This window comes from Xyrauchen texanus, chromosome 33 (genome assembly GCF_025860055.1).
Source record: "Xyrauchen texanus isolate HMW12.3.18 chromosome 33, RBS_HiC_50CHRs, whole genome shotgun sequence".
NCBI classification, from domain to species: domain Eukaryota; kingdom Metazoa; phylum Chordata; class Actinopteri; order Cypriniformes; family Catostomidae; genus Xyrauchen; species Xyrauchen texanus.
The window spans coordinates 35,830,462-36,118,819 of record NC_068308.1 but is presented as its reverse complement, the minus strand read 5'-3'; the positions used below and the strand labels follow the sequence as shown (position 1 = coordinate 36,118,819).

The following is a 288,358-nucleotide window of genomic DNA, read 5'->3' as shown; positions in this document are numbered from 1 at the left end:
CATGGAAGGGACACCACATGAGTGCGAGTAAATTATAAAATTTTCATTTCTGGGTAAACTATACTTTAGACAGTGTGAACAGCTTGCAGATGAACATTAAATATTATATTACTCACAGGTTCACCTGCCATACACCTGGGGCAACATTGTCCAGCGCCACGTACAGCGGCTGCCAACACCTGCTGAAAAGTCCAAACACATATTGTTTAAAGTTTTGCAAATAGATTTTTAAGTGAACATGCTGGAGGTCTAAAACAGTTGCTATCGAGGATCTTTTCCTCTTGTATGACACTTTTTTACCAAGTATTCCAAGAGCACTCGGAATGTATTAGTTGTCAATGATTACTAACTTTCTATGGGCTAAAACAATACAGCATATTGGTCATAAAAGACACAGTGCAACAAAATAGAACACCTAATAGTCTGCGACCTTTAATCCCTGCATTCCACATGCTCCATTAACACAAGAACATCAGATAAGAGCAATATAAATGTTCATCATGACACTGTAATCAAGAGAAGGAAAAGAAAAAGAGAGAGAGAGAGTCCTTGTCAGAAATCCCTACAGGAATATATGATTATTCATAAATTGACCAACCAATCCTATAAGATCCGAATGGACAAATTCTTACAGATTTTGTATTTTATTCTTAGAGTCCTACTGGATGTTGTGTAATCTTTAACCCTACTTGCATAGTATTTGAATAATGGGCTACAGGAAAGGGGTTTTAAGGGGATTTCAAAATGAAAATTCTCTCATCATTTACTCATCCTCATGCCTAATCTAAGACGTGTATGACTTTATCTCTTCTGCTGAACACAAACAGAGATTTTTAGAAGAATATCTCAACTCTGTAGGTCCCAAAAATACAAGTGAATGGTGGCCAGAACTCTGAAGGTCCAAAAAGCACATAAAGGCAGCATAAAAGTAATTCATACGACTCCAGTGGTTAACTGAATATATTCAGAAGCGATGTGATACATGCGGGTGAAACCAATTTACGTACTTTTTTACTATAAATATCTACCTTTGACCAGCCCCAACAGTAGGTGGCGATATGCACAAAAATGCGAATCTGCATTTATAGTAAAAATTATTTAAATATTGATCTGTTATTCACCCACACCTATCATATCACTTCTAAAGATATGGATTTAACCACTGGAGTCTGGGTATGTATTACTTTTATGCTGCTTTATGTGCTTTTCGGACCTTCAAATCTCTAGCCACCATTCACTTCCATTAGCCGCATTTTTACTATCGGGCCAAATGAGGCTGTGTTAGTGCGTGCCAGAGCCAGTTGCATTCCTTCTGTCACTTCAGGAGCTTCATCGTGCCTCCTCTGGGCTTTCTCTGGGCCAATGGCCAATGGCCTCTGGCCCGCCAATTACCCTTGGTCCAAACAAGGCCAAACAGGGATTGAGGCGAGTTCAATGTCAAAGGCAGAGTTTCACCAAACCTCCCTGGTTGTGTATCCAGCGCACAACATTAAAGGGAAAAACAAAACAAAAAAATGCATGCGCAGTACCAATTTGCCCAATGGACAAAGTGGTGCCCAAAGAAATTACTTTCCATGGTTCGGTGAACATTCAAAGATGGTGTGCTGGTACATAATCCAGCTTTTAGTGGAGTGACCACTCAGACGGTGATGGTGAGACCACTCAGACGGTGAGTTGTTACGTTAACTTATCTTCGATATAAACTCGATATTCTAGATAACATGATACCTCAGCTTGAGCTTCCCTCTTGCTTGTATAATGGATGGGGTGTGTGACGTTGGCACCGCATCGACATATTAAAGGCATTTGGGCAATGCTTCAGAGTTATTGGCCCGATGTTGGAACACAGAACGATTTTGGTCTTGCAACTCGAGGTCTGAGGCTATTGGCCCCGGCTAGCCAGTTGATAGCCTTGGCTTGCACTAGCCCGATAGTGGAAACACAGCTATTGTAAGGTCCTACATAGCTGAGATATTCTTCTAGAAATCTTTGTTTGTGTTCTGCAGAAGAAAGTCCTACACATCTGAGATGACATGAGGGTGAGTTAATGATAAGATATTTTTCATTTTTGAGTGAACTATCAGAACTAGATCGTACCGTGCCAGGGATGTGGCCATTGGCACCATGTCCATTTTGAGGGCTGTGATTTGGGGGATTCCATGTGTCCATTGGAGTGTTCATCGCTGCTCCATATTCAACCTGCATACAGCTTCCCAGTCCATTGCACACTCTTTTCTAAGAAATTCAGAAAGATTAACATGCATCAAACTATTTGTAGCTTATTATGTAATGTGTTAATGCCAATGAGAGCAAATAGGGCTGCCGTGCCATGATGCTCTGCATAAGCACAGGGAAAATAGCTCAATGTTTCCATAAATCAAAACAGCTGACTATTTCCAGAGATGATCATACAGCTGGGTGTTTAATATTTGAACTAATAATAACTCTTTGTAAAAGGGCAAAAGTTCATGCAATTGCCACAAAGTCAAACTGAGTTAATATCTGTGAATGTTCTGAAACATACACTATAATACATATCTGACATGTATAAAGCTTAGTTTAGTAGTTGTATATTAGTATTATTATATTAGTCGTAGTAAATACGTTTAAGCCTATTTACCGACTCGGTGTGCCACTGTTCCAATTCTCCACTACGCCTTCTCTTGTTCTGCATGGGATTTTTGCAATCCATGGGTTTCTTCAAACGATATAAAGTCTTGCTTTATCTACACAGTTTACCTTTAATTGAAACCACTTGAGGAATTAATGCAACCCACCAAAATTCCGTTATGGGTCAGTATGCAATGTCAAAAACACATTGTATTAAACAGCCAGTGGGGTCTTTTATCCATCGATAATTTATTACAAAACGTATAATAGAGTCAAAACAAAGCCAACATCAGTTTCCCTTCTGACCCCATGCGATTATTTCATTCCCTGGTTTGTAATTCCGCATTACGGTATATGTACTGTTCAAGATACCCGACAGACAGTTAATATAGCCAATCAATGAACAGTACAGCCTAATACAGGCGGGACTACGGTGAATAGAGCCTTTTTATTGGATATGATAGTATAGGCGCGAATGAGCTGCCCAATAATCTAACTATTTTTTGTTTTGTTTTTGTTCAATTGTCATGAATTATGAACATGATATTGAGCGGGTAGTTGTTAAACTGTAATAATTAATGGCATTTAATTTGTTCCCATGTAAACAGCACTTTCATTTACACGTAATAATATGTATGTACCATCCGAAAGATGACTCATAAACACTTTTTATAACGCTGAAGGAAGAAAAGAGAGTCTGTTATATTTAACCCACCATTTTTATTATATTCATCCCATTAGTTTTGAAGGAACTGTGTGAGGGTTATGTTCGATGACAGTGGTTTCGTATATCGTTTTGTAATGTCTTGCGCCAGTAAGAGTCTCGTGATGGGTTCTGTAATCGGTTAGTAATGTCTGGCAGCATGGCGAACTTCACGGACGCGACATCACTGCAGCAGTTTGAGGAATTTCTAAAACATTACAGCAAGTAAGTGAAATATTCATTGCTTAGCAAGTCGGTCATGACATCCAAATGAACTCGGACAGCTCCGGAAAAGAATGAACACATATGCATTAGGATGAAACGTTTACAGAAGGCTAGATGAAAGGACTTAGATGATGGCCTGTAATGATAAACACATACAGTGCATGTGATATGCATTTGTATAAATGCTTTTATATGGTCTAGAATAGATCATAGTATCGTTCTAATTACCTCAGTATTGCATTCAATGTAAGCTTTCCTTCACATCGTGGTCTCTTTGGTTTTTGGAACATTTGAGAAGTCCATGGTGTTTTACCGATACCGGTTGCATTCAAAGTCTGTTATTATTATTATTATTAATACTATAATTATTAATTATAATGGTCTGTTCTTATAATCTTATAATTCCAGTCTTCTAGAATTGAACTTAGTTGTGTTTATAAAAATATTTTCGCTTATTCTGTATTAATCAACTTATAGTCAATGCATGACTTGAGAGTGGTTCATTATAATAATTCCGACATTAAAGGGATAGTTCAACCCAAAATGAAAATTCTCTCCTTGTTTACTCACCCTCATGCATGCCATATCTGATGTGTATGGCTTTCTTCTGCTGAACACAAACAAAACATTCAAAATAAATATCTCAGCGAATCGTGTTTGAAGGTCCAAAAAGCATATAAAGGCAACATAAAAGTAATCCAAATGACTCCAGTGGTTAAATCCATATATTCAGAAGCAATGTAGTTGGTGGGTGAGAAACAGGTCAATATTTAAGTCCCTTTTTACTATACATCTCCAATTTCACATCCCATTTTTTTGGGGGTGGGATATTCACATTATGTGTGCATACTGCCACCTACTGGGAAGGGAATATTATTTATAGTAAAAAAAAAAAAGTTTTTCTAAAAATCTTCGTTTGTGTTCGGCAACATTTGGGATGGCATGAGGGTGAGTAAATGATAAGAGAGAATTAAAATTTTTGGGTGAACTGTCCCTTTAAATTAAAGGCACCATTCTTTACATGAGAGGTCAAAAGTGTCTTGAACAAGAATGCAGTGGTTCACGGATCATCCCTTGTGGTTCGAACATAACTGCCCATCCTCACCCTCAAGGCTACAATGACATTTACTTATAATTATGCCCAGTTTGCCTCCACACTTTTAGCTTGTTTGTTTCATCAGGAGATACTGGCTGATCCTGTTAAGCTGGTATGAATGCAGAGGAATGGAGAAATAATTGATCAAGTAATTCAGCATAAGTGTTTTATGTGGTGTAGCTTAGTGTTAATGATCTGGGCTGGTAACTGAAAGGTTGTACTTTTAACTTACATTTAGTCATTTAGCATTTGCTTTTTAGTCATTTTAGTATTTGACTTACAAATAACAAAAATAAATTGATTATATAAGCAATTTGTCATACAAAAGTCTACAATATCTGCAGTATCATACTGCCAAGTTCCTAGTGTACTCAGGTTGTTGGTTCAAATCCCACAATGGATTATCTATGAAGTTCTTGTGCAAAGCTTTGAATAAAGCACTATTGGTTAAGTCACTTTGGATAAAACTGGCAGGTAAATGAAAAATTAGACATTATTAATTTTGTGGATTAGTCATTGGCTTCTTTCTGTGTTAAGATGTTGGTTTCTGACAAACTAATATTAATACATTGTCAAAGGCTGTTCGGTCATGTCACAGATCTAATGTTCTCTGCATTACATTTTGTTAATGCAACTGAAACTAGCATGGATTTGCTTAAATGTGTATTTCCGTTAAACCATCTTCCCTACATGTAGATCTAAGAGTTGACCTTGAAAGCTCATCTTCACTCATATTCTCTTGCTAGGTCCCTCACAGTTGTCCATTTCCATGCACCATGGGCTCCGCAGTGCTCCCAGATGAACGATGTGATGGCCGAGTTAGCCAAGGAGCACAAACACACCATGTTTTTGAAAGTAGGTGGACCATTGACCCTCACAGCCTTGTAGACTGTTATTGTGATATGCACATGTATATGCATGTTTTTATTCTCTCTCTTTATTTTCTTTCCTTTTAATTTGTAAGTTATTTGAGATTTTTTCTGGAATTTAAATTAGCAAAAGTTGTATAACCCAGTGTCACTTAATCAGCCAATCAGACTGATTGTTGAAACTCACGTGAAAAGTGTAACTCGATTTCATAAAGCTTTTTAAAAAACAAAAAAAAATCAAATGGAAGTGAGGTGCTGTGTACCAAATCACATACTTCTGCACTTTTCTATGGCATTTTGTAGTGTAAGTAATATTTTAACGATTGTAGTCTTAAAAAATTACATCATTAACCCCCTTTGCCGAGGGTTGGTGAATTGTTCTTTATTGATTTTGCTTTAAATATTTAGTTAATTTATTTAAATTAATTGAAAAAACATAGACAACATTTCTAAATTCAAATTGCACTTTAAACGAAAAAAGCAATAAAATTAGGAAGTGATCAAAAAATCTTACAGTTGAAGTCAGAAGTTTACATACAATTAGATTGAAGTCATAAAAAAATATATTTTAACCACTCCACAGATTTCATATTAGCAAACTAGTTTTGGCAAGTTGTTTAGGACATCTACTTTGTGCATGAAACTAGTAATTTTTCCAACAATTGTTTACAGACAGATTGTTTCACTTTTAATTGACTATATCACAATTCCAGCTGGTCAGAAGTTTACATACACTAAGTTAACTGTGCCTTTAAGCAGCTTGGAGAATTTGAGAAAATGATGTCAATCCATTAGGTAATTACCCAATTGGCTTCTGATAGGATAATTGGAGTCAATTGGAGGTATACCTGTGGGTGTATTTTAAGGCCTACCTTCAAATTCAGTGCCTCTTCACTTGACATCATGGGAAAACCAACAGAAATCAGCCTAGACCTCAGAAATAAAATTGTGAATCTCCACAAGTCTAGTTCATTACTGGGAGCAATTTCCAAATGCCTGAAGGTACCACTTTCATCTGTACAAACAATAGTATGCAAGTATAAACCACAAGAGAACATGCAGCCATCGTACCGCTCAGAAAAGAAAACGCATTCTGTCTCTTAGAGATGAATGTTGTTTGGTGCGAAAAGTGCAAATCAGTCCCAAAACAACAGCAAAGGACCTTGTGAAGATGCTGCAGGAAACATATAGACAAGTATCTATATCCACATTTAACAAGTCCTATATTGACACAACCTGAAAAGTTGCTCAGCAGGAAAGAAGACACTGCTCCAGAACCGCCATAAAAAAGCCAGACTACAGTTTGCAAGTGCACATGGGGACAAAGATTGTACTTTTTGGAGAAATGTCCTCTGGTCTAATGAAACAAAAATTTAACTGCTTGGCCATAATGACCATTATGTTTGGAGGGAAATGGGTGAAGTTTGAAAGCCGAAGAACACCATCCCAACTGTGAAGCATGGGGGTGGCAGCATCATGTTGTGAGGGTGCTTTGCTGCAGGAGAGACTGGTGTACTTAACAAACTCTTTTGAAAAGGAAAATGGATATAAAAGTGTGGTTCACTTAAACCACTAAAACAGTTTTCTTTTTTTTTTAATTGACCAACTGGTACTTCCTAATCCTCTTTCTAAAAAGTTATACTCATCACTTGAGAGGTTCTAAAACAAGCATATTCACGTTGTCTGGTTTCAGACAGGATCGATGATTCTATACAACATTAACACTAGTGATAAAATCTCTTTCTTTAATGCAGAGCTTGTTGCTTGTATGCGCAGATATTTCTGTGCTAGTTTGCAATCAGTGGTGGACGAAGTACACATACCATGTACTTGAGTTAAAGTAAAGATACTCAAGGTAAAATATTACTCAAGTAAAAGTAGAAGTGCTGCCTTTAAACATTCACTTGAGTAAAAGTACAAAAGTATTTGCCTTCAAATGTACTTAAGTATCCAAGTACTATGATTTTTTATGGCCATAATGTCCTATTATAATTTGTCACAAGACTCTTGCTTAACTCAGTCTACATGAAGACTAATGTCACTCTTGGCACACCAATCTATTAATAAAATGACATTAATTAGTCAGATGTGTGTATATATATCTGTATATATATATATATATATATATATAGATAGATAGATAGATATATTTGAATTGAATACATTTTTTGTGTGTTTAATTTTGGAGGGAAGGGGACTGTTCCCATAAGGTATAATACATTTACAGTATTTACTGTATATATTTTTCTCGAGTGTCTATGGTCATAATTATTAACATCCTAATGTTATGATACATTCACATAAACCTGCACAACGCCATTAAATATATATATACACACACACACACACACACACACACACACACACACACACACACACACACACACACACACACACACACACATATTCTATGTTATGGGAGCAACCAATTTCCCACCAAAATTAAACACAAAAACGTATTAATGCAGTGTTTCTGCTACTCCCCAGAAAAAAAATGCTATTATATGCAAGTCATTTTAGTGTCAACATAATAAGCAATGTACATTATGCGTCAATATTTACCGATAATTGCTGCAATAATAGCTGCTGCTCTCTGCCCCGCTTAAAATCATTGGCAACACAATTTGTTTGGAACTATTGAGAGCTACACGAATCACGTGACCGCGCGGCGGCGAGATAACTGTCGCAACCGTCTATGTTCGCAACCATAGACATATGTCTATGTTTGAAACTCTCATATTTAACGGCTCTGGGGTGCATTTCCCGTACAACGACGTAACTTGCTGCTCCACTACCGTAGTACGATGCACTGTTGAAGAAATCAGCTTGCTAGTCACGACTGTTTTCCGAAACCGTATTGTCGTAAATTGGTTGTTCAACCACGTTGGTTAATGATGTCACATGTGGTGGAGTAAAAACTACTTTTAATGAATCTGTTTGCGATCGAATTAATGCTAGATGTTTTGCTATAAATTACGGACATGTCATCTGAGGACTGTCTCATATTTTTCTCAGTTATTTGCTTTATTTCCAGATTCAATCATAGGCTCGTTCTTACGCTCTAGAGCACGTTCACACATGCACACTCTTCAAAAACGGTGCTTTAAATCTATTGACAAACTAAAAGACATAAAGGACATTTGTATGTCTTCTAAATAAAAGATACTGATTGTACTGAATGTCATCTTGCTTATTGGCTCAAGATAATAATTTATTAAGCCCACATGTTATAATAACAAGAAACTCTGCTTCTAACCACAGGTCGAGAGCTGTCGTTCCAACCACACAACTCTGCGATGCTGTTTGCGAATGTTCGTTGGAACGATGGTTTCGGGAAACACCTATTCGTTGAACTATGATGATAACGACGGAACTTGCGACCATAGTTGGCTAACGATGCTTTTGGGAAACGCACCCCTGGTTCGCGCTTAGTAGATGCCGCGCGCTGTACTGTGATTGGTGGCTCGTTTGACCAGTTACGTTTTTATCCACTCATAAATAAAAAGGAACGACTGATTTTGAAAATGTAGTAGAGTAAAAAGATATTTGAATTTGAAATGTAGTGGATTTAAAGTAAAATTCTCCCCAAATTTAAATACTTCAGTAAAGTACAGATACGCAAAAAAACTACTTAAGTACAGTAACGAATTACATTTACTTCGTTACTGTCCACCACTGTTTGCAATAGCCTAGGGAAGTTTATTTTGTGAAACTTCCATTTCAGTGGATCTTCTCCATGGTCTACACGTGGCGTGTAAGTGTAAGCGTTGTGTTCAGCAGCCACTGCTTCTCTAAACTGTACCATGGGATCAAATGTGGTTGACAGTGATGCTGTTGGTGTTGTGCATGTGGTTTCCTTGAAGAAACTGGCCAGATTTTTCTTCTTGGCTTTAGCAGGGGGATTTTCCACATCCAGGCTGTCCGTCTCCATCGCTGCAGTGCTTTGGGCTACAGACTGCTGCTGATGATTTTCCTGAAACAAATAAAAAATGCACATGTTTTAGAAATCTGTTACATGGAATTCTTACCAGTTAAGTAAACACTGTGGTTTCACTCACTATCAATCAGAGATGACTCGTTCCTTTAAGGTCTGGGTCTCTTCTGCAGAGATGTATTGTGTTCGGAACCTTGGGTCTAGGAAAGTGGACATGTTTAGCAGGTCCTGAGTGACTTCATATTTCTCTTTTGAGGTTGTTCAGAATTTTTGATTTCAGTGATTTGGTCAGGTCAGTGTCCTCTTTATCTTCAGCCAGCACTGAGGTGTTCAGAAGATGCAGAGCAGGCTTCACCTAAGATATGCTCACATAACATTCACCTGACAGGGCATCCGTGAAGTCCTGGAGTGGGCTGATTGCCTTGTTCACTGAGTCCAGAAACTCCAGGTCCTGCCATGAGGCAGTTGGTGTCGCGCTTTGCGGTTTGTAAAGGGAACCTTTGACAGCATTTTGCTGCTCCAGGACCCTTGCTATAATTTTGTGAGTGGAACCCCATCGTGTTGAGCAGTCTGTCACCATGGAATGCTCTGGTAGGTTGAGCTCTCTTTGTGTTTCCCTCAAGGCCACTCTTTTTTTCTATGGGAGAAGTGGTCCACCATATTAGTCGTGATAGCGACCTGACGCTGCTCACAGAGGTCCCATGCAGCCAGTGCCTATCTCAAGCCCAAGGCTATGTTCTCTCCTGTGTGGTCATTGGGGAAATGGGTTCAAACTCCTTGTCGACAAAGTGCGCAGTTAGGCTAATATATGGTTCAGTCGTCCTACTTGACCACAGGTCCGTTGAAAAGTGGTTGAAAAGAACGTCACCGTAGCCATTTCCAGTTGAACCTAGCATATGTAGCATTTTTTCTGGCCACCAGTTCAGCGTCGGTCTGCTCGGCATCCATCTTCACCTGGCCTCCATGCTGCACACCAGAAAGTCACATGACGTGATCATACGTGCCACTGCCTAAACTGAGACTGACTGGCCATCTTTTTATTAGCGGCATAGAAAATGGGCAAACAGCTCTCAGTGAGAATGGGTTGTCGTGTCCACTTATTTAATTAAATCGCTGCATTTTGCCGTCATATAATCACTCAGGCTGACATCGCGATTGTGATAGCGATATGATTAATCGTGCAGCACTATTAGGCAGGTGGTTTTAATGATGTGGCTGATTGGTGTGTGTGTGTGTATATATATATTATTACTATTTTGTACTGGACAAGGCAACAGTCTTGGATGATAGATTTCTTATCAGCCAACTTGAAAATTTTGAGATTGTATCTATTGAAGCTTTCATTGAATAACCCTGGGCTGAATGGTTCTGTAGTTCCAGTAACATATTTCGGCTGCTCTCTTCTCTCTGCCCTGGGTCCCAGTAGAGAGCATTAAAACACCTCAGGCTGTGAATGACTTTACCTTCCTCATGGCTTTAAACCAACAGAGAGCAATTTTACCTTCTGTCAAGGGTTAATACTGCCTTTAATCCAACAGTCAACAGAGCATTCGAATTCTTCAAGCTCAAGTTCTGTCCTTTTATGGACTAGCCTTTTATGAAGTGAATTATTTTGAGGGGGAAAATAACATTTTGAGAGACTTTTCAGCCCAGAACTCCAATATAATTTTTTTCTACTCTGGTCTATTGTAGTATTTAATCTAGCTATTTTACATAAACCAGCACCCAAAAAGAAAACTAACTTTTGTTGGTCACTTTGCATGTTTTTTAGTTGTTTTTTTCTGTCTAAGTGGGCAGTTTTTGGCCAGAATAAGCTGTAATGTGGACCAAATTTATGCTGTAGTCTTGGCTATGCAAGACTAAATTCACCCCAGCATGAGCCTAATACCTAGATGATGTCACCTGTTCTTCTAATGTTCATTATTTCAGTCCAGTGTCCTGACCAAAAGCACAAAGGAGCCAATGTTATTATACAGATCACCCTGCACAGATTTATGGATTTTAATATCTAGTGGCTGTTTTATCCCTTTTGTTTCTGTCTCTTTGCCCAGAAATCTCGGTCGTGGAATAAAACAGTAGCCTGCAGGGTGATGTGAAATGGGTCTGTTTCAGTGACAAAATGGCCTGATCATATGTTTCCTTAAGTATTGTCTTTATTGAACCCGTTTAAACAGACCGCATTGTGCATCCTGTATTATTTTCAGCTGCATCATAAGGTCATAAGACGGACTGTTGATGATGCGTGTGTGCCGTCTGAGGCTACTTTTCATTCAACACTTTATATTCCATGTTAAACTTTTTTGTGTTTGTTTTAAAATGTTTTTTTTTACAGCCAAATAAACTGTCAGTGTGTGTGTTTGACATGTTGATGTTTGTGTGATGTTTTATTAATGTGAATTATAAAGAATCATTAGTACAGTAGTTCTCTCCGTCTCTCTTTAGCTGGAGGCAGAGGCAGTCCCTGAGGTCTCTGAGAAATATGAGATCGCTTCAGTTCCCACCTTCCTCTTCTTCAAGGTAAAACTTCACCCCATGTCAGCAGTGCTGTGTGACTTCAGATGTGCTCAGATTTACCTTAAATTATGATTTTTATAAAGGCACAATTTTCACTTTTGAGAGAGTAGGAGGGTAGTTCATATAAAGTTGGGAAAAGTCCAAGCAAATTTGAGAAAACAACCAATTTTTGATCTAAAGTAATGTTTAGGTTCAAGTTAATTTCTTTTGTCAACATTTGTGCCATTATGTCGATTACCACAGAAAATAATTTAGACTACCTCATTTTGTTACTGGGAAAAATAACAACAAAAGTAACATTCTTACAATGTTAGTAAAGAGGGCCAACATTCTGGAGGGTTTAAAATAAAAATGTGAAGCTTGTAATTTTGTCAAAGTGTTTATAATTTGAGCTGTAAAGTAGTCCTAATCTTCCAATTTGTTGGATTACCATTAGATGTGTTTAGTTGTGCCATGTCCCTTTCTGGTATCTATTAAGCCAGCCTTTTCACTACGATAGACCGGAAGTCATTCATTTCCAGTGGAGATTCACATGGGGACTGCGTGGGGTTCCGACCATCTCCGAATGTGACATTTTCTGGTCCGATTTGAGTTACAGCTGCGTTAAAATATGTCAACTTGTGCGATTTAGACCGTATGCGACTGCCCAACTGGACGTGATGCGTTCATTCAAAACCATCAGCACGAAGAGAGAAATTTCAATTGATTTTGACCTAGACTTTATTCTAAATGCCTGCTACTTCTGTATTTTGGACAGTTATATTGTTTCGCAAAATATTGTTGCAAATATATCACAAAAAGCTTGTGTAACTACCCTAAATGTGAGATGGAATGCGTATATTTCTGCACATGCAAATCCTACATATTAAAAATAACATCCTATTTGCTGTATTATGGTTGCTGTTGCATTTACATTTATGCATTTGGCAGATGCTTTTATCCAAAGCGACGTACAGAGCACTTATTACAGGGAAAATCCCCCCGGAGCAACCTGGAGATAAGTGCCTTCCTCAAGGACACAATGGTGGTGGCTGTGGGGATCGAACCGGCAACCTTCTGATTACCAGTTATGTGCTTTAGCCCACTACGCCACCACCACTCCATTGTTGCTGTTTATTATCATAATTACAACTATAAAACAGTATTAATAATGAATAATACTATTCAAAATAAATACTACGTGAATGTTTATCATTAATTTATTGAATTCATCCATCTCCACACAAAAAAAAATCACACACAGTAATGTCATTCTGAGGTCAACTTTTGGTAGCTTCTCCCCTTGCAAATAAAATTAATTACGAGCCAAATTACAGGTCAGCACGACTGCCACTAGGGCGAGAAATACGGCAGTCGGATGTGATGTATCGCAGGCCGTGAAAAGGCAGCTAATGCCTATAATGTGAAAGTTACTGGGTTTGTTGTCTTCATGTGGTCCGGTCATGACATTGAAATCTAAAGATTGGATAATGTGTGGGAAATAATGTAGGGTGAGACTTGATTTTTGTAATTTGATTGGATTGTTGCTGGTTAGGCTATAACATTATTGGTTAAAATGAGTTATTTTTTCCCTTGTTTACTTTAGCAGAAATTTTTTCATTGTTTTCTTTGCAACAATGTGCAAATCATGATCAATGGAGCGCCATAGTCTGGTTCCGGAAGTAAAAATCCTATAAATTTTCTCCATAGGCAAATGGAGCCGTGAGCTCTGAGATTGTTAACTGATGGCATATGCTTCTGTTAAATCCATAATTCTTTGTTATTTCAACTTCATTTATTTAAAACCATTTTTAATAGTGGAATTTCTGGTGAAGAACTACACTACCCATGATCCTGAAGAGAACGATTCACCTATCAGAAAGTGCCGACAAACAAAGGCAAACGAGCTCATGACGCAATCGAGTGGTATCCCTACACTCTCAAACTAGTAATTTTTTGCAATAAAATTAAATAAATTGTTTTTACACTTACAATCAACAACATTATACTTTTCCATCATTGTAAATTTGATTGTCATTGCAATGCTTCATGGGATTGTAGTTTATTCTCTCATTAAACACGTTAAGTACACAATCTTGTACCTTTTGTCTTTTGATTTTAAAACACATGATAATTTGGCCCTATAAGGCATCAAGAGCCTTTTGTTTCAAATCAAAGCTTGTAATGTTGTGTTTCACCTTGGAGCTGGTTTGTTTGGTTCATGGCTTACAACTCTTTTATGAAGGATTTTATGAAATCCCTGTGGCAAAAATGAATGTGAAAAATACTTGCGGAACAAAGATGGCTAAAAAAGTGGGTAATGTTTTGCTCTTTAACACCAAGAACAGTTGGAAAGAAAATATACGGCTCATTTTGAATTTGTGTTAACTTTAATTCGGGATTGGCACTGTGTTTTCTGTGTTCCATAAACCTAGGATGTTGATTTGCAGGACATTAAATCTAGATAGTTCTTTAGATTTTTCCACAGCTTGTATTCATGTTAGACATGCTTTGATAGTGTTTTATGTAGCTGTTTATCATCAGAGGAGAAGAGAGGTTAGCAAAAAACAGCCTGTAGGGAAGGTTGAGTTTAACGATCAAGTAATCTGAGCTGCAAAGTCTTCATGTTAGAATCACGAAACCGAGAAATAATCAGAGGCTAAAGAAACACACGGCTTGGCAAGACTCTCCCTCTCTTTGCGTAACGTGTCAAGAGAGCCCGCGGCCCACTTTCTCTCTCTCTCTCTCCCTCCCTCCCTGGAAACAATCTAAACAAACCGGCAAGCATCCTAAAAAATTAATGCTGTTTTTTTTTGTCTCTCACTCTATCACTACTCACTGTTGAGTGTTTTTTATTTATTTATTTGTCTACCGACAACCCTTAGGGCTGTAAGAAGATTGACAAGTTGGATGGTGCACATGCCCCTGAGCTGACCAATAAGGTGCAACGGTTGGGGTCCAGTGGGGGCGGGGCTGCCGGGACAGGGGACATCCCAAAAGAGGATCTTAACGAGAGACTGAAAAGGCTGATCAACGCTGCACCCTGTATGCTCTTCATGAAGGGGTCGCCCCAGGAGCCTCGCTGCGGTAAACACATAAGTTTACTCTCGCTTGCATAAATTAACACGCACATATCAGACACACACACCAAGGTAGAGGTTAGATTAAAGGTATAGTCCACCCAAAAAATATTTTACTCACGCTACTGATGTTCTTTGCTTGGAACACTTTGTGGAACGCAAAATGACATGATGTTAGCCTAATTAAATGTTAAAAGATGCAAAGAAAGTAGAGTGTGATTTAGAGTTTTATGTCTGATCCCTGATCCCATTCATTATTATCACTCTAAAAAATGGGGCCGTTCACCCTGAGCATGCATTTTTGTCAAGCATCTGTCTGTGCTGTTTTTTTTTTTTTTTTAAAACGTCTTTCAGCCAGTGAAATTAAATGAAAAAAAATTTCTTAACTGAAATAAAAATAAGAAACTAAAATTATTGGAAACAACTGAAACTAAACTAAAATACTTTTTCATAACTCTGAAACTAAATAAAATAAAATAAACATGAACTTGAATTAATTTTAGTTTTAGTTTTTCATACATAATAGGGTGAAAATGGGCAATGTGGGATAGTTTTGGAAACTTTTCTTTTCTTTGCACTTTTGATTATGATTCAAATGCCACATAACATTACATTATATCTTTATAGAAAATGTTGGTTGTCTCATACCTTAGTCAAAATAAGAAAAATTAAGAAATACTCAATACTGGGAAAAATAACCTTTGAAGACGCTCTTTTGACCAATTCCCAGATTTATTTTCCAGGCAGGATTCTATAGAAAATATCTACAAATTTGAATTAAATTTGTACATTTTCTTATATGCTTTCACAGCATTTACAAACATTAAGGAAAGTTTTTATAACCTTGAAAATAGTAACCTCCAATTTTAATTTTTTTTTACTATTGTTTTTTCAAACGTTGGTCATGAAATGCACTCTGCCACATATCACAATGTAAAATCATCAATTTAAACCTCAAAAAGGTAATTGTTCACTTCCCAAAGATAAGTTTAAACCATTTAAAGAAATAGATATGGATACAATTGGGATCAAGCTTAACTGCCCCACCATCTTCACCCTATATTATAAAACTTAAAACATTTACAATTAGGGATGTCATAAAATATTGATTATTGATCAGCACGTTATTTTATCTATATATTTTTGAGACAGAGATATTTTAAAATTAGCCGACATATAAATCAGAAGCCCAATTTGCATGCTTTCCAGTTCACTCAGTTGGCCTCTGTTTAACAGTCTGGCGTAGTAGCATTGGGTGTCCAAAAGAGGGAGATATAACATGTAATTCGCACACGCACAAACGCACAGGACGAGCTGAAATGGGGCAGAAGATGGCAGTCCAAAGTTACAAAGGTTGACGAAATTGCAGTTTAGAAATGGCGGTTTTGAAAACTATTAGAAATTGCGACGTGTATTATGCAATTTCTCTGTATGTAGCATTAAATGGGTCTTTCATTCAAGCTGACAAACCACAATATGACGTAACTGAAAATATATTGTGTAGGCTATATGAAAGATACATGTTCACAATAGATCATCCAGTGATGGCTAGAGTAAATAATGTTATGGGTCGAATTTAATGGAAACAATGCTAGTTGTGCTCCATAGCACCTTTGTAGAAAACAAATAATTGTTTTAATTTTAGAACACACCATGTCACCCGTCAGACGCGTCCGGTGCGCGACCCCTTTAATTTACTCTGCTGCTCACACTTTACCAAAGTTGTGCTGAGAAATATGTCTGACGAGACAAAGACTATTGTGCATTGAGCAGTCCTATTTATATCTAAAAGAAATCCTGACATATATATATATATATATATATATATATATATATATATATATATATATAGTTATATATATTAAATGATATCAGCAAATGCTTTAGCTTTTTTTTTAATCGCAAGAACACGATTGGTCTGAACGGTCCCTTAGGCTCCATTGTATCTTCACAGTTGCAGCTAACATTACATTAAATTTGTGTACATTTGGAATAAATGAACCAGAAATTAAGATTTTTGTTTTTATAGTAAAAAAACAAAAAAAAGAGCCTTTTTGATTTTAGGTTGTCATATTAATCTTTCATTGGCTGACTTTCTCTGTGCTATTTCCTTGTTACTACTTACACTTCCTCCTCATGTCAAAGATGTTTGATTCAGCGTGCCAAAACATCCTCGCATTAATTTCATCCATTCAAAACGAAATGCTTTTGATAGTTCAAAGTGCATGTTTCGTCATGGAGTGAGGCATAGTTAAGCATTTGACGTTTTGGCTGTGTAAAGAAAGAGGTCTACAGAACAGAAGATGGGGTCTAGGGAATGATGCTGTTTGCCATCCTGAGATCAAAATAAAAACGATATTGAACTTTAATCTCGAACGTGATGTTCAGCTTTCAACGGCTGCCAGCTCCTCTAGCTCTGCTTTATTAATAGAAGATCCTCTGAGTTTACGCTGTTTCGTCTCCGAGCCCGAAACCTGTTGCTCAGCGGCATTGATGTTATTTGAAGCCGCACCAGGTGTCATCGGGTCGGTCCGGCTCGGAGATATTAAAATGTTGGAACTTATTGATGTTCTCATTCGCTTGGCTCATATCCAAATCGGGAATAAGGCATCGAGAGCGAGTCATGTATGTTGATGGCTCGCATTGGGTTAAAAAACAAAAAAAACTTGCACACGCTTGTAGTCTTTAGTTCCACTTACAAAACATAGGGCCAAATGATCAAGTGTTTGGCTAACACTAACTCTAAAGCAACTGTATATCGCAATTTAGAAGGTTAAGGTTTCGTATATCAATTAGGGTCTCCTGGTCTCTCTCGCTCTGAGTGGGCCATCCTTCAAAAGAGGTACCAGGCTCGAACATCGGCCCTTTCCTGGAGCGGAGTCGGGCATATTGAGTGCTCTCCAGCCCCTGTAGGTGCAGGCGTAGAGGGAGAAAGAACTCTGCAAAATCAATGCAACGTGTCTGGTGGAGTTTGCCCGGAGCCAGAGAAAGCAGCTGCCCGCCTTTTTTGCCCGCTCTGATAGAGTTGAGCTAATATACCAGCAAATGCATAAGCGCAAGTGAGCTGCCTGGAGCTGTTTTATAATGAAGTCCCTCATGAGCCGCACAAGATGAAAATGGGTGTTTTACTGCAGGGGCTACACAAACTCTACACATCACCTTACACATCTCTCTCTATCTCTATGTCTATCCCTTTCACTCCTGATCTTGTTTCCCTCTCGCGCTCGCTCCTCCTCCTGTGTGCTGTTTCTCTCGCGTCTTGTTCTCTTTGTCTCCTCCCATCTAATATCTCTCTCTCACACATTTATCCTCTTTTTTTCATCTCACTCAACTCATTTTTGCTTGTAGTCATCTTGTATGAACAGAACTGCTTTTTAAAATTCAGACAACACCTCATTCAATGCTGCAATTTTATCTTTCACTTGTGTTGCCCAATATTGCATAATAGCAAAAAATGGACAACTGAATAATTATGATTGCAAATTTTAACTCTAAAACTGTGTGATAATACGCCATACTTTATATCAAAAAAAGTTTACCTGTAGAAGCATTACTATTACTATTTGAACAAGACCCTAACCAAAAGTATGACACTTTTGGTGCATAATTTGTCCTACATTATTTGTACTACACAACCTCAAATTCTGAGTCCTGTTGAGAAGAAGTCTGCTATTAATTTTCAAAGCAATTAAACTTATGGCTTTCGCGTGACAGACAAAAACTTCAATAATATTGTCTTGGGGTGGGTTCATGGGCTGGGCGATAGGACGATGTAATCGGATATCGATGATGTCTTACAAATCTCCCGATGCTGATTTCAACACTCATTGACAGATGATGATGGACAATATTGGTAAATGGCAAAACCATGGATCTGGGAAGTCACCAGATATATTAAACAGTAGCCCAGTTTGTGAAATATGCACCCGTCACCTGCCAAATGCAACAAGGCTGAATCCAGCTCCTTATTTGCAAATTCCTCATCCAAATGCAGGTATTTCTTGAGAGGGTAAGTTGGGTAGATTTGCTCATTTATACGCAACAGTGGTGGGCAATGTGTAAGACATCTCGGAGTAACACATGACAAGAAATGCTGTTAAACACAAAGACACGCACTTGAGAAACACACTTTATTGTATTTTTAAGACACAAGAAAAGCCATCAGTGCCCGTGTCTGGTGCGTTGTTTGTTCAGAGGCGTGCAGCGGGAGCGTCTCGTTGAACATGGTCATGTAAAAAGTTATTAAGAGTAACTGTTTGCAAGAATAGTGTCGTGTATGAGTGCTGCAAATGACCTAAGACCATCTCAGGAGGTGCTCGAAGTTTAGAACGCTTTATTTCCACAGAGCAGTTCAGTCAGTGATGGTAAATGTTTGGATTTGTGGAGGTGGTTATATAAGATTATTTTTATTGATTTTTTCTTCTTTCGTTTAGTTTAAAGTGCCATTTGAATTTAGAAATATATTTTGTTTACATTTTTCGTGTTTTAATAAACGAATACAATTTTTAAAGAATAAATATACAACTACCCTCGGCAGGGGGGTTGACGATATATTCGGATATTGCTGTATTTTTTAAGGCTATCATCAATTAAATATATATTTTAGATATCGCCTCGCCCCTAGTGTGTTCTTTGAACCTTGAACAGTAAGCTAGTACCCAGAACACCCTAGCAACTGTTTAGCTACACACAAAATCTCCAAACCCCTTAAAAACAGCATAAAAAGCATTGCAACACCCTTGCATTGTGGCAAATTGTGCGAGGGGAACCATTTGTATTTTCTTCCAAAAATTTCAGATTTTTTTTTTCCTCTCTTGAAAATGTACCCTTGAAACATTTTATATTTACAAACACGGTCTATAATAAATATTTTAGTTTTTGTTAAAAAATAGATCTTAAATATATTTAATACTGCATATAAAATATATATATAAATAATTTTTTTATAAAAGAAATCATAGTTTCCTCAAAGCTTTAACTGTTTAGACTAGGGAAAGCTAGTAAACAAGCACACAAGGAAACTAAACAATATTTTATTAATATTATAATATATTACAGTGTGCTTTTTATTAAAATATTTTTTGCGTTTTTCACAGGTTTTAGTCGTCAGATTGTTCAGATCTTGAAGGACCACAACATTCAGTACAGCAGTTTTGACATCCTCTCGGATGAAGAGGTCAGACAGGGACTCAAGACCTTCTCCAACTGGCCCACCTTTCCGCAGATCTATGTCAGCGGAGATCTCATCGGGGGACTGGACATCTTAAAGGTGTGAAAATTTGGCGTCACCAACGGGATACAATGAAATCCCTTAATAATGTTGACTGCGGTCAGTGAAAATCCTTGCTTAGCAGTGTCTACAGATATTGTCTTATTTTTCTCAACTTTAATTTCTTCATCTCTTGATGTTCTGTATTTCGTCCCATGTGTATTATGTTAAGTGTTCATATCTCAGGACTTTCAACGATGTGTTTTCGGTTAGCTGTTATTAGTTGTGCGTTGTTCTACATTCCCAGCAAGCCGATACTGCTTATAGCAACCAGAGCACTCCTGCTGAGAGAGGAGGGCTAGATTAGCCAACATCCATCCTGTTCCCCTTTCTCTCTGTATCTCTCTTTCAAGGGGTCTTTGAGGGCCTTCCTCATTAAGATAGGTAAAAATAGAGGTAAAATATCTCAGCAGGGAGCAGTTACTCTTTAATGGAGAGTCTGTATGTGTGTGTTAGAGTTGAAAGCGAGTTGAAAATTTGGATTCAGAAGTATTTTATTTCCTACACAGGAGCTGGTGGATTCTGGTGAGCTTGAGAATACTTTCCCCAAAACAGTCTCGCTGGAACATAGGTAAAGACCGATACACACTCACACAAATAAACAGTCTATGCTATTGCACTTGTGTAAACAATATCTGTCCTAACAGGTTGAAGTCACTAATCAATAAAGCACCCATCGTGCTATTCATGAAAGGCAATAAAGAGGTGAGTGAACTTGAATACTTGAATATCTTGTACTGTATGTCTTTTCACCCTCCTGTATACAGTTTAACAGAGTGAGGAGAAAACAGAGTGTGTTTAAAGGAATAGTTCACCCAAATATGAAAATTCTGTCATTATTTTCCCACCCTCTTGACGTTCATCCTCTTGACGTGCATCCTCTTGACGTTTCTAGTCTGTATGCTTTTTTTTTCCAGTGGAACACAGCAGGAGAAATTTTGAAGAATGTTCACACATCTCTTTTCCATACAAAAACCCAATAATAATAATAATAATAATAATAAATAAAAAATAAAAAACAGCAAAGTTGTACATATAACTGCATGTACTGTATTCCAAGTCTTCTAAAGCAACGTGATAGCTTTGAGGAGGAAACAGACCGAAATGTAAGTCTTTATTAACTGATAATCTTACCTTCTGCCGTAGTTCTGTGATTTCAATTACACTTGTGTTTAAATTAAACAATGTACGCCTGGACACATCAAACCAGGTTTATGCTATTAGTGTGTTTATGTTTATGCTATCAGTGACATCAAACCAGGTTTGATGTCACTGAGGGCAAACCCATTGGTTCTTGCGTGTGTTATAACCAAACATAGCAAATTGTGGTACGTTCCTCACACAAAGTGTTAATTTTGACATGTATTGTTTTTTAGTCATTTAATGAAAATGTCCTTTACATTTCATGATATCACTTTACTGTATGGTTCCAGTCCTTAACATTAGCTAATGCATTAGGCATCATAAACAAACAATTAACTATATTGTTTACAGCATTTATTAATCTTTGTTAATGTTAGTTTATAAAAAGCTACATTTTTAATTGTTAGTTCATATTGGTTCGTAGTGTATATACATCTTTTGATTTAAAAACATTAGTATATGTTGAAATTAACTTATTAAAAATGCTGTAAATGTATTGTTCTTTGTTAGTTCATGTTAATTCATGTTAACTAATTTGAACACATGATACCTTATTGTAAAGTGTTTCTTTTTTTATTTCATCTCATAATATTCAGTCATTTTTGTCAAGTTTACTCTGAATTAAATGGCATACAATTTTAGTTGACAAAAATACATTTAAGTTGTGCAAAATGGGAAAAAATGGTTTTCAAACAGACCAAACTTTAACCAAATATTCAAATAATTTGAAAAAATTGATGAACTTTCAATTATTTATACACGTATTAAACATTCAAGATGAATGTTTGATAGGTAAGATTAAACAACATAAGAACCTTGAGTCTTGAAAACCTGAGCTCCTGAAATAATAGCATATAATGAATATGTTGAAGCATTAGCTACTTTAAAGAAGTTACTCTCTTGTATGTGTTTTAAAGGAAACGACGTATTCACAATGCAAGTTACGAGTTCTGAATGGTGTGTTCCTTAAAGAAACAGTTCACCCAAAAATGATAATACGCATTTACTCACCCTTATGGCATCTCAAACTTGTATGACTTTCTTCCACCGAACACAAATTAAGATATTTTAATGGAGATATGATGTCTGTTTGTCCATACAATGGTGAACCAAATTGTCGAGCTTCAAAAAGGACATAAATGCAGCTTAAAGAATCCATAAGACTCCAGTGGTTAAATCAATGTCTTCTGAAGTTATCCATTTGGATGTGGGCGAGAACAGACAAAAATGTAAAAAAAAAAAAAAAATGTCAATATGAACATTTAAATAAGCAGGCTGCTTGACTATTATAATTGCAAGCTTGATTACACCTCCTAGCACCATCTAGCTCTCTGCACATGTGTCAAGCACTAGGAAGTTCTAGCAAATTTGGTAGTATAAATGTACACTGGATGGGTTAAAGTGCATGTGTACCCCCACCATTATATGTAGGAAACGGTATGTGTGAGCTAGGAATGAAATTAAACTGTCCTTATTCTACATTATTATGGAAGGAAATTTATAATGTATAATCGTAATACAACGTCTCATTCAATCCACTCACAATTTCTAGTGTAAGAAATGAGCTTTAATAGGGGAATTATGATTAATTCACTTATTGGAGTAATATTATTCTCATTGCTTATTGAAATAATATTTCACAGCTTTGAAGTGAAATCTTTAAAAAAACAAAACAGGGATGAGATTATTTATCAAAATATACCACAGTCAAATTATCTTTGAACACAGACAAACTTTATTGCTATTCTAAACATAAAACGAATCCAGTACATACAACATGAAACAGGTACCAACAGTGAGTAGTGACAGAATGTGAAGTAAATTATCCATACAGAGAAAATTAACTTTATGGAGTCTGTTGACAATGCCTTAATAACCATTTATCCTTCTTTGAGTTTAAATCGATTTGCAATCGGATTACCCAAAGTATATAACTAATGCACCAGCGCTTTGAGCAAAAGTCTGGAGATGCACTTGCGTGTCATTGTTGAATTTCCTTGTGTTGCTTTTTCTTTGTCTCTTTGTTGAAAGTTTGTTCCGTCGATGTCTTTGACTCTGTTATGATCGTTTATTGTTATTGTCTGGATGGCTGATATAGTGGGCTTTGAAGCAAGGAAGACTCGCGACTCCCGTTGGGTGTGTGAACCGTAGAACAGAGAGTGAGAGGCTTCCTCGGGACTTCTGTGTCCCTAGTTTTCCTTGGACATGGCAGAATAGGAAGGATAAGGAAGGATTCAGCAAGAGAGCTGAAGATAGGAGACCAAACAATGGTTCCAAGAGAGTGTTGCAAGAGAGAAGAGAGAATTCTTGCTTCGGAAACATTTGAACTGAAATTGGCTGCACCCCAATGGTGTCCTGAGACAATCAGAAGTGGCTTTCCAAAGTCACATGGTCAACTGGTCTGTCCTTTTCAAAAGTTGATGTATGATCCTTTGTGGAGGATTCTTACAAACTCCAGCTTAAAATAGTGCATGTATAATCATGAACTTTTATGTCTTGAAAACGGTGCAAGAGACATGTTGTCATCAGCATTCTCCACATAAACAAGCAAGCATTTACATACTAAATATGACATTCTTTCATGAATGTTATACGTCTAAGTAACAAAACATGGCCATACTAATTAATTTGTGACTTATAAAAGTGATCACTTTCAGAGTCATTTTCAGGATTATCGAGCAAGGCTAGGTTTTGTATAAATTGTGGGTCCATACGGTCTCTGATGAGCTAAGAGAGAATGTCTTTGGAATGTGCAGATGGGGAGAGGAGGTGTCCCGGGGGAGGACACCTAACTGTGTTAGGTCTATGATGATTTCGGGCCTTGGGACTGTCTTCACGAGTCTCCGTTTCCTGATATGTTTGCGGATTTAGGCATTAATTTCACAAGTTGTTACTTGGCCATTTGGTCTTATGTTTAAGTTTATGGTTTTCTTAATTGATCAGCTCTGTCATTACAAACCCTAGTTTGACATCAAGCAGGCATGGGAGTGATGATCTCCTTCAGCAATTTAGGCACCATGGATTTGTTTAATGGCTCGGTGGGAGGATCTCTCTGATCCGTGTAATGTGGTGTTGAGTTCATTTGATGGCTTCGTTCAAGGATAATCCTACAAAGTGTAATCAAGCTTGAAATCATGTTTGTTTCTAGAGACTGCAATGGCAAGATTTACAGTAAAAAAAGTAGTTATGTTTTGATCTGTTCTCACCCAAAAGCAGTCGGATTGCTTTAAAAGACATGGATTAAACCACTAGTATTTTACGGATTACCTTTATGCTGCTTTATTAACTTTTTGGACCTTGAAAGTTTGTTCACCATTCACTTGCATTTTATGGACTAACAGACATCTATTAAAAAAATCTTTGTTTGTGTTTCGCAGAAGAAAAGTCATACGAGTTTGAGACAATGTAAGAGCGGGTAAATGAGGAGAGAATTCGCATTTTTGCGTGAACTATTCCTTTAAGTTCACCCATTAATTTGCTTCTCTGTCTGTGCAGATCTAAGTTGTAATATTATTTTTATGTTATGATAATATAGATTATTAATGTCACATAAAGAAGACTCATTTGAGTAATCACCCGTTCATAAAGTTCATAGTACAGGTATTCAGCTCTTGCAACTCGCACAGATGAAGTGAGTAAATCCCCATCATGACTGGATTATTTCAATCAATTCTTTCTAGATTGTTTTCCTTCTTTATAAAATAAATCGTATGAGCTCATTATTCATATCTTGCAGTATTATTTTTTCTCATCATATTTTCATCAACATTGTTTTATTTAAAACTGTTTGAGTATCGTCATGATGTCTTTTTTTGCCTTGTCTTTGTTATCGTTGACAAAAAATAAAAACGTTCAACAACAAAGTATTTTTCAGTAATTTCATTGACTAGATTGAAACTGCACATTTAGCTTTGATTTCTGTGTACATGTCGTTCTGACTACTTTTATGGTCATTTTTGTCCTTTTGAAAGCTTGACAGCTCCTGGTTACTGTTTGCTGTCATTCCATTCATTCCATTCTTCATAAAGTCTACTTTTGTATTTGACTGAAGAAAGTCAAATGGGTTTAGAATGACCTGAGGGTGAGGAAATGGTGACAGAATTTTCGCTTTTAAGTTAACTATTCCTTTAACATCCAGTAAATGAATCCATGCAAAAGTAAAGCCTGGAAATCGATGCTGGGATGCTCCTGCACTGATAGACATGTCTCTCTCTCTTGAATGGAGGAGAAATACCACTCACCTCTCTTCTCCTTATAACTGTATTGATCTTTAACACACACACACACACTCATGAAAGTCATTTTTGCAGTAGTTTAAAGTCATTCCCTAAGAGATCTCTCTCTCGCTCTCTCTCTCTCTCTCTCTCTCTCTCGTTCTGTTAGCGCTTCTCTCTCCCCACATTTATGCACAGTTCAGAATTTCTTTTGTAGGTGGTTGGAGCTGTATGTTTCTAAATGAAAGTTTGGTTCTGTGCTGGTTCGGGCTCAGAGGAACCGGTTGCTTCTTATGTACTCAGTTCTTTGAGGTTTTCAAGTAGTCTTAGTATGTTTTGGTGGAGTTAAACACAAACTTCAACTGATTGGATTTCAAGAGTAGGGCTTCACTTTGCTGTAGCCTTTCATGATATGAAAAACGTTCTAGCGCTTTACCCTCATAACTCTTGTCTTTGTGAATACTCAGACTGCGAAATGTGGATTCAGCCGTCAGATAATTGAAATAATGAACAGCACAGGGTGAGAGATTTTACATCATTATTTCATTTTTCACACAAATGGTATAATTTAAGATGGGAAGCTTTTTTATGTGTGGTGCTCTTAACATTTATGATTTGTTGAAAGCCAAAGAGTGCATGTTAGTATAGTAACAAACTGCTTTTATTAACTTTTCAGGGTGGAGTATGACACATTTGATATACTGGAAAATGAAGAGGTGAGAATTGTATTTTTTTTATTACATTTATGTTCTTAAAAGGGATAGTTCACCCAAAAATGAAAATTCTCTCATCATTTACTCATCCTCATGCCATTCCAGATGTGTATGACTTTCCATTTTCTTGGTCCCTAGAATACAGGTGAATGGTGGCCAGACATTTAAAGCTCTAAAAGTCACATAAAGGAACCATAAAGGTAATTCATAAGATGCCAGTGCTTAAATGTATATCTTCAGAAGCGATATGATGGGTGTGGGTGAGAAACAGATACATTTTAATGTCCTATTTTTTTTTTTTTTTTACCATAAATCCCCACTTTCACTTTTACTTTCAAAGTGCAGATTTATGGTATTAAAAAAAAAGATAAGAAAGTACTTAAGTATTGATGTGGGTGAAGTTTCTCACCCACACATATATCGCTTCTGAAGACATGAATTTAACCACTGGAGTCATATGGATTACTTTTATGTAGCCTTTGGGTGCTTTTTGGGGCTTTAAATGTCTGGTCACCATTTATTGTATTATATGGACCTAGAAGAAGGAAACTCATGCACATCTGGAATGGCATGAGGATGAGTAAATGATGTGAGAATTGTCATTTTTGGGTGAACTGTCCCTTTAAAGAAAATTAAAGAAAGTGTATATGTAAAGGATAATGTTCTGTCAGCCGGACAAGGTCAACATGTCAACATATTGCTATGCCATAATCACCATCTGACTGAACATTGTACTGCTTATTACTTATTTAGCTACTTGCAAAATAAAAAAAATCAAAGGTCATCAAATATATATGTATATATATATATCTGAGTTTAAATTACACTATATGGACAATAGTATGTGGACACTCCTACAAATTATTGAGTTCAGGTGTTTCAGCCACACTGATTGATAACAGGTGCAAAAAAATTACCACTCACAGGTGAAGAGAATAACGTTGATGATCTGCTAACTAGGCCAAATGTCATTTTCTGGGTAGATTCGATGGTAAGCGAACAATCAGTTCTCGTAGTCAACATGTTGAATGCAGGAGAAATGGGCAGGAGTAAAGACCTGAGTGATGTTGACAATCTCTGATACAACAAGGCTTGTGGGGTGCTCCCGACAGTAGTCTGAGGATGGTCAAAACGCAAGGTGTGGATGCGCAAGGGCAATTAAGTTCTTCTGTTGCAAAAGTCACAGAAAATTTGAATGATGATTATGATGGAGGACTGTGTGCTTTGCACCCTGCTGTGTATGGGGCTGCGTAGCCGCAGACCGGTCAGAGTGCCCATGATGACCCCTGTCCACCACCGAAAACGCCTACAATGGGCACACGAGCATCGGAACTGGACTTTGGAACAGTGAAAATGTAATATATTCTTGATATTGACCATTACCTAGACGCATAGAGCTATTTACACCAAGAAAATTACTATTGCAAGTATAGTACAAATGCAGTGGCAAATGTTAGTGACGTTTCGTCATTTTTTTTTCTTCTGAAATATATTACTTAATAAAGATGCCAGCAATTTAGTTGGTTCAAATATTTTTTTTAAGATTTGTAATAAAGATTTTATGTCAGCTTCATAAATCATATCTCTCTAGATAATATATTTATTGTTTTTTTTATGGTGTTTTTGTTGTCACCACAGGTAAGGCAAGGATTAAAGGCATTCTCCAACTGGCCGACGTACCCACAGCTGTATGTTAAAGGAGATCTAATTGGAGGACTGGACATTGTTAAGGTGAGACTTGTCAAAATGCTTATGTGCAAATCATTAGAAGTGTACGGCTCTTGAGTCACTTTATTTAGTCACTCCAAATGGCATCATATTTACATTGTTTAAATGAAACTTATATATAAAATAAGGAATATTGATTAGCATTGTTTGATTGTTTTGCATTATATACAGATGATATTTGAAGAGCAGATATGTTAGACACTATCAGAGAAATACTGTGCCTTGCAGTAGTTGTTTTAGACCAGCAGAGGGCAGCAAAATCCCTAAATTAACAGCCGAGACATTAGCACCTGACCACAAATGGGGGAAAAATACACAGAGAAGATCGATCCCCTCATTATGCCTCCTATGCAGCATTTAAGACTAATCCCTTGGTTTTTCAGCAACTATAGTCAGAGTTGAGAAATGTTAACACTGTTATGTAAAAAAACACTTCATAAACTAAGTGTAGAGAAGTATGTAGTTCACTGATAATGGGAAACTGTGTACTTTAAAGGATGTTGTAAAACAGTACAGCAGTTGTGGGTGATACTACAGCATCATAAAAATGTGCCTTGATACCACATCATAGAACCATCTGAAACCGATCCACTTGTCCCTAGGTTTGTTGGTACATATTAGGCTACCATAAAAAGCATGCCTGTATGCATACTTTGAAAATCCACTAAAAATTGTATGCAGTCAGGGACCCTTTTGACTTACTATTTTTTAATATACAATGATTTGGGATACAGTGCATTCAGAACATGCACCCCTCCGTTTTCACATTTTGTTATGTTGCAGCCTTATGCTAAAATGCGTTAAATTATTATATTCTTCCACTGACAAAGCAAAAACCAGATTTTTGATGACTTTGCAAATGTATTAAAAATAAGAAACTGAAATATCACATTGACATAAGTATTCAGACCCTTTGCTATGACACTTGAAATTTAGCTGAAGTGCATCCCATTTCTCTGGATTCCACCTGTGGGAACTTCAATTGATTAAACATGATTTGGAAAGGCATGTACCTGTCTATATAAGGTCTCACAGCTGAAAATGCATATCAGAGCAAAAACCAAGCCATGAGGTCAGAGGAACTGCCTGCAGAGCTCAGAGACTGGATTGTGTCGAGGCACAGATCTAGGGAAGGCTACAAAATAAATGGGTTGCATTGAAGGTTCCCAAAGAGCACAGTGGCCTCCATAATTCTTTAATCAGGGATGCAAACTGCTTGCTTTTTGGCGAATGTCATTTCTATTTCTACATCTGTTTGAGTGAACCGTCAAGATTCAAAGAGTTTCCTTAACGATTCCTATGGTGTATTTCTGTCACGGCAAAAAATTCAACATTATATCACGTGGTTGTTTACTCCAGTATTGCTGGACCTGGCACAGCAGCACAGGCTAGGAAGTTTGCCTATGAACACACCGATCTCTCTCTGCACTTTTTGGCTCCTCATTTTGAGCAGAGACTGGCGACATCACCTGAGTTAAGGACATTTGCTTTTTTCTGTTAGCTGACTATTGTAACGTTTTGACTTTTAGCATCATTAGCTCTGTAGGTTATGTTTATTAGGTCTTTTTAGCTGACGTTAATTGTACTCCATGTCAGAGCGGCTTCTCTTACGCTAGATTAATTCCCACTTGTTAAATATACTTGATGGATACCATTAATTTAGTTAGCCATACGGCGAGAAAGGTTGAAGATGATTTTACTTTGTACTGACATAGCTTCTATCGGTACTGTAGTCACACCAACATCTTTAGATGTGCTATGCTAGCTCTTCTGATCTAATGTTACCAGTTCTAAAAATTCCACAATGGTCTGGAGGCACGGTCGGCAAAACAATGCTCATTGAACAAGTAGACATGTAGCGTTACAATGAAATCTTTTCATGTTAGATAAGTTAACTTGGTCATCATGCCGTTATTCTATACGCATTCAACTATGCATTTATTTTCAGAATGAGAGAACTTGAAGAAAGTGATGCAATTCTTGTGCAACAGTTGTATGCAGGTTGCAAATGCAGTTGGATGCGGTCATGGCTAAAGCTTGATACCACCGTTGAGGTGAAATCAGTAAGGCAAACATTCCTACTGAATGACCTTTTAAAAAAAAATTGCTTACAGTGTAGCTGACATTTACAACAGCACATTATTCAGTATATGGGATGTAGCTCTCCTTACACCTTAAATGTCTTTGTCGTTTTGGTTCCCAAACAGGCCTGTATGTTCATGTTAACATGTTTCCATCACAAAGCTTCTGCAGGTCTTAAAAAGCGCTTAATTCTGTTTCCTCAAGTGCTGAATTTAGTTTCCTCATGTTTCCTCAAGCTTTAGGAAGTTTGAAAAATTCTTTAAAAAACTTGTTTTTGTCTGTCCATCAGTGTAAAACTCAAATATATTTCAAATACATTTACCTTTGTATATGACCAAAACAATTATTAAATAAAATCAGCAAATCTTTACATTTCAGCATCTAAAACATCCCTGTTAAATGGAAGAATTTTGGAACAACCAGGACACTTCCTAAAGCTGTCCATCCTGCCAAACTGAGCAATCGGGGGAGTAGGGCCTTGGTAAGTGTGGTGACCAAGAACCTTATTGTCACTCTGGATGAGCTCCAGAGATCATGTGTGAAGATGGGAGAAACTTCCAGAAGGACAATCATCACTGGAACACCACTGATCTGGGCTTTAATTCCAAGCGTCATGTCTGGAGGAAACCAGGCACCGCTCATCACCTGCGCAATACCATCTAAACTGTGAAGCATAGTGGTGGTAGCATCATGCTGGGGGTGGGTTTTTCAGTGGCAGTGACTGGGGGACTGGTCAGGGTTGAATAACAGCTGAACATTGCAAAAAACATGTCCTTAATGAAAACCTGATCCAGAGCTCTCCGGACCTCAGACAGGTCCGAAGGTTCACCTTCTAACAGGACAATGACCCTAAGCAAACAGCCAAGATAATGCAAGAGTGGCTTAGGGACAACTCTATGAATGTCCTTGAGTGGCCCAGCCAGAGCCTGGACTTGAACCCAATCAAACATCTCTGGAGAGACCTGAAAATGGCTGTCCACTGACCGTCCCCATCCAACCTGACAGATCTTGAGAGGATCTGCAGAGAAGAATGGCAGAAAATTCCCAAATCCAGGTGTGCAAAGCTTGTCGCATCATACCCAAAAAGACTTGAGGCTTTAATCGCTTCCAAAGGTGCTTCAACGAAGTACTGAGTTAAGGGTCTGAAAACTTATGTGAATGTGCTATGCAAATTGTAGCCTGTTCTCATAAAAACGACAGAACTGTAGTGACATTTTAGCTAAATTGTATTATGTGGTTGATTTAGCTAAAAGTGAATCAAATGTTCTTCCAAACAAATAAGGTTTTTAAGGCTTTGCTCTCAAGTTTGAAATCAATAAAACTAACCTCCCTCCCATAACCCTAACAGATAGTGTCCTAAAAAGCAAATGTGAGATGAAAAATGCTATTGCTGAAGCAACCATGTTGTTTTGTGGTGCTTGTATGACACTTTCGTCTCACGTGTCGAATCGTACCCTGGTTCTTTGCATTGCAGGTGCCACGCTCTCAGTTATGCTACCGTTCAATTTGATTGTGCATAAATAAGCTTGTAAATTTAACTGGTTGTGTAAACATTAAAATGTATATATCGCCTTACACTATAATACACTAAGTTATATACTAGAGTCAAATTGTTTAGATGTCATAAGATAGCATTGTGTGAGAAACGGAGTAAAAAGTGTTTATGAACTGATTATCTGTGGTTTTATTGGTGATTCCAGTAAAGTGATGCGATATGTACATGGAGCTATGCAAAAATGTAGGTATAGGAATCTAATTCTGTGAGACTTGGTTTGCTCATTTAAATTTAGTTTACCTCTATTACTTTATAATGCCTCTTGATGTAGTAAGTATCATTACGGATTAAAGATTTGTGTTTATATCTTTAAACAGGAGCTGAAAGAGAATGGTGAGCTGGTGTCCGTTTTGAAGGGGGAGAACTAAACCGTTCCAGCACTGAAGAACACAAGAATTACATCATTGATATACTTGTTACCTGCATATATTTAACCCTGGATCTGAGGTCTTATTCAATCCAAGTTAGCCTTTTATTTAGAGAAAAATTGTCCAAAACCCATTCATACAATGCTGACCATTAAAATTAAATAAAGCCAATTGTGTTTCAATCTGTTTTATGTTGGACTGACATATTTAAGGGCCTGTTTACGTCTTGATTGATCCGATCATAAGAGGTCATCTGTGACAGATTGCCGATTATCCTGTGACCACCTGTGATTATGTGACGTACTAATTTATTGTTACTGCACGCTTATAAAGTATCAAAAAATGTGCACTCTTTTGCTCCCAAATACAGTATATACATTTTAATCTGACATGGAAATGTTTTACGCTAATTATTTCTTCTTTAATTGTACTTCAGATGTGCCTCAATTGATCTGTTTTGCTTCATGTTTATTTCATGCATGCTGAAGATATTCTGATAAGTCTTGAACTTGAATGCGTTTTTATTTTTTATGATTTTCTGTTTAAGCTGTATGTAACAGACAAATGTTAAAAACCCTAGTAATGATGCAACGATTGTGCGTGTATAGGGGTTCTTTGCTGGAATGCATGAGGACACTGGGATTTACTCTACAAATGTGATTTGGGCACATGCATTTCCAACTACCTCCAAATGTGGTTTTAATGATCAGATCAAAACTGCTCTGTCCACTTATGATCGGTTAACCTAAGACGGATGTTAATACTAGGTCAAGACCACCTAATGTAAGTCACATAATCGACATAATTGCATTCCCTCCTTTTTAATTTATCTGTCAATTAAATAGTTTGCATGTAAAAGTATTCAATGTGGATTTGCACAGTTCTTTGCTGCTTTGAGTTATCCTGAATATGTGACTTAATGAGGACCGTAATGATAGATCTTCATTCTTGATCACGTCCACTCGCTTTAATGCGCTCTTCAGATATAAAGATTATTCTGAGCTCTTGCGGACAGGAAGAAGTTACTCATCATGATTAAAGAGACATAAATATTAATCAGCCGTCATTGATTTTGGGGGAGTAACCCACACCTATTCTGGCTTTGAGCCATGTTTGTAAAGTGTCCATTATCTTCCTCTTACACACACACAAAGACACACACGTGTAGCTTGGGGTAATTGTTGCACTCTTGTGATAACCTGATGGTTCTGCCGAAAAAACCTTTTATACATTTTGACTCCCAGTAACATATAATGATATAGCACAAATACATTGAATGGCCATTAAATTCCAATTTTGGTTAATACTAAATTTAAATATACTATTAATTCTTGTATTTTTTTTTCTGTGGAGTTATGAGGTTTACACTTCAGCTTAGCATCAGTATTAAGAATGGTGTCCAGTACTTTTATATTTGTTTTCATAATTTTACTTTATATAAATGATTGAATATTGATGGTAGAACTGGTGGCTCAAAGGGGTCTTAATCTGGCCCTGTGGGCAACAAGGAAGCTGCCTACGGTTACGGAGTTACACAACAGTGGAGTCTCATGCAGAGGTCAGTGGCCAGCAGACAGTACACACTAGCTCTATTAAAACCTCCTATTGGCTGTTGTCACAGACACGGCTGGAGGCGCCTCCTCCTCGAGCCGCCGGAGACCGCATTCACCCGAGTACTAATTACTCGCCCCAGTTGTTGCCCATTACCTCACCCTATTTAATCACGCCAGTTGTTTCCTTCCTTGCGAAGTCTTGTTCTGCCCCGGCGACATTACCAAGCATTATTGTTTACCTCTCTAGTCTTCCCGTGTACCGATCTAGCTTCTCTCCGTTCCTGTTTGTTAGCCACCTGCCCTTAGACTCTAGCCTGCCTGACTACGTTTGTTTGCTGCCCGCCCTGATCTTAGCCTGTCGCAGATTACTCTTCAGCCTCTCTGCTTTACTCTGTTTGCCAGCACCAGACCCTTGCCTGTATTATCTGAGCTTGCCTGTTTTCTATAAAACCGCACATGGATCCCAACCAACCTGAGTCTGCGTTACAGAAGACTTCGCCAACACTCGATCCAGCGGTGATCACCCGCCTATCGGAGGAACTCACTGCGCAGGCGAACCAGCTCTCCGCGCAACAGCTCCAGCTTGGGCGCCTCGCTTCAGCCGTCGAGGAGATAATGCGTACTGTACAGGCAGCGCTCCAACCCGCGCCGGCTCCGCGACCGCACCAGCGGTTCCTCAAGCTAACCTGGCGCCAGTCGGCGATTCACTCCCCAAGCAGCCGCCAGCCCGCGACTCGCCTTCCCGGAAAAGTTTGACGGCACGCCCTCGAAGTGCAGAGGCTTCATCATGCAGTGCACCAATTTCCTCACACAGCAACCGACAGTATACCCGACAGATCAGAGCAAAATTCTCTTCGTCAGCTCCGTTTTGACGGGCCGTGCTCTCGACTGGGCGACCGCGGTTTGGCACAATCAGGGCTTCACACAATTCTCCTTCGACTCGTTCATGCAGAGCCTGATCGACGTCTTTGATCACCCTGAAAGTGGTAAGAGCCGGTGAGCAACTGCTGGCCCTCCGTCAGGAAATCGCATAGCGGCTGATTACGCACTCACCTTCCGCACCCTCGCAAGCGCAAACCGGCTGGCTCGAGTGCACCCTAAAGCTCCTCTTCCGCCAGGGTCTGAGCGCGGATCTGCAATCGGAGCTGGCGTGTCGCGATGAGGGGGCCACCTTGGAACAGTTCATCTCGCTGGCTATCCGTGTCGACAACCTCATCCGCTCCCGACGACCAGCTAGATGGCTCCCGCAGCCCGCTCCTGCACCCCAGCGTCAAGCGGCTCCTGAACCCATGCAATTAGACCGCGCCCACCTCACTCCGGAGGAGAGAGACGCCGTATTTCCAACCGCCTCTGTCTCTACTGTGGTCAGGCGGACATATCCGCTCCAACTGCCCGACGCGCCCGCCCGAGCGACAACAGCCAGGGGTGAGTTTGTTACTATCTTCCACTCTATCCAGTTCCAGCCTGAATGTACCCATTTCACTCTACTACCAATCGCATAGCTTAAATGTCCACGCCATGATCGATTCTGGTGCGGCTGGGAATTTCATTGATGTGGACTTTTGTAAGAAATATGGCATCCCCTTGACTGTGTGTGAACCTCCCTTGGCAGTGGCGGCTCTAGACGGACGGCCCCTGGGTACCGGTAAAGTGTGCAACACCACCACCGACATCCGCCTGCAGGTAGGAGCACTGCACACCGAAACCATCCGTCTGCACCTCGTCACCTCCCCTCACCACCCGGTAATCCTCGGCCTCCCCTGGCTCCGTCTTCATGACCCACGAATCTCCTGGCGGCACGGTCAAATCACGCAGTGGGGCACCGACTGCTCGGCGAGGTGCCTGAGAACTATCCACCCCTTAACCGTGGGGGCCACCAAGGCCCAGGAAGCTCCCGGCGACTCCGCTCTGATACCCCCCATGTACGCCGACCTGCGCGAGGCCTTCAGCAAGGCCAAGGCCTCCCAACTTCCGCCCCATCGACCTAGCGATTGTGCCATTGATCTCAAACCGGGAGCCACACCACCCCAGGGCCGCATCTTTCCCCTGTCAGAACCCGAGTCCTTGGCCATGAAGTCATACATCAAGGAGGAACTGGCCAAGGGATTCATCCGGCCCTCCACGTCCCGGCAGCCGCCGGATTCTTCTTCGTGGGTAAGAAGGACGGCTCCCTTCGCCCATGTATCGACTACCGCGGCCTCAATGACGTCACCGTCAAATTCAGATACCCCCTGCCACTCGTACCCGCAGCTCTAGAGCAGTTGAGAAATGCAAAGATCTACACCAAGCTGGACCTGCGCTCCGCCTATAACCTGGTGCGTATTCGGGAGGGAGATGAGTGGAAGACTGCCTTTTCCACCACCACCGGCCATTATGAGTATCTGGTGATGCCGTTCGGCTTGTCTAACAGCCCCTCAGTGTTCCAATCCTTCGTCAACGATGTATTCAGAGATCTTCTCAACCGCTACCTTATCGTTTACATCGATGACATACTAATTTACTCCAACTCCCTTGAGGAACACATCTCACATGTCCGGACCGTCCTCAAACGCCTCATCCAACACCAGCTGTACGCCAAGGCCGAAAAATGTGAGTTCCACCTGAAGTCAGTAGCCTTCCTGGGGTACATCATCAGCCCAGATGGAGTGGCCATGGATGACCACAAGGTGCGAGCTATCCTGGAATGGCCTCAGCCCGCCACGGTGAAGGAGCTCCAACGCTTCCTGGGGTTCGCAAACTTCTACCGCCGGTTCATCCGCAACTTCAGCACAGTTGCTTCCCCTCTCACCGCCATGCTGAAGAAAGGTGGCAATAAACTCCACTGGTCAGCCGAAGCCCTCCAGGCCTTCACTCAACTCAAGGCACGCTTTACCTCGGCACCCATCCTGCACCACCCCAATCCTGACCTCCCCTTCGTGGTAGAGGTGGACGCCTCGAACACCGGTATCGGGGCCATCCTCTCCCAGCGCCACGGAAACCCACCTAAGCTGTTTCCCTGTGCCTACTATTCCCGCAAACTCACCCCCGCCGAGCAAAACTATGACGTTGGAAACCGGGAACTGCTAGCCATAAAAGTAGCCCTGGAAGAATGGCGTCACTGGCTGGAGGGGCCAGGGAACCGTTCCAGGTCTTGACGGACCACCGAAACCTTGAGTACCTCCGCTCCGCCAAGAGGCTCAACCCCAGACAGGCTCGTTGGGCCCTGTTCTTCACCCGCTTCAACTTCAACATCTCCTACCTCCCGGGTTCCAAGAATACCAAGGCAGACTCCCTCTCCCGTCAACACGAGACCACTGCCCAAACCCTTGCCGTCGAGCCCATCGTACCGCCCGAGCTCTTCCTGGCTCCTGTCCAGTGGGATCTAATGTCCGACATTACCCAGGCTCAAGTCTCAGTCCCACCTCCTCCTGAGTGCCCTGCGGATCGGACCTTCGTACCCCCAGCCTCCGGAGAGGGTACTCAGCTGGGTGCACGACTCCCCAAGTTCCGGCCACCCCGGAATCACAGCAACCACCCGCCTTCTGAGTAACCGCTTCTGGTGGGGGACCCTACCGAGGATACCGCCGACTTCGTCAAGAAGTGCCCGGTCTGCAACCTAGCTAAGTCTCCAAAACAACCACCGGCCGGCCTGCTCCAACCTCTCCCCATTCCTCATCGTCCATGGTCACATATAGCTGTGGACTTCATAACCGACCTACCCAACTCCCAGGGGCACACCACCATCCTCACGGTTGTGGATCGGTTCTCCAAGGCTTGCCGCCTGATACCTCTGCCCAAGCTCCCCACTGCCCTCCAAACCGCCGAACACCTGTTCCAACACGTGTTCCGCTTCTACGGTCTGCCCGAAGAAATTGTCTCGGACCGGGGACCCAGTTCACCTCCAGGGTCTGGAAGGCCTTCTGCCGTCTCCTAAATATCAACCTCTGCCTCACCTCCGGTTACCACCCCCAGTCCAATGGACAGACGGAAAGGCTGAACCAGGAAATCATCAGATTCCTGCTGAACTTACTGTCACAACAATCAGTCGGACTGGAGCAGGTTCCTTCCGTGGGCTGAATACGCCCAGAACTCCTTGCTCAAACCATCCACCAAACTGACCCCCTTCCAATGCACCCTGGGGTACCAGCCTCCTCTCTTCCCTTGGTCCGGAGAACCCTCGGAGGTCCCCGCCATTAACGACTGGCTGCAGCGCAGCGAAGCAGTTTGGGACCAAGCCCACGTCCACTTACAGCGGGCCGTGGACCGCACAAAGTCACAAGCCGACCGTCACCGCCGTCCCGGACCCGACTACGCCCCAGGCCAATGGGTTTGGCTCTCCACCGAGACCTCCGCCTCCGCCAGCCCTGCAGAAAACTCGGCCCTAGGTACGTAGGCCCCTTTAAGATCCAAAAGAAAATTAACCCTGTTACCTTCCGTCTCGAACTCCCCACTAATTACCGTATCTCTCCCTCTTTCCATGTCTCCCTACTGAAACCGGCCAGCGACCCGGGGCCGAGGAGGAGGCCACACTCAGACCCCCTCCCTGATCGTGGGCGGCGAGGAGGCCTTCCTGGTGCGAAGACTACTCGACTCCAGGCGCCACCGAGGTCAGATGCAGTACCTGGTTGACTGGGAGGGGTACGGCCCGGAAGAAAGGTCCTGGGTCGGCACCAATGACATCCTCGATCCAAACCTCATCTCAGAGTACCATCGGACCAACCCGGAACGACCGGCCCCTCGACCTCGGGGGAGACCTCGACGTGGGTCGCATCTTCGCGTCAGGAGCCGCTCACAGGAGGGGGCTCTGTCACAGACACGGCTGGAGGCGCCTCCTCCTCGAGCCGCCGGAGACCGCATTCACCCGAGTACTAATTACTCGCCCCAGCTGTTGCCCATTACCTCACCCTATTTAATCACGCCAGTTGTTTCCTTCCTTGCGAAGTCTTGTTCTGCCCCGGCGACATTACCAAGCATTATTGTTTACCTCTCTAGTCTTCCCGTGTACCGATCTAGCTTCTCTCCGTTCCTGTTTGTTAGCCACCTGCCCTTAGACTCTAGCCTGCCTGACTACGTTTGTTTGCTGCCCGCCCTGATCTTAGCCTGTCCCAGATTACTCTTCAGCCTCTCTGCTTTACTCTGTTTGCCAGCACCAGACCCTTGCCTGTATTATCTGAGCTTGCCTGTTTTCTATAAAACCGCACATGGATCCCAACCAACCTGAGTCTGCGTTACAGCTGTATGAATTGCATGGCGTTATTAGTTTTGAAGAGTAAGATGAGTATATTCTGCATTTCCAAAGAGCTACAGAGGTAAATGCTCTTTCATTTGTCATGGGGACATTTATGGGTGAACATGGATTGAAAATTATTGCCATCTTCACTACTGTACTTATTCTTTTATAGGATTATTCACAGGCTCTCCTTCAATCTGAAGACCTTACAATTATGTTTGAACAGAAAGGAAAACCAGTAATGCGTCAGTCCCTCCACAAACATTTCAGCTCAGTCCTGTAGTTGTCACGTTGTGTCATTCACTATAGCCTGCAATATAATTCAAACCAGTACAAGTGGAAACAGACTCTTATTTAGGGCCCTAAGAAAGAGAATAGGAGCTGGTTCGCTGAACTAAAAACAATTAAAGTAAAAATTGAGCATTTGGGATCTTAGAAGATAGATTTTCAAGCTACAAGCATATTTAATCTTAAAGTGATTTTTACAAAGTGTAATGTGTTAATAAGGCCTGACTTTAATGCTATGTCTTTAGAAAAATGACAGCAATAAACAGTAACTGTAGTTGGTGCAACAAATGTGCTTTTATTGAACTTTTGAATAAGTCAAATGTTGTATAGTGATGGCTATTCAGATATACCTGCCAGATTGATGGTAATGGGGTGAACCATGATAAAGCAATATTTTGGAGGTTAAGAATATCTATCCAGTCACTATCTACATGCCCGCTCTTGCAACACATCCAGGCCACCATCACAGGCAAACCATGCCTCTGTATATGCCATGCCAAAGGCTGTTTGCACCCTGACCCTAAGGACATACAAGCTTGTGGCCATACACTTATGTCATCTGTTGATAACACAAAGCCCAGTCTCTCTTTGCAATTCAGCAAAAATGTCTGAATATCAAATGTGTCAAATGAGCTCTCATAAAATAGGGCTACATGTACATTGGTGATGTGGGTGTAGGCTTTGTTAACAATGAATCACCCTTATGTTCACTGCAATGTGTGGTTATTTATCATGTGGTTTGATTGGACAGATATGGGATAAAAGACAACTGTTTGAGTCGGAGTACATGCCCTGGTTTGGAGTTGTTGTGGTCTATGCTAGAACAATACACATGTTTGTAAAATAGGTTTGCGTATATGCTTTTTCTACAATGGATCTGGGGTGGAAAAGGTTGATTTAAAATTGGTTTCACTTCTCATTTTAAAGTATTGCTGGTAAGTGTGTAAAAGGTTCATAATTTTTTAATTGTAGTCTCCACTTCCTGTTAGTCATCTTGATTGTCTGGAAACATGAAGGTGGGCAATATCTTCATGTGCGAAGACATTTAAGTGACTTCTATTTCTTATATTCCTCTTGTTTTCTAAATCTGACTCAATGTGTTCATTTTTCAAGGACATTTTCACCGCTGAGTTCAGTCTTATCCCATGTGACTCTACCATCCCTAGCAACAAGGCCAATTTGGTTGCTTGGGAGACCTGGCTGAAGTCACTTGGCACACCCTGGATTCGAACTTGTGAATGCAGGGGCGGTAGTCGGCGTCAATACTCCCTGAGCTTCCCAGGTCTTGGTCTTCTTATTCAAGCCAGAATGTTAAAGGTGGTCCTTCAAGCAGTTCTGAGTCTCTGCCTCTTACCCAAGGTGCACCAATTGGCTCAGTTCTGCTTCCTTGGCCCAGTCCCAAAATTCTGACAACTCCATCAGCGTTGCATCACTACTATCGTTTAGTCATCCAGGATATAGCCAACCAGTCTGCCAGTGGACTGTTTTCCTGCAGTCAGTGTATTTCCACTCAGGACAACTCAGTGTTACAAGCAGGAGATTCTGGTCATCTTATATCCATCCTAAGAGGAAATGGCAGTTACATTGGTTACTCAATCCAGTTTCCAAGCACATCTAGTCAGTATGCCTCAAACGCTACGTTTAGAGCTTGGAAAGCTTAGTTTCTTAGCCCCTTTTGTCACTGGCCAAATCACTGTTGATCAGAGCTTTCTTACAGCAAGCTCTCAAAGCAGCTTCGGCTCGTATCCGCCTGTCTCTGGCTCTCCTATCAATACAGGGCTTATGACCTCACTCCTTAGTCTTTTTAGCCAGTCTACTAACAGTGTTCCCAGTACAATTTCCAGGTTAGCACACTCCCTTTAAAACATGCAGTGCTGAGACCTTTATTTTTGCTTGTTTTAGAATGCATGCCAAGTGATCATGCCAAGGGTGTCAGAACGTATGTGTCTAAGGGCTAGGGCAGGCAAATCTTTGGGACAGGGGCTCTTTAGGGTGAGAGATGGGTGGATTTTGCTGAAGAACTGGTGTGTCTGACTAATCTTGCATTGTCTTTGCACTGAGCATCTTTAGTGGGTCTCAAAAGTCAAGAGAAAATGAAATGCAGTTTAATATTCTTCTGTCAGAGAGGCCAGAAGAGGCAGTCAGCAAATGTTTCGCTCGCTCGGCATGACGAATATAAATTGATATAGCCGAAGTGTTGCTGTATAACTTTGGTGCAAAATAACAGTAGTGCAAATGGAGTAAACTAGTTGGTAATGCAATGTTCAAAGTAAACTAGGAGAGCAGCTAACTATGATTAACAAATGGGAACTTGTCAAAGCGGCTCTCAGTGTTTTATCGGACTGCATACAGATAGTCTGCCATGGTGTACTCTCTTTTAGGGCTGGATCATATTGCATTTCATTCTACTGTTGTGTTTGAATTTCCCAATGACCAGAACATGCCATATATTACGACTTGTCATACTATGTTATATGTCCTTTTATTTGTATGTCTATTTATATTCTTACCTTGTTTTCTATTCTCACTGTAATGTTCTTTGTGCACTTTTTTTCTCATATAACCAAAAAAACGAAACAATTCCTTGTATACGTGAGAACACTTGGTAATAAAGCCCATTCTGCTTCAATAGTTGATATAATTATGTTCCATTGGTGCTGCAGTTTTTACTGTAATTAGGTTGGTGGTATTGTACTGGTGCAGGGCTTCAGTGTGATGAGCGTTTGTAGATTTTAGTGAAACATGACTATTAAAGCTGATTTCTTTAACTATTTGCTCCAGTTGCCTCAGGCATTAGAGGGCTAATGAGCAGGGTTCACTATGTATTACCTGTTTCCAGAATCTGGTTGCCCAATTTTGTATTTCTACAATTAGTGGATATTTGCCTGACTCTGCAATACAATTCTTTGTGTGTGTGTGTGTGTGTGTGTGTGTGTGATGATTCTCTCTCTCCTTCCTTGCACAGCTAGTGGGACTTTGGGATTACTTGCATAAATATCACTATTCAAACACTCAACATTAGAAATCACAGGGGCAGAACAGATCAATACTTCCATTTTCTTCTTGTTAAAGAAGGCACTAAAATACATTAGATCTCTTTGCCAGAGATGCATGGTCCCCTTTCATTATCACAAATAACAGCAGCAAATTCCACAAGGTGTACTACCTCATTTCGATTGTATTACCTGTAAGCCATACATATGATTCAGTGTTTAGCTCCATGAATGTGGAGACCGGTGACTCGTCGATTTGCCCAGAATGTGGTCAGGTGGTTGACTGATATAAGTTTTGCAATGGCCGATATCGATATGAAGAGAACAGAGTGATCCTGATTTGCAAAGTTTTCTTTCATTTTGGAAGTGACTTCGGCGAGTACTGATAATCTCAAAATGGCCAAATATCGGCCTGGCTGATATACTATCAGTCTATTCCAAATTAATTATGTATTGATGACCCCAATAAACCCATCAGCAGCACAGTGGCATTGATCTTCAGAAGAAGTGAAGACATGACCGGCGTTTCACACAGGCTTTTCATGACTATAATGATACCTGACTCTGAAGATCCTTTCATGTGTTTGAGTAAACAGAGAGGCGAAAGGTAAGGACCTCAATTTGTTGCATCACTTAGTGAGATAAGAGAGACAGCCTTGGAGGTCTAAGTGTATGTGTGTTTGTGTGTGTGTGAGCACACTGTGATTAGCTGTTGTGTGATCATGGTTTATTACAGCATATCCAGGGAAAAATGGCACAGAACCCCATATAATTTATTTAAAAAGAAAAGCTAATTTTCTCTAAAAATAAGGCCAGTGACTTGATTAAAGCCACTGGGCAGGGTGAAAGACATATTACCTGTAATTCTCATCTGAAAATCCCATCTAACTGGAGAGATTGTTTTTTGCTTTGGGGAAATGAAAAAGACAGAAACGGAGCTGATTGAATTCGGTTGGATGATATTTAGAATATTAAAAAAAATAAAAATTCCATACCAAGTCTGAGCACATGCGCACAAGGAAGTGTAATCGAGCTTTAAGTCCCGATCATGCCAAGAAGGTCGCAGATGGTGAAGTTTATATTGAAAAAGGAGTCACATTTGTGACAGTGATAAAATTAAACTAATATGATTTTTTAAACGTTGTGTGGTTATTATTATATCTTATCTATAATGACGTTAATGATGGCAAATGTACTGCAATAGAGGAATGACTCAATCAAAATTATGCCATCCATTAAAGACAGCTTCCTTTTCCATATTTATACATTTTATTTTTATTCATTAACAAACATATTATGAAGTTTTGGGTTCCTTGCCATAGTAGCCTTTTGCTTGCCCACTAGGAGGATTTTAAGGCATGATATTCAATGTTTTTCATTGAAACTGATCAATAGGGACTTTAAGACATTACAGCATCATTTTCTGTAAAGCTTCTTTGAAACATTTGTATTTTGAAAAGCGCTATACAAATAAAATGTACTTGACATGACATATTTAATACATATAATATCTATTACATATTCTCATTTGAAGCTATATAAGCTACATGTTTTTGAAGTTCTCATCCAAACCCGATTAAACCAGTCAAGTCGTATAGATTACCTCACGGATTCTTGAGATAAGGGACAAAACATGTCCTATATACAAAAGTCACATTTATGTTAAAAATACTGATAAAGTTAAATCAGAAGGAAATGTGTAAAATTAGGTAATATATTGTAAATTATTTAATTTGAATATTTGAAAATGCATGCTTTATACTTGGAAGTACATTTAATTCAACCTGTCCTCAGCAAGAAGTCACAATTTTGTGACTTAACAATTTACAATATATACTATAAATATATAAAATGAATGGTAGGGATCTGTAAGATATGGCATTGAATGTATTTTATCACTTTACTCCTTTACTGAACACTTTTATTAGATAATTAAAGACTTTACACTTCTTGTTGGATGGATTCAATTAAAAAAGCATTTTTATATAAGCATGTTCCCTTTCATGGTTCGTTAGCTGAAACCTTTGTCTACAGATACAATACATCCATTTTAAATTAATTTATTATTAAAAAATATATATTTAAAGTGTTGGACCCCATTGACTTACATTATATGGACAGAAGCACCTCATATCTCCATCAAAACATCTTCTTTTGTGGTCCGCAGTAGAGTTTGAGGCCGCAGAAGAGTGAGTAAATGATGATAGAATGATCATTTTTTGGTGAAGTATTCCTTAAAAATTTTATTTAAAAAAAATGTTCTTGTGTTTTTGGAGAAATCTTACCAAATTTTTTACATTTATGCTTGTTAACATATATGCCAATGGGGTAAGATAAAAGAAAAAGCTTGATTCAAAGTGTAAACAAGTTTATTTTTACAAGACATAATATGTTTTGTCATTCTGCTTCTCATATTTTATTTTTTATTTTTTTAAGGATGTTTAGATTTTTTTTTTTATTTTGTAATTTTTTAAATTAGACAAAAATATCCTACTGTCAGTCCCTTACATTCTGCCAAGCATGCTATGTGGGTTTTGGAACGTCGTGAATGTAAATGACAGAATGTTCCTCTCTGGGGGAGAAACTCTTTAATATTCACAGTCAAACCTGTTTGTTCAAGGTTTTACCACCGTCCTGCTTTCAACCCCAGATCTTCTGTAATTTGTCTGACCAGTGCCCCCAAACAGAATAACATCAGCAGAGACTCTCCTGTTTACATTTTAATAATTTTCCTGCTTTTATATTTTTGTTTTTCTTCAGAGCATGCTGGAATTGCTTTTTAGATGAGAAACCCACAAGAGAAAACGAGCAGATAAAACTAGAGCTTTGTTTTCTCCATGTTCTCTGGTAAAGAGAGAATGTTTTTTTTTTTTATGAATCCACTGTGTGGCGCCAGAGACTGTGCTGAAAATGTTCTGTAGTAACACGTGTGGCCTGCAGGGTGCAGTAGAGACAGTTTTTGCTCATGGACTTGACTGCACATGTAGGAGATGAGTGTAACATTTACATGTTTATATGTATATAACTTTTACAACTTACTGCTGATATGTTGCTTTGTTATTTACAGAGAAATATTTTTATAGAGTCTTTCATTCACATATTATTTTTATACACATCTCATCATTCACATGATGGTAGAGGCGCTCACAGTCTTCAGTGTTGTTCTGAATAAGACAACTCCACTTCAAGAGTGGCTCCACTTTATAATATATAAGATGTTACTTCAATAAATAACTGAAGAGTGTTAGTGGCACACTGTTGTTCTGACTGATGTTCTGTAAAAATGTACTCTGAAAAGCTTGCCATTTTTTGTTTTTTCTGGAGAAATGCTTAGTTATTTAAAGACTCCATGTTTAAATCTGATTTGGTCGAAGGAACTTTAATACGTCACAAACTTAATTTATCTATGTAAAATAACACTATTTATCATTTTTTCACTTATGAAATATGGTACCAAGAGGAATTGTGTATAGTCACGACTAGAGGGCAGGGAAGGTATTTATTTTCTAAAATAGTTTTCATTCCCATATACATTTTGCATTCCCTTTGAAATATGGTTTGCGTTTCTCACAATTTTTTTGGGGTCCCTCGTTAAAAAAATCGTGTTCCCTCACAAGATGTTTTGCGTTCCCTCACAATACATTTTGGTTTCCCTTGAAATTGTTTTGGGTTCCGCAATACATTTTTCATTTCTCACATTTGTTTGGCTTTCCTTCGCAATACGTTTTACGTTTTTTGAGTTATTTTGCAATACGTTTTGGGTTCCCTCAAAAATTAATTTAGCATTTTTTGCAGTTATTTTGGGTTCCCTCGCAATACATTTTGCATTCCTTTGCAACATGTGTTGCATTTCTCTCATTTGTTTTGGGTTCCCTTTGCAAAAAGTGCGTTTCCTCACAATGTGTTTTTCATTCCCTCGGAAAACCTTTATCTATCCTTTATGAAAATGACCCATTGTTATACCCATTTTATTCTGGTAAAAACTATATTACATTTCCGTAAGGGATGGAAAAATGTATTGTAAGGGAAACCAAAATAATTGTGAGAGGATACAGAGTATTGCGAAGAAACATAAAACTATTGTGAAGGGGTGCAAACTATTGCAAGTCAATTCAAAATCTTTTTGTTAAAGGAACTATTATACAAAACTAGGAGTGGATAACAATTAAAAACTAATCTTACACAATGAAATTTACATATACATTTTCATTTATGCATTTGGCAGACGCTTTTTATCCAAAGCGACTTACAGTGCACTTATTACAGGGACAATCCCCCCGGAGCAACCTGGAGTTCAGTGCCTTGCTCAAGGACACAATGGTGGTGGCTGTGGGGATCGAACCAGCTACCTTCTGATTACCAGTTTACCAGTTATGTGCTTTAGACCACTACACCACCACCACTCCCAACAATGTTGTTGTATGGAAAGTTTTGTACGGAAATATTTTCTTCTGTGCGACATGGAAGAGAGAAATACAAACAGCTATGGTACGATGTGAGGGTGAGTGAATGAGGGCAGTATTTGATGTTGTTTTTTTTATTCCTGGTAAAGAATAAGTTTAAGGACAGAGTTTAATGCATTTCTGAGGATTCTGATACAAACCCTTATTCTGCAACTCATAAGTCATGTTTTATTTATTTTTTCATGTGTATGGATTTTGTCATTTTTAGAGCATTTCCTGAGAGCTTCACCCCATATTATCTTTTCAGTGAGCAGCATGTTCAAAGGGTTACATGCTGGTTGTATTGCAGCATGTTAATGCATAGACAATAGATCTCACTTTTCCATTCCCAGTTGGCATTCACCAACTGTGTGTTTGTGTGCGGACCCCCGCTGAGAATTCAAACTCTCACTCAAAGTGTATAGTAGAGAGTCAAGAGTTACTCTTCACCCTTAGATTCCTGAAAACCTTTGTATGGCACTTGACTGAAGTTTCGGGCAAGCTGGAGTATTACTATAGTGTACAATGATGTCAGCGACTCCGTTTCAAAACCTAGTAAGCTTCCTACCTATGCTGCATTGTAAGGCATCATAATTATGCTACCTTTTAACATGCCTTCTTTAGGCCAAAGTCTTGTTGAAAAGGCAATAATGCATTGTGAGCTTAGGGAAAAACAAAATCCATCCAAGATGAACAACTTGGTATCATAGAATCACGTTACTATTCCTACAGTTTTGAAAAGCAGTTTTTATTTGGCTTGTTGTACATATCACAGTAGTTTGCTGGTGAAATGACCACTAGAGGCGCTACAACAACAAATGCATTTTATTCTCTTTCACTCAAATCGCATGTAAAATGGGATCGATTTTTCACTTCATAAACACTTACTTTTTCACACAATGTTATCTTATAAAATGTAAACACTTTTACTATAGCGCATGACTTGTCAGGCGATACATTTTAACATTTGCATGACATAATCAACTACATTTACAAGCTTTTTTTGGGCAAGATTAAATTACGCGAAGGGATACGTAAGCCTGGATTGTCATAGAAGCACCACAAAATGACATAGTTGCTTCAGCAATTGTTTTTTTTTTTCTCATATTTTCTATAATGACACTATTGGTTAAGTTTAGATTGAAGGTTTAAGCTGCGTACACACTGCCAGCTACTTTGTCGCTGCATGTCGCCAGTGGCTGGCAGTTAGGTTGCTAGTGGTGTGTATGGAGAGTATAAACAGCACTGTTTCTTTACAATTAATATTATTATTAAAATATTAGGATCACTTATTGGCTGTCGCTCCCGAAAGTCACTCTTCATTTGCATAAAGTTACACATTTCTCAACTTTGTCGTGTCGCTGGACACTCCCACATCCGGTCGCCAACGGTCACCATCGCTCGTGTTGCCGGAAGTTGCCAGCTCTCATTGAAAAAGAATGAGATGAGGCTGTTTTGTTGCTGCATGGCACTGGCAGTGTGGACGCCGCTTTAAGGTAGGGAGGTCAGTCTTGTTGATTTAAAACTCGATAAAGCGTTAAAAAACCATTAATCTTCAAAACCTCATCTGTTTGGGAGAACATTTAAACTCGCTTTTAGCGCTACACAGTGGACATTTCACCTCAGAACTGCCGTGATACGTGTAATGAACCACATAATATCATTTTGCAAAATCTCCCCACAGTCACGTAATTTTAATGAGATCAGGCTGCAGATGAATCAAGAGAAATGTTGATTATAAATGGGTCAGTCTAATCAGAAATTGAATATTTCACCCTATATGTCTATGTGATACATATTTTTATGCTTATTGGTGTTTTGCGTCATTAGCTTATCAACATGCTAATGGAAAGTGAGTTAACTCTCCTGTTCTCGCACATTTAAAAGCATTACAAATCATATTTATGAGGTTTCATTTCAGTTAGGAAATGAAATGCAGGCAGTAGATGGTAAGGCATCTCAATAGGTTTTGGAACAGAGCCAATGTTGGAGTTAGGGAATATCACCCTGTCCTTGGAACGAATGTTTTGCTACATACAAATTAATTGATGTTCTACTCCCATTCTCTTCCTGTTGAATCTTCTATAAACATCTTCTCCTTGAGCTAACATGATCCCAGCACAAAGGAGGGTGGACCGCAGGTTCTTGGCACAGACATCAGGTGCATTGGACATGGATGTATAGAGAGTGGCTTCAAAGAAGGGGTTCAAAGAAGAGTTGAGGTTTCAAAAATGCTGTGAAACTGGCACACATGGTTTCAAACAGAAGCTCCTCTAGTAATTTGATTCAGCCTTTCATTGCAGGCAGTGTTCAGTATTTGGTGTATGTGTGTGTGTGTGTGTGTGTGTGTGTGAGAGAGAGAGAGACAGAGAAAGAGAGATGGAAATGTTTGAGGAGGAAGCCCTGGCGGTGAAGGTTGAAGGCAGTTGCGGATTTAGGCATAGGTGACATGGAACGGGGACATGAGGCAATATTTTGTGGGGGGTGGGGGTGCTGATGGGGGAGTTCTCCCAAGGTGCCATACAAACTAGAACCGCCACTGATTGAAGGTATTGATTAACAGAATGGATAAATGGAGGCCTACTTGGTGGTCTCCTGACAAAAGAGCAGTGAGAGCAACTTCCCAAATGCACACACTCAGAGTAATTGTGACAGACTGACTACGGCAGAAGGTCTGGCCCAGATTGTAGTTTATTCTGGCCAAGAATATCCACTTAGGATGAGAATTGTGTTGGGGAATAGTTAACTAAAATGAATGATGCTACTTGCCACTGAAACTACATTTCAGTGGTTATTTTTATTGGTGGCTTTTCCGGTACAGAGCTATATTTTCCAACAAGTACAACTGTAGAGCCACAAAACACTACATTAGTCACATTGTATTAATTTCATCATGGGGCGGCTGTGTTTCAGGTGGTAGAGTGGGTCAGCCACTAATTGCAGGGTTAGTGGTTCGATTCCCGGCACACACAACTCCACATACCGAAGTGTCCTTGGGCAAGACACTGAACCCCAAGTTGCTGCCAGAAGCAGGCTAGCGCCTTGCATGGCAGCTCATTGGTATATGAGTGTGCGTGTGATTGGGTGAATGGGACACAGTGTAAAGCTCTTTGGTAACCGTTAAGGTTAAAACAGACAGAGTACCACATGGTATTACAAGATTATATTAGATGCTGTGCAGGTAGTTGCATTTGTTGCTGCTTGACCTGGAGTGCTGTAGTGGCAGGGGTTCTGTAATTGAAATGTTTCACACACTTGACAGCAGCGACAGTGATCCGGTGATTCTGAGCTGTAAATCCATCATTGATAGCCAGTTGCAGTGTGTGCGCAAAACATGGAACCAAATGTCAGCTCACTCGTGTGGGGTTATTAGCTGCCACAATGTCCTTGCTCTTTTCGTGCATGTACGCTATGACTCAGTTGTCGAGACCCCATAACTGGACTGCTTGATCCTGCTTTTCTGCCAATTTGTCAGCCATATGTCTTACTGATATATTTTGTGTCACTAGAGCGGCTTATTTAATCTGCTAGTCTTCATCTATGTAGTGGCTTAACCGTGACGTTGTTTACCCTTACAAAAAATTTATAGTTCTGACAAACTTGCCGCAAATTTCCAACTCATTATTTCCACATGTAAATGAACTTACGAATCGCCGCAAATGTTTACCAGAAGTTTGAAGCTCTTCACTGGTAGTGGTGAACCTGCAACAAACCTTTGGCGACAATGAAGAGTTTGCCACAAAGCTCATTTGCAAGTAAAATTAACGAGTGGCACATTTGCAGCAAGTTTGCTAGAACGCTCGATTTTTGTAAGGGTAAAGCCATCTAACAATTGGTTGTGAGAGCCTCAGGGCTGACTGAAGGTAGCTTTGCTTTTAGTTAAACTTTCTGTTGTGTGAAGCGTGCTTCTATATGGCTTGTGGCAGTACCCCTGGATGGGACGCTGTACATAATTCATGAACTAATGGGACTCAGAGAAGACTGCTTTATCTCTCGGATCTTCTGCAATCAAGTATGCCTTACAACATCTCATTAAAAAAATACATTATTCAATGAAAATGGAGCGTGGGGATATCATCTTTGGTAACACACCAATTCAAACCAAACGTTTACTCTCATAAAAGAGAGCATATATAACAATGTATATAGAGAGAACGGGTGAACGTAACCCTTCATGGTGCAAAATTTCATAAAAATTGACATGAATAATTATTCTTTATGAAGTTAATATTAGAATCCATCAATGGTTCTCTAAATGTGCACATCCTTGGACTAAAGATTGGATGTTGTTCACTGAAGTCTGCTAGAGACTAATCAAAAGGATCTTAAATCATAGGTATGTGCATTTTTATAGAGGTCTCATTTTCATAACTCACATTTTGATGTTTTGAAATGTTGATATAAATGAAGAAATTACTGTCAGTAACATTTCTATCATGAAACAGTGGCTAAATATTGAAGTTAGTGTAATAAACATCTTTAATATATTTTTTGTCATGATTCAATTTGAATTGTATGGTAATTTATTTTCCTATCAGTTCACTATTGTCACAATAATATTTTTAAATATTATTTTATTACTAGTCATGAAAGCACATAACATGAAAATTTTAAAGTCATTGCCAAGTCATCCATTTCAAGTCCAATTTGAGACTTGAGTCATTGGTCCTCATGTCAAAGTCAAGTCATTTTCTGCATTTAATCTAGCAAGTCACAAGTTGTAAAATTTGCCGGGTCATGTAACTCGAGTCCCCAACCTCTAGTAATTTGACTGTAGTTTAAATATGTTATGAGAAGTGTTGGTTGAAATTGGATTACAAGGTAATTAGATACTGTAATCTAATTACCTTTAGGCACAAAAAGTAGTGTAATGTATTACATTAACATTTTTGTAGTCAGATTACAGTTACTGTTATATTTCAATGAAAGTAATTACTTTTAAGTAAATTACTTGGGTGACAAATATTTAAAAAATTCTGAATATTTCTAAAAATGTTTATTTATATGTAAAACAATTAAAATGTGAATTTATTTGTTTATATATATATATTAGGGCTGTCGATTTAACGCGTTAATTCAGTACGATTATTCGCATGCCCCTGGACCATAATAAGGAAGATTCCTGAGAAATGCAAGCTTGTAGTACCACCTGTTTACTCCAGAGGGCAGTAAGTGAAATTTCAGCTGTATGAGCAACACACAGTTTATACAGTGAGGAAAACACTTCAGTAGGCAGAACAACACAGACAAGCGTCACCTTCTTGCGTTCAAAACACTTGATGGAGCGCAAATACAAACTAAGGGATCTCAAGATGTGTTTAAAATTGAGTATTAAACTATATTTAAATTGACACAGTGACCTAAACATTTTATGTTAATGACTCAACGCACCCGAGACGCGACACAAGCACGTCTGACGCAGATGTAAATTGACGGGTCCTTAAACAAGCCCTCCTAATAAATCACTGATTGACAAATTCACTTGTGTAATGGATTACTGTGAACTGTGTGCCAATGATTGACTTATGATCAATAATATGGTAGTAAACAATACATTGAATTCTAAAGCCACTTTTTGTATGGCCTTATCAATGATTAACTCTTCTGCTACAGGAATGTAATGCATTTCAATTATCTGAATATGTTTTATTATATATATAATTTGTAAATATTTAAACATAACTATGTATAATTATATATTGCTATAAATATGTATTATCATCATATACTGAGTTATTGTTATATAAGGGGCTTTCTCAGCAAATATTTGTATATGCGATTAATTGCGATTAATTAATCAGGACACCATGTAATTCATTTGGTTTAAAAATGTTAATCGATTGATTCTGTGCCAGCTGAAAACAATGTGCAATAGTGAACAAGGAGAAAATAGACATTATTTTGAATTTGTTGAGGGAAAAAAAAAAGTTATTAAAAGTAGCGATTAGAAATGTGATTACTTTTTCAATGAAGTAATCAGTAAAGTAATCTGACTGTAAATCTAGAGAATAGACAGTTGTAGTGGTTTACTTTTTTTAGTAACTTAACCAACACGGGCTAAGATTCAAAGTATAGTTACAATGTACAGTTTAGCTTCCCTAGAGCACTGCAGATACAGTTACACAGTAACACATACAGTTCTTCTCTTAGATATTTTATTTGCTACTAAGTGTCCCACAAAACTTCTTGATTTAATCTTAATAGCTTTCAAAAATTAGATGGTATTAATCTCGCACACATTGGCAGATGCAGTGAATGGACCATTTTCACGAACTGTGATGATTGTTCAATTATATAATGTAAATGTATAACACTATTCTTTGTTACATAACCCTACCATTCATTTAAAAAAAGAAATACAAATAACTAAATTATTTTTTGGAAAGTTGTGCATGTAATAGTGTTTTTTTTACTTTGCTGTTGGAGCAAATTGGTACGAAAACATATTTTATATGGTCTCCGATGTACCCTACTATACTGCCCTACAAAGGCTAAGTGCAGTAACTACGCAAACAAAGAAACAGAGAAAAAGGCCTTTAAAGTTTTTATACCAGCCAGTCAAACATGTTATGGGTAGATTAGTGGTAATGCATTTATCCTGAAACGGGACATAATTTAACCCAGATATTTTTTTCACAAGACAGAACACGTCATAAAGCCCATTAGAAGTCTTAACTCATTTTTGACCAAATTTGTAGTTACTGCACTTAGCCTTTGTAGGGCAGTATAGTTTACTTCTGCTATCCAAACCCAGAAATGTAAACGGGTTCATTTATTTCTTCATCAAAATTGCTAATTTGATACCTTGTTCTGCTTGGTACCCCCTCGATTCTATTTCCAGGTGGACTGATAAAAATCATCAGTATCCTTAATCCTAGAAGATGCATAAATCAGCTAATAAGTTTCAGACTTGCCCGAATGAGAAAGTTCTTTCCAGTTTTGTGTGCAATATGAATCAGACGGTCAGTGAATGGACGTGTGAATCTTATTCTATGATGTCAGTCGTTCAATCTCTGACTTCAGATCTGCATTCAAATTAGCCAGGTGATCAAACGCATGTGAAATATTACCAGAACTTTTGATAAAACTGTTCATGAGACAGTAGGGCATGAACTTTGAAATAGTGCAGGTGAGCTGAGCGTTAGTTCTTTTACACCTTTGTGTTATTAGACTCTAAACCCTAGAGGCTCTCTCCTGATTTTTAAACACAATTGAAAGTTCAGCTGAAGTTTAGCTGCACTATTAAATCTAAGAGTGTCATCCAAAGAAAACCTGAATTCATCATATTTGCTGGGTATGAAAACAATGGAGAGCTGTACCGGTGGCAAGTCATTTTTAGGGATTTAAAGGTGAAAAACGAAAAGACATTTTCAAATTAATATTGTCAGAAGTTGAGGAAACAGGCATTTACAAAAATCTAATCACACCCGGTTCTTTTAGCATTTTGTGTTATATTGTTTTTTCTTTTTTCAGTGGCCTCTGCCAATTCTTTCCTTATTTTGCTCCAGCTCTTGGCCTTTTTTTATTATTCATAAATCATGATTATGATTTAATTACTGTGTATGCTGTGAAAGGAGGCAATTGGCTTTAATTTTGGCATCTTTGAAATTCCCCACTGGCTCCCTGCTGTTGCTAAAGACTTGCTATCAAAATCATCATTTTACAACAAGAGATTTGAAGATGATGATAATTGGACACTCCATTTTCCATTGGTCTGACTTGTGTAGTCTGGTGGTTTACGAAGGTTTTTAGGAGAGAATCACGCTGACCAGCCAGCTTGGCAAGGCTAAAACCATCTTGACCAGGCTGAGAGATCATCTTATCTAGCTTAAAGCAGCTAAGACCAGCAACCCCCCACCCCAAGCTGGTTTAAGATGCATTTTCAACACGGACGTCTTATGTGTTATGTTACAGATTATATTAGTCAGCTTTATTTGCTCATTAATTGGCACTTTCAAGTATTAATTTTGGGATCCCAGAATTATGTCAGATCTGAATAACTTATACAATCTTTTTAAGATGGACAACTTTGAATGTTGAGAAATGCCTCGAGAATGTTTAATTTTGTATTTTAAACACAAAAGGTTTTCAGAAATAGCTTTGCATGTCTTTAATTGGATCAGGCCTGGTTAAGTCTGTTGTAACAATAATATGAATTGCAGTCTGTGATCTAATAGACTCCTTAAGTCGTGTTGCTTATTTGCAGCTTTTAAGTCCAAAGGCCATTTTCATTGAACAAATTTCATTGCAGTTATATAAAGCAGGCTGGGCAAAAAGCAGACAGGAAATACGCCACTGATTCAAAGCTGTTAGCTCACACTCAACCAAGGAATGAGTAAAAGTTATTCTGAACTTATTCTAAATGTTTCCAGGCAGAGTTGACATGTGAATAAATATTAGTAGCTCTTCTCTGAGGATGTTGCATGAAAACACCTACTAGAACACAAATCATTTTCAATGAGAGGTGCAAGATTGAGACTTAGAGCTGGTGCAATCCAGTTAAAACAGAAATTAACGGTTGATAGGAGAAGTGAAGTATGCGTCCGTGAGCTGTGGGTGGGGATGAACCCATTGCCATCATACAAAATGTTGTCTTTGTTGTCTACATCCATCACTGTGGCTTAAAATGTCAATGTCATATAATATTCAGTGCCCCCTAAAAACGTATCCCCCTTTGGTAGTTGTTTGTAACCAGTAGCAGTAGCAGTTTAACCTCCATGCAAATCATGCAATTGTGTGGGGTCCCAGATGTCAGGGGGGCCCCCTGCCCCGGGTATGAAGCTCCGCAAAAACCACTTTAGCTGTGACATGTTGTTCTGAGTACATGCGCGGATACGCTGTTGTCTACGGTCTCAGAGAGGTTCACGAAGCCGCTGGATTCGAATCAGTTGGACTTTGGGTTCGGGTTTGTAATTTATGAAAAAGTACAGGCCATCCAATCCTGTTTTGCCCATGCGCATTCACTCACACAGATACGTGCGAACAGATGAGTTAGGGGCCATTCACAATGAAAGTGTTTTTGAGTGCATCTCCTCTGTTTTCTATTTTTTTTTTCTATGTAAATGCGCCGGATGAACGTCCTTGACTGCTGCACCACGTCTCTCTGTTTTTTCAGTGTCTCACACAGGGCTGGCACATTTTTAGACACTGTGTCAAGTTAAAAAGAACTTCTGGTTTCAAAAACGTATGTCAAGACACCTGCGTTCTGTTTCAGTCGTTGTGCTGCATCTAGACTGTTTTTAGCGGAGGTGTCACAAATATTTAACGTTATGAACAAGTTCAGGTTGCAAAGAGGTGACTGTTACAATGTTTAACATTATTTCAGGTTGTTCTACACCAAGCAAAGTTTCAGAGCTTGATAAACGGCAATGTTATTTCCCCTCGCTATAGTGTGCTGAGGGGCCACCGTGCTTTGTATGTTTATTATAACAGTTCCGAATGATGCCTACGATGCTCACATACAATACAGCCTTGCAACATGGTGAACAATACACTGCAGCATCAGAATATAAGCTCTAGGTGAAAGCAAATTAAATAAGACAGGGATATATTACTGTTATACACAACAAGTCATCAATATAATAATAATAACACTGAATAATATTATAATGAAAATCTGGACAGCAATAAATAATTGTTTATTTTGAATTCCGAAATGTTACTGGGTGAAGTATTTTTGCACACCATGTTCAAAAAAAGATTTAAAAAAAGGGGTTTTGTAAAAATATACTGTGTGTAGGTAAATATTGCTTTTTTTTATCAAGGTATTGTGGAAAATCTGGAAAACAGTTGATCAAATAAATGCAGTCTGTAAATAAAGTATTACCATATCCATTTACCATATACTGTCAAACTAAATTCAATATTTGTATATAATTACATGAATTACTTGCACTGAATATTTTATTTTAGTAGGATCATTTATTATCTCGCTAACCACAGGGGATGCCTATTGGAATTTTAGCTTAGCATGCTAACTGAAAACACTTAGGTCCCTAATTTAAGAGTGCTAGGATGAAGCACAACACCATAAGTCATACATGCAAAGTCAATGGGCATGGCCATGAAGTTTGATATTTTCATCAAGCATGTGCTAGGTCTAGGCGCAAGTGGGTTTGGCAAAATTGCATTTGCAAAGTACTAATGGGCTGGGTCAAGTGCAATTTAATTCTGAGGTTCTTCTGTGGCACCGTTGGCATCATATTATATAGTCCATCCATTCCCTCAAGCACCAGCGATATAAACAAAAGACATTCATACAGTAAGTGCATTCATAAGCAGTTGGTAGTGTAAATGGACTGTATGCATTGAATTAAAAGAGTAGAAATATGGTCTAAAAATAAACCATGACCATGATTAAACTATGACCATGATTATTTAGCATAAATCTCATTCATATTTGTTTCATAAAAAGGCTATAACCGTGATCGTCCTGGACATTTAATGTTCCTCTCTATATTTCAGAGTTTGGACATGAATGATATTACCACCTGCTGGTGGAATCTTCAAATTACAAATGCTGGGACTTTGCGCTGAGATAAGACATGCTTTTGAAACATCTTAGCGCAATAACCTATTTCTCTTCGTTTATGTACATTACACCCAGAGTTTGCGCTCACACACTAACAGATAGCACAAACATTCCCACCCATGGCCACTTGTGCTTTGCGCTCTCACAAAAATTGGATAAGATGTTACACACTCACGGAAATAGAGCCCATAAGCTGAGTCCCAAATTGCATACTTCTGCACCACTATATGCCATTTTGTAGTTGAAGTGTGAGTAGTGTGTTCACATTGAAAATGCAGTGGAAAGAAGAGCACCACGTGTAACTGGATAATGTACGTACTTCTTCAACTGAATTAACGTTGTGTGGAATTTTGACACCATACACTTGGTGGTCATGGATCATACTTTGTAGTGGAAGTGATGGGTTTACCTCAGGGGCGTTGTTAGACTTCTGTGTCATCTGAGGCTTAGACCACAGGCAATATTTTATTATAAAAATAAGAAGAATCCTTCCTTACATAACTTAAAAAATGAGCAACCTACCTGTCAAATAATAATTATATTAATCGCAACACTGACACCGGTTCAAAACATTGTATGTGCAAATGTCAGGTGCACAATAAACGGATCAAACATGTTTTAATTTAAAATGCGGATCAAAGCGAGAACTTTTCGGCTCACTGTTCATTGTGCAGAACGCTAACGCTAACAGAATAAAAATAGTTTAACAATATAAATTTGCAATTGTCATTTATCATAATATTTTGAGAATAAAGTAAAAATTACGAGAATAAATTTAAAGCATTGTGAGATTCAAATCTTAATATTTTAAGAATAAATCGAAAAAAGAGTAACACCAAAGTGATGTGGTGGACAAAAGCAAAGTGGAGCATCTGGGTCTTTATATATAACACCACTAACCAGGGAGATAACTTGGCTATGCAACCAATTTTTTGCAAACTCTGTTAATGAATGAGGTGTGCATTAGTCCAAGAGTATTCAATCTCTGAGCGCCTGTCAAGGGAGGCACGAGATATAAGCTCACACTGGAGTGAAGTGAAAAATAACTGGAACTGATGTGACTTAAATAGGTCCATTTCAAGACATTGTATGTGGTAACGTCCCTTCAGTTACAGTATTGTCTAGAGAGGAAAAAACGAGAAGGGATGCCAGAATTGAAGCCTGAAATTGTACCCTGATATAATGAAAAACATTTCCATCACAAATAACATTCAGGGCTATTAACAAAAGATACAGGCTTCAGCCCTATCAGCCAGTGTCTAGCTACGCCACTGGTATACCTGGCCGTGATACTTACCTCACAAAACCTTTGTAATTAATGGTGGTAACTAGCGAAAACTTCTTTGTAAACACAATGTGCTAAAGCTGAAAAATGAAGAACGCTTCTGTGTAGTAAAAGAAAACATTATTGTTCTATCTGAGACGATTCTAAACATTGAAAATGAATACAAAGATAGCTGAGTGCTAGTGGAAGTGCACATTTGCACAAGTGTGTCATTTGGGACACAGTGATATCTTGTGATTATGTTAGCCTGCTACCCCTGCCTTCTTTCTCTGTAAATGATTGTATAATTACTTTCGTTTCAACAATGATTTCAAAATCCAGGCCTACAATTCCACTCCTTCTGCCCAGCCCATCTCTTACAAGCCTAAAGCTAGTTTTTTGTTTTAATTTAAAAACACTTACTAGTCCTCAAAATAGCACACAGATATTTCATTCAAGGTATTTAATTTTTTTGCATGAGGGCAATATTGTTATAGCTTTGTGAAATGTTGTCTATTGCAGACACAATGGTAGGATATGTTATCTTTCCAGAGATGTTTAAAACTATAGCCAATCATGAAGTAATTAATTGCTTTATTTCTACATCAGTGTAACTTGTGTAGGATTTGTAACAGGGACATTTTGAAATAAAATGCCCCTACATCTGATTCAAAAGTCAGGTTTGCCTAAATTTAGTTGAATACTTTAATAAGAAACTTAATATGACACACTGTGTTGCCAAGACAGTTGAGATTTTCCTGTTCTCTCAGGACGTGAAGAACAAGAACAAAGTTATCCAAAAAATCTTTGTACTTTTACAGTGGATCAGCACTAATGCAGGAACTTTTTGTGAAAGCCAAACGTCAACACTTTTGGAAGCTTCGTTTTTAGTTGCATTTTATCTGAAATATATGTAAATATAAAGTGATGTTTTTCAAATCACGAAGGAAGCAATTGAAGAAAAGCTTGAATATTTGCTAGTACTCCAAAATTTTATTAAAGTTTTTAGAAGGATTAGCAACAACTTTTCAGAGTGTGTCTGATTATGGTTCAAGCACTAGCAGAAATTATTCACATTATTATCCAAAGATTATTCACCATATTAAATGTTTCCATCAAGGAAAACAGAAAACAAGATAATCATAATAATAATAAAAACTACAGTTAGTTATTAATTCTCCTGTTCCAGCAAAACAACTGTGGGGATCAGAAGGAAAAAATTATAATAAATAGAATAAAAAATATGAACACGATGAAAACCATGCAGAAAACAAATAATTCTGTTTTTCAGGTATAGACAGTTATACAAACCTTTGAAAAAAATAATGATTTTTTTAGTGTTCAACTCTGACATTAGTGGAAAAAGTATAATAAATGCACTAAATGCATCACGCACACTTTGTACTGCTATAATTGTAAGTAAAGAATGGTGCAATATGCAGTTACAGTGTACACCCACACTTTCATAGTGGAAAGCTGGTTTCATTGCATCAGCTGGTTGAAAAAAGTTATTTATTATTAAATGCAAAGTTTAACATAGTGATAGAAAGCCTGTTTATTTTTTTCTTTAAATATGAATTTCCATTATTCAGTGCACAGAGATGCAGAACACAACACTAATATAATGTAAAGAAAAGACTTGGCTTATCTTGTGGGGTTATATTTGACTATGTGAGAGAATTTTTGTTTTTTTGTGAACAATTGTTTTTATTGAGTGCTCAATTCAGCAAAAATATAAACAGTACAAAATAGAATTTACAATTATAATCCATTTCCAATGAATTAACTGATGATTTGGATTTTTTTTTGAGGATAATGCAATCGTCTCCCAAACTTGATCAAGGAAAAGCTCTTGCGTGTTACAATTTATGTCCTTAGAGCATACAGTAACTATGGGTAAAGCTTTATATGAATTTTTAAGGAGGAAGGAATAAATTCAAGAAGCAAAGATGTAGAACTTTTGGATGGGAGTATTAGTTGTCACAGAGGATTCCCAGGCAATTGCACATCCCAAGTAACTCCATATGCACGAAGAGCAGACCTGATGCACACGCTTGTGAGGCACACAATCGTCGACACGTGATACGATACATCCTTCAGATGCTGTATAGCCTCCGTCTGCTTCTTCACCGCTGAGAACTGCTAGGCAAAGTCCTCATAGGTGTCGCCTAAAAGGCCGATCTGGGAGATGGGCATGTTGAGCAAGCAAACTTTTGTGGCCTTCCTCATCTCGACCAGAATCCGCCACAGGTGGCGCTCCTGGAATACCTAGGTTGACATTGCCTGTGTGAGTGCTCACGCTGTGACAATCGTCAACCGGAGAGCGAGGTTGGTCACCAAGCGCAGCACCTGCAGCACATCGGGATCAGGACTACCCATGTGCAGCTCTTTGAGTGCCTTGGCCTAGTATTCTTGCAGGAGGGCCATGGCATGCAGGACAGAGGTGGCCTGTCCAGCAGCATTGTAGGCATTTGTCACCAGAGGCGATATAGTCCTACAGGTCCTGGAGGGGAGAGCCGGACGATTCCGCCAGGTGGCGCCATTTTATGGGCACAGGTGCACCACAACCACCTTATCCACCTGAGAAACCGCCATTGTACACGAGGACCACCCTACCGTCAAGGGTAGTGAGAGCAGACGAACCTGAAAGTCGGTTTCGGGCAGCAAAAAGGAGCCCTCCGCGACTTTATCAGTTTGTCGTGCACTTCCAGGAAGAAATGGACCGGGGGGGTTTGGGGTGGGGTGCTGTGAGCGGGGCCCTGATTCCTGGAACCAATCATCTAGCCGCGAGGGCTCAGGGGAGGACAGAGGGTTCCAGTCCAACCCGAAACTCGCAGCGACCCGGGGAAGCGTTGCGGTCATTTCTGCATCGGCCTCAGACTGGGCGGCAAATTCCACTCGCTAATTATCATTGGCCTTTTCTCAGAGATTGAGGTGTTTCGGGGCTCTCAAGAGCGATCCCTATTGTGATTACATTGACACAACGTCGAGTGAGTGACAGAAGGGGAACTTGACTAACTTAAGTGGAAAAAATTTATGATTTGACCTCTTCAAGAAAAGTTGGCCATTGAAAGACCTGCTCTAACTCATGCTAAATCATACAGCAGAGATGGATTCAGAGACTCTTTTGTGTGTCACAGCCTTTGTGCCTCTCAGACAGGAGAGTTAGACAGCCTTTTATGGTATCACAAGAGGTATGCAAAGACTTTTAGTAACTTTCTCTCTCTCTCTCTCTCTCTCTCTCTCTCTCTTTCTCTCTCTCAATGCACCAGATACAATTTTAAAGTAAAAGCAAGTGGTTTCCTTTGAATGTAGAGTGAAGTCTTGCCTCTCGGTAGCGTTTTTTTATGTAATATCTTTCCAGCTGTAATCTATGAAAATTAATATATTAGGGTGATTTTACATGATGCGAGGATGCATTATTTTGGGATGCATTTACTTTTATACAAAGTCGTCATGGGCCCCCCATGTTGTGTACCCGAGTATGACTGCAACTGTTATGCAGCTGTGGCCAAGTCAATCCAAATTCATATTTTAAAATACATATTAACTATTTACGGGGTATGTGTGGGTGGTGTACATTGAACTCAAAATTGATCAGAGAAATAGTGATTTTTTTTTTAAAAGGAAACCATGAAGGTATTGGAGTTGAGAGGGATGAAGAGAGCTTTTATTTGAGCTTTCCAGACAGTATAGAACTTCGCAAAAGATTAGGACCATCCCTTTGAAAATCCATTAAAAAAAAGATCAGGACTTGCTCTATGAGGTATAAACAACAGTAAATGCTATAGGTACCAAAACAATTAATATCTTTTTTTATACTTCTCCAATGATATATGTCCTGGAACATAATCATATTACTCACCTGCATACCTAAAGAATGTACTTTATTAACGGCCAAGGAGAACGTGTTTCATCAAATGAAGTACATTCTTAGAAATTATTACAATGAAGTAAAGCTCAAGTTCAGCACTTGTTCAGTCCGTTGAAGATGAATGAGAAACAAGTGAGAAAAAGATGGCAATATATCACAGTTTTGAATCGCAACATTATCATATCATAACCCAGATATCTCTATAATATTGAATCGCCAGGTTCCTGCTAATTCCGACCCCTAATGCTACTTTTAAGAGATGTACACCTCTGTGTTAAAGTTAAGGAAAATTTTGCTCATAGTTTAAATGTGTGAACAAGTGAGTTAGTACATGATGCTCCCTTCTACCCAGCTGCAAATGTTCCAGGATGACAGTGGACAATCAAATGGGTCAGTTTGTCCTGGCTACCTGTGCTTAAGAGGAACATCACTAGAAATTTGGTTTCAAGAAAGAAATGGTAAGAACATTCCCATTTAACCATTCATAAGTGTGAATGGTGACCATGTGCTTCCCTCTGATATCCGGGACAGCTTGGAATTTTCAATGTTCATAGTACTTTCAGACTGTAATGCAATGATGTACTACTTTTATTAATCATTTTATTATAGTATATGAAATAAAAAGTTATGGTGACCAAAAGTCATGCAGAGACCACTAGCGAAAATCCATCTATTTTGCATTTATTTTCATTTCAGATTTTCATAGTGTTTGGTATGTCAGGTTTAAATGAGATTTATTGTCTCATATTTTGGATCCATTTGAGTATGACTTAATATTCATTCCACAAGTAATTTGATGTACATATAATCATGTAATGATTTATATGAATGGAGATGTCTGCGATATAGTGCTAATTTGTCTTTTGATGACTCTGAGGCTGCTTTTTGCATTTTAATGTGCTGAAATACCAATGTATGACACTGATTACAAGCATCATTTGGTAAAAAGGTCATGACTCTTCACCTCGTTCTACTTCAAATAGCATGATTTACCCATGTCACAATTTTCTGCTCAAGTGAACTGAACATAAGGTCCTTGAGGTGAGCAATCGGTCAGGGTCAGGATGTTTTATTAAGTTCGACATCTGCAAAACAATGAATCAAAAACAAATTCGGGTAAACGCTGTACACATTTTGCCATGATTTTACTGTCTGAGATGCATTTTGTGGGTTTGTTGGAGTCCAGATACTCCATTCCATTTCATTTTATTTTTTTTATTTTCAATGTAAAATATTGCCTACATTAGTGCAAGGGCTCATCCACAGTGAGTGAGATGCGTAAATGTAACAAAATCAATGGATTTTCAAATGAAAACAAAACACACTGAGAAGGGGATATATGTAGAATTTCACTTGACTTTACAAAATCGGTTCCCTTGGAATGCTCTGTAATGCCCTGTAACACGAGTGGTGCAGTTTAGAAGTTTCAGGTGTGATGAAAAATATACCCTTCCACTTGTGAGAATTTAAAGTTTTACCCTTTAAATTCTCATTAATCCCTTCAATAGTAAGGGTCATTCTGGTTGTGTGTGTATATGTATATATATATATACAGGTTTCGGGAATAACGGAATACATGTAACTGAATTACATATTTAAAATAAAAAATATAAGTAACTGTATCCCATTACAGTTACAATTTAAATCATTGGTAATTAGAATACAGTTACATTTAAAAAGTATTTTGATTACTGAAGAGATTACTTTGCATTATATTGTCATTTGTGTCATTAATATTTAATTCTTTCAGATGGAAAACATTTATACACATAAATGATCAAAAGTGCATTTGAACAGCGGTGAAACACTTTCTTATGATGTGTTACATTCATACAAGCAGACAGAGAAGTACGTTTTAAGTAAGTTTGGAGCAGAAGAAATAGAAATAAACCTTGTGTAAATTGTTAGCTTTACGCTAAGCTAAAATGCCATTTCTAGCCATTTTACATGCACATGTTACCAGAAACGATTTTATGTTGGACCATCATTTCTTTTTTCTAGTAAGATTAATATTAGGGCAAAAATCATATTCTAGATAAGAATTTTTGTATTGTTTTCCTGTAAAAATATCTAAAAATCCTTAAACCAAGATCAATTCGATTGATTGTACTTACATTTAAAGTACCTGCATTTAATTACAAATTTTGCCATGATTTTACAATCTGAGATAAAATTTGGGGGTCATAAGAGATGTCTTTTCTCATAAGGCCCAGTCAGCAGTCTTGGTTTCACTTAAACTGTGTTCCAAAACCTAGTTGCCACCAATAAATTTACAAAAGTGTGTGTGTGTGTGTATATATATATATATATACAGTATAGGTGTCTTTAACTACTATGTACTTTAATTTGATACAATGTACTTATTATGTACATACGTGTTGTTGTAGTGTACTTACATTTAAAGTACATGCATTTACATCTGTAATTACACTGTTAACCTTACATCTAACCCTTACCCTAAACCAACCTGTACCTCAGCCTCAGTAGCAGCAAATGTGAATCTTGTGAGAATTTCGCAAAACATGTTGTTACACAATAAATGCATTGTACTGTATGTATTTTAATGTTAGTACATAGTAGTTAAAGACAATTCATACATTATGTGGGACTCAATATGTACTAAATATAAGATGTTCATAATTTATTTTATACATAAAATACATATATGATAGGAAAAGGTACTCTTGCAAAGAAATAGAATATAAATTGCCAAACATAAAATGCATGTACATATAATGCATATACATTTAATTATTAAAAATAATATACTGTATTTCATATTTAATATAAAATATATTATTATAAGCATTTCATGTAATTTATCATACTTGTGTTGCAATGTTTAATATGAAAAAAATATGATTCAGTATGTTCAAATATGATTTGGTTAATTTAGTATATGTATCTTAATTGTTGGCAATGGTAATAACATTGTAACAGTGACATTTAGTGAGCTTCATACCAGTGAATAAATGCATTGAAATCACACCTGTGGTGAATAAAGCTAACAACATATGCTTACCCATAAATGACTGATGGGTAAATGTCCTTCATTACTACGTGATATATCAGTTTACGCTTGTTCAATATGTCATTTACAGGGCCCTACTGACATATACGTACTGTATGATTTGGAATCTCACTGTTGGCCCGGATACCCTGTCCTCTTGGCAGGGAAATATATCAGCGATTGGAATGCACCCTCTTGCTATTACAAACTCTTGAATGAAAGTGTATCTTTGGCTTCCCTTGTCAGAACATGTGACACAGAAAAGTGTTAATGCCTTTTCCAAATTGAAATAGTTAACTGACCATAACAGCACACAAAACATTCAGTTGAGTAGAGCTTTGAGTAAATAATTGCCTGTCATTCTCTGATTTATAGTGTCTGTCGTCTTTGCTTGCTTTTCTTCATCTTTTTTGCTGGTGCACAATAACGGTTTGTCCATTCATCTGTGTAGGTCAGATTTATTTTCCACTCTGCCTGAAAAGGGTGTGAAGGTAACAAACCAAACCGAAGCAGCTTAGACGGTCTCATGCAGACATGCCTACACCTCTCAGTGGCGAACATCATGCCTTTATCGTCACTTTCTGTCATTCTGACAATCTCATTCCGACACCAAGAATCCAGGTGCATGAAACTGTAGACAGGATGCATTTTTAACCAGCAGTGCTCTATGATATGCATCCAGATGAATAAAGCAAAGGCCATAGACATAGAATGAAAACTCTTGAGTGGCCCAAATAAACACTTGATTGCCTGACAACTGATAAAGCACTGTAGAGTGAGTTCTGTGGACTGCAGTTTGGAAAAAAGTAAGTGAATGCAGAAATGTAAAAGAAAAAGGTGAGTTTAAAACATTTGTTGTTGTTTTTTTCCACCATGGTTATGTTCCAGTTACCTGATAGTGGCCTGTGAAATGAAGTTCACCTGGTATTCTGACATCATAAATGAAGTTCACCTGGTATTCTGACATCATAAATTAAAATTCAAGAATGATCAAATGAAAATGATGTGACTATGGTGACATTTGTGCAAAGGGGCATTAACATTTGTCACATGTATCATGGCAGGTCCTAGGTGAAATGTTCACTGAGTGGTGCTAAAAGTAAGTTAAATGTTGTCTCAAATAGATTTAAGGTTAATGCTCTGTCAAGTTTTAACTAAAAAAAACCTACCTTCCTACCTTAAACCAAAACCTAACCATTCATGCTATAAAATCAAATGTGAGATGAAAAATGCAATTACTGAAGCAAACGTGTCATTTTGTGGTACTTCCATGACGTTTCGACTTCACTGCTGCAGATGACACAGGTGTTTGGCATGTACTTTTCAGTAATTCTGCCAGTTGTGAGCAGTCTGTTTCTGAAACTAGACTCTATACTTTTCTTCTTGTTATTGTGCAGCACACCATTTATGCAGTGCATAAAATCATGCAGATATGGGTCAGTTAATATTCACATAAACCATCATAATTGGGTAAAAATGTGATCTAGGGTCCTGGGTAGCTCAGCGGTTCTTGATGCTGACAACCACCCCTGGAGTCAGGAGTTCGAATCCAGTGTGTGCTGAATGACTACAGCCATGTCTTCTAAGCAACCAAATTGTCCCAGTTGCTAGCGAGGGTAGAGTCACATGGAGCAACCTCCTCGTTGTCGCGATTAGTGGTTCTTGCTCTTTCTGGGTGTGTGGTATGTTGTTTTGAAGAGTAGTATGGGCCTCCACATGCGGGGTCTCCTCAGTGTCATGCACAACGAGCCATGTGATAAGATGCACAGATTGACGGTCTCAGAGGCAACTGAGACTTGTCCTCCGCCAACCGGATTGAGGTGAGTAACTGTGCCTCCACTAGGACCTATTAAGTAGTGGGAATTGGGCATCCCAAATTGGGAGAAAAGGGGATACATTTTTTATTTTATCTATGTGATTTCAACCGTGGCATGATTGTTGGTGCCAGATGGGCTGGACTGACTATTTCTGTAACTGCTGATCTCCTGGGATTTTCATGCACAACAGTCTCTAGAGTTTACTCAGAATGGTGGCAAATACAATAAACATCCAGTAAAGCATCTGTCTATGGAAATGGCTTGTTGATTTGAGAGGTTAAGGGTGAATGGCCAGGGCTGCATTTCCCAAAAGCATTCTAAGCCTAAGTAGATTGTAGAAAACATTGGTGCCAATGGCCTCTTCGATCAACTTAAGCTTACAATTTTGGGAAATGCAACCCTGACTGGTTCGAGCTGACAGAAAAGCTATGGAAACTCAGATAACTTCTCTGTACAATTCTAGTAAGCAAAATAACATCTCAGAATGAACAACACGTCGAACCATAAGGCAGATGGGCTACAACAGCAGAAGACCACATCGGGCACTGTTCCTAATTAAGTTCTCAGTGAATGTATATTTTAATTTCAATATAGCCTACAATAAATATTTGTATTTTTGATCTCCGTCTTTCTGATACTATTTAAAAAAAGTCCATCATTGTCATGCTAATATTCAGCTGCTTATTCACGTTGTGAATTCTTGCTAAAATGCAGTATCATTTTGTTAACATGTTGTGCTCATGGTGGAGCACTATCATAAACAGTCGTTGTCATTAATATGATGAAGTCATCTTTTTGGAAATTCAACTGCAAAATTAGATAAGAAAGGTTTCTGGAGGACCACATTTTAAATGGTTTCTTAAAAATGTGGTAGTGGGTTTTTTCTAAGTAGACTAGAATAATGGCTGCTGGCTTTAATCACAACATGATCACACAGGAAAATAATACGTTGCTACCAAATGTTCTGGTACCTCGATGTTGACACACATAGAGTTACTGACAAGGGCCATTTCCCATCAGACATCTTTGCATCAATTCACATGTGTTTACCCTTTCCTGCGGTGCTATTGACAGCACGTTGTGTGAACAGCCTCAGAGACCCTGTTTACACAAGTTATTAAGATGTGATGAGGGTGATCCAAAGATTTTGTGATCGGATTACAAAAACCACAAATGGAGGTAGACAAAAACAGATGTGACCACATCGCATTTGAGGTGTAAACACTAATCCTTCCTGTCCCAAACAGCAGCGAAGCACCACCCCTCACCTGTCAAGATTATTATCATGAAGCAGCACATTGAAATAATGATTGATTTATGTTGACATGAAATCAGAGACCCTCCCCTCGAAATCCAAAACAAGTGGTCACGAGACGCATTTAAGCGAACAGGTGTAAACAGTGATTTATCTCGCCTTCAGTATGTTCACATCAGTATGATTCAGTATGATTCAGTATGTTCAGTATTTTCACATAAGTATGTTCAGAATGATTCAGTATGTTCAGTATGATTCAGTATGTTCACATCAGTATGTTCAGTATGATTCAGTATGTTCACATCAGTATGATTCAGTATGTTCAGTATGATTCAGTATGATTCAGTATGTACACATCAGTATTTTCAGTATGATTCAGTATGTTCAGTATGATTCAGTATGATTCAGTATGTTCAGTATGATTCAATATGATTCAGTATGTTCAGTATGATTAAGTATGTTCACATCAGTATGTTCAGTATGATTCAGTATGTTCACATCAGTATGTTCAGTATGATTCAATATGTTCACATCAGTATTTTCAGTATGATTCAGTATATTCAGTATGTTCAGTATGATTCAGTATGTTCACATCAGTATGTTCAGTATGATTCAGTATGTTCACATCAGTATGATTCAGTATATTCAGTATGTTCAGTATGATTCAATATGTTCACATCAGTATTTTCAGTATGATTCAGTATATTCAGTATGTTCAGTATGATTCAGTATGTTCACATCAGTATGTTCAGTATGATTCAGTATGTTCACATCAGTATGTTCAGTATGAATCAGTATGATCACATCAGTATGTTCAGTATGATTCAGTATGTTCACATCAGTATTTTCAGTATGATTCAGTATGTTCAGAATGATTCAGTATGTTCACATCAGTATGTTCAGTATGATTCCCTATATTCACATCAGTATGTTCAGTATGTTCACATCAGTATGTTCAGTATGATTCCGTATGTTCAGTATGATTCAGTATGTTCACATCAGTATTTTCAGTATGATTCAGTATGTTCAGTATGATTCCCTATGTTCACATCAGTATTTTCAGTATGATTCAGTATGTTCATATCAGTATGTTCACATCAGTATGTTCAGTATGATTCAGTATGTTCAGTATGATTCAGTATGTTCACATCAGGATGTTCAGTATGATTCAGTATGTTCACATCAGGATGTTCAGTATGATTCAGTATGTTCACATCAGTATGATTCAGTATGATTCAGTATGTTCACATCGGTATGTTCTGTATGATTCAGTATGTTCACATCAGTATGTTCAGTATGATTCAGTATGTTCACATCAGTATGATTCAGTATGATTCAGTATGTTCACATCAGTATTTTCAGTATGATTCAGTATGTTCACATCCGTATGTTCAGTATGATTCAGTATGTTCACATCAGTATGTTCAGTATGATTCAGTATGTTCACATCAGGTTTTTCAGTATGATTCAGTATGTTCACATCAGGATGTTCAGTATGATTCAGTATGTTCACATCAGTATTTTCAGTATGATTCAGTATGTTCACATCAGTATGATTCAGTATGTTCACATCAGTATGTTCAGTATGATTCAGTATGTTCACATCAGGATGTTCAGTATGATTCAGTATGTTCACATCAGTATGTTCAGTATGATTCAGTATGTTCACATCAGTATGATTCAGTATGATTCAGTATGTTCACATCAGTATGTTCTGTATGATTCAGTATGTTCACATCAGTATGTTCACATCAGTATGATTCAGTATGTTCACATCAGTATGTTCAGTATGATTCAGTATGTTCACATCAGTATGATTCAGTATGATTCAGTATGTTCACATCAGTATGTTCTGTATGATTCAGTATGTTCACATCAGTATGTTCACATCAGTATGATTCAGTATGATTCAGTATGTTCACATCAGTATGTTCTGTATGATTCAGTATGTTCAGTATGATTCAGTATGTTCACATCAGTATGTTCTGTATGATTCAGTATGTTCAGTATGATTCAGTATGTTCACATCCGTATGTTCAGTATGATTCAGTATGTTCACATCAGTATGTTCAGTATGATTCAGTATGTTCACATCAGGTTTTTCAGTATGATTCAGTATGTTCACATCAGGATGTTCAGTATGATTCAGTATGTTCACATCAGTATTTTCAGTATGATTCAGTATGTTCACATCAGTATGATTCAGTATGTTCACATCAGTATGTTCAGTATGATTCAGTATGTTCACATCAGGATGTTCAGTATGATTCAGTATGTTCACATCAGTATGATTCAGTATGATTCAGTATGTTCACATCAGTATGTTCTGTATGATTCAGTATGTTCACATCAGTATGTTCTGTATGATTCAGTATGTTCACATCAGTATGTTCACATCAGTATGATTCAGTATGTTCACATCAGTATGTTCAGTATGATTCAGTATGTTCACATCAGTATGATTCAGTATGATTCAGTATGTTCACATCAGTATGTTCTGTATGATTCAGTATGTTCACATCAGTATGTTCTGTATGATTCAGTATGTTCACATTAGTATGTTTGCCATCACAGGTAAAAAAATCTAATTTTAATAGAAATGTAAAACCATTATTTCAAAACTGTAATAATAATTTACAATATCACATTTTAAACTAGTTTGATCAATTAAATGGTGAACCAAAGCATTAATTCCTTTCAAAAACACTATTGTATCTGAACTGTATCTTAGTAATTCCAAAATTTTGAATGGTATTGTACCTACAATTTTTCATTCATAGAGTATGTTTCTAAAAGTTTGCTGCAGTAAAGTATATAGTTTTTTTCTCCCTAGAAACTTGGTGCACCTTTAATAGTTTGATACAGTAGAGTTGGAAGGTGTAGTGTGAAAGAAAGGGAGAGCGAGAGCGAGACAAAACATCCTAGGTGATTTATCTGTATGGATCAACTGTCAAAGAGATAAATCGAGAGAACCATTAGGTGGAAACATCACATAGAGCATTGTATGCAGCACGGTTGGCTCTTGTGTTTGGAAATATTACACTGTAACTTTCACAACCAATAGATCAGCCTATGCTTTTGTAAACTGATGGAGCCCAAAGTTAACATACGTTACCAATATAGCATCATGTGCAACCTGAGCTCATAACTATTTATATGTATTTGCACATAAGAGTTATTCTAGTAGCCCACATTGCATTTTTTTCTTTGTAGACACTGACACTTCAGTACCAACATATTGACATAATACAAAACCTAAATACACTAGTTATGTACAATTTTAGAGACAGACACGTATTTATAAATTGTTTGATGAGATTTATTGATAAAACTTTAGAATAAGGTTCTATTTGTTAACATTAGTTAATGCATTAATAGGTATCGTGAACTAACAATGAACAATGATTTTACAGCATTTATTAATCTTAATGGTTATTTATCAAAATTATTTATCCCCAAATATGGCAAGTCGCAATCAGTAGCGTGCATTTTACATCACTGATGTAAAACTATTTTAGAGGAGGCATTTTTTCGTCATATCTAGAAGGTAACCTCCTGGTTACCTTAAGTTATGTAATGTTCACAGACCCCTACCCCTATTCCTAAACATAATCTTAACCTTACCGCTAAACCTAAACTTGAGAGTATCGCGAGATTTAGGCTGTGGGGGTATTCTAGACATAGTCGCAATTTTTTTAATTATCATCAGTGCATAGGTTGATGGTTATGGGTGTTATAGGCACTACGGCTGATGAGACAGAGATGGAGAGATTGTAGAATAAAAATCTTGCATTTGGGTCTATTCCTCACACAGAGCTATTTGAAGACTTTGATTACTGAACAAATATAATTGACTACTATTATGATTGCTATGATTATGGTGATTTGTTGTATATTATTGTAATTTTTTATTTTTTATTTTTTTGAGCCTCAGCATATTCTGAAAAATAGTTTTGTGTCCCATGATAAACAAAATTAAATGTTTAATAATGATTAAATGATTACAGAACTGATAATCTTTTTGACATTTTAAAGTTTAGCCATTGTTAAAGTGATGTCAGCTATTGCAACTAGTTAAAAAAAGTGCAGCAGAAATCACATAGAACACAATGAAACCATTATAATGTCATAGTAGGTATTGTAAATGCATCAACTGTAGTAATTAAATGTGATGACATTTCACTAATCTCTGATTATAAATGATATAAAAGTGTCTGATTAATTCAACAAATTCAGTAATGAATTCAATCAGCATACATACACATTTATATGCTTCTGATGGTGTTAATATCTAAAATGATTATGTTTTAGATGCTGTCAATACGGCAATAATGTATGATTCGAAGTAAAGTATATGCAAATATAAGCAAATGTACATTTTCTAGAACTACACTTTACATAAAAATAGATCAGAATTTTCATGAGATCATGTTGCAACTATTGCTTTGACTTACGTTAATAAATACAACCTTATTGTAAAGTATGTTACTGGTTTATAGAATGTTTAATTCATGGATTTCATAGATTGATTGTTTTGTTTTTACAATAAATTAGATCAATTTTGTTTAGAGCCATTACATTTATTTAACATGGTTAATGCATTTACCTAATTTGAGTAATTTGAATATTTTTGAATATTTGAATATGCTTTACTTTCCATTTTGCATGAAATGACAACATCAATATTACCCCTTGTGCAGTGTTTAAATTTGGGTGACAACTTTAATCAAAATTATCCCGAACCTTTTAAAATAGGATTAATGACTCAAATTCAATTTGAGTAATAAAAAATTATGACATTTATTATGTTTGTGGTATATTTGACCCCAGTCAAAACAAACAGGTTTTACATATAGTTTTTCAGAGGCGTGAAATACTAAAGGGGACCAAAAGCTCATAAAAGCTCTCTAACAGGGAAAAACTCATGTTAGGGCATAAAGGTATGGGATACTTTTGTAATAAGTTGACAACATCATGGGAGACAGTCATGAAGAATAAGTAAAACAGTACAGAAAAATAAAGCAGTACATTTTCCCTAGGTTGTCTTCATAAAACAGTTTGGGGTCAAAATGACCCCTAACATCACCAATGTGGTCAAAACGTGTACAGGGATTTTGAAAGCTCTGAAACATGTGAAGTAGGCCTACATATGTACTGTATGTGTCATTCCAATACATTTCGTTTTCTAAAAAGTTTAGCATATTTGTAAGAGATCACAAAGTTGCTTTGGGGTCAATAGGACCACAAACTTTTCAGGAGGTTTTTAAGTTCAAATTCATACAATATGAATGTATAAGGGAAAGCATTTATTTTATGTCCTGTGAATGGTCACAGGAAAGTTTTCGCCATCATCTTTTTTTTCCTTTATAGTTCATTTTAAATTGTCCTGCTGTGTGGCAAATACATTTCTAAAAGGAGAAATATTCAATGTAGTTGCTCGATTAATATTGTATTAAAGCTGCATGCATTTACATTTATGCATTTGGCAGACGCTTTTATCCAAAGTGACTGACAGTGCACTTATTACAGGGACAATCTCCCCGGAGCAACATGCCTTGCTCAAGGACACTTTGGGGAAAGTTGGCTTTGGGGATCGAACCAGCAACCTTCTGATTGCCAGTTATGTGCTTTAGCCCACTACGCCACCACCACTTCAGACAGTGCATGCATAATACATATAAAATAACCATGGGGCCCATTTTCCCCTATTCATGTTCACGTGAGGAGTACGTTTAAACACTTTCAGTGGGAGATGCGGTTGTTGAGATGTTGACAGTGTACAACTGTTAAAGGCGTCCGTGTGGTGCTTGTTCAATGTGCAGCAGTTCCCTCTCAAAAACTGGAAGGGGGCCTCTGCGGATACAGCAGACAGTTCGGACAGTTCTTGAACAATGTCAGGCAATTGGAAGTTCGTTCACAGTGAATGAAGTCTTTTATTCAGTTCATAACTCTGTTTATGTTTCATCACAGATGGTTCTGCAAGGTCAGTTTTGATATATACAGTTTGCACAGTGGTAAAGTTTTTCCTGAATGCAATCTAACAGGAAATAAACAGTTTACTTTTCAAAATGAATGATGAGAGGGATTGAACAACGTTGACTATTTAAATACAGGACATGAATGATTTAGTAATCAAACTTCTGACCACGGCAAATGAACCGACCGCTATAACAAGCAGTCAAATATCGTAGGCTGTCATAATGATGGATATGTGCTCTTATCAACAGGAATGGTAAATCTGAAAGAGTGATCTGTTTAAACTGATTCTGTTAGTCAGTTCAAAGGCACTGAAATCTACAGTAGAATACCCTGTCCACATCATAGCGTGTCTACAGTACAGTTCAAATTCTTATCATAACGTTGGTGAGGAATCTAGTCTCGAAATTAAGAATAAAGTTATGAACTAAAATGCAATCTAAAGGTATGATGCATTATAAGATTATTTATAATGTCTTATAATACACTTTAATATATCTTTTCATAAACACGGTTGCTGCATTCTAATTCTCCTCCTATACAAAGCACTTACCGACGTGAACTGGGACGCAGTCTAGGACCGAGAGACAATGGACTAGTACATGTGTGATCCATTGTATCGTTTGACAAGTCAATTGACAAGTTGACAAGTCTGTACTGCCCTTGAGCAACATTTAAAGAGATAGAAGAGGTACTTACACTCTGAATACCCTTAAATTGATTAAAAGAAATTATATTATCAACACTGAAATGTAAGACTGCATTCGTTTTAATTACATGGTTTTGAATTCTAATGAAATTGCAGTTAAATGGAAGCATAAAACATTAACAGAGAATATGACACTAAGAAATAATCAAAGAAGCAAGCTTGAGTCTCAAGCATTTTCATTTTTTGCTTCTCTTACTTTCACGCTGTCTCTCTCTCTTCTAAACTCCTTTTTTGTTTGCCTCCAAGTGCTGTGTTCCCGCAGCTCTTTGGGGACGCTTTAAATGCCAAGTACATGCTGAAAGAGGCAGAACTATAAGGCTCAATCTCCTTCTGCGACTTCTTGCAGCATGTCATTTAATTTAAGGCATTATGGCAGGTTCCCTGGAACACACATCTGACTTAATAATAATACAATGAATCAGATATCTCGGATATCCTGTCATGCCTCTCCATGACCCAAATACTGTATACTGGAGAGCCAATGCTGCTATACTATCAAGTTGGTCTTTATTGCTGTTGTTTTATTCATTGACTTTTCTTCTGAACAATAATTATGTTTGTACCTTTATTTTTTAGTAACTTTTCAATTCAATTCAAATGTTGATGTTTCATTATAACCATTTTATGGAGGATATTCCAAGGAGGTAAGTATTATTACTACCTTCATTATTACTATTATTGCACCCCTGTGCCCCTGTAACTTGACTCTGTATATTACAATGTGTCTTTATCTGTATCTAAAGTTTGCATTTACATATATTCATTCAACTTGTTAACAGTTGACTGTGTACTTTTACTATCCACAAAGAAAAATCCCAAACATGCATTAACATTAAATTATGTATTTCAGTTGTGTTTATTTAAATTAAAGCTACATTTTGAAATTGTTCTGTGGTGTGACTATCCTAGAGGACATATCCTAAATGGGATATATATATATATATATATATATATATATATATATATATATATATATATATATATATATATATATAGCTTGATTTATTTTATGTCTGATCATGGATTTGCATATATCTTGTGGAGTGTATCACAAAATCTATTTCTAAAAGGGCAATCTCTTGAGGATCCTAATGATGCTACTCAGGACCCCAGCAGGAAGTAACATAAGCTTGTAAGTTTGACCTTACTGTTAATTACATTTGTAATGTTTATTTGGAACTAACGCCATGTTCATTCATTCAGTCTTGTACTGTGACACCTCCACATTATAGAAAGCGAGATTTAGAGCATTAATAAGCATAAAATAAGTGAAAGTTTTGTTTATTTGTGTGTGATTGCTTGCATATGGTAGTCTCATGCTGCCTTCCCTTAGAAAAATAAAGAGTTCTGGCAAACTTGCCACAAAATTGCTGCAAATTTGCCGCTAATTCGCCACTCATTATTTTCACATGCAAATGAGCTTTGCTGCAACTCTTCATTCTTACCAAATTTGCTGCAGGTTCACAACTACTGGTGAAGAGCTACAAACTTCTTGCAAAAATACGCAGCAAATCGCAAGCTCATTTGCATGTGGAAATAATAAGTGGGAAATTAACAGCAAGTTTGTCAGACCTAATTTTTGAAGTGTTCATGGGTTATCAGAATTATCGTAAATAGTTTAATAGAGTTTTCCGCTTGGAAGTTGCACATGATCATTCATGGTCGTCCCCTCAAGTCGTCATTATGACTGGGAAACTCTGAGATCATTCTGATTCCCGAGTTTCCGAGGTTGGGAGGAGATGTATACTTTCAACATGGCGGAGGAGAGTATGGTTGACAGGTTATATAATTTTTTCTAAATGCAGATAATTGTTACCACTTGCCATTTCGGTACATTTATGTATATAAGCAACTATTTGATGCATTTGTATATATTTTTACACCAAGAAAATTGCATGTATTTGGCCAAAACACTATTATCGTCATCAAGCTGAGTAATGCGTATCACGGTGTCAAAATAAAAGTTCCTCAAGAAATATGCATGAACGAAACTGGTGAACATTCTTTTTGAACATCAAAACAAAATTAAATGCAACACACTCGTAATTTCCAATTAAGTGGGAAGTATGATAATTCCAAAAGAACATGAAGGCAGCATTACTGTTCGATGTGTCCGTCTAATGTGTCAAAATAGCTGAATACCTTGAAATCTCTTGCAGTGTGACCGCATAGTCCTGCAGTGTAAATCTGTAAAAGGGGTGAAAATAATTGAAGAAAAAAAACACACTTTCCATTATACAAATACAAAAAAATATCATGACCATCTGTCATCTTACTTTTGTCTTTTCTGACATGTTGTACCACAGGCCAGGTTCACCCACATGTGTCAGAACATGCGTGCTAACCTGTAGGCCATGGCACAGTCACAATCTATTATCTGACATTTTTCTGTTTTGCAAAGTGTGTCTGTGAAAATACTGTACCTGCCTTGGTGGTCTTCCTTTACTAATTAAAGCATCAAGTCTGGTATTTTACAGTAATATCAATAGGCTGCATTGTTGTCAGTTGTGAGGGGGACTATGCAGTAGAGCTTGAAGTAATCAAACGAGCAGGAGCTGGCAGGATGAGATAAAGCGACTAACAATGAGCACGGTCACCATTCACTTTCATTCTTTCTTGCAGTGTGACAGTTAATCAGAACCTATCAGAGAGCAATTCATAAAATGCGTGCCCTGTTAGCCAACAGGACCATGTCGTTACATTGACAACACACAAAAATGTCAAATACACTAAGGGAAACATAAGGGAAGTCCACTTCTGTGCTTGACTATGTTAGTATTGCTTCTCTGACATATGAGTGCAATGCACATTCTATTTAGCGATGTGCTCTCATAAAACCTTTCATATCACATATCTTTAAACCATTTTCTATCCATGTATGCAAATCCATATTTTGTGATACTGGAGGACAGCACATTTACGTACACTGGCAGCCAAACGTTTGGAATAATGTACAGATTTTGCTCTTATGGAAATAAATTGGTATTGGCATTCAACTGATCACAATGTAAAGTCAGTACATTAATAACTTGAAAAATTACTATTACAATTTGAAAACATTGAAATAAAAAATTCTGAACTTCTTAAACTACTACAAAAAGTTCTCATCAAAAATGATCCATGTGCAGCAATGACAGCTTGTCAGATTCTTGGCATTCCAGCTGTCAGTTTGTCCAGATACTCAGGTGACATTTCACCTCACACTTCCTGTAGCACTTGCCATAGATGTGACTGTCTTGTCGGGCACTTCTCAAGCACCTTACGGTCTAGCTGATCCCACAAAAGCTCAATGGGGATCTGTAACAAGATCTGTAACACTCTTTTCCAGTTATCTGTTGTCCAATGTCTGTGTTTCTTTGCCCACTCTAATATTTTCTTTTTGTTTTTCTGATTCAAAATTGTTCTTCCCATAAGGCCTGCACCCCTGAGTCTTCTCTTTACTGTTGTACATGAAACTGGAGTTGAGCAGGTAGAATTCAATGAAGCTGAGGTGCCTATTTCTGAACCTAGAGACTCTGATGTACTTATCCTCTTTTTGTACATCTGGCCTTCCACATCTCTTTCTGTCCTTGTTAGAGCCATTTGTCCCTTGTCTTTGAAGAAGACTTTGAACACCTTATCCTTGAGTAATCATGCTAAATTGATAATTTGGTGCCAGAAAATCCCTTGCCATTATATCAAAAACACTTGAAAGCTATTTGGTTTGCTCAAAGCTTAACATTGTCTTTGTCTTTATTTTTGAGTGTACACTACAGTCTTCAAAGACAAAGGAAAACTGGCTCTTACAAGGACAGAGAGATATGTGGAAGGCCCAGATACAACTAAACAAGAGGATAAGTACATCAGAGTCTCTAGTTTGAGAAATAGACGCCTCACATGTCCTACACTGACAGCTTCATTGAATTCTACCCGCTCAACACCAGTTTCATGTACAACAGTAAAGAGAAGACTCAGGAGGACTAATGGGAAGAATTGCAAAGAAAAAAAAAACACTTCTGAAACCGAAAAACAAAAAGAAAAGGTTAGAGTGGGCAAAGAAAAACATACAATTGACAACAGATAACTGGAAAAGAGTGTTAAGGATCTTAAACCTATGGAGCTTTTGTCAAATCAAGTCAACCTTTTTTTATAGAGCAAAAACAATAGAAGTTGACCCAAAGTGCTTTACAGATCAAACAAACAAAATGACAGAGTGATATAAACTGATTATAGACGGATTCAAAGTTAAATATAAACATTTATCCATTTCAAACTATTCAATGATCTAATCAAAAGCTACAGAATAAAAATTTGTTTTTAAAAAAAATGGCTAATGATGAAGCTGACCTCACATGGAAAAGGAGACTATTCCATAGATTAGGACCCATCACAGAAAAGGCACGGTCACGCTTAGATCTATAGCGGCAACAAGGAACCCTCAATAGATGTTGACCAGAAGACCTGAGTGCTCTGGTGGGGGAGTAAGGGTGTAGAAGGTCACTGATATATTGGAGCGCGAGACCAGATAGTGCCTTGTAGACAAAAATCAGAATTATAAAAGCGACCCTGAATTTAACAGGAAGTCAGTGTAGAGATGCTAAAACCGGGTAAATATGATCCCTCTTTCTTGACCCTGTTAAAATCTCAATGCACTTTTGGGCTGACCAATGTACAATGAGTTACAATAGTATAAACTTGATGTAATAAGTGAGTGAATCACAATTTCCAAGTTTTTATGTGAAAGAAAATGTGTTATTTTAGCAATAGATCTAAAAGTAGGAAAAAGCTACCTTTGACAACAGCACTGATCTGCTTATTGAAAAGTAACAAAGAGTCTAAAATCAAGCTCCTCACATTGTCTTGTACATTCGATGACAGAGGACTTAACTGGGCAACCAGGACAAGTAAGGAGTACATGGAGGAACCTAAAATCGACCCTTGAGGGACACCACACTGTAATTGAGCCGACATAGAAGAAAAAATACCTACATTTACAGAGAACATCCTTTGTTTTTGATAGGAGGAAAACCACTGGAGGGCCATACCCTGGATGCCAACCATACATTCTAGATGATTGAGAAGAATATTATGGTCGATATTGTCGAACACACCACTGAAATCTAATAAAACTTAGATGACAGGTGAACCTGAATCCATGGAGAGAAAAAATAGTATTAGTGACCTTCAACAACGCATATTCAGTGCTGTGCAAGTGTCTGAAACCAGTCTGAAATGTATCTAAAATTATAAATGTATTTAAATAGGAGTAGAGCTGCGAATAAATAACTCTCTCCAAAATCTGGTTTGTAATTGTTGTGTATTGCCGGATCCAATTTTTTTTAACAAAGGCGTGGAGAAAGAATATACAGCTTGTAACTGGAACACTTCATCTTGGAGACTATCTGCTAACTGTGCTGATGAAACTGGTTCAAATTTAGTCAGGGAGCTGGATGGGGAAGGAATTAATGGTTGATCAAAGTGTGAAGGTGCAATTGCACCTTTAATCTGCTTATGTTGTAAGTAAAGTAGTTTAAAAAGGTTTCACAGGTCTCTAGGGTTGCATCCAGAAAAGCATTTCTAATTAGATTTAAAACAGAATAAATTGTTTTGAAAAAAAAGATTAATGTAGAGAAAAACATCGCTTTCGCTTCCTTTACAGCTCTCTGATAGTTAGTTAAACACTCCTTTAAAATGTCATAAGAGACCTTTTTCAATTGCGCTCAGCTTTTCTGCACTCTTATCTGAGATTGCGGGTGACGTCATTTAACCAAGGTTGTGAAACACCCTTAACTCTCCCTGACTTAAGCAGAGCAACATTATCAAGTGTAAAAGTACAAGATTTATTCAAATCTTCAACCAATGATTCAGTGTCGAGTCCAGCTAAGATATCATCTGTGAAATGAGTTAGATACAATTCTGAAAAAAGATTGGCAGTAGACGAGTGAATGGACCAGGAGTGGTGTAATGGCTGAGAAAAAGCAGGGAGAGGACAAGTAGAGACATACTCCAACATTATTGAATAATGGTCAGAAATGCCAATGTCCAAGACCTCTAATTTGGATACAGAAAGACCAGTAGATAACACCAGATCTAAAGTATGACCCATATTGTGAGTAGGACCAGTGACTTGTAGTACAACATTTAAATACTCAGTGAGGGAGATAAATTCATTTACCAGAGGTTTTGATTGACAGCATACATGAATATTAAAAGTCCCCAAGAATCCAGAGTCTGTCACCAGTCCAGAGAGAAAGTCTGAAAGTTGATGGATGAATTCCTTATTAAATCTGGGAGGTCTGTACACAAGTGCACAGAAAGCAGGTCCCAAGCTGTCAATCTTTAATAGTTGGACATCAGAACTTGAATACATATCCATAGGTAGTGTTCTGCTTTTAAAAGAGTTTCTAAAAACAGTGGCAACACCACCTCCTCGCCCTGAAGTCTGTGGGGAATGTAGAAAGTCACAGCCTGGCGGTGTTGGATCCGCAGGGGCCATTTGTTCGCCAGGATTCAGCCAGGACTCAGTGATGAATAATAAGTCGCGAGTAATAAATGCTTGTGATATAAAAAATTAATTCAGAATAAAATACTTGTTCAATATTGGTCGTGTATTGAGGGCCATCTTAATAGTGGCGACTTCTATGTTTTGTCGTGAAATAAAAGATGTGCATTTTAGCAAGCTGAGATCATCAAAATTGACACCCCGCTTCACACCTCTTTCACCAGTAGGAGGGCGATGGCGTGAAGACCATATGGTCCGGTATGTGGTGGTTATCAGGGTAATCAGCCGGTAATCTGCAGGGATGTCGGCGTGACCCTCGATGGACATACTGGGGCCGATGCGCAATTCCAAGAGCAGCGGACGGCTGACTAATTAAAACGCTGTAAATCCAGAGATGAGTAGAATAAATCCATATCGGAAGGAAGATTATTGCATGAACTTGCAAACAATCAGGAAGCTCTCCACTGAAACTGGCGAGGGCCAACAGCAAAACTCCAACAGGCCAAGATGGGCAAGAGAAGGCAGAACATCCTCAATGAATCCACCAACATGACTAAAATTCAAAGTCCACGTGCTACAGCCCCACTGGACGATAACGGTGGACAGGGAATCAAGCAGCCTATTTAAGACTGCACGTAGCAGTCCTGGCAAAGACCATCGGTGAGTGCAGTGGTGTAAATTTAAATTTCTTAGTAGTGAAGTTTAAAATAAGCTTAAAATATTGATGTTGAGTTTACGGTTACTATTTTAATTCAGATTCATGAACTGATTCATTCGGGCATTCGGTTTTGTGTCCGACTTGGCCCCTTTTGGACTTGGACTCAACTTGGACTCGACTAAGGTGGACTCGAACCCAACACATATATATATGCGATACGTGTAAGGAGCCACTTATTATCATTTTGATAGCAAAAATGTCACCACAGTCACAGTTTATGGGAGATAACCAACCCATACCTTTCGGCCCTCTTGTTGTGCATATGTTTGAACACATGGGATATCCGCCCAAAAATAAAATCCTCTCCAGTTTCTTTGGAGCGGCAGATGGAGACTGTAGGTATTCTGACATCTCAATGTGAAATGAGTCAATAGGAAGAGGAAGCCCCTGTACTGGCATGAGAGCGTAATGCTGCTGTTGACGTTTTTGATGATAATCACATGGTCATTGACTCGAGCCACCTGTGGAATCAATCCGGCTGACACATGGCAGCCTCCAGGCCTGATCATAATCCTTCATCTGTCACTCACTCCTTCATACCTCACCGTGGAACCAGTGGCAAAAGAAGGGCAAGAATTGAGCTGCTTGAGCCTCCTGCCGTGAAATGTATTCAGTGTCTGTGAATTCGTCGCTGCTATATTGGCATCTTACGGAGGAGGATGAGGGATTAGATCAAATTTAATTACATTCTCCCACAAAGCTCCATATGTTGATTGGCTTAAAAACATACACCATCACATATGGGTGCTATGCAAGGTTTATTTTGTTATAATCAAATTTTCATTTCTTATTTAGCTGAGATCTTTCAAAGAAATAACCTAAGACTGTGAAGCTTTGATCAGTAATTTTAGCCATATCTCTTTCAATGTGGTTTTCATCGTATACCTCATCTTCTATCCATTATCTAAATGTGGCAAATCTAAGATATATGATTACATTTTGTATTTTGTGGATTACAGGCTCACTCAAAATGTACCAGAGAGATCTGATTAAAAGAACTGGCACATTTTACAAATCTTTGTTCAACTGCTGATGGTATCTATGCAAATTTTTGGGTTGTGCGCCATTCAGAATTACCTTTTAAATTTGAATTTAAAGGGATGTTCTAGGTTCAAGTTAAGACCATTCAACAGCATTTGTGGCATAATATTGAGCCACAAAAAATAATTTAAATGTGTTCCTTGTTTATTTAAAAATAAAAATATAAAAAAGCATGGCGGTTATAGTAAAGTGCTTACAATGAAAGTCAATGGGGCCAATCCATCCATCCATCCATCCATCCATCGTCAACCGCTTATCCTGTGTACAGGGTCGCGGGGGGCTGGAGCCTATCCCAGCTAACATTGGGCGAAAGGCGGGGGACACCCTGGACAGGTCGCCAGTCCATCGCAGTGGGGCCAATCCATAAACGTTAAAATACACATTGTTTCAACTGTTTAGGCACAAGACGTGAACGCTATACATGTTAACATGATTTTAGTATGAAAAAAATAATCTACTAAACTTATCTGCGAAAAGTTATTAATTATCAATATTACAACTTTGTTGTCATGATGATGTCATGGCCCCGGTAAACGATGTAATGTCATCATACTAAAATCATGTTAACACATAATGTTTGTCTTGTGTCGCTCAGTGTGTATTATAATGTATATGGATTGGCCCCATTTACTTTCATTGTACTGTAAGGGTCTTACTGTAAGTGCGATTTATTTAAAAAAAAATTATAAACGAGGCACAAGTCAAAATTATTTTCTGTGGTAATCAGCATTATGCCACAAATGCTGTTGATTTATCTTAATTTGTATTAAGCCCGGAACATTCCTTTAATTCCTGAATTTGTATTGAGGTAGCAAACAGGATGTAGAATTGTGAGATTAATTTTAATTTATATGGATAGTTCACCCAAAAAGGAAAATTCTGTCATCATTTATGTACTCCCATATTGTTAAACTTTCTTTCTGCCGTGGAACACAAAAGAAGATGTTAGGTACAATCACAGACTAGGGGTTACACGACTAGTGATTTTTAATAATTGACTAGTCGAGCCCATTAGGCGAGTCGAATTCAACTAGTCGTAAAGTCGTGAACGGATCATTTGGGTTTGAAGCAACTTGAGCATATAAATTATGACAAATTTTCATTTTTGGGTGATATATTCTGGGTTCAATATAAGTTAAGCTCAATTGACAGCATTTGTGGCATTATGTTGATTACCACACAAATTGATTGGTAATCAATTTGTACCTCCTTGTACCTCCTTTTCTTCCAAAAAAGCAAAAATCTCAGTGAGGCATTTACAATGGAAGTAAATGGGGCCAATCTGTAAATGTTGAAATACTCACTGTTTCAAAAGTAAAGCCACAAGATGCAAACAATATGCTTGTTAACATGGATTTAGTATCAGAAATGCTTTTGAACCATTTCTGTGTAAAGTTGTGTCCAATTTTACTAATTTGAAAATAGTTGCTATGATGACATGTCATCTTGCAAAAATGACGATGGATGACTGTACAGCTCAAATAATACACACATTTTATCTGAAGAATTAATGTAAGTGCTTTCACTGTAATCTTTATTTTGCTATTTATTTATTTTTTAAAGGAAGGACATGTATAAATTAATTTTGTGGTTTTCAACATTATACCACAAATACTTCAAACTGAGCCTAACTTGTATTGAATCTGGAATATCACATTCAATTTAAATGTTAAGAAACAATCACTTCCAATCAATTGGGTCAGTGTATTGTGTTAAAACCTCAACACTCAGCCTCTCAGTTAACAGGCTGCATATTACACACCTCAGTAGACAGGGCTCATCCACCTGTCGGTTTCTTTTGCCCTGGCAGAACACCTGTCCCTAGCAGGATTAGCAGCGAGCTATGGCTGTTTTAGTTGGAGGTCACAGTTGCGTTCTGCACTGGCATGAAGCCCAGCTGCCCTTCCTCACCCTCCTGAAAGCTTCTTTTTGGCAATGGAGTTTGTCTGTCTTGGCTTGGTGCACCTGCATTGATCCGGGCCCTTGTCCTAACAATAATGATGCTAAAAGACACTTAAACAAAAATGACACATGCCTGTAAACTCCATCCATCCCATGTATTCATCTCTATCCATCCATCCATCCATCCATCCATCAAATTCATCTCCATCTGTCCATCCAGTTCGTCCATCCGTCACTCACATATGCTAGGCTACGACTTCCAACATTCTCTTATTGCCAGAAAATCTTATGTAATTGAAATTATGAATATGCAGTGATCATTATTTCAATAGTTTTATTCGATTATTTTGTATAAATAGTCTACAAATCACTGGATCAGGCATGTACTGTGATATAAAACTGGATGCACTCATTTAATTTCACATACATCAGTGTGTGGCAATCTTCCAATCACAGCATAAGGGTAATAAAGCTTTTTGACTGTGATGGGATATGACTTTGCCTATTGAATGTCCTATTACATTTGGAGCACAATCATTGGAGAGTGTGTGTGTTTTCAGTGTTTTTGGTGTATTGATTTATTTATTTTTCTTTCAAAATAGCACAGAAAAGCGTTTTATTGTCTGACACTTGGAGCACTGAGTGCTATAAACTGAGCTTCAGGCGAGATTAGTTTTAACAAAAACAATGCACGACCTCATTGTCATCTCCCACGTACTGGTTATGTCTACTGGCAGCACAGGACTGCAGGAGAATCTGTGTTTTATATGAGCTGAAAGATGGAAAAGACAAACATTGGAATGGGCTTGATTTATTCACAGAATGTGTCATTTTGGGCATCAGTCATAGAGCCCAATAGCATCATCAGTCACATAGCACCATGTTTTTTGATGGTTTTTCTCTCATCTAATCTCATCTCATCTCTTTCTTACTGTCCATTCTTGTGACTGGAGGTCTGAGCAGACTTGGTTAATGTTGCTTTATGATGGCTAACTTTTTTTAAAAGTGACAATAGCCTTTAGAGCTGAAGAGCATCTATGCTCAGGAAATTCATTCTGTTGTTGAATTTTTGGAAATAGGTTTTATATGATGCTCAGAATACTGCTCATCTGTGATGCTTTTTAACTACAGAGAGTTTTGTACACCACTACTATGACTTTTGAGGTAGCTTATTCTAATTTCCCATCATAAATATTTCCAGCTTGATCTCCTGTAAATGTAAGTGCAGCATAGTTCTAGAGGGAAGACTAACAGCTGTACATCATCACACCATTAGCTGGGTAATTCCCAGCCAATCGCATGTAAGCCTTTGCATTACAAGTCTGCCCACAATCTATCACATTGCTGTTTCAGTGTGCTAACACGGCAACCTCCACCACCCCACCACCACCAGATGAATCCCGTCCTGCACGGGGGTAGGCTCCTCGCCCCTGCCTCCTATCTCCGGCAGGATATGACGGTTACGAGTACAACTTCTTCGGACCGCCAGATGGGGCCTACGCCAAAGAGAGATATTAATTCTCTGTTTTATATTCATCAAATAAATGTAATCTTAAATTTCACTCAAGTCTGCAAGTCTTCCTGATAGAAATACTGTAGCGACAAATTTGCAAAACGATATTACATTGTTCCTGAAACGTATTGTGGCAGTTCTAAAGTGAAATGTCCACTGAGTGGCGCTAAAAGCGATTAACATTTTCTGCCAAACAGATGAGGTTTATAAGGTTAAAGCTCTATTGAGTTTAAAAAGTGGTGGTGGTGTAGTGGTCTAAAGCACAAAACTGTTAATCAGAAGGTCGCTGGTTCGATCCCCACAGCCACCACCATTGTGTCCTTGAGCAAGGCACTTAACTCCAGGTTGCTCCGGGGGGATTTTTCCCTGTAATAATTGCACTGTAAGTCGCTTTGGATAAAAGCGTCTGCCAAATGCATAAATGTAAATGTAATGTAAAAACTGCAAAACCTACCTCCCTTTCCTAAACCTTACAGATTGTGTCTTAAAATGCAAATATGAGAAAAAAACGAATGAGGTTTTGAAAGTTATTGCTGTTCGGCACTTTAAATCAACAAAACCCTTCCTCTTTACCCTAAACCTTAGAACTAAACCAAGCTGATACGGTCATAAAAAGCAAATGTGAGATGAAAAACACAATTGCTGATGCAACCACGTCATTTTGTGGTACTTCTGTGACACTCTCAGCTCACGTGTTGACTCGCATGCTCTTAAGGACTCGTTCCCTGTACCTTTACATCGCAAGTGAAATGCTCTATATATTGAGCCACTGATTGTTTTCATAAAGCTTATAAATGTTGTTGGTTATGTAATGCAACTGTTTAAATGTATCATCTTACAAGTCATGTGCTATACTTAGTGTTTTGATGTCACAAGATAGCATTGAGTGAGGAACATGGAAAAAGTGTGTGTTTCTGATAGTCTGCCGAAACAAAAGTCATTTTTATTGTAGTTGTAGCACCTCTAGTGTTAGACTTAAAAATAATTTTGCAAAAATGTAGGTATAGTAACATTGATTGTATGAGACCGGGTTAGGAAAACACAACAAAAATACTGATAATTATGTTAGAAGTTTTGACTCATAAATTCAAGTCATAAGGTATTCTTTATTCGCCATCAAACATGTACTACCCGTGTGACGTACAGAAATGTTATTGGACACTCTCCATTTCCCTCCTATTTCAGGAATACATTATGTCAATGTAGCACTTAAGACAAATAGCTACATTTAATATTTATAGTCTTGACTTTAAAAAATTGAAACCAAGTACTCAAGTCATATTCAGATTTCATACGACTTGCAGTCTACAGAACATCCTGTGAACCAAGGGCATTCAGTCTCTGTGGTTATGTGACCATGTTGCTCATTTTAACTTAGTAGAGTCACTAATCTAAGCCACAGCCCCCATTCACAGTCTTTAATGGCCAGTAATGATAGTCCATCTGAACTCGGAATGAGCGAAGGAGTTGACAGTCTAATTAGCCAATAATCTTCACACACCAATGCACAAATAAGAGAGCAACTGTACCACATTCATTATGTATGTACACAGAGAGAAAGAGTGTGCAGCTTGATCAATCTCTCTTGAAAACAGCAGGAATAAAACATAAGGTGTGAGCCAACCTGACCTGCTATTTCCTCGGATGCTCATTTTAATCAGGAATTAGCTGCTGTTCAATCTATATCAGGGGTGCAAACGACTCTGTGACCCACAATATTAAAAAGACATGCATATGATTGCCTTAATTGCAAAAAAAAAAAAGGTCTCCCAGGCCTAGGGTAACCGCTATCACATGGTTAATGGATGCAGTAATTAAATGAAAGTGATGGATAACAGCGAGGAAAGTAGAACTATTCTGGTGATGCATCCTGTCAGTCGAGGTTGGAAATATAAAGGGCTGTTTTTCAGGAGTGAATCCTTCTAGCCAGTTCACTTTGAATGCTGCTCTTTAGTTTGATCCTGTTTGTTTTGCATTAAATTGACTCAAAGTGCACTTGCAACTCTTTGAGGAACACTACACCATATCATTAGCCATTTTTACATCAAAATGAATGAAACAGCTTACCTGTTTAAAAGCAACAAAAAGGAAATTGATTGGAAGTGTGGTGGATTGGAATGGAATGGAATGGAATGGATAGAGAGTACACCTTCACCTTTTCATTGTGTTTGCATTTTCATTTTGTATTCTTTGGGGGGGGTAACTAACTAAAAGTGGTGACACTACTAATTGAACTATATGTTTACATAGCTTAACAGTAGCTCAGCTGTTTTCAAAACAGAGTAGCTTTTCCAGCAACTAGCTACTTCTTCAAATACTACTTTTGGACCATTGTATTGGACATGCAGCTTTACATTCAAGTGAACTGCGGTAACAGTCAAATGTTCCATCCTACAATTTCCACTCTGTCTAATTGGAAAACCTGAAAATGAAAAGTAGACACATGCAAAACATACCAGTGTTGAAGTACTCGAGATATGTCTTTTTGAAGGTCTCGGTCTCATCTCGGAATCGACCGCATTTTTACTCAGTCTCGGTCTCTGACAAAGAGGACTCTGGATTTTATTGGAGTTGTGGTGGCGTAGTGGGCTAAGCGCATAACTTGTAATCAGAAGGTCACTGGTTCGATCCCCACAGCCACCACCTTTGTGTCCTTGAGCAAGGCACTTAACTCCAGGTTGCTCCGTGGGGATTGTCCCTGTAATAAGTGCACTGTAAGTCGCTTTGTATAAAAGCGTCTGCCAAATGCATAAATGTAAATGTAAATATTTCAAGACCGGTCAAGACCACAACTGCAGGGATATCCCTAAATTGCCTGTGCATTGTCTGATTTATTTATACACATCATTAATGTGATTGGATGTAAAACTTCCTGCTTCAAATGCAAGCAATAACTTGACTAATTTCTCATTTGATATTGTTGTTACTGTAAACGGCTGTCACCCCTCGGGCCCTTCACATGCACACCAAGAAAATGAATGCGGGAATCTGTGGCTGTCTGAGAGATGTCAGCCAAATCTTCTGTAATGCAATTTGGCAACATAACCAGTGTTTCCCAACCACTGTGCCCACTAGTGTGCCGTGAAAGATTGTCTGGTGTGCCATGGAAAATTATAACATTCCTCAAAATAAAGAAATACAGTTTTTTCCCCCCTGTTATTTTAGTGAAGGCATAGAGACTGTAGAAGAATTTTAAAGTTGCCAATTCAGTATATTTTCCATTACAAAGTATTTTATGCAACAATTTAAATATTTTGTCCATTATAACATTATTGTTCTAACACATTCTAGTCCTCTATCAAACACTACTCATCGCATGCCCACAAAATGATGCTTCATCATCACAGTTGTGATTGGACACATTTGTTTTTATGGTTTTTAAGGTATAATCTTTCTGATCAATTTGAGGAGTGCCTATGGTTTGCATGTTCCTCATTTTATTTTAAGCATGCCATGCAGTGTGGGCCTCACCAGGTCTTGGTCTTGACTTGGTCTCAACCACTAAAAGTCTTGGTCTTGTCTCTGTCTCGATACACTCTACACTCTGGTCTTGGTCTTGACTTGGTCTTGGTTTAGGTGGTCTTTACTACAACACATTTTTGAAGTATGTCGAAGTGGCTTACATTGGCTTACACCGGAACACCCCGCAGGGAGCAGCCTGAGGGAGGCCTTGGCTTCAACCATGAATGAAAGATGCCCATGGCAGAAGTGTTTGCAGGCTTCACACATAGTACGCCATCTGCCGCCATACTGAAACAACAATGACTGACATTGAGCCAATGGGATTCTTAATGTGGCATGTTGGATTGCTAAGAGCAAACCGTGGGGAGGCATTACACAAATCCAACAGTTATCTTGCTATCTTAGCAATGCTTCTAAAAGCAAAGGGGAGCAGGAACTTGCATCAGTATGAATACAAATTATTTCAACTATTTCTGTGCAAGGATAGTAAAAAATGAAAGGAGAGAGACATGAAGAGAAAATAGAAGAGATGTTGTGGGGTCCTGAAGACAGGAATTAGGAAAGTGTTTGTTGAACAGCATGTATTCGGGATGGAACATGTGCTACAGCAGGTGTTCATCTACCCTGAAGTGCCATTCAAAATTGGCATGCAAACCAGAAAATATCGAGAACCGGGGGGTTTTGAGGTTAGAAACTGAGACGAGAGCCTCCAAACTGAGTTTCAGGAATGTTAGCGGTGCATATTGTGGAGTCCCTATGATTCGATTGCTTTGACATGTTTCTTTATATCAAACTACAGATATCAATTAGTGCTGCACAATTAATTGAATTAAAATGGGCATTGTGGAATGGTCATCTGCGATAATTAAACCTCAGAGGCTGTAATTTAATGAAATCAAATTAAGCGTAAAAAAATGCATGTGTTTTTTTTTTAAACGGGGTCTAACAGGGTCTTCTCTGAACAAACAAATGAAGGACGACGGCTGCTATCAAAGCAGAAAAAAATCAAAGCTCCTTTTGTCAGACTACCAAGCTATATGGTCTCATGACAACTATACCACTGTTCAGTTCAAAGAGGTCTGACTCCAGCTGTTTCACTGTTTTGCTCTTGGAAGTCACATTTAGTTTCAGTCAGATTCCACAGGCCTAGAACCATCAGCTGGAAACATAAAGAAACAATTAAATATTAAGAACTGAAAATGCATGAATTGTCAATCACACAGCAGTATGGCTGTTGGCATTGTCATGCTGGAGGGTCATGTCAGGATGAGCCTGCAGGAAGGGTACCGCATGAGGGAGGAGGATGTCTTCCCTGTATCGTACAGTGTTGAGCTTGCCTACAATGACAACAAGCTCAGTCCGATAATGCTGTGACACACCACCCCAGACCACCCCAGACCATGACGGACCCTGCACCTCCAAATCAATTCTTGCCAGTCCTGTCTGGTCCAGCCAATGTGGTTTTGTGCCCATAGGTGACATTGTTGCCAGTGATGTCTGGTAAGGACCTACCTTACAACAGGCCAACGAGCCCTCAGTCCAGCCTCTCTCACATAACTGGTAATCTGGTAATCAGAAGGATGCTGGTTTGAGCCCCACAGCCAACCCCATTGTGTCCTTGAGCAAGGCACTTAACTCCAGGTTGCTCCGGGGGGGATTGTCCCTGTAATAAGGGTTCTATAAGTCGCTTTGGATAAAAGCGTCTGCTAAATGCATAAATGTAATGTAAATGTTCCACAGGTTCATGTTCATTAATTGTTTATGGTTCATTGGACAAGCATGGAAATTATTTTTTTAAGGCCTTTGCAATAAAGATCTGTAAAGTTATTTGGATTTTTACAAAATTATCTTTTAAAATACAGTGTCCTTAAAAAGAAACATTTCTTTTTTTTTTGCTGAGTTTATATAAAGCTTCATGTATGTACTTCATGTATGTAAAGTAGAATATAATTTGTTTTTGTTGGATAAATTACATTTAATATATCAGTATTAATTAAACTAATAACTAAATTAGCAGTATTTTCAACTCCTATATATATATCTTAAATGTAAAAATAAATAAATAAAATTTTAATACATACAAAAATGTTTGAACAAAGTGTTATAAAAACTATTTTGTGCATCCACATTGTTTTTTGCCGATTCGCAGTCTATGTGCATATGGCCACCTACTGAACTGTAATGCAATCATGATTTATTTACTTCATCGTTTCATTTAACCTTCCATTCTTTGTTTTCTTTCTCTACCTGCTTTTGTACACCACCCTTAAAAAATTAAATAGATGCTTTGTCCCCACTCTAGTTCAATCAAGACCCCATGATTCAGATGGTGTTGCTTGATCAGCTCCTCCATCCTCCACACAGAACCCCTCATGATACTAAAAGTGTGGGATAGCATTATTAATGTATATTAAATTATTTTATTCAGACCTGTACTACTTAAGTACTGCATCAAAATCTTGTACTCTACTTGATCCCTATTATACTCCCAACCCAATACAAATTCAAAATCCTTATTTTTATTAAAATATAATTTTAACTCGCTTATCTCCATTTCATACCTACTACATTCAAATGTTACATGCTCAACTGTTTCATTTCCTCCATTTTCATGTACTCCTAAATTGTATACAGTGATGAATTCAAATCTGAATGCCCAAGTCTTAGCCTAGTTATTAAAACCATTTCTTTCCTATTTCTTCCACAAATAATCTTTTTATTATCTACCATTTTTTTATCTTGTATAAATGTCTACCCTTACGGTCATTATTCCAAACCTCTTGCCATTCTTTAACAATATTTTTCCTTATAATGGATTTAATGACTCTTCTTCTTCTCCTTCTGGTTTTTCATTGTGGTTGGCAATCCAACTTAAATGGTTCATTTCTGCCACCTACTGGATTGGAGTGTGGAGCGCTAAATGGTTGGGAAAACAAACACACACACACACACACACACACACAAAACGTACCTTATATTCTATTGATCAATCTTGTATATTTTAAGTAATAAAATAATTCTTGATAAATTGTTGATTGCTTTTGGCCATTTCCAAACAAAACCTGAAGTGACACATTATTTACTCCCAGAGATCTTAAAGCTGGAGTTGGATGAAATATTGCTCTTTCATATGCATCACATGTTATAATTACGTGTTCTACTGATTCTTCTTGACCACATTTGTCACATTTACCATTCTCATGTTTCCCTATTCTGTATAAACACTTAATGTACAATGTCCAATACGCATTTTGGAAATTAAAACATCCACTTTCCAAATGATAGTACCCCTATCCCACACTTTCTACCATATCTTTCTAATTTCATTCGCTATTAGTCCTTTTACTTCTGTTTGACTTTAAAATGTTTATGTCAATTTGTGAATGTTTCAAAGCCTGCTTAGCAAGATGGTCTGCCTCTTAATTTCCTTTTACACCCATTTGATGGTACCCACAAAACATTTACTATAATCCAGATTGTCTTATTCTAAATAGACTGCATCACTTCATATATCAAATCTTACATATATCAAATCTACAGATATTCTATTTAACCAATTATTGATAGCTGATATCTGTACATATCACTGACCTTGTAGGTTGTACTTCTTCTAACCATTGAAGTGCTAGGAATATTGCTATTAATTCTTTAGTAAATACAGAAATATGATCAGAGATTATTTTTGAAATTTGAACTTTAAATGGAGTTTGAAATCTGCTGATGCTGTAATTCCAGAATCTGGATCCTTTGAGCCATCTGTATATATTTGCACTGCGCTATAGTATGTTCGATCAATATATTGTTGTACTGCTAAACTTTCTAACATATTCCTTTCCTTTTTATGCTTTTCTTCATATAACTGAATGTCCACTAGAGACATAGGGAAAAGCCAAGTAGGTATTGATGACACAGCTACAGAAGGAGCTTTGTTGATATTACTTATTCCTATATTCTGTGCCTTCTTATTGGCTGTCCATCCAAAGCATTTTATATATATATATATATACTCATATTCCTAGCAATCATTCAAGACTTTGTTAACTGGATGACTATCTGAGTGACCTTTTATATTAGTCCAGTATCTCATCTTTAACGTGAGGCTTCTAATTTCTAGAGGCATTTTGTCCATCTTTACTTGTACTCGCTGTTACTGGAGATGAACTTCTTGCTCCACAACATATTCTCATTGCTTGTGATTGCATTGACTCAACCTTTAAAAGTAGTGTTTTAGATGCAAAACTGTACACCATACTTCCATAATCAATAGCAACTCTTATTAGTGTACAATATATACTTTTAAGAGACTGTCGGCATGCTCCCCATTTAATTCCTGCCAAACACCTCATTACATTTATTGCTTTTTGGCATTTGTCTATCATTTTCTGAATATCCATCCATCCATCCATCCATCGTCAGCCGCTTATCCTGTGTACAGGGTCGCGGGGGGCTGGAGCCTATCCCAGCTAACATTGGGCGAAAGGCGGGGGACACCCTGGACAGGTCGCCAGTCCATTTTCTGAATATGTACTTTAAAATAAAATTTTAATCCATCCACATTCCCAGGAATCCAACTACAGATGTTTGCCCCAATTGTTGTCCGTACATTCTAATATTTATTGTTGGGTTAATATTTATTTTTGCAAAACAGAGTTTTTGCCACTGAGAAACAAAACCCCCATTCCAAAGCCCAATTCCCTACCTTTCTTACAACAATTTGAATACACCTCTCCACATGCCCAAAATTGTGTCCTCTTTTCCACAGCGCCCTGTCATCTGCATACAATGACATCCCTATCCCCTTATCTATCTGTGTAAATACGTCATTGATCATTATGTTAAACAGAATAGGACTGCTAACACTTCCCTGCAGTGTTACATTCTCTACTTGATATATCTGAGAAAATGCAGAACTCGTACTTGTATAGTTCTTTTAAACAAGAAATTCATCATTCAGTTATACATTCTTCCTTTCTTTCCTTTCCATTTCCATTCTATCCAGGTTTATTACAAGTCCCTCTTTCCACATCACATCATATGCTTTTTCAATGTCAAAACATACTCCTACTAACACTTCCTTGTTTACTTGGGCCTTTCTTATTTCAGCTTCCAAGCAAAAAACAGAATCCTTTGAGTTTCGACCCTTTTCTGAAACCACTTTGGTATGCAGAGAAAAGGTTTTTCTTTTCAATAACATATACCAATCTGCTCATAACCATACGCTCCATCAGTTTGCATAAATTCAATGTAAATGCTATGGGCCTGTAGTTAGTAGGATGTGAATGTTCCTTCCTTGGCTTCGCTATTGGCACAATGATCCCATACTTCCAGTCAGCTGGTAATATCCCTGATTCCCACACCTTATTAAAAAGACTAAAAATAATATTTAGTGATGTGTCTGATAGATGTTTTACCATCTCATAACAAATGTCATCTCTACCGGGAGAAGTTTGTTTTACCCCTGCAAGAGCTTTCTTCAGTTCAAACAGGGTAAACCCTAAATCTAATGCACATCCAGATGGTCCTTTTCTTCCAAATTTTGAGGGTCCTTACTCAAGCTCTCATACCTATATCATGTTATATTTGTATTACTATGCACTTTAGCAAATGTATCTGCTAACACCTCTGCTTTTTCACTGTCTGAAATTACTGGTCTATCATTATAAACTAAGACAGGTATGTTACTGTTTCTTTTTTCCCCCCATCATTCATATCATACTCCATACTTCATTAATTTAAATGTCTTCTCCAACATTATTGCAAAATTCCCTCCAATATCTTTTCTTATTTAGATGACCGTATTACTCTCCTCACTATAGCCTGTGCTCTTTTATAATTAATAAAATCATTATAATTGTACGATCATCTTACTCTTAAGTGCGTTGTTTCTTTTTATAATTGCCTCATTACATTCCACATTCCACCATTGGACAGCTTTTCTCCTGCTCCCTGTCCTCTTCTTACCAATTACTTCTTCAGCTGTACTCAAAAGAACTTCACTTTCCTTCACTGTAGAATTACAAATTGCAGTCATTTTGTTTTGACATAATTCCTTATATTTACCCCAGTCAGCTGTTTTAAATTTCCAGCTTGGTAATCTTTCCACCTCTGTTTGTGTTATATGCACACCGATTTTACTACTGATAGGAAAATGATCACAACCTATTGTACTTTGATTTAATACTTTCCAATCACATTTTCCTGCTAAATTTTCAGAAACATGTGTCAAGTCTAACATTGAATATTTTCCCTGTGCCAAATCTATTCTTGTATATCTTCCATCATTGATGCATACTAACCCTCTCCAATTTCTAGCATTTTCTGTCCATTATGATCTGTTATTGTACTACCCCATAATGTACTGTATGCATTAAAAGTCACCACAGTACACTACAGTATAATTTCCATTCCCTCCAATATTTTCTAACTTATAGTATCCTTACTTAACCTGTCAAATTGATTATAGAAATTAATTATTCTAAAACTCTGTGATCTTTCCCAAATTTCCACCACCTCTACCTCTTGTTCCCCATTTACCTCAACTATTCTATACCCAATACCTTGTTTAATAAATGTTGCTACCCCACCATTTCCTTTATGTTTATCTCTTCGAATTATAGTGTATCCATGCATTAAAAATGTAATTGTGGTTTAAGCCACGATTCTTGCACACAAATAATCTTCTTGGTTTGTTGTGAATTTCTTGAATTCTTGTCCATTGTAAATTAAACTTCTTGTGTTCCATTGCAAGATTGTAATCACCATTATGTACCATCACATGCTGTCTGACTATTTACTGTCTTACTGTTTACTCTTTGCATCTTAAGCTTTTCATTTATCATATCTACAGTAACATCCTCTAATTCCAAGTATTTTTTCAGCAGCTCTGATAATGATTTGAATTCTTTTGGTCCTGCTTTCGGTTTGGGCAGAGCAATACACCACTTGTGCCAAGAATGCCATGAATGACACTTTATTTACAATCACTTCTTTCTCTTTACTATGTTCTTGCAACTTTACTTTTTGGTGTGTTGTTGTTGACTTAGTTTCAATACTTGTCCATTTCACCTTCTTTAGAGCTTCAGCGTATGATATTCCTTCCTCCACTCTAACGTTTTAAACTTTCACTGCACTTTTTCTCACTAAAATATCCTCAGTATCCTGCACTATGATCGCCTCCACAATTACAGCACTTAGGGTTTGTACCTTGTTCACATTTGCCATATTCATGCTCACCTCCACATCTCGCACAGCTCTGTTTGCCTGTGCACACAGCTATACATGTCCGTATTTTTGACACTTATAACATCTTAATGGCCATGGAATGTATGGTCTACGCCACTTCCTACCATAAGCGCTCCAATCACCATCCAGCCATCACTAACCGCCTTCCAGTGATCCCACCAGTTGACAAAGGACTCAAACAGGAGGAGAGCTTATATAGGGGAAAATACAATGAGAGACAGGTGGCACAGCTGATGAGCTGAAGGGAGTAATATGTGATGTCATGCAACAGGGCTAGCATTTAGGCATTTAGACTGTTAGGGGAGTCACAGTCAAACCCGACTGTGACAATTTCAATGTATTTGATTAAAGTACAGTTTGATAAGATGTTGAGAAAACATTTTCTTTAATGTGTGGAACCAATATCCATAGTTGAATTAAGTTCAGCCAAATATATATTTGATATTTTTAGTGTGTTGGATCAGTCATATGTACTAATTTTATGATTTTACAGTTTTTGTATGTATAAGATAAGCTAATTTCTCTTTTGTGCTCCACAGAATTAAAAAAATCACAGATATGATCGACACATATAAATGATGACAAAAAGTTATTCACACAAAACCTTTTTTACAGACTCTTCAGATAACGGCAAAGGAGTGATGTTGTGGTACAAACAGATTATAGTCAGTAATGTTTGTGAGAGTTGGTTACCAACACATAACATCGTATTCAGCCTGTGAAATGATGGACAAATTGGAAATCATTTTATTCAAGAGCATTTGCAACCGGATGCAACGAACCTTTTAAAGGCGAAGTGTCTAATTTTTCAGATGTTTAAATACGTAAGGCATTTGTAGTTTGATTCCCTGAAAAAGTGTAAGCAAAATTGCTCTTTGTTTAACCTGTTGATACGCAATCGCCCGCACATGGTAGTGACGTCACTCTGCTTACATTTAATATCGTCACCTTCCTAAAATAATGTCCTCTGTCATTTTTTAAAAAAAATATTTTTTTTGTTGCCTATATCATCTCTGATTTGAATATCTATCAAATTTCTGAAAAACCTGAAAAAATGACTTAGGACATTATTTTAGGAAGGTGACGATATATAATTTACCGTCTATAAATGTAAATAATGTTAACAAATTATACATCTTTTCAAAGGGTTCTAAGGGTTCAACATTGGTATCCGATCTCTGTTTCACAATAGCAATGCTCCAGAAACAGTAATTTATTTATTTGTGCCAGGAGTACAAATGAAAACAACCAATATCAAAACGGGACTTCATACCTTTGTTATGAAATTGCATCACCAGATGAATCCAGTTCAACACACTTGGGTCAATTGTCCATGACAAGCATTCATCCAATAGCACTTTTTGTCCATAACAGTGATAAATCTGAGAAATATTGATATATTCTCCATTGTTTACATGAGATCTTGCCTTAAAGATTTACCCTTCATCATCATTCAACAAACTATGCAATCTGAGCAGCATTCATGTTGTAAAACTGTGTCCATACTCTAAAGGGTCCAGTAAATAAAACCATTTAAGTTCAGGTATGTCATTTTCATGGTTTGTGCTAAAAAAGGGAGTGTGTATCAACAGGTTAAACATCCAAATCTGCCTGACAAAGCAAAATTGTCTTAATTAATGGCAATAGTTTGGGGCAGGACTATCTGTATTTGACCGCCGTTTCTTTACCTTTTCACACATCACTACACAAGATCAAGATGAAACTGTCAGGGAAAATAGGTTACACGTATATTAAACGTTGCTGACAAAGTGTTTTGTGTGTGTCAGACAATGCACATATATTCTGCATACAACAGTTTAAACTATATTGTACCCTATAGACCACAGCAGTATTTAGCTATGTAGAAGGCAGGATGTAATGCATTAGTAGTAGATTTTAAACACAGTTGTTATGTTCAGTTCTTCCCTCTTATTATTCATTAACGGAGCCTTTTAAGTCATTGATTGGTTGATGAGCTTACAAGATTTGCAGTGAATGTAAAACTGGATAGCACTATGAGTAGATTCTTCTCTGCTTTTAGCTAGATTATTAATTGTTTGGCAGTGTAGATGTCCAGTATGCCAATGCTGGCAGAAGGGTTTAGTTATATTATCTAGATGATTCCTGTTCACACACTTGTTTTTTTGTTTGTTTGTTTTTAGGAAGTCATTTTAGTATGCATCTGTTGAGATTCATCTAATCTTACAGATGTGTACCTACCTTATGACATTGTGACAACAAAGTTGTAAATATAGTTATTTCTCAGGGCCTCTGTTGGCCTAAAATGCCAAATAAATACATATTTTTCATCCTTTCATTCTCAATCACCCTTTTGATATGTATTTTTAATCGCTTTCCACTCTTAATTACAAACAAATAGAGAAAAATGAAAAGTGTATCCAGTCAGAATTTATTCCTTGATGCTTATGTGATGCTCCTGTTCTACCCGCTCCATACGGGACTCGAACTGGCGTCTCCGGCATGGGAGGCGGGTACACTAACAAGGAGGCTAAAGGCTACGCCTCTAGCGTCAGTCGCTAGTGCACCTCTTGAGGTCAGGAGCGTGAGGTTCATACACATCACACAGCTATCTATAAGCTGGCTCCTGTTACACTTACAAGCAAAGTGTGACAACTGTTTCACAAATCGCATGCCCAATTCCGAGCTTGTTAGCCAAAGCAGCACGCGAGTCTGAGCTCCACCCCTTCAGGCCTTCAGAATTTCCACGAAATACCTTAACAGTGCAAATGAATGAGCAACTAAAGTCAGATTGTCAGATTCATCATCCAATCAGATTGATTTATATGTTCTTGTTGGGTGTGGTCTTTAGGATATGTCCCGGTCGAAGCCTTCTAGCTTGCCTTGAGTGATGCAATCACGCTTTAAGTGATGTATGTAATTCAAGAGCGAAAAGCGGGAGATCTAGCTGATGAGTCTGCTGTCATCACTGCTGGTCTTGAGAAAGAGATAAAGATCCTTATGGATTTAAAAACCTGAGATGTTCTGCATGACAGTGTGATCACTTAATTTATTAAACAGGAAAGGAGGACTGATTTTCACTTCAAACAAATTGATAATGCTTTTTGCATTGTTATAGAAACAGTAATTTCATATTGTAAATTAGTCTGCTGGAGCATTCAGTATTGGATCAAGTTTTGAAAAGTAGTGCTGCGTTCCATTCAACTCGGAAAGTCGGATTTGACAACTTCCTACTAGGAACAGTGCAATGGAATGCATCTTAATGTCACAATTACAACTTGTAGGTTCGTGCAGAAATTCTCAACTCCGATTTCGTTGTGATGCAGGGGCATGATGTCACATAAACTTGTTGACACTAAGGGAGATATATACTAAGCGAGATATATAAAGTCAGTGATATTCATTCACTTTATTAAGTAATATAAATACATTTGTTATTTTCCACATTACATGATATTAAAGCTTGTTTAATAAACGCCTGCAGAAACAGGTGTATAAAACATTATAATCTCTTTTGATAATTGTTCACCTGAAGCACAAATGTTAGCGCTGCAGCATTGTTTATCAGTTGGGTTGCTAGGAGACATCTCTAATGAGAGTCAAACCCCTGTTACGCTAACGGGAGCAATGGAGTTCCGAATATCGAGGAATGGAATGCATTTATCCCACAATCAACTTGAATGGAACGCAACCGTGTACCCTGATTAAATGAAAATGATTGCAAGAAACATTTAAATCGCAAATATTATTAGATAGATTTTTCCAGGTATTATAGACCCCCTTGGTAGATTCATATGGAAAATTATGATTTTTGAATGTCTGTTCGGGAGACGTTCATTTCACAAAACAGTCAGTTAAAATTAGGCTTGAGCATTAAGTGTTGTCTGAAGTTTTGGCTTTGTGCTTGGACGTGTATTTAAAATGTCAACTGGTGTTACTAGTTAGCTACAACATAATGTACACAGTATGATGCCCAAAGGGATAGGGTGTCTTATTCATTGTGAAACTGTGTTTTCGTAATGGCATGAATCACACTGATGGCCTAGACTTTTAATGCACGGCTCGCCACTGAGTTTGAATAATTTTGGATATAAGCTTACATAGATAAGTTTAGTTTGCAATAGAGTAGTTTAGGGCATACACAAGCATACTTCATATGCCCACCTATCTTTCTTAGGATTTAACATATGCCCACCTAAAATAAGTGATGATAAGTATGATAAGCCAGAACAACGAGAAGTCTGCAGGAACATTTTCAATCTACAAATGCGATGCCGAAGCACCGTTGAGTCAATTGTGTGTGTTTTTAAGTGTACAGAGATTGTCTCTAAACGTACCCAGAGCAGTGGTAGGCGGGAGCGCAACTGATGGCACAGGCAAGACAGAGAGTCCAAATAAGCTGATCGACCAATCAAAGCGTTCATTTCAGACGTGACAGGATATTTGCTAACCAATAATATTTTCCATTTCAGTAAGGGGTGTGACATTTACATGCATCCCTGGAGTAACTTTGGACTGTAAATTGATTTCCCTGATTACCATAAATATATATATATATTGTATATAATTTGCAGGTTCCAGAGTGGTTTCATTGGTTTTCCCCTCATCATACTGCAAGTGCTACATTTACTGGCACTGCCACGTTTGTAATGACAGTTTTTCCACATGTATGTGAAAATGACAATAAAAGAAAATTAAATAATACATTTTCTTTGGAGTGCCAACTCCTCTACATTCTATAGATATTATTATTTCTGGTTTGTGCATTCAAATTCACAGTTTTGACCAAGAGTGTGGTCACACTACTTTTTCTCTATGTCTCAATAGGCAGAGCTGTAGATCTAATTTAGTTATTTTTTGTTTTTCCAGTCAAAGTTGCCCTGCAAAAAATCTATGACAACTGTAAATAATCAATTCTGTCAAGTGACCATGGTGCAAGGGATAATCCACAGCTAGGTGTGCGTTAAACAATTTTAAATGCCCTTTGAGTCCGGTGGTTCTTTGCCTCCACGTTGTGCATAAAATTGTTTAACGCACACCTAGACATGGATTATCCCTTACACACACACACACACACACACATATATATATATACTTATTATTTTTTATTTTTTTATTTTATTTTTTGTGGTAATCAACATTATATGACAAATGCCTGAGCTTACAGTAACTCAGAACATTCCTTTAAATTATATTATCTCTACAAACTGTTGCATAATGAGGAGAAAAAGTGTCCCCCTTGCATTTTAATAACCACTATATTTGTTGTCCATAGTGATTCAGCAAGATTTTATTTTGTTTCTCCAAAGTTAGTAGAATTTTCCATTTAAGTTAAACAAGCTACATTATTATACCAATTTTGTAATGTTTTGTTTTTGTGAAAATGAATATGCTTAAAACCCTAGTGTGAGAGACATTAAATCCGAAAGCAATGTTTGGCATGTTCAATGACGTTGAACATGCCAATATAGGAATAATGCAGGCCACAAATATAAAATGAGCACATCATAATTTTTTTGGAACTGAAAATACTAAATATCTTCCACCAAAGGACATGAAAAAAAAACCTCAAATTTTAAACAGGCTTTTTAATTTTAATTAGTATTATTTATAATTTTTTTATGGGAAATTTGGACAAGTTTAAATTAAGAAGAATTCTGAAAATTTGTGTTACAGGCAATTTTATATGTTCTATAATTTATATATATATATATATATATATATATATATATATATATATATATATATATATATATATATATATATATATATTACTAAAGCACAATGTGAAATAAAAAATATGTTGCTTTAAAAAAAAAGATGAAAGTACACAAATACAATGCTAAACCAGCCAAATTAATACATGCTACTTATACATTTATTTATGCTTTTAAAAGTGTACTTATAGACTTCTAATCTGTCCAATGTTCTCATGTATAATCATCTAAACTGTTTTGAATCAAAGCATTTTGAAAAGGCCCCATTTCCCATAGACGAGTTCATGAATAATTCAGCTTACAACCTTGAATGCAAATGAAGGTGAATGATATCAAGAGATTCCATTTCATTTACTGTTCCATCTGGATGAGTTTTTGTTATAATGCAGCTTTTATATGTCATTAGTAATAACCTTCCATGCTTTTATTGAAAATGTGATGCATGTGAATTCCCTGCACAATATTGGTCTAATTCTATCTTCTGGATAACTGTGATATTGTGAAAGTGCACGCAGATAATCAGATAACGTTCCTCATACACTGTTGATCTTAAAGGTCAATTACTGAGTAAGTATCACCTCTTGGACTGTTTAACCCTTGTGTGGTGTTCATATTTTTTGTTATTCAGCCAGTTCAGGTTCTTCATAACTATTGATTTTTATTTATTTTAACTTCATTAGAAATTTAACCCATTCAGGTCAGTTTACACAACACAAGCTGAACACATACAGTAACCATGTTAGTCTAGACAACACATCAGCCCCATTGAACACATTGCCTTTTCATACCAGCCTATACAACACATGAGGGGCAGAGTTTTACTGTGTGTGTTGCATATGTACTTCTTGCACTTGAAGCATGTATATTGTGTTTTTCTGTCCATAATGGGTCCACACACTTCACAGCACTTCTTTTAGTTGCTGCTGGCCGCAACCTAGAATAATGAAAAGATCAGGAATTTTACTTACACCTCTCTCTCTCTCTCTCGCAAGGCATGAGTGTCAGACATATACTGCAACAGCATCACACACTTACTTCGGGCTCTGCAGGTGGTGGTTCTGTAAGTCTGGTGGATGGGGCACCAGCGTTCTCCTCCTGAATCCTCCTCATGTTGGATGCAGATGCTTGGGTTCTTGGAACATGTTGTCTTCTCTGGATTTGAGGTCTCACCAGTGACTTTCCCAGTTCCTCGAGAAAGAGGCGTCTCCTCTGGATTCTCTGAATCCTTCTCTGAATATCAGCAGTGGCCAGCGTATGGTCCTCCTTTTGCAGCTGTAGGCAGTCACCAGCTTGTCCATGTTGTCCACCCCTACTTTTTGATGCTCCTGGCCAAAAATTCTCCCATCCCTGTGCAGTGTACTCATGAGTACTACAATCTTGCATTTCTTTGGCACATAGGATACCAGGGACGTGTCAGCAGTGTACACAAACTTGGAAGATTTGACAGGCCTGTTCTTTGTTGTCAGCAGGTGGAAGCTCACACTTGTTTTTCTGTATCATTCCCACCATGGTCAGCTTTCTCTTTAGGAGCTCCTGTCCCAGCTTGTGCGAGATAAAGTTTTGGAGTAAGAATTTTAGAGGGAAAATGCAAATGCAATGTTTCTATGAATGCGACTGCTTCATGGTTCCCCTGGGACCAGAACCTATGTTTTGGAGAATGCTTGCAACGCACCATGAGGATATATTGTATAGTTAGTGGTTTCTGCCATTTCATTGCACAGGGTTCTCACACATCCTGGAAAATCTGGATTTTTGCAGTGCAGTTTTCCAGTCAAGCAAAATTAGAAAAAAACTAAATGTCATGGAAAATAATTATTTGTCCTGGAAAATATTTAAGTATAATAAAACTGCTTGACTGGGTGGCTAACATGTTTTTTTTTTTTTCCACATGTACAAAAACATTGTAATGATCGATACTCTGGATAGTTGTCAAATACACACATTTCTATCGTTTTGTCAATGCCGGCAGCCGCACATTGTGAAACAACATCAAACATAGACTGTCATGAACGAAACCCTGTGTCTTAAAACAATTATCTTCTCATCTGCTGTCATTTCTGCTTTGTTCAGACTAAATAGTGCAAGTAGTGATACAGTAAATCATTCTAACATTGTTTTTTTTTTAGCTACAAAAAAACTTAAGTTGTAAATATTAGGGATGTAAAATAATTTTCAATAATAAATTAATGATCTGAGTCCACTTATACCAGGTACCACAAAAGGGACATAATCACTGAAAGAATTCATTAAAATGCCATTAGCTATACAATGTGGAATGTCTCGGAATTTGACATATTTGGGAAGAAAAATTATGTTTAAATTAGAGATGTGCCAGGGTGGTCGACTAATCAACTAGTCGTCCAACAACCAACTAGTCACTTAGTAATATCGACTACTAACATTTCTATTTTCATGGTGGCTGTTTTAATAGCAGATGCATTAATCAAATTAATTGAGAGATGCCCATTATTTTTCATAGCGTTTTGTGTGATGATAGCTTGTTGTAATTACCAGTGAGGTTAACAGGGCAAAATTATACTTTTATTGATTCCTTAACACAAACTAGTTGACTTGTTCAGACAACCCACTGACTAGTCAATTATGAAACCTGGTAGTTTTGAACATCCCTAGTTTGAATGCCCAAATAATCAAATTAAAATTGTGAAATGTCCTAGTGTGATAATTAAACTGCAAAAGGCTGCAATTTAATTAAATATATAATCTGCATGTGCTGCACACTTCAAAATGAATGAGTTCAATTAATTCAGAAATAAAGATCCATTCAATAACCACAATACACATAATGACCTCTCTTGTGCTTTTGCTTAAATATTACAACCGTTGGGCACATAAAATACCCTGCAATGTCCTGGAAAATTGTGCCTTGAAAGGAGTGGGAGTATGGGCTGAAATATGTGCCACCAGAAACTGAATTTGAACCATTTATATTTGAATTTGAATGGCTAAACTTGAATAATTGCATTGAAAAACTGAATTTGAATCACATAATTTGAAATTGTATTGTTTAATTAAAATTGAATTTATTCAAAAACTGAATCTGAATTGTATCATTTGAAATTGAATTTATTCGTTTGGAACTGAAGTCCAATAAAATTTGATCCTCACTGAAAATTAAACTCTCTATATATCTTCACATTCACTTCTCACAATTCAGATTCAGTTCTCAAATTCAATTTCAAGTTACTGAGACAGACATCCGGGTAGTTGGAGGATGAAGGAAGAGCAATCGAGCGCAGATCGATAGATAGCGTTCATTGGCGCACAGGACTCCTCTTGGGCCAATCAGCACCAATGTTTTGGAGCACAGTACGTTACCCACCATGAAACTATGGAATTACGATTGTGTCAATAATAATGAATGTAACTTTATAAAACTGAACGCAACTTTATAAAACTGAACGTAACTTTTTCAGAAACTATCAAAAATATTCCATTACAAAAGAAGAAAAACACAATTAAAATGAAAAAATGAACATCAGTCGCATCGAATTTAACAGGCTCTTCAAATATGCTTCATTTTTTGTTAATGTTTTTCAAAGATTCGTTTTCGCAAATCGTGGATTCTGAATACATTGCCACAGATTTCAGCTTATGCTTCGCAGTTTTTCGTTTGCTGTTTTGAGACAAACCTCTCGTGGGGTGGGCTTAACAGTGATCTACTCTGATTGGATAGTGAGCTTTTGATGGACAGGTGCTCTCTGACACGGATGTACAGACGTCACTCAGTGGCGCGCATATTGGAAAGCTCTCGCGGTGATTTGTAGTTATGCAATACGTCGTGCTTTGTTGTATTACTTACTAACAATATGTAAATAATATTTGACCTATAATGATATAATTTAATATTATATGAGACCTTCGATCGTCTAATAATCGTCTTCGATCAGTCTGTAAAGATGAGCTCTCAGGAGAGACACGGAGCGGCATCATCTTCCTCCTCCTCTTGTTTTTTTTTTTTTATTTTTTTTTTAAAATGTTTAATGCAAAGAACAGGAACATACAAAAGAGAAAGCATACGTACATCACATAATATCAACCAAAACAATAAAGAAGACAAAAAAAAAATTACAAAAAATAATAATAATAAAAAAAAGATAATAATAATAAAGTATATAACAATAAAAGAAGAGGTAGGGCCATTACATCACACAAAAATGTTCACATGAAGAGATCAAATGCAGTGCAGATTCTACCAGTCCTTATGGCTTTCTTATTAGTAGATACTGAAATCAAATTTAGATAATTTTCTATTTCTTTTAAGAAGACAGAGAAGATAGGTTTACAGTTTAAAAATGTGCATTTGTGAATATAGAATTTGCTTAGGAAAATAATTAAATTAATAACAAAACAGACATTTTCGTTTGTGGGGTCTGAATCAAAATACCCAAATATAATGTTTCTCATATGTATTGAGAAGCCTGGCAAAATCTTACACTTGATAAAAACATCAATATCATTCCAGAGCTTCTGAGTGTAATGACACGACCAAAATAAATGAACCACTGTTTCATCAGAATTCACACAAAAAGAGCATGTTAGCTCAATGTCAGATTTAAATCTTTGTATAAATTTCTTAACAGGATAGAACCTGTGTATCAACTTAAAGGACATTTCTTTCACTTTATTTGTGAGAATGAATTTCTGCTGTAAAGACCAGATTTTTTTCCAATTAAGGTTACCAAACAAATTATTCCAAAAGGAAATAACAGGTGGAACAGAAATCAAATCCTAAAGAAATAAAGATCTTATAGTTTTTAGCTTTCGACTCTGAAAAACAGATTTGACCAACAGAAGTATCACAAGGTTTAGGAAAGGATGCAGTAGATACTGGGGTGACGTAATTACGGTTTTTAAAAAGCATACATAAACCAGAGGGAATAGCACCCATTACTGTAGCAAATTCTTTTGGGGTTACTGGTATTTGGTATTCAGAAAGAAATTCTGAATATCTGAATAAAAGACCTTGCTTATTAAACAAATGCTCCACTCCTCCTCCTCTTGTCCTTCAAGGCAGCTCGAAGTAAGTTTGTGTTACTGAAGTAACCAATAACATCGATAAAAGTTTTATTCATGTAACGTTACAGTGTGCAACAGTTCTGGCTTTATTTAGCAAATTTATTGTTTAACCATTCAGCTCTGCAGGATATTTGAATTTTTTAGAGAATTAGGCATATCTGAATTTAAAAGAGCGTCCTGCCCACATACATTGGAGTAAATGGATAGAAATTGTCTAATTTTACAGAAAACACTCTAAATTTCAACACAGTGGTGGAATATTGCATATATTTTATTATATTTATTCACAATGTTTTGATAAACACATATAAAATATCATATTTTTATATATTTTTTAATAATTTTTTATTGTCATTAACAAGTTTGCAATGCACTGATGTCATGTCATGATGTTATGTAGTTTGATTGTTTGCTCTTTTGCACAGTTATTATATTCAAGGACGTGTCAATGTAGACAGTGCAGATATCAAACTGGTCTTTATTCTACAGCAAGGCAGAAATCTTGGTGCAGATGCTGCATCTGCAGCTGTACATAACAACCTTGAAATTCTTAACCAGTCGCTCGGGAATACCAGCACAAGGCAGGGTCAGCAGCAGTCCGTTCAGCAGTCGGGGCAGAGTCAAACAGTGGACCAAGATATGGCCAGGTTTCAGTTTTGCAGTCATGACAATGACAAAACAGCAAAATTTTATTTAGCATGCATTTACAATACAACAATAAATTTGCAAAATAAAGCCAGAACTGTTGCACACTGTAACGTTACATGAATAAAACTTTTATCGATGTTATTGGTTACTTCAGTAACACGTAACTTACTTCAAGCTGCCTTGAAGGACAAGAGGAGGAGGAAGATGATGCCACTCCGTGTCTCTCCTGAGAGCTCATCTTTACAGACTGATCGAAGACGATTATTAGACGATCGAAGGTCTCATATAATATTAAATTATATCATTATAGGTCAAATATTATTTACATATTGTTAGTAAGTAATACAACAAAGCACGACGTATTGCATAACTACAAATCACCGCAGAGCTTTCAATATCGCGCCACTGAGTGACGTCTGTACATCCGGGTCAGAGAGCACCTGTCCATCAAAAGCTCACTATCCAATCAGAGTAGATCACTGTTAAGCCCACCCCACGAGAGGTTTGTCTCAAAACAGCAAACGAAAAACTGCGAAGCATAAGCTGAAATCTGTGGCAATGTATTCAGAATCCACGATTTGCGAAAACGAATCTTTGAAAAACATTAACAAAAAATGAAGCATATTTGAAGAGCCTGTTAAATTCGATGCGACTGAGTTCATTTTTTCATTTTAATTGTGTTTTTCTTCTTTTGTAATGGAATATTTTTGATAGTTTCTGAAAAAGTTACGTTCAGTTTTATAAAGTTACGTTCAGTTTTATAAAGTTACATTCATTATTATTGACACAATCGTAATTCCATAGTTTCATGGCGGGTAGCGTACTGTGCTCCAAAACATTGGTGCTGATTGGCCCAAGAGGAGTCCTAGTGCCAATGAACGCTATCTATCGATCTGCGCTCGATTGCTCTTCCTTCATCCTCCAACTACCCGGATGTCTGTCTCAGTAACTTGAAATTGAATTTGAGAACTGAATCTGAATTGTGAGAAGTGAATGTGAAGATATATAGAGAGTTTAATTTTCAGTGAGGATCAAATTTTATTGGACTTCAGTTCCAAACGAATAAATTCAATTTCAAATGATACAATTCAGATTCAGTTTTTGAATAAATTCAATTTTAATTAAACAATACAATTTCAAATTATGTGATTCAAATTCAGTTTTTCAATGCAATTATTCAAGTTTAGCCATTCAAATTCAAATATAAATGGTTCAAATTCAGTTTCTGGTGGCACATATTTCAGCCCATAAACCCTGTTGCTTTTTATTGTGAACCGAAATCCATTTGTCACCCTTGAACTAGTGATGTACTGTAATTTGTTCAAATGTCATTTTTTTTTCTTAAATCCACAGAAATAATACATGAAATACCTACTTACCTTTAAAAAATATATACATTATAATACACAAGTTGTAATAATAGTACGAGATGGCAAAATCGTAAGAGTTGGCTTGTAAAGAAATGTATGACTTTTACTCCCAACACAAACCCTAAGCCTAACCATAATTTTAATATGTAAATAACTTCATATTCCATCATTTTTATCAATTTGACACAGAAACACATTTTGAGTTTTATGCACTTAAGTAGAAAGCTTTAGCTGTCTAATGATAATGTTTGCTCCAACACGTTGCCGAGATAATTGTAATGTTGGCTGAGGCTTTCTTTTTTACTTTCTTTTAATGCATACAACTCAAAATGTGTTTCTGGGTCAAAGTGACTCAAATGATGGAGCAGGTCACATTTACATATCATTTTGAACATTGTATTTAAAGGAATAGTTCACCCCCAAAACAATACATTTAAAATGTAATGCATTTGGGTTTTATGGTTGAACCAGGAAGAGTGAAAACGCATCATATTTATCTGAAGAGACCTCATCACCTGACCCATCACCTGACCTTTCAGCCCCTTCTGACCAAACTCTTAGTTTATGCCACAGCACACTGCGAGTAGAGAGAGTGAGCAGCTTATTTATCAGGACGTTCAAACTATCACCCCATCCATCAAAGCATGACACAAAAGGGAGGAGGGAGAGCACACAGACCCCAGTAAGAATAATAATGAAAAAAAAACTGCTGCAAAAGCAAGCAACTGTTCTGCTCAAACTGGTCTCATAGAATCACTTTATTTTTGCTAAATTCTTTTTATGTGGCTCGTTGTACGTATCGCAGCAATTTTCTGGTGAAATATACACTAGCGGCACTAAAACAGCAATGCCTTTTATTCACTTTCACACAAATTACAAGTAAAAAGGCAGATAAACAGTTCATAAACACTTACTTTTGGCCCAGTTCCTCACACAATGCTATATTATGACATCTTAAAACTTTAACTATAGCACATGACTTGTAAGGCAACACATTTTAATGTTTGCATTATATTACAAACTACATTTACAAGCTTGTTCAACTGTGATCAAAGGTTGCAGTATATCAACTGATAGAGGATTGCAGTTACATTTACACATTTGGCAGACACTTTTATCCAAAGCGACTTACAGTGCACTTATTACAGGGACAATCCCCCCCAGAGCAACCTGGAGTTCAGTGCCTTGCTCAAGGGCCCAACAGTGGTATCTTGGTGGTGCTGGGGCTTGAACCCCAACCTTCTGGTCAGTAACCCTGAGCCTCAACCACTGAGCCACCACTGCCCCAGTTGTGATGCAAATGACCGGGGTACGAGTCCTGAAGATATTGCAAGTCGACACTTGAGTCGAATGTGTCATAGATGCATCACAAAATTATGTGGTTGCTTAAGCAATCGCATTTTTCATCTCACATTTGTTTTATGAAACTTTCAGTTAGGTTTAACTTTTAGCACCACACAGTGGACATTTCACCTTAGAACTGCAGCGATGCATTTAATTAACCACATAATATCATTTTGCGAAAATGTCACCTCAGTCACATAATTTTCACGAGATCAGGCTTGTTTTGTTGTTTTTACCTCATTGCTGTTTTCTGAAAAATGTCCCTGTTTTTTTACTTTTGAGAGTACAATTTGAATGTGTTAAACTGCCTGTTGCCGCAGCAAAGATACAGTGTTTTGTGGTGGTTGCCTGGGCGTTGCTATGTGGTTTGTTTAGACATTCTGACTGTTGTTTTTAGCGTGCTGTTATGTGGTTGACATGGTGTTCTGGATGGCCCTATACAAAAGAGCCCACCACCAACTTTTTATTGTTTATTTTTTTTTTAAATATATTCTAGTCCCTCTTTCAAGTCTATTGGACATTTTGTTTGTTTTATTGTCTGTCAGATGAAAATCTGAAATCTGATCTCTTAGTATTAGCACACCTTTCCTCAATAAACTACTTGATTTAAGGGTAGCATTCATGTCTGTACCACAAAGTTACATGACAAAGTATCCAATTATACTTAGGGTTAGTGCTTTTGAAAACACTTTTAAAAATCCTTAAGCAACATAACTGACGCATGCCTTAGCAAACCCAACGTATAATCTGTATACTTGTTCATTTTTCTAGCTCTCTGCAGTACAAATATGTACAAATGTTAAGATGTAATTTTAAGTGAAAATAAAGCTTATAAAAATATTCATGGTTTTAATTAAACACAGAAATCTAGTTGTTGGTTCAAAGTGGTCTGCAAATAACATTCATTGTAATCCACACACACTCACACGCTGCAGTCGTATTTATTAAAAAAAGTTATTAAAGAAAGAACACAGCTGTGGTCCAAAACAACAAATAAGTCAACAACAACTCGCAACTCATGCTGATAAACACATAAGCATCGAATAGCTGCCTCCTAAATATATGTCAGATACAAAGTGTTAATTATGTATCTGAAATAGTATGTCTAAATATTTGTCATTCATCTGACAATATTTTTTGTCTTTACTCTGAAATTGCTTAAAAGGGCTCATTTATTTATTTATTAATTAAGATGAACCATTATTTTAGCCATTAATGTTGCAAGTTAGATTACAATAAAAAAAAAAAGAAAACAAAAGAGAGTAAAAATATAGTTATAATACACACATACAGTATACACACACACACACACACATACACATATATATATATATATATATATATATATATATATATATATATATATATATATATGTATAAAATATTCAGATAATTAAAATGCATTACATTCCTGTAGCACAAGAGTTAATAATTGATAAAACAATACAAAAAGTGGCTTTAGAATACAATGTATTGTTTACTACCATATTATTGATCATAAGTCAATCATTGTCACACAGTTCACAGTAATCCATTGCACAAGTGAATTTATCAATCAGTTGGAGATTTATTATGAGGGCTTGTTTAAGGACCCGTCAATGAACACCTCCGTCAGACATGCTTGTGTAGCGTCTTGGGTGTGTTGCATCATAAACATAAAATGTTTAGGTTACTGTGTCAAGTTAAATATAGTTTAATACTCAATCTTTAAACACATCTTGAGATCACTTAGATCACATTTGCGTTCCATCAAGTGTTTTGAATGCAAGAACGTAACGCATGTTTGTGTTGTTCTGCCTACTGAAGTGTTTTCTTCACTGTATAAACTGTGTGTTGCTCAAACAGCTGAAATTTCACTTACTGCCCTCTGGAGTAAACAGGTGGTACTACAAGCTTGCATTTCTCAGGAATCTTCCTTATTATGGTTATTAAATATTTTAAACGCGTTATTTTTTGTAAAATTAATCGCACTGAATTAAAGTGTTAAATCGACAGCCCTAATATATATATATTTATATATAAGAATGATGTATATATATTAATTTAAAATGACATTTTATTTATTTTTTTTACATGTTAATAGATGTAAAACACCATAGTGACTTCTTAGAATATTTTTGATTGATGACAGAAAATAATTATTGAATAAGAGATTAATTGAAATAGACAGTTTGATCCGATTCAAACTCACCAAATCTTCTGCAGCTGAAGTGATGCTGTACAGATTAAAACATATATTTTCTTAACGCTCACAAATGAGACAAGTGATGGCAAGGTTTTTAGGAAACTTAATTAAAGCATTAAAATCATCACAATGTTTACAATGTTGATTCATTTGACACTAGTATCAAACTCACTGTGAGTACATTGTGAATATTCAATATATTGCCCTGCACTATTCTGTAGGCGAGCATGAGACAGAAGTTTTACTATCCGATTAACCAATCTTCTGTTTTTTATAAAGCTCATTACGATAGAGAAGCACATTGCTGTTTAGGTCCCATTAAACATAAATATTGGCATTGTGTTCTGAAAATGAACTCATCTGTGTCACTCATTGTCAATGCTTTCAGGAGGACTTTTTCTTGAGAGAAGTGGATACAATTAGTTTTTCTTATCCTACATATCTCAGTTTCTTTCGTCTTCAAGAATACACTCAGAGCTAATAGTAGCATCTTCAGTTCAACGTTATAATAGTGTTTTGCGAAGTGCGGTCCATAGATATATTGACAAGGGACACATGCGTCTTAATATATGCTGGTTCTTCTGGGCCGGGCATCATGGGAAATAAGCTGCCTGAAAACATTGACTTCAATATACTGTATCATACACATCACAAAATTTGGTCTGTTGAGTTTTTCTAAAATTATTGAGCATGTAGCTATTTTAGGGATTGTAGTTTTTATATGATTTTATATGGAATATTTTATAGTTTTTAATGGCAATAAAAGTGAACGTGTCCTTTCAGTGCCAGTAGTATAACCAAACTAAATTGCAACGAAATTGGTTTCAAACAAAAGTCTTTGTCGACATATAGGACCATACAATCCTATCAATCATGTTTTTTTTATATAACCTCCAGACATGGAACAATGCTAGAAGTAATTATTGATCCTAAAATTTATTTTTCACTAAACATCACAAGAGAGCAACAGCTGGTGAGAGACAAGCGCAAGAAAGGCCAGACAGACGGCACGCAGATCAATAATTACTGTACATCTTGTACACACACAATGAGCCCCGCATTCTGAGATTGCAAGCTGCATCAATGACAAAGAGGACAAAATTAAACAGCAGAGAAATGTTGTTTTGCTGTTGCCCCAGCAGGAAAGCAATGCTCGCACAGAAATGGTAAGCAAAACACACACTGTGACATTTCCGAAAATTGCATTGAGAGTGCACTTTGAGCACCAACAGAGTGGCTTAAAATACCACCTAATAGAAATATTTTACAGTTGGGCAAAAGTTCAGCATATCTGATATTTCACCAGAATCTTAAAATGGATTTGTGTACCTTTGTTAACATGTAATATAATGTAGATATGGTGTTGTACGTGATGTACCACAACACCATTCTAATCAAAATAAATACTTCACCTTGTTTAACTTCCATCATATTTTTGGACTGGAATCATTGTCAGTACAGCTTTGTTTTTTATCCTAAAAAGTAAGGAAGTAACTATTAAGTAAGCCATATTTGTCTGTCTGTCTGTCTAACGTTTAATTTTCCACTAATATAAGTTCTCAAGATTTTATTACCTCTTACCCTAAAAATTAAACCAATATCAACTCATATTTTATGCAACATTGTATATTTAGCACTTTGATAGAATATTAAGAACTAAATCAGTTCAGAATAATTAAATATAAGGAATTCTTTTGCCCCACATTTTACATTTTGGTGTCATATGTGTCAGTTTTGGTGGAAATTTTATTTTATTTTTCTGACCCTATATATACAGTTTTGGTGGAATTTTTATTTTATTTTTCTGAACCTATATATAGTATATATTACAGTATATATTACACATATATACTGTACACATGCAGTATACACTGATGAGCCAAAACATTATGACCAACTGCCTAATATGCTGTTGGTCCTCCACATGCTGCCAAAACAATGCAGACCCAACAAGGCATGGACTCGTCAAGACCTCTGAAGGTGTCCTGTGGTATCTGGCGCCAAGACATTAGCAGAAGATCCTCCAAGTCCTGTAAGTTATGAGGTGGAGTCACCGTGGATTGGACTTGTTTGTCCAGCACATCCCACAGATGCTCAACGATATTGAGCTCCGGGGAATTTGGAGGCCAGGGCAACACCTTGATCTCTTCAGTATGTTCCTCAAACCATTCTCGAACAATGTGTGCAGTGTGGTAGGGCACATTATCCTACTGAAAGAGGCCAATGCCATCAGCGAATATAATTGCCATGAAGGGGTGTATTTGGTCTGCTAAGAAGTTTAGGCAGGTGGCATGTGTCAAATTGACATCCACATGAATGGCCTGACCCAGGGTTTCCCAGCAGAACATTGCCTAGAGCATCACATTCCCTCCACCGGCTTTTCGTCTTCCCTCGGTGGATCCTGGTGCCATCACTTCCCCAGGTAAATTGCTCACACGTACACGGCCATCCTCATGATGTAAAAGAAAACCAGACTCATCGCACCATGCGACCATCTTCCACTGATCTAAGGTCCAGTTCTGATGCTCACGTGCCCATTTTAGGCCCATTCAACGGTAGACAGGGGTCATCATGGGCACTCTGACCGTACGCAGCAGGGTGCGATGCACTGTGTGTTGTGACTAGGGTTGCAGCGGTATACTGGTTTCACGCTATACCACAGTATAAAAATTTACGGTTATCATACCATGTATATTTGCTTATCCACGGTATTGAGAATAAAATCCAACCAGACGGAGAATCTCACCTGCGTGTATGCATCTCCTTTTCTCCTCGTCAGACTCATCAACTTGTGCCACACACACACACAAATGCAGTGGAGAAAATGTCAGAGAGAAGCGAGGCATGGGTGTCTGACATAAGTGAGTGTGTGTGTGTGTGTGTGTGTGTGTGTGTGTGTGTGTGTGTGTGAGTTAAAGCAGTGTTTCTCAACTGGTGGGTCGCAGGTCTATTCAGACTGGGTCACGGACAGCAGGGAAAGAACAATGCCATTGTTCACACATTGAAGATATTTTGCCAGCCACCCAAGTGATTTAATGCTAATCTCACAATCAGCTAAAGGCTTCTCATCACCAGCTTGCGATCATGATCTACTCTGCTCTCTGGCACACGCATGCAACAATTGGGCTTCCCTCGATATTGCAGAGCGCAGACCTCAAAACTGATGTGACCCATTTCAATTCTAGTGAGACTTTTCTAGTTTAAAGCATTATGGAGAAAGTCAAGTTGAACCTGTCAAACAGTTGGCAGTCCTGACTTGCCAAACAGCACTGAGGAGGAAAAGAGCAACACTGTGCTATGCGCTAATTTTAGTTTTTTCTTTATACATCATCACCTTTACAAAATTGCTTCACAATTTGACATGAGTAAAAGGTTTGACAAAATGTAATATTTTCATATGAAATAATCTAAAGATAGAATCTATTAGATCTCATTTTATATCAACAGTGACAGTTGTAGTTAAAGTTTCAAGATGTGTTTCAGCTGGTATTTACACAGCCGTTCAAAAGTTAGGGGTCTCTTACTCATTCTTTATTATCATTTTTGTCTTCACATTTTAGAATGATAGTGAAGTCATCAAAACTATGGAATAATAGTAATGGAATTATGGGAATTATGTTGTGACTAAAACAATCCAAAATAAAAAATAATATGTAAAATTGTATCATCAATGTAGTCACACTTTGCTTAGAATTTGCAGACATGTACTTTTGTCATTTTCTCAACCAACTTCTTGAGGAATCACCCTGTTATGTATACCCTGTCTTGTTCCACTGTTGCCCTTTTGTTTACCATTTTTGTCACTTTTGTACTCCTTAGTTTTCACTTTTGTCCCTTTTGTAGCTCCACAGTCGTGTTTTCCCTCGTGTTCACTGTTCATTGTTTTCACCTGCACTTGTTAATTTGCCTTTGGTTTCTGTTAATCTCCTTGTTGTCTTGTTTGAGTCCTGTTTGTTCATTGGCCCCTTTGTCCCACATTTATGTATTTAAACCCTGTCTGTTTGTTCAGTCTCTGTCAGTCGTTGTTTGTTAATGGAGGTATGTTGTTAGCCTGGTATGTGGTCCCTGCCTGAGTTCTCTGTTTGTGTTCATCGTGTTTAGTTTTATGTTTTATTTCCCCATTGAGGGTTGTTCCTTTGTGTTTACTTGTTTGTTTACTTAATAAATTCTTAACTGCATTTGGATCCGCATCTCCTCGTCTGCCTCTCTGCTCAAGCGTTACACACCCTTGGATGCTTTTTTAACAGTATTGATGGAGTTCTCATCTATGCTGGGCACTTACTGGCTACTTTTTTATTATTATTATTCGGTCCAAGTCATCCAGTTCAAAAACTTTTTTTAAATACATTTTTAGTTTTGTAATGAAATAAATTCATTCAGTATGTTGGCATAATTATATTTTCTCTACAAAACATTTCAGTCAAGCGACCCCCAAACTTTTGAACGGCAGTGTATTTTTTCATAAATAATATCATGTATTATTATTATTACTATTTTTTAAGAATAGCTATGCTGACCTAACCGTGGTAATGAGGAGCCTTTGTAATATGCATGTTCTGTTTGAAATTAGGAAACAAACGGTATAATAATGGGCTCATATAAGTAAATATTCTCTTCAATTTGTTAAAGGGGGAAGAAAACTTCAACTTTGACATCAACAACAAAAGCAATGCCACTTGATGCATGTCCTTGTACTTGAAAACCATGAACAAAACTATGCAACATTATAGAAAATGTGACCAAGGATACATTAAATACAGGTTAAGTTTTTACTATGGTGGGTCGTCACTTGATTTCCAATGTAAAATCTGTCCTGAAGCAAAACCAGTTGAGATCCACTGAATTAAAGGGACAGACAGGAGCAGTCTAGCCTCCCTGTCACACACCTACAGTATATGTTAATTATTAATAATCATAGGACATTACTTTAAAAGCTCACATAGCTGATGTTATTTTTCTTTTAGTAGTTAATTTAACATGCTATGCTAACATGTAAACTAACATGCTTTTAGATATATAACATTTTATAATTGCATGCTATTTTCACTCCTTTAAGGGTCATTGTATCTGATAATAATAATTGTGTAATCGTGAAACCGTGATTTTCTGAAACGGGTATCGTACCATGAAAATCTCTTACCATTGCAACCCTAGTTGTGACAAATCCTCCTGTAAACATCCTTTACATTTTCTGTGACTTGTGTCAAAGTAGACCTTCTGTCGGTTCGTGCCACGAGCCTTGTGTGCCCAAAACCATGTTGCCAGCTTGTGGTTTTCCCTCCTCAAACCACTATAATTCAACGTTAAATGCTAGTTCAAATTAGCATGTTCAGCTACACATTGTCCTTGTATCAATAGCACATTGTACTTTTTATACATTACATATTGTAATTCCATGTTTTTGCAGAGTAACAGTTGCATCTCTCGGCCACATTGTTATTCTGTTTTGTTTAGCAACCCATACCACCACAACAACCAGAGTGACAGTAGCATCTATTACAGAGAGATGGGTTCATTACAACCTGAATGGAGATATTCTGCTGGAGGGTTTGTGTATTTTGGCTTATTTATCTGGGTGTCTGCACAAATCAGATTAGTTTAAATAACGTTTGCCGCAGGCAACGTGAGAGTGCAAACATGCTAATACACTAGCAAGAGCAAATTGTCCGTCGAAGGCAAACCAGAGATGGAATTGCAATTTAACTTGACAGATTAGATTGGAGGGCCATATCATGTTCTATGGTTTCATCGGTTATTCAAGCTTTAGAGATGAACGGTAATCCAAACTGATATTGCAATTAAACATTTGACTTTAACCAATTGCTGGTATATGTGACTGCCACACACAAAGCATAATCTGTTTATCACATTTGTATCACACAAATCACAAGACATGCAAGTAAACAGAGCAATTACTAATGAGGGCAGCCTCAATGTTGCCCTCAATCTGCCTCTTTATATATATATTGTGGAGAATGAAACTATTTGTCACAAAGTCTATAACGCAGTAAAGATGAGATTTGGAGTCAAAATTTAATTGCACAAATGTGTGTTTAATGTTGCATTTTTTCCAGTTTAAATTTGTTCTTTTGTTCTGTTTTTTCATGAAAGTCAGGTCGAGGAATGTTTTCACATATTTTCATCGGGGTAGGTTGTCACATGTGTTTTAAATATCCTAAATGTTTACAATTTATAATATGCTGTCACTAATGGGGCAAGTTGTCACAAAAGGTCAAAGTGCGTTCAATGTGCTGTTTCCTGGGCAATAATTGTAAAAACGTTCAATATATATTAGTGGTGCACCGATCAGGAAATTTGAGGCCAATAATGATTTACACATTTGTTTTACCACTAAGAACGGCCGATAACGATTTTTGTTTTCTTAAAGTGCCCTTTGCCACATTTTTGCAATTTATAGTGTGCAGTTAAATGTTTATGCCCCATACAGTAAAATTACAATAACACTTTACAAAATGTTTCCATTTGTTAACATTATTTAACGTCATTAATGTAGTTAACATGAACTAACAAACTTAAAGTAGTTACAACATATAATAATACATTTTTTAAATCAAAATTTATATTAGTTAACATTAATGCACTATGAACAAACATAAACAATGAACGTCTGTATTTTTATTAACTAATATTATAATTAATAAATGCTGTAAAAATATATTGTTAATTGTATGTTCATGATACCTAATGCATTAACTAATGTAAAATAAATTAAACCTTTTTATTAATTGTTACCAAAATTACACTAATTGTCAATTGCTAACATTGATTTGTATTGAAACAGTTATGAATAGTTCTGTTGTCAATATCAAAATGTCATTGTGACATACTGGCATGCAAAACCATGAGAGCATCACACACAGCAGAGATTCTTCCAAAAATAAGAAAAATATATCCATTACAAGCTCTAAAACTGCAGCAGTGAGAAAGGGTTATATATAATACTATTATATATAATATATATTATGTTATATTATAATTACAGACACTTTTCTTAAATAATTGAAATTTGGCATTGTGCCCTCAGATTTTCCTTGTGCACGGTCGGATGGCTTCTTGTTAGACACATTATAAAGGTCTTACATGCTGTTAAAAAGGTTTCTATGAAGTTTCTTTTATAAAAAAAGAAATATATATTTTATGTATTATATATATATTTGAGATATTTTTCTTTAGAATGGCATACAAAACTGCTGTGCTACTGAAAACAGTTTAGCAGAGTTGACCTTTTAAAAAGTGGACACCCAATGTTCACACATGGTGTTTATGTGTTGGTGTTTTGTAATGTGCAGGAGGCCACTGTCAGCAGATATTTCCAAAAGCTTCACCATTGCTGTCCATACAAAATATACTCATGAAAACTCATGTACCATTTTTTTATCGAGTTCTGCATCATTGTCATCTGTGTCTGTGTGACCTTTACCCTTGTTTATTTTTAAAGCTAAATAAACTTACCTTATTTAAGTACCACTTTGCATAAGATATATAAGCAATTTAACAAATTTATATTCTGATTAAATTTGCAACTGTTATAATTGGTTTGTTTCAACGTGATGTCTTGAATGTATTGAAAGCATTTAAAATGTAAATACGTTTTCATCCGAAAAACGTCTTGGTTACTGTCGTAACCTCCATTTCCTGATGGTGGGAACGAGACATTGTGTCGATGTAGTGACACTAGGGTTTGCTCTTGGGAGCCCCAAAACACTACCAATGCAAATCAAAAGGCCAATGAAAATTGGCTAGTGGAATTTGCATGCCACTCCCCTGGACATACGTGTATAAAAGGAGAAGGAATGCCCATTCTCATTCAGGTTTTGTGCTGTGGAGTCGAGACAAGGTCCTGGCCATTTCAGCGGCTAGTACAGCATTGTGGCAAGAGGGACACAATGTCTTGTTCTCTTCATCAGGGAACGGAGGTTACAACAGTAACCAAGACACTAGTGGTCCCTATAGAAAAATGCCACAACAGCTGAACCATGTTATGTGAACTGTCGATACAGGTGCAAGCAAGCTGCTGCGTCAGACTGCATTTAACCGCCAGCTGCAGCCTTTCTCTTAATGATTTCTCTACACAGAGTATTAGATTCAGCTTGGGCCACTAACGCTATTATATGAATCGGGGAAGGTGTTCTTTTCTTTTCCTATTCTTTCAGGGGAAAAGACCCCATGGAGACCAGATCCTACCCAAAAGGGGAGGTCAACATGTGGCAATACAACACATGGTCTCACCAGCTGCGCATGGAAGAGGTTCGGTGGTAGGTCCTGCCACGAAGGGGAGGAGCTCTACAAACACAGCGACTGGGGGCAGAAAGAGCTCTGCCCAAGGGAGGTATGGGTCTGCTGACAAGGAGACCGTACCATGGAAAATACATCACATGGGGTTACCGGAGTAATCGGCACCTGTGGAGCACCTATACCAGTACAGGGCATATTAGTACCCATAGTGGGTCTGGCTGTGAACTCCTCCGCCTAATTCGCGAGCCACAGGGCTAGTGAGGAAGGACATCCAGGGTCCATGACTTTGTGAACTCGACTGGGGATAAAAGCACACATTTTCACCTCAGGGGAGGGGAAAGGTGCTATACGCAAGCAATACACCCAGCCAGCTGTTCCGTATTACCAAACTCTACCTGTCCGTACCTCAAAGAACACGGGATGAAAGTGGCTCAACCCGGAGATTGTAAAATCTTTTAAAGGAATTGGGTGTTACCCAGCCCGCTGCTCTGCAGATGTCTGCTAGAGAGGTGCCATTGGCCAGTGCCCACGAAGATGCCACACTCCTTGTAGAGTGTGCTCGAAACCGCAAGGGGTTGGGCACGGCCTGGGTCTGGTAGGCCAATGTGATGGCATCCAAGATCCAGTGGGCAAGCCTCTGTTTGGAGACAGCGTTCCCTTTCCACTGTCCACCAAAGCAGACAAAGAGCTGCTCAGAGCTTCTAAAGCTCTGCGTGTGATCCAAGTAGATTTGCAAAGCCTGCACCGGACCTAGCAACAGCTGGGTCTGCCTCCTCCCAGAGTAGCGCTTGCAGGCTCACCACCTGATCCCTAATAGGGGTCATGGGAACTTTGGTCACATAGCCCGGTCGGGGTCTCAGGATCACGTGAGAGTCTTCCTGGGCAAACTCCAGGCACGTTTCGATGACAGAGAATGCTTTCAGATCCCCGACCCTCTTGATGGAAGCGTGGTCAGGAGGACAGTCTTTAATGAGATGGCCTTTAACTCGACTGACTCTAGGGGCTCGAACGGTGCTCTCCGAAGGCCTAACAGGACCACTGAGTGGTCACATGAGGGAAAGAGGCGTGGCCTATGAGGGTTCAGCCTCTTGGCGTCTCTCAGGAACCTGATGATCAGGTCGTGCTTACCAAGGGACTTACTTTCAACTGTGTTGTGGTGCGCTGCTATAGAAACTAGGTACACCTTCAGGGTGGCGGGGGACAGCCACCCCTCCTGCAGGAATGAAAGCATTGACCCAACTGTGCATCTCTGGGGGTCTTAGCTATGGGAAGAACACCACTTAGCGAACACACGGCACTTCAGGGAATACAGCTGCCTTGTTGAAGGAGCCGCCAAGGATGCCATATGCCCCAGGAGCCTCTGAAAGTGTTTCAGTGGAACCGCTGTCCTCCGCCTGAATGAGTTCAGGCAGTTAAGCAATGACTGTGCACGCTCGCCTGTGAGGCACGCAATCATCAACACCGAGTCTAACTCCATTCTGAGAAAAGAGATGTTCTGAACTGGGGAGAGCTTGCTCTTTTTCCAGTTGACCTGAAGTCCTAGACGGCTGTGGTGCATGAGCACCAGGTCCTCGTGGGTGCACCACGACTCTCGAGAGTGTGCTAGAATCAGCCAGTCATCGAGGTAGTTGAGTATGCGGATGCCCACTTCCCTTAACGGGGCAAGTGCTGCCTCTGCGACTTTCGTGAAGACGTGAGGGGACAGGGACAGGCCGAATGGGAGGACCTTGTACTGATACACCCTGCCTTCAAAAGCAAACAGTAGGAAGTGTCTGAATCGAGGTAAAACCGAGATGTGAAAGTATGTGTCCTTCAGGTCGCAGGGGGCATCCCAATAATCATGGGGTATGGAGTGTAGATTGATGAGAAAATAAATAAATAAACTTTTTAGCATAAGGCTGCAACATAACAAAATGTGAAAAAAAACTGAAGGGGTCTGAATACTTTCAGAATTCTCTGTATGTTAGTAAGATTTTTCACCAAAAATCAGTTTCTCAACAATTTTCCTCCCTCTGTTTGACCCTTAGAAATAAACAATGTTTATTTAGTTAGTTAGTTAATTACTCAATGTGACTGGTTGGGCGACATTTTTTTAACATCCAAGAGGGATGTCAACAACATGTATAAATGAACAGTAATTTGTTGACAAATTCCTCAGCAGAATTTTTAAATGTGTCATTTTTGCAGTGTATGTTCAATGAAAAATCTGGAAAATGTGGTTCCTCAATCCCTAACCCTGATAAGATAACAAATTGTAACTTTGAAACATATTGAGGAAATTGAGCAGTGACTTTTAGAGCTCTTGGGACTAGCATTATGTTTTAAAAAGTTTGCCAAAGAAAAAAAACTAAATTTTGTCTAAGACACCCAGTCCAACTGGATTCTAGAGGCAAAGTAAATGTCTAAAAACATATGGGGTTAGTGGAATTTTATTTTTTTTTGCACATTCATTGCTGATAAACATTTCTCCAATGTTTCTTGTAGCAAGTATGCATCGTTCTGTACTTTTTCTTCTCCCTCTCTTGTTCCATTTGGCTGAAGGTCTTGCATTGCACCTGGAAGGCTTGTTTGATTATTTAATGACAAAAAAAAAAAAAAAAAAAATGGAGAGACCCTGCATGTCTCTATAGAAGCTTCTGAATACCTTTGATAACTGCATGCCTGTGGCAATCAATAAATAAATTGTTTGCTTTGTTGGTGGTGAAGCTTTATGCTGCAGGCAAATCCTAATTAAAGTGAAACGCTCCGAATGAATCTTCCTGATCTAAAGCTCACACTGATATGAAACAGGAAAACATGCCACATCTTTCATCATATCAGCATGATCTGTCTCTCATAAGACTGCATGTGTGTACAGTATAACATGTTTGGCTTGCGCGTGTGTGTGTGTGTGTGTGTGGGGAATAATTATGATTCTACTGGGCAGAATTGTGCTTCTAATACCAGATTTAGCAGCTGTAGTCTCTCAAAACCTGATAATAGAGGATAATAGATGTAACACTTTACAAGGAGTAGGAAAGGAGAACACAGGGAAGCAAGTTTTCCAGGCTCAGGTAAGACTTTAATCAGCCACTTCAGTGCTTTACAACTTCACAAACTCAACAGCTTCACAGGCACGTAGTCACATCAGTTTCACAGACACAATAGATTAAATGTAACAACTTCAGAAGCACCGTGGCCTTCCTTGTGCCAGACTCTCTCTCTTTTCTGTCTGTGGTGTGGCTGCTTATATGACGCTTTTCCCATGCCCACTGGAATTAGAAACAGGTGTTAAACATAATGTAGCTCAGGTGCAAGCGTCCGTACCGCTTTTCTCTCCCCGGACGGATGCTTGACCATGCCCCTGTTGCCACAACAGACAACCGCATTTAGGAGCTGTTTGTTTACAATGTCAAGAGTCAATTATGTTTCCCTCTTAGTGTTGCTTTAAACACAAAAGACAAGGCACAGATTATAATGGTTTATAATGACTCTGTAAATTGCTCATCTAATCAGAATTTTGAGTAAGAACCTTCAATTTTACTACATGTTACTGTGGCTAAACTTTTTGCAAAAGTAGTTTTACGTTACTCGTTGTACGTTGTGACAGGGCAGAGGGCGGGGCCGGGTCTTATCAGGCTAATCAAGCCTCCGAGAGGGATAAAGGCCGACTGCGGACAGTGGTGCGACAGAGAGAGAAAGTTTACGGGGAGCTGTCCGTCCTGTGTGTGTGTTTGTGTCTTTTGGTTTATTTCTTCATTAAACTATTATTTATATTGTCAAGCCGGTTCTCCGATACATCGTAGCTTAGTCCTCAGCCACTCCTCCACCCTCTAACGGATGACAGCCTCACCTCCCCGGGCAGATCGGAGGCAGTCCTCCAGTCTCTGGTGGAAGGAACGCCCCGCAGCGTTCTCGAGGAACAGAAGGGTTCTCCCCCACCCCTGGCAGCGGTTCTCCCACTCCAGGCGGTCAGCAGTGAGCCCCTCCCCGCTCGCGGTCGGTGGTCTCAGACCCCGCCACATTTCAGCGGCTGGTACAGGACTCTTCTGCCCCTGGCAGTGGCCCTGACCACTCCAGGAGGTCGGTTAGGAGCCCCTTCTCCCCTCACGATTGGCGACCATTTCTACGCTTCCAGGCGGCCGGGCTCCTCCATCCCCCGGAAGATGGCCCAAGCTGGGGTGGATGGTCCCTCCTCCTTCCCGGGTTTTCGGCACCAGTGTAACACAGTTCAAAGGAAAGGAGGAGGTGAGAACCCGCTTGACAATATAAATAATAGTTTAATGAAGAAATAAACCAAAAGACACAAACACACATAGAGGATGGACAGCTGCCCGTAAATGCTCTCTCTGTTGCACCACCATCTGCAGTCGGCCTTTATCCCTCTCGGGGGTTTGATTAGCCTGATATGGGACTGGTTGTGTAAAATCATGACCCAGCCCCGCCCTACGCCCTGTCACATACGTATCACAACTGTTTCCTGGAAATGAACACTAGAGGTGCTAAAACAACAATAACATATTCCTTTCAGACAATGACGATTTAAACGGAAGATTATCAGTTCTGTATCTCACAATATGCTATCTTGTGACATGGAAACACTTTTATCATAGTGCATGACTTGTCAGTCAATACATTTTAACATTTGCTTTATATAACCAAATACATTTATAAACTTGTTAAAGTGCAATGAATTTGTTGATTACTCAACTGATAGAGTGTTGCACTTGTGACACAAAGGACTGGGATACGAGTGCTGAAGAACACGCAAGTTGACACGTGAACCAAATGTGTCATAGAAGCATCACAAAATGATGTTGTTGCTTCAGAAATTTCCTTTTTCATGTCACATTTGCTTGTGACACTCTCGGATAGGTTTAGGTTTAAGGTTTAGCATAGAGAGGTAGGTTTTGTTGATTTAAAACTCGATAGAGAATTAATCTTAACCTCATCTGATTGGGAGAAAATTAAACTTGCTTATATCCCCACACAGTGAACATTTAACCTCAGAACTGCAGCGATACATGTAAGGATAGCAGTAATTGAATTTTGCAAATATGTCGCTACAGTCATGTTTTCTTTCTTCGAGCTCAGGCTCCCATTTTATACTTTGTTTGTTGCTTCAGATATCTTTCAGACCATTTATTTCTCTCTAGTATGCTCTTCTGGGCCAGAATAAGTGGCCAGACTTTATGCTGAAATTAAAATGATAGGCTACATGAAACTACACAGAGTAGAACAAAATTAGAGCGCATTAGGCAGGAATTCAACATCAGCAACCGCAGATAATGTCAATCAGTGTGTCTGTGTAGGTCACACAATCTATGTTATCTGTCATCCCATCCTGTTCCAAATGAAAAGAGCAATCTGAGCAAGCTGTGTTCAACACCTTTGCCAAGCAACTGCCTATTCTCTAGCAGGTTATTATGGGGAACTATTTAGTTCTCTTCTCCCAGTAATCAGTCTGCCTGGGCTGACTGCCATTAGTCCAGACTTGGTCCAGCTTTAGAGATAAAAATGAGAGAAAAGTGAGATTAATTATCTAGACTGAAGCATCATGTGAAACATGATGACAATTGCAGCTGAAAAATGCAGCTTTTTTTTTACATAAAACTTTGCAATATCCTACCTGGACTCATTAAATAAACACATACTTAAATTTTTGCAACAGTTATTGTATGTGACTTGTTATAATTGTCGCAGCAGTTTTCTGGTGAAATGAACACTAGAGGGGTTAAAACTATCAATGCCTTTTATTTCCTGTCACACAAATCATGAGTAAAATGGCAGATTATTAATTCATACACACTTTTTCACACACAATGCTATCTTGTGACATTAAAACTTACTATAGTTTTTACTATAGCGCATGACTTGTAAGGTGATTTATTTTAACGTTTGTGTTCTACATCTACATTTTCACACTTGTTAATGGGTGATTAAATTGAGTGTTGCATTTATAAGACATACATTCTGCTCCATCCCTATGTGGTGATATTCACAAAGAATATGAATTGCCAAAAACAAAAGAAGAAGAATGTGGAATTGAAAATGAAAGTGGACATAAATAGCAAAAAATTCATTCAACATTTGTTTGTTTCTTACCCACACCTTTCATATTGCTTCTAAAGACATGGATTTAACCACTGGAGTCTTATGGATTACTTTTATGCTCCTTTTTGTGAGAAACTGGAGGAAATTAAGGCCGTTATTGGCACTTACTATAGTTATGTGATGTAGGTTTGAAGTCATTAATGCCAAATGTCTCTTGAATCAGAAGCAAAAAAATAAATGCGGCAATATGTGCAATGCAGAATGTTATTTAAGAGCTGATGATGAATATTTTTTTGGATCTTCAAAGTTTTGTCCACCATTCACTTGCATTGTATGGCCCTACAGAGCTGACATATTCTTCTAAAAATCTTATTTTTAAATTCTTAAAGGGAGTCTTATTGTAAAGTGTTACCAATTCACTAAAAAAATAAAGGTTCTGTCATTGTTTACTCACCATTATGTTACATACCTATATGTTATTTATTTGTATATGTTTCTGTGGAACACAAAAGGAGAATTTTGTCTTTTCAATACAATGACAGTTCATAGTGACCTAGTGTCAAGCTCCAAAAAGGACCATAAAACCACATAAAAGAACCATCATTTTTTTTTTGAGTCCTCTGAAGCCAAATGATCTTTCCCACCTCATTAGCTCTCGAATATCATTTACATTTTACATTTATGCATTTGACAGATGCTTTTATCCAAAGCGACTTACAGTGCACTTATTACAGGGACAATCCCCCCTGGAGCAACCTGGAGTTAAGTGCCTTGCTCAAGGACACAATGGTGGTGGCTGTGGGGATCGAACCAGCAACCTTCTGATTAACAGTTATGTGCTTTAGCCCACTACGCCACCACCAGATATCATTCTACATCCCACATATTGGCGAATAATTTTTGCTTTTGATTCAAGTGACATTTGGCATCAATGACATTAAACCTGCCATTTTATATGTAAGTGCCAATAATAGTCTAAATTTCCACATGATTCTCACACAAAGGTAATATATGACTTCACAGGACATTAAATCTCTTTTGAACTACATTTTTTTTTGTCCCACCATTGCAAATGAAAGCATGCATGTTTGGATCTACAACATGGGGTCATTTAAACCAGGGGTTTTCAAACTTTTTAATCACAAGGACCCCCAAATATGATGATTACATGCTGGGGACCCCTTACCTAAAATATAAAGGTAACTATGTATTTTTGAATAAATAATTGTATAAAATGTGAAGACATATTTAAATTCATATTACAATAAATGTAAATATGAAATGCAATAACAATTTTCTTTTATTATTTGGCAACTCACTATAGCCAAAAATAATTCTCACAATTAGCAATTATATGTTGCTTCTGTAGTTTTTTGTATTTCTGAACAATTAAAAAATATATACATTAACTGAACAGGGTACATTTTTACACTGTATTAATGCACTGGTAGATGAAAAGTTAAACCTGAAGGGCAGCATTTGCATATTCATGCATGTGAATCAAACTAAACAACACCACATTCACTGATTCAAGATGTCCTAATGGGATGGATCAGCCTGGTGGCTTCTACACAGAGCCAGGCGCATGTCACTTTCGACCTCCAGACGGGCCCGGTGCTTGGACTGAAGTACTTTCAGTGCTGAAAATCCAGCTTCACACAAGTAGGTTGTGGCAAATGGTAAAAGACACTTTATTGCCTTCTCAGACAAAACAGGGTAGTCCTTTCTCACAGACATCCAAAACTCTGATGGAGGAGGAACTTTGTTTTCATCTCTCCCTCATTTGTCAAATCAATCAGTTGCTCGTGGGCTGCTAGATCCAGATGAGTGCCAATCCCTGGTGCAAATGGGTTTCTAACAAAGTCCAGGTGGGTGTTGTTAAAATCTGAGAAATATTGTTTAAAATAGCCCTGAAGATGTGACCGGTGAGACTGGATTATGGGTGTGATGTTGTCAGCAGTGGAGGAGATGCACTCCTGGTAATAGAGAGGAAACATTTCTGTAACTCCCTCTTTCAGTTTGCTTTCCCACAGAGATAATTTTTGCATGAACGCGCGTGCACCTTATCTTGTGCGTTCAGTATGTGAACATTGTGCCCTTGCATGCTCTCTGATTGAGGACACTGAGATGCTGGAAAAAATCTGCCATGTATGACAACTTCAGTATCCATGAGTCATCTTCAAAACAGCTGGCAAGCTCTGATTTTTCACCAGAGAGAAACTCTCTCAGCTCTTTGCGCAGCGCATACACGCGATTTAACACAGCACCGCGGGAAAGCCAGCGTACCTCTGAGTGAAGCAGCAAGCTCTCATAATCAGCACCCATTTCTTTGCAGAGTAAACCGAATAGTCTCTGTTTCAAGGGGTGTGATTTTATATAGTTCACAGTTTTAACTACATCCCTCAGCATGTGATGAAATCATCATCAATGCGTTTGGCCACAAGACCCGCACTGTGAAGCATACAGTGTGTGGCTACAGATTTGGGGGCTTTCGATTTTATCAGGGTCACCACACCACTGCGCTTACCGGTCATAGCGGCAGCACCATCAGTGCACACACCAACACACCGAGACCAGTCTATTGAATTGACCGTCATGAACTGATCCATCATATTATATATGTCTGGCCCTGTGGTTCTGCCTTCAAGGGGTCTACAAAAAAGAAGTTCCTCAATAAATTTGTCCTGCCCGAGGAAACGAATGTAGACCATAAGCTGTGCTTGATTTGCAACATCAGTGCTTTCATCCAACTGCAGTGCAAAATATTCACTGGCTTGCACTTGTTCTAAAAGCTGCGAAGCAATATCATTGGAAATGTCACCTATGCGTCTGCTCACTGTATTGTCCGACAAAGGCACACAATCTAGTTTTCGTGCCGCTGCCTCTCCAAATAACTCCCTGACAATGTCTTTAGTAGCTGATAATATAATGCCCAAACGTAATGTAAGATTTGTCACATTTTCCAGTTTTTTGTTTAGCGTTCGGCAAGTCAGATTGACACGAACTGCTTGCAGGAGCGCGATTATTAAAAAATCTTTCCATCATTTGTAGAGTATGTATTTAGCCGCTAATTGCTCCGTTCACCTTACTATAAGTGCAAAACATAAATAGCGCAAAGTATTTGGGGATAAAATCATTACAAGGAACCACTCTTATACACTATGAAACTGTATGTTTATTTGGTTATTAACATCTTTAGGTTAAAAAATACATTATGTAAAAAATTATAATCTTTCGTGGACCCCCTAGCTTCTTCTTGCGGACCCCAGTTTGAAAACCCCTGCTAAACAACTTTAAATAATGGATGATTATCGCCAATGAACTGGTTGTTTCTCCTATTTATTTATTTTTCTTCAGAAACATGTTACAGCTCTTCAAACATTTCAGATTGATCACAATAACCTCTTTTCCCCAAAGTACCAACTCTGTTGTCATAGTGACCTTTTGAATTGAAACATGGAGCAAGTGCTGTAACATTTTCCACCATGTCCCCATGGCTGATGGACTAGACATGGCAAGACCTGATACAAATGAAAGTCACCAATGAACTCAATTGCTCAGAGCTGAGCAAGGTCACGCCCCTGAGGAGACAGCCAGGACTAACAGTCAAAGTTTATTATCTTTTGTCAAACTCAAAAGTGTTGTTTTATTAAATGAGCTTTGTCTGTAACCTGAAAAATGTAATATAAAGAGGTTGAAAGAAACGATAGCAATTCCAAACCCAATATTTGTGTAACATCCTCTCCACTAAGATGCCTACATTTGGTTGATTTTTGAAGGCAGTATAGATGTGTCCTTCACCGCCTATGAATCATGATAACCCTCAATGTCTGTGTGGTTTGGAGTTTGAAGGAAAGAATAAAACTGTCATCTGTTGGAGCAGTTGAAAGAAGTTGGTATTCATAACCTTATGATTATTTTTCTATAGAGAAAAAGCCTAGTTATTACATACTAAATGCTTGGTTATGTCTAAAACTCACTTGAATTTATTCTAGGCCATCGGATGAGACGTTATTGTGCATTGAAAGCAGTTTCCTTGAGAAATACCATTATTTATAAACAATATCTGTCTGGTTGGGGAAGCAGATTTGGTTTCTGACAAAGCATTAGCCTCACAATTTGCTCTTTCTCAGTATTTGATTGAAGAATTGTTATTGCAAAAGTCGAGTGTGATTTCATACTATGACTTTGAAGATACAGATTTAATAATTACACATGTTTGCACATAAAATATTCTCCTTCGCTGCAGCTTTGCAATTTCAAATTCTCTATTTAGCATATTTAAAGCATTACGCCTGTTAGAACCAATGGCTTTTTGTAATCTATGGTGTGAAAGCTGGCACAACAACTTTCCTTTTTAATCTAAATTGAATGAGATTTCAGAGCTTTGGTAGAGAATATTATCAGAGAATTTCAAGCAAAATTTTAGTTTTTCTGTAAGTCTTTTCACACAGAGCTATCCTGTGGCTTCAGAAGATTTGAAAGACAGTACATAAGAAATTTGAAGTACTTCTTTTTGTAGCTTCATAGACAAGGTTACTATGAACTCTCGTCTGGAAAAGAGTTGAGTAACGTTGTTTTTCATAATCTCTTCTTTTGTGTTATAATGACATGGAGTCAATAATTGCCAAAAAAAATATTATTATTATATAGGGTGAACTATCCCTTACAAGACTAACTATTTTGCATAGTGTGGATAAGACTATGATATTTTTTGACATCTTTTGAAATGACAGACAGTAGAGCACAGAGGACAGGATGCCCTCAAGACATCAAACTGATATCTCAATCTTCTCTTGAGTGCGATGAGTGTTTCAATCAAATTTCTCTTTTTTGCTCAAAAGATGAGAGCTGAAATATGGATTTATGCCATATTATGCACTATTATACTTCACATTGTTTTCAAGTGCCACCCAGCATATTTCCACCAGTACATTGTTTTTTATGTGAAATTTCTAACGATCACCAAAATAGAAAAAGAGTTCGTTCAACTGGAATGTAATGTGTTTCTAGTTAATTTATCTAGCAATAAACATCTCATATTTAAAAAAAAAAAAAAAAAAAACTCTGATGAAGATTTCTTCTTTCAAACTTTGCCCCTGGGCACACTTAAGTACAATTTGCTTATGCATTCATGACATTGTGTTGCCTTATATTGTTGTACAAAAGAACATTTTATCCTTCAGTCTCTCAAGTTGTAGCAATAAAGATGTTTTATGAATCAATACTAATGATGAAGTCCCTTAGTGTTGCCAATATTTTTCCTCCAATTGTGAATAATCCCTTGTGTAACAGGACAGAGCATAAGAGGTTATAAGATTGTTTTCCTTTCATGCGTGTAAATGAAAAAGGCTGTTTTGGGTGTCAGACATTGATTTCCCCATTAGTAATTTCAAAACATCTATTCTCCCTGATAGAACAAGCTGCACTACAAAAACAAATAAAAAATAGAGGACTGAAACAGCAAGAGAGCAATAAGGAAGCACTGCATATGCAGAATGTGTCAAAATGTAATTAGGAATGAGCAGAGGATGGCCATTAATATGGGATTAAAGGATTTTACTGTATTTGCAAAGGTAAACACAGTTTTTTAATAAAGATGTCATATTATGTAAAAAAAAGTATTTTACTTGCTTTTGAAGTAGAATATAGAACGTATCTCATTTCATATGTATTTCATACGATTTGTGTGCTATATTCCATGTCTTCTGAAGCCATACGATAGCTTTGAGTTTGTTTGTTTGTTTTTTTAAATACTCAACAGTTTCATGACAAATCATAATAATTTATACAAGATGGCAAAATCAAAAAGAAAGCTGAAAACGTATTTCTTTCTTGGACAGTTGTAATTTCTGATTGAATGCACACTGATTGTAAATGACTTTTAGGAAAGGCACTATATAAATAAAACATATTATTATTATTATTAATATTAGATATCATACAACCTGGATCGTACGAAAAGGTACAACTTTTATTCCCATAAGGGAATAAAATAAAAATAGAATAAAAATAACCAATCAACAAACAGATTTTCAAACCGATATAATACAAGCATCGAATTTTAGCTAGCCTCCTATCCAACACATTATTTTCAGAAAACATCTGTGAACAAGTTACCCATTCCATATTTATACATGGAATACAAATGACTGATGCAGGTCAATTACTTGTAATATGCTTCCCTAATTAGCTTAAGAAGGAAATATGATTCATTCCCTTAATGAAGGTATATTTCTGATCAGTCGGCCTTGCTGAGTTGATATGACACATCTGTTATCTCTTTAGAGTAATACTATTCTCATGGCTATTGAAAATAATATCACAAATATGTTGGAATATTGTTCGAGCTTGGAGCATAGACCTTTAAGAATCAGTTGACGAGATTATTTATCAAAATATACCACAGTCAAATTATCTTTGAATACAAACAAGACTTTATTGTTAATCTAAAACATCATACTGTAGACGAACAGAAGGTGATGAAATGGTCTGTAACAGAGAAAATGTAACTTTATAAGGTATAAAGACAATGCCTTGAGAGCCATCGATACTTAATTTAGTATACCTTAATTTCTAATCAAGGGAGACACGCGACTCCCGCCACATGTGTGAGTCGTAGCGCAGAGAAGAGAACTGTTTTTGGAACTTTGCATGCTCTGCTTTCCTAAACTCTACATCGTGTGGAACCTGGGCAGAGGGGTACCAGCACGAAGCGAGCTGAAGAAGGGCTAAGAGCCCAGAGGGAAGAGGAGAGAGGAAGTGACAAGAGCGAAGAGCACAAAGAAGGAAACAGAAGACTAGGGAGTTCATCCTAGATGGGGAGGATTTGTTGTGTTGAGTTTGGCCGCCCCTCAAAGGTGTCTTGTGCCCATCAGAAGTGTCTTTTTCTGGGTCACATGATCCTTTCTGTCCTCAGCTCAAGATAATTAATTTATGGCCAATTCATTATTGTGTGTGAATATTTCTGTTTCCCGCTCAAAAAGTGAAAAGTTTAATCATGACTTTCATAAGAAAATATATAACTGCAAATAAACCAAATATCCTTCACAGCATCATTCTGGAAATTAAGAGATAATTAATTACAAAGCAATCACTTTCTTGTTAAATTACATTTATAATTCAGTTATAATGCATGATAAAACTTCCTACTATTTATTTTTTTAGTTTTAAATTTGAATTATACATTACATGTTATTAAAAACATAATTGTCATGGTTATTATCATGTTAAACTTGAATGAGAGTTCTAGGCACTTTGGCAGATTATTTGCAGGATAAAATAACATTAAAGTAAATTTTGCGATCGTGTCAAAGTAATTGGATTAAGAGGTGATGTCCTGATATGTGTATACACTTGAAAAGTTCATTTTGTACATTTGAAGTTATGAGCAGGGCATTCGTTTTATGTCCTGTTAAAAAGAGTTCACGGTTCATATCCAGTGCGTCTCTGTTCAATCTCTCTGTTTTGTACAGTGAGTTTTAACGCGTGATGGATATAATGGCTGACTGTAACAGGATGGTCATTCAGTATATAATAATAAGCGTTCGTGTTTTTCTGATTGAAGGAATGGAATAAAGGAGCTTCTTTTGTATTTTTGGAGATCGTGGGCGGTCAGGCGTTTCACAGGAAATGTCTCATGCTCCCTTTGTAATCTAATTTAAGTGTAGCAAATTGTTTAAAATCTAAGGACAAAGAAGCAACCATGGGGATTTCTTCAGTAGATGGCCTTTAAGTCATGTGATGACCATTAAGTGTGTGGGTATTTCTGATTTAAAAAATGGACGAGGAGGGGTCTTGGTGCGTCCGCAGAGCAGATTTATGGTCTCTTTTCAGGCCTCTGGCTCACTTACGCCTGATTTTGGTAGACTATTTTGTGTCAGCAGAGCAGAGTCTTTAATTTAAGACATTGAGGAATTTCAGGGGCCTCTCTGCGTCTTAATTTTAATATCAGGAAATATCAGCATAGCTTCTGGATTCAAGTCATTTTGCAGAGACATTTCATTCTGCCTGATTAGTCAGATCCTACACTAGTCTCTCACCACATATCACATACTCAATTCACACTTTCTCCATTTTCTTAATGAAACCAAATTCAATACAAATAATGAAATCATAATGCATCCACATAAATAATAATAAATAAATAATGAATACATAAATAAAACCAAATGTTTTCTTTTTTAACCATATGTTTTTTTTCTTTCTACCTGACACTTTGCCATAGTCACTGATTGGTTTGGCATGCTAACCTGTTGTTTTGATCGTTGCTCAGTACTGTACTATTAGAACAAGCAGTGTTGCTGTGTCTTTAAAAAAACAAGTCCATACCACTATCGCGAGATGCACACCTTCAAAAAACACAAAAAACATCAAATATTAGACATACTGTATGTATTATCTTTTCAAATGTCTCATAAACAATCAAATATGATTAAAATATGGCCCTATTTGATTGAGCTTATTACAAAAATAATTGTAAATTTTTCACCCATTCCATTTTCTTTTCTTGTAGTACTCATAATTGAAAGAGCTTCGTGACCCCTGTGAAGCTGTGGTGACCCCTAGTGGGGGTCACGACCCCCAGGTTGGGAATCACTGGTGTAAAGTATGTGGAGGCATGTCAGGCGGCATGGAGGACTGTCTTTTTCAGTGCCTGATTTAAATCATTCTGCCTGAGCAACAGTGTGGTGAAACAATGTCAAAATGCGATAAACAGTAAAACTATATGCGTTTATGAAAATAGTAATTAATTATAATAATTGCATGACATATATTGCCAGTCTGTTATATAAATACAGTATTATGTAGTATTTTAGTGATTCAGAAATACTACATAATACTGTATTTATATAACAGACTGGTATATAAATACAGTATTATGTAGTATTTCTGAATCACTAAAATAGCTGGAAATTGCTTATACCGGAAGTGGTCCACATTCAAGGTTGTAATGGTGGCGCCCTATTTATGTTGACAAATAAGGTGGATATTGCGGTCCGAAGCAGCACAGATGACAAACAGAGCATTGGATGCATTGCATACAGACCACTTACTCTACCAAATTCTTATGAATAGGCTGTCTTAATTTTTAACAATGTTGCTTGACATGAAATGTATTATATAATAGGATTCAGGCGGTGCAATAACCGAAGAAGCACCTCAGAATTCAATTGCACTTGACCAAGCCCATTAGCGTTTTGGCACGGTTTCGCTAACCCACTTGTGCCTAGGCATGGTTTTGCCAACCCACATGTGCCTAGACTTATCGTATGCTTGCACAAACATATCCCATCAAGATTGTTGTCCCTGCTGAAAAGACCAGCATTTCTGTTATCTAGCTAATGTTGTGTTTTGGATGCTGGTGTGCTGGTGTCCCCACCAGGCTTTTAAACTAGCTTAACATTCAACAGAAAGACCATGCAGGTCAACCTGCTTCACCAGCTAGGTTTTGCTGGTGAAAAGTATTTCTATGCTTGGCTAGCCAGCATAAACCAGCTTCAAACATCATGGGAATTTCATGCTGGTTAAGCTGGTCCATTTAGCAAGGGGTATCTAAATATGAAGCAATCTCCTGATTCTGTTTAGTCATCTAAACTTTTTAGTCTATATTAATGCATATTTAAGATGTTTCCTCTACCAACTCCATGCTTCAGGCTGAGCTGTCAGTGCACCTGAGTTTGATGCCAGGAAATAGAAAGCCTGTCTGTCAGAAAGGCCTGAGCATGGAGAAATGACACAAAATCATCGAAGAATGAAATGAGAAGATCTGTCAAGTGTCAAACCCATTTGATGTTGTACATCCCCCTTCCAGAGAAGGAGAAACACACCATGGGGTGCAAGGAACATCAAGGGCAAACAAGGAGAAACTTCAGGGAAACATGGAGTACCAATGAAGCCAGGAGGTCAGTTCTGATGATCTGTTGAAAACTGAGATTAATTATCACTCCCTGAGGTTTGACGAGCTGTATTTTGGTGACAAAAAAATGCTCTTGGCACATTATGTGTGAGACATCATTTATCTGTTGAAGCATGTTTTATTCCTGCAATGATGTATGTATCCTGGATCATTGGTGTCTGATTTAAATTCCCAGATTCCTCCAACACCGTTCGTCATTAGATTAATTTCCATATTTCTCCTGCAGGGCCCCATATTAAAATCTGCCAAGCATTCTGTGAAGCAGTCTAGCTGAAAAGGGCTTAATTATTTTCTGCGCCATTCTGTCCAGAACCTTGCACCCAGCATGCAGCAGCCATATTTCCAACCATCTTCTACTTTTTCATAAGCCTCGTTTAAATTTGTACCTGATTATAAATTTATAAACCAACGGTGAAACATCTTGCTCACCGAAAACTCATATTAAATACAGGCATTAGCTTTTAATTGGTTGTGAATGTGTGAAATATATCAAAGACGGTAATAGAACAGTAAATGGAAGCCATTTATGTTGCTGTATTCCGGCGTTTTGGTGACAATGGTTGCTTGTAATATTTGATTTAATTTCTGTACTCAAAGTAATTTCTCATTGCAGCCTCAGTCTATCTTTGGAAATCATAAAAACATTTATAGGTGCCTCAATCATTTCTAGTGCTATTGGATGGCTTGTTCTTCCTTCTGACCGCTTTTTATGACCCCCCTAAAAACAAATGAAATACATTTGAGGGGTCACAAAAATGGCTTTAAAAAAAAGTACAATTATTGCCCTGAAAACTCAAGTTTTTCATTTATGCAACTTTTCATGAGAGATCTAAAATTATAAAAAAAAAATTATAAAAATGTTGCTTTCAGAAATGCTTCAGGACCAGATATGTGCAGCAGCATTGTAATTCCTTTGTTATTATGTCCCTGAAAAGGTCTAAAGTTGTTTATTTCTATAGTTAACATTCAGGAGTTAGTGCATGATTAGGTGACCACTGTTTTGAGGTCAAGTAAACTATACTAACTATTAGACCCTGCTCAAGTTATTCATCCACTGGCATAAAATGCAATTTTAGTTGATTACAATAAGGATAATTGAGTTTTAATCTTATGATTTTTACTTGATAGTCTATATTGAAGCTACATTTTGTTATTTGATCTTACATTTGCATTAAATTGGGTGGGTGATGGGCAATGTTTTAACACAACCAATAGATATTACTGGATTTTTCTCTTCTCTATTATTACTATTGTTTTTTTACTGTTGAACAGTATCTCTCTTTCTGATGTGGAGGAAATGAATTTTGCTTTATGCCTCTGAAATTAATTGCTACAACATTTTTGCTGAGATGAAAAACATACCACATTTCCACAAATTATCCATCATAGCATGTCAGATTAATGCAGCACCTCCACCCAGTTTAGTCCTCTAAACTCAGGGGTATCTAAGCTTTATCAATGCAGTAAATGAGGTCTGATAGATTACTTAAGACTGACTTTGTGTGCTTTCTTTTGCACAGTTACCTTTTAAAAACATGTATCCAGGTGTAGTGAATGGTGAATGGTCTGCACTTATATAGCACCTTTTTAACCTTAACATTATTCAAAGCACTTTATACTGTGACTTATTCACACATTCACACACACATTCATACACATGCAAGGTGCTAGCCTGCCATTGGGAGCAACTTAGGGTTCAGTGTCTTGCCCAAGGCAAGTCACTACTCCCAAAGCGGCTTACAGTGCATTTATTACAATCCCCTGGAGCTAACCAGGGAGTTAAGTGCCTTGCTCAAGGACACAATGGTGGTGGCTGTGGGGCTCAAACCAGCGACCTTCTGTTTAACAGTTATGTGCTTTAGCCCACTACGCCACCACCACTCCATAGTTCCTGGTTTTAAGAGGCCTACAGGCTACCACAACAAAATAACTAGTTAAAACAACGACATTGGTTAAGTACATCAGATTAGAATGTCTAACATATCCTACATTTATTTAAATTTCGGTTAAAACGAGCCCTCGCGCTCCCTCGCACTTACACGTACGCACACATGCCCACACACACACTAACACACATACGCACACACACTGAAACTCAAGTCATGACCAACAAATAGATCCGCACCCTCACGACATGATCAATAAAACAATTTCTATTATCCGAAATAACTTTTAATGTTTCAATGTATTTCACCCTAATTTCATCATAATGCGCTAACCCCCCACCCACACACACACAGGGAAAGTAGTGCAGCCTTCGTTGCTAGTTCTAAAATTATGCTTTCAAATCAGCAACGAAGGCTTGAACTGTATCAAAGCTTGGATATACATCATCAATACAACCGTTTCTATATTATCTGAGATAAATGTGTAAAAACCCATTGCGCTCCCCTCCCCTCTCTCTCTCACACACACACACACACTCCCACACACGTGCAAAACACATTATAAGCGTAATGCACACACTTAAAGCCCAAACATACTCGAGAGAAAACAGAGCCGTCATCTCAGCGCACTGCTGCATCTCAGTGGTGATGAAAAAAAAAGTTATCATAAGTCCTCAAGTAAAGCAGCGCAAGCCTCTATTGCTAGTTCTAACATGACATTTTCTATTTAGTTACGAAGGATTGAGCTGTATTAAACTAAGATGCTGAATCCATGGCGAAAGAAATGAGTTCCTCTCATAAGAGAGTTTTAGGTATGAAAATCAGAAAATGTCTTGAGATAAAACCCTGAACGATGTCTTAAGGTGTGGTAACCATGGTATAAGCTGAATAATTGACTCCAGCCCATTGAATTGTTGAAAAATAATGCACACCTGAGGTGCAACAGTCTCTCCGCTGCACGTTGTTACCACATTACAACCTCAGATATGCTACAATTCAAAGGACCATCAACAAATATAAATGACATATATATATATATATATGTGTGTGTGTGTGTGTAAGGAATAATTGATGACAGTCTGTTGAATTGTTGAAAAATAATGCACATCCGAGGTGGTAATGCAGGAGTTTCGGATAGGAAAGGAAAATGGTACTTTTATTCACCAACTTGGCATTAAACTGATCATATAGTATAGTCAGGACATTACTGATGTAAAAAAAACAGCACCATCACTATTTTAAAGTAATTTTTGATCAAATCTAGACAGGCCTCATTTCCAGCAGCAATCACTCCAACACCTTATCCTTGAGTAATCATGCTAAATTGATCATTTGGTACTAGAAATGTATAGAATTATATCAAACACTGTTGAAAGCTATTCAGTGCATTAAATGAAGCTTAATATTGTCTTTGTGTTTGTTTTTAAGTTGCCACAGTATGCAATAGACTGGCATGTCCTAAGGTCAATATTAGGTAAAAAATTGCAAAAAAGAATCAGCTTTCTCTAGAAACTTATCAGTCAATCATTGTTTTGAGGAATGAAGGATATATAATGCTTGAAATTGCCAAAAAAAGAATTATACAAAGGTGTACACAACAGTCTTCAAAGACAAAACTAAACAAGAGGATAAGTACATCAGAGTCTCTAGTTTGAGAAATAGACACCTCACATGTCCTCAGCTGACAGCTTCATTGAATTCTACCCGCTCAACACCAGTTTCATGTTCAACAGTAAAGAGAAGACTCAGGAGGCCTTATGGGAAGAATTGCAAAGAAAAAGACAGTTTTGAAACAGAAAAAAAAACCGAGTGGGCAAAGAAACACAGACATTGGGCAACAGATAATTGGAAAAGAGTGTTACGGATTTTAACCCCATTGAGCTTTTGTGGGATCAGCTAGACTGTGAGGTGTGTGAGAAGTGCCCGACAAGACAGTCACATCTATGGCAAGTGCTACAGGAAGTGTGGGGTGAAAGGTCACCTGAGTATCTAGACAAACTGACAGCTAGAATGCCAAGAATCTGTAAAACTGTCATTGCTGCACATGGAAGATTTTTTAATGAGAACTCTTTGAAATAGTTTAAGAAGTTCTGAATATTTTTTCAAATCGTTATAGCAATTTTTCACATTATTAATGTCCTGATTATACATTGTGATCAGTTGAATGCCACTTTGGTGAATAAATGTACCAGTTTCTTTCCATAAGAGTAAAATCTGTACATTCTTCCAAACTTTTGGCCAGTGCATATATATGTATACTATATATATATATATATATATATATATATATATATATATATACATACATACATACACATACTTGTTCATAAGTTGTCTTTTGTTGAAAATATCCTTTAAATTTAGTAAATATTTCGTCATATGATGTTTATTAATATTAGTTCATTTTAATCTGAATAAAGTGGAATATATATATTTTAGTTAACAAAAATAATTTTCTTTAGTTTAATGTAATGTGCAAAATGACAAAAACTCATGTCAAACTGTAACAGACCAAACTTTAAACTGGTATTTTTTTCCTTTGTCGAAAACCCTTCTCCAACAAACATTTTCGTCTGAGTGGAAGGTGCTACACATAGCCAGGAACAGCACAAGATTTAAATGACTTTCCCAAATTGTAGGCTACTCTTAATGTCAGATCTGATCATTCAATAGTGATGCATTATTGATGTGATAATGTAAAAGTTTATGTGTTTATGCATTTATTTCTAAAAAGTCAAAAAGTTGCAAAAGTTCCAAACGAGTAGTTTTGTTCAGTAGCTAAAGTTTCAGTACACTAAAGCTCATTTTGGACTGGCGAGAAAGTTCTGAAAGTTACAGTATGTTTTCTTTGTACATCGATATCTGTTAACTCAAAAGATCAAGGGAAGTTTGATTCCTCATGATATGGACCCTTTAAGTTTATTGACACTTGTAAGATATGCACAAGTATCTGTATGTGGATGCATTGATTATGTTAGTGCTAAAGTCCCAGATGCTAAATTCAGTATTCACAACCCCAGTACATTGTGCTTTGATCAAAAAGCACTATAAATGAGGATAACCTGCAGCAATGAGAGACATGCTTTAACAATTTACTGGGTTTATAATTTAGGCTGAACTCATAGAAGTCAATGTAGGACATGTCATGGTTGAGAAAGTGAATATTTGATAAAGTCTCAGAAGATGAGTCACGCAGACGGAGACTTCCATGCAAATACAGAATTCTTGTGAAGTTCGGAACGAAATCTGTTTGCATTAGGAAAACGGTAAAATAGCTCTGCAGGCACTGTAAAAAATGAGCTCTACACATAAGCATTACGAAATTTGCATTTCAAATGTTGCATAAATGGATTTGTTTTATTTAAATATTGAATTACACAAAATTATGTGATTTTGCTAAATGTAAAACAAGAGAAGTTATGGATTAAAAGGAAGAAATATAAAGTTCTAGACCATTTCTAGGTCATTGATGAAAAGTAAGCAAATTTGTGACATTGACCATGTTAAATTTGCACAAAAGAATTCCCTTGTTATCATTGAAGCAAACCAAAACACTTTCTGAAACATTATCAAATCATGCTGGGATAAGAAAGTTTGTATTTCATATGCATTGTTTTATATGGTTTTTAACTCGATTTTATGTTGATAATATAGTTACAAAAATTATTCAAACTAGATGCATTTTCACTAGTAGTCTAACAATTCAAAGCATGATTCACTTTGTATGAAATGCTTAAATTTTCTTTAAATCATCTAAGAACATGCCACAATTTTAAACCTAAGAGTATAGTATGTGTTAAAAATGATGCAGCATATGAAACCTAGGCATTTTGCATATACATTTTAACATCGCTGATGAATATTTAGAGAAAATAAACAAATGATTCAAGCTCTTTGTTTTGGTCCTTAACGAGCCCCTCGAGAAAATGCTGTATGGTCTGTATGGTCTCGTCCTTGTGTGAATCACCTGTAAATGAGAAATTAAACCGGTTTATAGAATGAGCATTTTATACATTTTCCCTATAGACATATGATTACTTTTCCTCTCCACCTGTAAAAGAGCCAAGATTTGATTAATTAGTCATCGAAGTGGCACATTGCCTGCTAGAGGGAGAGAAACCCTGGCCAAACGAGGCACTGACAAATAGGAGAGGTGACACAGAGGCCTAATTGGGGATTTGGTGTATATTTCAAGAGTCTGGAAGCCATTTGCCACCCTGCCAGATTGGCCCAGATTGGCTTAAAGACCACCGTTAAGCTATTTCAAGATTGCAGAGACCTTTCACCTCACAAAATGCAAGCGGAAGTGGGATAGTGGGGATTATTCATTTAAATTCAACAAGATTTTATTTAAAAATGAAAACACTTGTTCTTCTTTTAGATAACTGGGTGGTATATGGTCAGGCTGTTTATACGAGTGGAATCTTCTGTTAGTGCCTTCAACACTCATTTCTCAAAACTCAATATGAAATTTTCTGGAGTATCCACACAAATGGATTCAGACACAAAAATTTAAGTATAGAGGGCTTGTTGGGAAATAACTGCACAATTGTTTTAACAGAAAGCACATGAGGAAAAATTAATTCAATATTATAAGTAGCACACATAATGTTTTTTTTAGATTTAACCAAATCTGACTTGATCAAATTTTATTTGAAAGAGTTGCTCTAAAAGGCTCACGCTATATTGGTGGTAAATATCAAAGTTCTATATTTATTTATTAATTTATTTGAGTTAAAGCACCACAAACATTGGAAGTCACCAAACTATTATTATTTTAGAAAGGTACATGACCAATTGATTTGTGGACGTTCACAATAGCTTAAACTTGAGGCTGATTTTCACAGAATGTGGTGCACACCCTCATCTTACAACCCTTTATTGATAAGCCAAATTTCATAATGATCAACCTTTCATAATTGAAGTTATTAGCTGATGAAATTATTGGATGTTAAGGACATGTTAGCAAAGAAGAAGTATGCCAAATGCATCAAAGTTATAAAAGGTTTTGATTTGTGAAGCCCCTGCTTGCAGAGTTGAAAACGTTTCGCATTCGACCTCAAAATGTTCAGATGTTAAAGTTTTGTTAAGTTTGGGCTATATTCTGAAGATGTATGTCCATAAGTGAATTTGGTTCACGCCCAAAAAAGTCAATTAACTAGCATCTTCGAAACAATTTGATTAATTAAACTTCCTTTGATAACTTTTTGTCATTAGGGTCTTTAGATGATACAAGCCATATTTTGCAGTGTCGCATAGAATTGGGTGGGGGATTTGTGACCATCCTGCCAAGTTTGTGGTCTCTAGGATTTAAGGTCTGTGATGCCCAGACATTTTATGGCAGAATAATAATGAGAAAATCATTATTTGTTCGGTGCTTGGACTCCTACAAGTCCAGATTTCCAATGTAGTCTCAAACTTAAGGCTCCCACTAGTGAATCTGTGTTGTTCTTTCCGCCATATATGTAACTATGCGGTTGTGAAACTACACTAAATGGCACATATTTTGTAAGGATTTTTTGCTCACTCAATTTCCACTTATTTCCAGCTGTCTAACAGCTTCCTGACATCCGTTTCAAATCAAATCAGATCCCTTTATTGACACTCAACCATATATACAAGTTGCACTTGGGTGAAAGTCTTGGGTGCAGTTCTGAGCAACATTGCAGTCATGACAATGATGAGACATTTACCAATTTACAATAAACATTAGATTTACATAACACAATTTACATATATAATATACACATAATTACACAAAACACAATATACAAAGTGCAGTATACAATACATGCAATATAGAACACACATACAATAAAAATAGAATAGTATAGGTATTAATAAATTAGTATATATAAAATATACAGTAGGTTGTATTGTATTGACATTCAGGCTGTTGGTTGATAGTCAGTTGCCAGTGTGTTGTTAAGAGAGAATATAATATATGACAGTCCAGTGAAAGATTAATAAAGTTCAGTACTGATGTATTTTGATGGTGAGAGATCAAGAGTTCAAAAGTCTGATTGCTTGGGGGAAGAATCTGTCATGGAGTCATCTGGTGCGGGTCCTAATGCTGTTATGCCGCCTGCCTGATGATAACAGTGAGAGCAGCCCATGGCTAGGGTGTCTGGAGTCTCTGATGATCCTCCAAGCATTTTTCACACACCGCCTGGTAAATATATCCTGGAGGGAGGGAAGCTCACCTCTGTTGATGTGTCTGGCAGTTTGCACTACACTTTGCAGGGCTTTGAGGTTGAGGGCAGTGCTGTTGCCATACCAGGCAGTGATGCAGCCAGTCAGGATGCTTTCTACAGTTCTGGCGTAGAACTGTGTGAGGATGTGGTCACAAGTCACAATGGTCTCAGTGTGGACGGACCATGTGAGTTCCTTAGTGATGTGGACACCGAGGAACTTGGTGCTGACTCTCTCCACTGGTGCTCCATTGATGGTGATGGGGCTGTGTTCTCTGTCTTTCTCTCCTGATGTCCACCACAAGCTCCTTGGTCTTGCTGATGATTTAGGAAGAGGTTGTGCTCCCGACACCAGCGTGTCAGAGTGTGCACCTCCACTCTGTAGGGTTTTGATCAGACCTAACATCGTCATATTATCAGCAAACTTAATGATGGCATTGGAGGTATGTGTTGCCACACAGTACACACTATGTGTACAGGGAATACAGGAAGGGCTGAGAACACAGCCCTGCGGGGCTCCAGTGTTGAGGGTCAGTGATGAGGAGATGTTGCTGCCCATTCTAACCACCTGACATCTGCTTGATAGGAAGTCCAGGATCCAGCTGCACAGCAAGCTGTTTAAGCCCAGAGCACGGAGTTTCTCAACAAGCTTGGAGGGCACTATGGTGTTGAATACTGAGCAGTAGTCTACAAACAGCATTCTCACATGTGTTCCTTTTTTCCAGATAGAGCAGTGTGTAGTGTAGATGCAATGGCATCATCGGTGGAGTGATTGTTGCGATATGCAAACTGCAGTGAGTTCAGTGAGGTGGGGAGCACAGAGCAGATGTAATCTCTGATTAGTCTCTCAAAGCATTTGTTGATGATGGGGTCAGAGCAACAGGACGCCAGTCATTTAAGCAAGTGATTTTGGATTGCTTTGGTACAGGCACAATGGTGGACGTGTTAAATCATCTGGGGACTGAAGACAAGAGAGGAAAAGGTTGAAAATGTCCGTAAACACTAGCCAGTTGGTTCACACACACTCTGATAATGCAGCCCGGAATGCATTCTGGACCCACGGCTTATACAGAAGGATTGGGTTACATCCACTACAAAGACGGAGAGTGAACTAACCTCGGTAGCTTCAGAAGCGAGAGCGGTGTTCTTCCCTTCGAAATGAGCATAAAAATGAGCATTTGTCTGTTGAGAGACTTTGCTGTCTATTGATCCATTGTGAACTATGGGTGATTGTTGCTTGAAAATGTGCTTTGGTGAACTTGGATGCTTCATGGACCATTATGGACTGTGTAGATAAACATCACAGATAGTAAAGTCATTCTACATTTAAAGTTCATTCATACTTTAAATTGGAATACTTGTGTATTGAGGTGAAAAACATTGGAAGAGAAATCCGGCCGACAGAGATACAGGACAAAACAATGACGAACACACTAATGATACAACGTTTTAAGAGACATTTCAGTTTTTGTTGTATTATCCCACTGGTAATAAAAGTGCAAAAACAACACTCTTGTCTTATCTGCACTTCCTTCTGTAACTATGCAAATTAGATCAAATAGTGTTTCATTAACGGGTGCATTTCTCCATGAATTTTACAACTATTAATCTGTCTGGGACAGATTGGCTTGCTTGCTCTGCATATGCACATAGTGGGCTGCTTAATTGGCACAAGCTGCACACCGATGCAAAACAGCAAAAACGCAGTCTGTTAAAGCTAGTATAATACCAACAGTCAGAGCCATGGATTGTCTTCATTTTAAGGCACATTAAGTAGCAGCTTTTAAATGTATCTCTGTTTAACAAAGCCATGAAGGCCGTTGCTTTTGCTCATTTTCTGTTGGGAATATTTAGAGAGAGATGAATAAAACGTATTAAGCATTGATGGACATGATCTGAAATGCTCTTTGGATTAGAGCTCGGAAAGAGGAGACACTGATGACATTAAAGAGGAAAAATGTTTTGCTCAATCATTGCTCTTCCATTATTTAGGAGACTTAAAGGTAATTAAAGTTCACCCTTTGATATCTCAGCAATATAAGCACAGTTTGAAACATTGCTGGTGGAATTGGAAGGAAAACTGGCTGAAATGCATTCACATTCCTCTGAATGCATAATGACTGAAACACCATTAATGAATGACAGATATGTTTCCCTATTTGGCTGGTTTCAAAATTAATGTCTTTAGCTATTTATGTCCAATTGATCTATTTGTGATAAACTGAAAGCATGAGAGACAAAACAGTGTGATTTTTCATAAGTTCAAGATTTATCTGCTCCATACTGAGGGAGCATCTTTCGTTTTGAAGCCTCTAATCTCATATTGAATTGATTGTAGATAGAACTATCAATTATAGAGTTACTCAACATCACTGGCAAATTATTAAAACACAATAGTCACGTTTTATTTTGTTAATTAGATGTTGTTTTATTAGTATTGATAACACCTATAATTTCTTCTATTCCCTTTTTGTCTAAAGTCTCAATTTAAATTCCCCTTGAAGTGCATTGATGAGAGCAGTTCGATATGGTGGTTTGATGTTTCGATTGGATAAGGCTTCTCAACATCTATGGGACGTCATGGATGTTCCTAAATATTTTTAGCTAGAAGAGAGAGACTGCAGATTTTAAATGTTTATGTCTTTTGAAAAACAATTTTTTTCTCAATGTTTAGAAGTACGCTAGCATATAGTTGACCTTAAAGCTAATAGATATTGTCTTTAAAGTTTATTTTCTTAAAATAGTTTCTCTAGTACTGTTCTATTCCAAATATTTTGGAATCATCTCCGATTTAGACTATATGTGTGTGGCAGGGCGGAGGGCGGGGCCGGTCCCGTATTAGGCTAATCAAGCCTCCCTAGAGGGATAAAGGTCGACTGCAGAGGATCGTGCGGGAGAGAGAGATCTTTTACGGACATGTCCGTCATGTGTGTTAAGTTTATCATTAAAACTATTATTTATATTGTCAAGCCGGTTCTCGCCTCCTCCTTTCCCTTGAACTACGTTACACTGGTGCCGAAATCCGGGAAGGAGGAGGGATATGCTGTAGTAGAGTTCTCGCCACTACCGTCCACCCCAACGGAGCAGCCAGCCATCTGCCGGGGGACGATGAGTCCATCCATTCAGAAACCATACACAATACTAGCATGGGTCATCTACATTGACAAATTAAATCAAAGACTACTGACATTAGCCTAGTTTCCATCCACCTTTTTGCGCTATTTTGTTAAAGACAAAGTGAAAATGCGAAAAATATAATTACGACATTTGTCGCCTTCTGCCCGTTTCCATTCAAATGGCCTTTTATCGATAAAAAGGGCGTGTGCGATGACGTCATGCCTAAAATAAAAACACTTTTTATTACGACTGTAATATTGGTCCTGATGTTGCACCTATCACAGGTTGGCACCGGTTCCGACCCGAAAGAGAATCATGGCCCTGTTCAAGCTGGCAACCTGCACCAAGTAGTGGCGGAAACTTTCTGTCTCAGTATAAGGACCATCAATCGATGTGTATATGCTGTGTGCACAGCTATTGAAGAAAAAAATAAATGATGTGGTGTAATATCAGGGTTTACATATGATACATTCCTGATATTCAATATTTGGAACAATCCTCTAATGAAAAGCATCGCCATCACAACTGCATTATGTCCCGAATAGTTCTCCAGCAACTTTTAACGACCAACTAAACTTGATTATCATCTAAAATGTATTTTTGATTCAAAATGCAAATTTATATTTTCTGAAGAAGCAGTAAATGCGATTTGAGGTAAAGAGGGTTAGATTTAAAATATTTAAACATTATAAAATGTTAAAAATCTAGTTTTCTGAAAGTGAACTCAGCATTGGACAAATAGTTCTGATAGTTTAATGTCTTGAATAAAGTGCAGAACATTCTGAGAACGTCATTCAGCTGACTTTTTTCATCTACAGAACAGGGTAAAGCTAATTTAAGTTTGAGAAAAAAAAAAGGCATATAGGTCTAAAAAAATACATTTTTTCTCGTTTGGTAATTAATTTTTTTAATTTAATGCTTTTTTCGTTTGGTAATAAATAAAATGCATTTAATGTTTTTTTTTTTGTTTGGTAATTTATTTTATTTATTAAAGGGGATTTTGCTGGCATTTTTTCAAAAGTAAAACTAAACAATAATTTTATAGAATTAAATTAATTTAAAACATCTTTATGCACAGAAATTATATGTTTTTTTTTTGTACTGTGGGCTAATTCCGTGACTGCTGTCTATTATATTGAATGGTGTGGAAAAGAAACTTATAAATTAATAAACGGATGGATAATGTGAATAAATTAATCACAAACAGTGGCCATTCGTCATTTGTCACATTTGCAGAAATGCCGTAAAGATCAATACATAATCATGGACAATAAATTGACTTTCAATACTGTCATCATGATTAACACAGGCTAACGATTGGGCTAAACTCTGTCATGTGACACTATATTTTCACCTTAATGCCAATTTTATCGTCAAAAAGTTTTTCCAAACCATTTTTTTGTGACATGTGATGCATCGATATTAAACTGAAAAATATTATGTCGACATTTGTGACATTTTAGTGATAATGTGCATTTCCATCAGCTTTATTTTGATGCGCTGAAACTTTTTCCACAAAAAATCCTTGGATGGAAATGTAGTTATTGTAGTTATTGCTCTTTGTTCAAAAGCTTCACTTTTCACTCTGGTATTGATTAAGCTTCTGACCGTCCAATAATTATCACTGAGCACACTGGAATTAGCCTATTGGAATGAACTCATTAGAGTTTCTTGTTTCAATTGTGGCTTGGTTTAGTAAAAGCAGTTTATTTGATTGACCACATGAAGTATAGGTGTACAGTAAGTGATGTTCGAGATCCAGAAAGCCATTCGTGAGCTATCTTACTGGCTTGAAAAATCATCTGAGAGAGCAGTTCTGTGTTTTGTGGTTAGAATTCATGGATTCATGGTGCCACAGGGCTGAAGTTATTTTGTGGCAAGGATCAGAGAGATACCAGGGCTTACAGATACTTCATAATAATGGCCACAGGTGCAGATATATGTACCCAAATGTCAAGTTGGTACTTCTAGAAGCAGAAACAAATGTTTGACTTGGGAGGAATAAACTCAAAATCACTGTGACATTGTGTTTTTGTTTTTTTGCCTAATAATATATCCTATGTATGTGTTACTTCAAGTACTGTAGTAATAATAATGTTATATATATATATATATATATATATATATATATATATATATATATATATATATCAAACTAATTGTTTTTAATTAGTGTACAGTATATACACCAAATAAAATATAGCAAAAAGAATATATAGTATAAATAAATATTTAAATATTTTGTTATATAATATATACTATATGATATAAAAGATTTGATCTTCATATTTTTTTCTTATATAAATAAATAAATGTTAGTATAAAAAAATAAATAATAGTAAATATCTAAAAAATCTTTGGCCAGTGCTCAAAGGCTGTAGTTGAATATCTCAACTCAATATATAAACAGTATCTAAGGAGACCATTGGGTTATTTATTTACACCACAAATACAAGTCGGTGCATTTATGAGATTAATTAAATTAATACTATATAATAAATACATGATAATATGTTAAACACAGAAAAAGTTCTAATAAGCAGTTTTTAGTTGAAAGGCCAAGATTAAACTGAAACTTGAGGAACCGAAGATGCTATTTTTAGTTCACTAGTATAATATGATGAATTAAATCTTGTTTGATTAGTTAATTAAGATGCTATTTGCTTGATTCTTATCAGTTATTTAGAATTGGAAGACCTTTGAATGAAAGCAGATGCAGAGAGCATCAATGAGTTGACATAATGTCATCTATTTTGTATTCATCTGGATTGAACAGATAAGATGAGATACCTTCCCAGGTGTCATCTGATTTAGATGCTTTGATAACATACTAAGAGAGGACTCTAGTTGGTCAGCTGTTTTCTGTTAAATGATTGGTCCATATTTTGTTTAATAAGTGCATGTGATAATTTTATATAAATAGTTAGACTTTGCATAGCCAGACTTTTGACTGTTGTGTGCAATATGCATCAGAGGGTCAGTGAAAGGACAATGAGGGGTCCGGGACGATTTTAAGGCAATACAGACGTGTCACACGGGTGAATTCAGAGCTTCAGCTCTCCATATGATTTTACAGTAATGCATTTGGCAGATGCTTTTATCCAAAAAGTGACTTGCTTTGCATTCAAGGTTTACATTTTTATCAGTTTGTGTTCCCTGTGAATTTAACCCATGTTCTTGCTGTTGCTAGCGCCATGCTAGAGCTACAGGAACATAATTACAGTACATCATTATCAGACCATTTCATAAGACGGCACAAAATGTGTTGAAATAGAAAACCTCTCGGTAGCAAGAGCACATGTATACTTTATTCTCTACATGATGAGTGGATTTTATGAAAGGCATGAAAACTTACAACTGCTTGAAAAATCTGTTCTTGTAGGAAATGACTGCAAAGAGTTTGTTTAGTGGATTTTGTTCAGCAGTACCAGGGGCCCCGACTGAGAACTGAGATCTCTTAAATATCAAGTGACTGATACTGCACTGTCTTATGAATATTACATAAACACATGTTTTAGTGGGGGGGGGGCTGTTGGTAAACACATGTAAACAGTAAAAATTACTTTTCATGAAAAGTGCTAATTAGAGTAATATAAAAGAGGCAAGTGAGTTAAAGGTGATTGAATGAACGTTACATTTATATAGTGCTTTTTTGACACTACACTTAAAGCGCTTTACACAGTGAACAGGGAACCCTCCTCAACCACCACCAGTGTGCAGCATCCACCTGGATGATGTGACGGCAGCCATAGTGCACCAGTACGCCCACCACACTCCAGCTATTGGTGGAGTGGAGAGAGTAGAGTTATAGAGCCATTTAGTGGATGGAGATTATTAGGAAGACATGATTGAGAAGGGCCAATGGGGGGAATTTAGCCAGGACACCGGGGTTACACCCCTACTCTTTACATGATGTGCTCTAGGATTTTTAATGACCACAGAGAGTCAGGACCTCGGTTTAACATTTCATCCAAAGAACAGTGCCTTTTTACAGTATAGTGTCCCCATCATTATACTGGGGCATTAGGACCCACACAGAGCACAGGGTGAGCAGCAACCTTAGTTTTCCCCAGGAGGTCTCCCTGCTGCTGGCCATATCACCCTGTAGGTGATAAAATGATCTTGATTGTATTGTTTTTTTTTACAAATAGTCTCAACCTCCCTGCAGAAGTGTTATAATAAGATCACATGTTATCTGAGTGAATAGTAATTGTGGTCATTTTCTTTTGCTTTTCTATAATGTCCAAACTCTGGAAAACAACTGGACAACATAATTGAATCTATTTGTTTCAATCAATTTGCATCAGCAGTTTCCCTGCAAATTCGTATTTGAGTGTCCCCTTTCTGACGCCTTCAGACTTTGATTAAAGCAAAAACAAAACTGGTTATTAATGAACATATTTTAACAAATCAAATAATTTTCAAATATACATACTTATCCACTGTATACAGTATATGTTGTCCACAAAACAGCGAACAGTTCAATTTATCCCCAGGTTTGTGGGGGAGTCTGAAATCATCCACATTTATTTTTTCCGCAATGTATGGATTTTATTCGAATATCAACCAAATCAATAAATCATAATCATAATATGTTTGTAGTTTTAAAACTCTGATTGAGGTATTATTGTACAAATTAAAGGTAGTTAAATTACAAACAAAAAGGGAAAAGAAATTGGGATTGAACGGAGCATTTCAGTTGTTACATGGTAACAATATGGAATTTTTGTGTATTGAATGAACAGACTGAAAACACCATAGACTTGCATTTTATCAGGAATAAATTAAATAAAGTCTTTACATTATAAAAAGCAACTTAAATTGAATGCAGTAACAAACATCTAAACAGTCCTCTTCCAACTAAATTTGCCATCTTTTGATACAGTAAACTGAATCAACTCACTCTGCATTTTTACTAAAAATATATGTACAACTTTGTGAATAATTGTCAAACTAATCATATTAATTTTACAATATCATGTCAAATTTAATTACAACAAACAGTTTGACAACATTTGAAATAAATAAAATTAAAATAACTACACTACACCACTTATTCATTCTCACAGATGCAATGGAGTATCGGTCTTACTCATTACTCATACATACTCATTAGACTAAATGGTTTCACATCTACAGTCACTTTTAAGTCACAGCACCAGGCAAATCAACATTTATTAACCATTATTAAAAAATCTATTTCTTCCTGTGTGCACAAGTCAATGGCTTTAAATAGTTTTGTGTACTTCTATTCAGTCAAACTCTGTATTCATGTTCAGCATTGCAATTCAGACACCTTGTTAAACTCAAACTGAAGAAAGAGCTTCAATATGAAACATATTTCAATATAGAGAGTTCATTAACAAACCGCTGACCTGTAAATGCGTCACTTTTATTGAAACCGATTGAGCTGGTATAAAAATCAGTCACTGAAAAGCAAACATCAAAGAAGACAATCATTTGTGGATTGGTCAGACGTATGGACATATGTTATCATTGTATGCAATGTTCCTGACCATGTGATGAACAGTCCCAGGGAATCAGTTCACAGCTCTATACAGTTAATTTCCCTGTCCACAAACCCTCATCTCATCTTTCTCAGCCGCATTCTGTTTTCTTTGTCCCGTTTTTTCAATGTGATGATGAACTGGGTAAAAAACAGCTCCTGGTCTTTCCTCTTCAGAACTTGTTTGAATCGTGGATCTTTCCCACATTTTTCAGAAAACTCTTTAAACGTTGACCTACGAAGGAGAACATAAAAATATGAGATTCTTGGGGATGTTTTTTACCCTGCTGAAAAACAGCTTAAACCAGCCTAAGATGTTTATCTGGTCAGGCTTGTCTGCTTTGATGGTTTTAGCTGGGTTTTGGGCACTTGTCAGTGGGTCAGACTGGGAGACCAGCTACACTGGAAAACTGGAGAAGCAAATTGACCCTAACGAGTCATGCGAGTAGAGAGGTTTATTCTTAAAATAATTAAAAAAACTGAAGTGACTTTTTGCACCCGGGAATGAATAGCACCTGCCACACAGTGCAGCTATTTGCACCCCAATAGTCTAGTGGAAGCATAGATATTTATGACAAAATGTGTTGTATATGCGTCACTACAGTGGTGTGGGGCATAACACCTTTTAATGCACCTTTTCGTGTGGGCGACCCAGGTTCAATTCTGACTTTGTCCCATTTTGTTCCCATTCTGTTTCCTGTCTCCACTCATAATATTCTCTTTAATACTACATACACTATATATATATATATATATATATATATATATATATATATATATATATATATATATATATATATATATATATATATATATATATATATATATATATATATATACCTATATTACATCTAGATGTATCAACGTGCTTTGAGTTGACACATCCAGTCAGCTTAACATATCAATTTGTGATTCTATTAACTTGTACTTAAGTTGAATTAACAAGTGTATTTGTCATCTCAACTCGCTTAAAAAGTTGTCTGAAAAAAGCCAGCTACCAGCATGCACTGCAGCATGAATTTATAACGAGGTTAGTGTTGTAGGTTTGTTTTCTTGCTATTTGCAGACTTTATTTGTGCTGCTGTTGTTGTTTTTGTCATTACTGTTGATTAATAATTGGTTTTGCAATGTTAAGAGCTTATCTTTTAATTAATGATATTTGCTGATATCACTATAACTGAGGTTTGTGTACTAAGTGTTTACATCCATATACCTCATAATCAAACTGTGTAGTATGCATGTAGCCTGTGTCTAACAAGAAGAGGCCATCCTACAGAGCAAAACTTGCAGGGTTTACTTGGCAGTTAAAGTTAGGTTCACTGAACACACATTTACAGTGGTAGGCCTTACATTTCAGTAAAGTAAGGGTGATTTCACATATAGTACATTTTCAGTGAACCAAACCAGAAAGGGAACCAGCCGCAAATGACCTCAGTGCTTTTGGAGTTCACAATGTAAGTGGACTTAAAAGAGGAACCAGTTTCTATTTTAGGTTCTCTTTACATTAATATGGTCTCAGACCCCTTGTTGTTCACACCACAGCTCCTTAAGAACTCAGACCCCATTATTATTTAAAGGAATGTTCTTGGTTCAAGACAAGTCGACAGCATTTGTGGCAGAATATTGATTACCACAAAAATTTTTTTTGACTTGTCCATCTTGTTGAGCTTAACTTATATTGAACCCGGAACATTCTTTTAAATAGGGATCCTATTATCTACCTAGGTATCTGCCAATAAATTGTATTTTGGCCCTATAAATCATCAAAGATAGCGTATTCTTCCACTGAGTCTCATCCGGCCAATCCAGGTGCAGTTTCTCCACTGCATGTGTGATGATCTAGATTAGCTTTTTGTAAGCCACAGAGGGCCTGGAAATCTGTGCCCTGGAAGACAAGGTCTTGGCCTTGCCACCGGCAAACTCCTCAGAGTCTGAATCCAAGTACAGTATATAAGGCATCCTCATTCACCAGCCCAAAGGAGATTGTGTTGCAAGCCTTGGGGCTGGAGCATAAACTCTTGCATGTAAATTCAATGGGTGAATGTCGCGCTGAGTCAGGAAAGAGCAAGAGGGAGAACCAAAGGTCGGCCTGCTGCTCACTATCCATCTCCTCAACCACTGCATTGCCTCCCCATGGATCCAGCTGTCATTCGCACTGGTAGACATTCGGCTGAAAAAAAGGGGAGTGGGCAACCTACTCAAATCCCTCATGATGGAGGTGAGCCTCATGTCCATACATTCATCATTTTGCAATGCAGGCAATCTGATTCCTGCTAGTGCGACCTCTGTGTGGGGAAATCCTAGACAAGTCACGCATTTTTTGGTGAGTATTTACGCCTACGGTGTACCGCATACATGGAGGTACACACTTCCTGAACAACATCCTTGTGTTTGCCATTCAAAAGGGAGAAATTAAACCTTGCTTCGGCTTGAGTCGCAAGAACAACATGGGCTGTACTTGAAGTGAAGTAAATCTGAGTAGATGGCTCAAAAGGAGCCCATTACGTAACTCATTATTAGGAGTCACATAAGCGCCATCAGCAAATAAATTGGCGTGATTCTGTCGGGCTTCAGACCATTGTGACCACCAGGGGGTGTTCCCATTGCGTCAGCTACTGAAGCAGCATCAAAGTGAACAAAAAAAAAATATATATTATTATAATTTTTTTTTTTCTGTGACCAGAAAACCATTGATTATTCAAAATTGCTCTATCCGCAATTGTTTGTGAGGTATGTACTCTTATAGAGGTTTGATTGCAGTTGTTTTCATGGCTTGACTTGAAAGTCATCTCAGTGGAACAATAGAGAGCCTCAGGATGCACAACCGTCAGCACAATTCAACTGGTCTTATCATTTGTAGGCTACAATTTTGGAGTACAGGTGAAAACACATGTACCTACTACATGAGCAATGTGTTCTCTCTGTAATTTCTCTGTCTCAATGCAAGTCCCTGTTCTGTGTCCTGAAACAAATGCTTGTCATTCACAGCCTTGTTTCACAATCAATCATTATGAAGGATTATTTTAAATTGGATATCTTTGGAAGTACAGTATTGAATGACTGTGGCATTAAATGTGATTTTACTGTCTATTTTCATATATATATATATATATATACACACACACACACACACACACACACACACACACACACACATGCACACACACAATGGTAAGAATTAAATATAGGTAATTTAACACAATTTTCACAAAAAAAAAAAAAAACAATTGTGTGCTGTTTGCCTGTGCTACACTTACCCCCACAATATTTATAACACACAATACAAGGGCTTAGTGTTGCTATGTGGTTGCTAAGATGCTCCGAGTGGTTTTAGTGTGATGTTATACGGTTGCTAGGGTGTTACGAGTGGTTTTTAATGAGATGTTGTGGTGTTCTAGGTGTTTTTTAGAGTGATATGTTGCTACTAAGGTGTTCACAGTGGTTTTTAGTGTTGTTATGTGGTTGCTAAGATGTTTTGAGTGGTTTTTAGTGTAATGCTATTAGGGTTGCCACATGTCCCGTAAAATATGGGATCGTCCCTTATTTAAAAATAAAATTGTGCATCCCGTATCGAAACAATACGGATCGCAATTTGTCCTGCATGTGACAAAGATCGCATGTGACGAGATCGCTAATTTAACATTGATACAAGTTGGAAAATTTGCATATGGTGGGTAAGGGACCATTTGAAAAGTCCACACATTGTGCTAAAATGTGCTAATACTGTGGAGGATGTGGTATGGAACCATCTGAAAAGTCTAAAAATGGTGCTAAAACTGTGGATTGTTTTCTGTATAATTGTTCAGTAAGATCAAACAATGTATGAAGTCATAAAAACAAGTACAGGTGAAGCAAAACCAACTAAAATGTATACATAAATAAGTATAAATAAAATTTAAAATTATTAAATAAAAAAGAAATTCATATAAAAGATTTAATATTTTTCTAAGTCATGGGTCAGGAATGTTCTCATTTTAGGATATAAGAAAGGATATCAATTTTGTATTAATAATGCATATTAACTTAATGCATTTATTGCTAAAAATGCGGATTAAGTGGTTAGAGGCCGTGATGTAGTGTTGCTATGTGGTTGCTAAGGTGTTCTGAGTGGTTTTAAGTGTGATGTAATGCTGTTCATAGGGTGTTGTGTGGTTGCTAAGGTGTTCCGTGCAGTTTGTAGTGTTGCTATGTGGTTGCTAAGGTGTTGTGTGCAGTTTGTAGTGTTGCTATGATGTTCTGTGTGGTTTTTAGTGTGATGTTATGAGGTTGTTATGGTGTTCTGTGTAATTTTTAGTGTTGCTATGTGGTTGCTTAGATGTTCTGAGTTCAGTTCAGTTCAATTTCAGTTTTATTATTTACCCTCACAGGAAATTTCATTTGCACAAGTGTCACATTATAAACATCCAAGCACACAAGTCAATAAAAAAAGAGAAATAAATCAGTATTCATGTCAAGAGCAATAGGGATTAGTCATAATATACTTAAATAGGGTACATACATTATACAAAATAAAATAAAAACATAAGAGATCAAAACTAAAATTAATTTAACATGCCAACCGCTACAGGGAGAGGTTTTTAGTGTGATGTTATACTGTTGCTATGTTTTTCTTGGTGTGTTTAGAATGTTGCTATTCACAAGTGTTGCTTTGTGGTTGCTAAGATGTTCTAAGTGGTTTTTAATGTGATTCTATGTGGTTGCTAAGGTGTTTTGGGTGGTTTTTAGATTGATATGTGGTTGCTAAGTAGGGTTAGGTATTGAGAACCGGTTCCGAATCAAAAACACTTATGCATCATTTGGAGTGGTTACTGAAGTAATCTTATACTGATGTGCAAGTTATGAATGTCCGACTCGAAATGAAATAAAAACTGTTGAAGTCTCACAAGACTGAAGTACAACATTAGATTACATAACACAATCAAAACTGTTGCTGGAACTGTTACTTTTTATTTCATATTGTACTTCAGACCTGTGAGACTTTAATCAAGCAGTGCAGTTACTGACTGGTCGTTCATATGACAACATGCAATTAAAGATGCACAAGTGTTATTGTAAAAGTGGATTTTTTTTAAAGTAATGAATGAAATATGCTTGGAGTGTTTCATACAGTTCCCTATAACATTTCCATCTACATGATTTATTTAATATGTTATCTTCCTTAATATATCCTGTATATATATATAAATATTTATATATACCGTACATATAGTTTTTCTCTGAGGACAAGAGTTAATATTAATATTAGAGCATTGACTCACGTCCCTGCTGTTCCTTACACTATAAATTAATCAATAAATAGAATTCAGCAAAAGCAGATTTCTGTTCAACTTATCAAAAGGCAAACTTCAAGCCAAGAGCTACAATCCCTGCGGTGACTCTTCTGTGTTTGAATTCACATCGGCGAGAGACCTCCGGGAGGAAACAAGGTTATCAAATACATAAACATGGAGCCAAACTGCAAAGTCCATCAGTTATTAACACCTTTACTGAATAAATAATCTGTTCTACACCCGTCTTTCATTAAGGCATCTGCAAAAGGTTTCAGTGTGTCACACTTATTTAATCCCATACTGTATAATAACTCACTTGGATGTGATTTTTGACTCCTCTAGCAGTTTTCTGTATTCTTCTTTTGCATGCTGGAGTTTGCACTTTTTCTCTTTGTACTCCTCTTTCATTCTCGCTTTGACAAATTGATCAAAAATCTGTGAACAAATGGGACAATTGTGATCATTTTTAGACATTTTTTAAAATGTGTTTTGTTTGATAATGCTAGTGTGAAGTTGTATTAATGTTTGAGGTATATAAAAGCTTGTGTGAGAGGAAGCAATGCCTTGATGTCATACCTGTTTACGTTCTTCTGGACTCAGCAGCAGGTAACGTGGATCAAATACAATTTTGTGTAATTCTTTCTCCCAGGTAGAGAATGCCGACACCTGTTCAAGACAACCAGGAAAAATACTATTCACCCAGAACTAACCAATGGCAATTACTTGTTGTTGTGCTTCACTGGAAGATTCACACTGTGTGCACATATACTGGGTTTAAAAGACAAAATGTTCCCTCTGTAAGACTTTTTTTTTTTTTTTTTTTTTTACAGATGTACTACTACTTGTATATATATTTTTATATGAAGCATGTTTTATGCATTGTCAAAATGAAGCACATTTTCCCCACTAATTCTCATGCATCAGTACAGTTTACTTTTTATTTTTTTGGCCATTTCCATTATTTTCTGTACATTTTCTGTACTGCATTACAAAAAAATTAAATTAAATAAAAATAAAAATACTAAGGCAATAAAAAAATATGACCATGATGTAAAAAAAACAAAAACATATTCAAATTATCATCATTATTTTTTCATTATTTATATATTTTTACAGTAATGAGAATGATAATTAATTGTCATGAAAAAACAGTAATAACATAATTCATGTTCGTTTTGCAAAATGTAGTTTCTATTTTATTTCTCTTGATTCTGTGATGAAATTTGACCCAGGTTTGTGAGACAAAAAAAATAAAAAATTCTGTCATCGTTTACTTACCTTCATGTAGTTCAAAACCCGGATGACATTCTTTCTTCCATTGAACACAAATGCAATGCATAATGTTAGCTTCAGTCATCATTCACTTTCATTTGCATAGTTTGGATGGAATAAAGATGCAATACAAGCACAATTCAATACATCTCATTTTGTATTCCACAGACGAAAGCAAGTCATACGGGTTTGGAACCTGAAGATGTGTATACGATGACATCATTTTCATTGTTTGGTAAAATTTCCCTTTAACCCCCCCAAAAGCCTGAAGCTTCATCAATCTCATGGACTTCAAGTTCTCACCCCTCTTTCCAGAAGCATGTCTCTGAAGTGGCCGATCCGGAGCTCTAGTGGTAAAACCATCTGATGAGATGCTCCGTTATTTCCTTCGCTCAATTCATCACACTCAGGGTGCTCCAGCCTTTAATGAAATTGAGACAAAATACGACAGTTCTAATTGCTTCGTGTTAATATCTCAATAGATAGTGTCAAAAGATTGAGGATATAGAGTGAAGGGTGTGATACATTGACTCTGGCCAAACTAGTCATATTTCTCTGTTTACATTTACATTTATGCATTTGGCAGATGCTTTTATCCAAAGCGACTTACAGTGCCCTTATTACAGGGACAATCCCCCGGAGCAACCTGGAGTTAAGTGCCTTGCTCAAGGACACAATGGTGGTGGCTGTGGAGATCGAACCAGCAACCTTCTGCTTAACAGTTCAGTGCTTTAGCCCACTATGCCACCACCACTCCACTCTATTCTTTGGAATACTTGATTCTCAGTGGTTGATCACAGCATTCTGTGGTTCTCCTAAACTTTCTGATTGTAGTCCCTGGCCCCTGATTTTCTTTTCATGCAACGGTCTCATGTTTCTTCTAACATTCTTGACAAATGTATTATATTAAAATGAGCTAATGTAACACAATTCTTGAAAATATTTGTCACAATTTCAATGCGTGAAAATAATTTACATTAGTAAAAATGGAAGTTGACGTAATCCATTTGTGTTGGGACAACATATATTATTGTTGTTTACCATAACCACATGAGGTGATGTCAGGTTCCCAGGATGCACTATGGCATGAGTACAAATTGCAAATTCATATTTTAATATTTATTGTTTATTGCGTTATTTATATTAGCGATTTTTTGTTGTTGCCCTTTTGGAGTCATGTGTCATGATGTGTTACCAAATGTGGTTTTTGAGTGTCATTGTGGATTGTGTGTTGGATGTAAACATTTCTGAGACTACGAGCTGTACTTTTATTTACAAATGTTAGCAAAAAAGCTCAAGACAAATTACATTGCCTAGACATAATAACAATGACAAGTTTAACAAATTATTATTTAATTTGATAAAATAAATGAAATTTGTAAACAAGACTACAATAAATCCATTCAAATAAATTATTATTGTTTAAATAATATGTATACGTAATTTAATTAACTTAATTTAAGTGCGCTCATTCTTAACAGTAATAATAATAATAATATTTGCAATCTCTATGTCTATTAAAGGTATCATGAAAGTAGCCCATGCAACTCTTGCATACTTTTCCAAGTCTTAAAAAGTCATACAAAAGGGTTTGGCGGGAAACAACCTGAAATTTAAGGCCACGTCCGCACACATCTATTCTCTTTTCTCCTTAATTTTAATAAATATCGAAAATATCAGTAAATATCAGCCTTTGTGAAATTCCTATAATTGATGCTATGAACCACAAGAAACAAAAATCTGTTTAATACCAAGTGATTTTTTTTTATTATTTTTTTTTTTTTGTTATTAAATGCTCAAAGCAAACAAAATCTCTCACATTTCTTTTTGAAATGTAAATTGAAGGGACCTGTTGCTGGTTCTTTTATTAAAAGTAGACATTTGCCATATTTCAAAAACCCAACTCAAAACTCCAATAGAAACCATTTGCTGTGAGTGCAGATGTTGCCTATACAAAGCCAGAGACTTTGATTACCAGGGTGAGTGACATGGAACATGTCTGTCTCGATCCCTCTTATCAATTAAAGCAGAATTTACCACTTTCTGAATATATTTCTTGTCATCTTTTTTACTATACATGGCTCATCTACACTTACTTGTTGCGTTTGGTCTTTGAATTATGATCCTCATCATCATCTTCATCATCTGTTAATGAAACAAGAAAACTTCTCATTAATTTAACCAAATTAGAAAAGTATTTGTACTGTAATGTAGGGGAGGCCAGGGCTACTTGTCACACTTTGTGTAGATTTATTTTAAAAGTAAGTTTTTTTTGTGTAGGAATGTGTTAAATCTTACATTTAAACTACATTTATGTATTTGGCAGATGCTTTTATCCAAAGCGACTTACAGAGCCCTTATTACAGGGACAATCCCCCCCAGAGCAACCTGGAGTTAAGTGCCTTGCTCATGGACAATACTCGAGGACAATTTCATTCAAGGTGGTGGCTGTGGGGATTGAACCGGCAACCTTCTGCTTACCTGTTCTGTGCTTTAGCCCACGATGCCACCACCACTCTTGAGTACAAAAAAGGAACATGTTCACCATTATTGCACAGGATAAAAATATAGTTAATTTAATAAATTAATCTTTAAACATTGAACAATACTGTATATGGGGTAAGTTATCACAATTGGAAACTGCAATTAAAAAGCCTATTATAGATTGTTCTGAAACATTTATAGAGTTAAACCATTCTGGAACTCAATTCAAAACAATTAATTAAACAGAAACAGAAACAGAAACAGCTTTATTGCAAAGTATGCTTACACATACAAGGAATTTGTCTTGGTGACAAACATCAAAAAAATCAAACCATTGCTTTGGCCTAGCACTATTGTAATTAATACACTGCAAGAATTACAGACACAAACACAATTATTTGGAGTCAAATAGGTCCAAATTAGTAAATAAATCTGCAACAAAATGGCATAGTTTTGTTAGTTTTGCATTCAACACCAGCTGTTTCAGCTTCTGTCTATCAGTAAGCTTATCTCCACCATATCAGGTTGTTAAAAAAAGCTCAAATGGTCATATTTGAATTGTAGACGTCAAACAGATTAAGGTCATCAATAGATAATCTCAATGAAACGACAATAAAACTAAATCAATAAAGATTAAAAGCCTTCTGGGAAATCAAGTCAACCGTATAATAACTACCAGACAAGATCCAGACTAATTCAATATTTGCTAAGCCGCCTCATTGGATTAGAGCTTTTTGTACATCCACGAGAACGGCAGTTCTGTAGTTTGCGGGTGCATGAAACTTTTGCTTGAGCATCATTATTGCACTATGAGGATTAAACTTTGGTGTCAAGTTCATGACCTTTACACAGAATGTGACCCTGAATACAATAACATGAGCTAAAACAGGGTGTTAGGTGAATTAATATAGCCTTTAACCCTTTAGTCAACAGTATAGGGCTTGCACAATCACTCATACTACTAGTCGACTATCCATGTTTACCTTTTATATATGGCTTACCACACAAAAAGGATGCAATGGTATCATGAATGTAGTCCTCCTCCTGATACTCATCAAGTATTTGGCAATGGAGAGAATTTTGGAAATGCTGTTTCTGGTGGAGAACGTAAAGGTAGCGAAAATTAAGACGTTTCAAACGAGAATAGATGAGTGTGGACGTGGCCTTAAATTTCAGGTTGTTTCCCGCCAAACCCTTTGGTATGACGTTTTAAGACTTTAATTTAATTTAATTTAATTATGCAAGAGTTGCATGGGCTAGTTTCATGATACCTTTGCTTCCTTGTTGAAGCTTGAAAGCGAACTCTCTATCCACTGCTGTTGTATTGAGAAGAAAGAAAGAAATATAACACAGGGTTTGGAACAAGATCAGGTTGAGTAAATGATGACAGAATCCAAACCTCAAAGCAAAAAGAGCCCCTGAAAACTCTCACCTGAAGAGTCTTTCTTGCGTTTGTGTGGTGGATCTTCAATAATTCTGTTGAGGTCTCCACGGTCTCTCAGATCTACTGGTTTTTCCCATACTGATAGATGTATGCTGGGATTGAAGAAGAAGACCCTGTCATCTCCTGTCCACACTACACACCTAGAGAGAAGAGAAAAAAATGAATTGCTTGCTTTAATATACTCATACATAGTCCAACTGCCTCTTGGTGGTATTCTCAAAAGGAGACTGGGAAATCTCATAAGCATCCGCAGTGAGACAAAATTGAACCAGACAACTAAGAATGACAGAGGCGGGATTTGCAAGTACAATTTGAAAGAGCACAGTTAGGATTTAGTTTTGAGTCATTAATCCAAAAAGTCACATTTTTGAAAAGATCTATACTGGATATATATCTACCTTATGGATAATGTAGACCTATTTCAGGCCTCATGCATGTCAGATAAAGTATTCATGGATTCAGCATTAGTCTGTGAGGTAATTTTATACAACCTCATGCCAACCATGACAAAACAATTCTGACATTTCATTTTGCTACTCCCATCACATCAGCGAGATTGGCTCAGCCTTCCTATACTGTAGAACTGACCCAATGATATTAAAAAATCTTCGAAACGGAGCATCTGCTCTGCTCATATGCAGTTATTCATAGTGGGGACAGATGGTCGGCGGTTGTCCCATGCCTTATTTGTCCTTTCTGTAATATTGCAGAATTTTTAAATCGCATCCATGAAACCACCATATTTCTCTAAAAACAAACAAAACAACAACAAAAAAACACACAACTACAAAACTAGATTTGCATTATAAAGGAAAGTGCATGCAATGCATATAATAATAGTTTTAAAGTTTTAGTCAGCTTAGACTTTAGGTTTCAGTTCGGAGTAAATGAAATGCAGCATGAGTCGCTTTGCCATCATAACACTCAGCATGCATCTTGTTATCAGTTAGCTGTGCATGAAAATTAAAGCAGAGAATATAAATGGTTAAATGTGAGCATGAAATATGACTAATCACAATTCAGTATGCAAACAGACATGAAAGTTGACACGAGGGAAAAGGTGTTTAAATATGTTTAAAATGGTGGCAGCTACAGGACCAGGAAACTGTTCCTCTTATACATTCAAACACATTTTAACCTAAAATATTGATGTTGATAATAAAAAATAGTAATGTGGTCTTGGACACGTCAACTACCCAAATGTGAAAAACAAGACCAATTGCAATTCAGTGTGTAAATATTACAATAGTGTCATTGCTGCTGGTTGGTTCCCTTGGTTCCGAATATTCAGACATATACAAATATATAAGTCGTTTGAGAGTGTAGGGAGAGTGTGTCTTTCGCAATGCTTAATAGCACTCCCGTTAAGCACCGCGAAAGACCCAATCGAGTTGCGGTCACTGCAGAGCTCTTTTGGCGCACTTTGTTGGTCGCGATTTTCTGATTGGTGGATGATTTCTCATCAAGGGTAGTGTAGTACTTCACCACATATTCCGGCATTTTATGCGGTTGGTTTTTTTTATGTAGTTGAGAACACACTGATGGCTTCAACTGATAGCTCACGGTTGATCTGTCTTTTACGTCTGCAACAACTAATTGATAAACGTGATCATTATCGATGATGGAAATCATCGACAACAAATTTCATTATTGATTTGTTGGATATTTGCAGTAAGTCGTGTGCCCGTCGTCATGTTGTGAAAGCACTTTATAAACACTTCAAAGAAGACCATAATAAGCATACAGGTTAATGTGGACCGGTTGCTGCGTCAGGTGCATTGACAGAGTGCTTGTGCTGTTTGATGCGTTAGAGTTGTTTCTCTCCAGCGCATCACTTACATTTTACTGCTATTTTCTATGTTTTATATTGTAAACGTGTTATGCATTCAAAATCAGCCACGTATTTCGCAAAACTGTTTGTTCTTACCACAAGCGAGTCTCTGATAAACTCTAATGAGCAAGCAAGCGCACGCATCTGCGTCAATCAAACCGATCGCAATGGAGAAAGGGAGTGCAATCATTTAAATTAAACTGCCTAACATCATACCACGATTTAAGTTTCAATGTAATCAATTGTGCAGCTTTCATGGATATTAGACTGAAGTCTCAGCAGTCAAGGTGTGCCGGTTTTTAAAGAGTTTTTCTCATGTAAATGCAGTCTTTTCAAGCACGAGAGTGAATTTGCACAGGGTTTATAGATGATTGTACTATATTAAACTGTACGTAATGCTGAATATAATGTATAATAATGCTAAGGGTCCTGATATTTGAAAGTCATCCTGATAATGCCACATGTAATGTCTGATTTCATTATGTTACAGATTTTTTTGTCCCACTCCATGCCCTATAGATCATTTTACTCTTTAATGAGTTTTACAAGTAAAGGGACTGTTTCGCATAGGTCCTGAAATTAATAATAATAAATTCAGACTTAACTTTTGATGATTCAGGCTTTGTTCAAATTTTTGTGAGAGAATAGATTTGTGAATTTAATAATGTAAATCAAACCAAATCCTTACGCCCTGTATCATTTTTATTTTTTTTAAATCATATTTTAATAAAATACAGGACATGCAATTTAATTTTTTCATAGAATCAAAGATAAATCGATTATCAACATTATCGTTATTTGCCGCCCTACTGTCTTTAAAGGTGTACGAGTAGTCGTTAAAAATCAATTGCACAATGGAATAATGTCATAAGATTTTTGCTCATGCACTCTATTGAATGGTGAACATTCAATGGGGGAGTTTCATACAAAGTATAATATCATAAAAGCTAAAAATAGATACCATAGCTAAGACCAAAGTTATCTACAAAACAAAGTTTGAACGGAGTCTGTACATTTCAGAAGTTCAGGCCAAAAAATCTGCATAGGTTTAAAGCTGTACCCTTATTATCAATACAGTGCAGCATTGAATGCATTGAAATGTGCTTTAAAGCCAAGAACTCTGCTCTGAACTGCTCTTTTGGCTCTTTCACCAAACGAATCTCACCCATTGTGTATAATCGCATAACAGTTGGTGTCTGCTATTCAACAGAGTCCCAATGCTGCTGTCATCAAGCACGTTAAATGTGAAGATTTAACAGTGAGTCAACAAAAGCTGAACACGATAAGCTATGACGCCTGCAAAAAATGTGTTATGTGTTTGTTTGTTTGCATGCATGGAAGGAAAGCCCACACTGATTTGGCAAAGAAAAAAAAAACAGTCTTGCATAACACATTGTCCTAATGCAGGTTTGTGGTTGGGTCTCATTGCATCTATTAAGTGCTGGAGGTTTGCCATGTGCACTGCTGTATTTTATTCCAGCATGTGTTATTGTCATCAAACACTCAGTTAGAAAGCAACATGCATCATTTAAATGGCAATATAGCTGCTGACATTTCTGACAGAATGAAAGGAGATAAAACAAACACCTTTATGGAACAAACCAGCTATTTAAGTATTCCAAAACACAGTAGAAAAACACAGCAATTACAAAAGTGGCTTTTTAAAATGTAGGCTGACACGGAGTCATGTGTGAGAGTACAATTGATTGGCTATTATATTGCATGCAGAGAATCATTTATAAGCAATGAAGATGCATCGAGCTGAAAGTGAGTATTGCAATTATTTATATAAATTGGGCGGTTACCATGGTGACCCAGGTATAGGCGTTGATGCGACCGGTCGCTTGTCTTTGGGAGAGATCTCCTCATCAATGTTAATTTTAAATGGCTCATCCTGGACACAAAAACACAAACAGAAATAAAGAGGATATGTCAGCATGGCATATACAGGGATGAACTTTATGATGATGTCTGAGTGATCAGAAATGTCCTCATGGGACATTGAGGAATCAGAAATGTCCTCATGTGACATTGTGGATCTTAAGAGGCAGCATTTTGGTAGAAGACAACAGATGTGTTTAAAATCAACAACAAACCATCTTACCCTCTGAGTGAGACATGATTTTAACTTGTGGGAAATAATGTAGGGTGGCACATGTTTATCAGAAATGGATAGGACTGTGAAAAATTAACCTCTAAATTATGTTAAAGCACACACATGTATACTCCGTGCCTACCAAGACAGCACTTTAAGGCATCAAATGTGCACATCTGATGCAAATGGTATGCAGCAAGTAATGTGGCTTTCTAAAGGCCGATTTATTCTTCTATGGCATAGAATATATGTAGCTGACGTGCACCTCTTAAAAAACGTAACTGTGTGTTGCGTCGACGCCAGGGCTGGATTGGAAATCTGGCATATTCCCAGTGGGCCGACGCACTTTGGGGCCGATCAGGTGCAGACTAGCCATCGGGAGAACCAGGCGGGCTGGTGGGCCGGCAGCAAAATGGGCTGAATGGGCCGCGTTAAGATGAAATGAGCCGTTGCGTTATGCAGAACGGGCCACAAAACGGTAGTATGCCGAAGGGGGCAGCTATATGCAGAAAAGGACAAACTCATATAATCATACAATAAATCATATAATATTGCCTATATGCATTGCAAAGTCTTTAAAAGGACACCCATTTAGTGTTCGCCAAGAGAGGTATAGTTATTAATTAATTTGATGATTTATTTTTCAGCAGGGAACATCGAAGTTATGTCAAAATATGTATTTATTATTAATTAAGCAACTCAAGCACAAGCATACAGTATTATTGCCATTTATTTGTTCCCTGCAATACAGGCAGCATGTATAATCAATAATATGTAGCCTACATCAATTTCAACATGTTCAAATACTCCTTTTTAATGCTAAAATAATTTTACATTGCTTTTGTTTATTTATGATGTATATTAAGCATTTTGTGCATACTTATATATTTATTTATTTTTTTCTGGGGGTTAAAGTAAAACATTTTAAATGATGTAACTGTCTGATTAATAGCTGAAATTCTTGAAAAAAGAAATGTTGGCATAATACTGTACTGCTATTTCTTTTAAAAATAAACAGTAAGGATTTTGTTTTAAAATATTATTAATAATAGTAAAAATGTTGAACATTGGGAAGTAAAAAAAAAAAATCTGATATTTTTAGGATTTTTTTTTTTTTTTTTTTTTTTTTGGTCAAATGGGGTAACCATGAGAAAAAGTATTGATAACTAAATTTAAATAATATATATAAATATATACATATTTATATATATTATACATTTTTAATCAATACTTTTTCTCAGTATATATATATATACGTATATATGTTTATATATATATATATATATATATATATAAACATATATATATATATATATATATAAACATATATACGTATATATATATATACTGAGAAAAAGTATTGATTAAAAAATGTATAATATATATAAATATGTATATATTTATATATATTATTTACATATATATATACTATATATATATATATATATATATATATATATATATATATATATATATATATATATATAGTGCATTCATAAAGCTTTCAGATGATAACTTTGCAAATGTATTAAAAAGAAAAAAACTGAAATATCATATTGACATAAGTTTTCAGACCCTTTACTATGACACTTGAAATTGAGCTCAGGTGCATGCCATGTCTCTGGATTCTCTTTGAAATGTTTCTACACTTTGATTGGAGTCCACCCGTGGCAACTTCAATTGATTGGACATGATTTGGAAAGGCACACACCTGTCTATATAAGGTCTCACAGCTAAAAAGATGGGCTGGTTTGAGTATTTCTGTAACTGCTGATCTTCTGGGATTTTCATACATGACAGTTTCTAGAATTTACTTCAAAAAACATCCAGTGAGGGGCAGTTCTGTGGACGGAAATGTCTTGTTGATGAGAGAGCTCAACAGAGAATGGCCAGACTGGTTTGAACTGACAAAGTCTACAGTAACTCAGATAACCGCTCTGTACAATTCTGATGAGAAGAATATAATCTCTGAATGCTATTCTGAGATATGAGTCGGTGCGGTTTTGGTGGCGTGAGGGGGACCTCCACAATATTAGGCAAGTGTAATGTTGCAGCAGATCAGTGCATATTCGAATTTAGAAATATTTTTGTTCGTTCCAATACAATCACTGGTAACACTAATCATTATTTGTATGTCAGTATTTGTATTAAAATTATTAATAATCTCTGGTGCTTGACAGGAAATGGAATATATAATAGGATGCACATGGTGTCGGAGAAGAACCTCTGAATTAAATTGCACTCGATCCAGCCCATTAGTACTTTGCATGCGCATTTCGCCAAACCCATGTGCCTAGACTTAGCGCATGCTTGCACGGAAATACTGAAACTTCATGGCCATGCCCACAGAATGTTTAGGTATGACTTATCGCATAGTGATGCACTACTCGTGCTACCTTTTAGTAAATTTTTTTGTAAGTTGCATTTTTTATGTATTTTCGAACTAGTGGAATCAAATCACATTAGGAGTGCTATTTAACACACAATGTTGCTGCCTACGTAGGGCATTTCAAATCACTAAGTTATGAGACTCCATTTCAGGAAGGATGCTGCCTTAGCAGTGCACATGTTTTAAAACAAAGCTTCTTGTATTTCCTCGTGCATACATAAGTGAATTTCAATTATCTCGCCCCACACATGGGTTACATGGCTAATAGTAAAATATAGTGTTGATTATCTACTGATAAATAGTCTAGAATTCATTCAGCCTCAGAAACCAACCAATTACCCAGTCCCTGCATGACCAAATGATGCAAATTACAGATTCTCCACATATTGTTGGCCAGCAGCCCTGTTCACTCTTTACGCTTAAACGAATTACCGTTCTGGGTGAATTTAGCTAATTAATCCAGTTGAGAAGATTTTAAACACGTCACCTATGGGAACATTGTGGTGCACTGCACTCCAACAAAAGCAATTATTAACTCAATCTTAATATGACTCCAAACCTGATTCCGCCTTTAGTGTGACCTTTTGATATTCTTTCACCCTCTAAGACAATAGGAACCAATTTTCATAATGACCAAGGTCTGGCAACAAATGAACTGAAATGCAATACCAATTAGGCTGATGTTGCCTATAATGCTGATTTAAGAACACAATTTTGCTAATGAGACTAAAAGGAAATTATAACAAACCTCAGCTTTAGCCTCTGGGTTTGGATTTGAGTGGATCTGTAAAGCATCTCTGCAGGACGGCTTCTTTATTTCCAGTATCTTATCTGAGGAGGAGGAGGACAGAGATTAAATACTCAATTTTGCAGCTTTCAAATGCACAAAACAAACAATTAGCACATTATTATTTGTACATTTAACTAAAGAAAGAATTCACCTGCCATTGTTTACATATCTTCATGTTCTTCCAAACCTGTATGACTTTCTGTCTTAAATGGAACCCAAAATGAGATGCTTAACAGAATGTCTAAGCTGCTCTTTTCCAGACTAAGAACAGGTTGACAAAACTCATGTAATATATTCTTATAATGGTGCATTCACATACAATGCGAAGTGGCACAATTATATACAACTTCAATGCAAAGACGCGAATAGATGCAAATTTGCGCCGGGCAACGCGAAATCGCTTCATTTGCGTCATTCGCGTATTCCTCATGACGCGTTGACGCGAAAGCCTATCAGCATTGAGGTTGTCCGGATGTCATTGAAGTACTGACGTACTAATGTAGTAGCAGAAGAAATCAGGAAAAATGGGTGGGAAAATTGTTGTAGCGGTTTGTGGGCACCCGGAATTGTATGACATCAACGTATCTGGGAGTTCCACAACAGTTACAGAGCAGTAATCGTTGTGATATCGGCCATGGTTGATGGTGGAAAGATAAGTTCCTCCTCCTGTCCTATTCAAGAAGAAAAGGGGGAATACTCGCGGGTTCGCGTTACTCGTGCGAACGCGCGTTAAAATACAAATTTCATTCAGCGGTCAAACTTGTGCGAGCAATGCAAGGTGACATTTTTTTGCGTTGTATGTGAAAATTACTTTAATCCACACGGTAGCTTTTTTTTGGGGGGGGGGGGGGAGTGAAATTTAAGTCGTTATACACTGATAATTTTCCCCTTCACCTGAGCTCTTAAATCTTGTTCACGCTTGCATTCATTTCAAAACATTCAGATGTTTTGAAATGAATGCAACCTGTAACCTGTAATAGTTACAGGTTATAGTGATATAGGGGCAATAATTATAATGCTTATTCAAAGTAACCACTTTAGAAAATGGGTTTGGCTAAAAATAAATGTGATAATTTCAGGCATTCTGCTTAGCTACATAAATGTGCAACAATTTAAAGTTATCAAATTGTAAATCAAATTACTGTAGAGAGATTTTGACTTTAAGCCTGCTTTTGTTTTCCATGGAAAAAGATAGTCATATGAGTTTGGAACAACATAAGGGTGATTAAATGGATGTGAAGAACTCCAAATACACATTCGCTCCATCTACAATCAAATTGGTTGTGGCATCCAATATATACAGTATGAAACACTGCAAACAATCAAATGCTATTTGTTATTTGTGGATATTGACATTTAGAACATTCAAAAAAGCAATAACGCATAAGAAGAATACATAATATTAATATTATAACACGTCCCAACCAACATGAAGAATTGATCAAAAGAGATAGCAAAAGATGCTGAACAGAAATTGATAAGGGTGAAACCTGATTGCAACAACCACCTAACAGCTGCCAGGCAAATCTACAAGAAAACAGCTCACTCACTATATAGTTGAAAGCATTATACGCAATATTGTCATTCACTTTGGTTAGTTTGGACAAAATGAGGTAGAGTCTGGCCTAAAATAATTTTCACTTTATCTCCAGCTGAAAGCTATGAAATTAGATGTGGCAAGCATAAGGTGGAGTGGAAATCAAATGTGCTGCTTGATCTTCAGTTAATCAGTTAATCTCAAACAGAAGCTGCATACTGAATTCAGCAGCTTAGGATAAAACAACAAAGAGCTGTCAGGGAAAAATACCTCTTTTCTCCAGAGGTGTGACCGTATGACTATGACAATTTAAAGAATAAAGTGCAAGGCATGCAAACAAATCATTTTATAAGTCAGCAAGTGAAAGTGTTGACTCTTGAATGCCTTAAAGGAATAGTTCAGCCAAAAATGAAAATTCAGCCATTACTTATTAACTCTCACGTGGTTCCAAACCCCTAGAAAATCACAAGTAACACTTTACAATGAGGTTCCGTTCATGAACTAACAATGAACGATCCATTTTTCACAGAATTTATAAATCTTAGTTAATGTTAGTTGAATAAAAATACAATCATTTTTAGTTCATATTAGTTCATAGTGCATTAACTAATGTTAACATATAACATTTCTTATTTTAAAAATGTGTTAATTCTATGGGCCCTATTTTAAGTGCAAAGCGCAGTGCAATGCCTTAACTCATAAGCACAAAGTCAATGTGCATGGTCAATAAGTTTTGGTATTTTCGTGAAAGCGTGCGCTAAGTGTAGGCACAAGTGGGTTTGGTGAAATTGCCTGTGCAAGGTGCTAATTGGGTCAATGGAGGTTCTTCTCCGGCACCATCTCCATCCTATTATACAGCCCATTTCCTGTCAACACCGGCAATATAAACAAAGAGTACATTCATAAGATATTTTTAGTGTAAATGGACTGTATGCAATTAATTGGAAGAATAGAAATATGGATTTACATTATTCTGTGTGTCCTTGTGATTGTATTGGTACGCTCTTCACTTCTACTGGTTGAAATTGATTTTGAAAAATTATATATATGTATTGTTTCAAAATAATTAAATCAATAATATTTCTAAATTCAAATTACTCTTGAAATGATAATATAATCAAAATAACAAAATGTTCATAAAAATCATACCAAATCCAAACAATTTACTCTCTCCTTCTTCCACTTGCCCCTTTTGGAGTGATTTAACCATAATAATAAAAAATTGTAATAATAATAATAATAATAATAAAAAAATAAAAAAAAAATCCATGACTTTGCGCTGGCACGAAAATTCTGCTTCGAATTAGCACTCTCATGAAAATTGGATAAGACGTTGCACACTTTGCGCACTCACAAAAAGAGAGCCCTATATGTTGAAATTAACATTAACCAAGATTAATAAATGCTTTAAATGTATTGTACAATGTAAGTTCATGTTAACTAATGTTAACAAATGGAGCCTTATTATAAAGTGTTACCAAATTACAGCATACTGGTTTGGAACAACATGAGGGTGAGCAAATTTTGACAGAATTTGCACATTTGGTGCACTATTCCTTTAAGGACATCAATGCGTTTGCATATCTATAAAGAAAAAGATTGTGTAAGGGGAAGCAGCATGAACTTGTAACGGATTGTTTATAAAACATTCAGAGCTGAGAAATACTGATTAAACTTGGATGAAACTGGCCTCATAGCATCTCTTTGTGTTACAACAGCCAACTGCTTTGAAATAAAGGCTGAATGAAGATTCTGTTTGATTTATATCAGTCATAATCTGAAGGCTGGAAGCGTTGATGGGGAAACCTCTCATCCACGCCTAAACAAAGCATTCTTCCGTTTCTGTCAGTAAAGACACTTCGATGGCACGCATCCATTCGGAGGTCTTATGTTCACAGAAGACAATGAAGAAGAATATATGTATGGCTACTGACTGCCTGTGTCTAGTTGAATCACAAGCTGCTTAAGCTGTGATAAACACAAAGCCACTGTCCAAAACATGTTCTGTTCCACGGAAATTTATGGTGAAAGAGGACAGAAACCAATTGATGTTTGAACATTGCTGGACAACAAACTTGAGATGCGTTCAGACCAAATGAGTTCTTGCAAACTTGTGGCCATATTGTAGACTGGTTACGATTGCCAAGAATCACACAACGTGCAGCACATGTCCATTTATGTGCATTTTCAACGGCTTTGAATGTGGCTTATCCTGTCAAATATCTTTTATATAAATAAATATATAATGACTTCTATTTGTAATAACTGGAAAAGCAATACTAACAATTTTCTCTCAGTAACCTGTATCTCTGACCCTTGTCTACCATATCAATGAAAATAGCAAAAACCTGCATACAGTGGTAGATGTTGTTCAGTGAAAGTTTGAATTGCCTCCAGGGTTGGGACTTTGCAATAAACTTGTCGAAAAAATCCACAAATAACAAGCTGCTGTAGTTAGAGATTAAGAAAACAATTGCTCATTTCAGAGATAGGACAGGCAAATAATAGCTCCACTGGATAACAGCGAAAATTGCCTGGGCTGAGATGATAAATTCATCTATAAAGAGGAAGATGCAGAGGTTGTCTTTTTCTACTAATCTGAAAATAAACATTGTGTTTCTGTAAGATTAGATGGTGTATACAGATAGATGACAATTTTTTAATGCTGCCCTTGTAGATGTGATGAATGGGGAATTTTAAACGATTTATATAATAACCTCTACATATGTCCCACATAGAAAATGTAAAACAAAACATGAAAATGCTACTCAAAGGAATAGTTCACCCAAAAATGTAAATGCTGTCATTAATAACTCACCCTTGTGAAAAACAATAATATGCAAATTATTTCAATAGAACAGGAAAGGAAAATTTTTGAAGGATCTTTACACACCTCTGTTTCATACAGTGACAGCTCCAATATATATATATATATATATGTATGTATGTTAGGTATGTCAGAAAAAAATAAATATATATATATATATATATATATATATATATATATATATATATTGATTGGCACTTTATTTAATTGACATTTATTAAATATTTTAAGGCATCTATATATTAACATCAGCCGAAATTTTTATTAGGAGCCTAATTTCGGTGCTTACAATTCACTGCCAGTTGCATTGCATTCAATGTAGTCTGACGTAATAGCTTTGGGAGACCACAAGGGGGTGATATAACATGAAGCTGTTCACTGCATGGAAGAGGCATCACACACAGGTGACGAGCTGAAGTGGCGCAGGAGATGGCAGTCGAAAGGAGTTTGTACTTCATGTATGAACAAAGTGATGTTGATGAGTTTGCAGGTTAGTGTATGAAACTGGTGTAACTGAGTAAACTGAATGATTAGAATTGGTGATGTTTATTATGCAATTTCCTTGTATGAAGGTCTAAATAGGTCTTTCATTCATGCTGTCACAGTACAAGAAGACTTTGTGAATACTTATAATTGAAAATACATGTGCTCATTATAAATATAAATCCAGTGATGGCTAGAGTAAATAATCTTTGGCCTTTGATATTGATTTAATGGTAAACGATGCGAGATGAGCTCCGTGGCCCTCCCAAATTTTTAACAGCCCCTGTAGATAGCGAGCATGCAGTGCTTGCTTACGTTCCTTAATAGAAAATAATTGTTTTGAATTTTAGAAGGCACCATGTCACCCGCCAGATGAGTCCGGTGTGCAACCCCCTTTAATTTAACCCTCTGCTTACACTTTAACAAAGTTGTGTTGAGAAATATGTTTGATACATTTTTGCAATGAGCAGCCCTATTTATATCTGAACAAATGCAGACACATATCATCGGGAAAATCTTCCGACAATCAAAATGTGAATATACACTCACCTAAAGGATTATTAGGAACACCATACTAATACTGTGTTTGACCCCCTTTCGCCTTCAGAACTGCCTTAATTCTATGTGGCATTGATTCAACAAGGTGCTGAAAGCATTCTTTAGAAATGTTGGCCCATATTGATAGGATAGCATCTTGCAGTTGATGGAGATTTGTGGGATGCACATCCAGGGCACGAAGCTCCCGTTCCACCACATCCCAAAGATGCTCTATTGGGTTGAGATCTGGTGACTGTGGGGGCCATTTTAGTACAGTGAACTCATTGTCATGTTCAAGAAACCAATTTGAAATGATTCGAGCTTTGTGACATGGTGCATTATCCTGCTGGAAGTAGCCATCAGAGGATGGGTACATGGTGGGCATAAAGGGATGGACATGGTCAGAAACAATGCTCAGGTAGGCCGTGGCATTTAAACGATGCCCAATTGGCACTAAGGGGCCTAAAGTGTGCCAAGAAAACATCCCCCACACCATTACACCACCACCACCAGCCTGCACAGTGGTAACAAGGCATGATGGATCCATGTTCTCATTCTGTTTACGCCAAATTCTGACTTTACCATCTGAATGTCTCACAGAAATCAAGACTCATCAGACCAGGCAACATTTTTCCAGTCTTCAACTGTCCAATTTTGATGAGCTCTTGCCAATTGTAGCCTCTTTTTCCTATTTGTAGTGGAGATGAGTGGTACCCGGTGGGGTCTTTTGCTGTTGTAGCCCATCCGCCTCAAGGTTGTGCGTGTTGTGGCTTCACAAATGCTTTGCTGCATACCTCGGTTGTAAAGAGTGGTTATTTCAGGCAAAGTTGCTCTTCTATCAGCTTGAATCAGTCGGCCTATTCTCCTCTGACCTCTAGCATCAACAAGGCATTTTCGCCCACAGGACTGCCGCATACTGGATGTTTTTCCCTTTTCACACCATTCTTTGTAAACCCTAGAAATGGTTGTGCGTGAAAATCACAGTAACTGAGCAGATTGTGAAATACTCAGACCGGCCCGTCTGGCACCAACAACCATGCCACGCTCAAAATTGCTTAAATCACCTTTCTTTCCCATTCTGACATTCAGTTTGGAGTTCAGGAGATTGTCTTGACCAGGACCACACCCCTAAATGCATTGAAGCAACTGCCATGTGATTGGTTGATTAGATAATTGCATTAATGAGAAATTTAACAGGTGTTCCTAGTAATCCTTTAGGTGAGTGTATATAACACTATAAAATATCCATAAAATGATGCACTATAATTCAAGTCTTATGAAACTATATAATAGTTTTCTGTAAGTAACAGAAAGAAATCTCATTTGCAACTGTGTTCAGATTCAAAACGTGTTCTCAATACAATGTGACAAATTTAGCGTTTTCTAACTCCACAGCCCTACTATAACTGTAAATATCCTCTTTGCATATATTGAATGTTTTTTGCCAATAAAAGCCTTTAAAACTTATGAAATGCTTATCATTGTTTTCCAGTATACCATAGAATCATGTGAAATAATAATCTACAAATACTGAAGCAGCAAACCTTGCAAAACACCAAATTTATGTCACTGCCAATACTTTTGGCCACGGCTGTAGAATCTCACCTGCTGGTCTTCGCTCCCTCCAATTTCCAGTAAGCAGGGTCACTCCAGGAGCAGACAGTGATTTTACCTGAGAGGGCAGTACAGGCCCAAGAAAACCCTCCCAGGTGCTCCGTGTTCCTGTATGTAACAAAGAGAACATGGAAGCACTGTAGGATTTATTATGCATGAACAACATGGCGAGAGAGGATGAGAGATGATTATAAAAATTCAATAAAAACATCCAGGATAATACAACTTAAACTAGCTTTAAGTGATAGCTGGTTTTATGTTTTCTACCTGGTCTGGCCTGGTCATTTATGGTCATTAGCTGATCCAAGCTGATCTACATTAATCAGCTGGATTAACAGATGGTTGTCCTGGTTTCCATTAATGATTGTCTGAACAATTTGTTAACTAATCGGTCTTAAAGGGACAGTTCACCCAAAAATGAAAACTGTGTCAAGTCTTTTCAAACCCATGTACTTTCCTTCCGTAGAACACAAATGGAGATGACAGAATCGACAGCCTCGTCACTATTCACTTTGATTGTATGGAAAAAGATGCAATGAAAGTGAATTGAGCCTAAGACCAACATCCCAGTTTTTGAGTACCATGGAAGAGAGACATTCATACTGGTTTGAAACGACACTTGAGTAAATTATTAATTAAATAATTAAATTTTTTGTGGGAAATATTCCTTTAAACGCAAAGTACACCGATCAGCTGTGTTTCTTAGGGTGGCGTTCACACAGGATATGTTTAACCTGGTCTCGCATTTTTAAGTCACTTTTAGCGCCACCCAGTGGCCATTTCACTTCAGAACTTCTGTGATACATGTAATGAATCGCATAATGTCATTTTGCAAATGACACCACAGTCACGTTATGAGATGAGGCAGGATACATTCTTGCATTCAAAAACAGCTGGTGGGAGTTGTTACATTTATATGTAAATGTAAAAACAAAAAATAGCTAAACTAGTCCCAGCTCATCTCTAGTTTTGACCACCATAATCCAAGCTAACCAAAAACAGCTAACACATTTTAAAAGCCAACATGACCACATTAAGCTGGTATGAGCTGTTTTTCCAACAGGGGATGCATTAAACCATGTTATTTCTCCTATCAACTGTGACCAACTGTGAAAAGTAATACTATTACAGAGATACTGCCAAGGACACACTACTGCAAAATACACAAACATTATGCCACACAAAATCAGTCTGGCTATCGGTTTTCCATGAGGCATTAAGGCCATGTATTCTATTCCCAAATCCCAAACCCCTCATCAACAAATAAACCTACAGGACAAATAAGCGATAGCACTCCCCAGAGCGTTACACAGATGCTTATCGGTTTTAAGAAATGGTTTCACAAATTTGGCTTTTATCATTGAGAAGCACAAAATAATTTCAATTTACACTCTAAACATATTAAACTCATCAAAGCTTCAGTCAAAAAGTTCCTTGCACTTGTTCCCCTTCTGTCGCTCTCTCCACGTTGTGTCAGAGAAGCGACACAAGGGGTCTCTCTTGAGCGCCGATATTCACCTCTGGACTATGAAAAAAGGCCAATGAGAGTTGGCAACCAGTATTTGCATGTCCCGGCGCAAATACGGGAGTTCATTCAGAAAATTTCTTCGGAGCCGATGGTCGTGTCTGCAACTGCTGCATGTACACACCGAGTTCCTGTTATCCCTCTGCTTCATGCTGTTGGATTCTACGGCGCACAACAGTGGCTTTCTCCTGTTTGCACGGCTGTGCATTCCTGCCCCTGGGCGCATCAACAGTGCAGATTTAAAAACTCTCACGATTTTTTTCCCTAAAAGAGTGATTTTATTTAAAAGAGTAATTTCCTCTAAAAGAGCAAAACACAGCGGCGTTGAACGTCCTTTTAAGGACGCGTCTTTATAAAGATGCCCTTCCGCCCCTGTGTTGTTTCTGGATGCGGTAGAGTGCTCTCCGCTTCCGACGGCCACAGGTGCTGTCTCGTGTGTCTGGGTAGCGATCACACCGAGGCTGCGTTTGTGGATGGTTCATGTTCTCACTGCGAGAACATGACCATGACAACGTTGCGGTCGCGGCTTGCTTACAACCGTGAGCAAGCCACTCCAGCCGCCCCCCGTGTCGCTCCTTCTTCCCACGGGATTGAGGACGATGCGGCTGGCGATGGAGGCGATTTGGGGATGGCAGCGGGTGCAGCTCCGCCGGGTACAGCTCCGCCGGGTACGCCCCCTCGGACCACCCTCGCCCCGACACGCTCGTTGATTCCCGTCCGTGCTCGAGGTAGCGGTGACACGCCTCACAGCCAGTCGGCCCACCCTCTTGCGATGGAAGCCGATGAGCTCGCCGTGGCATCGGAGGGCGGGTTATCTGATGCTGAGGACTCCCCTGGGCTGCCGCTTTCGGGCCTGCACGCCCAGGCTGAGGCCGACGCACAGATGACGAACATGCTTTCCCGGGCAGCCGACAGCATGGGCTTGGATTGGAACCCTCCATCCTCCCCACAACCATCACGGCTCGATGACTGGTTCCTGGGGTCTGGGCGCCGCTCACAGCCTCGCCCCCCCCGGTCCCGTTTTTCCCGGAAGTGCATGACAAGCTGACGTCTTCGTGGAGAGCACCCCTCTCCACTCGTCACATCGCCACAGGCTCGTCCGCCCTCGCCACACTCGATGGCGGAGCGCGCCATGGGTACGAGGCGATTCCCCAGGTGGATAGGGCGGTTACGATCCATCTATGCCCCGGTACCCCTACCACCTGGCGAGGTCGCCCCGTACTCCCTTCCCGGACCTGTAGAGCAACCTCCTCGCTGACAGCGAAGGCCTACAGTGCCACTGGACGCGCCGCTTCCGCCCTGCAGGTCCACCAAGCCAAGGCACTACGCGACATGCACGGGGGTGGCCCTGAGGAACTGCGCTCAGCGACCGACCTCGCCCTGAGAGCGACGAAGGTCACAGCGCAAGCACTCGGGCAGGCGATGGCCACGCTAGTGGTCCAGGAACGTCAACTGTGGCTGAACATGGTCGAGATGCGTGAAGCTGACAAGACTCGCTTCCTCAACGCCCCTGTCTCCCAGTTCGGCCTCTTCAGCGACACCGTCGAGGACTTTGCCCAGCAGTTCTCCATGGTGAAGAAGCAAACGGAGGCCATCTCTCACATCATGCCTCGCCGCAAGTCTGCCGCCACGGCCCATGCCCCGTCTGCCCGCCGAGGGCATCCTCCCGCGGCCAGAAGGCAAACCCCTGCTCCGCTTCAACCCGGGCCCAGCTCTCAGCCCCAGCGTCGAGCAAACCGCGGGAAGCGCACGCCCCCTGTCTCACGGACCCCCTCGAGGACTCGGAAGGCTCCCAGGCGCTCCTGAGACAACACACCCAGAGCCCAAGACGTTAGCTCCGGAGGTGGTAAGACCGCTCCGTCCCCCGGTGGAGGGCCGGAAGGAGAATCCTTTGTTTTTTCATTTGCCGCACCCCCTAACACGGGCTGCGGTACCCAAATTCTCAATAAAAGAGCTATTTCCTTTGTCTCTGGGGCACATGGCCCTCAAATGCCATTCTCACGGCACTCTGCTTTCAGGCCTCAACAGTCCCGGCTCCATGGACGCGGTGTCCCCACCTTCAGCGCCACGATTGTTTTCCGGCCGGCTGGTTCAGACGAGTCCAGAGGACGCCAACATCAGACCTCCTCCTCAGTCACAAACCCGCCCCCTGCCGGGTGCACGGAGCAAGGTAAGTGCTTTGAGTTCATTCTCAGCACCAGAGCCTCGGGACGCCACGTTGCCTCCCGACGCCGCGTTACCTGTTCCGCACCGCTGCGAAGCCCCGCCGGGTACGTCCAAAAAACCCACTTGGTGCCCCTAGCACAGAGTTTAGAGGCGTGGCTCTCACTGCCCAACCCGTCATGCTGGCTGCACCGGACCATTCGACTCGGTTACGCAATTCAGTTTGCCAGGTCTCCGCCCCCCTTCGTGGGCGTACATTTTTCCGCAGTAAAAAGCAAGTCGCTTGGTAAGCACGACTTAATCATCAGGTTCCTAAAAGGTGCCCGGAGGATAACTCCCTCCCGGCCTAACCTGTTCCCCTCCTGGGATCTCTCGGTCATCCTTACGGGCCTCCAGATACCCCCCTTCAAGCCGCTTGACTCAGCTGGACTCAGGGCCCTCTCTCTCAAGACTGCCCTGCTGATCGCGCTCGCTTCCATCAAGAGGGTCGGGGACCTGCATGCGTTCTCTGTTAGCGACGCTTGCCTGGATTTCGGTCCGGCAGATACTTTCGTGATCCTAAGACCACGACCGGGCTATGTGCCCAAGGTTCCTACCACACCCTTCAGGGATCAGGTAGTGAACCTGCAAGCGCTGCCCCGGGAGGAGGCAGACCCAGCCCTTTCACTGCTATGTCCAGTATGTGCTTAATGTATTTATCTGGACCGCACACAGAGCACCAGACGCTCTGAGCAGCTCTTCGTCTGCTTTGGGGGACAGCAGAAAGGGAATGCTGTCTCCAAGCAGAGACTCGCCCACTGGGTTGTCGACGCCATTTCCCTGGCTTATCACACCCAGGCCATGCCCCCCCCTTGCGGGTCCGAGCTCACTCCACCAGGAGTGTTGCGTCCTCATGGTCACTGGCTAGGGGCACTGCCCTAGCAGACATTTGTAGAGCAGCGGGCTGGGCAACACCTAACACTTTTGCGAGATTCTACAATCTCCGAGTTGAGTCAGTATCGTCCCGTGTTCTCTCAGGTACCGAGCCCGTAGAACTCGGTGGCACGCCCACGATCTGACCAGGTGAATCGCTTGCACCTAGCGCCATTCCCCCTAACCAGGGGAAACAGTGCGCCTTCATTCCCAGGAGATCTCAGGTTTGGGACACTGGTCGATTCCTCCCTAGCCCTCGTGGGTCGCAGTTCAGTGGAGGAACTCGCTGACCCAAGCCACTGCGGGTACCGTAAGCTACCCTGTACTGGTATAGGTGCTCCACAGGTAAGACCTCCTTCGGACTCCCCCTGTGTGTAACACCACGGTTCTGTCCCCTCTGGCGAGCTGACTCCCGTGTTTCCCTTAGGCAGTCATGGCTGCCTCGGCTGCCGTGCTGTATGTTCCCCCCTCTATAGGCTGGATCCACCACCGCACCGACTTTTCCACATAGGCCCTAAGCAGGCCTCTGATGGTTTTGCCACTTAAACTTGCCTCCCCTCTCGGGTAGGCGTGGCCTCCGCAGGGTCTTCTCCTTCCTGAATAAGGGCTAAGACCCCCTTCCCTCAATGCGTGTAAGGGTCCCTGCCTAAGTTGCTCTATGCGAGAAACATAGAGAGAAAAGAGGCCCGGCCAGGCTTGGCCCGTTCCCAGGTTGGCGGCCAGCACCTTGTTCCCCTCCAGGGTAACGATAAGGAATCCTGATGGCTTAAATGGGGCATTGGGGAAGGGTACGTGCAGCCTGATACAGTTGGTCGTCCTGCACGTAAGAATACCTGCTCGCTCCTGTATCAGCAGTTCACGTACACGGCTCAGCGCATGGCGCTTTTATAAGTGGACTCCTAGTGTCGCTTCTCTGACACAACGTGGAGAGAGCGACAGAAGGGGAATGTCTAGGTTACGTATGTAACCTCCGTTCCCTGATGGAGGGAACGAGACGTTGTGTCTCCCCTGCCATGTCGCTGAGCCGAGCCACTGTTGTGGCTGGACCATTTCCGGCTCCTCAGAAAAATCCTGAATGAACTCCCGTATTTGCGCCGCTTAAAAACCCGTATGTCCGGGGGCGGGACATGCAAATACTGGTTGCCAACTCTCATTGGCCTTTTTTCATAGTCCAGAGGTGAATATCGGAGCTCAAGAGAGACCCCTAGTGTTGCTTCTCTGACACAACGTCTCGTTCCCTCCATCAGGGAACGGAGGTTACATACGTAACCTAGACGTTAAACAATGAAAATGTTGGGCGAAGCTTCCAGCTCATTCTCGTCAACTGGCCATATTTAACCTTTAATTTTCTAATGTCTGTCCGAATTCTACTCGACAGACATGGCATGTTCATAAAGGTTAATTACATTTGGCTTTAGCTCTGGGCTGGGCATTGCTCAAATCCAGAGGGGCTGACGGACTGTCAGGGTGAAAATGTGTGTGCCATTTCCACTATAGTGCAGAAAGAAGAAGCATTTTGAAGCATCTGTGATATTCTGCTCACAAAAGAACCATTAACGTTATCAAGGTTACAGGCTTGTAAAATACATGTTTCCATTTTAAAGACAAGTGTCTCTTTTAAGTTATAAAAAATTGAACAAACCACTTTAAATTAAATAAATAATATGAATTTTAATTAACAGCTGATAATCACATTCTTTTCATGTCACGAGTTATAATTTTAGAATGCAATTCAAATACAAATTCTCCCTTTGCAGAAAGAAAATGGTTTTGAAGATACCTCAAATAAACTTATAGGGAGAAATTAACACATTAGATTCCATTAATAAAGACTGTATGTAAAAATGAATTGCAAAAATAATGACTTTTCCAATATAGTCTAATGCCAATTCGTAATCATTCGTATAAGGTGGTGAAACCGTAAGGTATCATCAAAGACTGTTTAGCCAGAGATTGACCACTTGTATTAAAATGAATCAGAGATGTTGGGGCCAGAAAAAGAAGTCCTGCCATACAGGTAAAAGAGCAGATTACCTTTCGGATACAGACATTGCCAGACCTTTGAGATTTGTTTGTGCACTAGCTGGACCAGTCTGAAAAATAGAGATTGTTATTTCTTTCGCGTGATCTGAGATAAGATAATATGTAATTTGCGATACTATTGTTGTCAGATTTTACTGCTGATTTTAAATATGTTTTTTGACCGCAATCTTGACCAACCGTTTAGGAGATTTCAGTCTTTCCCCATTCAAGTAGATATAGTAGGAGCTGTACTTTTATGTTACTTTTATCCATCGAAAATTACTGTCTGGGAATGTTCCCAAATGGCCACCAGTGGACTGACTTGATTTGAAAGGGACTTTGATATCGTATGACTTGGCTCACACAGTTTGAAAAGACATTTATTCCAAATGAGACAAACAATCAAACACAACTTTTATATAATTACAATACAGCTAGCATCCTATTCAGTACTTTATTTAAATAATGAAACAAAATGATTGATGTTTTATGCAAAACAAATGACTGATGCAAGTCAATAACCTGTAGTATTCTTCGCTCATCTCAATACAAACCCTGATGTTTTCACATAAGTTATTTACTTATTACATTCATGGTTATGTTTAGTATGGATGTACAATGGTGTTTTAGTGCCATGTAAAAAAAATGTAAATAAGAATAATCTAACATTTCAAGAATAGTCATAATTGTTTGAGAATAAAGCAAAAATTTCAACAATAAAGTTGCAACATTGTAAGATTAAGTTCATAATATTTAGAGAAAAATTATGAGAATAAAGTCGTAATATTTTGAGAATAAAGTCTTAATATTTTGAGAATAAAGAAAATTATGAGAATAAAGTGGTAATATTTAGAGAATAAAGAAAATTATGAGTATAAAGTCGTAATATTTTGAGAATAAAGTCAGAATTATGAGAAAGTCGTAATATTTTGAGAATAAGTAAAAATTATGAGAATAATGTCATAATATTTTGAGAAGAAAGTCAGAATTATGAGAATAATGTCATAATATTTTGAGAATAAAGTCAGAATTATGAGAATAAAGTCGTAATATTTTGAGAATAAAGAAAATTATGAGAATAAAGTGGTATTATTTAGAGAATAAAGTCAGAATTATGAGAATAATGTCATAATATTTTGAGAATAAAGTCAGAATTATGAGAATAAAGTCGTAATATTTTGAGAATAAAGAAAATTATGAGAATAAAGTGGTATTATTTAGAGAATAAAGTCAGAATTATGAGAATAATGTCATAATATTTTGAGAATAAAGAAAATTATGAGAATAAAGTGGTATTATTTAGAGAATAAAGTCAGAATTATGAGAATAAATTCATAATATTTTGAGAATAAAGTCATAATATTATGAGAATAAAGTCATTTGATCAGTGTTTGATGAATTACTGCTGATATAATGAGTTAAAAGTGTTCCATGGCTAAATCAACGGCTCAGTCTCGTGGAAGGTAGAATGGCTAAAATCACTTACAACACCTTTAAGTTTGAATATTTTCTAACGTAATTTTTTTTTTTCAAAGTATGCAGTTACAGTATGTAGAGCGTTTTCGAAAGTCTCCATTGTCGTGAAGGAAAATGTAGATCAAGTGTGGATGATAGGTGTGAACGCAGCCAAATGTATGCATTTTCAAATCAAAATACATTAGTGTGGACACGCCCTTACTATTTCTACTGTTTCTAGATAGTATGGTACTGTATTATGCAATTTCAAATTTAATCTGTAGTATCTAATGTTTGTCGGACATTATAGAAGTTAAATATTAGCCTCTGTTGTGTCCTGTCCGTTACTTGCGGACAATTAAAAAAAACGTGTCTCTAATAAGTATAGCCAGACCTGTACACACAAACACACATGTTTGTTTCACTATATTTGTGAGGACATTTCATAGACACTATGGCTTTTAAACTGAGGTAATGTACTATAACCCTAAACCATGAAATGAAATACAACGACTATCAATGAATTGTCAACAAAAAGCCTTCATCAGTCATCTAACAAAGGAGAATGCATCTATGTGAACTTCTGCAGTTAATCCAGGATGGACTTCAAAGACATTAGTCATTAATCTTTAATTAATAACCAGGGGAGTGGTGGTGGTGTAGTGGCTAAAGCACAGGGCTGTTAATCAGAAGGTCACAGGTTCTAACCCCATGGCCACCACCATTGTGTCCTTGAGCAAGGCACTTAACTCCAGGTTGCTCCAGGGGGATTGTCCCTGTAATAATTGCACTGTAAGTCGCTTTGGATAAAAGCGTCTGCCAAATGCATAAATGTAAATGTAATCTTACAGTTTGTGCAAAATCTTTGTTAAAATACTGGACCTTAACACTTACTCAGTTTACACATTTTAAACTATGACTTGCACTTCACAGAAATAACTAATATTGGCATTATATTCATGATGTTATCCAGAGGGGAACTGGCCCCCCAATGATTCTGGTTTCTCCCAAGGTTATATTTCTCCATTTACCAACATCTTATGGAGTTTTGTGTTCCTTGCCACAGTCGCCTTCAGCTTGCACACTGGGGTTATTAATACAATTATTATTTAATTATTTATTTTTATACAATTTACAATTATATTTAACCAAATTACACAATGATGACTCTAAAACCTCATAGATATTACAGTTTCATTGTCTGTTAAAACATGATTTTCTGTAAAGCTGCTTTGAAACGATGTGTGTTGTGAAAAGCGCTATACAAATAAAATTGACTTGACTTGACTAAACCTAACCCTCACACAACCAGTTAATTTCAGTAGATTTAAAGGGGTCCTGTCGTGAGGAATACCATTTTTCTTGATATTTTGAAATTCTACATTTTAGAACTCAAAACATAATCCCCAATGCAATAAAACATTTCTTGAACCCAAGCTGCAAAATGCCTTTGTTCTCTACGTCCTATGTCACTAGGAGGCTCATTAATTCATGACTGCCTCTACAGCAAAAAAATCAATGCCTATTTTACATCATTGCACCCTTGGCCCCACCCACTGGTGATTCTGTTTGTAAACTGAGAGACAGCAGGACAGACAGGCCTAGTGTGGCTAAATATTCCTGAATACCAAAGGGTTATTATTTTGTATAAAACTTTTAAAACATATGACCATTGTCATGTATCTTACACCACTTTTAAAATACGCTGTGTCAAGTTACAACTCTGAAAAGGAGACCCCATTCTGTTTCATTCAGCTGCACTTGTCTTGCTGTTTTGAGCATGCAAGTTCTTGCGCCTATCGGAGCAATTTGTATTGTTGGTGTATGTAAACATGCACTAGATGGACATCTTTGATACTGTTTTTAGTGATGCGATACTGCATATACTGTACCTGTATATGAGTCTATTTACCGTGCTTTGGACTATGTATTTTAGTGGATTGTCATAGTACAATTCAAGATTTGCAAAGGAACTGTTATTGAAGGATGGGGCAGTTAAAAACACCATTGGACCCTGATCGCAAAACCGTAAATGACCAGTTTAATTCACAAATATTTCAAATGTCATGACTGTTTGATAGTTTATGGTCCCGATGTGCTTGAGTGTACAGTTTAATACATTCTGATGCAATGTGTTGGATGTGCATTACGTGTAAACCCAGAAATGTAGTTTTATAATGTTGTGGAGCTTGTTTATTCTCTTCCGTTTGAGTTTTGAATATGAATAAGGCTGTATTAGAGGGGCTGAATGATGTAAGCAAATAATAACAGTTATATTTGTTGAAGATTAAAGGAGGCACTTTGGCCAAAACAAAGCATTTCAGACAGAGGGCCAGACACAGGATGGAAAATAGAAAAAAATAAAAAAATATTTTACTAAATGATGACTGATTTGGTGTGGAAAACAAAATTATAAATAACTTTACTAACATTATTAGTGGACCTCAGAGAAGATAATACAATTATTAAAAAAAGAGTATGTCATGACCAATTTAAAGTGAAACGTGATTTTTTTTTTTTTGGATTTTTATCTGAAGTTGGCTGAAAAAGCCCTCACAAGTTGGTTTTCGTCACATTTCACTAAATTAGGAAGTTTTAAAAAGAAAAATCCACAAAAAATATGGTGGATTGATAGTTTTGGGCAGTTACAGATCATTAGCACACATCACAATGTCTGGCTTGCCTTTATTTCACTCAAAGTTGCACTTGTTGTAAGGTTTATCATTAGCCTTGAGGAAATGTCTCTCACATATCTCTCATAAATCTTGAATCAGCTGCTTGTCCTATGTATAGAAACATCAGATCTTTTAATGAGAGTAGGCGTGCAAGCCTTAGCATAAAGAATGTCTTTCAGCTAAGTCATTAAATAATGAAAAGCTCATGATCAAAAACCAGATAAGTTGATTTAAGCTCCTTAAATGAACAGTGTGAGCGTAGCCTTCACTTAGCTGTTAGCAAGCGTGAAATATGCTCAATTCAAAAGTTGTTGAAGTTAAATTTAACATTTAAATTCCCTGTTCATATATATATATAAATATTGTGGCTTTTAGTCCATGATATCTTAAAAGCAAACTTATGCTGGTGTACTTTTAAAAGTTGACAAATTAGTCTTTAGCAGACATACCACCTGCAACTGAATAGCAAGTAGCAAATCATGGTTCATGGATGTGATGTAACTTATGCTGCCTTCATGTGCCTTTGGAAATGTAAGTGCAGCGTAGTTCTAGCGGGAAGACTAGCAGCTGTACATCATCGCACCTTTAGCTGGGTAATTCCCAGCCAATCATATATAAGCCATTGCTTTATGAGTCTGCTCACAATCGATCACATTGCTGTTTCAGTGTGCTAACACGGCAACCTCCACCACCCCACCACCACCAGTTGAGTCCTGTCATGCACGGGGGTAGGCTCCTCACCCCTGCATCCTATCTCCGGCAGGATATGACAGTTAGAATGTTTGTTGATATACATAAATTAATATGACCAAAATGGCAAGCGCTACCAATTAGCTGAAAACCTGTCATTAAGTACAGAAACTGTCCTCTCCTCCACCATGTTGAAAGTTTAGGACTCCTCCCATCTCATAAACTCGGGTATCCAAATTATCTCAGAGTTTCCCATTTGTAACTACAACTTGAGGGGTCATTCATGTGCAACGTCTGAGTGGGAAACTTGTATTTACAATAATCCAGTGGTGGTGGCGTAGTGGCTAAATCACAGGGCTGTTAATCAGAAGGTCGCTGGTTTGAACCCCACGGGCACCACCATTGTGTCCTTGAGCAAGGCACTTAACTCCAGGTTGTTTCGGGGGGATTGTCCCTGTAATAATTGCACTGTAAGTCGCTTTGGATAAAAGCGTCTGCCAAATGCATAAAATGTAAATGTAAAATGTAATTCCGATAGCACATAAAGGCATCATAAGCTCACGCTCCAATAAATGTACAGCAAACTTGCTCTTTCAATAGGCAATACGTCAACATAGAAAATAAGATGGCGCCTGTAAAATGTGTGTTTAAAAGTGTGTCTTTAAACACCATATCCCTAGCGCTGCAATGCTTTGTAGATTAAATAGGAAATATTTTCTCATAAAGGCTTAGAAACATCCTGTGTAAACCTGTCTTCAGCCTGAGCTGTGAAAACAAAAACATGGTCGAGAGTTAGATATTACACTCTGGAAGGTTAAGAGAGTTTGATGTGTTGTGATGTCAGGACTGATGGCACAGAAGGTGAAAGGAGGACATTATCTGTAATCTTTTTTTTATAAAGGCATCAGACAGACAGTGAAAGCTTCTGGAATGACCTAAACATGACAAATGACTGCTAGGGGTGAAGAACAAAGACCTTTAGAGGCAATATGCTCTGTGAATGTTTAAGGTGAAAATGACAGGTCTCGAACAGGTATGGGCAACTGGCGGCGTTGCATTTGGCCCGTTGAACAATATTAGACTGAAGTAGGATTTTAGTACTATAGAGCAGCAGATGTCGCTTGTTCTAAACAGTTCATGTTTGCCAAAATTAATGATAAAACAAGAATAATTGAATACGAAAACTGCATTTCCCAGTAGAAATGGGAAACAGTTTTACAGAGATCACAACCATGTGTTTGGTGTGTTTGGAGATTAAATCTGGCATGAAAGATTTAAATCTGAATTACATCACTGCTCACATAAACAAGTATGAGAGATACACCAGCGATGCCAGAGCTGCTCTCATCACAGATTTAAAACTCCATTAGAGGAGTGTAGTGGTGGCCTGAGTTTTTTTTTTTTTTTTTTGCTGAGCTTGGTTGGTGGTTTGTTTACATTAGGTAGAGAGGGAAGGTCTCTATATTTTATTTGGAGCATCTGCCACACAAGCCAACTATTTGCACCAAAATAGTCTGGTGGAACCACTGAAATATGCAACAAACTCATCAGTAGATGTTGTTGCAGTGGCAAAGGCTGTAGAGACGTTGTGTGATTGTGCAGTGCTGTCGTAGCGACCGCGGATCAAACTAAGTTTTTTCCCATTTCCCATTTGATTTTCTGTTTGCACTCTTACTATATCCTTTAATATTACTTAAAATAATATATACAAATGAATATACATTTATGGTTAATATTGAGGAGTGCGGAGAAGAGTTTGATCCGGAGGCGGAGTCTGTCGTTCGCATTCATTCCCAGGGCTCGGCATCGCTTGTGTGAACATTGCATCATTGTATTACTAATATTGTAGTAACCATGTTCTTTGGCAGAAACCATATTTTTATTGCAATTAACAATTGTGTTGTTAGTACTGTAATATCGTGCTAATATAGAATGTAACAGGGTGGAGGGAGGGGCCGGGTCTTGATTATACACACCCGGTCCCTTATCAGGCTAATTAAGTCTGCGAGAGGGATAAAGGCCGACTGTGGATGTTGGTGGGACAGAGAGAGATCGTTTATGGGAAGCTGTCCATTGTGTGTGTGTTTTTGTCTTTTTGTTCAGTTTTATATTAAAACTATTATTTATATTGTCAAGCCGGTTCTCGCCTCCTCCCTTCCATTAATCCCTTTACAAGTAACCATGGTTAATTGTGTGGTTAATGTAAATTTACAAAAATAACTTGGTGAATCCATGGTTACAGTAGTAAAACCAAGGTTATTTTTTTTCTAAGATAAGGTTAAGGTTAGGTTTAGGGGTAGAGGTTAATGTAGTGTGTCTGTGGGACTGTAAATAAACACAATAGACACACTGCAGTGATACCAATTGTGTATGCTAATATTTAAAAACAGTATGAGTGCAAATAGTATTTGACACATTGCTCCAATTTGTTCTAGTCTTTAAATATATTCAAAACTTCTCCATAACCCTGTGGACATTTCACCTTGAAACTGCCGCAAAACATGTCATGAACCACATAATTAATTTAGAAAAAATGTAGCCAGTCATGTTCTTTTCATGAGGTCAGGCTGCAATACTGCAGGGGTGGAAAGAGTACTGGTGCGGCTGTGGCTCAGGTGGTAGAGCGGGTCAGCCACTAATCACAGGGTTGGCGGTTCGATTCCCGGCCCACATGCCGAAGTGTCCTTGGGCAAGACACTGAACCCCAAGTTGCTCCCAATGGCAAGCTAGCGCATGGCATGGCAGCTCTGCCTCCATTGGCTTATGAGTGTGTGTGTGAATGGGTGATTGGGACACAGTGTAAAGCGCTTTGGTAACCTCTAAGGTTAAAAAAGGCGCTATATAAGTAAAAAAAACAACTACTCAAGTAAGAGTAAAAGAGTAGCTCATTTAAAAGTACTCATGAGTAGTGAGTATTGAGTATCGAGTTGCAAAATCTATGCCCCATATTAATGAACACTGTATGCCAACTTTTAAAATACATCACTTATCTATAATTAACACTACATGAATCTGATTCCAAAAAATAATGAGACATGATAACAGAAATTTTAAGATTAAAAAGTTATTTTCAATACACTAATCACCATTTTAAATCATAATGTATGAAACAATTACATTAAAATCAATTTACGTGTAGGTCTAAATTTTCCTTAAAGCTGACGTTATTGTTGTGCATAAAACATGTTCAAACAATACAAGAATACAAAAAAATGCTAAATTAGCAGGATCACTTGGCACATAATGTCCTGCACAATAGAGGTAGAGCAGGCATGGGAAAAGTTGTTTGGTCAAGGGGCTACATCACGCTTAAAAAGGAATAATTCACCCAAAAATGAAAATTCTCTCATCATTTACTCACCCTCATGCCATCCTGGATGTGTATGACTTTCTTTCTTCCGCAGAACACAAATGAAGATTTTTGGAAGAATATTTCAGCTCTTTTGGTCCATACAACGAAAGTGAACCGGTGCTAAAAATCAGCATAAGTAGTCTATCCATGTGCCTCCAGTGGTTTAATCCATGTCTTCAGAAGCGATATGATAGATGTGTTGAGAAACAGATCAATATTTAATTCCTTTTGTACTATTAATTTTGCTCCCTGCTCAGTAAATGTCCACTTTAAGTTTCACATTGTTCTTGTGTTTTTGGTGATTCACATTCTTTATGCATATCGCCACCTACTGGGCAGAGATAAGAATTTCTAGCAAAAAGGGACTTATATATTATTGACCTGTTTTTCACACCCACACCTATCATATCACTTCTGAAGTCATGGATTAAACCACTGGAGTATGTATTGTATGTATGTATTAATTTTATGCTGCTTTTATGTTCTTTTTGGAGCTTCAAATTCACAGTAACCATTCACATACACTGAATGGACATACAGAGATGTAAATATTCTTCTTAAAATCTTAATTTGTGTTCTGAAGACAGATGCCATGAGGCTGAGTAAATGATAAGAGAATTTCCATTTTTGTATGAATTATTTATTTAAGTAGCACATGGGGGGCCACATTATCCTGCTTTTGAGACACAATGTTCAACATTGATTTAGTTCTTGTATCTTTAAGCCAAGAAATAGTTGTGTTCTCAGTCTAATGCATGATGCATCATTTTCTGAAGTTTGTGACTGGTGTAATGTTCTGCTGAAGTATTGCTCTGCAACTGTTGATACGTTTCTATCTTTATAAAGGCTAAGCATAATTATAAATATTTTTTATCATCTCTACTTTCCTAGTAATTGATTATACCAGTTAACACTCTCTCAAGGGTCAGTATTATTAAAAAACTAACAATATATATTTATTTATTATTATTAAAAACTGTTTTATTCTATTATATTAATACTTTTAAAGCTACTCAATTTATTCAGCCAAAAGTAGTATTTCATCTAGATCAACCAACCAGTGGTTGTCTTGCTATCACGATCATTGCAATGAATACCTCTGTTCTAGATGGAAAACATAGGCTAAATATAAAAAAAAAAATATTCAAAAGTTTGATTGAGGACATCTCTCTTTTTTCAGAAAAACATCTAGTTCATTTTATTGTTCAGCCCTATTGATAACATTGCATTAATCTCTCACAGCAGCCCAATAATCTCTGTGATAAATAGCTCATTTACAGGCTACATTATAGACACAGAGAATCTAGTAAGCAGAAATATGAAATTGATCTCTATCTTTCTTCAAATTAGAGTCAAAATTAATGCTGATATCTGGCTTGAGCAAGTTAAACTCACATGACACGATCAAGCAATTGGCCCTTTTCACTGCGAAAAGCCCTTCCAGGTGCGAGATGTTCAGCTGTAAACTGTGCTTGAGGAATTCTCCACAGCTGCCGTTCAAGTTTTTTACGTGTGATTTGATGGGTCACAAGAATACATTCAGGACAGGGAAGTAGCGAACATAGACGGTGGGAAAATAGAGCAGTAAAAGTACAGTTACAGCACTTAAAATGTACTAAAGTAAAAGTATACCATTTTTAAACTACTTTTAAAAAGTACAATTCTTGGGAAAAAGTAGTTAATTATAGTAACGTGAGTATTTGTAATTCTTTACCAGCAATACTCTAATAACCATGAATACATAGCACACTCAAATATAGGTATAATAGTCCATTTTGAATTACTTTGAACTGTTGTTAGCACATTTATTTGGTTTTGAATGCTAGTTTTAATGTTTAGTTTTGAAGTATATTTCAAATGAACATTTCCAAGCTTGTCAAAATTCATTATATGATTCCCTTCTCCATGAATGATACATGCAATGCTGCCATAGAATTTGGCCAAAAGAAGGTATCTCAGAAAGTAGCATAATTGTACTTTTTAGAGCCAATTTTGGGTCAAGGAGCACTCTGATGACTTAAAATGCTGCTCCAAGGCTTTTGGAACAAAGCCAAAAGTCTTTCAATTTCGTTTGATGAAAAACTAATGTTCCCTTTGGCTGATATTAGGGTAAACACCTGATTATTCAGAAGGAGGAAATTCATATCTGAGATATGGCATTGATTATAGGATAAATAGATGTAATAATACATCATACGAGTTTCTGAGAGTTAATGATTAAATAACATAGACTGAATTATTTCTTCTTTCTTTTTTTCTTTATTTTGGCCACAAATTGCACCCCTTATATCAACTGTCTGAGCCCAAGAGCCTCAGAATTATACTTCTTACAAATGATACTTAAAAAACAACAACAATAAGGCTATGTCTACATGTGGAGAGGAGGGGGGCGGGGCCAGGTCGGAATATCGCGCGCCCGGTCCCCAATCGGCCTGATGAGGTGCGCGAGGGATAAAGGTGGCCGGTGACGATGGTTCGAGAGAGAGAGAATTACTGGCATGTCCGTCATGTGTGTGTTTATGTTTGTGTGTTTTGGTTTTGAGTTTAATTAAATATTATTTATATTGACAAGCCGGTTCTAGCCTCCTCCTTGCCCATCCTTAACTGTGTTACAGTCACGATCCTCTGTTGTCTGCCCTGTGTTTCTCACCTTGTCACCTGTCCTAAACTACACTAAACTACACTTCCCATAATTCCCTGCCCTCATCACTGCCAGCAGTCATTCATTGTTTTCACCTGTGTGTCGTTTAATTATCCACGAATGGTGAAACAACAGGGTTTAAATACACAAGGATAATGAATAAACGACACACAGGTGAAAACAATGAATGACTGCTGGCAGTGATGAGGGCATGGAATTATGGGAAGTGTAGTTTAGGACAGGTGACAAGGTGAGAAACACAGGGCAGACAACAGGGGATCGGGACAGTTACATTGGTGCCGAAAGCCCGGGAGGGAGGAGGGATGCCCGTTGCAGAGTCCTCGACACTGCCGTCCACCCAGGTGAGTGCCGCTGCCATCTGCCGGGTGACGGAGTAGCCTGACCGCCCGGATGCGGGGAACGGCCGCCGTCCGCGGGGCAAGTGGGGACTGGATACCCCGACTGCCTGGAGTGAGGGAGCCGCTGCCGGGGTCGGAGGAGTGCCCTGCCATCCCCAGAGACGCGGAGGGAGACCGCCGTCCGCGAGGGGAGGAGCGAAGAAACTCCCCGACCGCCCAGAGCGGTAGGGCCGCTGCCAGGGGAGGAGGAGTGTCCCCATTTGCTGCCAGAAAAGCGGAGGGGCGTTCTGCCCGCTGTGGGTCGAATGTTTGACTCCGGTTCGCCCAGGTTTGGAGCGGCTGTCGTCCGCCTGAGTGTGGAGGAGTGTTCGAAGACCACGCGACGGTACATCAGAGAACCGGTGAGTGAGCTTTTTCTCTATCTCCTCTCTCTCTCTCTCTTTCGCACCGTGTTGGCCTTTTCCCTCGCCTGTTTTGTTTTTTGTTGTTGTTGTTGTTGTCTTCCCCTCCTGTCTCCTCCCAGGGCGAGGAAGGCGGGGATGACCACATGGGACGCAAGATACACCCCGCCCCAGGGATGGGGGGGGGGGGGTGTACGTCATGCCGGTGGCATACAGGTTTGTATAGGTTTCATAATATTAGCATGTATGTAATGCATAGGTTCCCATGAAGCTGGTGTCACTGCATCCTCAACGCAAAATGCTAAATGCTACTATTTTGGCAGTCCTTCACAGCACAAATTACTTACACTTAGGCCTAGTCCACACTAATACATTTACGTTTGAAAACGCATCTTTTTCTCTCCATTTTGGCCTTCCATCTATTAGCGAACAGACCCCTGACCCCCATAAACATCTTTGTTTTTTATTTACAATGCACCCATTGTTTATCAAACTAATTTGTATCATTTGCAAATTCATGGCATGCCCATGTGACCAAGAGAGATCATAATACAGCATTTAATATTAGAAGTCAGAGTATAAAAATGAGTAAGGAAAATTGCTATTTCAAATGGGCTCACAGCAACATAATAATATCAATGCTTTAAAATACTTTTAATATGCTTTGAATACTTAATTATATAATACTTTAATATTGAAATATTTCAAACTTAAATTTCTGAGCCAAAAAAAAAAAATATGATAATAAATAAAAAGTCATCAAAATTGAGGAAAAGATTGCCTGAAATATTCTAAATATGGGGGCAAAAATTTGACCAGTTATTAGGTTTTGTGTTTTTAATCTGATCTAATTTTTTATATTCTACTATTTATACATTTTTGTGTATGTGTAAAAGGTAAAACATTCTCAATATATTTTACAGAGGTGAATTTTGTAATAAATGTATTAATATCAAGAATGTTTTTTTTTGTTTGTTTTGTTTTTTGCATATTTTAAAGATATAGTATTTTTAATGCAATCATACAATCTATTACTCTAATAATCCAAATATAATAACTGTTAGATAAAATTATCTATTCATTTATAATTTTTTTCAGAATGATTTTTCTCAACAGCTACAGTTGGCATGAAATAGGTCACAACTTTGCAATATTACACATAATTAAACTGTACCTACATCCCTATATCAAAAAATAGATAACTGTTCTGCCTGCAGCTTTTAAAAGTCAGTCTCTAGGGAACAATGATGCTGCTTTTATTTACATGAAATGCACAATGACATCACCTGCTGGGAAATAATTAAAGCTACAGCATCAAAACTATGTGGTGCTTTTAAAATGCATTTGAGAATCCATTTCTGAGTCGTTTTATTTACGACAAACTCAAAGTCGTTGAGAACTACATGCCTTTCCTTTTCCAACCTCACCCTGCCAAAACTTCCCATATCAAAGAAACAAAGGAGTAAAATGTGACCTAGTTGAGTCCCACGGTACGTCAAACGCACATCAGAATCAATGAGTGAAGACGTGTAGTGCATTTGCCAAGAATCAAGAGTGTTTTAACTCAAAAGACTCCTGTTGGCCTTATGATCTGTTTTCCATCACCGCAGCTGAACCGAAAGATTCCTTTTGTGAAAGCTTCAAGATCTCCCTCTTGAGAAATAAATGGAGTGGCCCAAGGGCGGGAGATGATGTGAATGTTAAAAGCTGTACTTAAACTCGTCCTTTAATTAATTCTGGGAATAATTATATAAAGCCTAGTGTGGGTTGGTGTTTAATGCTTAGGAGATTTAAGTTATCTGGGTCTAGGCCCACTTACAAAAAAAAAGAAAACAACTTTATATTTTACAACATCAGCCTATAATCCTTTGATTGGATAATGCGTTTCACTGTGAAGTCTTATTGCATTCATTATTGTTGCCAAAACTAATCCTAGTTATAATATCCATGAAATTGATATACGATATGAGATACAGCTTCAGAAGTCTTCATTGCTTTAATGGCTTTTGAGATTTGTGCTCTTGTTTAATTATCCAAAGTTGGAAAGACCCAAAGGCATTGTGGAGATGCAACCTACTGTACTGTGGGGGTCCAAATATCTGAAACCACATTGAAATTTTTTCATTTAAACCTGGAAATAAAATGAAGATTGAAGATTTTGAAGCAGTTGGCACACAGGGATCATAAAATATTAAAGAAATATAAGAATCGGCACTATTTCTAGGTGCAAAAATGAGACATATAAAGAATATCTGAAATTCATGTACATTTTTCAACTCAGCGTTTTATTCATTGTTCTGATGATTATATATTGTGTAGTACATCAGAAGAGAATGCAAAGTAGAAGCATTGTGGTCTCAGACTTCTGGACTTTTCAATCTCTGCCGTTGACAGAACAGCTGCTGGTAAAATAGCTGTGGTAAAATATCTTGTTTGTCATGGTGGCCAAAACTAAGGCCCTTTTCACGCTTTTAGGCTGTCATAGGATGATGGTCTACTCCAAAAGTTCAATGTTTAATTTCTGTTTGTAATATTGCCTTGTCACATATAAATGACAACAGAATTTCATGTCTTCGGTATTGAGGCACTTAGAAACACTGTGGCATGCCGTATGTGTTCAATATCTTTCCTTGTAATTTTCCTAATGAGTGGCATTTAATCAATCTTATTTCTATATTTGGGGAAATTCAAATACTGTTCCATACAATCACAAAATTGCAGGTATATTCTTCTTGTAACAGACTTGTCTATCTGGCCGTCCTTCCATCCATTGTTTTGTCATTCTATCATTCTATCTGTATGTCTGTTTGTCCATCCATCCATCCATCATTCTGTCTGTCTATCTATTGTTATTGCATTATATCATTCTATCGTTTTGTTATTCTGTCATTATATCCGTCTGTCTGTTTGTCTATCCATCTATCCACCATTACGTTGTGTCCAGCCATCAGCCCGTCCTTCCGTCCGTCCATCTGTCTGTCTGTCCATTCTTTCTTTCTTTCATTTTGTCATTCTGTCCATCTATCCTTTCTTTCTTTCTTTCTTCGTCTGTCAGTCTGTCTTTCATTTTGTAATGTCATCCATCCATCCTTCTTTCTTTCTTTCTTTATTTCTCTGTCTGTCTGTCTTTCATTTTGTCATTCTGTCCATCCATCCATCCTTTCTTTCTTTCTTTCTTTCTTTCTTTCTTTATTTGTCTGTCTATCTGTATGACTTTCATTTTGTCATTCTGCCCATCTATCCTTTCTTTCTTTCCTTCTTTGTCTGTCTGTCTGTCTATCATTTTTTCATTCTGTCCATCCATCCTTTCTTTCTTTCTTTCTTTCTTTGTCTGTCTGTCTGTCTATCATTTTGTCATTCTGTCCATCCATCCATCCTTTCTTTCTTTCTTTCTTTCTTCATCTGTCAGTCTGTCTTTCATTTTGTCATGTCATCCATCCATCTTTTCTTTCTTTCTTACTTTCTTTGTCTGTCTGTCTGTCTGTCTTTCATTTTGTTATTCTGTCCATCCATCCTTTCTTTCTTTCTTTGTCTGTCTGTCTGTCTGTCTTTCATTTTGTCATTCTGTCCATCCATCCTTTCTTTGTCTGTCTGTCTATCATTTTGTCATTCTGTCCATCCATCCTTTCTTTCTTTCTTCATCTGTCAGTCTGTCTTTCATTTTGTCATGTCATCCATCCATCTTTTCTTTCTTTCTTACTTTCTTTCTTTGTCTGTCTGTCTGTCTGTCTTTCATTTTGTCATTCTGTCCATCCATCCTTTCTTTCTTTATTTGTCTGTCTGTCTGTCTGTCTGTCTGTCTGTCTTTCTTTCTTTCTTTCTATCTATCATTCTGTATAGTTTTTAACAATTGCCACTGGCACACACACACAAGCATTGTAGAGTTGTACCCTCTGAAAATCTGCCAATCTGTGTTCTTGAAGGATGTCATGCCTCAGCAGTGCCTTGTGGGAGACCAATCAGGCCTGTCACGCAAGGGTTGCCACCCCTGGCCTCACTAATCCCCTGAACAGATCACTCTAAAGAGCAGGCAAACAATAGGCTTCAGATGCGTTACATTATAAATGAACACATCAGCAGGATCATAGACTTCAACAGAGCTGGAGAAAGTGAGGAACTTAGGCATAACAGAATTCAGTCAGTGTGAACTAGGGCTGAGCGATATACCTACAAATAATATCTTAATTTGTTTTAGACTTTTGCCAATATTCAATGCAGCATATATATATATAATATATATTGACATTTACTCTTAAAAATGTCTTAATGCTTTTAATCAGAGGAACGATAATTTCAACGACGGTTCTCACTGCGAGACCGTGCCAACTGGCCCAGATCAGCACAGCATTGTACGAGTTCGCAATGAGAACCATGTGGTTGGATGGTGGAAAAGCGGTTTCTTTTTCCACTGTGGTGCTGGAATATATCTCACAAATATGTCAGCATTGATGGGCAGTTGCTTCGCTACAAATAGCGAAGTTATTAGCTTAACTACATTTCGGAGTAGACAGGTGGTAGCTTCGCTAGTTTTTTAATCAAGTAGCTTTTCATTAGCGAAGCTGTATTTTTGATTAGGTAGCACGTAGCTTTGACAAAATCCATCACACCGGTATTTACCCCTGCCAGTTTTGAATCAGAACTAAAGATGTCCAACTCACAAATGAATCGCTCATTTGAGTCGGTTCTTTACAATAAATTGGTCACACACTCTTTATAGCAAAGCTATATGTCGCAGAATATTTTAAAATACCAAAAATAAAGATAATGCTGGTTGCAGTGGATCTACAATCAATGGAATCCAAACCTGAAAATGCATCCGATCGTTTGCCAGGGATAAAGAAGGTCTTTATTAAGTTCATCATGTGTACAACCTGAATGGCACCGCAGGTAAAGATTTTACCACCAGAAAAGAGTCTCAAAACACTTAGTAGCCCACACGAAAGTATATTGAAAAAGTACCATGGCATTACCATGTGTTTTGGACATGTATTATTACCTGGAAGCACCATGTTAAAACAGTAGTATACAAATAAGGTAGTCATTTATTGAAGTACCATTCCATAGTAATACCATAGTATTCTTTGAAGTACTTTGAAGCACCATTTAAATACAGAATAGTACATGAAATATGGTAATTGTATCTCAAAGTACCTTAATCATTGCAATATTCAGTGTTGTTTAATTTTATATCACCAGCTAAATTAATGAAAATAAATGCTGAATATGTTGCCTAGTTTGAATTTCTAATGCAAAAATTTGAAAAAAATGTTTTAACAGTACAGCTCAGACATCATACAACAAAATTGCAAGCTTTTATTAACATGAGGCAGTACTTCTATATGGATCTATCAAAGTTCAGTCAAACATCATTGTATTGGTTCAGAAAGATGGATGACATCTGGGTAAAGATCAGACAAAGATGCACAAATATCTACAAGGAAGCCTTCAACAATATGGACAGTTACGTGAAATTCATATGGGAAGATACAAGAGAACAAATTGGCTTATAGTTTAGTTAAAATATGGCAGTCTACTCTGAACATCACAGTCTATAGAAAACCCCTTTCAATACCTTCTGTTTAAGTCTTTCTTGATACTCCCCACTGGAAAACCAGTTAGGAGTCATGAAAAAACTTTTCCTTTTGGGCCAATAATGGGCAGACCAGCTTAAATTATGGAGACAAGGAAGCTTTAAAGAACACTTTAAAAATGTGTTGCTACTCAGACTAGGCCTTTGTTAGAACAGACAATATATCTGGCAGGAGTGTCAAAGCAATGAGATAAAATGTGAAGCAGAAGAGTTGCTTTTTTGAGGACAACAATATACAGTTTGTTTGGAACACAGAACACTGTTGGTTTGATGGAAAGTGTAAATGGCGACATCAATGGCAACCTTAGAGCAACCTTCTCAAAACACTATCTCTCTGCAGCAGTTTCATTTCACAATTCACATGGTTGGGTATTGAACTCCCACAACTCTCTCCAGTCATCTTTGTTTGTAAAGAGGTTTACCTTCTGGGAAATAGAACAATGAGTTTAACCAGACATCTGAAACGAGGCATTGCATGTAATCCCTGATTGTTTTCTAATTTGTTGTGTAGTGAGAGGCAAACAGGTACAATTGAAACACAGATGGAGCATGTTAACTCAAAATGTTAAGTAGTTGTTGGTGTTTGTTAGGGCTTGCACGACTACTCACTGTAACTAGTCAAATAATTGTCCAGAAATCTCCTAGTCAGTGGGTCAATGTTTAACTTAATCATTTAAACCAGGGCATGCTTTTCCATGCTAGTCCAAACTGGCTAAATTTGGTTAGTGCTGGTTTGTTGTTGGTCTAGCTGGTGGGCTGGCATAGCCATGTTGTTCTCCAGCATATCATTATTTTTTTAAATCAGCTAGTTAGTTCTTATAGCAAGCGCAGACAAGGTCCTTTCTTTGATATGACTGTTTGCTTTTGTCTTCATTATGTTTGCTTTACTAATGTATTTGGATTTAATTTGAGTTCTAGATAACAGCATGTGGAATGTACTCTTGTCCCTTGAAGATACTAGGTCAAAAGAGATTAAAAGAGTGAAGTAAGTCAATTATATTATATGTCAGCTATATAGTATGTGAAGAACATTTCATTCATTTAAAGGTCACTTTGAACCTTTAGACAGAGGTGTTCAATCTTGCAGCTGGAGAGTTACGTTTTTCACACGTTTGCACAAGCATTTTTGAGTGAACTTGGCTATATCAATACCTCAATATTTGATTCAGTGCAGTATATGGAGGTTGGAAGGCATCAAATCATGTCTGAATTCAAAGTTTGCGTAACTTCCTGTCTACGTAACCTGTCTTGCGTAACTCTCCTGTTCCTGAAGAATAAAAAGTGTGACAACTAGTCCCAGTCTCCCCCTTTGCTTGGCTATGTCTAAACATTCCTAAAGATCACAATTTGTTTTAGATCATTAGACATGATGTTATGGTACTTTGGGAACCACTCTGGTGCCAGTTTCCTGTTAAATCTGCCTTCAAACTGACAAGTTGGTCAACTTTTCAAGAAGGTAAGATATCAGCACATGTTTAAGAGAACAGAGGCAACAATGTTTAAAACAAATCTAATATAAACTTAAACTCTTTTTTTTCTCATGTGAGAGGAAGAAAATCAACTCAGTGTTTTTGTTGTTGTCATTCATCCTCAAAATGACTTCTAAAATACTGCCTCCAAAATGAAAACGCAACTTTTAGTGCATATGACTTGAGAGTACAAACAACAAAGGCGACTGCCTCTTTAAACACGTCACTCTGTTCTGTTTACCAGCAGTGAACTGGATGTCTTGAGATACTGTGGGGTAGTTCAAGATTCTCAAAAAGGATTTGAGAGTGCTTTGCTGAAAATTTCACAAGCGTAAGTCATTCAGCAATAGACACAGAGAAACACACTACTGAGTTAATACTGATGTTGTTGCCTTGATCCTAAACACATTTTTCACTCAAATTAAGTACGAACAAAGACTGAGACAGAGATACTGAGTGTCTAGAGTACGTACTCAGAGATGACTGGAAAATTTTATGAAACAGACCGTGATCAGGACACATTCATGATGCAACACATTAAGGTTGACATGTTGAAAAAACAAACATTTTCCTTTCATGTGTACAAGCGTTGTACTGTCAATGTGCAAGATACTGGCAATTGCCATGTAGCCTTTTTTTATCTGCTCTAGAGAATGTTTCCAGATCTAAAAAGACATGCATACATGCTGCATTAATGCATTGACAGGTCATTGTCAAAAATGAAAAATAAAACAAATAAATAAAAAAAAAACTTGCAACTCAAAATTGCAAATTAAATGTTGTTTCTTTCCTGTGTTGACATATTTCCTATTGACGGTACATATTGAAGAGCATAACCCATTTTTGTAAATAGCTAATAGCTAAATCCTCCACGTGCAGCAATGACAGCTTTGCAGAGCCTTGGCATTCCAGCTGTCAGTTTGTCCAGATACTCAGGTGACATTTCACCCCACACTCCCTGTAACACTTGCCATAGATGTGTCTGTCTTGTTGGGCACTTCTCACGCACCTTACAGTCTAGCTGATCCCACAAAAGCTCAATGGGGTTAAAATCCGTAACACTCTTTTCCAATTATCTGTTGTCCAATGTCTGTGTTTCTTTGCCCACTCTAACTTTTTGTTTTTGTTTTTTATGTTTCAGAAGTGGCTTTTTATTTGCAATTCTTCCCATAAGGCCTTTAGTTTTCTCTTTACTGTTGTACATGAAACTGGTGTTGAGCGGGTAGAATTCAATGAAGCTGTCAGCGGAGGACACGTGAGGTGTCAATTTCTCAAACTAGAGACTCTGATGTACTTATCCTCTTGTTTAGTTGTACATCCGGCCTTCCACACCTCTTTCTGTCCATGTTAGAGTCAGTTGTCTTTTGTCTTTGAAGACTGTAGTGTACACTTTTGTATGATATCTTCAGTTTTTGGGCAATTTCAAGCATTGTATAGCCTTCATTCCTCAAAACAATGATTTACTGCTAAGTTTCTAGAGAAAGCGGTTTCTTTTTTGCAATTTTTTACCTAATATTGACCTTAAGACATGCCAGTCTATTGCATACTGTGGAAACTCAAAAACAAACACAAAGACAATGTTAAGCATTTAATGAACCAAATAGCTTTCCACTGTGTTTGATGTAATGGTAAGTGATTTTCTAGTACCAAATTAGCAATTTAGCATGATTACTCAAGGATAAGGTGTTGGAGTAAAAGCTGCTGGAAATGGGACCTGTCTAGATTTGATTAAAAATAACTTTTTTTCAAAATAGTGATGGTGCTCTTTTTTTTTACATCAGTAATGTCCTGACTATACTTGGTGATCAGCTGAAGGTCACTTTGGTGAATTAAAGTACCAATTTTGCAAAATCTGTACATTATTCCAAAGTTTTGGCCATCAGTGTGTATTTATAATCGTTTAGTATTGTATATTTATACTACCTGGTCACATAGAATCACATTACAATACCTACATTTTTGCTAAATTATTTGTACGTGGCTCGTTGTACATATTGTGGCAGTTTCCTGAAGATGGCGCTACAACAACAGCTTTTAGTTCCTTTTACACACAATAAAAAACTGTTTATTATCAGCAGATTAATTATTCATAAGCATTCATGTAATGCTTTCTTATAACATCAAATAACTTTTAATACAGGGCACGACTTGTGAGGGTAAACATTTTCTTTTTTTCATTTTGGTTCAAAGGCAGTTTGCAGACTTACTGTAATAGTGCATTACCACCACCTACCACTCTCCTGGACCAGAGACACTATACCTACTCATCCTATTTCCTTGTAAGGGTAAACATTTTATAATTTGCATTACATAACCAAATGACGAAGTTCAGGCATGAAACTCTGCATGGCACAAGCTCATAGGTTCTTTGAACTTGTTATCTGTAAACCACTCAGCTCGCTTACATGTGATTTGTCAAGCCAGTCGGCTCACATGGTGTAAGTTTTGATGTGTAATCAGGGTAGCCAATCAACTTGAATGTCTCTATTTGCCAAAAAAAATTATTTCCTCAGTTTGCATGTAAGCCGGTTTCACTGTAGCACAATGTGAGAATCTCTCACTCTGAAATCCTCCACCTCCCCAGATTCACAGGTCTTGATCTGATACATGGGGACTGCATTTATGTCTAGTTGTGCAGCAGGATGTCATACATGCTTGATGCAGCATATCTCTGTATGTTCTAGGTTTAGCAAGTCTCTGTACTTGCTCTGCAGCAGCAGAGGTCTAGTCAGCCAAGACCAATATCCAATCAATATTTCATACCCACGTTAACATGCTACATCTGTAATAAAGTTTTCATGATTGAACTACATTTAGAACCTTGTTCGAGCACAATCAAATTGCACAGTAGCTCAAATAATGGAGCGTTTGATGCAGTTGTGACGCAAAGGACAATGTTACGAGCCCTGAAGTGCATGCGAGTCGACACGTGAGACAAAAGTGGCATAGAAGCACCTCAAAATTATGTTATTGCTTCAGCATTGTGTTTTTCTCAGATCTCAGATATGCTTTTTATGACATTATCGGTTAGCTTTTAGTTTAAGGTTCAGGGTAGGGAGGAGGTAGGGTTTGCTGATTTAAAATGTGTTAGGTCATTAATATTCCAAGATAATCAGATAATGTTACAGAAATTTAGAAATTTCACACCAAACTCACTAATCCATAACAACAGTACTAGTGTATGTGATCCATCCAGATCTGCCCTGTTTCCTCAAACCTTTCCTTGTTTGCTGGAAGCACAATCCATCCAACATTAGTCTCCCTCTGCTCTATTTGTCAGACTGTCAGAGCCATAAACATGCAAAAACTCTAATATGTTCATTAATTTTCTCCTGTGGCAGCTTTCTGCTGGAATGCTGATATGGGCCCTAAAACTGTTGTTTTAATTTGAAGGAAAACAACAATTTGAACCGAACTCCCATGGAGGAGGCATTCTGAGAGTATTGAACGATTTTTTTGTAATTATGATGCAGTAATGGCCCCAAGAGACAAACAACAATTACTCAACAGTGTGTGAAGACTGTTGTGGTATAATTGCACAACAATAAAACTTTTTAATGGGTGTTTTTGTCATGATGTCAGGGTTTTGAAGGAAAAGTTGAAGTTCACCCTAAGTGAAAATTCTGTCAATATTTATTTACTCATGTCTTTCCAAACCCGAATGCTGGTATTTTGTTTAGTGGAACACAAAAGAATGATATATATATATATATATATATATATATATATATATATATATATATTAGGGCTATCAATCGATTACATTATATATATAAATAAAAACATATTCAGATAATTAAAATGCATTACATTCCTGTAGCAGAAGAGTTAATCATTAATAAGACAATACAAAAAGCAATCATAATCATAAGTCAATCATTGGCACACAGTTCACAGTAATCCATTGCACAAGTGAATTTGTCAATAAGTTGGAGATTTATTATGAGGGCTTGTTTAAAGATACGTCAATGAACAACTGCGTCAGACATGCTTGTATAGCGTCATAAACATAAAATGTTTAGGTGACTGTGTCAAGTTAAATATAGTGTAATACTTAGAACACATATTGAGATCACTTAGTTCGGATTTGCGCTCCATCAAGTGTTTTGAACGCAAGAACGTAACGCATGTCTGTGTTGTGCTGCTCAAGGGTGTTTTTCTACACTATATAAATGGTGCATTGCCACGGCTGAAGTTTCACTTACTGCCCTCTGGAGTAAACAGGTGGTACTACAAGCTTGTATTTCTCAGGAATCTTCCATATCACGTATCGGGGGGGGCATTGCGATTTAATGGCGTAAAATGTTTTATAACGCGTTATTTTTAGTCAAATTAATCACACTGAATTAACGTGTTAAATTGACAGCCCTAATATATATATATATATATATATATATATATATATATATATATATATATATATATATATATATATATATATATATATATATATATACACACACACAATTACTGTTCATAGTGATCACAGCTGTAAAGCTCCAAGAAAAACACCATAAAATATGTACGACACACGTACAATATTCCAAGTATTCTCAAGTCATACAATAGTTTTATGTGAAGAATTGAACAAATTGACAGTCTGAAAATCTTCTCCTTTGTCAAAGGGTGGCTATGGCCCAGGTGGTAGAGCGGGTCGGCTGCTAATTGCAGGGTTGGTGGTTTGATTCCCATCCCACACGACTCCACATGTCAAAGTGTCATTGGGCAAGACCATGTTGCTCCCAATGGCAGGCTAGCGCCTTGCATGGCAGCTCTGCCACCATTGGTGAATGAGTGTGAATATGTGATTGGGACACAGTGTAAAGTGCTTTGGTAACCTATAAGGTTAAAAAATGCGCTATATAAATGCAGACCATTTACCAAAGCTCTCAAATTAAATTCAAAATTTCAGAATTTCGGTGTTTCCTCACACAAAGCATTGAGGTCGTATGGTTTTCTTTTATGATAATTTAATTGTTTCTTTTTAGAGCTTGACAGCAGTCATTGTATGCAAAAGAGCTGCAAAACATATATATATATATATATATATATATATATATATATATATATATATATATATATATTTATTTTATTTTTTTTTTTTTTCAGAATTTCTTCTTCATGTTCCATTGAAAAAGTAACAGCATATGGTTTGGGGCTTGAGTTTGAGTAAATAATGACATAATTTTCTTTTTTTGGTGAACTATTACTTTACATTTGTTCCCATGTTGTAAAGCCTTTCTGATGTGTAAGACATCACAGTCATCATTTGTGGCTACCTGACACACAAACTGAAAGATTTCTGAAGATGCTTTACACCAGCTTGTTTCGACCAATGACCAGGTAAAAGATTTCTCTAAAGGCCGAATTTACATATCTGAAGGCTTAATTACTTTGTATCAGGATCAGCGCTCAGCCTGCTTGGCGTTTTATATTAACTTGCCTGACATTTACACGTGAACCCACACAGACACATCGAGAAAGAAAAAGCAAGTCTAAGTGCAAACTACAGAGTTTAGTTACTTGTATAAAAGACAGAAAAAAGAAAGAAACGAATACAATAAAAAAAACTGAATCGAAACAGAAAATAAATATATTTCGTCAAAGGCTTTAATTTATATAATTCTCATATAATTATATAATTTCAATTACAGTTGAAGTGAGCAAGACTGTAAAACTACTTCTTGTTTTGTGATTTAGATTAAATATAATTTTATTATTGGTTATCAAGTCTCATCAAGTGTTTTTTTCTTCTTTTCTGTATACATGTAAGCCCTCTCTGTAATTTGCACTTAAACTTGCTTTTTCTTTCTTGATGTGTCTGTGTGGGTTCATGTGTAAAGGTCAAGCATGTCAGTATAAACTCCAAGAAGGCTGAGGCTGATACAAAGTAATTAGGCCTTCAGAGATGTCAATTAGGCCTTTAGAGAAATCAAGACTTTCGGCTGAGTCTTTCATCTGGTCATTGGTCGAAACAAGCTGGTGTAAAGCATCTTCAGAAATCTTTCAGTAGGTGTTTCAGGTAGCCACAAATGGTGACTGTGATGTCTTACACATCAGAAAGGCTTTACAACATGGGAACAAATGTAAAGTAATAGTTCACAAAAAAAAGAAGAGAAATCTGTCATTATTTACTCAACCTCATATTGTTCCAAACCCATATGCTGTTACTTTTTTTTCCATACAATGACTGCAGTCAAGCTCTAAAAAACAAACATCAACAAAAACAAGTAGTCCATAAAGACCTCAATACTTTTATTTATATATATATATATATATACAGTATATATATTATACAGATACCAAAGTACTAAAGTTTCGTCTCACAGCTTTGTCTGACCATTTAAAATATATTTATTTATTATTTTTGCACAGAGAGAAATTCTGATCACAGTCTGTATACATTTTCCTCTATTTTTCTTTATTTTCCATACAAATGTTTGCGAAGACTGCCAAGGCATTAGTTGTATTCATTTATTTTCATGCCGGTCTATTATTGTGGTTTAATCTATTTTAGATAACAGGCCGCAAAACAGCATGTCAAACAAAGCGAATTGTGGCTGGTTGGTTTACATGGCAGTCAGGCCACCTCTTCCTAAGTGTGCAGTTTTTATCCAGTTTTTTTTTATGTAAGCGGCAATGTGGAAGTTTGACATGCGTGTCAACTCACGTGTTTAGGGGGACTCATACCCTCTGCAATGTATTTGCAAGTGCAACGCTCTATCAGTTGAGCTAATGTGCAATTTGATCACACTTGGACAAGTTGTAAATGTACTTGATTATGTAATGGAAAGTTAAAAATATATCGCCTTACAAGTCATGCACTATAGTAAAAGTGTTTTAGATGTCATAAGATAGCATTGTGTGAGGAACATAACGACAAGTGTTTATGACCTGATAATCGTTAACCACTGACAGTCGTTTCACTCGTGATTTGTGAGAAAGAGAATAAAAGTAATTGATGTTGTAGCGTCTCTAGTGGTCATTTAACCAAACTGCCACGATACGTACAGTACAATGAGCCACGTAAAAATAATTTTGAAAAAATATAGGTATAGTTATGTGTTTCTGTGAGACCAGGTTGGGACAAGACTTTATGCTGATTATCAAAGTCTGGCCAAGCAAGACTACTAGCTGAGTGCTTTCAGAATACAGAGCAGTGAAGCCTATAAATACAGCCTTTCATAAAAATAAACGTTACGTGGGAGTGTGATGTTTGTGCTGACAGGCACTATTGGCTGTAATGTAGAATAATTTACACAAGTGTCAAGCACATTGTACATATTTTGATATTCTCTCAAACAGTTTGGATGTATTTTGGTAATCTAACTTAGAAACAATTATACACAAAATAGTATAAAAACCCCACCTTTCCCATACTTACTCATAAATTGACATGCTTTAGCTAGAAACACAAAATACTTAGAGAATCTGTTGTATTTTAAAGTAAATGTAATTGAGAAATGAGGGGGAAAAGATGAAAAACAGAGGTCCCCAGGCATCCCCCTACATGCAAAAAAATAAATACAAAAATGTATATATTGTATCAGACTACTGATACGGCTGGATTTCCTAATGTTGGATTAGATGATTTTAAAATGATTTTAATGTACGTTCAACTTTTGTGATAATTATAAAATAAACAAGATTTAGTTTAATAAGACTTTTACAAGCTCTCAACAAGGACAATCAAAGAGGATTGTGACAAGAAAAAATGCAGAGCAAGTAGATAAAAGGAATCTTGCTAAAAACAATTAAAAAAAGCAGCTTAAATAACTTAAAAACATGCTTAAAAACATGCCTTTTTAAAAAAAAAAAAAAAAAAAAGTAATATAATTGATAAACATGATAATTTTCACCCTCATCCTGACCCTCTGCCCTGCTCTGACCTTGCCATTATACTGCTGCTACTGGGCGGGCTTCGGAAGTGATGAGGTAAAGTAGGTGTTGATGTGTTCAAATGCAAATATCTACCACAGTGTGACATCATAATGTGAAGGAAGTAGAGAACAAATCGTATTGGCAGCTTGGTTTCAACCAATGCTCTTTTTGCAGTGAAGAGAACATTTTGAGTTCTGAAACAGTATGTTCATTATGTTTTTATAATACAATGACCTCCTATATGTCAAAATTTGATTCCTAATTTCATGACCCCTTTAAACATGCCTAAAATTTTCATTAGATGGTTTAATCTGGTTTTGGTGAAGCTGGTGTTTCCGAGATTAACCATCTGAAAAGTGCTCAAAACCCTTCTAAAACCAACCAAACAGACAAGCTATCGCCTTAGGCTGGTTTAAGATGTTTTATTGTTTTATTGAGTTTGAGAAATAGATAGTCACCCTACATTAAAGGGTGAAACTGTATGAAAATGAGGTCTAATATTATGTATGAAGAGTCAAGGTGGAGATTAAGGTCAAGAGTAAAAGAGAGTGAATGGAGGTATAAATGGGGGAGTATTGAAGAGGTACGTGAGAGACTGGCTTTATTTTAAGAGTACAGGAGTGCAACACTGAGCCTGGGTTCATTAAAAATGAAGCAGGAAACTCTTTCTGCTCCAGATCCCTGGAGAAATGTACCGGAGCAATGAGGGAACACGAGAAGTTGACGATTCTCAGGCACTGCACTGTAAGACGAGGGCTCTGTTACAAAAACTAGCGAGCTGCCTACCAAGACAGCATTTTAAGGAATTATAGGCACTCACCCAAGCAGAGGCTGTTCGAAAAGGTAGGCAGCAACCTTCAAAGGTAGGCAGAACCACATGTACCATTAGTGGAAAATGCCATCTTAATGCATTACGGAGAGCTCAACCAAGATAACAGATTAGCGTGGCATGGTTGTTGGTGCCAGACGGGCCAGTCTGAGTATATCAAAATCTGCTCAGTTACTGGGATTTTCACGCACAACCATTTCTAGGGTTTACAAAGAATGGTGTGAAAAGGGAAAAACATCCAGTATGCGGCAGTCCTGTGGGCGAAAATGCCTTGTTGATGCTAGAGGTCAGAGGAGAATGGGCCGACTGATTCAAGCTGATAGAAGAGCAACTTTGCCTGAAATAACCACTCGTTACAACCGAGGTATGCAGCAAAGCATTTGTGAAGCCACAACACGCACAACCTTGAGGCGGATGGTCTACAACAGCAGAAGACCCCACCGGGTACCACTCATCTCCACTACAAATAGGAAAAAGAGGCTACAATTTGCAAGAGCTCACCAATATTGGACAGTTGAAGACTGGAAAAATGTTGCCTGGTCTGATGAGTCTCGATTTCTGTTGAGACATTCAGATGGTAGAGTCAGAATTTGGCATAAACAGAATGAGAACATGGATCCATCATGCCTTGTTACCACTGTGCAGGCTGGTGGTGGTGGTGTAATGGTGTGGGGGATGTTTTCTTGGCACACTTTAGGCCCCTTAGTGCCAATTGGGCATCGTTTAAATGCCACGGCCTACCTGAGCATTGTTTCTGACCATGTCCATCCATTTATGGCCACCATGAACCCATCCTCTGATGGCTACTTCCAGCAGGATAATGCACCATTTCACAAAGCTCGAATCATTTCAAATTGGTTTCTTGAACATGACAATGAGTTCACTGTACTAAAATGGCCCCCACAGTCACCAGATCTCAACCCAATAGAGCATCTTTGGGATGTGGTGGAACGGGAGCTTCGTGCCCTGGATGTGCATCCCACAAATCTCCATCAACTGCAAGATGCTATCCTATCAATATGGGCCAACATTTCTAAAGAATGCTTTCAGCACCTTGTTGAATCAATGCCACGTAGAATTAAGGCAGTTCTGAAGGCGAAAGGGGGTCAAACACAGTATTAGTATGGTGTTCCTAATAATCCTTTAGGTGAGTGTATATATATATATATATATATATATATATATATATATATATACTGTATATATATATATAAATGCAGCTTCCTATATAGGCAGCATGTAGGGCTGGGCGATATGGCCAAAAATAGTATCACAATATTATTTTTCATATCATTCGATATCGATATTTATCACGATATACATTCATATTTGTTTGAATTTCCAAGTTGGTAAAAGAAAAGCAGAAAAAAAATCTTAAACAGTCAAAAGAGTCTATACAAAACTGCGTTGGGGTCCCAGAGAGTTGGATATGAATGTTAAAAGATCATCTGTTCATTTTGAAGCATAATGACAGCATATCATTTTTACATTCAAATAATTTTTATAATTCGTTACATTCAGTTACCCAAGTATGGGGGCATAGAAGCCCTTTTGACTCAGGAATGATACTGTATGGCGGTACAGGGGTATTCTTATCTTCATTAAAGTCCAAAAAACTAGGCTACAAACTATTGTCTTTCCTTGTCATTCATGCCAGAGATGACGACATCTAATTAATTTCACAAAATTAGAACAGAAATCGATTTGTTTATTATTAAAGGCTCATAACATGCTGAATAATAAAGCTAAATTTAGAAGGAAAAAAATGTATGGTCTAACGGTGCTACCGCGTTAACGTCACCTCGTGTCTACTCACATGCGGGGAAAAGAGGCAACGTGTGCAGAGCGGGACAGGGTATATATGAAACGTGTTCGATGCTAGAGAAAAAATATTCAAGCTAATGTTAGCAACTTCATACAACCTTACGAAAATCAAACGTTTATGGCAAATTTGCTACAAACTGATAATTTTCACATGCAAATGAGTTTTGCATCCAACATGTGGCGAATTGTCCATTGTTGTCAAAGGTTTGCCGGAGGTTCACCACAACCGGCGAAGAGCTGCCAACTTCCGGCAAACATTTGCGGTGAATCAAAAGCTAATTTGAAAACAACGAGCGACAAATTTGCACACACCTGATCATCTAGATCAAGGACACAGGCTAAATATAGAAAATTACTCAAAAGCTTATCATCGATATTGTTGTCTTTTTTATCACGATAAATATCAAGATCATTTTTTCACCTAGCCTAAGCAGCAAGGCAACTCACTAGTTTCCTTTCAGAGCTGAGAGCATCAGAATGAAGAAAACAAGCTAAAGTAAAAGCTTGCCAAGCTGGCTAGCCTCCAAAATGCCTAGAATATGCATTAAACTGACAACAAACCCTGTTAACGGCTAACTGATTTAGGCCCTGTTTGCACCAGTATTCACATCTGTCTCAGGTGATCCATTCCCATGTGGACAGCAGTGTCAATACCGGTGTAAACAGGGTCCAAAAAGATTTGTAATCCAATCACTCAAACCACATTTGGTAGTCAGAAATGCATGTGACTACATTGCAATTGTAGTGTAAATGCTAATTTGTCTTTAGCAACAGCAATGGAGTGCATACTCACCTAAACGCAAAACAAAGAGTTCAAAACTTTTTGGTTTGTTAGAAATTTAGAAAAGTGCAGGTGTAGTGGTGTTTATAATCACAGGAGGTGCATGTCAATACTAGCTAACTTTCAACTGTGTTTCTTAGCTGCTAAATGTGTTGCTCAGCCCCATTTCCAGATGTATAAACAAAATGTTTTCATTTTGTTCCTGACCTAACAAACCTTAGTCAATCATTCTAGCTTCATCCAATTACCGAAGTAACTGCCTCAGGTGTGTTAATTTGTGACGGAAACTGATTGTTTTGTCAGAGGCGCTAGGCTAACTAATAGCATTTGGGTTTCTGGGTTGACATTTGCTGCTGCCTTCTGGAGAGCGTTTCAGGTTTTTCATGGATTTCTGTTTGTTTGAGTTAGTTAGTCATATTGATGGCTTACATGGGGAGATTAATTATTTCTCACTCTGGGGCACCATTGTTATAGGTGATTGAGAGAAGGCGATACAGATGCATTTCCATTTGAAAAGAGCCTAAAGAAGGTGATGAATAAAACCATGACATGAGTGTCAAATGGCATCAATTCTGGACATTATGCAGCGACATTTCATTAATCTCCACTCGTTTGTTTTCTTAAGAGAGCCACTATATAAAGGAGATTTTAGCACATATCCATTTTACATAAAGAAGAGCTCAGCCATGATGTAGTCCTGTCTTTGTCCTACCCGGTCAAAGTGCTTTGAAATTTACGACTTTGCAATTCAGTGTCACGTTGCCTTCACTTCAAAGCAAATTTTTGAATCTCTCTCACAATAAAAAGTTTATTCAAATCTTTCCTCTCTCTACCTCTTTCTATCACCATCCTTCTCCATCTCTCTCTCTCTCTCTCTCTCTCTCTCTCTCTCTCTCTCTCTCTTTCTCTCTCTTACTTTAAGGATTTCATGTGTTCCTGGCAGCATTTCTGAGCTTCAAGCGAGTGTCCGTCTGTCAAATGGCCTCTTTATACTCAAAGAGGATCCTTATGCATTCCAGAAATGTGATATAAAATCAGTCTGAAAAAATACTTCACATTCAGAAGTGTGAGTGTGGGAGTGTCCATCAAGTGTGGTCACACCATAATCTAGATAGAGCTCTGATCTGAGGAACAGAGATAAGAACATATGACTTACTGTCTTAATTGCCTGCCATTTTTAGGCAGAGTGCCATCTTACAGGCGCCCACATTGTTTCAAAGGGAATATTTTTACTCTAGCGATTAGCTGTGCTGTGATTGCAGCACTGGAACTATTTAATTCAGCATAAAATTAAAACTGACCCCATTTACATTCTTACTGCATGTTTAATAATAATAATAAAAAACTTTATTTTATATAGCACCTTAAAAGTAGCTTCTCATGGTGCTTTACACAGTAAAAACACTAAGAATACGAAACATTAGAATTGATGAAATATAAACATATTTCTGATCTTATTTTGTACAATTCAATGGTACATGCCAACAAAAAATGGGGCCGTTCACATAAAAACATGTTTTGCTTGCATATGCAGTGTTTTGCAATCGTTTTACAATGTAAAAAAGTGCTAGATATACATCTTTGACAGGTGTGCGGCACTTTTCTTTGACACCATGTCAAGTATAAAAAACAAATATCTTTAACTGATAAAAAAGTCTCAAGACGACTGCAGTTTGCTTTATTTGTTGCGCATTGTCTCATTTATTGCAAGAATGTGTTCAGTCTGAAAGGACAAAAGACATTAGGGCATGGTTTTCAATGAAGTTTTTTAATGAAACTGCACAATGGAGACTTTTATAGTTTTTCATTTAAGACATTACAGACACTACAGTATGATTTTCTGTAAAGCTGCTTTGAAACGATGTGTATTGTAAATGGACTATACAAATAAAAGTCACTTTACTTGACTGACTTCTACACTTGGCCCCTTACTCTGCTTCTGCAATGACTTTCTTTTTTTTTCAGGAGAATGTTGAGGTCAGCATTGTCAAAGGTAGCACTGAGATCTAGTAATACCAGCACTAGTATTTTGCCTGAATCAGTATTAAGCCAAATATCATTAAGTATCTTTATAAGCGTTGTGTCTGTGCTGTGATGCGGTTGGAAACCAGACTGGAAATTTTCTATGTAGCCATTCGAGGTTTTGTTCAGCTGATTAAAAAACAACCTTTTCAGTAACCTTGCCTTTGAAAGGAAGATTTGAGATTGGTTAGTTCTTTAATATAGAGTTATCCAAATTGCTCTTTTTTAGAAGGGGCTTGCCAACTGCAGTTTTTAGGGACTTTGGAAATGTGCTTATTTTTAACAGATCTTTTTTACAGACCAGTTTTTTACAATATTATGTGGGCAGTGTTTCAAGACAGGAGGTTGATGCTTTAAGATGCTGTACTATTTCTTCCAGGGTTTTTCCATCAATTGCCTCAAAATCAGACATAGTGACTAATTTCTGAAGTTTTTGTGGTGGGTGCTGTCTGACCTCAGTATTAACCATGCATGTATACATAGTAATTATATATAGTTGTCTAAATGGTCTTCATCATGTCACAGAAGGCTACATCCACAATGTAAATTAAGGCAATAAAGACTTCAGAATCAAAGAAGATGCTTATTATTTTGAACAAAAAAAGAGAGAAGCCTCATTGTTTTGGCAACAGGACATGGTGTAGTTCACCAAAATTACTGTAATAAACTATTTAGACTTCAGTTTCATAAATTTTTTATTTGTATTTTTTTGAATACCGTAAAGAAATGAACCATTATTAACCGGTTACCAAAATAAAAATACAATTTTCACTCCTCAACAATTAAAAGGGACTTAGTTCCCATTTTCATTTACATTCTGCAAAAAAATATTGTTCATTTTCGTTCCTTTGAATGTTTTCAGTCCCTCATTTACAGCATTAATTAGTCTTGTTTAATGTTAATTTTTACATATATTTATACGTTGTTTATGTAAACATTATATGTAAAAATTAGTTAAAGCAACATGAACTAACATGAGCAAACAATGAACAATTGTATTTTGATAAATGAACATTAACCAATAATTGTTATTTGTTAGTTTATAAAGCATTAACTAATGTATACACAACTTTCTGCAAAGCTCGTTTCTTGATTGCTCAGTTGCATTATCCAGATATTTCTCGTATCATTCTGCAATCTCTATAAGCTTATAAAATAACTCAAATCAATATTTCATGTCCATTTATTTAATAATTTAGCAAGTAGTCATGTAATATATGGTATTATGGTCATTTTCACAAACTAAACACTAACAGAACATTAACTGGAGGTTGAATTGAGCTGATTCATAGATTCATAGAGCTGGTGGTGGCGTAGTGGCTAAAGCACAGGGCTGTTAATCAGAAGGTCGTTGGTTCGAACCCCATGGCCACCACCATTGTGCCCTTGAGCAAGGCACTTAACTCCAGGTTGCTCCAGGGGGATTGTCCTTGTAATAATTGCACTGTAAGTCACTTTGGATAAAAGCGTCTGCCAAATATGTAAATGTAAATGTATTTCATGTCCATTTCATTATATATTTTGTAAGTAGCTACATAATAGTAATAATCTAGAGTCTGCCGGTCATTATCCCAAAATAAATCCCTTCAGGTTTATCCAAGACCCCTCTGCTCTGCATCCTGACCACTTTGTTGGGGTTTATTTTGTGATAATAAACATCTGACTGTACATTATGACTTACTTATTACACGGCAGCCTGGAATACTCGATTCTGATTGGTCAATGGCACCATCTAATGGTCTGTTACTTCTCTTTAACCACCGCAGCTTCATGTATCAGAATGCTCATCAGGGTCCTTGTGAGCCGTCTCTCCGTGCCGTCTCTCTTTGATCACTCTGCGATCTCTTCAAGTGAGGTAATAAATGTACCTCCATTTATTTGATTATTTGGCATGTAGTCTTGTAATAGGCTGAATAATGAGAAGTCAAATGGTCATTTTCACAAAAAGATTGAACAGAACTCTAACGCAAACTGAAGGTTGATTTCAGCTGTTCAGCGATTTCTTTCTTTGCATTTCTTCGCTCCGCGTCGGGGTCCTGATCACCCTGTCTGGGTTTATTGTGCAAAAACAACTGGCTGATTGAACATTATCCCTTAAATGGTAAATGGTCTGCACATATATAGCGCTTTTTTTAACCTTAGAGGTTACCAAAGCACTTTACACTGTGTCCCAATCACCCATTCACACACATATTCATACACCAATGGAGGCAGAGCTGCCATGCAAGGCGCTAGCCTGCCATTTGGAGCAATTTGGGGTTCAGCATCTTTCCCAAGGACACTTTGGCATGTGGAGTCATGTGGGCCAGGAATCGATCCGCCAACCCTACAATTAGCAACCGACCCGCTCTACCACCTGAGCCACAGCCACCCTTAACAAATAGAACCTTATTGTGAAGTCTAAATGTTTGAAAGTCATTATTTTTGAATTTCCATTTGTTGATGCTAGTGAGCAGAAATGACACTTTATCTTTAAGAAGAGCCCTTCAGTTTGATTCGTCCTCTCCAAAGCTCTACACTCTTCTAAAAACCAAGCACACGACACTATTGTCCTTCATTGCTGTCTCCTTCTTCTACCTCCAGAGATACTGATGAGCTATTTACTCACTGCTGTTTAGAGAATGCAATGACACAGAATTACACTACATTGGAAGTAACACTACATTGTATGAAAATAATGACATGAAAAATGAGTGTGAGATTCCTGAACTCTCTTCCAAGAAAACTCCCACCACATCTTCAATACTGTATAGGCCTATGGAGTGCAATCTACACCCCCCTTCTTCCTGCTAATTTTTCAACTCTCAGACCTCCGCTGGTAATCAGTTTCCGATCTAAACAAACAATGGCGTGATAAAGATGTTTGGTTCAGTGCAATTAAAATTGTATAAACAGATTCAAGTGCTGCAGCAAAGCATGAAAGGTTTGTTCACACATAAGGCTATGGATTTGCCATTAAAGCCTCACACTTCTGTATCAAAAAACATTGTACAATATGTTTAATAATTTACCAAGCGTCAGAAAAGTGCTATAAAGTTTGAGGCCATTATGGTGATAAAGTCCCTTAATGGAAGAGTAAAGAGATGTGGTGGAAATTACATTGGGGTAGGAATTTTCACGACTTTTAGAAAACAAATGACAAAACATAAATGACATACAACTCCTGAGATGCATGTACACTGATGAGCCAAAATATTATGATCACTCACAGGTGAAATGAATAACATTAATCATCTCCTAACAAGGCGACATGTCTAGGTCTGGGTAGAACAGATGGTAAGCAAACAATCAGTTTTCGTGGTCAACATGTTGAATGCAGGAGAAATGGGCAGGAGCAAAGACCTGAGTGATGTTGACAAGGGCCAAATTGTTATGGACAGATGACTGGGTCAGAGCATCTCTGAAACAGCAAGGCTTGTGTGATGCTCCCGGTCAGCAGTGGTTAGTACCTACTGACAGTAGTCCGAGTAGGGACAAACCACAAACTGGCAACAGGGTGTTGGGCACCCAAGACTCATTGAGCCGCGAGGGCAATTGTGTGCGCCATATACCTGGGGATGTGATGGCACCAGGATGCACTGTGGGAAGACAACAAGCCATTGGAGGTTGTGTGATGCTCTGGGCAATGTTCTGCTGGGAAACCCTGGTTCCAGCCATTCATGTGGACATCAGTTTGACACGTGCCACCTAAATAAACATTGTTGCTGACCAGGTACACCACTTCATGGCAATCGTTTTCCTCCTTAGGTATGATCAGATAATGAGTCAAAAAGAATATTGCGGTTAAAAGTCATGTTTGGTATATTCTTTTTATGATTTGTCAATCTAGAAATGGATGGTCTGGTTAAACTCATTGCATTGTGAATATAGTATTTCACGCAGTGTGCCCTTGTTGTATGCTGCATAATTAGCCAAATGTAGTAGGGTGTTCCATGCATACAAAAATGGCATACTGTACTACTAGTAGAGGTTGTACTGTAGTATGCCTTTCCAAACATTGCCCATGTCTGTACAGCCATTAAAAATGTTCTCATAGTAATCTAATTTATCCTTCAAAAGACTTGTTCAGCAGCAATCTTTACAACTTTGAACTTCTGAACATCTTCTCTTCTCTATGAGCCTTCTCAGATTTATTTTTTATGGCACAGTTCCGTAGACTAATGCTAACATTAACCCCCTCTTAACACCTTCTGAATTACAGCATCCGTGATAAATCAACCTAGTGCTGGCAGCACTTCAGATGACTCATACTATGCAATATTCAATAATATAATGCATGAGTGGCCTTAATAAATGCAACATTAAGCCATAATTCCCAGTCTAGTCAATCTTAAACCAACCTTTTAATAATTGAAACTCTTATGGTCCAATGGCTTGCACTGAGGCTCTCATGATGGCTACCCATCTCTGTTTGGGTTCAAGAGGGGCTATCAGACTGAGAAATTCAGGACCAGGCACAGGAGGCCAACGATTTGATCTATTGTAGCACTAACAAAATATATAAGAGGATCTCAGGCAGGTGTTGATGTGATGGTTTTGGTTTAAGTCTATACAGATGTTTTAGAGCACTGTGAGATTTGGTTCATGAAATAAGGTTGGGATTTTTGGGAAGACTTGTAAATATCTATATCTATATCTATATCAAACTAGTCATATTGGGCTACTTTTATGGTGGCCTTATGGTGTTTTTGGTCTTTTTTTGGAGTTTGATAGCTGTGGTCACTGAACTGTTGTTGTATGAAATAGTTAATAGCTGCCTGACCAAAACAAAATCAATAAAATCCAGGTATTCAAGCAAACGCAGACATTGCAACTAGACAGCACGCTAAACTCTCATTCTTTCAAAGCAAAAGGTCAGGTTGTTTCCCAACCACATGAACACAGATCTGTAGTTGACCTTTTCACAATGCACCTTGGAGACATTTCTGCACAATGACCTAACATGCTCTTTTCATGTACTCAAATGGATGTCAATCAAGAATTATCAGTAGAAACAATCTTTGCTTTAATTAATTTATTTTTCTGTGGCTCTATCTTTTCCCATTCTTTCATTCAAACTAAGTTGGAAAAAAATGCAAGCTCTTCCCAGCAGACGTCTATAAACAGCTGTGGCTTTAGAGAAGAGCTGTCACTCACCTGGCTAACGAAAGAGCCACTCACAGAGGAGAGATACAAATCAGGACATGCTGCCTGGTACATGCATGGTGGGGTTAGCATGGGGTCAGATCTAGATGCAGATCTTTTATAGAATCTGTAGTACATGTTATCATATGGCATATTATCTGATCATAAAAAAGAGGGGTCATATTACTTTTTTTTTTATATTCAGTATGAAAATATTTGACATAGGTATATTTACATCAGCATTAGGGAAGCTAGTTTGAAACTGTAGCTACCCAAGCAACAAGCTACTCATAACTTAAAGTAGTTAAAGCTAATCTTTTTTAAAGAAGTAGTTAGCTACACTACAAGCTACTAACATAAAGTAGATCACTACATTGAAGATATTTAATCAAGAAACATCTTTAGTTTTACTAACAACTGGATGATATTATTTAATTTTGCAATCAGAAGCACCTGATAGTTAGGCCTATATTTAATAACCATGGCTTTACTATAGTAACCATAGATTAACCATGGTATTTTTAGTAAAAACAAAGTAACCGCAAAATTAACTATGGTTACAACAGACACGATTACTACAGTATTGTTATAGTAAACCATGGTTAATTTTCCTAAGGGTGAAACAATAAAATGTACACTTAATATACATAAAAATGCTACAAAACACCCTATTTTATATAGCTGGATTAAAATATAGTGATAAACAGGAACAATTGGCAATGTATTTTGCGGGGCTCAAGTGAACAAGTGAATCATTTATGTGAACTGGTTCATTAACATGAACCATCCGAAAGAACTGATTCTCTAAAATTAATCATAGTTCCCAACGTTAAATATAAGGAATCACTTATTTTAACCAGTACATTTACATGAACTGATTCAGGCTGCGCAGGAGCTCAAGTGAATCAGTGAATCATTTATGTGAACTAGTTCATTAACATAAACCATCCAAAAGAATTGATTCTCTAAAATGAATCATAGTTCCCAACGCTAAATATAAGGAATCTCTTATTTTAACCAGTTAATTTACATGAACTGTTTGAAAGAACTGATTCAGGCTGCGCAGGAGATCAAGTGAATCAGTGAATCATTTATGTGAACTAGTTAATTTACATTCAGGGCTGGACTGGTAATCTGGCATACCGGGCATTTTCCCGGTGGGCCGACGCACTTTTGGACCGATCAGGGGCGTAATGGCCATAGGGAGAACTGAGTTGTCCGGTGGTTCAGCCACAAAATGTGCCGAATGGGCCGCAATATGCAACAATGTGCCGCCGCGTTATGCATAACGGACCACAATACGGCGGCGCGATATGCAGAAAAGGACAGCGAACACTGCCAACACACTTGGCTCAATTGCTGCATTTGCAATAAAATGTAGCTGAGTTAGTAGCCCTACTTTTTGTTAGCTACTCCCCAGCACTGCTGTAATCACAAATGCTAAATGCAAAACTTCTTATAGATTCTTTGAGGGGTATAGACTAATAAGCACAACTCTACCTAGTGCTGTTTGTCAGAGAATACATAGTCAATTTTTTTTCAGAATATATTTTTTGTCAATGTGATCATAACACAGAGATAAAAGTATTACAGCTGTTTTTGTGCATATCTGCTGAATATCCTTTTATAAGTGTTGTAAGCCTTCACAAGCACTTCAGAGAGTTGCAATAGGCCCAGCAGAAATACAGACCCACTGTGATAAATTTGGCAGCTGCACAGAATTCAAAAAGAGTACTATCTCAGCACTTTGTATTTGACTGCCCTGTGAACTAAACATCAGAGGATACTGGCATGTCATCGCTGACTTCTCCATTCAGAAGAGTGTGTTAAAATAGCTGTTAAAATCAGAGCAAATAAAAATGGCAAACTGACTCATGGGATGAAACTGTGTATAACTGAGTGCATTGCTATTCACAGAGTTACTTCTGAAACCTAAAAATAAGAGTATGAAAAGGGGATTTAATGGACAGTGTTTTAAAAGATATTGTATGACCAATAAGTGCTGGTTCAATATAATAACTGTGCTAAATTCTGTTTGACGTCAGAGTTCGGTTCTTTTGGTTGGAACAAAAGCAACATTTGTCACATTGTATTGCGAAAAACAAATCATTTCCACTATCGGGCTAATTAAGTGCATGCTATTGCATGCCAGGGCCAGTTGCATTCCCACTGTCACTTCCAGGACTTCATCATGCCTCTTCGAGGCTTTCTCAAGCCTTTGGCCTTTGGCCCGCTGATTTAATTAATTTAATTTAATTTGACCAATTGTCACACATTATACATACATTTCTGCATATACATGGTGAAATTATTTATTTTTCACATATCCCAGCTAAGCTGGGGTCAGAGTGCAGGGTCAGCCATGATACGGCGCCCCTGGAGCAGATAGGTTCAAGGGCCTTGCTCAAGGGCCCAACAGTGGTGTCTTGGTGGTGTTGGGGCTTGAACCCACGACCTTCTGATCAGTAACCCAGAGCCTTAACCGCTGAGCCACCACTGCCCCTGATTACCCTCATGCCAAACAAGGCCAACCAGGGATTGAGGTGATTGAGACTTGTCAGGATATATATCCAGCGCACAACTGTGCAGGCACCGTACAAATCCTTTAAAATGCAGAACAGACAAACTGGTGCACAAAGAAATTACTTTCCATGGTTCGGTGAACATTCATAGACTGTATGCTGGAACATCGTCTCGCTGTTATTGGAGAGTCCACTCGGGACACCATGGCAGTTACAGTCGGTGAGTTGTTATCACTAATTTATCTTGCTAGCTAGCTAATGTTTACTTTCGATATAAACTCGATATTCTAGATAACTAGATAACAACATTATACCTTAGCTTGATATTCCCTTTTGCTTGTGAAATGGGCGAGGTGTATGCCGTTGACACCAGGGTGGCATATTAAGGGCGGGGTTTAGGGTAACCCTGTGGGGCTATTGGCAAGATGGTGGGAATGCAGATCGATTTTGGTCTCACGGCTCGAGGTCAGTTTGTAGGCCTGGCACACACTGGCCCGATAGTGGAAAAATGGCTACTGTTAACTTTAACCCTAACACCTACTTCTAAACCTACCCATACCTCAAACTCTGTAGCAGCAAATGTGAATCTTGTGAGAATTTTGCAGAACAACATGTAGTTACACAATATATACATTGTAATATATGTATTTTAATGGTAGTACATAATAGTTAAAGACACCTCATATAAAGTGGGACCGATATATATAATTTTTTCTTTTATAAAACTTCAATGTAGTTTTTTAAAGGGTAGCTTGACTTTGAACAACTTTAAGTTATGAGTAGCTTGTGGCTTGGAAGAAACATTTTCATAGAGCTTCCCCAACTATTATTTTATGTATAGTATTTAAAAAAAAAAAAAACATCTTTAAAAAGCATCTTTAACAAGTCAAGTTTTGCTTCAAACCAGCACCAAACCTGCAAAGTCATTTTAAGCTGGTCTAAGATCAAGGCATCGAAGGCAGGCATCACCAGGCGAGTAACACTGTCTGTCAGAGTCTGTGTAACCAAGCGACTTGTCAAGAACACTGAAACAGATATTAAACTATAATAATAAGGACATACAACATAATTAAAATTAATATAATTAGTCTGCCTTCAGCTCCTCACTTAATTGCACAGAACTGGAGTGAGGGTCAAAGCTAATGATGTGAAATAAAACCAGCCTGATTTAAATTATACTAATCTGATTAAACATGTTGTTTAACTGCCTTTAATAAGTACAGTTTACCGTCAGACTCAAAGCCGCCAAAGCCACAGATATCAGATCATTCTAAAGCACTGCAGTTATTTAATACATTATTCAACACTTCAACATCCGTCTACTTTAACACAGTGGTGTTTTATGGTGCAGTATTTGAATAAAATGACACACCGCACCACTATTTTAGACTATGACATACACATTACATTATGCAAAGATGAAGGTGCATATAACACCTGCTATTAACTCCACCTCTTTCTTTTATTCACGGTTCTGCCTTTAGAATGAATAACACCCTGGAAGAAAGCCTGTAACAAAGACACACACAATTTACACAGCATAAATATAAAGTATGGAGTAATTTTTCAAAGAAATAAATACAATCACCAAGAGGAAAAATGTATGGCTCAGATGTTGCTCTTTCACAGCTCTGGAAATTAAACAACTAGTACTACCAAACGGAATTGCAAAAATAAACATTGTTTTCAGACAGCTTTCCCAAATACTCGACTCCTGTGCCATTGGTCGGATAAATAGATAGTCCCACCCAGAAAGCTAGAATAGACAGAACGCTAAAATAAACTGCAATATTTAAATTTCACTACTGAGACACAGTGTTCACAATTTTCAATCTACAAAGGAGAAAGTATTTAAACATAGAAAAAGTTACATACTTTAGATTTAATGATCACATACATAAACACTGTCAAGGTTTCGGAGTGACAACTACATTTTGTAACAGTTTTGTTTTCCTTTATTTCATGTTTTCATGTGTTTTGTTCATGTCTTTTATTTTGAAATGCAGTTCACCCTGTTCTTATCTTGTCTGTATTGATTGCTTCCTCCCTAATTGTTTCTGGGTGTGTCTTCTCGTGTTATTGGTTAATGGACCCTTTTAACACTTCCTCGTTTGCGAAGTGGAAGTCCTCATAGTTGGGTAAATGCAACTATAGCTTCTGCTGAGGTGTATGTGTTTACTTATAAAAATTAGACCTGATGGGGAGCAACCCATGTCCCACTCCATTCGACTTCAAACCATGTCAAAGACACTCTTGTGTCGGTTGTGATGTGTAAAAACCTTCCATAAGCTGAATTCCTCCACTGATCCATTAATCTCTTCTACAAGCTGTTAGATTTATGGCGCATTACAGTGGTTTCTCCCTCTCGTGCACCAGTGGAGTGCAGAGAACGCCCCTTGGCACTTTATCAGCTAAAAGAGTCCATTCTTCCTAATAAAAGAGTATATTTCCTACTAAAAGAGTGGCAATGACAGAGCGTCATTTTAAAGATGCCTTTCTGTTTATGTGTATTTCCTGGTTGTGGTCATTACCTCTCCACTTCTGATGGCCACGACTGCTGTCTCACATGCTTGGGCGCTGTCCAAGTGGAGACAGCATTCTTGGAGGGGTCATGTTCTCACTGCGAGAACATGACCATTGCAACGTTGTGGTTGAGGATTTCCTTTCTCAGAGGGAAAGCCACCCCAGTGGCTCCCCACACTGGTCCTTCTACCTACAGGTTTGAGGCTGCATCTGTTAGCACTGGGGGTGATTTGGCACTCCAATGGGAGCCGCTCCACCGGGCATCCTCCCACGGACCTCCCATTCCCCAACACGCTTGTTTCCCCCCGTTGAGTTCTGGCATGAGGTTTCCGGCTCGTTTCCGTGTGGGTGTGCGGTCTTATACAGGGCTCGCAAAGCGGATGAGCTCGCGATAGCAGCATCGGAGAGTGGGCTGGTTCAGTCTGACGCAGAGGACTCGACTGGGCTCCCACCTTCGGGTGCGGTCCCCCAGTCACAGGCCACGGCAGAGCTGACAGCCATGTTTGCCTGGGAGGCTGCGAGCATTGGGCTGGAGTGGAAACTTCCGCCCCGCCCTGGACCCTCACGGCTTGATGATTGGTTCCTGGGCCTGGAGCGCCGCTCTTGGCTGCATCCCACCCCGGCCCCTTTCTTCCCGGAGGTGCATGAGGAGCTCACAAAGTCATGGCGGGCACCTTTTACTGCCCAGGCACACACTCTGAGCTCCTCCACTCTCACTACCCTCGATGGTGGGGCTGCCAGGGGGTACTCTGCGATTCCTCCACTCTCGAGACTTGTTGTGTGCACACAGGGACCTTGTGCTCAGGCATCTCAGCCAATTGGGGCTTTGAGTCAACTGGGAAAAGAGCAAGCTCTCCCCAGTCCAGAGCATCTCTTTTCTCGAGATGGAGTTAGAATCAGTCTCTATGATGGTGTGCCTCACTGTGCTGAACTGCCTGAAGTTGTTCAGGCAGAGAACAGCGGTTCCACTGAAGCAATTTCAGAGGCTCCTGGGGCATATGGAGTCCTCGCTGGCATTCACGCCACTCGGGTTGATGCATATGAGACCGTTTCAGTACTGACTTCAGACTTGAGTCCCGAGATGGGCATGGCGCGACAGGGCACATTGTGTGGCCATCATGCCAATCTGCCACCGCTTGTTCAGCTCTTCGACAGACCCTGCTTTTCTGCGGGAAGGGATCCTCTTAGTGCAGGTGTCCAGTCGTGTTGCGGTTACGAAAGTATCCTCCGAGCGTGGCTGGGGCACCATTTGCAACAGGCACGTGGCCACTGGTTCCTGGACAGGTCCACGACTGCATTGGCATATCAACTGCCTCGAGTTGCTGGCAGTGTTTCTCGTCCTGCAGAGGCTTCGGCCATTGATCCAGAGCAAGCATGTGTTGGTCCGGATGGGGGTCTGGGCCACCCAGACTTGGTTCTCGGACCTTACGCTCCACGCGACAGCTGAACAATTTCCATTAATTTTTTGGGGAGAAAAAAGAGAAGAGGCCATGGCTGGGCCAGCTTGTTTCCATTTTTTGGGCAGTCGACTTGTCCCCAAAGGGATGGGGGACCATACCACACTCGTAGGTGCAATGGGAGAGGTTATGTGATGGTCGGGTGCACTGGCTATGAGGGACACAACAGCTTGCCTGTCTCGCACCGCCAGTCCATATAACACAGTTCAGCTAGTTGTGCCGTTTCATATAGGGACCCCTAGTGTCACTACATCGACACAATGTCGAGTGAGTGACAGATAGGGAACATCTTGTTTACTTTCGTATCCTCCGTTCCCTGATGGAGGGAACGAGACGTTGTGTCCCTCCAGCCACAAAACTGAACTATAATTATTATATTTCTGTAATAGATGTTAAATGTGTATTATGTAATGGAATTTACAGTTTACGTCCATTACGTCATTTGTGAAAGTAACGAGTTACTCACTACTCGAGTACTCTTTTAATTGGATACTTTCTTACCCTTCCTCAAATAATTATTTGTTAGTAATTTTACTTCTTCTTGAGTATTTTTTTTAAGTAATTGTACTTTTACTTGAGTAGAGTTTTTGGCTACTCTACCCACATCTGCTGGTATCACATCACACAGAATCTGTCAATGCAACAGGGGGCAGTTGTGAATCTACAAAATTTACAAAAACTTCATGAATGAGAAAAGTGACATTGATGAGTTTGCAGGTTAGCGTATGAAACTGGTGTGACTGCACAAACTGACCAATGCAGTTTCTCTGTATATTGCCTTGAATATATTCAATCTGTCAAACCACAAAAAGACTATATTAGGGACACATATACACCATATATAATCCAGTAATGGCTAGAGTAAATAATCTTTTGTTTGTTTTTGGGAAAATATATAGGGTCAAATTTAATGGAAAACGATGCGAGTTGCACTTTTGAACAGCCTCCTGATTCGTAGCTGGGTGTTGTATGTTTCTTCATAGAAAATAATTGTTTTTAATTTTAGAATGCGCCATGGCCTCTGCCAGATGCATCCGGTGTGTGACCCCCCTTAAATTTAACCTGCAGTTCACACTTTACCAAAGTGTGTTGAGAAATATGTCTGAAGAGACAAAGACTGTTGTGCAATGACCAGCCATATTTATATCTGAAAAAAATGCAGATATTTTGATAATCATCAGAAAAATGTACTGATCATCTATGTGTGGAAAACCTCTTGGCATATATCCCAAGCCTACTATGTAAGATCAACTGAAAACCAAGAATCAAAGACAAAAGTAATTTATGCATCCTAAATTATAGGCTAAATATCAGAAAACAAATTATTTAGCTTGCTGGTGTGAACTTTGCAAAGTAGTGATGAAGAGCTCAAGTTGAAAGACTCAATGGGTATGCATTTTCTTTTTTTTAAAAAAAGGTTAAAAACTGTACTTCATAATACAGTGTATGTATATATAGAGAGAGAGAGAGAGAGCTGCACAAAAAAAAAAAGTATTTCCTTGATGACATAGTTTCAGTGAGAGGTTGCAAACTGTGAATTTGCCCAAATATGGAGTGTGCTGAAGGGTGCGGGGGGTGGGGAGGTGCACAGTGGTCAAAGTGAGGGGGCATGCCCCCATGTTGGCGAAGCAATTATTATAACCTTTAGCTGCACAAAACTATCAAAGTCATCATGTAAGACAGGCTCCAATAACCTGAGAAAGAAGCTAGAGTAAACTTAAAGCTTAAAAAATATTAGGACAAGAGTTTAGCCCCTCATCTATTGTGACAACAAATCTGAAGCACAGCTTAAACATATAAGATTTTTTTCCCACGGTTTGATGAAAAAATGTGAGTTAATTTTATTTTGTCGGATTACAAAGGGACAGAGTAAAATAGCGATCCTCTGCTAATAGCTATTTTTCTCTGTCCATTTGATAAGATTCTTCATGAGTTTTAGAAAGATTAGTAATTATGAGGGCATCAGTCCAGATATGACCTTGCATCAAAAAGGAAGACGACAGAAACAGAAAAGAGATAAGAGTTTTATTCTTCGGCTTAGAGTGGCAGAGAACTTGACAGGCTAAATTGATTTTGGGGAGTTGGGGAGTAATTCTTGGTGCGATGGGGAAACTGGTTTGCACACACTTAATCTGCAAAGCCTCCAACTGTTCAGCATAACAATGCGTGAATCAATTTCCCAGTAATCTACAGGAGCCCTTAATTGCCAATTAAGCAATAAAATATTCCTATCAAGAAAATTGTAAGTATCAGACCCATTGGAGGACAATCTGGTGCTGTGTTTAGAAAAAACAGATCATCTTTAGAAGATACATGCAGGTAGGGGCAAAAACCTTATATGATGGTATGAGTAATTTTATATCACAATAGTTTATACAGTTAAAAATTATATACATATAATTATGTATATAATATAGTTATTATGTCTGGAAATGGAGTAAAATGGTTTGTATATTTAATTAAGTGGGTAAAACTTTACAATAACTAATAATCCATTTGTTAACATTAGTAAATATATATAGTATAGGTAGCATGAACTAACAAATAACATTATATTTTTACAGCATTAATTAAGCTTTGTTAATGTCAATTTATAAAAATACAATTGTTCATTGTTAGTTCATGTTAACTAATGTTAACAAATGGAACCTTATTGTAAAGTGTTACCAATAATTTAATAATAGGGTGTTTCTTCAACTTTGTATACTTACAATGTCTAACAGTGTATGTACATGCACCACAGGGGATTTATGTCATTATTGTCCTTTGTTCTGAAAGACATGAAAATTCCCACCATAGTTTAATTTCCACCACATCTCAAATGATGTATTAAATGTAATAGAATTCCGTGGTGGGAATGATAGTGATGGAAATTACACTTTTAACGTTTGGGAATAAAATGTCCCATTCCTTTGTCTTACATTTACATTTATTCATTTGGCAGACGCTTTTATCCAAAGGTACTTACAAAAGAGGAAAACATGAGCGAATCATCTTAAGTAGACAGTGGTACAAAAGTGCCATACTACAAAGTTTCACTATCATCAGAATAGTATTCAAAACATTTACAAGTGCAATTATTTCTTTATTTGTATTTATTTTTTTGTTAGTGACTAGTTCAGTGCTCTTGGAAAAGATGCATTTTAAGTCGGTTTTTGAAGATAGAGAGTGAGTCAGCTTCACGGATTGAGTTGGGAAGGTCATTCCACCAATGTGGTATGATGAAACTGAAAGTCCGAGAAAGTGTTTTGGTGCCTCTTTGTGTTGGTTCAACAAAGTGATGTTCCTTAGCCGAACGCAGGCTTCTAGTGGGCGTTTAGCTCTGCAGAAATGATTTTAGGTATGCTGGAGCAGACCCAGTGACTGTTCTGTATGCCAGCATCAGAGCCTTGAATTTAATACACGCATCAACCTGCAGCCAGTGGAGAGAGACAAAGAGTGGTATAACATGTGCTCTCTTAGGTTCATTAAAGACCAGATGTGCTGCTGCATTCTGGATCATTTGCAGGGGTCTAATAGCACATGCAGGAAGGCCTGCAATGAGAGTGTTACAGTAGTCCAGTCTAGTTATGACAAGTGACTGAACAAGCAGCAGTGTGGCATGTTCAGATAGCAAGTGTCTTATCTTCCTGATATTGTAGAGTGTAAATCTACATTATTTACACTCTACAAGGTTTCTTGTTAGGTTAATTGCAGTACTACCATTTAATTCATATATATTATTTTTTTCACACTTTTTGCATAATTTGTCAGAATTACAGCTTGTATGGAAATTATGCCAAATATGTATTTACATTTTTCTTCAAACATCACTTTTCTCATATTTCACCTCAAGCATGCTCTTCACTGACACTTTTGTCAAGTACACCTACTTTTGAAAAAACCTTGTTCAGGGCAAGTCATATTTTCTTTTATTTTTTTATGATATAATTCATTTTCCCACAATGAATATTGAAATGGTTAAATTATATTTTTAACTTTGTAAAAAAATCTTATTTTTATCATGGATTTTCATAGTTTAATTTTGAAAGTCTTGGTCTAGATCAAGGCAAAAACAGAAAAATATTTGCATAAAAGGGATTTTATAAGCACCAAAAATAAATGACAAAGGTGTAGTAAAAAGTAAAAAGTGTAAAATCTATTTGTTTAAATAAAAATCAACACCTAAGACACACCCATTAATGTAGCAGCTTGCAACAGTGCTAGGCAACCGTAAACAACTAAACTCAACTTCACATCACACCACTTTTTATCAAATTTTTCCCCATCTTGACACAGTATTGCCAGGTATTCTAACTTTTCACAATGCAGGCACTGCCATAGAATAAGAATGATTATACATGGGCTCTCGTTGCTTGGCACGCCAATTTATAATGGATCAAAGGCTCAGTGGCATAATTCTGCTCCTACTTCTGAAAGATATTTGCAAACACGTCACACGCTGGCTTTTAAAAGAACATTCAGTACGGCAAACCACAGCCTTCATAATTAGTATACCATTTTCAACCCATGTTGATTGCAAAAAAAGAACATCCTGTATTTGTGTGGTCCATCCAATACCCTATCTGTCTGTGCCCGTGCTTTTTGACTCAACCATATTTCCAGTGAAATTAGCAATGCTATTCAGTCTTCAATTATTAATAAAACATGAATGTCTCTAAAATGACAGGCACCGTGGGTAGTTGCTCAATAGCAAATCACAGGTAATGTAGCTGTGTGTGTTTAATGCTAGAGCACAGTAATTAAGACCGAGCGACAAATCTGTTACATACATTGAACTGTTGACTGGCGCACATTCAGATGTGCTATTTACGCCTCGACTCATTTTAATCTGGTGATGATTGTTGATGTGCTCAGACTTTTGGACAGTACATGAACTATATATACTGCAGCAGGCAAAGTGTGTTTTAGACTGGCATAGTTTCTGGGCCATTCCTGACTCTTAGCTTGTTAGTTCCACGTGTTGGAAAGCTTCCGATCAGACTGTGAGTACTTGTTGCACTGACCACAAATGACCTCATGGACATCATGTACTACTCGTGTTCACAATGATCAGGTCAGTCTTGAAGCTTTAATTGATTGTAAAGGTCATCAGAGAGTGATAAAGAGAGAGAAACCCATAGATGATTAAAGTGACGAGGTCTCTAGAAGAGATTTCATTAATATTACCCACACTGGACTAACAGTGACTCACTAATGACTCTAAGGACAGTTAATATGAATATGGTAGCACATGCAGATGAGCAGTTTTTCTCCACTAGAAACTCTCTGCATTATTTGAAGTTGGGATAATTTGGCAAATCTGTTGTGTGTATTGGGATAATCATCACAGCTTGTTGTTTTTGCCATTTTAACCCTCTGGCATGGTATTAAAAGTCATTTTTAACCATTTAAGGGTGTGATGTTACACCCTTACACCTCATGTGTGCGTGTGGGTGTGTGCGTGTGTGTGCGTGTATTCATGTGTGTGTGTGTGGGTCTGTGTGTGGGCAGGTTTAAGTTGTTTACAAGGACTATTTTTAGGTTACAAACTGGTAATTACAAAGGTATTATGCTATAAATGTGGTTTATGAGGACATTTCTATTGTCGCTATAATTCAAATCGCTTAAAAAAACAAACTAAACTATGTTTTATTGAAAATGTAAAAATGCAGAATTTTTTTTGTGAGGGTTAGGTTTAGGGGTAGAGTTAGGGGACAGAATCTATAGTTTTTAACAGTATAAAAAATCATTATGAAATAATAAAACTTTGAAATGATCTCATTATTTGTCATCAGACAGCTGAGGGCAGTAGTGTTGGGTTCGAGTCCACCTTAGTTGAATCAGAGTCAAGTCTGAGTCTTTCAACTAGAGTTGGTGTACTAGAGTATGGACTCGGACTCGATTCAGAGTCACACTTGGACTTGACTCGGACTCGAGCCTTTGAGACTTGGGAGTCCAGCAAGTCTATGACATTTGTGATGCAATGGAGAGAAAAAACACAAAGTAATGAACACATTTCTGTCTGCATGCAGCTGTATTAGCACCTGAAGTCGTAGACGTATCCAGAGTTGTTTCACTGTGTTTAAGCAAACACATGCACACACACACACACACACACACACACACACACACACACACACACACACACACACACACACACACACACACCGTCAGTCAACCAATATTCTTAAATATTACTACAGAGACTACTGTATAACATCGACTACCGAGGTGGCTGGCATGACGAAAACATAAAGACAGGTATGTATACAATGTAATAGAAACAGCATATTGAAATAAAAATACATAAAAATAGTATTAATATTGGATATTAAGTATTTAAAGGCATAATATATCTACACATGAATGATTAAGTAGTCTCATGTGGCACACACAGTGCTGACAACTTAAACTGGTCCATAATAGCTTGATGAATTAACTGTGTACATTTTTAAATAGGGGGGGTCGTTATTGCTAAAGCAGACAGCAACCCTAAACTGATAAACGGCACCTACTTAATATTGATTGACTATTTTCAAAGCATTTATGGCCTGCTTAAAATACATTCTTTTACAGCATTTCTCAACCATGCATAATAAAATATTAGGATATTTTGGGCAGTGAAATGCTTTGTTGATAATTTAATTATAGACTATAAAATAAATGTATTATTCAATGACAGAGTTTGTGTATGAAGCTAAAATGCATTTAACGAGATGAGTTTAGTCGGTTATGACGTATTTATTTTAAATGTTTATTTTATTTATATTGTAAACCACTAATGCATGTCTGTTTTAGCCTACATCCCTGATACTTTTGAAGGACAATTCTGTAAAATTATTCATTTCAATTATTGTTCTCCGTGTTTTTGCAGTTAAATTAGAGCTCAGTTAAATTTTCTTTGGTTGAATTTAAAAATTAAATGGCACTCCATGTCAAAAAGGTTGCCAACCCCTGACCTAAGTGAAACCACTTTGAAGTCTGATCAGCTGGATACTAATCATAAAATGTATATGTGAAATGCTGAGCTGTTTTTGTTACATTTATATTGAAAAACTGTTTTTCTTAGTTGTGAAGTTTAAAATAAGCTTAAAATATTTGTGTTTGAGTTTACTGTTACAATTTGAATTCGGATTCATGAACAGATTCAGTTGGACTCAGACTCGACTTGGACTCGGCCTGTTATGGGCTTGGTTTTGAGTCCAACTCGGCCCCTTTTGGACTTGGAATCGACTCAGACTCGATTATTTAAAGATTCGGACTTGACCCCAACACTACTTTCCGCGACTGAGTTCGAGTCCAAAAGTGGTCAAGTTAGACTTAAGACCGAGTCCGAGTCGAGTCTGAGTCAGAATGAATCTGTTCATATATCTGGATTAAATTCGTAACCATAATCTCAACATCAATATTTAAAGCGTATTTTAACCTTCACAACAATAAAAATAATGGCAATATAAATGTTACAAAAACTTGACAAAAACAAACATGGCGTTAGCCATTACAACCAGGGTTATTATTGTTTCAAATTGTAATTTAGTTTTTATTTCTATTTCATTTTCAACACGTATTGTCAATTAAGTTTAATTGTATCTTAAATGATCCCTATCTAAAGAAATAATAGTATATACTGACATTTCTGTCTAAGTCTCTATCTGCTGACTGGTTTGTAAAAATACATACCAATGAGTCAACAGAGTAGTAATTAGCACTCTCTAAAAAGTTACATCTCACGATTTGACTGCAAATGCTACATCCAAAAACACTGGAAAAGCCCACTGCTTATATTAGTTACTTAGTTATATTAGTTAATTAGCAGAAAACAACGCAATGCCTGGCAGTTCTGCACACTGCTTGTGTACCTAAAACCTTTATGCGTCAATTAATCTTATTTCCAAAAATGTCTACCTCAAAAGAACGAATCGTTAAGTTGAAACTGATTCGGAATCGGTTAAAATCCTTACGATTCCCATATATATTAGTCAGCCTTAAAGTTGACCAGCCCACCAGTAAAAGATTAATCTCAATGGCCACTCCTTTTCAATCAATTAAACCCCTGCGACCGGCCCACCACTGCTCGAGATACAGTATGTTTCTGATTGTAAAACTTATCAGAACTTCTCATGGGAGAAATATGGACATCCCTTTCTCTCTCTTGCTCTCTCTCTCTCTCTCTCTCTCTCTCTCTCTCTCTCTCTCTCTCTCTCTCTCTCTCTCTCTCTCTCTCTCTCTCTCTCTCTCTCTCTCTCTCTGTCTTTCACAGTGAAGATTTAACATTTATCAGTGAACGTGTTAATCAGAGTTATGAGAAAAGCCCAAATTAATCCCCAATGAGCTATCTTTATTCCCAAGCAGTGAAGAGACTCCTTATGCAAATCATGACCTACTAATAATGCTGTTATATAACATAATGGAATTTGCATAATTGACGCCTCATTCAGCAGCCCGGCTTGTTTAAATGTTGACCTTTGATCTTTGGTGGGTTACAACTTGTAAAAGCCAAGGTGGCATTTCCATAACCAACAACTCAAACCTCCACCCACATATCTAATTATAATCTATTGATCATGTGATTTCTACTTTGGAATGTGATTTGTACTTTAATGATGCTGTAAAAATGTCACATATAACAGATTTCAACATTTTAGCTTTTTATTATCAGTTTTTAACTTGTATCCTTATATTTAAAGACACTTACTCACACAGATGATGGTATTCTCACTTATCTCACGAGTACAGAGTTTGTCTGTGTTTTAGTAACAATTAGAAAAACATCTCTAGTCTGAGGTGAGCCAAATATATTCTTCCACATCTGTAAAGACATCAAGACACTGTGAGCTTTGGGAAGTTGCAGGTTAAAGTACTGAAATCGCACTTGTACATCTTTATGTGCAACGTCTCAATCTAAATAGACAAACACTTCTACCTGACACAAACATGCAAACTTAGAATGGAGTGTGCCTTTAATTTTAAATATTATGAGCGATATGGGTTCAATATGATGGTAAATACAGTTTGATGATATAAATGTGTCATATTTTGTTTTAACATTTCTATTTGACAGGGAACCCAAAAATCTAAATTCTATTATAATATAATTACCCTCATGTTGTTCCAAACCTGTAAGACTTTCTTCTGTGGAGCACAAAAGAAATTTTTCGCACAACGTGTTTTTAGGCACAACGTGAAGTGGAGTTTGGTTTTTGTGATTGCCGAGCTACGTTGCAACTTGCCAATACTTTAGTATAGAATTCATATGATGTGCGGTAATTCATTTAGAAACCATTTTAAAAACAAATGGGTATTTCCAGCAAAAATCTGTTCCCTTTACAAAAGGCTTCACTACGATGTTGCGCTGATAAGCGCTACGGGGGGAACAGCTTTAGCTGTGAGCCGAGCTAAATAAATGTGTGGAACACGTCAATGAACATTGACCGGAATTTATAGCCTGGGCTGATGTAATCATTAGATGCACCTGAGGCCAGGCTATAAATGGATACGTCACCAGGTGTCGTCAGAAACTCTTTTTTCAGAGCGATTCTGTTTCTGTGTGTTTCACACACCCTGTCAAAACTTTCTTTCCTCTGTTAGGAGATAGATTCAGTTAGGCAGTGTGCAGTGAACGTTGTTCTATTTTTCTCTTCTGTTTAGAAAATATTATATATAGGTGAAACTCGAAAAATTAGAATATCGTGCAAAAGTTCATTAATTTCAGTAATTCAACTTAAAAGGTGAAACTAATATATTATATAGACTCATTACAAGCAAAGTAAGATATTTCAAGCCTTTATTTGATATAATTTTGATGATTATGGCTTACAGCTTATGAAAACCCCAAATTCAGAATCTCAGAAAATTAGAATATTACATGAAATCAATAAAAAAAAAGGATTTTAAATACAGAAATGTCGGCCCTACTGCCTCAATGCGGCGTGGCATGGATGCTATCAACCTGTGGCACTGCTGAGGTGTTATGGAAGACCAAGATGCTTCAATAGCGGCCTTCAGCTCTTCTGCATTGTTTGGTCTCATGTCTCTCATCTTTCTCTTGGCAATGCCCCATAGATTCTCTATGGGGTTCAGGTCAGGCGAGTTTGCTGGCCAATCAAGCACAGTAATACCTTGGTCATTGAACCAGGTTTTGGTACTTTTGGCAGTATGGGCAGGTGCCAAGTCCTGCTGGAAAATGAAGTCAGCATCTCCATAAAGCTTGTCTGCTGAAGGAAGCATGAAGTGCTCTAAAATGTCCCGGTAGACGGCTGCGTTGACTCTGGACTTAACGCACAGTGGACCAACACCAGCCGATGACATTGCTCCCCAAACCAACACAGACTGTGAAAACTTCACACTGGACTTCAAGCATCTTGGATTGTGTGCCTCTCCATTCTTCCTCCAGACTCTGGGACCTTGGTTTCCAAATGAGATGCAAAATTTGCTCTCATCAGAAAAGAGGACTTTGGACCACTGAGCAACAGACCAGTTCTTTTTTTCTTTAGCCCAGGTAAGACGTTTGACATTTGAAGCCCATGTCCAGGACCCGTCTGTGTGTGGTGGCTCTTGATGCAGTAACTCCAGCCTCAGTCCACTCCTTGTGAAGCTCCCCACACATTTGAATGGCCTTTTCCTGACAATCCTCTCCAGGCTACGGTCATCCCTGCTGCTTGTGCACCTTTTTCTTCCACACTTTTCCCTTCCACTTAACTTTCTATTAATGTGCTTTGATACAGCACTTTGAGAACATCCAACTTCTTTTGCAATTACCTTTTGAGGCTTTCCCTCCTTGTGGAGGGTGTCAATGATGGTTTTCTGCACAACTGTCAGGTCAGCAGTCTTCCCCATGATTGTGAATTCAACTGAACCAGACTGAGAGACCATTTAAAGGCTCAGGAACCCTTTGCAGGTGTTTAGCTGATTAGAGTGTGACACTTTGAGCCTACAATATTGAACCTTTTCACAATATTCTAATTTTCTGAGATTCTGAATTTGGGGTTTTCATACAGCTGTAAGCCATAATCATCAAAATTATATCAAATAAAGGCTTGAAATATCTTACTTTGCTTGTAATGAGTCTATATAATATATTAGTTTCACCTTTTAAGTTGAATTACTGAAATTAATGAACTTTTGCACGATATTCTAATTTTTAGAGTTTCACCTGTATATATATATATATTTCTAAAAAAAAAAAAAAAAGAAAGAGAGAATGACTGAAAGCAAACGGTGCGTGTTCCCCTCTTCTTGCTCTATAGCTGAAGACGGCACACATCAGTTTTTGCTGTTTGTTTGGGGGTAGAGCACGCTGCTCTCAGCGTTGCAGCAGGGCGTGCTCACCTCGCTTGCTTCCGGAGTCAGTACTCCACGAAAAGATCGTTCGTGGGGCTCGTGCATGGATTTGGCTGAGGAGCAAGAGGCGGGTTGATCCCTTTCTCTCACTCTCTCGAGCGGCGTTCCGGCGCTTCTTCGGATCATGAGGTGGATCGCTATTCTCTTCCGCCTCCGAGCTTTCCGTCCGCGATAAAAAATCTCACGGAGGAATTGCTCGATGTTGTTACTCGTCGCGGTTGCCAGATTGGACTGGCCACGCTGAAAAGAGACCCCAAACGCTCCAATTAGGGGATAGATTTTATCTTCCAGTCTAAGAAAGGGAACGCCTCATGGGTCCCTTCCCTTTCTTTGATAACCTCCTTGAAGAGCTTTTTCGCTCATGGAGAACCCCTAAAAAAATAAAAAATAAATAAATAAATAAAAATATATATACGCTTGCGTGAGGCTATCTCTGACGCCGGGACTCGAGCATCATCGACTCTACAGAAGCCCTCTCTCCCCTCAAAGCCTTATAGGACAACCTCCACTTTAGTGGGAAGGGCTTATCAAGCAGCAGGTCAGGCTGGTGCTGCTCTGCACACTATGCTGTTTTTCAGGCATACCAGGCTGACCTCCTGGACGACCTGAGTGTGGGTTCTGCGCTTGGCGAGCAAGCCTCAGACCCACCTCGGTCCTGACTGAAGGGAGGCTCAAAAGCAAAGCGTGGCGAGTCATGCTCCTCCTCTCAGGGATTGGGGACAGTCTCGCCACCCTTGCCAGCCCTCAGGACTATAAATTCTAGTAAGAAGACCCTGGCGGTCTTGCGCCTAGATTAGGGGTAGCTCCCCTTGGGGCCGGGCGTGCTTCACTTCACCCCTCCGGTACCCCCTCGAAGCCCCTCCATTCCCGCCACCTCTTGGTGTTTCGGGTTGCAGAGGCTTCCGTCAAAATTGGGTGTTTTAAGCTGTTCCTGCATTTTATTCAGGGCCTTGAAACACCCGACAACCCTCAACAGGAAGTGTTAAAATATAATACCCATCTCAGAGATCCTGGCAGCGTGGAAACTTCTGCTGGATATATCCTTTTCTGTGGGTCTTATAAGAGCGTCAGGATTTAATTCTCTCGCCGCTTTTCCGTGTTTCAGCGGTGTTCTCACTACCGTAAGCCGGTTTCTTTTTTGTAAAAAAAAAAAAAACTCTCAATCTCCTGGTTAAAGGGGCCATGGTATGTGTTCCCCTTCCAGAGAGAGATTAGGTTATTACACTAAATACTTCCCGTTTCCCATGGAGGGTGAGGGGTGGCGTCTGGCTTAGATCTTAAGCTTGAACTACCCGTGGGTGTTCAAGTCCAAGATGATGCCTGTCAAGGCGGTCGTGTCTCAAGCCCTACAACTCGTTTGGCTGGTCACCATCGATCTTATGGCGCACTTCTATACTTCATTTAGAAGTTCTGCCACAACATGGAAAGTTCCTGAGGTTCACTTCGAGGCGAAGTCTTCCAGGGTCAGGTTCTTTCACCCAGCCTAGCCCTTTTTACCCGCACATTCACAATGCATGATGTAGCGCTGGCTCCTTGCGACTCGGGGCATCTGCATTCTGAATTACGTAGAGCGACTGGCTGATCCTAAGCGCAGTTCAGGAACTGGCAGTTCAGCACAGGGACATAGTCTTAGCTCATCTGTTTCTCTGGGGTTGAGGCTCAGCGCCAAGAAAAGTGTCCTCTCTCCCACTCAGAACACTGTCTATCGGGGCATCGTATGGAGTTCAATCACTATGCAGGCACAACTGTCTCCCGCTAGGATTGAGTCCATTCAGATCACCCTGAGCAAAGTCAGGCTAGGTTGCACTGTTATCAGTATCAACGATTTCCAGGTCTCAGGGCTGAGCAGCGTCCACGGTGATCCCTCTGGACCTTCTGCTCATGAGACCGTTTTTGTTGTGGCCAAAAGCCAGGGGATTTCTTCCAAGGGCCAAAACCCCTGGGCTAAATAGGGTTCTAGCGCCTCAGGCTCGTTCCCTTTCTATGTGGTTCAGACCCGGTTTTCTGCCTTGGGTCCCACTCTAGGTGCGTCTTGTTGTCACAGACTGCTAACGACAGGCGCCTCCCTGGCCGGGCAGGGTAGCGGCCTTAAGTGGTCAGATCCAGCTTAAGGGGATAGGAGGGTCGTCAGCTTCGGTTGTCTCAGTCACTGTCTCGGGTTGATGGCTGTATTTCTGGCCCTGAAATACCTCCTCCTGAGGCTGCCATGTCTTAGTGCTTGGTGGACAATACAGCGGTAGCCTCTTACATAAATCATCAAGGAGACCCACGTTCTTGTCAGCTGTATTTCTGACACGTCGGATTCTCCTTTGGGCCCAGGGCAAGCTCCTGTCACTCAGGGCAATTTACATCCCTGGGCCCTAAATGTAGGAGCAGATTTGCTGTCCAGACAGAACATACCGAGGGCAGTGGAAACTCCACCCGGGGTAGTACAACAAATTTGGGAGAGATTTTACAGAGCAGAAGTGGACCTCTTAGCCTCTCAAGAGACTGCTAATGTCCCTCTACTTCTCTACTGGTCACCCCCCTGGGTCTGGGCCTGATAGGCGCATACATGGCCCAGAATGTGTCGGTATGCTTTTCCCCGGTTTCTCTGCTCCGGGAGTCTTAGCCAGAGTTTAGCCAGCAAGGGTCTTGCCTCTTACTGATAGCGCCTCACTGGCCGAACAGGATTTGGTTCTCAGAAATTATATCTCTCCTCGACGGCTCGCCTTGGGCGATTCCGGACAGGAGGGACCTTCTGTGTCAGGCACAGGGGCGATATTTCATCCCGGCCCGAGTGTGAAACCTTTCATGTCTGGCCCCTAAGGGTACCAAATGAGGTTCACGGGGTTTTCTCTTGAGATTATCGAGACCATTTCAAGTGCTAGGGCTCCCTCCACTTGGAACTGATCTGGGTAGATTTTACAGGGCAGAAGAGGACCTCTTCAGCCTCAGTTGATAGCGCAATGTCTCCTCTACTTCTCCCTGAGTCGCCCAGTCCCCCCCTCCCCTTGGGAGGGGCTGAGCGTAATAGCACAAATGCACCTGCATGCATTTCCTTCTACTAAAGTTCTTATTACAGAACCAGCTAACTGCCAGTTTGTTTCAGTTCTGGATTTTCTGTAGAAAGAACTGTCAGCGGGCACTTGCCTCACCACTGCCAGGTTCTATGTGGCCACTGCGGTTTGCCCGCGGCTTGGTGGGCAGGGTGCCCTCAAAGAGGCATCCTCATTATTGCCCTGGCCTCACGAGTAGCGGTCAAGCTTCGCCAGTAGGTTTCAGGGCGCACTCTACCAGAGGGCTCTCCTCCTCTAAAACCTTGGCTAGAGGTCTCCCTCTGCAGCAAGTTTGTGATGCGGCAGGTTGTCCTCTCCGCACACATTCATTGGATTTTTATAGTTTGGATGTTTTGCCACTCCGGGCTCTTATGCCCTTGAGTCGACATCTCAAGCTCATGTCTGGACAAGTTTGTGATGCGGCAGGCTGGTCCTCTCCGCTCGCATTCAACAGTTTTTATGACAAGTTTGTGTTGCGATAGGGTTCTCTTCGCACACATTCATCGAACTTTATGGGCTAGATGCTTTGCTACTCCGGGCTCTTATGCCCTTGAGTCGGCATCTCAGCCCATGCCTAAACAAGTGTGTGATGCGGCAGGTTGTCCTCTCCGCACACATTCATTGGACTTTTTTAGTTTGGATGTTCTGCACTCCGGGCACTTATGCCCTTGAGTCGACATCTCAGCTCATACCTGAACAAGTTTGTGATGCGGCAGGCTGGCCCTCTCCGCTCACATTCATCAGTTTTTATGACAGGTTTGTGGTGCGATAGGGTTCTCTTCGCACACATTCATCGAACTTTATGGGTTAGATGCTTTGCTACTCCGGGCTCTTATGCCCTTGAGTCGACATCTCAGCTCATGCCTGAACAAGTTTGCGATGCGGCAGGCTTGTCCTCTCCGCTCACATTCATCAGTTTTATGACAAGTTTGTGTTGCGATAGGGTTCTCTTTGCACACATTCATCGAACTTTATGGGCTAGATGCTTTGCTACTCCGGGCTCTTATGCCCTTGTGTTGGCATCTCAGCCCATGCCTAAACAAGTGTGTGATGCGGCAGGTTGTCCTCTCCGCACACATTCATTGGACTTTTTTAGTTTGGATGTTCTGCACTCCGGGCTCTTATGCCCTTGAGTCGACATCTCAGCTCATGCCTGAACAAGTTTGTGATGCAGCAGGCTGGTCCTCTCCGCACACATTCATCAAAATTGAATGGTTTAGATGTTTATGCTACTCCGGGCTCTTATGCCCTTGAGTCGACATCTCAAGCTCATGTCTGAGACCTCTCGCATTTTTGCGAGTACACTGCACAACCGTAGGGGTCCGGACAGCCCCAAGTGAGGCGGCGTGGGTATTGCGTTCCCCGTAGCGCTTAGCAGCGCAACATCGTAGTGAAGCCTTTTGTAAAGGGAACGTCTCGGGTTACATGTGTAACCCTTTTTCCCTGAAAAAGGTGGAACGAGATGTTGCGCTGCTTTGCCGCACTGGGGCGTCCCAGGACTGCTCTTCAAAAAGAAGTATCTGACGACACCTGGTGACGTACCTATTTATAGCCTGGCCTCAGGTGCATCTAATGATTACATCAGCCGAGGCTATAAATTCCGGTCAATGTTCATTGACGTGTTCCACACATTTATTCAGCTCGGCTCACAGCTAAAGCTGTTCCCCCCGTAGCGCTTAGCAGCGCAACATCTCGTTCCGCCTTTTTCAGGGAACAAGGGTTACACATGTAACCCGAGACGTTTTTTGTAAAGCAGTATATACTGTTACCATACTTAATCCTACCGTGATATAAGATTTGGTCATACCGCCCAGCCCCAGTTTAGTAATTTATCAAAAAGTCAAGTCATAGTAATCATTCAAATACATTTATACTTACTTTTCATTTATGTATATAGAGCAAATTCAACATAAAACACAATCTCAGACATATAAAAAATGCTCCTCACTTTTAAACTGTTAACTAAAGCTATTTGACATTTCATGGATGAAAACGCATTATGAGGCGATTGCTTTCAGATTTCTTTGATTCTGTGCTTTGTCCAGATTTCTTTATATTTATTGTATTAATGTCAGCATTATAGAGCACATGCTCTCTATGTGTTGCTGCCACAACACATGCACACACATAACAGCACAAATATACATACTGTACACACACCAGTGCACTGGTGAATGTCATTTACACGAACATTTACAGTTCTTTATCATTTATTTGCAGTAATTCAAGCATTTGAAGGCAGCTCAAAGCTGACTGTTTTGGCATTAAAGGGTCCACAGCACTGCCACCTCACAGAGAGCAGGATAAAAACAAACAAGAGATAGTGAACTCATGCACCACAAAACATGACACTCATATAATGTACAAATATGCTTTCAAAAAGATGCATCCATTTCAACTGCCAGAGTTTTGCATTCTGCACACATAGTGAGCTGCCTGTGTAGGCAGCATTTTGATGGATCATTTAGGGTTCAATAAAGTTAAGCTTATTTGACAGCATTTGTTGCATAATGCTGATTACCACAAAAAAAGGCAAAGGTTGCGGTTACTGTAATGCACATGTAGTGGCTTGTGAATGGGGCCAATCCATAAACATTAAAATGCACGTTGTTTTAAAAATATAGGTGCAAATGTAAACATTTTACATGTTAGCATGACTTTAGTGTAATAAAATCATTTACAGGGTTTACCAGCATTGCAATATTGGATGTAACTTTATTTGTATGTTTATGGACTGGTCCCATTCACTTCCATTGTAAACGCCTTACTCCAAATGTTTTCTAATTAAGCGAGGGGGAAGTCCAAATATTTTTTTGTGGTAATCAACACTGTGCCACTAATGAGCTTAACATGTATTGAACCTGGAACATAAAGCTGTTGATATAAAGACTGTATAATAGGAGGGGAGCATAATAATGCTACCTTCTAAAATAACTTTTGGACAAATATTTCAGCAGCATCCCATGCACTATAAATGTTGTAGATAAGGCAGTAATAAAGATGGCATATTTTTAATTCATTCAATATTAGAAAGTATTGATAAAAATGGTTAAATCTAGAGAAAATGTAATATTTTACCCAATATTTTTGTGTGCTTTTAATGCGCATTAGAATCCATGAATATTGAATTATTGAATTAATACGCTTATTTTATTGTATTTATATTCTATGAGATGGTAACACTTTACAATAAGGTTCCATTTATTAACATTAGTTACCAACATTAAAGGGACAGTCATTGTTTACTCACCCCTGTGTTTTCATAACCCTAAATGACTTTCTTTCTTTTTCTTAACACAAAAGGATAAATTGTGAAAACAATGTGTGTGATGACTAAGTGATGTCATACAATGGCAGTTTATGGTAACATACAAACGCAAAAGTATAATTCAGAAGTCTAATAAATGATTCCATGAGACTCATGATTGTTATGAAAGAATACAACAAGGTTTGGTGAGAAACAAACTGAAATCGAATGTATTATTTAGTAATAGATATTATGTGTGCGTTAAATGAAATCTCCTGTGTGCGTTCATGACAGAACATGAGAGCAACAGTTCATGCAGCCCCCTCGCAACATTGGGGCATTCAAGCGAAAACTCACGTTTAACTGTTTAACTCACAAAACAGAGAACAGAACTTACTAAACATGTCTGAACAGTTTGTAGTCGAATAATTCATGCATTTCTATGCCCAGCCTTCATTTTTGAAAGTTTTTGGACTGGTGCCAGTACACAGCGGATGGAGTTACCTGCGCAATGCTGAAAACCGAAAGCAAGCGATCGATTGATAGGATGTACCGTCGCTCATCACTATTGGTTAGAAAAAAAGCTCTGATTATCATAGAATATAAAGCTTTTATCACGTGTCGTTTGCGGTCAGGTTAGGACATGTTGGGACTGTGGCTGTCTTTAGCCTCCTCTATGTTTCTGTTTGATATCCGAGTACTCTGTTCCGTTAGAAAAAAAAGGTTTTCACTTGACAACCCCCAAATGTCACGAGGGGGCTGCGTGAACTGTTGCTCTTATGCTCGATCATGAACATGTACAGGAGATCAACGGTCAGTGTAAAGTTTCACTGAATAATACATTAGATTCAAATTTGTTTCTCATGAAACCTCATCCTATGCTTTCATAACAATTATGAATCTCGTGGAATAATTAATTACACTTCTGAATTATACTTTTGCATTCTTTTGAAGCTTGAAGAGGTGGTCACTATAAACTGCCACTGTGTGACATCACAGAGCACAACATTTTTCACAATTTCTCCCTTTGTGTGAAAGGAAAAAAAGTCATATAGGGTTATGAAAGCACAAGGGTGAGTAAACAATGACTTAATTTTCATTTTTGGGTGAACTAATCCTTTAACATGAAATAAAAATGAACAACACTTTTACAGCATTTCTGAATCTTGGTTAATGTTACATTAACATTGTTAAAATATTAAGGTGTATATGTTGGCATTAGTTAACTAATGAACTGTGAACAATTGTATTTTTATTAACTAACATTAACAAAGGTTAATAAAGGCTGTAAAAATATATTGTTAAATTTTTTGCAAAGTGTTACCACTGAGATTAAGTTGATAAATGTACCCAATTTAATGTTATAAAAGTTTATTTCAGTATTTTGTATTTATTTATTTGTGTGATTCCTGGTGCTATATTCAACTTGCTTTGAAGGATACTTTAACCAAGACTAAAAATGTAAATGTTAAAATGAATAAAAATATTTGTTAAATCTTTAAAATACCTGTTATTTTAGTGTGTGTATATATATGTATATATATATATATATATATATATATATATATATATATATATATATATATATATATATATATATATAGTTTAAATTATTTATGAATCAATGCATATTAAGACGCTGCCTCAGAGGACATTACAAGAAATGCACAGGAGTGCCACATTTATTAGATTTCATGTCAGGTTAAAAAGAATATCAACTTTTAAAAACATCTCTAGACACCTGCGTTCTGTTCCATTCGTTGAAGCAGCGACCCCTTAGAAGGCAGCTGCCTGTGTAGCCAGAATACAACAAGGCAGCACACTTGGTTTACTACATACATACTGTATCTGTTATCTTCTCTTACTCAAACTGTTTCACCATCATTCTCTGCTTAAGATTACAATCAGAATAAATTACAGCCCAAATTGCAGTGGGCTGCTACTCTATGGGCGAAATGAAGGGCAACCCAGTTGCCACGCCATCAAACAAATATGCATAGGCATCTTTGAGTTCAATTAAATGCACTTTGGGGTTCACTGGACTGTTTGCTTTAATGTAGATTTTGAGGCCTGGATAAAAGGAAATAATTCCAGGGAAGGGTTCCATACGGGGCACGCTAGCAACCACAGCTGCATCGCTATTGATTCACAGTGTTGAATTCATCCCTCGCGCCCACATATACGACTGGTGGTGAAAAAAACATACATTTTCTTATATAATATATCGATCTACACACAGACGCATGTACACACTCAAACTGATGCACACACACTGTTTTAACCCCAGGCAATCAACCTGTAAGAGGGTGTTCACTGAACACAACAGGAAGGAAACGGTTAATCAATATGCATGAGGGAAGAGAGAGAGAGAGAGAGAGAGAGAGAGAGAAGGGAAAATAAAGGGATACACTCTGTCTGTTTCCCCAAATGAAGAACCATGCATCTTCTCTTTTCGATTCAGTCATTACACACTGACACTTGATTTAAACCCATTCACTTCAGCAAAGGAAAAGTCTTACTTCTTTGAGAGAAATGGACAAGTCACGCCAAAAGCAACACCAAAACAAACTCAGCAATTATATGATCACTGAATCAGCAACTATTATATTATAATTGTTTGGTGAAGTCCAAACCAACAACCATAACAAGCCCCCACTAAAATGAGTCTGCATCTGAGTACTGTAGAATGTTTCTTAGGTGTCGAAGTATAAAATGTTTTCACAACATTTCACAATATTGCATTTTGTCTGCAGTTAATTCACAGAACATTGTTGTAAAATCTTTCTTAAAACAACGCCTAAATGAAAGGAATGTTTCAGGTTCAATATAAGTTAAGTTCTATTGACTGTATTTGTTGCATAACGTTGACATTTTATTTTTGTTTTAAATAAATGAGGGACAAAATTTTTTATGGTAATCAACATTATTAATAATTAAATTGTCGCTTGATCTTAACTTATATTGAACCCAGAACATTCCTTTAAAAAAATTATGTAACCCAAACATGAGGTGCAGTTTATTTATTTTGATGGCAAAAAAAAAAAAAAAAAAAAGATCAGTACCAAAGTATGACTTTGAGAAAATTACCACTCAAGTCAAAATTTTATGAATACTAATAATAATTTAATTTAATAAAAAACAAAATTGCAAATAGAGTCAAATTAGTAACTTTAATTTTAAAAATCTATTTAAATGCATATACATCTTAATTTTATACAACCAAAATAATAGATTTTGAAAATGTAGTAAATTTACTAACTTTAAGTAGTTTTTTTACTACAAAAAAATTATAAAATAAATAAATAAGAATGTGCAACGTTTGTGGAACATTACGTTTAAGTTTCAAAGTATTGTATTTGTAAATCTATAAATCTGTACATTTTAATAAAATATTTCAAAAATAAAGTGAAAATGTATTTTTTTCCATAGAACATAGTTTTTTATGAACAAATTAAAACTTGCAAAGCTTACAAACCATTGACTTCAATGTTTAACTTGTCAGAGAAATTATATTTTAGATGCACGTACATCTTCATTTTATCAAACCAAAACAAAACGTTTTGAACATTGTTAAATACTTCATTAAGTAGACAAAATGTCAATACAGCATTTTTACTGCAAAAACAAAACCAGACTAACTTTTGTGGAACGTTTTGTTTACTGTAAATCTATGCATTTGTATATTTAAAAATCAAATACTTATATGAAAATACTTTTTATTTCATAGAACATATTATTTTGACCAAAATACAACCATGCCACATTATAACATTTGTTGAAAGTTTTGTTCAGATTTCTTTTTAAAACTTGTAAAGTTCATAAGTTCACAAACCGTTAACTTTAATGTTCAACGGCAAAGCTGAGCCAACAGGGAATTTACCAAGACTGCTAAACTTTTCGCTTAAGTAAATTGTGATATATTATTTAAACCTTGTAAATAGAGGCTTTTTGAATGACTGCACACAATACATAAATTTAATCTGCAGAGTGGATGCAGCATAAAAATGTTATCACAAGCTTTTTTGCAACTTTTTATTTTTTACGTTTTTACAAGTATTTAAAAAAATAAAAAATAAATTGTGCTTGCTGGGTTATTTCGACAAGAATGCAATTCTTGCAATCCTCTCTTTCCAAGCATGCTGAGTTGAAAGTGAAAGAAAAAACAGCATAAAGACTATAGCTGACAAACAAGAATGAAAAAATGGTGGCATTTGCATAACCAAAGGCATTTGCAAATACAATTCACCAATTAGGACATCAGAAGCTTTGTGAGCAAGCAGGTCCTCATTATGAAGCCAAAACCACACCAAGTGCGTTATCCAAAACAACGCAAAGCAGGTTGTTTTTTTAACAAATAGAAGGCCATATGCAAGAGAGTTTTTTGTACAGTCTGGTAAAGACAGTTTAGTTCTCATCAAATCAAGCAAGTTAAGTTTGTACACTGCCAAATAAACAGGCCGGAGAGTTTCTGTGGGACAGTTTTTGATGGGCGACCCCTGGGGATATTGATCCATATTTTTCCAAGAGCACAAGGACACTAATGAAATCTTTTTGAGAGGCATTCTTACCTGTGTGAGGTACCGTCAGAAATGGGATTTTGAAGGGTGAGAGTGAGAGCAGGTGGAGAGGGTGAGCGGAGGAGACAGATGGTCCCTGTGTCACGTCAGACTCCATCGCCATCATAGCTGCTGCTGCCAGTGCAATCCTTTTAGAACTTCCTACTCGCTTGATGGACAAGGGACAGCCTGGGATAGATAGATAGATAGATAGATAGATAGATAGATAGATAGATAGATAGATAGATAGATAGATAGATAGATAGATAGATAGATAGATAGAGACAGACAGAGACAGACAGACAGATAGATATATATGTAAATAGATAGATAGATAGATAGATAGATAGATAGATAGATAGATAGATAGATAGATAGATAGATAGATAGATAGATTGATAGATAGATAGAGACAGATAGAGACAGACAGACAGACAGATAGATAGATATATAAATCGAGAGATAGATAGATAGATAGATAGATAGATAGATAGATAGATAGATAGATAGATAGATAGATAGATAGATAGATAGATAGATAGATAGATAGATAGATAGATGACAGACCGATAGATAGATAGATAGATAGATAGATAGATAGATAGATAGATAGATAGATAACAGACCGATAGATAGATAGATAGATAGATAGATAGATAGATAGATAGATAGATAGATAGATAGATAGATAGATAGATAGATGACAGACCGATAGATAGATAGATAGATAGATAGATAGATAGATAGATAGATGACAGACCGATAGATAGATAGATAGATAGATAGATAGATAGATAGATAGATAGATAGATAGATAGATAGATAGATAGATAGATAGATAGATAGATAGATAGATAGATAACAGACCGATAGATAGATAGATAGATAGATAGATAGATAGATAGATGATAGATAGATGATAGATAGATAGATAGATAGATAGATAGATAGATAGATAGATAGATAGATAGATAGATAGATAGATAGATGACAGACCGATAGATAGATAGATAGATAGATAGATAGATAGATGACAGACCGATAGATAGATAGATAGATAGATAGATGACAGACCGATAGATAGATAGATAGATAGATAGATAGATAGATAGATAGATAGATAGATAGATAGATAGATAGATAGATAGATAGATAGATAGATAGATAGATAGATAGCTTTTAGTATGAATATCAATGTTAAAATATGGTTACTGTAGTAAAAACATGAAAAGTAAACTTATTGTGAGGGAACGCAAAAGTATTTCAGAAAAAAATTCCCGCCCTGTCTTCTATGGGGCTCTCTAGATTTTATCTGAAATTGACTGAATGATGAAAAGTGGCCAGAGTGCGCTATACCAGAATGGAGGCCTGATTGCACATTTTAAGTATATTAAGGAGGACAATTTCCCTCCTGATACATCACCGGCACCCACCTTTAAGAATGCTTTTTGATCAGGATGTTGAGGGTAAAGTTCAAATTCATCCTTGAGAACACATTAACATATGGTAACACTTCTATTGAAAATCTACTGTTGTTTGCCGTTATTGCAGTAACCTTTAATTCATTAACATTAGCTGGGATTACATTTCTTTTTTAAATGATTTTAGAAAGGTTGCATTACCTATAACAATATAACTAAATATGTATTCTGCTATTGGTTGACGTCATTGCTGGCCACCAAGCTAAGTATGACAGTAATGTCGTAAAGTTAGTTTACTAAGAGATTACGGAAAAAAAATAATTCTTATTGTGTAAGATAAGACCAGTAACATGCTTTACCTACTGTATGAATGTAAATAAGATCCATTTTTATTTAATGTTGACTTTAAAATCCACACTGCATGTGTAGAATAGAAATGACTGCAAATAAGCGATAAAACAAAGATTCACAGATGTTTGTGCATCAATGGAGATCTGAAAATATGTGCATTCTTCCCAATGGATGCCACGCGTAGGCATGGCTTTGTTCTTGGGTTTAATATGCTGCCAAACATGCTTTCATGGGCTATTGCCTTTGTTTTTCAACAGAGTGTTACGCTACTTTATCATATTTGCACACAGACACACTCCCACACACATCAATATACACACTAGCATCTACTATATGTATATTAGTGATCAAGCCAAATTTTAGAACTGCAGAACACACGTTAGAGTAGCTGGGTCAGTCCTGTTATTCAGTGCCTTTTGAACTGCTTGTGCTTAATTTTAAGGAAGTGTTTTTATAAATGGGCATGCCAGACATTCAGAAATATGCTCTGGTCAAGCTCAGGCATTTCAATGTTTTTAGCTAACATTACCTTCTACATAAATATTGTAGTTTTTTAGCCATATTTGAATTTCTTGACTTTGATCAAATACAGTGGATTGTTTTAGAGTGAGACAAACCGATTAAAATACAATAAAACAGCACATGTTTCAAAACATCTATCTATAATTCTTAATAATGCTGATGTTTGCACTGTCATTTTCCCAACAATATGATTATTGTTAGCATTTTAAAACTGCTTTTTGTTTTGTTTAAAAGACTAACAGATTGGAGGGACCCTAAGAAAATCTTTAATACATTTTACTTGATGGTTAGACCACTTGACCTTTTTTAAGTTATTAAATCTTGTGATGTATGAAACCAACATGGACACAATGAATACATTTTATTTACATTTATGCATTTGTCAGACACTTTTATCCAAGGTGACTTGCAGTTCACTTATTACAGGGACAACCTGGAGTTAATTCCAGGACTCAAGGACACAATGGTGGTGGCTGTGGGGATCGAACCAGCAACCTTCTGTTTACCAGTTCTGTGCTTTAGCAAAAATGTGTGACATGTGAAATATGTGATGCATATATGTACAAGTATATGACGTTTTATATCAGTGAAAGCCAGACAGTACATGAAACTACATAGTATTTATGTATGTTTTTCACATGTTTCAAATGCCTGTGTCATCTACATTGCTTTCAGAGACTGCCGCCCCTGAGTGAGGGAAATACTATTTAGCGGAACCTTGAAGAGATCTTTGGAGTGAGAAGGTGGGTGTTTTCTCCACACTGAGCAGCTCAAACACTTTATCTAATGGCACTAAGTGGGCGGATCACAGCCAAGCAGAACAGTTATCCTGCACATGTTCTGCACTGAAAATCAGGCCGCAGGGGAATATATCATGTGGAACAGTTTTGGATAAAGTGACTATACCAAAGGTCATATTTGTGAAGAATAGAGCTGTTCAGTTTGTTGTCCTAAAACCGGAAGAGCATTTTTGATCCATGGGTTCCCTTGGGAATTTTCATGAGGATTATAGAATAGCCGTTTTCAAAGTATTAGTAAAATTAGGTCTATGGTTAACATGACTTGTAGAGACGTAGAGACAACAGACATTACACACAACCATACCTCAAACGTGAATTTTGAAGCTGGATGGCCCAAAACGTAGCATGGTACTACCGTGTATTTTGGACACGTACCATATAGAACCATGGTATTCTTGGAAGTGCCTTGGTGTACCATCACTTACAAAAGGTACCATGGTACTACCATATTTTTGGAGACTTTACCGTGTTACTACATTATTTTTTGGACATGTACCAGATAATACCATGCTATTCTTGGAAGTACCTTTGAGTACCATCACTTACAAAAAGCCATTGTACTACCATTGTTTTTTGGACATATACCATAGTAACACAATATTCTTGGAAGTACCTTAAGAGTACCAACATTTACTAAATATATAATGGCATTACCATGGTTTTTGGACATTTTACCATGGTGGTAATACCATGGTTTGTTTTGGACTTGTACCATAGAATACCATGTGTTCATGGAAGTACCTCAATCTACCATCCCTTACAAAATGGACACTTTATTATGGTGCTACCATGGTTTTTGGACATGTATCATATAGTACCATGGTATTCTTGGAATTACCTTGGTGTACCACCATTTATATTAAAAAAGTACTATGGTACTACAATGTATTTTTGGACACTTTATCATGGTACTGCCATGGTTTATGGCCATGTACCAAATAATACCATGGTATTCTTGGATGTACTTTGGAGCACCATCAGTTACAAAAAGTAACATGATATTCCAATGGTTTTTGGGCACTTTACCATGTTACTACGATGGTTTCTGGACACAACCATCCATGTTCCATATAGTACCATGCTATTCTTAAAAGTACTTTGGAGTATCATCACTTACAAAATGTACCATGGTACTATGATTCTTTTTTTGACGCTTTATCATTGAACTACAATGTTTTTTGTTTGTTTGTCTGTTTTTTTGTTTTGTTTTTTGTACATGCACCTTGGTAGTACCACATGTTTTTTAAGTACCTTGGATTACTATTTAAATATCATGGTATGTGAATTTCAGTACCATGGTATTACCATGTGATACATTACTGTACCATTGTACCACCCCAGTACTTTTTTCTTTTAAATGGCTAAATAAGAACAACTATCACAATGATGTGAGTTTACAATATGTGCTAGATATATCTGACAACCATTGCAGTCCTTATAGTCTGTAGCAACTTTTTAAAAACACACAATGCCTTAAAAATTTGCATTTGAGTTTTGGCTATGCCAGTTATGTTGGAGAAAACAAACGTTTAAGTCTCTTCAAGGAACGTTCACCACAAAAAAATCTAATTTGAATCATAAACCAGAAAAAAACATCTCTTAAAACCACCCATATGATCTTCAAGTAATAAAGGGTAAACATACTGTATGTGGCTTGCTGTCTGCAAGGGAAGGCTCGAGGATGAGTCTTGACTCAAGCTCTAATTGACCCCCCATGGGACAACTGAATGGATTAGGATAGCTATGAGGCAGGCTAGATGGAGAATAGAGGATAGGGATGGAGAGGTGGAGGAATGCTGGAAGGATTGTTGCAGGAAAAGGTAAGCAGCGGCTAATATATTCTTCAGTTAATTGTCAGATTAGATGGGCAGGCTCCTCCTGAACCTTCGTTTAATAATCCATTTCAAAACTAACCCATTGTGAATTTGCTTTCCGGCTTGGCTTGCAAATTGACATCATAACAGAACAGCTCTATGCTCTATCATCTCACAGAAGAAGCAAAGGGTATAGGGACTTCGGATTAAACATTAACAAAACACACCTTGTAATGTTTAACCAATTTACTAATGTATCTCGTAAGTGGTTGGAGATGCTGTGGCAGGCGCATAGATCGCATAAGCAATGCATCTTTCATCAGGAAGCACTCTCTGCAGACATGACATGAAATAGACACCTTGAATTATACATCCACAGGTGACTTCTTTTGAGCGGCAGCACATCACATAACTTCATCAGGGGTAAGTCCTCAAAAGTAACACACTCTTTAAAAAAGCACTTTTCATGTATATATTGTTTTATTAACACCTCTTGACAGGTTTGACAAAGAGAGATAAACACTATAAAATCTACATCGCAGCAGTGAGGGTGGTTTGGGTAGTTTACGGGGACATTTTTTTAGGATACAAACTGGTAATTACATTGGTATTATGCTATAAATGTGGTTTGTGTGTGTGTGTGTGTGTGTGTGTGTGTGTGTTGCAGGTTTAAGTGGTTTATGAGGACATTTCTAGTGTTCACATAATTTAAATATCTTAAAAAAAAACATACTAAACGATGTTTTACTGATAATGTAAAAATGCAGAACGTGTTTTGTGAGGTTAGGTTTAGGGGACAGAATCTATAGTTCATACAGTATAAAAATCATTATGTCTATGGAGAGTCCTTATAAGGATAGCCGCAGTGTCTGTGTGTGTGTGTGTGTGTGTGTGTGTGTGTGTGTGTGTGTGTGTGTGTGAGTGTGTGAGTGTGTGTGTGTGTGTGTGTATGTGCGTGTGTGCACTTGCGTTTGAGAATGACATGCTTGTTCTTTATCAGGGGGTTTTATTTCAGAGAAATTGAGCAGAACGGATTCAGGCAGAGACATGGGTAAACGCAGCGAGATCCCTCAGCAATTTGGAGCTGTCCATCCTGCTGTGGTGCTGAAAGAGAATGTGATTGCATTTATAAAACTTTTGTTTCTTTGGGAACTTTTAGCCATGTATATTTCTAGAAAGTGAAATCCTTTTCAAACATTTTCACACACTTTTATTTAATTGGTCTACTAACAATGTTTGACAGCGTGTGTACTTTACATGCTTCACGGGAGACTAGTGTACTTTTTGTCATTTTTTTTTTTCTTAAAGTCATAAATTCTTAGTATCATACTTTATTCTGTTTAATACAGTTCTGTGATGGAAATGACAGTGATGGAAATTACATTTACATTTTTTAGATAAAATTGCAGACTCTTTTGTATTGCTAAGGCTAATTTCATAGCTAACATTTTATGGATCTTAAACACAAACAGTTAAATAATATTATCAGACTTTTGGCATTTTGTTTTTGTGCAACAGTCGTCATTTTTGGAAAATGTATATAAATTATACATTTATTCTCAGCAGGAAACCGATGGAGTGCGTACTCCAGGTAGGGAATGAGGTTTTGCCCCAAGTGAAGGAGTTCAAGTACCTCGGGGTCTTGTTCACGAGTGAGGGGACAATGGAGCGGGAGGTTGGCCGGAGAATCGGGGCAGCAGGGGCGGTATTGCACTCGCTCTATCGCACCGTTGTCACGAAAAGAGAGCTGAGCCGAAGGCAAAGCTCTCGATCTACCGGTCAATTTTCGTTCCTACCCTCACCTATGGTCATGAAGGTTGGGTCATGACCCGAAAGAACTAGGTCAGCGAGTACAAGCGGCCGAAATGGGCTTCCTCAGAAGGGTGGCGGGCTTCTCCCTTAGAGATAGGGTGAGGAGCTCAGTCATCCGTGAGGAGCTCGGAGTAGAGCCGCTGCTCCTTTGCGTTGAAAGGAGTCAGTTGAGGTGGTTTGGGCATCTGGTAAGGATGCCCCTGGCCGCCTCCCTAGGGAGGTGTTTCAGGCACGTCCAGCTGGGAGGAGGCCTCGGGAAGACCCAGGACTAGGTGGAGAGATTACATCTCCACACTGGCCCGGAACGCCTCGGGTCAGCCCAGTCAGAGCTGGTTAATGTGGCTCGGGATAGGGAAGTTTGGGGCCCCCTGCTGGAGCAGCTGCCCCCGCAACCCGACTTCGGATAAGCGGTTGAAGATGGATGGATGGATGGTATATAAATTATTTGTACACAAATATTGAAATAGTTTGTTCATTTCGCTCTTTTTTTTTTTTACATTATCATAGTTTTTAAAATGCAATAATTAGCATTTTTATCATGCATTTTTATAATTTAATATTGAAAGTCTGGGTGTGGGGCAAGGCAAACAGTCAAATCTAAACAAAACAACAACAACAAAAAAATACTTTATAAAAGGCTTTTGAAAATAAAAAAAAAATAAAAGAAATAAACTATTAATGCCCAGTAAAAACGTTTCCAATTCAGTTTTATAGGTGCACTAATAACTTTTTTAATTTGTCATCTTGGACTTAAACTGACACCTAGCAGTTTGGATGCAGCATCATTTAAACACAATAGTCTTCATTTAACAATTCCATTGTAAAAAGTCACTATTCACAGTCAGACAATCATTTGAATGATTTTGAATCATTTTTAGTGTCCTATAACACAGCCATTAAGCTAGTAGTACTTGCCTGGTCATGTGATCCTAACATGGCAGCCCCCATGAGGGGACCCTCACCATGTAGGAAAAAACAGCTTTTATATGGTTACTAATTTTAGTCTTCTTCTCATATAAATGGACATGATTTTAAATATATCCTGATAGCACACGTACATCACCCATTTGATGAAATTTGATATGTGTGTTTACATCTGAAAGACACATTTTTTAGGCTGTTTGCTTATCTGCAATACATCTATAAGACCTTTCCTTTTGGATGTCAATAAGAATTTCGGCAGATGCCTTTGAGAAGTTTATGATTAATTTTTTTGGTAAATCTAATCTTTTTAAGATGTTTAGCAGATGTTAATTAGTATGCAATGCTTTTCATATTAAATGCTCTTAAACAGATATTTAAGAGATGTACTTGTGCTATCTGGGATTTTTAAAATGTACCATTTATTTATATAGGTGTAAAATGTTTTAAATGAGAGAAATATTTTACTGCACATTTAATGTGACCTTCATATAAAAAAAGAAGATAAAAATATATTTAAAATTGCCCTGAGTTAAAGAAACAACCACTTATGTGTGTTTCAAACTACACTGGCATCATCTCGATTCACAGAGGTTCTGTAGCTCTGTTTCTAAACCTAGTAAGCTATCTACCAAGACAGAATTTTACCAAAATGCACTGCAGAGACTGTAATCCATATTGTTACCCAAGTATGTGTTACATTCTCAAGATAACAAACCAGTTATCTAAGTCTGTATGGTCAACTTAAGTAATACTTTTTGGATTCCGATGAGCTGGGCCTAAATTATATTTATTTCTTTTATTTTTTGGTTTTACCAAAGCTGATTCTAAATAATTGTGTGTGCTTAGCACTTCGTGCATCAACATTATGCTAATGGGAAAACTCTATTGAAATCAGTTGTTTAATCTTGCAAATTGAGTGTTTCAAATCAGACAGGAAGGCAGCTCACTTTATTTTGGAACAGAGCTTGTGTATCTGTCTCCTCATTTACCTGCATAATAAACCACTTCAGGCCATCTCCCTGGAAAGTTGTTTTTGTGCTGAATTATGGTATCTCTCATCCTGGGCTCTTCCTTTAACACAAAGGCTGGATAATAATGCTGACCACTTTTGTTTGTTGTAAAAGTGGATCGACGCCAGCAGAATAAAAAGTAATCTATGATTGAGCTAAAAACAAATACTGTAGTTGGGAACAAACTTCACCAGAACCATAGGCCACGATCGGACAAAACATCTGATAATATGTAAGAACTGTCATTATTTATCACTGTATTATAGATTAACATATTAAAAACATTTCAAACCCACACAAAAACTATTTATAATATTTTGTATTAAAGAATAAAACAGATTGCAATTATGTTTGGTGCTTTGAAAGAACCCCAAATTTGCCTAAGCAAAAAATTATCTCTTTTTCAGGACACTGTATTTTAAAGATAATTTTGTAAAATTTTAATTAACTTTACAGATCTATATTGTAAAGGGTTTAAACAATGTTTTCCATGCTTGTTCAATTAACCATAAACAATTAATGAACATGCACCTGTGGAACGGTCGTTGAGACACTAACAGCTTACGGATGGTAGGCAATTAAGGTCACAGTTATAAAAACTTGGGACACTAAAGAGACCTTTCTACTGACCTTTCTAATACACCAAAATAAAGATGCCCAGGGTCCCTGCTCATCTGTGTGAACATGCCTTAGGCATGCTGCATAGAGGCATGAGGACTGCAGATGTGGCCAGGGCAATAAATTGCAATGTCCGTAGTGTGAGACGCCTAAGACAGCGCTACAGCGATACAGGAAGGATAGCTGATCATACTCGCAGTGGGAGACCACATGTAACAACACCTTCACAGGATCGGTACATCCGATTATCACACCTGCGGGACAGGTACAGGATGGCAACAACTACCCGAGTTACACCAGGAATGCACAATCCCTCCATCAGTGCTCAGACTGTCCGCAATAGGCTGTGAGAGGCTGGATTGTGGGCTTGTAGGCCTGTTGTAAGGTAGGACCTTACCAGACATCACCAGTAACAATGTCGCCTATGAGCACAAACCCACCTTCACTGGACCAGACAGGACTGCCAAAAAGTGCTCTTCACTGATGAGTCACGGTTTTGTCTCACCAGGGCTGATGGTCGAACTCGTGTTTATTGTCGAAGGAATGAGCATTACACCGAGGCCTGTACTCTGGAGCGGGATTGCTTTGGAGGTGGAGGATCCGTCATGGTCTGGGGCTGTGTGTCACAGCATCATCGGACTGAGCTTGTTGCCATTACATGCAATCTCAACACTGTGCGTTACAGGGTAGACATCCTCATCCCTCATGTGGTAACTTTCCTGCAGGCTAATCCTGACATGATCCTCCAGCATGACAATGCCAACAGCCATACTGCTCATTCTGTGCATGGTTTCCTGCAAGACAGGAATGTCAGTGTTCTGTAATGGCAAGCGAAGAGCCCAGATCTCAATCCCATTGAGCACGTCTGGGACCTGTTGTATAGGAGGGTGAGGGCTAGGGCCATTCCCCCCATAAATATCTGGGAACTTGCAAGTGCCTTGGTGTAAGAGTGGGGTAACATCTCCCAGCAAGAACTGGCAAATCGTATGCAGTCCATGAGGAGGAGATGCACTGCAGTACTTAATGCAGCTGCCACAACAGATACTGACTGTTACTTTTCCTTTTGACCCCCCCCCCCCCCCCTTTGAATCTTTTTTATGTTCTAATTTATTGAGTTTATATAAGATCCTTTAAAGAAAAGTTCACCCCCCTCAAAGTCATAATTTCATTTGCACACTGGAGTACACTGATAAAATCTGTAGTTTCAGAGTGTATAATTAATATTCACACATAGTCCGCCTTGCAAGAGTGTCAGACAGATCAATTCTTCTTCTTTCAAATGTGGGAAAGCATCCTGTTTGAACAAGTTCAAGCCATATGTTAAGACTGCACAAGGCTGTTAGCACTTTCCTTTTCTTTCCATTTCCCTTTCCTGTTCTTTATCATTTCCTTCCCTTTTTATTTAATTTACATCTCCTCTCATTGCCTAGTGTTACATCTCCCCTTTCCTTTCCTGTCATTTTCCTTCTCTTTCCTATTTTCTTTTTCTTCCTTTTCTTTTTTCATTACCTTCTCTTTACATTTCCTTTCCCTTTCCTGTTTTCTTTCCTTCTTTCCTCTTCTTTTTCTTTAATTTTCCTCTACTCTCATTTTCTTTTTCCTTCATTTCCTTTCCTTTGACTTTTCCTTTTTTCTTATAATTTTCCCCTTTCCTTTTCCAGTCCTTTATCAATTCCTTTCCTTCACATTTTCCTTAATGTCTTCCTCTCCTCACATTTATTTCCCTTTAATGTCCTTTCCTTTCATTTTCCTTAATTTCTTCTTCCTTGTGTTCTCTTTCCTATTTCCTCTTTCTTTTTCATTTCCTTCTCTAAATTTCCTTGCCCTTTCTTCTTTCCTTTCCTCTTCTTTTAATTTTTCCTTTTTCCTCTTCGTTTAATTTTTCCTTCTTTCCTTCCTTGTCTACCTTTTCATTTCTGTCACGGCTCCGGTGAGTTTGCCGGTTTATTCTGTGAGTTTTGTTATTTTCTCTCCCTCATGTTTTTGCAGTCGAAGCTGGCATGCATGATCAGTGTTTCCATAGGAACATTGATTGTTCCCAGGGGAACGCTAATCATTGCACTAATTAGCGTGCTAGCAACACCTGGTTCTCCTCTAATTCACTCTCTACTTAAACCCTTCGTGTTCTCAGTATGTTTGCTAGATTATTGTTTGATGTAAAGTACCTTACCTCACTCTCTCTGCCTAGTTGGTCCTGTCTCGTGTATCTGTTTGGTTGCCCATATCTGCCAGCGTGCTGGGAGTTACATTCCAGCTTGCTGTATGCTTGTTCATTGCACTTGCACTTGTATGGACCCAGCAGAGGAATCAACTCTTTGCTCCGCTCTCTCTCAGCAGGGAGCCCTGTTGGGACGTCAGCAGGATCAAATCTCCACATCTATCTGGGCTCTGGATATGATGGCGTCGTAGCTTGCCGAACTCCGTGGTTGGTCAAAAACTGCGCACACCTCCAGATGCTGGACCCCCTCAGCTGCTCCGGTGGTTCCACACATCCCTGGATGTTCAGAGGCTTGTATCCCTCCTCCAACCCCTTATTCAGGTGAGGCGGGACCCTGTAGTGCATTTGTTTACAATGTACTCTGTTCTTCATGTTATAGCCGCCTGCTTTACTGTCTGAGACAATGAAGGTGGAGTTTGTGATCACGCTCCAAACCAGAAGGGCCGGTGAATGGGTCACTGCCTTGAGGGACAACAGACATCCTTGTTGCGTTTCTTTTCATGCTTTTTCCACAAGATTTTGATCACTAGGCTCATGGGCGGGAGGCTGCGAGGGTCTTATCCGGACTGTCTCAAGGAGATCAATGAGTCTCAGATTATGCGATCGAGCTTTGCACCCTGGCTGCTTCTTTGAGTGGAATGACTTTGCTATGTGGTTTCTGACAAAATCTATCCTTTGGATCTGCCCCCACATTTCAACAATTTGGTGGATCTGGCTTTCCGAGTCGATCAACGCCTGGCCTTATGCCATAGCCACCGTCAAAACTGCTCTCCACCTCCTTGGGCAGCTGGCCATTCCCTCCACTCCACTAATTTGCCCAGGTCTATGGATCTACCTGTCACTCAGTCTCAGCCCTGTTGGATTCCGGAGCCGAAGGGAACTTTATGGACATCGTCTTGGCTTCCAAATGGTGGCTTTCCATGGTCCAGTTGGATGAACCTATCACTGCCCACACCCTCAGTGGCATGCCCTTGTCCGTCATCACCCAGTCCACTGAGCCAGTCAACTTTTTCTCTGGTTGGTAATGCACAACCCACACTTAGACTGGTCAGCCAACACTGTTCTTGCTCTTTAATGTTCTTTACTGTTTGTCACACTGTCTTAATTCTGCTGGCTCCCCTGTCCAGTCTTGTGTTTCATTGCAGGAAGGACCGGTGGAGTCCCGTTGACATACCATAACTTGAGAGCTGTAGTCGGTCCCGTGCATGACCCTTCCCCCTCATTGCACGTATGACTGTGCGATTGAACTCACCTCCTCAGAGACGGCTGTATTCGCTCTCAACTTCCATGAGGGAGACCCAATCATACGCCAAATAATCCATATCGGTTGGGGTTCTTCTTTGTGGAGAACGATGGCTCAATTAGAATGACATCATGATGAAGAATCGCTATCCTTTGCCATTGATGTCCTCAGTTTTCAAACTCTTGCTGGGAGCATTGTCCATCTAATTGAACCTACCTAACTTTCAACACCCATAAAGGGCATTTCAAAAATTTGGTTATACCTTTCGGATTGGTCAATGCCCCCGCCATCATCCAGGGGCTCATAAATGATGTGCTTAGACACATGGCAGATCTTTTTGTGTTTGTTTATCTTGATGATATACTGAATTTGTCCCAAAATATCCAGGACCATGTTCAGCATGTCAGGCAGGTGCTTTAGCGACTGCTAGAGAATTGAATGTTCATCAAGGCAGAGAAGTTATCTTTTCATGCACAATCTGTTCCATTCCTGGGGTTCATTGTTTCATCCGAGGGAGTGCGTATGGACCCTGCTAAGGTCACAGCCATCTCCGATTGGCCAACCCCAAATTCTCGAAGATTTTGCAGAGGTTTCTGGGACTCGCTAACTTTTATCAGAGATTTATTAAAAATTGCATCCAACTTGCTTACGGATCTCACCTCCACCCGACTTTTCTTGGTCCCCACGGGCTGAGGCCGCGTTTTCTAATTTAAAGGAGCAGTTTTCTACTGCACCCATTCTGGTAACTCCCGACCCTGCAAGTCAGTTCATGGTTGGAGTGGTCCTGTTGCAGTGCTCTTCTTTGGATGGAAAGATGCATCCATTTGCTTTTTTTCCACACTGCTTAACGCCAGCAGAATAGAACTAGAACATCAGTAATGAAAATTGCTGGCTGTCCAGTTGGCCTAGGTAGAGTGGCTTCATTGGTTAAAGTAAATAAGAATGGTTGTCATTTTTTAAAGAGCAGTGTAACTTTATTAAGCCCAGACAAGCTTAAACATGCACGCTCCTGTCCGGAACTAGACCATGGATCACTTGATGGCTGCTTGATGGCAGAAAAACTGCTGGTACTCTGTTGACAAAATTAGAGAAGTGCAGGTAGTGCACACTGGTGAGTACCTGCCCACTTCAAGCACTAGTTACGAACCACCAAATAGAACTCAAAAAAAACATTTTGGACAGATTTTGTTCTAAATGATATCACACCTATTCGCTCTTCAATTTTGTATGAATTCTGCCGGGGCCTTAAAGGTCAAAAGGGTGGTCATGTGTTTGCATTTATCTCTTTGATGTCACAAATTTGCAGATGTTCAGAATAAACATTTTTGCTGCTTTTCAATAAATGCTACATTTGGATTAGAGAGGATGTTTTCAATAAATGCTTCTTTTGGATTGGAGAGGAAGTTTTGAGTTCTAAAATTACAATATTTTTCCATTGAGGTGAGTTAATAATGACAGAATATTTACTTTTAGGTAACAAACTTCTTTAACACATAAGTACTTTAGCTTCTTTGTGTTACATTTTAATGAGGGGAAAAGTGTACCTTTAAAATCAAGCAAAATATGATACCAACCATCAGCACTTTGAATGAAAAAAAAAAAACACCAACGTGTCTCCAACAGCACCACATCTTGTTTTAACAAAGGCAGCTTCTGTGAGGGCCGCACCAATTTACCTTGAGAATATGTTTTGCTGCTAATAAAGTAAGCTGTTACCAAAGGGAAAAGCTCTTAAACTGCTGATGACCTGTGCCAATGTGTTTGCAGAAATTGTGAATTTTCCTGTGGGAAGAAAGTGTGACTGTGAGGACACAAATTGGACTTCTTCACAGTCTCCGAAACTGAGAATGGCGCACACCCTCTGGCACCAATTACTGCCTCTGTTAACGCTCAGCAACGGCTCAAGCCCATGAGAATGACTTTGAAAGAATAACTTTTGTGTCTTTCAATACCACTCAAGAAGGACCTGATTTCTGGACACGGCTGAAATTTTCTTCTGAATTCTGTAATTTTTCCTGAATGCATTGTTGTGCATAGGATATATACTGTAACTTACGCTGAAGTGCATTCCAAAATGATTTGATCCATTTCAACCTATTGTTGTCAAAGTTGAGGACAAAGATCAAGTAGATTTAGGGGGCTTTCACACTGGGCACGTCTGCTGCTGTCAGATTCCGAGTGCAATTGTTCCCGGGTGCCCCCCGCAGCGTTGGTCTGGTTTCACGCTCACTTGATTCTATTAAACCTCCGGTCCATTTGCGCTCATCTTCTGTCATCACAAATACGCATGGGGAACACAACACGACTCATCATACTTTTTAGTTTTTTTGTTATTTTGGTGCCATTATGCACATTAGAGTGAACAACAACTGCGTATATATGCGCTTCATGGCGTAACTTATCAGATGTCCAGGGGAGGACAGCTTGCTGCTGCTCGCAAACAAAGTTTTTTGAGGAGACAGCTGATTGCAAGGAATTAATTTGCATCTTTGTTTACGCATGCTTACTCACGCTCGTATCCAAGGTGAAGTTACTACCGCTGTCGTCTCCTATTATACCTTATATTTATAACCTATAATAGTATTTATATATAGTATTTATAAGATAGATAGACAGACAGACAGACAGACAGACAGACAGAACGAGTGCGCATCCAAGTCTGAGTTGCTTTCACATTCACGTGAATCGCGCCTTCAGTTCGATTGCAACTGAACTCAGACCACCTCCTACAGGTAGTCTCGGGTTTGGTACTGCGGTGCACTCCCTGTTCCGCATAATGGCTTTCAAATTCACATTTTTCATGCAAACTGTGCTCTGTTTTGAACTAAACAGCCAGTGTGAAAGCACCCTTAGTCTGTTCCCTGAGAAAACAGGGAACAGGATAAAATGTGTTCTCTTGTTTCAGATGAGAAATCGACCAATAGTGGAATTTGCTGATACCGATAACTAAGGTTGTGAAAAATGCTAACAACTGATAAATCTGCCAATAGTTTTTAAATTTGATTTTTTTTTACATTTCGAAACAGTTGTTTCTTACTATAACGGGCACAGACATAGAGGCTATAAAAGTCCAAATTGAATAAAATACCAGATGCAGTTTATTGTTCAACCAAAATTCCAATAAAAAACAGAAACAAATTCATATTTGGTGCATGTTACATGCATAAGCTGACAATTTGTAAGACCTTGTAAACAGCTTAATCAGTTTCCTTTATTTGGGTAAGGTCATAAACAGTTTAAGCAAAAGCCATTTGGCCATTACCCCGATTTCTCATTGTGTATAAACACATTTACCGATAAAATATTAAAGTTTTTCATTTTATTTGTTGGTGCTCTCATTGAGTTAAATACAATGTTCAAGATACATCTTAAAAATATCAGTTGCAAAAACTGATCTGCATCTATATTAGCATGCAGTGTTCATTTTTCTTTTCTTTTTCGAGCTTCTTGAAGATTCTTAAAAAATTCCCCTTTGTGTTCCATCAAAATATAACAGCTTGCAGGTTTGGAACAGTGAGCTTTTCCATTAAAGGCCAATGTGCTACTGTATATACGCACAGTTGAGTAAGGACATATAAAAACTCTAATTGGAGTTTAAAGACAATTTTAATGTTGAGTTTGAGTATGATTCATCAGTCTGATCTGCTGGAAAGGAGAGGTGTGTGAGTGACCTTTTCACAAGAGCTTTATTATGGTTCTATGTGCATTATACCGTTATGGCACACATATACATTTCAGGCTGAAGATACTTAAACTGGGCTACTCCTTTACCTCAGGAGAGAGTCTGAACCTCAGAGAGAGAGAGAGAGAGAGAGAGACTAGTATCCATTGTGCTATATCTGTAACATCTGTCACAAGCTGAATAAAATAAGCATTTTTCAAATCTTTTTACTAAATTACTATTCAAAACCCACCAGTAAGTGTTCCATTGTTAAAATGTATAGTGTATATACATTTATGTATAGTGCCCATGTATAGTGCCCATGACTCACCCACCTCCATACACACTCTTTCTCTCTCTTTCTTTGTCAGGCTAAACTCTTTTGCTTTTTGTATTGCCTCTTCTTGCCTGTTTGAACTCACTAGAAAGAACTGACTGTGAGGGATATTAGACAAGCTGGGTAGACTGGACATACACACAGACACACAAACACATGCTAAATAGCACTGTTCCACAACTTAGTGAGCTGCCTAGGCATCATTTTAAGGCATCACAGGTGGGCTAGATTTTAAATATCCCTTCTTTTGGCCAAATTCCAGATTATTATTTGGAATATAATGCTAGCCTACTGTGCAATGTGTATTTTTTCCATGGTGAAAATTACAGTGATGGCAATTCAATTTTTTAAATTCTCTGAAATAAAATGGCTACCTCCATTGTCTTGCTAAGGCTAATTTCATAGGCAAAATTTAATGTATCCTATGTGCAGTGGATATAAAAATCTACACACCCCGGTTAAAACAGCAGGTTTTTGTGATGTGAAATTTGAAAAATTAAACAAAGACAAATCACTTTTTGCACCTTTAATGTAAAAATTGCAACCTATGCAATGCCACTGGAAACCAAAGTGACACATTTCAAAGAAAAAAATCTAAATAAAAACTTAAAGGTGCAGTATGTAAGATTCAGAAACCCTTGTTATTAATGACACCTGTGGCCGTTAAGTGAACTGCAGCCAGCTACCTGTTGCTCGTACTCATGCACACACTCCACAGGGACGTGATGAGCGAGCATCGACCAAAACAATGACGTAATGTACAAAGAGGCTGAACGTGCTTCACCAGCATCATGCTGACAGATGAGGTAGCATAATTAAAATTACACAGTTATGATTGTTTTCCTACAAACTTTGAGACTAAACTAAAACTACTTATCAGCTAACATAGCATACAGATACACACATACACAGCTACATACTACCGAACTATACCAGACAGTTTACTGTTGCACTATTGTATGTTTTGTATGTCATATGTTGTACTACCCCCGCGACCCTGTACACAGGATAAGCGGTTGACGATGGATGGATGGATGGATGGATGGATGGATGGATGGATGTTGTACTACAAAGAGAAACCAGCGTATTTGCTTCAATTTATCCTGTATACCTGACTTTTAGTACAAAGAGAAGATTGTTGAAATTCTTTGAAAGTTACGAAGCAAAGTAGCTTGCAATTCGTCAGCGTTAGCAGTCAAGATCAAGTTAGCTAAAATTACACAGATCAATCCTCATGTTTTGCAGTTATGTAAGTGTACCTGTCCAATAAGAAGAACGCCAATTCAGGGTCAGTTTTGATCCCCAAAACCGAACAAAATTTCTTCCAGGAATCAAATACCCTACCGATGTTCACGCTAGTTTTCGCTCGACAACGATCACATTCCCGCTTAGCAAGATGGGATTCAGTAGATAAATATTGGGGTTTTTTGGCTTACTCTGAGTTTGTGTAGGAGTCGGTATTGTGCTGTGAGCCAGCCGTTTGCTGGATTCCATCTCTAAGATAACGTTACCTAGTGTTGCAGTTTGTTGTCGCTGTTGAATAGCGGAAGCACTGAGGCAAGGCTCTCAGGAGCGTGCATAAACGTCACATCCTTTGGATTTTACCGGCAAAAGCGACTCGTTCCCTTCACGTAAAAATCAGTCTACAGGCTTTAATAGGCAACCTAGGATGTCCGGGAAGGGCTAATTTTTTAAGTTGCATTACAAGCCATTCACACATTGGCAAAAAAAAAGGCAAATATTACGTGACAATTGTTACATATTGCACCTTTAACTGCATAAGTGTGCACACCCTTTAAAATTGGGTATGTGGCTGTGTTCAGAATCATCCAATCATCAAGCTCATGAGAAATAGTACACACCCGTCTTCACCTGAAGTGACTCTGATTAACTCAAAATAAATATCAGCTGTTCTTGTAGGAATTTTCTGACATCTTCTTGGTTGCATGTTACTACAAGAGCCATGGGCCACATAGAGCTTACAAAGCTTCAACGGAATCTCTTTGTTGAAAGAAGCCACGGTCGTGCATTTTAAGTCTAGGCCTTCAGTGCGATTCATGCCATTAATAAAACACAGTTTCACTATGAATAAGACGCCGTATGCCAATTATACATCATGTGGCAATCAACTCATAAAATCAATTGACATTTTAAAAACATGTCCACACACGGAAGCCAGAATCAAGGAGGTCTAATACCAAGAAAAAGCTCTCTAATAATATTTGCGATTAAAATTTTGCTTGCAATATATTTTGTTTCGTCAGGGTACACGGAAATTTTTCAAAACTTGATCTGACACTGAATCCTCAAGCGGCCTAATTTACACTTAGAAAACTCCTGATGTTGCTATAACAATGCAAAAAAGCACTTACCAATTTGCTCGACTCGTCAGCAAGATCTCGCTCACTTCGCTTTCAAATTACGTACATCACTTAAATTGTGATTGCATCACTCAAAGCCAGCTAGAAGGCCAGGACTGGGACATATCATAAAGACCACACCCACAAGAACAAATAAATCAATCTGATTGGCTGATGAATCTGACAATATGCTGCTTTGGCAAAGGAGCGTGGCTTCAGGCATGTGATTTTTGAAACAGTTGTCACACTTTGCTTGTAAGTATCATGGAATATATTCTGATTGGATAATTTGTTTGTTTTTTGCTATTTGTTTGTAGATTAATTAGGAGTGGAAAGCGATTGCAAATACATAGGCAAAAAGGTCAATGAGAATGAAAGGATGAAAAAATATTTACTTATTAGGCATGTTACGCCAGCAGAGAAGGCTTTGCTGGTCCTGAGAAATCGCCACTGGTTGAAAGGTTTCGCTCAGGTAAGGGCTACAAAATATACCATGGACACAGTGAAGAGAAAGTATGGCACAACAGTGACATTATCAAGAACAGGACGTCCCTCCATAACTGATGAGAAGACAAAGAGAAAATTGGTCATGGTGGCTGTCAAGAGGCCTACAGCAACATTAAAGGAGCTGCAGCTCTTTCTGGAGAGTACTGGTTGCTCCCTATATGTGACAACTATCTCCCGTATTCTTCATCTGTCTGGGCTATTGGGCAGGGTGGCAAGACCAAGCCTTTTCTGACGAAAAATAAAAGCCCGGCATAAACCTATAGCCAGTCTCCCAAAACCATGTGGAAAAATGTGTTATGGTCTAATGAGACAAGATTGAACTTTTTGCCCAAAATTGTAAAAGGTATGTTTGGCGCAAAAACAATACAGCACATCAGCAAAAGAACACCATACCCACATAGCATTGTGGTGGCAGCATCATGCTTTGGGGCTGCTTTTCTTCAGCTGGAACTGGGGGTTTAGTGAAGGTGGAGGGAATCATGAATAAATTCAAGTACCAGTCAATTTTGGCACAGAACCTCCTGGTGTCTGCTAGAAAGCTGAAAATGAAGAGATCTTTCACCTTTCAGCATGACAATGATTCAAAGCACACAACCAAATCAATGGCTTCAGCAAAAAAAGATGAACGTTTTGGAATGGCACAGCTAGAGCCCAGAACTGAATTATATAGATGATCGGGGGGGGTCGTACACAGGAGATGCCCTCACAATTTGACAAATCTGGAATGGTTTTGCAAAGAAGAGTGGGAAAATATTCCCATGTCAAGATGTGCCAAGCTAATAGACTCTTATACAAACAGACTGCATGCTGTAATGAAAATCAAAGGGCGCTTCAACTAAGTATTAGTTCAGGGATGTGCACACTTATGCAGTTTTTATTTGTATTTTTCTTTCTCTGAAATGTGTCACTTTGGTTTTCAGTGGCATTGCATAGGTTGTAATTTTTACATTAAAGGTGAAAAAATTCTGATATGATTTATCTTTGTTAAATTTTCCTGCTGTTTTAACATGGGTGTGAATACTTTATATCCACTGTATGAATAACACCCAATAAAAATGCTCTGCTCACAAATAATATTTAGTACCTTGAAACATCATATTTCATCTCAAGCATGCTCTTCCCTAACACTTTTGTCGACTTGGTTAGCAAGTACACTTTTAAAAAAAATATTTGGGGCAAAAAATTTTGGTGTGGTGAAAATGACACCACAACTGTGTCATAATAATAAAAAAAATTATAAAACATATATATATATATATATATATATATATATATATATATATATACACATATATATATATATATATGCCTCATATATATATAGACTTTGTTTTCAACACACAACAGTTTTACCCATTAAAGACTTTTAAAGGTCCACCATAAATATTAAGAATGGTTGATGTTTATTTCACAATTCATATTTTAAATGTATTTATTTAGTCTTATGAAAATGTAATTTTTATATTTATAATGACTTTTCTTAGTTTAATTTTGAAAGTCTGGGTCTGGGTGTGGGAAAGGCTAAAACAGTCAAATCTATACATTAAAGGCATTTGAAAAGTACCAGAAATGAATAACAGCAGCCTGCCCATTTTTTAAGACTGTGTAAAAATGTGTTGTTACTTGTTCAGTTTTACTTGTTAAATGTTAGTTGTTCCGCCTGTGTATAGTGATATTTTGCCAATAGAAGTAAGTCATCTGGATATTACATGCACAAAGACATTTTGCATACAAAAAATGGCATACTATATACTGCGGAAATAGTAAGTATAGTATAGTCAGGGCCGTCCCAAGCAAAGGGATGGGCCTATGGCATGATTGAATCCAGGGGAACTCATCGCACCGGTTGCATTGCCCTAAGAACAGCCCTTAGTATAGTAGTATGGCATTCTGACACAGCTGTTTTTCAACGTTTCAAAAGGTTCAAGTTGAAGTGTAAGAAATACAGCTTTGTCTTGTTGAAGAGTTTTAAATGCATATTATATTCACTGAGTCTTCAATACCTTCACTTTATTCTCAAGCACACTTGAAGTGTCGAATTTGTAAAGGCACAACAACCATAAAGGTCAAATCTTTACCGTCGGTTCAGCCTTCGTCTAGGAGATCTTGTGTTGAATCTATGCCGCTATGATATTCCATTCACTTCCTCTCATTATAGACTTTGAAATCTGAAAGACATAGATGCCTCTACAGGAGCGAACTTTCATCTCTCAAGGATTAATCCTTGAACGCATATGAGGGCATCTGCTATCTAATTCATCAGCCTACCTGAAAGTGTCTGCGGATAAAGACTTGTGATCAGGAGGATAGAGCACAAGTGTAGCACACTAGCTCGCTGCTGGAGGGGAAGAGATTTTTGGAATTAAATGTAGTGCTATCCGATACACCGCTAAGTTGTACATGAATCTGGTTTTCAATTTTAGCTTGTTCAATGTGGGTATTTTTATCTTGGGAGAATACTATCAATTCGGAAGAAGGGTTCTGTCCCAAAATATTGCCGGGCATTCCTACTATGCAGTATGTCTACATCATATATGCCCACAGATGGAAATCATGCTAGTTTATTTTCTTTTATCACATATCACAATAATACAGAGCCCCTTAGAGGACAGGGAGGGAATTTTTTTTCAGAAATAGTTTTGTGTTCCCGCACAATTATTTTGTGTTCCCACAAAGCAGCTTCATCCATGTTGTTTATGTCATTTGTATTACCATAGGTTTGTATTTCCTATATTATTACAATGGGTTTTCCTATGAATAGCAAGGTTATATATGGTTTCTGTAGTAAAACCATGATACATTTAGTGATTATAATTTTACTAAAAATACCAAGTGCAGGGTAGTAACAGATTACATGTAATATATTACAAATATTACTGATTTTGTACTACACATGGACAGCATTTGTAATGCCAAAACTGACATAGGAAAAACATTGTAGGTGCCTTTTTTCACTGAGAAACCAACAAATAGCGAGTAAAACACACACACACAATTATATCAATTCTCATATTCTGATCCATTCAGTAAATTTCCTGTAATGCATTTAAGCAACATTATGTCAAAATGGTTCATCTTATCCTACTCAATTGCATGTGACATCAAATCAACAAGAATTAGGTCAGAAGTAATTCAAAAGTAATCCAAAAGTAATCAGAGAGATTATATTACTGACTAAAATTTTAGACATTTAATTAGTAATCACTATCAGATTATAATTCAGAAGTTATCTACCCAGCACTGCAAATCCCGTAGTTCAACAATGGTTACTGTAAAACCATTAATCTCCATGAGTGATAGATAAATATATTGCAAGGGAGCACAAAATAATTACAAAGCAATTATCATTAATCAATTTATTGTTTTTTCCATCCTGTTTGCCTTTTGTAATATCCCTCTGAGAAAAGCTAGTTCCTTAATGACATCTTTCCAGGACGTGACATCAGGAAGTGATCATTTTGGTGAGAAAACATCAACACAGACAACAGTAAGGATTAGCAATGGATTTTATGAACTATGTGATGTTTTGTGGTATTGGTTGGTTTGACTAACTATACATTTTCCATCCAGTTTGAAACAATTACTGAAATCAGTACGATGATATCAAAACTTTAAGAAATGGTAAAATGAATATCGAAATAATCCTCAAGGTGACGCCCTCATGTAAGCTAACCCTCAATCAGTTAGCAACGGTTAACTTTAGCTATTTATTTCCATCCTGTTAGCTTTCTGTTAGAATTCCTGTTAATTTTGCAGCATGATCACATGGCAAAATCGACATGTATCTTCTGAATGTCCATGCACCCTGAAATAAATTGCATAAAGCCAAATTACTGACAAGTACATCCCACATCAGACATTTTTGCATCATTTCCAATGTAAATAGACTTTCCCAGACACTGATTCTGGTCCCCTGGAAACCAGGCAGTAATCGTGTTCACATATCGCAATTCGGAGGTTGCATTTTCGCTATAAAATGACATTTTGGGCCATTGACAACTAGATTTAGGGTTGGGGTTTGGGTTAAGACAGATTTAATAAAAATGTGCATTCTTGTCGACCATATTAAATAATATACAAATAAAAACAACTTAACAACCCGCTTTTGGTGCCCCTCTGTGGACATTTTACCCAGAAACTGGAGCTCATATGTGCCCATTAAAGTTCAACAACACTTCCAGTTTCGGCCACTGGGGCAGTGATTCGAATTTCAGTTGGCACAGACAGATTTAAGCTGCAAAACTTTCAACCTACTGATGCTGAATTCATGATGAGATCTTATTTTGTGTAAATAATCAAGTTATAAATATATAATAAAGTAATAAATTACCTTTGCTTGACCAGATTGTACTTATGACTGTCTGGTATACTCTTTTTTTAAATACTTCCTTAAATAACAACACTAGCATATTCATTTTTACGAGTTAAAAAGTTGAAAGGTCAGTACAGTACGTAGTGTGCATATGTCAGGTTGTCAGAATCAAATGGCATAACTAGTTTTCAGTGCACACTCATTATGAGTCTTCAGTGCACACTCTTAAGCAGTCTTCACTGCACAGTCAAGTTGATTAAACCAAATTATGACTGATAATGAGCTGAAATTTAAGTGATTTCAGCTTCATTTCATTCGCACAAATCAGACCGCCTCCGCTCCCACACACAAACAGATGAGTGACAGCCTCGTTTTGGGTTTTTATGAGGAACGCAAAATCTCAGCTGACAATCCTCCGATGTTGTTACATCAATTTAGAGAAGAAGATTAAAGTTACAAAGGAAAAAGCTGTTTAAAACTAGGGTGAAAATAGAAAACTGAGAGATTAAAAAAAAAAAAAACTCGAATGAATGTTAGCCAAACAGCGAGCCGAAATGCACAAGGCTAGGAAAATGGCTGCTGGGATCATAAATTCTTCCTCCTACCTGAAATTCGCCTGGGTGTCAAAAGCAGTGTGTGGATATTCCTGGAGGCTGCAGCTGGCCTACATATGCTCAATGCTGTTTGATTTGTCCTCAGCAGTGGCTTTTCTTGACGTTGGAAAATTCCCATTTCCTCTGGACTGATCCAGGTGCTCTCAAGGGCTAAAGCGTTGTTTAGATATAGCTGGGAATGAGAAAACAGAAATTCATGTGCAGTTAGAGAACAGCGAATAGCTCAAAAATTCCCAGAAAACAGTTAATGCCCCTGAGCTAGTGGTATGTTCTGTGCTCCAAATCATATTAAATATACACCAGAACTAATACTCTAAATTTGCAATGTATATGAGGTTAATGTGTACCATGAACACTTTTACAAACATTAGTTAAATGGTTAAAAATATATTGTCTTTAACTCAGTGCTAATAAAAGTGCTACGTATACTGTAGGGGTGGCAGTTGTTTAATGTGTTTTCCCATAAAAGTAAGGTCAGGTCAAATGTGATATTTTATTGGGGCAAGTTGTCACATGTGTTTTATACACTCACCTAAAGGATTATTAGGAACACCTGTTAAATTTTTAATTAATGCAATTATCTAATCAACCAATCACATGGCAGTTGCTTCAATGCATTTAGGGGTGTGGTCCTGGTCAAGACAATCTCCTGAACTCCAAACTGAATGTCAGAATGGGAAAGAAAGGTGATTTAAGCAATTTTGAGCGTGGCATGGTTGTTGGTGCCAGACGGGCCGGTCTGAGTATTTCACAATCTGCTCAGTTACTGGGATTTTCACGCACAACCATTTCTAGGGTTTACAAAGAATGGTGTGAAAAGGGAAAAACATCCAGTATGCGTCAGTCCTGTGGGCGAAAATGCCTTGTTGATGCGAGAGGTCAGAGGAGAATGGGCCGACTGATTCAAGCTGACAGAAGAGCAACTTTGACTGAAATAACCACTCGTTACAACCGAGGTATGCAGCAAAGCATTTGTGAAGCCACAACACAAACAACCTTGAGGCGGATGGGCTGCAACAGCAGAAGACCCCACCGGGTACCACTCATCTCCACTACAAATAGGAAACAGAGGCTACAATTTGCAAGAGCTCACCAAAATTGGACAGTTGAAGACTGGAAAAATGTTGCCTGGTCTGATGAGTCTCGATTTCTGTTGAGACATTCAGATGGTAGAGTCAGAATTTGGCGTAAACAGAATGAGAACATGGATCCATCATGCCTTGTTACCACTGTGCAGGCTGGTGGTGGTACACTTTAGGCCCCTTAGTGCCAATTGGGCATCGTTTAAATGCCACAGCCTACCTGAGCATTGTTTCTGACCATGTCCATCCCTTTATGCCCACCATGTACCCATCCTCTGATGGCTACTTCCAGCAGGATAATGCACCATGTCACAAAGCTCGAATCATTTCAAATTGGTTTCTTGAACATGACAATGAGTTCACTGTACTAAAATGGCCGCCACAGTCACCAGATCTCAACCCAATAGAGCATCTTTGGGATGTGGTGGAACGGGAGCTTCGTGCCCTGGATGTGCATCCCACAAATCTCCATCAACTGCAAGATGCTATCCTATCAATATGGGCCAACATTTCTAAAGAATGCTTTCAGCACCTTGTTGAATCAATGCCACGTAGAATTAAGGCAGTTCTGAAGGCGAAAGAGGGTCAAACACAGTATTAGTATGGTGTTCCTAATAATCCTTTAGGTGAGTGTATGTTATAATATGTTTTATTGTGATAACGTACCCTTATTGGGGCAAGTTGTCACAAGAGATTGACATGTATTTCAAAGAACTGTATATTTGTTCCTGGACAATAATGCTGGAAATGCACAATCGCTTTTTTGTAGCCAAGACTTGTATAGATGTATCAATTCAGAAAATGACTTTCAAAAATAAACCTACCCTGAGAAATATTTACTGGGGTTAAAAGTGTGACAACTAGCCACAGTCTCCCCTTTAGTCTGATATTGCTCATCTGAAGGCAACAGTTTAATGTTGATTTTACCTTGTAATCTGGCACACGTTTTTCCACCCAGCGCTTGCCATAGTGTGGAGGCAGAACTCTCCGGTATACATGAGGAAACACTGGTAGCAGGTCCACACTTGCAGAGGGCTGGAAACCCATCATATGAGGCCTGGATGGCAACTCCCACTGGCACCAAAATGAAGCAGAGGTACACATTTGACCACAATGATCTGTTTGGATCCACCCTGTAACTTTATAAGTAAATCTACACAGGAGTACATTAATAACTGAATGAAGAAGTCAATGGTGGAATAAAGGTGTTAGGAAATCATTTTGGCTAAGAGAACGTTTCTTTTCATGTGTTACTCTAGGGATTTTGGATAAGTCATGGAATCTTTTAATTTAAGTTTTATTCAAGGTGATTCAAGAAATTAACAACTGTTCAATAATTGAAAGGATGGTATTTGGGGGAAAAGAACCCCAGTTGCAGTGGCTAAAGGCCCCTATAAAACACATTGATTTTCTTGAGTGGGTCGAATAGATTTGTTCTGAAAAATGTTCAAAATGGGCTCATATTGACTGATCCAATCACAATCACGATTCATTTGTTTATAGAATTCATGAGATGTTATGAAATGCCACATGTGATTGAAAATAACAGAAAATAGTAACCCTAAAGTAGTTATTTTGAATAAGCATTAATATAATTTGTTACTCAAAAAGCATCTTGCTGTTTTAAAAGTATTTGTAAGTTGACAAATTTTGCCCTATGACTATTGTCCTTATATTTACACAATATCACTATAACTTGGGTCTTTTTCCCCAAAAGGCGCCCATGTCACTGTTTTTTTTTTTTTTTTTTATAAAATAAAACAAATATTATAGTTATTGTTTCTTCACTCTCAAATTATGCTGCTTCATCAATATTCAATAAAACTGATTTTGTTTTGATTTTTAATACAGTATGGTGTAAATGTGGTGAAAATGTGGCATATATCATTTTGGCCAATTCTAACTGATGCTTCACTAGTCAAACAATCTCACAATTCCAAAAGAAAAAAAAACCTGTTCTCATAGAATCAAGTTACTATAACTATATTTCAGCTAAATTAGTTTTATGTGGCTTAGTGTACCCATCGCGCCAGTTTCCTGGTGAAATAAACACTAGGGGCTCTAAAACAATAATGGTTAAAACAGAGGTAAAACAGCTGATTATCTATTAATAAACATTTATTTATTACTCTGTTCCTCAAAGAATGCTAGTTTATGGCATCTAAACACTTTTACTATAGTGAGTGACTTCTAAGGCAATACGTTTGCATTACATAACCAGCTACATTTACAAGCTTATTCAAATGTGATCGAGTTGCATGGTAGCTCAACTAATGTTGCAAAGGACCATGGTACGGGTCCAACAGAACATCTGAGTCGACACGTAAGCTAAAACTGTCATAGAAGCACCACAAAATGATTTGGTTGCTTCAGAAAATGTGTTTTTCATCTCACATTTGCTTTTTATGACACTTTTGGACAAATGTAGTTTTAGGGTACGGAGATAGGTTTAGTTGATTTAAATCTCGATAGAGCATTAACCAGAAAGACCTCTTCTGTTTGAGAGAAAAATTAACTCTCGTTTAGCACCACAACTTGCATGTGTTCTCATTGACAGCAGCAGACTTATTGGAACAATGAAGGTTGAATTACAACAGTCTTAAATGACGACCGCACTCAGCACCACATCAGTAGACTTTTTGTGGTTCCAATCAATAACTTCAGAAACATCTTCACCTCTTCACCTCTTCACCTCTTGTTGCTGGTCATCTGTTGTGGGTAGATTTGGAAATTGATTTCTATTCGTTACTCTACACTCATCAGTTGTTGAAAAATGTCAAATAAACTGAAAAAATAATGTTGACTGTTCAATGATGGGATGAAGGGGGAAATATTCCTTTAACAAGGTTCTGTCGCTGAATCACTTTTTTCCCAACAACTGGGCAGCGCCATAATGATTCTGATCGCAGCTAGACTGTTTTCTGTTTCCGATCTCCACAAGAAGAAATGTAAAAATTTCAGACAGTGATCAACAACCAATCTATGTGTTATTTGGTTTAAAAATGAGTTCAGGCTCAACTTGTTGGCAGTTGTTGACTGTCATAACAACTCAAATGATATCAACATAACTAACCTCAGGCGATTGCTTTATGTCGTCTACCCACTCGGGTGAGGCACTGCCAAAAGATAGTCTTTATGACTTTGTAAAATATTGCCACTATGGAGCCACATGTTTATATAATGTTACAAATTTAATAAGCTAAACATCACATTATCAGCTAAAAACATATGCCAAACACTGGAAACCAGAAAACAAAAAAAAGGCTTACGTTGAAGGAAAAAAATGGATAGTTGGCTTTAGCATTATTACGAGATTTTTTTAGATCATTATATTGGTTTCTGGATTCTTTGAAGCACCACTACATTTTTATTTTACAGAACTTTTTGCAACTTAAAAAACAGTTTTGGTTCTAACTGGCATCTTCATTTTTAAGAATGTAATAAAATCCAAATATTCAAAATGATCTGCACTGTTGGATATTGTTGAGCTGTCCCTTGAACTCTGTCCTGTGATTGTGTATAAATAACATAATCATTTAAAAGTCAACATTCAAAATTTACCTTAATACCCTTTCCTTTTCTTTTTGTGAATGATTAATTAAGTCATGTCATTTGAAAGAAAAACAAAGACTGTCTATGCAATCTTTGGCCAGCATGCAATAGATTGCTCCACCTTTTCTACTGACATCACCAAGGCCTTTTAATCGAGCCCTGATGGATAAAATCAAGCGTGCCATTGAGACGAATGCGATTACGCTTTCCAGGTATTTTAGACATCGAAAATACATTATATTATGTAAGTAAAAATTGTTTGCCGTTTCATGTTGACTTTAAATCTGGGTTAGCTAAATGCAGCTCTTTGTAGATTGTGTTGTATGTTTCTACCATGTTGAGAGTAATTTCCTATTCTAACACATTCTGCCCTAGCCCTATTCTGCTCTGTCAATCAAAAGCTTCCAAAGGCTGTCTGCAACATAAGTCTCTGTTTAAATAATAATCTATTTTCTCACTCTCTCTCACTCTCTCTCTCTCTCTCTCTCTCTCTCTCTCTCTCTCTCTCTCTCTCTCTCTCTGGTTCTTGCACAGTACTACTAAGTTCACACTGGTTGCTTCCTCTGAAAGGCACTTTAATGATGTGAAGAGCACAAAGTCTACATCATTGTAGATGTGGAACAGTCGTGATCATGCCTCTGCTTGCCTCACAGATTAAATGTCATGCAGAGTTTTAGTTCCTGAGGACGATGCAACAGCAGAAATGAGGGTCATTCTAAATGCCGCGCCTCTAGTGGTGAAACTGTGGAACTGAAGGCATAAGCAGTACATGCTCAGAATTTTGATTATCTTAAAGGGATAGTTTACCCTGACAGCCTCAGTCACCATTCACTTCTTTTCTTTTCATACAATGAAAGTGAATGGTGAGCGAACATTCTGCTTAGCATCTCATTTTGTGTTCCACAGAGTAAGTATGTCATATGGGTTTGGAACTGCATGAGGCTGAGTAAATGATGACAGAATTAATTTTGGCATGAACTATTCCATTCACCACTAGATCAGGGCGGAATACTCTAAAAAGCACCAAAGAGACCAATGAGGGTTTTATTGCATTCAGTGTTTTGTGTGACACCTTAAAATGTACTGCAAGTTTGTGCAATGAAAAAATCCTATAACTTTCAGAAATCATAACTTTACTGTCCAAAAGTACCATTTATTGGATCAAAGCTGTGTAAACAGCTCACTTCAGTATCATTAGATTTACAGACATTAGATTTAAATAAATGGACATGGTAATGGACTCAGGGACTAATTCATTAATCATAAAAGGAACAGTTTGTCCTAAAATAACAGTACAAATCTTTAATCATTTTCTTACCCTCATGCCATCTCAAGCTCGGATGACTTTCTTCTGCGGGACGCAAACAATTTATAAAAATTTTAAAGAATATGTGAGGTGTTTTGGTCCGTATAATGTACATTAATGGAGTCCCAAACTTGCAAGCTCAAAAAAGTACATAAAGAAAGTATGAAAGTAATCCATGAAACTCAAGTGGTTTAATGCATGTCTTCTGAAGCAATACAATAGCTTTAGGTGAGAAACAGACCAAAATGTAAGTCCTTATTCATTATAAATCTCCTTTACACACTTCCACATGCTTGACGCATCACAGAGCGCTGTACACAAACCAGACACAGTGTTGCCATTTTTGCGGTTTCACGGCTAGTTGGGTTTTTTTTTTTTTATGCAGACGTGAGTTAAAATTATAGGTTTTATCACAGTTTCTTTTTTAAATACTTTTAAAATCTACTGCCACCAAAATGTTGATGAGAAACACTATAAAATAAAAAATTACGTGACTGTGGCAACATTTTTGCTAAATGAAATGATTTGGTTCTTTCACGTTTCGCTGCAGTTTCAAAATATCCACTGAGGGGCACTAAAAGCAAGTTTGATGTTCAACACCTAAATCTCACAAATAGTGTTATAAAAGCAAATGTAAAATAACTTTCATGGCACTGCTCTGACACTTTCGGTTCCCATTTAGACAAAGAAGCAGCATGCTTTTCTGACCTCTAACCCTGCTCTTCCGCATTCAAAGTCCCGACACTCTATATGTTGGCGCAACTGCAAAAGTCAGTCATGCTTGAATAAGCTTATATATGCAGTTGGTTATATGATGCCAGGTTCAAACTCCAGGTTACTCCAGGGCGATTGTCCCTGTAATAAGTGCACTGTAAGTTGCTTTGGATTAAAGCGTCTTCCAAATTCATAAATATAAATATAGTGCAAGCGTTAAAAAGAAATGTCTTTCAAATCATATGTAATAGTACAATCGTTTTGATGTAACAAGTGTGTGTGTGGAACAGAGCAAAAAATATGTTTTTATAGTGTCAATCTGCCGTATTACTTGTGCAAAAGTGAATAAAATGAATTGCTGTTGTAGTGCTTCTGATGTTTATTTCACAAGAAATCTGCAGCGATTTGTAGAATGAGGCACATAAAAATCATTTACATTTACATTTATGCATTTGGCAGACGCTTTTATCCAAAGCGACTTACAGTGCACTTATTACAGGGACAATCAACCCGGAGCAACCTGGAGTTAAGTGCCTTGCTCAAAGACACAATGGTGGTGGCTGTGGGGATCGAACCAGCAACCTTCTGATTACCAGATTATGTGCTTAGACCCCTACACCACCACCACTCCATTTAGCAATATTTAGAAATATTTTTGTAATAATCACGTTTTTGCTATAAGACCAGGTTGGTATAATGATATCATGATTGAGTCCTTCGAAACCACATGTAGCCTCAAAGAAGCATCATCTTGAAGTCTGCACTGTGTTCCAATTAGGCCGGATGTCAGACCGGAAGATTTTAAATGAATAAAGACTAACATTTTGATTTGTTTCCGACACAAAGGGATCATATCGCTTCAGAAGACATAGGTAAAACCACTTGAGTTTTATGCTGCCTTTATGTCCTTTTTGGAACCCCATTGACTTACATTGTAAAGACAAAAACACGCATTCTTCATTCTATTTGTGTTCCGCAGAAGAGAAAATGTCACGTGAGTTTGGAACAGCGTAAATGTGAGTTTCCGTTTTTCCATAAGAGTTTAAGTTCCGTTTTGGATGAAGTATCCCTTTAATGAAAGGAGGAAAAGAATGTAAATTGGTAGCTCATAGGCTACATGAAAATTTTTATTTTCATGAAATAATGCAGTAAGTATTCATATTAGATTGCACATAAAATGTAATCTAAAAATTTTGTAATTGTAAATAATATTACAGATTACATTTCAGAGGTAAAATCTACCCAACACTGTGACTATCTGTATTACAATATTTTATTACAATATGATTTATTATTGTTGCGTATGTGGTTATCTATGTTTTATTTTAAATTCAATGTATTTGTACAGTGCTTTTCACAAAGCAGTAATGTCCCAATGAACAAGCAAAAGGCAGCAGTTGCAAGGAAAGACTATCTAAGATCTCAGTATGAGGTCTAAGAATTAGTCTATTTAAAATCTATCCTCTTCTGCATTTAAACTCTGCTTTTGCCATAATGTGTAACATAATATTATAAAACTGGATCAGGCATTTATTCATGCTTCTATGTAGAACATTGCTGTTTTAAACTCTATAAATGTTCAGTGCATGAATAATGGCTTTGTTATTACATGAGGAAGTATAAGATATCCTGTTACCTGAACACTAGGCAGACTGAACTGACTGATGCTCGCGGGTTCCGCAGCAACAGCCGCGCGCATTACAGGCAGAAACGGATCGCAAGACATATGCCATCCCGAGACCGCTTGAATCACCGGAGGAGGGCGACAGGAGATGAGCACTGGAGGCGCAGAAGCAACGCGGCACAGTCCCGAGGTGGACGGGATCATCCAAAGCCACGGAGGAGCTTCCGCGCTGATGTGCCACAGCTGAGGCTGAGATTTGACGCGCTGGACCGGGATCATCCCTGCTGCATCTTATTCGGATGGATGGAGACTGTGGAAGCTGTCTGTGGAGTGGACACTGGAAAAGCAGATAGATGTCGCACATTTATCCGTAACCCAGCGTGTCAAGATTAATTCCGCACATCTGGCACAACAAAATGTATCCTCATACCGGACTGTGCCAAAGCCCCTTAAAGTTGCATCACCGAAGAAAAAAAAAATGTAACCTTTAAATTGTCATGAGGTAACATCTAATGTGGTTTGATTCAAGACAAAAATATGATTAGACCACACTGAGTCAACCTGGATACATCAGATTACACCAACAAAACAATTTTACGGGTTAGATCAGGCAGTAAATAGCTCCTTAATTGCTGAGTATTTTCGGCACATCAAATAACGCATTGAAAGAGCAGCATGGATAGAACTTCAATGTCGTCATAATGAGTTTTATGTTAGCCTATATTTGTTTGCATTTAGGATTAGTAATCTTGCGCTAAAGAGATCAATCTCATAAACTTGAGGTTTTATGTTAAATCAGATTTAGATCCCCTCCTAAATTCTGCAGCACCTACATGAGCTGCATGAAATTACGCAGGTGGAAGTAAGGCATCAAGAGAGCTGTACAACTTAAATTAAAGTTAGTTTAGTTGTTTAAAGCATACTGAAAATGACATTCAAACTCACCTAAAATGTGTTCCAATGTCCCGTTAGTTCAACATAATTTGGTGTTCATATGGTGTTTTGTTTGGATGTAAATAAATAGTGCAACATAAAACAGATGATTAAAAATAAAAGTACAGCTACAGATGAAGATTTTGGAGAATATCCAGTAAAAAGGTGTCCGATGTGTCCCAAAGCGCGGAGAGTACGCAGAACTCCGTGTGTGCGTTACGCTCACGCACCGTGAATCGCACTTCCCATGTGCGCGATATCACACTGGCGGGTTCTCCATCTCTCTCACAAAAGCTCCATGGGAATTTTGGGTAGATCTGCTCGGTGTCAAGCCGACGATCCTTCAGTCTCCCCGCAGTGAAGTAACGCCCCTCCTAAAGCATCTCATAATCATCACCCATCGCATTATAATCCACTAATTTCTCGTGCTTTTTGGATACTTGTGCCTATACGTGAATAATCATCGCAGATGAATAGATAAGATTGTTCTGCCTCAGTCATGTCAGTCCAGACTGTATGCATTTGCTATTGTAAACGGATCTGATGCCGCTCTGCGCAGCCCACCACAGTGCGTCATGGCGCGCAAAGACGCACAACTCTCACTCATATGATCTAATGAGATAATTACATTATGGCCCTGTTGTGTGTCATCCTTTTTCATTTTTTTAACAGCGGAATAATTTACCTTTATGGAAACTGAGTTTGAAACATGCATGGGAGTTTATTTTATCCATCATGTCCTGTTTGTGGTCTCAGAGAGCCAGAGGCAGTTTAAATAGCTTAAAACATACTTAAAATGTAAGCATCAGGTTGATACAAGGATTTTTCGTTATCTAATGAAAACTGATTTTAAACCATATTTCAGTGCTATAACATGCTTCAAATGTCCTGAATGGAAAATGGTACATGTGGAGTCTCGGAGAGCCTAAAACATTAATAAATCCAATGCCTTTTTTATACTAAACTTCTCTAATTGATGTAAACAGTACTGCAGAATACACTCCTGACATTTTTTTAGTTTGTATTTTCTGCAGTGTGTATTGTTGGGGTCAAATTGGCCCAAACGCAAACATCATTACCATATTGGAAGATATGAATGTCTACTTTGTGATATGACAGAGGGTTTAAGATTCAGTAATATCCACTTTCTGGATTTGTATTAGGTAAGAGGAACACATTAAAGAATTTGAAGGGTCAATAAGAGTTATTTCAAATTACTATTATTATTTTTATATACATAATTTGTGTTTCTGGGACCCCAAATAAAAATATTAAAAACAGTAAACTCAATCTCAATAGAACATAAGAGTTAATCGGCTGTCATTAAATCATCTTTTCTCAAACCTCTGATGGTAATGCTTAAGATCAAATCATATTTATATATATGTATATATTTGTACCTCTTTGAGGTTATCCAAAGTCAATCCAAAACTGACCACCTGCTTCCAAATGGATCAACCCTGACTCCTTCTATGAATGTCCTGAAATGAAAGAGAAAATACTGTAAATGGTACCATAAGTGGATTTGACAACCTCATCTGAGCTCTTATGGTTTGGATTCTGGTTGTGGAGTCTTGAAATGATCAAAGATGCATGTTCAGTGTAATATCCATCCATCCATCTATCTGCCTTCTGGTCATCAGGCCTAAACCACTGGACTGATATTTCACTAAACATTCATCTTTGATAATTTCAAGACTCCCCAACCAGAATCCAAACCATAGGAGCTCAGACGGGGTTGTCAAATCCACTTATGGTACCATTTACAGTGTTTTCTCTTTCATTTCAGGATATGTCATGTCATGTCATAATTACCAAAATTACTAGATTCCAACTTGGAATTACTGTTCACGCCTTCATGGAACTCGTGATTACAAGTTGCAAACTCGGAACTTAATGAAAGCTCTGTCTTGTTTTTCGTATAGTTTACATATACAGTCACTGAGCACTTTATAAGGAACACCTGCACACCAACTTATTCGTGTGATTATCTAATCAGCCAGTCGTGTGGCAGCAGTGCAATGCATAAAATCGTAGAGATACACGTCAGGAGCTTCAGTTCATGTTCACATCAATTATAAGAATGAGGAAAGAAAGTGATCTTAGTGTTTTTGACTGTGGCATGATTGCTGGTGCCAGACAGGCTGGTTTGAGTATTTCTGTAATGGCTGATCTGCTGGGATTTTCAAACACAAAAGTCTCTAGAGATTACTACAAAAAACATCCAGTGAGCAGCAGTTTTATGGACAGAAATGCCTTGTTGATGAGAGAGGTCAGCGGAGAATGGCCAGACTGGTTCGAGCTGACAGAAAGGAGGAGTTGAAAATTCTGGAAAACCCCTACACCAAAAATCAAGCATTTTAGCATTGTTTTTTTTAAATCAAAAGTTTCTGAAGATTGTGAGAAACATAAATTATGTGTAGTAGACACAGTCTTTTCTCATTTCCTTCAGTTTTTCATAAACAATGTTTCTGTGTTCTCTGTTGATTAACCAGTTCTTTAATGGATTTGTTCTAAATATTTATCATTTATTGTGATAGAAGATGGTCCAAATGGATTTATAATCAGGGTAGGTTGACAAATGTTCTTCAGAGCTCTTCGAAAGTCAGATAACTCAATTATTGCACAAGAAATTGAGGGAACCAGTAGGCCAAAATAACTTGTTAATTTTCTCCAACAAAATTCTTGATTTTTCACAGTGATTGGTCTTGGTCTCACACCCGAGGCATTCTCTGTGCTCTGTCTTGTGTCCTTTTAAAAATGGATCCATGGTTTTAATTAGCCCTGTTCACTTATCCTCTTGGATTGGTTGGGGAAAGAAGCTGAATACCCAAGGCTGTCCGTGGCACAGAATATGGCCTTGCCAGCACTGTGGCAGCTGAGATTATTCAACTGGGGCTGTTCTGTTGTGATATTCCAGTTTTGGGGTCTGCCGTAGGAGTTGTTTGAATCCGCCACTGCTATTTCTCTGAAGGGGAAATCTAGATGCAGAAATGGAATTTTCCAAGCATTTCTGATTGGTTAAAGCCTTAACCTCAATCATACAGCGAGTCTAATGCCCCAGGCCAGTCTTACTTTTAGATTATGCAAGCTTATGGAAAGCATGTCAGAATTCATCTT

The 288,358-nt window shown here is 37.9% G+C and overlaps 2 protein-coding genes across 2 annotated transcripts; one reads left to right on the top strand and one right to left on the bottom strand.

The window, feature by feature from the left end:
- The first annotated feature begins 3,400 nt into the window (after window positions 1-3,400).
- LOC127626433 (glutaredoxin 3-like) lies at window positions 3,401-33,182 on the top strand. The gene is made up of 11 exons (XM_052102198.1): window positions 3,401-3,538; window positions 5,381-5,489; window positions 11,880-11,954; window positions 14,816-15,017; window positions 20,107-20,279; window positions 20,789-20,850; window positions 20,927-20,984; window positions 26,104-26,156; window positions 26,313-26,352; window positions 27,988-28,080; window positions 32,032-33,182. The coding sequence occupies exons 1-11, from the start codon at window positions 3,462-3,464 to the stop codon at window positions 32,080-32,082; spliced, it is 993 nt and encodes a 330-aa protein (XP_051958158.1). The 5' UTR covers window positions 3,401-3,461; the 3' UTR covers window positions 32,083-33,182.
- A 120,696-nt stretch (window positions 33,183-153,878) lies between these two features.
- Window positions 153,879-285,693, bottom strand: tcerg1l (transcription elongation regulator 1 like). Its single transcript, XM_052102196.1, has 14 exons — window positions 285,251-285,693; window positions 284,318-284,642; window positions 278,037-278,183; window positions 276,019-276,199; window positions 251,516-251,692; window positions 179,115-179,231; window positions 172,084-172,166; window positions 168,657-168,745; window positions 165,009-165,160; window positions 163,189-163,237; window positions 161,396-161,513; window positions 160,397-160,486; window positions 160,137-160,255; window positions 153,879-154,785 (listed from the first exon to the last, which is right to left on the bottom strand). Exons 2-14 carry the CDS (start codon window positions 284,582-284,584, stop codon window positions 154,629-154,631), a joined length of 1,746 nt encoding a protein of 581 aa, XP_051958156.1. The 5' UTR covers window positions 284,585-284,642; window positions 285,251-285,693; the 3' UTR covers window positions 153,879-154,628.
- Window positions 285,694-288,358: the final 2,665 nt, after the last annotated feature.

Excerpts from the sequence above, each read along its gene's own strand:
- LOC127626433 (XM_052102198.1), top strand. The coding sequence starts at position 3,462 with ATGTCTGGCAGCATGGCGAACTTCACGGACGCGACATCACTGCAGCAG. Across the intron at positions 20,280-20,788 it reads GGGGACTGGACATCTTAAAG|GAGCTGGTGGATTCTGGTGA; the intron begins GTGTGAAAATTT and ends TTTCCTACACAG. Across the intron at positions 26,157-26,312 it reads GAAATAATGAACAGCACAGG|GGTGGAGTATGACACATTTG; the intron begins GTGAGAGATTTT and ends TTAACTTTTCAG.
- tcerg1l (XM_052102196.1), bottom strand. The coding sequence starts at position 284,584 with ATGATCCCGGTCCAGCGCGTCAAATCTCAGCCTCAGCTGTGGCACATC. Across the intron at positions 251,693-276,018 it reads GACACCCAGGCGAATTTCAG|GCTGTCCCTTGTCCATCAAG; the intron begins GTAGGAGGAAGA and ends TATCTATCCCAG. Across the intron at positions 160,487-161,395 it reads ACATGCTTCTGGAAAGAGGG|GTGTCGGCATTCTCTACCTG; the intron begins GTGAGAACTTGA and ends TGTCTTGAACAG.